This window comes from Lacerta agilis, chromosome 15 (assembly GCF_009819535.1).
Source record: "Lacerta agilis isolate rLacAgi1 chromosome 15, rLacAgi1.pri, whole genome shotgun sequence".
Classification (NCBI taxonomy): Eukaryota; Metazoa; Chordata; class Lepidosauria; order Squamata; family Lacertidae; genus Lacerta; species Lacerta agilis.
In genome coordinates, this window is record NC_046326.1 from 15,483,665 (window position 1) to 15,765,919 (window position 282,255).

The 282,255-nt window shown below is 47.6% G+C and overlaps 11 protein-coding genes across 14 annotated transcripts; 7 read left to right on the forward strand and 4 right to left on the reverse strand.

Moving 5' to 3' along the window:
* The first annotated feature begins 2,034 nt into the window (after window positions 1-2,034).
* Window positions 2,035-5,984, forward strand: LOC117059987 (mycophenolic acid acyl-glucuronide esterase, mitochondrial-like). The gene is made up of 5 exons (XM_033171982.1): window positions 2,035-2,138; window positions 4,055-4,234; window positions 4,532-4,643; window positions 4,997-5,134; window positions 5,590-5,984. Exons 2-5 carry the CDS (start codon window positions 4,065-4,067, stop codon window positions 5,926-5,928), a joined length of 759 nt encoding a protein of 252 aa, XP_033027873.1. The 5' UTR covers window positions 2,035-2,138; window positions 4,055-4,064; the 3' UTR covers window positions 5,929-5,984.
* Window positions 5,985-7,070: 1,086 nt separating this feature from the next.
* Window positions 7,071-28,154, reverse strand: SIDT2 (SID1 transmembrane family member 2; the record flags this gene model as incomplete). The annotated part of the gene is given in 29 exon segments (XM_033172527.1): window positions 7,071-8,587; window positions 8,904-9,017; window positions 9,436-9,546; window positions 10,083-10,188; window positions 10,688-10,734; window positions 11,043-11,119; window positions 12,500-12,608; window positions 13,143-13,205; window positions 13,207-13,268; window positions 13,609-13,726; window positions 14,995-15,118; window positions 15,213-15,287; window positions 15,566-15,631; window positions 15,880-15,953; window positions 16,443-16,561; window positions 17,839-17,886; window positions 18,205-18,279; window positions 18,532-18,603; window positions 20,341-20,388; window positions 20,391-20,404; window positions 20,951-21,044; window positions 21,698-21,763; window positions 22,485-22,584; window positions 23,079-23,162; window positions 23,273-23,374; window positions 23,962-24,007; window positions 24,789-24,953; window positions 25,314-25,435; window positions 27,915-28,154. Coding segments are annotated over 29 exon segments (2,604 nt in total), but the record flags the coding sequence as incomplete, so codon positions are not given.
* Window positions 28,155-32,947: 4,793 nt separating this feature from the next.
* PAFAH1B2 (platelet activating factor acetylhydrolase 1b catalytic subunit 2) lies at window positions 32,948-38,836 on the reverse strand. The gene is given in 9 exon segments (XM_033171510.1): window positions 32,948-32,979; window positions 32,982-33,225; window positions 34,710-34,798; window positions 34,801-34,831; window positions 35,629-35,745; window positions 36,364-36,412; window positions 36,414-36,451; window positions 37,514-37,601; window positions 38,821-38,836. Coding segments are annotated over 8 exon segments (681 nt in total). The 5' UTR covers window positions 37,595-37,601; window positions 38,821-38,836.
* Window positions 38,837-53,360: 14,524 nt separating this feature from the next.
* On the forward strand, window positions 53,361-149,766 carry SIK3 (SIK family kinase 3). 3 transcript variants are annotated; one of them, XM_033171610.1, is made up of 25 exons: window positions 53,361-53,507; window positions 112,981-113,097; window positions 116,621-116,684; window positions 125,441-125,602; window positions 125,914-126,038; window positions 126,340-126,463; window positions 129,576-129,694; window positions 129,944-130,054; window positions 130,147-130,290; window positions 130,848-130,925; window positions 131,024-131,133; window positions 132,228-132,381; window positions 132,693-132,848; window positions 133,561-133,631; window positions 136,603-136,740; window positions 140,125-140,275; window positions 140,932-141,057; window positions 142,144-142,229; window positions 142,916-143,025; window positions 143,295-143,613; window positions 144,079-144,926; window positions 147,595-147,758; window positions 147,940-148,075; window positions 148,485-148,659; window positions 149,290-149,766. In XM_033171610.1, the coding sequence occupies exons 2-24, from the start codon at window positions 113,056-113,058 to the stop codon at window positions 148,640-148,642; spliced, it is 3,696 nt and encodes a 1,231-aa protein (XP_033027501.1). In that variant the 5' UTR covers window positions 53,361-53,507; window positions 112,981-113,055; the 3' UTR covers window positions 148,643-148,659; window positions 149,290-149,766. The 3 variants fall into 3 exon arrangements, with proteins under 3 accessions (XP_033027501.1, XP_033027500.1, XP_033027502.1); XM_033171609.1 differs by having other exon boundaries at window positions 149,294-149,766; XM_033171611.1 differs by lacking the exon at window positions 136,603-136,740 and having other exon boundaries at window positions 53,362-53,507; window positions 149,294-149,766.
* A 4,550-nt stretch (window positions 149,767-154,316) lies between these two features.
* Window positions 154,317-157,626, forward strand: APOA1 (apolipoprotein A1). The gene is made up of 4 exons (XM_033171612.1): window positions 154,317-154,448; window positions 155,351-155,418; window positions 155,688-155,844; window positions 156,635-157,626. Exons 2-4 carry the CDS (start codon window positions 155,376-155,378, stop codon window positions 157,266-157,268), a joined length of 834 nt encoding a protein of 277 aa, XP_033027503.1. The 5' UTR covers window positions 154,317-154,448; window positions 155,351-155,375; the 3' UTR covers window positions 157,269-157,626.
* Window positions 157,627-159,064: 1,438 nt separating this feature from the next.
* Window positions 159,065-164,237, reverse strand: LOC117060314 (apolipoprotein C-III-like). Its single transcript, XM_033172528.1, has 4 exons — window positions 164,218-164,237; window positions 161,128-161,203; window positions 160,375-160,498; window positions 159,065-159,384 (listed from the first exon to the last, which is right to left on the reverse strand). The coding sequence occupies exons 2-4, from the start codon at window positions 161,183-161,185 to the stop codon at window positions 159,285-159,287; spliced, it is 282 nt and encodes a 93-aa protein (XP_033028419.1). The 5' UTR covers window positions 161,186-161,203; window positions 164,218-164,237; the 3' UTR covers window positions 159,065-159,284.
* A 6,557-nt stretch (window positions 164,238-170,794) lies between these two features.
* Window positions 170,795-175,769, forward strand: APOA4 (apolipoprotein A4). The gene is made up of 4 exons (XM_033172348.1): window positions 170,795-170,935; window positions 171,591-171,685; window positions 172,665-172,791; window positions 174,519-175,769. The coding sequence occupies exons 2-4, from the start codon at window positions 171,637-171,639 to the stop codon at window positions 175,462-175,464; spliced, it is 1,122 nt and encodes a 373-aa protein (XP_033028239.1). The 5' UTR covers window positions 170,795-170,935; window positions 171,591-171,636; the 3' UTR covers window positions 175,465-175,769.
* Window positions 175,770-179,523: 3,754 nt separating this feature from the next.
* APOA5 (apolipoprotein A5) lies at window positions 179,524-183,544 on the forward strand. Of its 2 annotated transcripts, none has more exons than XM_033172316.1 (4): window positions 179,524-179,700; window positions 180,009-180,072; window positions 180,516-180,627; window positions 182,603-183,544. In XM_033172316.1, the coding sequence occupies exons 1-4, from the start codon at window positions 179,539-179,541 to the stop codon at window positions 183,540-183,542; spliced, it is 1,278 nt and encodes a 425-aa protein (XP_033028207.1). In that variant the 5' UTR covers window positions 179,524-179,538; the 3' UTR covers window positions 183,543-183,544. The 2 variants fall into 2 exon arrangements, with proteins under 2 accessions (XP_033028207.1, XP_033028208.1); XM_033172317.1 differs by having other exon boundaries at window positions 179,681-179,769.
* Window positions 183,545-187,773: 4,229 nt separating this feature from the next.
* Window positions 187,774-197,620, forward strand: ZPR1 (ZPR1 zinc finger). Its single transcript, XM_033172073.1, has 14 exons — window positions 187,774-187,951; window positions 188,649-188,810; window positions 189,666-189,756; window positions 191,038-191,108; window positions 191,870-191,956; window positions 192,073-192,195; window positions 192,604-192,657; window positions 192,919-192,985; window positions 193,268-193,338; window positions 193,420-193,509; window positions 193,597-193,707; window positions 194,090-194,176; window positions 196,214-196,279; window positions 197,336-197,620. The coding sequence occupies exons 1-14, from the start codon at window positions 187,814-187,816 to the stop codon at window positions 197,468-197,470; spliced, it is 1,353 nt and encodes a 450-aa protein (XP_033027964.1). The 5' UTR covers window positions 187,774-187,813; the 3' UTR covers window positions 197,471-197,620.
* Window positions 197,621-199,908: 2,288 nt separating this feature from the next.
* BUD13 (BUD13 homolog) lies at window positions 199,909-209,669 on the forward strand. Its single transcript, XM_033171796.1, has 11 exons — window positions 199,909-200,092; window positions 202,229-202,325; window positions 202,589-202,673; window positions 203,884-203,941; window positions 204,745-205,091; window positions 205,225-205,577; window positions 206,032-206,140; window positions 206,905-207,043; window positions 207,399-207,583; window positions 208,208-208,289; window positions 208,661-209,669. Exons 1-11 carry the CDS (start codon window positions 199,944-199,946, stop codon window positions 208,752-208,754), a joined length of 1,698 nt encoding a protein of 565 aa, XP_033027687.1. The 5' UTR covers window positions 199,909-199,943; the 3' UTR covers window positions 208,755-209,669.
* An 84-nt stretch (window positions 209,670-209,753) lies between these two features.
* Window positions 209,754-215,873, reverse strand: LOC117060315. Its single transcript, XM_033172529.1, has 9 exons — window positions 215,647-215,873; window positions 214,832-214,941; window positions 214,554-214,713; window positions 213,996-214,249; window positions 213,433-213,646; window positions 212,252-212,390; window positions 211,336-211,521; window positions 210,138-210,280; window positions 209,754-210,015 (listed from the first exon to the last, which is right to left on the reverse strand). The coding sequence occupies exons 1-9, from the start codon at window positions 215,694-215,696 to the stop codon at window positions 209,937-209,939; spliced, it is 1,335 nt and encodes a 444-aa protein (XP_033028420.1). The 5' UTR covers window positions 215,697-215,873; the 3' UTR covers window positions 209,754-209,936.
* Window positions 215,874-282,255: the final 66,382 nt, after the last annotated feature.

The window sequence follows — 282,255 nt, forward strand, 5'->3', positions numbered from 1 at the left end:
AAACATCTTCCCCCCACATTTGCCCAATAAAGATGCCCCGAAATTCTTCCACATGAGATTAACAGGGTATGTAACAGTTCGCCGGCTTTGAAACTCCAAGATGATGGGAGGTTTTGCTGCACAACCAAAGCCCTCCCTGGCTTCTCATCCCCCTGTGCTTTTGACTCGAGTTCTTGGCCTCGCCAGAACTGACCGCAGCTAGCTGCATATCACAAAGTGCCTTACAAGCTTTATAGTAAATAATTCTGTAAGGCAGGACAGCAACTTATTTCTAATTGACAGTTGGGGAACGGAGGCTGATGTGAGGGAGTGAGCTGTCCCACTAAGTCCATAGCTGAGTTAAGATTCGAATCCAGGGACTCAGCTACATTAGCCAAGAACAAAAAACACTTTATACGTGTTGTTTATGTATTCTAACACTGTGACACCAGATGGCACTGTGGAGTTCCGTTTTTGCTAACCTGATTTCTCATACAAAGTTTGCAACACATTTAACTGAAATGCTTCTTTGATGTGTCTAGATCCAGCCCAGATCCGAGTCTGGTGTGGGTTTAAATTTTTTATTTTACATAATTAATCGTGACTGGTAAGTGGTAAGTGCTACACAAATGACTGAGAAAGGTGCCATTTGCAGCTTCGTATCTTCATCTAAAGCTCTGGTTGACTCATCTTGCATCTGGAAAAGGTGCGGGGGACACAGGTTACAAGAACCACCAGAATAATGTAAGTAAAGCCTTTCTGGAGAGAAAAAAAAATGAGGAAAGAAGGAAGTGGGCTCAGGATAGCAGCCAAGTTTAAGGCAGACGTCGCTGGTTCAAATCCCTATCTGGAAACAAATGTGCTAGCTTGCCTTAAGCAAGTCAGTCTTCTTCTCTGAGCCTCAGTCCCCACATTAGCAACAGGGGAGCAATACTGTCCTACTTTGCATGGTCCAGAAGGATGTTATGGTTGATGGTATCAAAAGTATGGTATTAAAAAGAAACAGCATCCTAATTAAGAAAGAGCTAGCATACTGGCTCTGTTTGCACACAACAGGGCCTGACACTATGTCCATTCCTACCTGACCCCCCTACCCCACCCCTAGCAGAATCTTTCACTGAATGGCTTAGGCTTCTTCACCCCAAACATGCAATGGGACTAGGTCTAAAATCCATATTCAGCAGGGGCAGGGAAAGGACCTATGGAGTAATTTGAAAAGCATTAATTTGTGCTGACTTCTGGAAAGCCCACAATCACTGGGTGGAATAATGTTTTAAGCATATTGCTTTTAGATGTTTTTAACTGTAATTTGCTTTTCATGGTTTTATACTTTGTTTTTGCTTTCAAGCTGTGCATCTGTTTGCTCCCTTGCGCTCCTTGGGGAGGAAGGAAAGGATAGAAATCTGAAAGTAATACGGTAATAAAATTAAAAAACAACAATAAAGAGCCAGTCACACACAACACACCCTCCTTTCAAGGCAACAATACTTCCATCCCTGGCTCCCCCTGTCCCACCTGCTGATGGAGCAACAGCAACACCTAATGGCTGTCCTGATCTTTTACAAGGCAGAAAATTTGGTGCTGTGGCCAGTTCTCTGTTCAGATATAAACATCAGCTCTCACAAATAAAAATATGCTAATTTATGAGCTGCCTTTGGACCTTGTTTTAATTCAGAATGGTATCGTAAAAAAGGAGCCGCTGCTCGTTTGTAAGGGCCAATGCACCAAAGAGTAAAAGGTTGGTTTTAACCATGCTGGCATCATAAGCCAAATCACAGTGGAAAATTACATTGTACAAATCCCTGCCTACTGGCTGTTTGAGGTTCCAGGTAGAAAGCACTCCTGTGTGATTTGGAACATGTGAAACAAAGAGGGGCCTCTGAGCATGCACAGATTTCTCAGAAAGCACTAGCTCTGAATACCTCTCATAAGAAATCAACCCCTGCTTAACCACTAGATGCTTCTGCCTCTATCCTGCCACTCCTCCAATGGCTCCCAGGCTTGGGATTTCCCCTCCTTCCTCGGTGAGTCTTCAGCTTGCTGAGTTAGCAAATAGCCAGTGTTTGATTCCTCTGTTCTAGGCTGCTTGTTTGTCGCAGACTCTGCACAGAGGGCAACAGCTCAGCTGCTTTCCCAGGCCCTGCACCACAGCTGAAAAGGTGGGTGTCAGGACTTCACAGCCCCTAAAGGACTCAAGCAGGGGCTGTGGAAATTGGAGGGGGGGGGTAGCCAATCTGCAGCCTTCAGCATGGAGGAAGAGGGACTGGATCTCTCCCTGTGACCCAGTGGCTGTGCCATCTTAGCACAGGTGGGATGACTTTGGGGAGAAGGGCCAGAGTAAAATGGGAAAGAGTCCAAGGGAAGGAAGGCCGTCACTGAGCCCTAGGGCTGGGAAGAAGGAGGGCCTGGCTGGCTGCTACAGGCATGGAGTGATCTAGCAAATAGAGTCGAAGTCTACCTGCAAGTGTTGGGTGAAAGTCCATGTGTATCTTTGTGGGTGAATGAAGCGGCGGCCGAGGCAAATGTAAGCATCATTTTAGTGCACCCATTGCTCAGAAGGCCAACCGAGACTGAAAGGAAGACTGAGCGAGAGCCTAATGCCACACAATGGGTCTCTCTCTGGCCCTGGTGGCATTTGAACCCAGGACTTACACCTCCACTCACTAACTACACTGCTTGTAGCGGCAGCAGAAGGAAAGGGTGTCTCTTGGTGCTGCAGAAACCTACTGAACGAGCAGATGGGCAGGGAAACAATCCCTGGCAGCACCTGCCTCAAAGTCTTCCTGGCCTTGCTGGAGTGCAGGAGTGGATCTACACACAGGGGGGAAAACACACTATAAATAAGTCAGAAATTAAATTGTTATAACAAAAGAAAACGCTATGTAAAATTGCATAGAAAAGTTTTCTGCTATACAGTGCCATCTGGTGTTGCATGTTTATAATGCATTCAAAATGCTGTTTTTTTCCTGACTAGTGTAGCTGAGTCCCAGGTGCAACCAGGATGCTGCAACCTTCTGTTTAGCCAGACCCTTTCTGAGCCTCTGCCCTTCAGAAGATGAGCAGCTTGCAGAAACCTGCAGGACTTGGCTCTGAGGTGCCACAGGAGGATTAGCAGGAGATAAGTGCCACAATCAGTGATTGCCCCTTGGTGGAATTGCCCAGTGTGGAATTCTCATGCCAAGAGCAGCTGGGGCTAAAGCAGGACCTGAAATCAGGACACATGGATGGAGGTGGACTGTGGTCACTTAGCCTGGAGGGAAAGGCCCTCTGTCCTTGCTCAGACACACTCTTGTATTAATATCTCATAGGATCTAGGTTCAATGCCTGGAATTGGCTTTGCTAAATCTTTTTAAAATGCAAATGTGCACATTAAGCCACTGGTTGTGTATCTATCATTTGCAGCAAAACTTATTATAACTAGGTATTGGAAATAATGGAAGGAGTATAGGTATATATTGATATACAGTGGTACCTCGGGTTACAGACACTTCAGGTTACAGACTCTGCTAACTCTTAAGTAGTACCTCGGGTTAAGAACTTTACCTCAGTATAAGAACAGAAATCTCGCGGTGGCAGCGGGAGGCCCCATTAGCTAAAGTGGTACCTCAGGTTAAGAACAATTTCAGGTTAAGAACGGACCTCTGGGACAAATTAAGTTCTTAACCAGAGGTACCACTGTATAAATATAGAAGGCCATATTATACCAATTTGCCATTGGTCTGGAAACTGGCACTTGAGAAACTTACCAATAAACTTCGAGTGGCACAAAGTCTAAGACAAAAGGACTTATTCACAGTAGAAAGGCACAGCTTCAACATGCATAGAGTGAAAAATGACTTTAATGGACTTCATGTAAACATCTTTGGCTGACGTCATCCTTTGAGGACCTTTGCAAGAGATGATGTCTGCATCCATATCTGAAGTGGATTCTCTTGCGGAGGGTGGAGGGACAGCTGGATTTTGCATTTATGTTGCTTTTTTTTGTATTGTTTTGTAATATACCAACCCAACAAAAGTGATCCTAACAAAAATCTAGCAACTCACCCCCCACCCCCACCCCCGTTTTTGCTTACAGCTCTGCCAACATGGCACCGTCGTTTCTGTTGCGCCGAGGTCTGCCTCGCCTGGCCTACCACCGCCTGCCAGGCTGCAGCCCCGGTGTCGTCTTCCTGCTGGGCTTCCACACCACCAGAGCCAACCCCAAGTGTCAGAGGATGGAGCAGTTCTGCCGGGAGACAGGACGGGCATTCGTCAGGTGGGAAGCAAGAATCTGTTTGGACTCTCCAGAGGTTGCTGGGGTGGGCTTAGGGCCCTTTTGCAGCCTGAGGCAAAGATGGCCTCCCATGCGTCGAAGATGACGGCTGAATTTCACTTCCACACTGGTGACAGGGCGGTGTCCTCTCCTGGGCCAAAGGATGGCAGGCACACAAAGAGGTGTCCTCCACAAAGCCACTTGCTGCTTCAACTCTGCCTAATGGGAGGGGCAGCCCTGGGTGTGGGTGTGGGTGCCCCTTTGGGGGAAGGGTCTTCAAAATGTCTCCTCTCACCCCAGCTTTGACTACCGGGGATGTGGGGAGTCAGATGGCTGCTTTGAAGAGAGCCGCCTGGGGGACTGGAAGGAAGACGCCTTGACTGTGTTCGACGAGCTCACCAGCGGCCCCCAGGTAAGCATCCCTCTGATTCACTAAGCCATCCCTGGCTGGCACAGGTCCCCACCTCACTGCCCTTAGTGCCAGCAATATGGATGACCAAACCCCGCGCCCATTGCCCCATACTGCTTCTCCAGCTCGCCTGGCCTTTCTGCTCTGCAGGGGCCTGCAGAGCCATGGATCAGGGTGTCTGCCTTTAGGGCAGGAAGCCAGACCAGATGGGCTCCTGGAACTTCCTGGCTGATGCCCAGACAGCTCACAGATGGGCACAAACACCAGCTGATTTTGAAGTACAGCGCAGAGTTGCCCAGAGTGGGTTGCCATCCCAGATAGCGGCAGAGGGCAAACACCTCTTCCTCCTCTTCCAGATCCTGGTGGGGGCCAGCATGGGGGGCTGGCTGATGCTGCTGGTGGCCCTGGAGCGCCCAGACAGGGTTGCTGGGCTAGTTGCCACAGGGATTGGCGTCGATCACTTCATTGCTCAAGCCAGGGGGCTCCCCGCAGAGGTGAGCAGCAGCTCTTAGCCAAAGAGGTGGGCACCCTCTTTGGTGCCACCCTGGGATCATTTGGGAGAGGGAAAGATGTTTGGCAGATACCGTATTGATGCGAATCTAATGCGCCATCGAATCTAATGCACACCTCAATTTCAAAAACCTCGGAACCAAAAAAGCATTGGATGGCGCCATTTAATGTGCACTGTTAATTTTCGCAGAGTGGTTTGGCAAAAAAAGGTGCGCATTACATTCAAGTAATATGGTAAATAAACAGCAAGGGGGGTGGGAATTGGGTTGCCTGGTATCCGCCCCCCAAAAGGGCATGCTTCTCATGGAAGGACCATGTGGCAAATTTGGGGCTCTGCTGCCATCCAGATTGGGGCTAGGTTCAGCCCTGGGGTGGGTGAGGCCACCGTGGCCCCTGCTCCACCCTGTTTTGACTGTGCCCTTTCTGCCCTCTTGCCCAGGTGAGGAGTCAAGCCCAGCAGAATGGCTTCTATGCCTTCCCTAGGACCGGCAAGGAACCCTTGCTCATGCAATGGGGCTTCTTTGAGGAGGCAGAGCAGCATGGCCTGCTGGAGCGCCCATCCATTGGCGTGTCCTGCCCAGTCCGCCTGCTGCACGGCTTGAGGGACGAGACCGTGCCCTGGCAGCGAGCGCTGGAGGTGGCAGAGCGGCTGCAGAGTGCCAATGTCCACATCATGCTGCTGAAAGGAGGGGAGCACGGGCTGGCCAAAGAGGAGGAGCTCAGTGAACTGGTGGGGGCTGTCAGGGGCCTCCTGGCATTGGTGCCACAGGAAGGCTGAAGTGCATGGGGGGCAGAGGCTCAAGGCAGCCCCCAAGGATCCAGCTGGTGCAGCCTAGACTGTGCAGAGGCCCTGAAGGGGTTCCTGGCTACTCCACACAGCACCTTGCCCACGTCATTGCAGTGGGGGTGGGGGAACACTTTAAAGGGGCAGAAGGCCTAGGGGGAAAGGGGGAAGCAAAGGAGGAATGCTGCAGGCAGAGAAGCTGCCTGTAATTTTTTTGCATGCCATGTATGAAAAATTCTCAAGACAAAAGAGAGATTTTGATGTCCACCTAATAAAGCAAACCTGCATCTTTCTGGAGTTTCCTTTCACTTTCCCCACCCTGACCCCCAAGATTGAATGAGGTGGTGGCAAGCAGGCAATCCTGGTTAGACGTTTCCAGTTGTGAACAAATGTCCCACTTGGCTGTGCCCCCTCTTTGGGGGTGGGTGGATCAGGGGTCTGCACCTGGAGCAGGAAAGGGGAACGCTCAGTCGAGGCCAACACGAGGAAGGCCATTAAACAGGCCTTTGCATTTAATGTGCACATTTTAAAAAAATGCAAATTGCAAATGGTGTGCGTGGCACCAATGAAGGCATTCATCCTCACACTAAGATTGGCTCTTATTTTGCTTCCTATTAAAAGCTGCCCAGAGGCACTCTCTTGATGCAAATTCCAGTGCACCTTAGTCCAATTGAAAGCCCTGCGAAAGGAAAGAATGGCACCCAATTCACATTGTTTTAGTGAGGCTACGTGGCACCAGCGTTTTTTTGTGCCCAATTGCCCAAACACCTTCATTTTCCGCTCTGTTTTCCGCCCAAGAGGCTCACATCTCCTGCTTTCCCAACCCACAGAGCAATTGTCACAAGCACCTATGAGCTGGGCTGAAAGAGTGTACGGTGCCCTAAATCCCCGAAGGAAAGGATTCCCTGCTCAGTGAAGAGGAGAACCTTTCTCCCTAGTGAAGAGGGATATTAGAGGGGGACGGGGTGGGGTGGGGGTGGGAAGCCTGGGAACTGCGCTGCCTCACTCAATGCCACTAAGAGATTAGCCAAAAGGGATTTTTGATGGGGAGGGTGAAGAGGAGAGGCAGTACCCACACCCCTCCAAAGCAAGGCAGCATTGCCCGCCCCCCAGAGGAGGAAGAACCACACAAAAGGGCAAAGCAAGGCTTTTGTTTATTTCTTTGCATTTGGCAGCAGAATCCGTAAGAAATGCAAACGGTAGTTTTGTTCTGCAACGTCTTACTCGAATAATGGTTAAAAAACAAACAAACTCACAATCAATAACCAGGAATGGACGAATGTAGGAGGCCCTTCTCATTGTTAATCATTTTTTTTGGGGGGGGAAGGCTCTTCCCCCAGTAGTGCAGTGGGTGGGGGCCTCCCCCCAGCCACTGAAGGAGCCCTTTGGCTTGCAGCCCGGAGCGGCCACCCATAACTGTTATTAGAACGGCTACTTTGGGCAGCTTGTACGGAACAATGAGAGGAGAGAGGCCTCCTGGATCGGATTCTAGGTCTGAGCAGAAAACAAAGAGTAAAAAGGAGCGAACATCTTCAGGCAGTGCAGTGTAAACCGTCAGGGGGCGATGCAGCTGCCAAGGCCCGCCCGGTGGCAGGCGGAAGGGGAGACAAGGAGACAGAGCCCAACCTGCCACCCTAATTTAGTTAGGCACTGAAGGGAGCCCCTCCCCAATGCCGCGTGTGCTTTAAGAACAGAGAGAAAACGGCGCCCCCTTCCTCCTGGGCATGGCAGTTGCCCAGAGCAAGGGCAGTGGCATCTAGTTGGCAAGAGGGGCCCCACTGAGCGCAACACCCTCCCCCCCGAAAGGCCACGCTTGGAAGGAAGATCACACCGGTTGTGGCAGCGTCATGGAGGTCCGAAGTCTTTGTCCGGAGAGAGGAGGCAACGTGGCCTCGGCTGCAGGGGGGAAGATGTGCTTAACTCAGGGTTGACAGAAATGTGCGTGAGGCGGTGGGCGGATGCAGAACTCCCAGGCCGAGGGCCCCCAAGGCAGGCAGGCTCCTGACAGCCTCCTTACCTAGGAGCTGCTGCCAGGCCCACTCCTGAGCCCCGTGCTGGAAGTGCAAGACCCCAGTTTGGCCCCTAACAACAAGCCCCCACCCCTTTAACAAGGAGGAGGAGGCAGCGGCAGGGGGGAAACTATCATTTCCCTATTGACCCAGGCCATGCCCAGGGGAGTAGGTGGGCACATAGGCCAACCCTCAGAGGCTGGCAGCCAGCGAGGTGTCGGTACCCTTGAAAACCTGGCGCAGCAGCGGGACCAAGCGACCCAGCCAGAGCCTGCCTGGCATCCAGAGCTCTTGGAAATGCAAGACAGGCAACATTCAAAATTGCCCAAAGTTGCCCGGGGCATCCAGCACTGCGAAGACTCAAATACTGAAAGAGGGTGTGCCCCCCCCCCCACCGTCAGCCTAGGTTGCTCCCGCAGGCTCTGCCGAAGGTGACATCTTCACGATGCATTTGAACGGGTAGGAAAGCCTGTTGCAAATCCTGGCTCCAGCCAGATGCCTTTGCAAGGCCTGTCCCAAGCCAGCAGGCAGGAGAGGCCTTGTTCCCCACTCGCTGGGGAATCCTGGCAGGGACCCAGCCTCTAGAAGACATAGATCTTGTCACGCTGGACACAATCAAGGTCATCATCCAGAGTCAGTAATACCTACAACAAGAGGAAGGAAGGGAGGGAGGGAGGGAGGGTCAGGCTAGGGAGGTGGGTGGTGGTTTAAAGCCCACCCTCTCCTTCCCCAGAAATGCAGGTAGCTTTGTGCTGTCGTGCAAGGGGGAGAACGTGGGTGCAGGGTGCTGCTTTCGCCCCGGCCCGCGGGGACCCCACCGCCTCAGCGAACCTCCCTCCAGCTTCTTCCCTGTTCGCCAGTATTTGCTGGCCCTTTCGGCGCAGCCGGCATCGGGGACCACCGTTTGGGTGCTGCTATTTCCCCACCCCTTGCCAGGCCGGCCGGGCCCACGCTACCTACCAGGAAGGAGCCGAACATGGCAATGGACGAGAGGAAGTGCCAGACGTCGTGGTCGTCAAAGAAGTCGAGCAGGATGCAGTCCCGGTTATGCTCGCGGGACTCGGCCGGCGTTTTCTGCAGAGGATCAGCAACAAGGCAGCCTGTGACGCTTGGCAGGAGGCAGGCGGTCTGTGCAGCCTGCGCTGGATTCAGCTGCCCCCACCCAACAAGCTCTAACCCAGTCTGCCCGTAACTGGCGCCCTCCAGAGGTCTGGGGATGCAACTGCCAGGCCGCTGCCTGGGACTGATGGAAGTTGTGGTCCCAAAAGGTACGGAGGGAGCCACGGTGAAAGCTAAGGCTGTCCTAACCCAACAGCGATGCAGGGCAGGGCTGGATCTTCTGCATGAGAGCTATTCTAAAGCCTTTTATAAGTGCAGCTTCTTCAGCTTGCTACTCAAACTGGGCTGGGGGGGTGGGGGGGTGTCCTGCTTTGCCGTGGGTAGTTCTGGACAAGCCTGTGCGTGACCTGGGTGGGGTGGGGTAACAGCTCACCTGCCAGGTGCTCAGCCCCTGGAAGAAGAAGAAGAGGGCAAAGCCCCAGACGACGGAAGTGCAAACGATGCAGAGCAGGGGGATCAGCTTGAGGCGTTCCCCACTCCGGAGCTGCAGGCCAAGGAAAGCTGATCAGAAGCAAAAGTTGATGGAGGGAGGAGGAAATCCCAACTTTCTTGGTCGCTATTGTGGATGTACTGAATTCACAGACAAAGGGAGCACAGAGGGGCCCCAATCCAGCAGGAATCTACCCCACCATAATGAATGGGAGCAGGGGTGCCAACTCATGCAGGTCAAAACCTTTTGGCCCACATACAATATTTTTGGGCGGACCCCCCAATGTCCCCCCAAAAAATCAGGGGGCAAAGAAAGCCAAGCATGGAGCTGACCTTGGCACACTTCAGTGGCCGGCGGCTGTCATGGACGGGAAGGAAGGCTGAAGTAGCCCCACGCTGGGGACTGATACTGGATACGTCCAGAATCCTTTCATCACGCACACAACTCCACCCACAATTGCCCTCGCGAGCTGGTGCCTCTGAATGGGAACCCCCACCCCCTCATTATTATTATTTATGCAATTTATATTCTGCCCAGAGAGAAGCTGGCCCCGGCCACCCCCAAGAGCCAAGTCGGGTCACGTGCAGCACCTTCATGATAATGTAGAAGGCGAAGTAGAGGAGGAGATTGCAGATGCCAATGGCCAGAAGGTAGGAGGCGAAGTCGTTGGGCCGCATGATGAGGCCGTAAGCAGCCCTGTGGGGGAAAGGGGGTCGTCAAGCGGGAGGGTGACTCCCCATGGACCACTCCTGCCATTGTTGTTATGCTAATGTGTCACTCTTGTTGCTGTTCTGCCTTTCTGTCCCACCATGTGTAAGTGCAAATTCAATTAAAAAAAACACACACACACACCATGAAAACGGCACACCTAAAACCTGAATAAAGCAGGAGCTGTTCACACGAAACATTCAGAGACTAGGAGCAGCCCGAAGAAAGGAAAACACAAATCCCATAATGGCAGCAGGCCACGCGTTAAAAGCGAGCTGAATCTTTTTCTAAAAAAAATACATATTTGCTAACCTCCCTTTAGAAAGGGCAGAGGGAGCCCGTCTCCCACAGCATCACCAAAGAGAAGGCCCTGTGTCTCTTGCCTAATCTGATGTAAATAGACACACACACCCCTCCTGCCCCTTGACTGGCTGGCAATCCTCTCTGCCCAGGTTTGCTCCTGCCCTGCCCACCAGCCCTGACTTACAGAGACCAGTTGATGACGTTGCCCATCACCAGCAGCACCATTCGATCCTGTGGAGGAAAAGAGAGGGAGGCAATGGGGCCTAGTGTCCGCAACAGAGGCCAGCCAAGCACCCACAGGGGCCCTGGCCCAGTGAGAGGGAGGGGGAGTTTCCATACAGCCCCCGCAATCCTTCCAGGAGAGACCCAGACACATTTAGGACTCAGCTACACGCCTCAATTATATTTTTACAACTGCATTACAAACATCTGACATCAGGTGGCACTGTAGAGCAGTGATCCGCCGCCAATGGGATTTTGCACTGAGAGATTTTATAGCGTTGGTTTTTTTTTATCAGTATAGATCCAGCCTTACTCACCACATACATGGGCCCGCTGCACTGGCGGACGCAGTCCGTGTAAAGCACGTGCAAGATCCTGCGCGGGATCCCAGAGTCTGTGGAGAGAGAGAGACATGCTAAAGCTATGTGGACCCAGGAATGTACCCTGCCCTGTGGGCTGACTCGGAGGGGACAGGAGGACGGTCCTGGGAAGCAAGCAGAGGACATGTTTACATAATCAGCCACGAGTTTTCTCTCATGCGCCCTCCTTGGTCAGTCTGGCCTCCAGATTGCCTCCATCCCTGCACTACCAAATCCTTAGCCTCTTCTTCCTGCAATTCAAGGTCACCCTGATCCCCAAGTCATGCCTCTGTTGGCTCCCTGTGCAAAGGGTCTGTGCACAAGAGACTCCCCAAGAGGCCTGCGCCCTCTGCATTGTGCCAGTCCTCAGAGAAGATGCATCTGGGGAGGGAAGATGCACAGAACAGAGGGTGCTGGCTGGGGAAATCTGCCTGCCTGGCAATTCTCAGCAGAGGCCAGAGGCTGTTCCCTGGGGATGCCAAATGGATGACCTGAGACGGCAACCACTTCAGCGCTGGGTTCCTCGATGCATGTGCTCCTCAGGCACTTCCAGAGCGTGCTGAGAGGCAAGAAGGGCTTTCCCCCAAAAAACCAGAGTCCTTTTTTCTGGGGATAACCCAGAACGAAATTCCGAGCTGTCAGAAAATGTTATTTATGTATGCCTGTTTTGTTTTGTTTTTAAGTTTTTATTTATACTTTTCAAGTTTATACATTTCATTACTTTTACAATCATTTTAACATTTCAAAATGTGACTTCCTTCCCCCTCCTTCTGCGGCTCCTTAAATTTATTTTTTAATACCTTCTGCATATCCAAATTCATTTAATTTACTCATTAAATTATCTACTTTAAATATATAACTGCAGGTTATTACAATAATCCTGCCAATGTTTTTATCTGTTTGCAATTTGTCTGCAAATATTCAATAAACCGTTTCCATTCTTTTATAAAAAGTTTGCTATCTTGATTTCTTATTCTTTCTTACGCCCGTGTTTTGTTAGCCCCCAAAATGGAAAGTGAGCGAGGTCCCAACTAAAGAGGCTTGGGAACTTAAGTTGGCAGAATACACACAACTTGCAGATTTAACATATTGAATAAGACAAGAACATGCTTTTAAATAAGATTGGAAAACATTTATTGAGTATATGGAAAGTAACTGCATACAGCTGAAAACGCTGGCAGCATTAAGATAAGTTCAACAGAGTAAAGAATTATCGATGGATGTAAAAGTAGAAAATTGATTTGAATGGTTATACTAAAATATGCAGGGATATAGGATGTGTAAATGAACCATGGAAAAAGAAGAAGGGAAGTCACTGGATATTTTAAAGTTTGTAAAATATTTATTTGAAATTGTGAAACAGAAAATTTAATAAAAAATATTATTATTTTTTAAAAGGGGCTGGCAAAACTCACCCAGTTTCCAGCGGCCCATGTAGTAGAGCTGGGTGCTCAGCAGCAGAGTGGAGAGGATGTGGATGATGGAGAAGACGATCCAGAAAGCCGTGTTGCCCTTCCCGAAGACCTGGGAGAGCAGGGAGAAAGGGGCGCATCACGCCATTTGCAGGGGCCATGATACTGAGTTTAAGGCTGGGGGAGTGAGTGGGTTGAGAAGGCAAGGCAGGAAGTCTCCTTTCTGCCTCCTACCTCCTTTCAATGGATGCTGGGGTTGCCCCACTATTCTAAGAGGAAATTGGGGTGGAAGAAGAGCAGAAAGTGGCTTCTGCAACGTCCTTTCCTGAAGGGTGGATTGGTACAAATCCCCCGATTTGTACTACTCAAGCGTAATAATCACCAGAAAGGCTTTCCTCCCGCGGTTCGCTGTTTTTAAAACAAATCTGAAACGTTTGGCCAAGGCCACCGAGGAATTTGAGCGACACCGGAGAGGGACAACGCCGTTTGCAAAAACCCATGAAAAGGAAGAATGAAAAGACCCACGCGGGCCAACAGGACACCAGCCCCCGGGGGTTGGGAAGGCCACTGTCCCATCTCAGGGCTGCCTCCCTCTTTCCCGCGTGGAGCTCCGGAGGCTTCCTATCGCCACTCACCACCCAACGACCGAGAAGAAGATGACAATGGCCAGGCAGGCATAGGCGCTGTAAGCGCTGGCATTGATATCCGGGGTGCCGCTTCTGGTACAGCTTCAGCATGCAGAGGCCGGCGATCATGTACATGAAAGAGGTGTCTGCAAGCAAGAGACCAGCAGCAGGTGGCTATTCAGGGCAAGCAAAGTGCACTTGGCACATGGGCAGAGGGGCTGCCCCTAATATCATTATTTGCACACATTTCCCCCAGTCGTACAAGGCAGGGCACCTGCTGCACGTTCTTCTGCAGGGCTCCTCTGGACTGTGAAGCCCAGGCTTTCCCAACCTGGTGCCCTCCAGCTGCCGTGGCCATGCTGGCTGGGCCTGTTATGAGCTGCAGCTGGAAGCAGGATGGAGGGCACCACGTTGGGGGTGCCTGATCTGCCGGGTGCAGGCAGCCCCTCCCCTCCGGTCCTGCCCCACTTCGCAGGCGACACTCACCAAACTGGAAGTTTGTGTAGTTGGGGCAGACGTGGTAGCAGGCGCTGAGCAGCCCCTCCATCATGAGGGCAGTGCCCATGGCGTAGAAGAGGCCAAAGTGCTTAGGGATGCCACATTCCTAGGAAAAGAGAAGGGAGCAGAGGGTGCCCCTGTTTCAGAGAGAAGCTGGGCGGTGGCTTCTGCTTTGCATCGCCCACCTGCAAGCTGGCACTCAGCTGCAGCCCTTTCTGCTCCCATGGGTCTCCCTGGGTCACAGTCGACTGTTGCCCCCGTCTACCGGGGAGAAAAAAGGGGCTGGGAAGTGGTGGCGAGTAGAGCAGAACTCTCTGCACAACTACAGCAAGCCAAGGGGAAAGGAAGGGAACGTACTTCCCCCAAGTTTTTGCGTGTTTGTGTGCCTGGAGAGATGGAGAGAGTCTACCAGCCTTCACTAACCTGTTTCCCTTCTAGATGATGTTGGGACTACAACTCCCATCAGCCCCCGTATCATATGACCATGCTGTCTGGGGCTGATGGGAGCTGTACTCCCACAACATGTTTGGTGTAGGCTAAAGTTCATAAAGCACACCTTTTTAGTACGGCTAGCTATGATTCGTTGATCTGATTTATTTTTACTGCTGCTGTGACCCTCAATTTTTATTTTATTTTTTGATAATAATTTTTATTAGTTTTCAATTACAATCCAGTAATAGCCTCATTATAATAAAATTACTAATGCCAATCATGCAGATACCAAATTATATAATTTAGGTAGCTGCCCGTGTGTTCGAATTGATGGTTTGGTTATTTACTTTATTTCTGTGTACCAAAATCTTAATAATTTCACTTATACTCAGGTCAAAGTAACAATCCCTTATACAACAACTGCAACATTAACAACTCCCATTCGTATTGACACATAAAATGATTTATGAAACTACAGGTGAGGCTATGAAAAGATAGAAATAATATTTTGCTGTGACCCGCACTACGCTGTTATATTTCTATAGGATTTAATTGGTGGGGAAATGCTGCATTTTGAACAGGAGCTGATACATTTATTATCTCCCTTATATTATATTTGCACTTGTCTGTCATTCACGCTGGTGACTGCATATGCATGCAAGCCAAAGAGGGTTGGCAACAGAGTTGGGGGTTCTGGGGGTTTTTCCTGTTGTTATTCTGTCTCTCACAGCTACAATAAACCTACCATTAAAATTAGGGACTGGTCATTTCTTTGTCAGAGGGCAAACAGGCAAGCAGGGGATCAAATACTTTCCCCCCTCACTGTACCTCTAAGACTAGGGATCTGGGATAGGAAGAACAGAGGCAAATGAGGGTGCAGCGCCTGGTGTCGAGGCTCCGGGGGACTGATACCACCCTCTGGATCCTCCCATCGTGACTCACCACAGCTTGCAGGTCGTTGCGCATCAGTGCCCGGTTGTAGTTGATCTCGCGCTGCAGGATGATGAGCAGGAAGAGCAGCCCCAGCAGGATGTAGCCCATGTTGCTGAGGATGTTGTTGAAGGCGCTGGGGAGAGGAAAGCAAGGCAGGAAGGTTCTGCATCAGGCATGGTGAAGTCCCTGACCCAGGGAAGAGGATGCTGCACGACCTTTGGTCCTACCTGAGATTGCCCAGCGGGTGGGCGCACAGGAAGTTATAGTAGCAAATGTCTTGGTTCCCGGGTGACGTTCACCACCTGCCAACGAGAAAGGGAGGTAAGCACTGCAGAGGAGCCAACTGCGAGGGCTGGCTTGACAGTCCACCGCCCCTTTTAGCAGAGCTCAGATCCGGGGAAACTGGCTCACACCGACACAGAGAAGGCACTAGGTGCTCAGAGCTGGGCTGGGGCAAAAGCCAACCTCTCCAGCCCAGAGGAGGGCAAATGGGTAGACCAGGCTTTTGGGGACAACAGCACCAAGGTGGCCAGGCGGGAATCAGGCACATGGAAAGAAGCCCAGGAAAGTCCCCACTTACGGTTGATAGGTGATGACCAGCTGGATGACGGGCAGAGCGTAGAAGACAGCGATGGTGGCTATATTCCTGTAGGAGACACCAGAGGTAAGGGGGCATATGTGCGTCCTACACCTCAGATTCATTTCCACCATGAAGCATTAGGTGGGCTCTCTGTTGACCCACTGGGGGCATTCCGGAGTGGCCATGCAGGTCCACTCAGCCACCATGCCAGGCTGCCCCATTTACCCAGAACTGATGGCTAGAAGGGAGAGCTAGCCCCCAGTACAGGTGGGGCACGGGCACAGCCACCCCCCCATATCCTTCTCCTCTCTCACCAGAAGTAGATCTGGTATTTCTTCCGCAGCACCCGCTTGTCCTTGCGGGCCAGATCCGCCACATACAGGTATTGCTGCAATGAGAAGATGCAAGGAGCGGGGTGAACTGTGGGTCTCCTTGGGAGCGGCCACTTCCTCCCCCCATAGAAAGATAACCTGTGAAGCTACAAGGAAGGTCGGCATTTCCAGACCGAGAGACTGCTTTTACCCCTGCTCATCTCGTCTGATCCTTTTCCCCCAGCCCAACGCATCCTGCAGGTAAAGCCCAAGAGAGCCTTAGAAATCAAGAGCCACCTGCAGATCGTTCTGGGTGTCGCAAGCAAGCCAGGCCACGTACAGCTCACTCTGCCCCACTTCCTCCTGTGTCTCCTCCTTCCCTCGCCACAGCCTGTGGCCTTCTGGCTTATTCTAAACGGCAAGCAAGGGAAGCATCACTTCCAGCCCTCAACACACAGGGCAGGTCCACCGCTGGCAAACAGCACTGGCAGGCACGCAGGACTGGCTGGCGATGGCAGAGGAAGACTCTGGGCTCCCATGCCTCCCTGCTCCCCAGCGCAAGGCACCTTGGTGCGGATGACGTTCTTGTCCGAGTCAATGTCGGCCAGCGTGTCGTAGTCGTCTTCCTCCACGGAGCTGAGCGAGTCGAGCCGTGGGCGCCCCACCATGTTCTCGAGGGAGCGATCTGTGGGCAGAGAGGAGGCAGCATGACTGACAAGGCACAGACACGCATGGCCAGCTGGTCTGCCAGGCACACACACACACCCCAACCCCAGGTGTGTGTGTAGGGGGGGGGGATTCAGCCCAACACAATTTAGTTTCGGGGAGGCATCTGGCAGCCTTCACGGCCAAAAGGCAACAGGTCAGATCAGCCGTGGGCCATTGAAAGTGATGTAACGGACCTCCTGGCTGCCTCATTTTCTGCAGAGCAGACAGCTCAGTGTAGGGGGTCTTCAGACACCTGGGCAGCTACAGGGCCAAGAAGCCGCCTTGCCCAATGTAGGCCAAGGAATGTCAGGAAAGACCCTCAACATGCTGTGCCCTGCCACCCGCTTCTCCCTCCCCCATGACGAGCTTGGCCCCTTCTCCCTCCCCAGGAGCAGCAATCACCTGTCCTGGATGCACCTGATCCATGCAATTTCCTGGTGTGGGAGTTGGAATCATGCAGATTAACCCACCCCTCCGCTGTGAGCTTTCTGAGGGTGAGTGGCCTCAACCTTAGCAGGACAAGTGCAGGCGTAGGTTGCAAAGGAACCAAATTAGCCCACAAAGCTTAAGAGGAAACCACAGGAATCCCAATCCCGTGTTGCTGGATGGCGGAGAGCGCATGACCCCTCTCCCCCGCTATTGCAGCCCCTCAGAAAGCCACAGGCAGCTCAAGACAGAGCACTGGGGAGGGGGCTGGGGTTTGTGCCTTTGCATCACATTCCTGGTTCCAGGGAGCATCTTTGCCAGCTGACTGCATGTTCCGTGCTTCATTTTTTGTAAGTATATATTTTTTTATCTCCAAGCTGGTGCAGGAGAAGCTGCAAAGCAACCTGAATCCTGCATGTGAGTCTGCCTGCACCTCTGCTCCCCAGGGAGGCCAGAGGAGAGCAAAGCTTGACCTTCTGGCTGCCCAGCAAGACTCAGCCTGGATTGTGCTCCTTGCACCACCAAGCAGCCACTGCTAGGATTTGTATTGTCAGGGGTGGGGCTTAGGCAGGGTGTAGCCCCATTACTTATTATCCATGTTTTAAATGGAGCTCCATGTTTGAGATTTCACCAGCCACATTTCTCTTGCCAGTTGTCAGGGACAAGAAATTGATTTTGAAATAACACTGAAAGAACGTAGCAGAGGTGCCTGGCCAAAATGCCCTCTCCCCCTTCCTGCTCAAGGAAGTGGGGCGAGGAAGTCTGGTGCCAGGAATGCCATGCCTGATTGTGAAATGATTGGCAATTTCTCTCTCTGCCAGCATCTACCCATTGCAATGGCCCAGTGTCTCTGGCGGTGCTGACAGGTATCCTGCCCTTGAAAGGAAAGGAAAGAGTTACACAGAGGAGTTAGCTCTCAGGACCCCCACAGAAATACCAACAACAACCGACAAGCCAGGAACTTTCGCCCAAAGCGGTTCGCAAGGCCCGAAGATCCACGAGGCCCAGCAGCCCGCTCACCCTATGTGCCCACCCCAAGAAGGTGGGCACACAATAATTTGTACCTATGTGCCCACCTTCTTGGGGTACCCGGCTGCCTCCCACCATGCAAGCATGCAAAACCCAGGCACTTGAGAGAAGGAATCTAGTCTCTGCATCCCCCCAGACTCCCACCCGTCCAGGTAAGCAGCTCACCTGTGTAACTGTAGGATGCTTCTGTGGACAGCAGGCTGTCGGTGACATTTTCTGTGCTGGCCGTAGAACCGTTGTCTGCAACAGCAATTGGGAAGGCAGGGCAGGGTCAAAATGGAGTGAAGGCGCAGCAAGGCTCAGACCTGTCAGGTGATCACAAGAGAGGTGGTGGCGGCAATTCCCTCCCCACCCCCACATCCCCTTGAAGTGTCTTGCTCATTTGCACCACCGGGTTTCCTGGACAAACAGGCCAGGCCTGGTATCTATACCTGCGGCACAGGTGGAGTGAGGGGCTTCAGGGGGGAGGCACCATCTGCACCCGGGACTCACCAAAGGAACCATAACTGTAGCCGTTGTAAGGCTGGCGCCCCAGGAAGGAGTCTGGGGTGATGTGGGGATGCCCTGCAACAAACCATCAGCAGACAGTGACCGCGGGGAATGGGGGTGGGCAGGAGCAGAGCAGGTGCAGTGGGCAGGTGAAGGTGCCAACTCCTCCTTGGCTCAGTCTTGAATCAGGGAAAGGTTTGGGGAAGAGGAGGCAGTGTGAACAGGTCACCCATTTTTTATTTCACTGCCCAATCACGGAGGTCTCTTCAAAGAGGTATAAACCAGAAGCAGCCCCGGTCCATGGCTCCGGAGGTTCCTGTCTAGGGAAGAACCTCAGAGCCCATCTGGACCTGACATCCCCCTTAAGGCAAAGGAAACAAAAAAGCTGAGGGAGAATCCTTTGCTTGGAAGTTAAGAGAAAGAGGAGGTTTTTGGTGCTTACCAAGGAGAGAAGCTGAGCATGAGATGCCCCAGAAAAAGGAGGAAGGGAAGCAAGAGAAAAAAGGGGGAAAGAGACAGAGTTATTTAATTGCCAAGGGGTGTTACACCACAACTGCCCCCCCAAGCCACAGCAGGTGCCCCCCGAAAAGCCTGAGCTGACTCTGGCCAATGCAGATTCCCCATGCTGTGAAAGAGCTGGAAGTGTCAGGAAAGAAGGGCTCCCATCCAAATGTTGAAGTAGTCCACGGCGTTTAGGCTGGCCTTCTTCAACCCTGGGTTGTCAGACGTTGCTGGACTACAACTCCCATCATCCATAGCAATCGGATGAGCCGATTTAGGAGTTGTAGAGCAACAATATCTGGGGACCCAAGGCTGAAGATTTAGACAACTGAAATTGCACAAATGTGGAATGCTGAGTGGAACTTGAGTCTTGTGACCAAGCTTGGACTTCCATAGCAACTCAGTTCTCCCCTGCTTTTTTGAGGGGAAAATGGGTACTAGATCTCATTGATTTTGCAGGCAGTTTTGGAACCAGTGGTTTTGCCCATGGCTCCAGTGTCCTCCCCTTGTTGCTTCTGACATCCCCCTTCCCTAAACATCCCACTCACCATCACCATTGCCTATCCCCTTGCTCAAAGATCTTTGATCCATCAAAAGCTCTACAGGGGACCCAGAAAGACCAGAAGCCCCTTACTCACTAGCTCAGAGCAGGGCATTTGTGTGGCTGCCCCTGTTCAGTCGAATCCCTGTTGAGATATGACAGTCACCAGCTAACAGCACTTTCAATAAACCTTATTGTTCTGACAGGCTTTCCCAGCTAGATAAAGATATCTCTGGCATGAGTGTCTACTTTACTTTGTTTTTAAAGTTATCTGCTGCCTTTTTGGGGGGGGTGCTTTTGTTGTTTTTATTGTATGTTGTATTGCCGTGAGGCATGAGCATGTGTAAGGCTATTAATTAACAGAGATGGTATTACAGTCATACCTCGTGTTACGAACGCTGCGTGTTGTGTTCGTCACGGGTTACAAACGTGCCGAACCTGGAAGTACCGGAACGGGTTACTTCCGGGTTCGGCAGTTCGCACATGCGCAGACACATCAAATGACGTTACGTGCATGCGCAGAAGCGCCAAATCATGTCGCACACATGCGCAGACGCACGCTTCATGATACGGACTGCTCATGATGCAAACAGGGCTCCGGAATGGATCCCGTTCACATCCAGAGGTACCACTGTACATGTTGATGCTGAGTGAAAGTACATCCGCAGGCAACTGCACAGGCGGACACAAATGGTGTCACACGCAGAAATTGTAGCATTACGGCATGGAGCAAGAACCACCTGGCTCCTAGTCCACAAGACCTCACCTACCAGTTTCATTACTGGGTGTTTCTATGGCAGCCAACAGTCCCAGTTGCTTTTCTTCTTCTGTTGCCTATAAAGTAATGAAGAGTGCCTCAGATAGCTGCCTCATCCACAGAGAAAAAGACTCTCCACCCCCCCCCAAAAAGCCCATGGAAGGGAGTAGGGGGGAGGCTCTGGTAGGTGTGGGCTGGATGGTTCCTTTGTCCCTCTGGAGGAGGGGCTCCACAGGACTATTGTGGAGAGTTCTGCCCCAAAGGAGGTGATTTCAGGAGGTACAAAGGACTATCAGCCTGGAGTCACAGGAAACCTGTACCGTTGGGGAGGGAGGGCTATTTCAGCTCACACCACCGCTGCAAAGCAGGAGTGCCCCGCCACATGTCAATCCAGACAAATAGAAAGCAGGGAAATTTATTCTTCCAGTGGCTTGCAAGCCAGCCAAGCCGCACACTGAATTCTGGGACACCTTAGGAAGGCAGATGGTAACAAGGACCCGTATCCCAGGCTGATGGACAGTCATGATGGTGACCACCTGCATGGCAGGAACACCGGCCTCCTGCAATGGTAAGCAAAGGAAGGAGAGAGCCACACCACCTATGGGTGCAAAGGTAGGACTCACCTCCAGTTCTCCCAGCAGGCAATGAGGACCGTCAGGACGTAGAAGGAGAGGAAAACCCCAAGGCAGAACACCATCCCGCTCACATAGGCCTGTGCTGCAGGAAGGGGGAAAGAGGAAGACCTTGTAGATGTGCAGCAGTTGCTGCTGGAGCTGACAACTTAAGTCCTGTTTCCAAGCACAGGTGGGATGCCTGCTTAAGTCACCTAGGCTCTCTTCCTTTCTCTGCTGCTTACCTCCATCTTATGGAAAATAGCCCAGTGAAAATGTCTGGTGCAGGAATTAAGTCACTCCCATGCAAAATTCCTGCCCCTTCAGTAAATGAGGGGCCTACACAGAATCGCAGAGCTGGAGCAGACCTCAAAGGGCATCCAGCTCAACCCTCTGTTGCTGATGCAGAGAACCCACTGCCGACAGCATCCATGAGAGGAGGAGGAGGAGGAGGAAGGGAAGTGGCCACCCAGCCTATGCTCAAGAGTCCACTACCTTTTGAGGCATCAGGAAATTCTCCCTAACGTTTAGACTAAATCCTTTTGTGGGTGATCTGAAGCCACCAGTTGGGAGGGGGGTCCTAACCAGCGGATCAACAGAAAACAGATATGCTCCATGCTCTTTGCAGCAGCCCTTCAAAGTTGAGTGGCAGCGGTTCAAAACCCCAGCCAGGGTAAGAGGTGGAACCTAGTGTCTCCAATCAGGGCTGTTCCCTGCGTCCCTCGCCCATTCAAATGCAGCTGACACCCAGCTACTTACAAGTGACTGCTGGCGATACCACCACGTCCAGGGTCTTCTGGCGGTTGCCTTGGTCAACAGGTTCGTCTGAATGGACAAAATACCAGGGTTAGCCAAGCAAGAAAGCAGCACAGTCCACAGTCATTTTCTGCAGGCAGGATGGATGGATCTCTTCAGCAGGCACGATGCAATACTTTCTCTTGGTCGTTTCTACAACCAGACTACCCACTATTTTACCCTTTCGAGTCAGCATGGGACTCCCTTTCCTCTGACCATACTGCACTGTGATTCATTGTCTACATAGGGGCTGGCGATGTAACAGGTTTATTAAAAGAGGGTTATATACGGATCCCTGAAAGGGCTCTTCGCACAGCCCTGCAGCTTGATGCCTCCTAGTCCAAGGGAAGGGGGAAGAGGCTTGAGTTTGTGGGCGGGGGTCAATGCACAGATAATTTGCTGCATATGTACAACGTAAGATCTCTATTCCTCCCTCTCAAAAATAAAAATAATTCTCTAGTAGTTTTCAAAGGATCTATTGTTAGCTCACCTTAGCACTTTCTTCCAAATCACTTCATGGTATTGTTTAATTGTATTTGCATGCAAAGTGTTTATTTGGCAACAGAAGTCTCCCAGAGCAAATTACAATAAAAAGTGATATAGAAACATGCCTGACTCACAGAACACCCCACCCAGTCGCTGTCTCTTTGGGATTCTGCCATGGTGGCCCCCTAGTGGCAGGCAAAACCCCAAAACATAGGCATGCCTCTGTTGAAGCCCCCACTCCATCCCTGAACTCCCACCTCTGTACCTTTGGAAAAGGGGTAGTAATGCAGCGGCCCGCCACAAGCTTGGTCTTCTGTCTTCACCACAACCACCACGTAGAAACTGTGGCTGGGGAAATCCTTCTTCTGGAAGTTAACAAGAGGGTGAAAGAACAGCATCAGCGACCGTCTTCCTTGGGCTGCAGAAATTCCATGCAACGTGCCAGCTAGCAGGCACTTAAAGGACTCCCATGTGGGGTACCTGGCTCTTCTGAGAGAATATATATATACGTATACCTATATACACACATACACCACCCTAAGATGTTCCTAGTGAGTGGCAGACAACTGATGGCAGGATTTGAGCCCAGACCAGGGCTGCAAACCCCCGTTATTTGCCAGCCACCGAGCCAGAGGTATCATGCCTGCTGCACAAAGCACCCAAAGAATCAGTTCTCTCTTTAACAAGCATTGCTTCCTCGGAGCACCAAGGGCACGGATAATATTCCCCGGCACAAGCAACACCACTGCAACCATCTGCTAATTGATGCTACCAGACACCAAGCAATAGGGAAGCCAGCCCGGCCTCTTCTGTGGGGCTCAGATTGCACTTGGCACAGCTCCTAGCCTGAGTCCAGTACCTGCACAGTGATGGCTGCCTTCTTGGTCATGGTCTGGTACATGCCGATGAAGGCCACGTTGTTGTCCAGGTCGTAGACAGGGCACTGGGGGAAGGAAGGAAGGAGTAGGGTCAGCCACTCTGCTGCCCAAAAAAGGCAGGATCCTTTGTGACAGACACACCCTCCCCCCAGGTCTAACCACCCATCTCACTTACCAAGATGTCCTGGATGGAAATGACAGAACAGGGGAAGGCCATGGCGGAGGTCACCTTCACTATCACAAAGTCTACACCCTCCGGAAACTCATACTTGAAATACTGCCCAGGAGAAGAGAGAGGCGTTAAGGAGCCACACGCAGCCCCTGGAAGGTGCAAAACCCACCACCTAACACCCTTTCCCCTTCCTTTAGCATGCCCCCTCCCCCAAAATAGCACAATCAGCTGCAGCTCAGAAATTTGAATCATAGGGTTGTAGAGTTGGAAGGGACTCCCAAGAGTTATCTAGTCCAATCCACTGCAATGAAGCAATCTTTTGCCCACGTGAGGCTTGAACCCATGCCCCTGACATTAAGAGTCTCTTGCTCTACCAGCTGTGCTATCTCTACTCCTGGGATATTAATGTCCACGTTCTTAAAAAAAACTTTCTCTCTGGCCCCAGAGAGACAATCCTGAGCTTGCTGGGCAAGAGATTCCTGCATTCGCACAACAACAACACCAGAGCCACTGTTTCTGAGGTATTACAAACCAGCGTAAGCTCTTCCCACATCTCAACCAGATGCAGAGCCACCCACAAGTCCGTGATTCATAAACGAAACCTCGGTCCAACAGGCCTTCCTTCTTGCAATTACCATCTGGTGCCCTCTCCATTCTCATCTAACAGAGAGAGACACCTGTGGAGAACTCACCTGTGGCTGGGCTGCCGTGGCATTGAAGGTGAAGTGCTCATTGGTCCTGTGTTAGGGAATGAGAAAAGGAAATACTTAAATTGTTTCATAAAAGACGCGGGTGGCATTGTGGTCAAAGCCACAGAGCCTAGGGCTTGCCGATCAGCAGGGTGAGCTCCCATTGTTCGGTCCCAGCTCCTGCCCACCTAGCAGTTCGAAAGCACGTCAAATGCAAGTAGATAAATAGGTACCGCTCGGCGGGAAGGAAAACCGTGTTTCCATGCGCTGCTCTGTTCACCAGAAGCATCTTAGTCATGCTGGCCACATGACCCGGAAGCTGTCTGCGGACAAACGCTGGCTCCCTCGGCCTAAAGAGTGAGATGAGCGCAATCCCAGAGTTGTTCGCGACTGGACCTAACGGTCAGGGGTACCTTTACCTTTAAAAGGTACTCTTAAAACCACAAAAGCAGTGCAGTGTGTGTTTGTTGGTGGGAGGAACACACTTATAGTGGCTGGAGGAGCCAAGTTTGTGTTGGCCTGAAAGCTGCACCCTCTAAGTGAGTCCCCTAACTTTACCTAAGGGTTTGGGAGGGGGCAGAATGTTGCACACACTCAGAGGAACTTTGTGATCCTCTTCACATCTTCAGTGTCTGGGCCTGTTCCCTTCTTTCCCCCCACCCTGCATTCTTCTGTTTCTTATTTCCCATTCCACACCCAGCAAAGGGCACCATTGCTGCTCCCACCATGACCTCACCTACTCCTGGGCCTGGTCTTCAGCTGAAGAGGACCTGCCAGGACAAGCAGCCAGCTCCGGCTGCTTCAAGCCCCAGAGGTCAGAGGCTGCTCACCTGAGCACAAAGTTATCCACACGAGTGACCTGCAGCTGGTAGGAGGCGTTGCTCACGGAGAGCGTAGAAACATCCACGTAGAAGAACTGCATCTCCACCTCACTCTTGGTCTGAGGCTGGCACAGTGTGCGGCTGACATCTTGGTAGAGGTACTTCCGCTGGTACCTGGAGGCCCGAGGCAGAAGGAAGGGGGTTGGCGAACACCAACCAGGGGCACCCAAGCACAGTCCGATTCAAATACCCAACAGCCCCATCTGAGCGAGACTTTTGTGGCTCGGAAAGAGCAGAACTCCCACCTGGCATCACCTTCTACCCAGCTGGTCTCAGGCCCACAGTCACCTTGCCCTTGTCTAAGGGTAGCCACCAGGTAAGAAGAGCCAAACCATGGGGCACCCACGGGAATGGTTGGCTGGGAGGGAGGATGCTTCGCTGCTGCATCCCTCCAGCCGGGAAGAGGCCAACCCCATGGGCCTGCCAAGAAAACTCGGTCAAAGAAGAGCCTGTCCATCACACAGAGATACTCACAGGCCCCTGAGGATTAACGGCACCTGGAACGACACCACAGCCTCCTTCTGCCTGACCACAAAGAGCACCGGCGTCTCCTTCAGCTCTGAGATCACGTTCACAGACACCCGGACTCCCTCTGTCTGCAGGGGCGAGAACAAGAGGAGATCTTGGGTTTGGCTCAGGATGCAGAAGTCCAGCAAACAGGGGGAAGGAGGCAGAGCCAAGCATGTCTCATCCTCAGACCTTTTGCCTGCTCTCTCTTTCTCCTTCCACCCACCAAAGGCACCCATGAGGCCACTAGTTGCAAAGGACAGCAGACAGCTATTGATGCTAATGAGTCTGGCTGGCAGGTGCCCAAGAAAGCACTCTGCAGCCAGCAGCCTGGGTCAACTCCCCTAAAGGTCTGTGCAAGAGCTCAGACCTGGCCTGTGCTCCCATCAGTCAAAAAGAAAAGAAGGCTTGGGTTGCTCAATAAATACATCTTCTACTCCGGCCCCCTGCAAAGGTCCTAGGATGTGCAGAGGCCACCAGTCATTGTTACTCTGCAGTGAGGTACGGATTCTACACCTTTCTGGCACAGATAGTGAAAAGTTCGTTACTGGTACATTTTGCCCCTGGTCTACTGAGCAGAACGAGGGGGTGTGTGTTTCAGGAGCAGAAAGTGTTGGGCTCTGTCGCACCCCAGGAAAGGCTGCCCTGGTATCTCAGACACACTGACTGGGGAGAGGTGATCCTAAGCCAAGGAGGAGTCAGTCAGTGGGGAGCTGCTCCTGGACTGGCCTCTGAGTCCCAGACAAGCCCTCTCTCAACAATCCAGACACAGGAAGAGAAAAGAGGCCTTGCATTCTTGCTGGCATGGAGTCTAGAGACCCCTTACTAGGCACTCGCAGCAGCTAGGAACAAAGAAAGCTGTCTCCTGCGGAGTCAAGACCACTGGGTCCTTCTAGCTCAGTGTTTTCTACTCTGAAAGACAGGAATATCTCCCAGCCCTACCTGGAAGTGCCCTTGGGGACTGAACCTGGGACCTTCTGCATGCAAAGCAGATGATCTGCCACTGAGCTATGACCTTGTTGCAGAAGGAGGCTGGCTTTTGTCTATGGGATCCTCATAATTGGTGGGGAGCAGGGGAGGGGAGGCAATATATAACAGCTGACTGAAAGCCAAGAAAACTGCGCTGGAAGGAGTGAGATGCCTGTGTGCGCGAAACAATAACCTTGGGCACCTGTGTGCTGGTACCGAATGATTTGTAATTTGTACTGGTGCTAAGGGAGCAGAACAACAGTTTCAGTTTGGCACAGGACTGCCAGCCATATTTTTTTACTTTATATTTGTTTCGTTAAATTTATTTCCCACTCTCTTCCTCCCAAAGGAACCCAATGGCATGCCTAGGAATTTAAAAAAGTATTATTTCCTGGGCTGCCATGTTTAAGTGTAGAAAAACTTCTCTCTCTAAGTTTAGCATCAGGAGCAGGAACTCAACTTAGCACTGATGACGCAGATCTTAAGCCACACCCTTCACAGTGGCTGCTTTAAGGAGGGACATGATCCTTCTGTACACTTGCACTAGGTGACGAGACAGGAATGACGTTGCAGGTGGATTTTCACCTGGAAAACAGCAGCTGGCAGATAGGCTTGTAGGCTCTATGCGTCCTCTAGACTTGGGAGCTGCTGCTGGTGAATAAGGATATCCACCTTTGCCCTCTACCTTCTTGGCTGCTAACTTGGGAGGCCTTCGTGGATACAAAGGCCAACTGCCCAGAACAAACAGGCCGAAGTGTCACAACCCAGAAAAGTGTCACACACAAAGCACAGAGTTAGAATTCCCCGGTGCCACCTGGAGGCCAAAGGTCTGCCAAGAAGATCTTACAGCTCATCTCACCTTTGGGGACAAAGGGAGTTTAAGCTGTAGAGGCTGCTCCAGAGAGGGACAGCTCTGCTGGGCAGAGATGCTTTTCCTTGAGATCTAGGAACTTGAGGCCAGTCAAGTTACAAGAAAGGAGATTCCAACTAAACATCAGCAAAACCACTTTCTGACCGAAAAGCCGTTGGAGGTAGTGGTCTCTCCTTCCTTGGAGTTTTGAAGCAGAGGTTGGATGGCCACCTGTCATGGATGCTTTAGCTGAGATTCCTGCATTGCAGGGGGTTGGGCTAGAAGACCCTCGGGGTCCCTCCCAGCTCTACAATTCTATGAGTTCCACAAGTGCGGAAGAAGGGCAGTACAGTAATCGCTTCTGGCTGGACACCCACACAGCCTTATGACTGACTGTAAACAAATTAGGATAAGGTGGGGCGGAAGAGGACGTGGCTTCCCGCAGACCTCTCTGCTTGGACAAGCAAGGGCTTCTCTGGGCCCCTTCCAAAAACGCTTGCACTTTGCAAGTGGGCGGGGGGGGGGTTGCGAAAGGGGACTGTCCTGCCCAAGAGAGCCAAAGCATCCTTTATACTTGCCTTCCCCGGTACCCTCACAATGCCCAGTAACCCCCTTTCTCCCGCACAGGGACAACGGCGGGCAGGGGGGTTCGTCCCTTTCCAAGCGGTGTACGAAACGGGGAGGCCCAGCAGCGTCCCCTCCGGGCGGGGCCCCACACTGCCCTCTGCACACGCCCAGAGGCTGCTCACCGCGTTCCTCGTGACGGTGTGATTGAAGGCGTAGATGTTGAGCAGCTCGCCGTTGACGGCGTCCGTGTAGGGCTTGTCGAAGTCGGCCTCCTTCTGCACTACGGTCTTGTTGCCGGCCGCCGCCTCCGACCCGGGCAGGAGCAGCAGCAGCAGGAGCAGCAGCGGCGGAGGCGGCGGCGGCAGGAGAAGACGGGGCGCCCCTGCGGGCCTAGCATGGCCCAGCCCGGCAGGGGGCGGGCGGCGGCGGCGGCGGCTGACAGGGGCGGAGGAGGAAGAGCAGCAGGTGGCGGCGTCGGCAGCGGCTGGAGCCAGCATGCCCGTCGGTAAGAGTCGGGGCTCCCGACCGTAGCAGGCCCGAGGAGGGGCCTCCCCACGGGGCGAGAGGCAAGCGCGGCCCCTTTAAGTCTCCTCTCGCTACTTCGCCGCGCTCGCGACTGGCTCGAGGCCGCGCGGTAAACACTCGGGCAGCTCGGGCCGTGACGTCACCTCCGAGGACCCTCCCCCTTAAAGGGGCAGGAGCAGGACGGCCGCATCTGCCCTGCCTATGGCACAGCCCGGGTAGGATGCCGGCTGCAGAGGAGCAGCCTCGAGCTGGAGGCCTCTTTCGTAAATAGGACTTTGGGAGGGGGGGGGGAAACACACATACACACACCCCTCTCGCGGCAGAGGAAATGGTGCACGGGGCGCGGAGAAATGTGCCTTTTTTGTGATAAACAGACCCTGCATCTACCGTGCGCGGACGATCCAGGCATAGGTTCTTGGGAGATGCTGAAAAGTTTTCAGCGGAAAGGCAATGCACAGCAAGAGAGATGCACTAGAGGACGCGCCAGCTCTCCGGACGGCGCATGGCGGAGGCGGCAGGTGCGCCTACCTGCCTGTATAAGGGAAGGTGTGTCTGCCTCCAGCATTGCTGAGCACTTTCAGGAGAAATGTACACACATTTCTGCTTACGCAGGCACTTGGTGGCTGAAGGATACCGGTCAGGGTAACCTACGGGTAGCTCTTAGCAGGTGTGAGAGTATGCTATTGCTTAAAAAAGTTCTTAATGCGTGGTTTTTTGTTTACTTGTTTCTAGTTGATTTTGAAGCGTTTTAACGTCTTTTATAATTGTATTGACTTTTGGATGTTTGCTGCCTGGGGCTCTTTTGAGAGGAAGGATAGAAATTTAAGAATAAAAATCTACAAAGAGCTCATCCCTGGAGTCAGGAATTTAGGAGAGGATGATGAACTGGAACCTGCTTACTATTCATGCAGAACTGCAACCTACAAATCTTTACTAAAGGAGACTTGGCAGTCCAGCAGCATGCTTAGTTCTCACTGCCACCACCTTGTGTTGTTGGCAGCTTAACATTCACCCTGAACGTTTAGTAACTGGAATACTTGTTTTGTCTCTTCTGACATCTATTTGTTGGCCCTCTTTAGCCATGGTTCTCAGAAATGCTTACCAAAAAAAAAAAAAAAAGTGCAGCTAAATCCAACAGTTGGAGCTGGGCTGCATAAAGGTCTTCTTAAAGAGTTCAGATCCCATCCTTCTCCCTGCTTAACATAGCTACCTGCAATGTTTTTGTCTTTTAAAAAGGGTTTCCACACCCTGCTGAAACGGGATCACCTAGTTTTGATGCAACACTCCACTTTCAGCCCTAGGTGTACCAGTAAAGTACTTCCTTACCAGGAAACAAGGTTGCCACCTATTGTTTGTCCAGCACCAAGGCAGCTGTTTCTATAATGGGTGGGTTACTTATTATCTGCCTATTATGCAGGCCCAAATGGTGGATGGAAGGGCATTTCCGACAAAATCCTAGTCTAGAGCTTACCCACTGCACTCATCTGAAAAAAGGGAGTTTATTAATTTGTTGCCCGGATACAGAGCTTTGCCATTCCCCACCTCCATACAGATGGCTGGTAGGCAGCAACTTGCCATGCTGTAACCAGGAGGACATTGGCCATGCTCCTGGAAAACACCAACAATCCCTTGTTAGGAGGCACATTTTTAGAGCCTCTTGGCTGCCCACAAAGAAGGGGAATTTCAGGAACATCCTTGCTTGTAGAAGAACTTACAAACAAGAAATGAAGACCAAATCTGAACAAACACAAAATTGAACAAGATTTTAGAATGTGTTTTTTTTGAATTTGAAAATTACTCCCCCCCCCAAACACTCATATTTGTGGTGTTAATGAAAAAATATACATCCCTCCATAATCTGACAGTTTTCATCACAGCTCCCTGTGTTCCAGTATAACCTTGTTGATATACATGTCCCCTTCCCTCATAGGCTTTTTTTTTTAACACAGAGAACTAGTACTAGTACATTTCTGATGCACACATGGTTCTTAATGCAGTTTGGGGCTAGACTTCAAGAGTCTGGGAGGCTCCAAGCAGCACACCCACCCACCCTACCTGAAATGAGAGACACAAGACTAATTGGTGAAACATATACATTTATATTGAAATATGCACTAAACAGTGAGCTCTACCAGTCATCAATGCCATTTTGCCAAAGCAATTATCATCACTTTTTTTGGTGGTGGGGGTGGAAAATTCAGTTGGCTACCAGTAAAAAAAAGGGGGGGCACTCTCACAAACTCCCAGCAGCAAAAGGTCAGGCTCAAGGAGTTTCCACTCTTGAGCCAGCATGCTGCCAGAACCACAATTCTCTCCTGTGGGCACAGGATCCCTTTGTTACAGCCACACACACACACACACACGGCGAGAGAAAGACAACATTCCTTAACCTTCTTTCACACTTTTTCTTTGCTGCAATAAATATAAAACTAGCAATGTTCATATACCACTGCACAGACGAGATTCTGGGCTGCAGCATACAACTGTAAACAGCAATGAGATTAGAGGGAAAAGCCAAGTAAAAGCTCAAGGCAGGGCAGTATATGACGCACAAGACGTATTCCTGGGTTACCAGGAGCACTTGGCAGCCGAGCACATCCCAATATTAGGATCTTGTTTGGGGATACAGAGGAGCAGGAAACATGTCAGCACTTGCAGATGCAACAGGGTTCAAATAGGGCAAGAGTTCAAATAAGGGTGGGTCAGGACCTACAACATTCTCCAGTCTTGTTAACGAGAAGCTTCTCTTTGTGACAGGACAGACAGGAAGATACTGACCTGCCTTAGTCAGATCCAGGGCAGCAGGCAGGGGAAATGGCAAAAAGCAACTGAGACAGACCCCAGAGAAGCAGCTAGTTCAGGGCCAGGTCTGTGAAGGGAAGGAACATCTTCCAAAAGGAGCATTTTGACCACAAGCAGCTGTTTCACTAGCATGGAAGGAACACCAGAGAGGTATTTCAGGAAGAGTTAGGCCAGTGCTACCTTTTCCACAAAAGGGTAAGCAGCAAAGCCCCAGCATGTATGGCCAGCTCAACCACGGCCACCCCCAAATCTGGATTCCAGCAGACACTGTTCCCCCACCATTCTTTTGTGGAGTAGGAGCTCTGTGCTTTTTGCATTTTCCCACCTGTGCTGGAGGAAGTCTACAGGAGCAATGTGATAGGGTGGGGGGGGGTAGGATAAATGCTAGGATAAAGGCATACTTGGAAGACATCAAGTGAGCGTGTTCAGAAGTGAACTTGCTCCCAAGAACCTTCTGATATGAAAAGCATTTCCACGAGAAAAAGAGCCACTAAAGTCTCATGCAGAAGACTTTGGAGGGTGGGGCAGAAGCACATGTTAGACCTATGCACGACTGGCTAAGTTTAAATAGCTGATGTTGCTGAACTAGCTCAGGTAAAAGCAGACCATAGATGGAAGCATATTTTTTTTTATTTTTAAAAAAAACTTGCTTTTTTCAGATTCCTAAAACCAGAAATCTGAAAGAGGTTTTCCCTTCATGGGAAAATCTCTCCCATCCATGTAGACATGAATTAAGGCTTTATATCCCTGGTAATCTCTATACAGGAATCTCCAGAAACATGCTTTACACACTGGACCCTTTCCTACTCAAGAGATAACGGCTATAGCTCAATTATGTCACTCGCTGTCAGAGGCCTCATCTGCTTGAATAAAATGCTTGTATAACAGACCCAACCAAGAAACAAAACCTTGGGCCTTGTAAAGCTTCAGCCAGCTCCAGGCCTTGAGAGAAGGGAAATGAGCAAGGATTATGATGTTAAGAGGGTAGGGAAGTAACAGCCACTCACTTTTTGCTCTTTCTTTTAAAAATGAACACAAGCAGCTCTGCAAAGCATTCTGAAGCACAGTAAGGAACAGCGGGAAGAAATGTCAGTTTATATTGGTGGGTACGTCCGGCCACTGACCAGGCTCCAAGGCCACTGGGCCTTTTAAGAGCTGGGAATGTTGAATCAAAGCACAGAAAAGGGGGAAGGGGAGAGAGAAGAGAGAACAAATGGTTCTACCAGGATGCAGAAATTGGGCAGTCCCCTCTTCCCCAGCAACAGAATGGCATCCATCAAGCAAGAATAAAAACAGGCAGTTAAATGAGTTCACTCACTTAACACATTAATTTTTCACATGTCTGAAGTAGCTTTATCCTGTTTTCTGTTGTTGCCAAAGCCAGAAAAGCAGCTAAGATCACTTAAAACAAAAAACCCAACCCCAGTTAAGTATAAAAACCCTCCAAACAATTCCAACTTTTAAAGAAGCAGGCTACTTTCAGTTCAGGAAGTGGAATGTGAGTGCAGCTAATGAGCTCAGACATTTAGGGGCTATTGGAATAATAAGCCTGGCAGGACACTAAGGCGAGGAAACTGGCAGAGTGATAGCAGAACATGAGCAACGAACAGGTGACAGGAACGTTCACACTGTAAACAAAAAATGACTTTAAAGTATGATCCTTCTTCGGTCAATTTAAACCACCCTCTGCAGGTGGCTCCGACTGACTGAGCTGACCCATGTGCTGCCATCCCAGCTGCCCCCCCCCAGTCCCCTTTCCTTTCCAATGCTAAACACAACACCCAGTAACATTCAACAATGGAAAGCACTTTGAGTAAGGAGGATTCTGTAGTGCCAGGATAAAAAGAGCTGCGCTGATGGAGCTGGGGTGCCACGGACACAGCTGGGATCAGGCCAAAGTCGCCTGCTTCTCTTCGGGGTCTCCTCCAGCAGCTGCATGATCAGTTCATGGAGGGGTTTGCAGATCTTGGCATAGCCGGCACCCGATAGGTGCAGAAAATCAAACATGTCGTGGCAGGAGATGGTGCCATCTGAGTGCACAAAGCCAGCATCCACGTCCAGCAGCTGGACACTGGAGAGTTTGGGCAGTGAGATCTTCAGGAGCTGGTTCACCTTGCTGTTCTTCTGCCGCAGCTGGTTTGGCTTCTCACCACGAGGCAGCAGGCCCTTGAGCATGGAACAGGACAGAAGCATGTGAGAAGGTGCACAGTATTGTAAGAAGCATGTTCCCGAAATCTCACCCAGGCATCTCCCTGTGCACTGACTCTACCCATGGTTTAGGCATCCACATCATCTCTCTGGGCCTTGGCAAATGATGCTGCATAAACCATCTCTCTCCTTCTCACCACTAGGAACCTTGTCCCTACCTCATCATTAAGAAGCACGTGACTTTTATTCTCCACCTGCATGCAACTGTGTTTTACTCCATCGAGTAGACCCACCGAAATGAATGGCCATTTATTTCAATAGGTCTAAGTAAAACATAGGTGAATAGCATCCTAGGGTTTGTACCTTCCTCTCCCATTTTTTTAAAATGATTTATTCATGGACTATTCTAACGCCTTTTTATTTATCAATTTTGTATACTGCCCTTCACCCAAAGATCACAGGGCAGTTCACAACATAAAAATACAAAATGAGAGCACAAAATGATAATAAAAACAAAAGCAAAAACAAATCAATACCCCCCACCACTGTGCAATTGATACAAAGTTTTCAGTGCCCTTATCATAATTTAAAGTGAATAGGAAGGAACATGATTAACTAATACTCCATTTTCTAAAATAATGAATTAACAGTTCAATTGCAGCTTATGTGTGTTTTAGCATGTGTGATTTCAACTTCATGTGGCTGAAGGCCGGTCGGTTGAAATCACAAATTAAATGAATGGAATGTGGAGAGCTTAAAGGTTGTTTTTGCACAGGGTTTTCCTGGCAAGGAAAGAGCTTTTGACCATTCTCCCTTGCTTGAGGGGTCCAGGCCCACTCAGCGCACAGCTCCAGAAAGGGTAAGGATGTTTGCCTGGGGGTGGTTTAAGTATAAGTGTGTATGTCTATGTGCCAACCCTGAACACAACCCCTGTGTGATTGTACTGTATTCAAATGGCTATTCAATTTGTAAACTAAAACAGATAAAAACACAATAAGCTTTACAATAAAAATAATGAAACTGATGTTAAAAGGATCATAGAAACTGACACAGTAAAACTCACCACTCCGTTTGGGAGAACACTGACAATCTTAAACCTCACATCAAAATTGGGAGTCTCCCCACTCTAGGGAAAGCGTTCCACAAAAGACCTACAGTACTTACTTTTAAATTCTGCACATCCAGGGAATTATCCTCAGCTATTATATGGGATTTAGCTGATCTGCTATGACAGCAACTTCCACTCTGAAGCACAACAAGAAACCTTTCCCTAAATAAATAATGGCTCAAGGCATTACACCCAGTGCTCCTTCCTTCCTCTGCCTTGGCCAAGAGAAGGCTTCAGAGACCTACTATTCCCAGAAGCATCCCTGCAAGAAGGAGTGGCACTTCCCTTCTCTTCTCATACTGCTACTACCATTCCTCCTGGTCAAAGAGGAGCTTGCAGAAAGTGCACACATTCCCAGAGTTGCTACTTGTTCCTTGACCACAGCAATGCATACCAGCACGATTATCTTGGCCTGAGGCTGCCGCGTATTGATGAGCCTTACAATGGCCTCTATTCCACCAGCTACTTCCTCTGCTGTGTTTCATGGTTATTTGTTCCAACCCCAACAACAATGACCTGTGGATGAAGAGAAGGGAGAAGAGAAAGAACCCACACAACCTCAAATGAAGAATATTGTATTAAAACACAATTACAACAGACAAACAGTTACAGGATATCCCCCTAGGAAATTCTCAGGTGTGCCAACTGCACCTGAATCTTCTGACTGGAAAACAGTTGCCAAAGCAGCCTATGACTGCTCGCGATGCCTCCTCAGACTTTGGTATTTTTTACACTATCACTCATAGCCAAAGCCTCTGCTTCCTTGCTAGTTAATAATTAAAGGTAAAGGTAAAGGGACCCCTGACCATCAGGTCCAGTCATGATCGACTCTGGGTTGCGGCGATCATCTCGTTCTATAGGCCAAGGGAGCCGGCGTTTGTCCGCAGACAGCTTCGGGTCATGTGGCAGCATGACAAGACGCTTCTGGCGAACCAGAGCAGCGCACGGAACGCCGTTTTATCTTCCCGCTGGAGCGGTCCCTATTTATCTACTGCATTTTGACTGCTTTCAAAACTGCTAGGTGGGCAGGAGCTGGGACCGAGCAATGGGAGCTCCACCCCGTGGCAGCGATTCGAAACCGCCAACCTTCTGATCAGCAAGCCCTAGGACTCTGTGGTTTAACACACAGCGCCACCTGGGTCCCTAGTTATAAATATAAGGTACAAATGTAATATATACAACAGACAAACCACTGGCATGAACTCATTATGTGCTTATCAGCACAGAACTATTTCGGTGGGACCAACAGCCAGCAAAACGGTTCATTTGAAAGGGGAGCCTTCACATACACACCGTCATTACCCCCAGCTTACCTTGGGTTTACTATTCTCCAGTTCACCATTCTTCAGTCTCCACAAAACTTGCCCCGTTGTGTCCCCTCCAATCCCAAACATTCAGTGCGTGTAAAGGTGAAAGAGTTCTCGCCATATCTATAACCAGAAACCAATTCACTCTTTTAGATCACCTTGAACAAAAGTAGAATATTTGACAATACAGTCTAACCCACCGGTAAGGTATCTGTTGTTGGTTGTTGTTTTTTAAAAAGGATAATTCTACACAGAACCTGGATTGAAGAACCTTCAAAGCTCTTTTCTGATGTCGCTGTCTATGTGTAGCATTAAGCACATGGCTGGAGTGCGAGGACTGTGCCTCTTGGCCCTGCACTAATGTTGTGTGCAGTTGCAGGCCCACCCATACATTATGTGGACATCTTCAGAAGAGAAGCCTTTGCATACAGCTGTACACACGAAAGTCTCCCTGGGATCATAAGGATGGAAGGAACCTCAAAGGTCATCTAGGTCAATGCCCTCCAATAGAAAAATCCACCATGCTACCCCTTCACAGATATCATGCTCAACAGATGGATGCCTAGGAAGTTAGGCCAAAGGGATATGTGATGTCAAGTGCAGGGTCAAAGGCTCCCTTTCCCTTCCACGGGCTGAGCCCTATGCATGGTTTTCAAAAGAAGGCTCTGTCCATTGTTGGTGGACTGTCAACATTATGTAATTGTGTTCATATAACAAGCCCTGCAGCCTCACACTCAGTACCTCGTATTGCTGCAGCAGCTGAACCATGGAATCCCCCACAAACAGCAATCAGGTTCCTGTCCTTGCAGTCCAACACAAAACGGTTATGCTGTATAAAAGTGAAGCAGAGCATTAAGACAATCAAGCAGCTTTCTTGCACCCAGAGCCAATTATCTTTGGACTTACAATCCTGACTGCCTCTCAACTCTGCCATTTTGCTGCTGCTATTTCCTTACTGCATATGCCCACTACTACCGTGTTTTCCCGAAATAAGACATACCCATAAAATAAGCGTAGCAGGATTCTATGCATTTGCCGCCAATATAAGCAATCAGACATAGTGGACACGGCGCCTCCCTTACAACAGCCTGATAGGCATGGCTATGCAGCGTACCGACACGGAGCGGTTAAAATAAGACGGCCCCCGAAAATAAGCCATAGTGTGTTTTCCTTTGAGGGGAAAAAATATATAAGACAATGTCTTATTTTCAGGGAAACACGGTATGTGAGGACAGTAGTGAGCAAACATACACATGGCCTCTGCCACTAGCAAAAGGAATGAGAACTAACAGGTAGTTGCAACCAACCTTTCTCCAAGCAAGTGTCCTAACAAGGGAAGATCAGTCTGGCCAAAACTGGATACTAATGCCCATTTACAACTTCTCACTTCATTCTTGCCTTGCCAAACTGATCCTCCTCTCTATTCTTTGTCTTGTCTTTTTTGTTGTAGGCTGAGAGCAGGAGCCATCTCCTTTTAACTGATGTAAGCCACTTTGTGATACAATCTATGTATGAAAGCAGAATAATTGTATAATATGATGAGTTATAGGAAGTCTACCCAATCTTGAGCATACTGAGCTTCCTTAAGGCATATTGCAAAAGAGAACGTCATGCAAAGCAGTACACTGTCTTCAACTCTCAGCAATTTGACATGTAAACTGAAGTAAAGTTTCCAGCACTTTCCAATTTGGGATTACCTGTTACAAAATGGGTCTGCTAGTATACCCTATAGGCAAGTCAGCTACACAATCTTCACAGAGACTGCCACAGAGGCCGTGCCTTTCACAAAGAGATATAGTGGCAGCAGTGATCACTATCACCTCAGGTGTCCTACAAGCTAGATAAACCCACTCAATCCTTGCTACAGCATAACATGGTGGTTTTTTTTTACCTGTGACATCCACCTGTCATCTCCCTGAACATCTTCAGCTGCATTTGGAATTGCTGCTGGGTTTGAGTCACCCTGGCTCATCCTATCCACTGAGAAGACAACAGTTTCAGTATGCCATATTCTGTAACAGTGAGATTGGTTGTATGAACCGAGTTATACAAAAACACATATAGTAGCACAATATTCCACTCGGGGACATTTCAGATGTCACAAGGCACCAAACATGTTTGAAAACTGTGTTGCGAAAGAACATGCATTTACCAACATGTTGAAAACTGCAAAGGCCTTGCCTGTACTGTACATGTAAACAAATAAACGTGTGAAGCCGTACTTTTATATCTCGGTACCATACCGCGAAGAAAGAACACATGGGTCAACAACATAACGGAGCAGAAGAATTTGCACGGCAGTCAGTCAGAGGAAGGAACAGGTGCTTAGATGGAACAAACAGATGAGGAAGGACACAGATACTCGCACCCGCCTCCCCACGCCTATTATTTTAAGATTTCGACCACGACCCCGAGTCCCCACCCTGCCCCGGCAAGCCAAAACAAATGAGAAAGGTAGAAAACCAGGTGAAGGGTTCCCGGCTCAGCTCCGAGGGAGCCACCCTGGCCATCAACCTCAGACGACCCTCGGTGCCTTTCGGCCAGGCGCCAGCAGGGGCGCAGAACGAATGCCTGCCCGCCAAGCCTCGTTGCCATGGGAACCCTGGTGCAGCGGAGAGGGGGGGCTGGGAGGGGGTCTGGGCCCCACCCTCCTGCCGCCCTTGCTTGCCCCCCTCCAGCCCCAGAGCGCATCCTCGAATGAGGGCTTCCACCGAGCGCGCCTCCCTCCTCTCCTCCCCGCACCGGGCCTTCCGTGCGGCCGGCGGGCGTGCTGGGGGAGGGGCGACTAACGGAGGCCCGCCCTGCGGCCCAGGGGAAGAGCGGCCCGACCGCTCCTACTCACGCCCGGCGGGCGACTGCGGCTCGCCCCGCTTCCTCCATAGCGCTCGAGTCTCTTCGCCTCTCGACCATCCTCCTCCTCCCCGATGCTCTGGCGGGCGCGGCCCCTCCCCCTAGCTCCGTCTCCGAACCCGCCCCTGGAGTGCGCCTGCGCAAAGATCTGCTTCCGCCCTGCGCCCTTTTCGCTAGCGAATCAGTTCGCCCTCGGGGAGGAAATCCCGCCCATTTAGAACTCCCGTTCCGCTATTTACCAACTTGTTCCTCTAGAGGGCGCACCTTGGCCTAATACGGCGCGCCGGAGGGTTCATGCGACCTACGCTGCTCAGCGCCTTTGTCTTTTCTTTTTTTGCGGAGTCTCACCCGGCGCCATATTGAGAGGAGGAGGAACTCTAGGCTTGCGGGAGGAACCAGTGGGCGCGTTGCGGTGACGTCCACCGCTCAGGCCCATGACGTCACGATGAAACGAGTTGCGTTCGGGATGATGTCATAGGTTTGTTGTCCTGTAGTGTGAGTTTGAGATTTTTTTCGCAGTAGGTAAAACCAATGGGTTGTGTCCAATTATGTTCTTATTCAGAGAAGACCAATTAAAAATAATGGGCATGACTAACTTAGCCTATGAATAAAGCAAAATAAAATAAAAAATTCTTTCCAGTAGCACCTTAGAGACCAACTAAGTTTGTTCTTGGTATGAGCTTCGTGTGCATGCACACTTTAGCCTATGAATGTCACTTGGTCTTCTACTCTTAGTTGGATATAGCTCAAATATATTACTGGTTTCACTAAGGGACTAAGTTCTTTAAAATGTAATTAAAAATAATATGGTGGAAAATCAGAAATTAAAATGTTTTATAGATGGCATATCACCCCCTACAAACTTTCCAAAATGTACGGGAATGCAAGTAAAAACTGCTGGCGGTGTGAAGAAGTGGGGAACTGGTATCATCTATGGTGGGAATGTAAAAAGATAGAGCCATTCTGGAGTGAGATTCATTTAGAAATTGAAACAATATGTAACATCAAATTTAAAAAAACACCGGAAGCCTACCTTATAGGCATAACAACGCCTGAAATTCCAAAGAGGATACGAAATTTCTTTTTATATGCCTCCACAGCGGCTAAAATTTTAATTGGTACAAAATGGAAAAGTGCGTAGTGCCAAACAAAAAAGATTGGATTATAAAACGCTAGAATATATAGAACTGGCGTACTTAACAGAGAAATTAAAGACAATCCGAAAGAAAAATTTACAAAAGAGTGGAACGATTTCATACTATATCTAAGAAAAGGTGCAACACCAATACAGTGGTAATTATAGAATAGCCCCTGCCGTACCATAAAGCGGGGGGAAAAGGAAAAGAAAACGGAAGCAAAAGACTACATTAAAAGAATAGTTTTCGGGCTTAGTCTTAAAAATACACATATTGAAAGTTATGCTATATTAAATTTAATGAAGAGATAAAATGGGAAGCCAGGAAGAAACTATGAATAAATTTCAGCCTTACTGAAGCATTCAGGAGGCTAGAAAAAGATATTATTTTTAAAAAGAATGTACTTAATAAAAATTGTTCGGATTAAAATTATATGCAATTATACTCTTTAGTGTAGGTAAGTGTATTGTGTATCGTGTATTTGTATTAAGTGTTGTAGTATTTGTATTATGTATTTATATGTATTTGTATATGTGTATGTGTATGTATATGTAAGTTGTAATTTGTTTATTAAAAAAAAAAAAAAAAAAAAAAAGAAAATCAGAAATTGCAACTTGTCTGTAAACTGCTTCCCTTCTGGATCTGAACAAAATTCCAATTGAGACATTTCCATTGACATGAAGCTATACGATTGTTCTGATATGTCCAACTCTTAGTGTGATTGTTGTTCCAGTATGGGCCACAGTATGGTCCTGAAAATGGTAATGAGTGTCATTGTCTTTCCACCCTCCACCTTTTCCCTAAAACTGTCTGTGGCTCATGGTCCTCCGCCATAGCAAAAAATAGTTTCCAGTTCTAGGAAAGGGAGGGTGAGGAAGAGACATATAGGAAACCACATCCTGCAAGGACAAAAAGCATGTAGAGAACCCCAGCCACAAAGATTGGATGCTGCCTGGCGTGTTATATTTGGGGTGGATAGTCTACACCACCTGTCCCAACTCCATTTTTCCACAGGTCATTTTCTCATGACCACATTGCTAACCGTCACCCCATGGATGTATAATTCTCAAGATAGCACTTTATGCATCTGATGAAGGAGACTACTCAAAAACACTTGTTCCATAATAAATTTGCAAGTAAGGATGGGTGACTCTTGTCAATTTCAGTTTCTCTCAGTTTCTCTTTTCTTCCAATCTTGTTCAGTTATCCAGGAACAAAGACGGATTCTTCATAGCCATACCTGGAGATGTCAAGGACTGAACCTGGAGGCTTCTGCACGCAATTGTCCTTCCCTTTCCTCTAGCATGAGGAGATAGAACTTATCAAATGCATGCATAAACATCTAAAATAATGTAGCAATAGAACCTAATGAGAACGGGTATAACTCAAAGCAAAATAGCATTATGACGTGTCTTAATAATTAGTTCAGCTACATCATCTGGTAAATCACTACAGAAAGCTTCTGGGAGCAGTGGGAAAGTAGACAATGGAATGATTCCCATTAAGTTTTCAGGAATGTTTTCCTCTACTCCATGGGAATTGATATTCATCTCTCTAATTACTTCTTGCACTCATAGTTATTTTCACATTGTGTACTCACGAGCACTGTATTTACACGTTTCTGCAATTGTTTCAATTCCTCCTTCCCTATAAAATTGAGAAAGTTTTAAAATTCCTTTTAGCAACTGGAGAGCCGAAGGAAGATAATCATCACATGCATTAGACTTCCACACCCCTTAAAGGAAAGTGACTCAAAGTCAGAGACAGGTTGGGAACAGGAGAGAGAAGATCAAAACAATGTTTTAATTATTGAGCTGCTTAAATTTGGGTGATGTGATACAAGCAAAGGCAGTGCTCATGCGCTGGCCCTTTAACAGTAGAATAGGAACCATTGCGCAGAAGGTCTCAGTCTCATTATGAAACCCACACCACTCAGCACAATTTCTCTGTAATGCCTCAATCAGAAGAGGCCGTGGATGATGCAAATGAGTGCCTGGGAACAGTTAAGGGCTTACAGTCAGGGGCAGCCTCCAGCACCTGCCACCTGAGGCAATTATTGTCTCACTTGGCCAAATAGGGCTGGCCCTGGAGAGAATGGTAGCCAAGCGTGTTGTTTGTTTTCATAATAAAAAGCACCATAAGAGGTGCAGTAACTGAAGGATAGAGAGAGCTTAGGGGTACTTTTAGGTAAAAATAGGACACTTGCAGCAACAGCCTTTGTCGGAAGATTGTCACTTTCCACCCTTGACCTAAGATGCTGTACACACAAGCTTATAACATGTTGCATGATTTTGGACATGAACTGCATCATGGCCCACCCCTTACCTACCATTTGAAGTTTTTTAAAAAAAATTCCAAACACAATTGATAAAATAGTTCATATGGATATGTTAAGCAGTGCATGATATAATATGGAGCTGTAACCAGAATAATGATAGTGTTTAATTTCAACCTGTTCCATTTGGCACAGATTTCATCTACTGAAATCTCAGGGGTCCCATTTTGGTTTGGCAAGTTATCCGTGGCTGCTTCTTTTTTAAATGTTTTTAATTGGTTTTTTTCCAAATAAACATGAGAACATAACTCCCCTTATTAAACAGTTCCCCTTACCTACCCCCTCCCCCAAGCCACAAATTCCTATGGGGAAATGTTATTCCAAAATTTCAAATGCAAGTCTGGTGAATGCCACTGTAATTGATGTTTTGTCGAGTATATGATGAAAGGGAACCATGTCTCCATAAAATTGTTCTCATTTCTCTTTCCAGCTAAGGCTTTAACTTCTTTGGTCAATTTTTCTGAGAGTACTATAGTCCATACTTTTTGCTTCCATTGTGAGATTTGTAAACATTGCAAAGATTTCCAGTTTGGGGCAACAAGTTGTAGGGCTCCTACTAAAAGAAAATTAATCTACTATTTATATTATATTTACCGGTATACATTTTTCCAAAGTGGCTGTAATCTGTCATACACCTACCAGTGTTCCCATGTCTTTACACCCTCTTTAGCTAAGAGGAGAAATAACTTTATTAATATGACTACTGTAGACTACACCTCAAAGGTGTAAAATGCTGTCTGTGTAGCAGCTAATTTTCTTTTATAAGCATGGACACTGACTTTAAGGGCCTCTTGGCTCACGGGCTCTACCAATCTACCTCTTCAATTACTGCCTCTAGATCTGATTCCCAAGTGTGTTTTATCAAATTTGTTTGGCTTAATTGTATGTCACTATTTTATATATTATTGTTATATCCATAGCTTCTTGATGGCATAGAAGCAGCTGCTCATTAAAGCATAAACTCCACCTCCTGAAAGAGAGGCTTGGTCTCCCTGGTTGACCATCATTTACCCTTATCACCAGTAGCGAAGGGAGGATGATTACTCCCATCTCATCCTCAAAACATTCCATGCGAAACAGCTGCGATGTTATATTCAGCCCCCGCCATAACCGGAAGCCCAGCAAAGTCCATTTCTAATAAAATTAGTTTTGCTTCATTGTTTTAAACAAATACTCCCCTGGACAGCACATAGAAATTAAGATACACACAGAGAACTTATTTTGATTTCAGGACTTGTTCTGGGTCTCCATAGGCTGATTAATGCATTTATTTGAAGTGTTTCTATACTGATTTTCAGGCAAACCTGACATGGCAATTTACCAAAGATTGAAAGCATTGATTTTTAAAAGTGCATTGGAATAAATGAAAAGACAACTGTTTAGAAGGAGCTGCAATTGCTGCTTCTCTGCTACTTTCAGAATACACTAGTCCTTCAGAAGCAGCTGAGGGGGGCAGTTGGGTGAGGAAGGGGCTACCACTAGGAGCTGGAGGGTGGCAGCTCCCCAAGCTGCTTTTCTTTCTTTTTCCTGCTGCTTGAGAAAGGCTGGTGGGCTGGGAAGATCATCTCAATCTCTCCCCACCATAAACATGGCTTCTTCCTTTTCCTGAGACACTCCCACAGCTACCATCCTGGCCTCATTATAAGGCAACCGTGGGCAAACCACTTCTTTTGCCTATCCATGAATTCTCCCACTTACAGATTGTGGAAACTAGTTCAAACAACAGCTGGTCAGCAAAATACAGGTGCTTGGCTGTCCACCACCACAATTTTCCCACTTCTGAGCACCCAATCCTCCTCACCCCTCCCATCTCACGGAGAAAATCCTCATCTGTATTAATTCACTTCCTTCAACGTGGCAGCGACTTTTAAGAGATTTATGTCATTAAGCCTGGGGCTCATATGGTTATCTCTTAACAAGGGACTGAGATCCTCTATATCCTCCTTGAAGCTTTTAAGGATTGCATCTTACTTTAATGTTGTCTGGCCTTTTCTCCTTTAGCCATAACAAGCTCCCCGCCCTCCCCCCCCCCCCGCATCCCTGAAGTCAACTTGCTGTTGTCATCACCCAGAGCTCCCTGCAGAGCACACAGTACAGGAGAAAAGTGAGGGAAGAAGATTGTTCTGTGGGAAAGTGGGAGCATGAAGGAAAGAGAGAAGACTGGCTGTGATGGTCTCCAAAAGCTTTTTAAAGCTGTAATTACATGTGCATCAGTGCAGAGACCTCAGCTGAACCACGAAAAGTTAAGTCAGGCAAATGACCTGTCCCTTGCAATACACACACGTTATCTCGTTTCCTCTACATACGAGAGCAGCTGGCTGAAGAGGAATATTAAACAAAGGCTGTGTCAATTTAATTCCCTTTTCAGGAGGCAACTGAAACTCACCTGTCCCTTATTTTCAGGGGAGCTGAAGCTCCAGTGTTGCCACGGGCAACAGTTGGGCCACTTGAAGCTAACTCAGTCATTCCCCTTGGCAACCATGACAACAAAGTTCTCTGAAACAGCCTTAATGAATGAAAGATGCAGGTAGATGGCATCTAATTGGAACAAAACCCATTAATGAACGGCAAGGTCAGGCAGCTTGGCTCATGTTGGCTGACCCATGAGGGCACAGCAAGTTGTAGGGTTGTGGGGTGGGTTTTTTTTGTTTTGCTTTTGTCTTGGGTTTTGCTGTGCAGATTCCACTTTTGCCGTTGTCTGCAGTGTTCACAGCTGTTGCCCTAGTTTCCTCTCTCCAGCTCCCACCCACTCTCCTGTGCAACGGCTGCCTACCACCTGCAATGCATATGAAATTTATTCCTTCCAAATCTATGAGCTTCCCCTCTCCTTGAAATAACAGTGCTAATAAATCACCAGTGATCAACATTTGTGAGTGAACAAAACAGCTATTGGAATATTTACCCCTTCCCAACAAAATCCAGCCAGCAGTAAGTTGCCACCCAGGCCAATAATTTATTGCTAACTGCATCACCATCACCATTTATTAAACTTATTAGTTGCATTTTTACTTGCCACTGCAACTCAGAGCGACTCACCAACCCCTACCATACATTAAAACCAAGGGGGGGGGGAATGCTTTTTAAACATCCCACCCACCCTAAAAGGCCATAGTTAAAAGTAAAAGGCCTGGTTAAAAAGGAATGTTTTTGCCTGACATTTGAAGGTACATAATAAACTGTTGGCATGAATAGGGGCACAAGGGAGATGGCTCAATGGCAGAACGTGTTTTGCATGCAGAAAGTCCCTGATTCAATCTCTGGTGTCTCCAGTATTAGCAGACAGTATGGTGGTGCTCACCTGACTCCTGGTTGGTCATGTTGCTGCTGCCTACGGGGTGGGGGTAAAGGGTGAGCGGTGGCAAAGTCAGTGCAGTGTGAAAGCACCAGCAGGAGTGCCGCTCTGGCATTGTCAGCATGTTTGTGCCCCCTTTCCCAGAAATCAGTAGCAATGGTCAGCTGAGTGCCACAGCTCCACCACACCAACTGCTACGCATGCTCAGACAAGGCTGGGAGAAGACTTATACCTGTCAGGATGCTGTCAGCGGCTCCCAGCTGGTTGCCCAGGAAAGTATAAAGACAAGGAAAAGTTTCTGACGGTTCTTTATTTCAATCTATATTTCAATCTATAGAACCCAGCCTCCTAGATAATGGCATTGTCCACCCCCCCTGCCTCTCCCACTTCCTCATTCGTCATTCTCATTGTCTCCTCTACATGTGTTGCTACGTGCCCTCTGTCTTTGAGCTCTTTGCTCTCCTACTTTTAAGGCTTGCTGGGTTCTGGAGGATGGAGGGCCTGGAATGCTTTCTAATGACGTGTCAGCTGGGTGTTGCTCTGGCTCTCCCACGATTTCCCAGCTTTCCCCCTCATCTGCCTCAGAGCTGCAACCTCCCTCAAACTCCTGTTGTAGATCTATACTGTCTTCCTCCTCCCCCTCCTCCTCCCTGGAAGGGTCAGGATGGGGAGGTGGCCTCCACCATTCCTCCTCTGCCCAGTCCCTGACAATACCTGGCATTCTGACAATACCACTGCCACAGTCGTCATCATCAACAACCAAGTCGGTAGCTATTGTCTCATCTTACAGTAGTAAGTTGTGGACTATTCCTTCAGCCTCCTCTCCTCTCCCCGAGAGTCGTCTGGGCAACTACTGCTGCAACAAACAGCTGTGCAAGCCTTTGGGAGGCAGAGACGCAAGAGGGCATCAGAGAAGGGAGGGAAGGAAAGAGGGACAGAGGCCAGTGTTGCCCGCGGCACCCCTGACCATCATTCAAGGCACCCAAGGGTGCCATGGCACACTGGTTGAAAACCACTGGGTTCAGGTGTTATGGAAGAAGGGTAACAAAAAACTGTATTTCTCCACTCCGTGAATAATTTAATACAGTTTGTAAAATCCCAACACGCTAAAATGAGACTGCCAGATGGGAGGGAGAAAAAATGGGACATAGCTGCGATCCAGCAGTTAGGTTGGGAAAGAGAACCAGGTTCCTGTACCATTAAATTTTATAGAAGAGGGAATATCAGCAGACGTTGTTTGCCTAACCTACGCTCCTATTTAAAACACATACACAAATAAGATGGGTTTAGCCTAATCTCTGGGTATGAGGATGAATTAGGCTGTTTAGTAAGCAGGCTACAAAGATGAGCAAAATGGTGTGGGGGTCTGAGGATTTGCCTTAACAGGCTTTAAAGGGCTTGCTTTTGTTTGAAGACTTTGGTATTTTTCATGTATTCCCCAGTTCTTGAGAAGATTGGATGTTGCAGTACTGGGCTGGGTTCCTTTGGATATGAAAGGGAAAACTAGAGGCTTACAGTGGCTTAGCAACATTTATTTTATTTAAATACAAACATATAAGCAAAGTACAGTGGAAACAAATCAGCTTCTACAACAGGGAACAAAACTGCTAGTCTTGCAACAAATTGAAAAGAGCTGCTTTTTCAACAATACAGAGCTGTGCCCCAGACTTGACTAATAAGGGAGAATGAGGATAAGTATTTTATGTGTTCATCTGAGGAAGGGGAGCCTCGTTATTCCCCACTGAGAGTTGCACATCTCCCTGCAGTGTCCTTCTTTCATTGTAACTTTTTTTGGGGGGGGTTGTTGTTGTATGAATTACAAGAGAGTTCTGGTGTGACATCGCTTGTTTGTTTTGTCCTAGAAAAAGGTATTATGCTGATGTTCCTGTTTTGCATTTTTATTCTGGAGGATAAATGTCTGCATTTTTTTTTTTGCCGGCAGAGCGAGACTATTCAGACGTCTCATCTTAAAATGATTGTGAGGCTGGAGACTACGAGCCTGGCGAGTTAGCTTTGTGGGTCTTTGCAAAGGGTGTGTGACCAGGGGCGTAGCAAGGGGGGCGTAGGGGGCAGACCGCCCCATGTTCCATAATGGAGGGGGTGACAAATTATCAATGAACAATTACTGCCCTACTAGGGCGGTTCATAAAAACTTTTTTTTTGTTTTGAAAATGCCTGCTCCAAAGGTCTTATCTTACTATACTAGGGATTATATAGCTATATATGAAATTTCATGCATATCGGTTAATATCTTGACCCTCCTCCACCAAAAGAGCTGTTCACTTGGCTGTTTTCCTATGTCGTGAAGGCTGAAATTTCAGTTCAGTGGAGCACTTACTGTTTCCAACCCTAACCCTGTGGAAAGCCATCTAGTTAGACTTTAATTTGATTTTGATATGTTTTTAGGAGGTAATTCAATTATTGTTTGATTTTATACCCATGTTATGTATCTGATGTTAGCCACCCTGAGCCCGACTTTGGCCAGGGAGGGTGGGATATAAATAAATGTTTATTATTATTATTTCTTGTTATTATTCCTTTGTAAGAAAATATGAAATAACGTAAAACCATTTTTGCAGGGAGGGGGGAAATCAATGGGGGGGTTGACAAGAAATTTTCCGCACTGGGTACTACCTGACCTTCCTACGCCTCTGTGCGTGACCCATGCAGTTCTGCTGGCCCATGCCACTTCCTTGGTGCTGCTTAAAACCTGTGATATTGCTTGTCTCTACTAGGCTGTTTCTTCATGATGTGCTTCCGGCCACTGAGGATTCCAAAGCCAATGTCTCTCTTTATGTAGAACGTACTTAAATGTAGTACTTTTGCTCAGTTGCGAAGTACATGCCGTATATAAGGGAAGGTTCCAGGTCCAATCAATATTATTCCCCGTTAAAAACAAAATATCTGAGCAATGAGGAATGGAGAATCTTGACATCCTGAAGATCTGCTGTCAGTCAATAGTAGACAATACAGGGCTGGATGGAAAACTAGTACAACACGGCACCTCACGTTCCCAACGATCTTAGATCATATTCAGTAAGTTGGAGAGGCATAACTAATTCTGGTGAACACATTCTTTTTACTAGATTCTATACCATCTTTTGTTATTCCTTCGAGATTGCACTTTGCTGCTTGTTAATAGTTGTAAATGTTAATGTACCAATGTTCTGATTTGGTGTTAAAGCAGCTTCCCATGGTCCTAATTTGTCTCATGGAGGTTGCACTGATTAAAAAGTGGAGTGTTCTCTGGTTTATTCACTGGTTTCTGAAGTGTATTACCAGCAGTTATGGAACAGCCAGAGCCATCAATGAGCAATTTTGCCCACAGGCTTCTGGTGTGGTTCCCTTAGCGACTGCGCAGTACTCCTCAGCTAAAATAAACAATGGCTATCGTACTAATGTAGATGGGGGCTGCTTTTGACCGGTTTGTGTGCTGTTAAAACAGTAATTTGCTTTGCACATGGCAATGGTGGGGTACAGAAGGCAAGTACCACAGCTCAGCCTCTTGTGCACATTGAACCAGATTTTCAGGACAGCTCATCTATAATTCTTCTAGGGCAAGTCTAGTGTCTCTCCTTAAGTTGTGGAGTCAAACATTTCAAGGCCAATTTCCATATGGCAGGGGTAGGCAACCTAAGGCCCGGGGGCCGGATGCAGCCCAATCGCCTTTTCAATCCGGCCCACGGGAATCAGTGTGTTTTTACATGAGTAGAATGTGTGCTTTTATTTAAAAGGCATCTCTGGGTTATTTGTGGGGCATAGGAATTTGTTCACCCCCCCCAAAAAAAAATATAGTCCAGCCCACCACATGGTCTGAGGGACGGTGGACTGCCCATGGCTGAAAAAGGTTGCTGACCCCTGCCATATGGTATGCCCAATATGTGCTGGTAGCAGTTATTCTGTTTCAGTGTATCTGAAGAAGTGTGCATGCACACGAAAGCACATACCAAGAACAAACACAGTTGGTCTCTAAGGTGCTACTGAAAAGAATTTTCTATTTTGGTAAGACAATGTTACATATCATCTGTGTGTCACCAGCAGGGGGATCCTTTGAGTATGAATGGTCAATTCTTTGGCAAGAGGAAAGAATCTTGTTTAAAATGTACGGTGCTGTATCCAATTGATGGTTTTTCCGAGTAGACGCACTGAATTAATGGAACATTTTGGCCATATCTGTTTATTTAATAAAATTTATATACCGCTTGATTGTAGAAAAAACCCCTCAAAGCGGTTTGCAAAAAAGATTAAAACAAGAAAATTATCACTTAAAGAATTGCAACCATCATGTTAAAACCACAATAAAACACAGTAAAACAAATTAAAACTCATAGAACTTTCTAAACATCTGTGTAGAGTTGTCTAAATAAGAATGCCTTCAGCAGGCACCAAAAAGAATACAGTGAATAATTTCAGAATACAGAGTAATTTCAATGGGACTACACAGAGTCTGGTGCTGGATACAACCCTGAAGGGTAAAAATGAACTGCAAACATGCAACTGCTGGTTTAGGGTGCAGAGGTAAGCAAATTGTATAGCTTGACCGAATTGTTTTGATGGCTCAGGCTATGTATGAACACTGAATTAGGTGCAATATATTTTAGGAAGTTAAGGCTTGTTTGCTTTCATATATGTGACCTTTTTATGGCAAGAACTACAATGTGGTTTGCTTATCCACCCCAGCACGGCTGTGAGATGTGTGCACAACCCACGGCAACAGCAGGTGCAATACCTTTCGTGAAGCAGTGATGCCTAGCAGCAAAAGCTGCTCAGGCAGAGTCAGTTAAAAATAGCACCATTATGCACCCAGGTACCAGCGGCATTGCACGACCGTCTGTGGTACAAAGTGTGCCACACCTGGTGGATGGTTAACGGAGAGAGAGCTGTGCAGGTGCAGTGGTGATCTGGTGCTTAATGCTCAAACTGGATTGCATCAACAGTTTCAAGCCAATAGCTAATATCAGCAAAAAGTTTCAGGTCAATACTCTCTGGCAGAATATATAGCTGAGCAGAAGCAGAATCATCCTCAGGCAAAGCTGTCTCTGCTTCTAAAGCAACAACAGGAATGTCCACAGACACTGGATCAGGCTCCTGTGGCACTTGCTGCTAGTGAGCCTGGTGTGCTTTTAGCAGTGATCACAAAAAACCTGTGAAGGCTTCCAGCTAGCTGAGCTTGTATCTTCCTCCTCTTCCTGCCTTGTGCACCTCATTTTTTGTTTGGTATCCTGGCTGACATGGCATGTCTAGATGTGTAGTATTCTGCGAAAAACCGAATGATGATAATAATAATAATAATAATAATAATAATAATAATAATTTATTCATCCCCCCCACCCATCTGGCTGTGTTTCCCCAACCACTCTGGGGGGCTTCCAACAAATTAAAACATGACATCAAACATTAAAACTTCCTTAAACAGGGCTTCCTTCAGATGTTTTCTAAAAGTCATATATTTTTATTCACTTTTAGGCCTTGCTCCGTTTTTATTTTTTAACCACTCAGCTCCTTCATTGTAAAACAATTTCTTTACTTTCATAATTGTTTAAACCATTAAAAAATTGAATATCTATATCTACATCTCTCTCTCTTACATTACATACTTGAAACAAAAGAATAAGAAATTACTGCATCAGCAATAAACTAACCTAAATGGTTATAGCAAAATATACTGGAATGAGAGTTAAGTAAAATGAACCTTGGAAGGAGAAGGAGGGAAGTCATTGGATATATAATATTATGTAAAATGTTTACTGTGAGATGTAAAATTGAAAATGTAATATTATTATTTTTAAAAATGTAACCTGTTGAATGCCAGAACACAATTCACCAAACGACTGAACTCCTATCAGCACACACGCACACTGGCAATAGCATCATGTTTTAACTGTGTTGGAACACTAAATTGGCATTACTTGGTGGCAATATTTTGATATTTCGACAGATCTTAATTTAGCGATCAGATTGTTGCCACACGCACAACTAATGGAGGTCACAGCATGTTTCATAAATACAATGTGTAACACGAGTTTCTGCAAATATTTGTAAGGTGAAAGCATGTCATTCCGATAGAAAATCTTCTGTACACATATGCATTTTAAGGATTACCTTACGCATGAGGTGGATTTTTTAAATTGTGCAATACAACTATCAGTGTCACACACATCACAGAGAAAAGACTGGTAAGGGAGGAGAAGCAAGGCTATTTAGGTGCCTGCTGCAACTCGGTGATGAGTTTTATAATTATGATTTTTTAATATAAGTTATGGAACATTACAATACCGGTATCTTCAAACAGGAAATCATATTACCAGGAATTATGTTATTCACTGGTAAGAATCACATGCGGGCAATATGGTTGTAATTAGCCAGGAAAATACTGTAAAATGTAACGTCTCAAAGTTTATTGGCCCCTTCTTGTTGAAAAACTGTGTAGAATGCTCAAAAATGGGGAAATTCTCTGTGTGAGGGGGAGAGCACACTATTATTATTTTATTATGACTACTTTTTATCTTTTGAAATTTTGCATGTGGGCAACCACCTGTGGCCCTGCCCATGCTATGCAAGGGGCTGCAGCTGTCTGGCAGGGCTGGCCAGTGCTTGAAGGGAAATGGTCCAATGCCTTCTCCAACCCCTGTCAGTCGCTTTTCGCTCCCACATCATGGGGGTGAAGGCATAAACGGAGCATTGCTCACACCATGTTCCCCACTTAGTTTGCAGCAACAGCTCCTCTCTGTTTCACACAGCCCACTCCAACCACCCTGCAGAAAACCCACCCAAGTTTTTATATGTAACTTTTTATTGATCTTTCAATTTTTTTAAAAAAACTTAAGTACATAATAAATTGTCTTTTCCCGTCTTCCAGATCCATTTTCCATGGTGTTTTAATTTCTCCCCCTCTGCTGCACAATACCTTCTGTTTCTTATACCAACACATCAATACTGTATTCTCTAGTTCCTTCTGTAGCTCATATTTAAAATCCTCCTTGCTAGTTCAGCAAACTAAGATTTCCTTTAGTAGTCTGAAAAGGGCTTCCCTTCTTCCACAAAACGATCATCGTTAGATTCTCTTATTTCGGCTATTAACTTCGCCAGTTCTGCATAGTCCATCACATGGGTGTAGCCAAGGTTGGGGGGGGGGGCAGGTGCCCCCCTAGATCCACAAGCGCTGCTGAATAGCCTAGAAAGTACTGTACTCAATTTTCCGAGGTTCTGCCCCAACAGAAGCCTGCTCCCCGGAATGTCTTCTCGTCCTCTATTTTTACCCGTGATTTCTCAAGAAAGGCTCAACAACTTTGACTTCCTTTAAAAAGCAGGGGGGGGGGGGAAAGCTGAACAACTTTGGCGGCCCCTAAAAAATATCCTGGCTACACCCATGGTCCACCTGACCTTACTTCTCCATTCTTCTTTGGTGGGGAATTCTTCCACCCATTTTTGTGCATACATATACCGATACGGTATATATATTTTAATCTGTCCCTATAATCCCCAAGAAAAAGGCTAACCCACCCAAGTTTCTGCTGCCAAGAGACCCCGGCTGGCTTGGAGGGGTGGGGAGTCCCACTGCGCCCAGCGACAGCCTCCTAGACTCCCTCGGCAGCCAGCGCTCCTCTTCCACATGTGGTGGTGCAGCCGCCCGGCTCTGCAGACGAACCGCGGGTCGCACGTGCGAAGGGCCGCGCGTCGTGTCCGACAGCCCTCGTGCAAGCGGGGACGAGACCACTTCATTGGTGGTCTCCCGCACGGCCTGACCTGCAGCACCAGCAGTAGCTGCCGCCGGAACTGCAGCGAACGGGCAGCTTGTCCCTTCGCGCTCCCCGTAGCCGTCGCGCGCGCCGGCTGACTGCCGTGCGCGCTGACGTCCCTTTCACGTCAGAGCCGCCGCGGCTGGGACGGCGCGCTGCTCCTCCTCCTCCTCCTCCTTCTCCACCACCTCCTCCTCCTCCGCCGGTTGCCATGGCGGCGGCTGGGGCCCCGCCCCCGTGCGGATGAGCTCACGCGGTGCCGCAGCCCCGGGAGGAGGGGGGAGGGGCGGCTGCTCCCTCACAACAAGATGGCGGCGGCGGCTGCAGCGTCCGGTGGCGGCGGTGGCGGTGGCAGCGCAGGGGGCCCCCCGCTCCCGGCGCCCGGGACCCGCCTGCCTCCCCCGGCCCCGCCGCCCTCCGCAGCCCGGCCGCCGGGCCCCGCGCGCATCGGCTACTACGAAATCGAGCGCACCATCGGCAAGGGCAACTTCGCCGTCGTCAAGCTGGCCACGCACCTCGTCACGCGCGTCAAGGTGAGGCGGGCGCGACTCCGAGGGGCCTCGGACCTGCTCCTCCACCGCCAGGCGCGCGGTCGCCTGACAGCTCCGCTCCCCGAGGCAGGAGCGCGCCGCCCCCGCGGCCTTGCGGGGTGGTGGTGGGGGGTCGCGTCTGCTTCGTGCCCGGCAGCGAAAAAGTGAGAGGGGAGACCAGACCGCCACCCCGGCACCGGCCACCCAGGCTCCTCTCTCCTCCTCTCTTCTCTTTTTCTGGGATTGCCGGCGGGAGCCTTCCGAGCCCCGCCATGCCGAGAATGTGCGCGGCGCGGCTCTGGGCATCCCCGGAGGCGTTGCAACGGGCTCCTTGGGCTTGCAGGAGACTGGCTTGGCAAGGTGGTCTTGCCCCTTTCCTCCTTGCTGTGAGGGATGCTGTTGCCGCTTCCCCGCCCAGTACAGTACTTGGTCCCCACAACCAGGCTGCCCTGCTTGTGCTCCCGCTTTCCGCGCTCCCGGAGAGGGGAGGTTTCTCCCGAGAGTGCCACTTTTCCCTGCCAGAGCAGATCTGCTCCTTCCCTTTGCCCGCTGGCTCCTTGAAGTGCCTGTGGTCCAGGCAGGCGCTGCTGCTGGGTTGCTGTGGACCAGTCACATGTGGCTAGAGATGCAGGCACCCTGGGTGCCTCCATGCAAAGTAGCTACGGTGGTAACTTTGAGAGCACCTCGCTTTCTGGCACTGATAAAGGTTCATCAGAAAGCCGGGCACGGTCTTGCTGTCAGTTTGCACAGGGCCTCTGTTGATCTCCTACTAATAAAGAAAATCTCTCTCTCTGTGTGTGTGTGTGTGTGCGCGCGCTCGTGTGCAAGCGCTTGTCTGTGGATAGGAGAGCAAGCATCACTCAGATGACAGGCCTGGCACCTGTTAGCAGAGCTTGGTGCCTTTTGCTTTTGTCAATTTCTTTCATATGCTTTTGGTGCATTAGCTGGCAATGCGTACCTGTGCTAACTGCTTACGTTTGCCAGGTTGGATGATGGATCCCTTTCCATCAATTGGGATCTGATTTGGCATTTTTTCTGTCCAAGGTGTGATATTCTGAAACTGACCAGATTATTTCATTCATAAAGTGACAAGAATCTAAACCGAAGCTGGTCACTTTCCAAGGATACTTCTGTTTGGGGCAGGACAGAATTTCCTGTCTGATCTGGTGGCAGCAGCCTTGGAATCTTACACCTTCTCTTAAAGCATGAAGCCTGACTACTGGCAGGAGTAATCTCAAGATTTTTGCCCAGTAAGCATCTTCTGACATGGCAGTTATCATTCTGTATGTGGAAAGGAGTGGTCTGGCTTGTGATGGTTGATCCTGGGTGACTGGTGGGAGGAGGGTGTCACCTGCTGGTTTGATGAAACTTTAGAATTCTGGGTCTGAAAGGAGAAAGCAACTTGATGAGATCAATAGTGGGAGAAAAGGGTTTTTGGGTTGTTGGGGTTTTGTTTTTGTTTTTTGTCTCCTGCCATGTAATCTATTCCTTAATCACCAGTTACTGCTGCTATGAGTGGTCATTGTGATTATTATTTTTTGCACATATGTAACTTCTAATTGAATTGTTAAATGGCATTGAAACTCAAGGACTACAATCTTTGACTCTAGCTTTTACTTTCCCCTTTATATGCATATATATATCTGCCAACTGAGGACTACACTTTATGCATTTGATAAAGTAGACTCTTGTCCATGAAACTTGCCGTAACAAATTACCGGTAGTTGGTCTTCAACATGCTACATTGAACCAAACACAGGTACTACTTGTATCCTCTGATCATGAAGCTGAATTTTTGGTTGTCGTCTTAGCTGCTGGGCCTTTTAGACTGATGATGTGCCAATCAGCTGTTTGTTCATCAAATGTTGCTGAATGCAGCTTGACAGCAAGTCTGACTAACCAACATATACGTTATAAGAAATTCTCCTATTTTGGAATAACTCAGGTGAGAATGAATAAGTCAGTGCTCCTGCTTTTTGCCTGCTCCCATCTACTGTTAATCTGGTGCCAGGGCAGCAATGCAGTGCTCTACAGAAATCTGGAATAAAGTCTTCATCTCTGTCTGCAGGCTAGTCCAGCAGAGCTTCCAGGTCAGCTCTGTTACTTGTGCTGATATTTTGTTTCTGCATAGTGTAGAAAGCAGACAGAAAGCAGTGGTCCTATGATGGTGAGTTTCTGATCTATGTAAGAAGCCCCTGGGTCCATCTATGGCTGTGGTGTGCAACATCTGAGGTGGCACACCGCTGCTGGTGCTACAGTTCAGTTTGTTGCAGAGCTTAATTGCTGCTTTCTCCCTACCCATGGCTCTTCAGTTGTTGTTGTTGGACTACAACTCAAATCACCCCTGACCATGGCTCATGCTGGCTGGGATGATGGGAGAGGAGTCCAACAACAGCATATGGGTGCATGTACTCCAGGTAGTTTCACAGGTAGAGCTATCCTCCATTGTTACATTCATATTTAAATAGCCTAACTCAACCAGGATTACTGACAGTGGTTGATGTTAAAGTCTATGAAAATATCAGGGTGAAAGCTGTGTTAATGAGTGACAGAGGCTTAGTATGGGAACTGAAGTTTGAAGAACCTGCTTCTATGAGAGTTTTCCCTGCATATCTTATGATCTGGAGCCCATTCCTGAATACAAAAACTTACTGACTGAGGAGCTCCTGGATTGGATCAAAACATGCCACTTTGCTAATGCCAGGGCACCTTCCACTTTCAGAAGATACCAGCACCCAGAAGAGGCTTCTTGCTAGAAAGTGGGCAAGACAGGAAGAAGTAACTTCTATTCCCCCAAGCCCCCAGAATCACTTCCCATGCTGTTCTGGAATCCCCTGGAGCAGCTTTTTAGGGGAATATAAGTGAAAGGAGGAATTGATAAAAATTGCCACTCCAACCCCTTCTTATAATGTTAGCACCGAGTAGAGCTCTCTGTTCATTACGAGAATGGATTCAGCTCATTGCATCTGACACCAGAAATCTCAATTTAAAATAAACCTGTCTTTCCTCCACCTTGTTTTGTTCAGAGTGGGTCTTAATTGCACAAAGACTTGTTCGCAGCTTCTTGGATCAAGAGACTGACTAGCATGTACTGTATCTGAAATGCTTCTTGAACCTGTTGATTCACTTCTGCCAGTGGGTGGAGAAGAACTGCTGTTCCTTGGAAGTTGAGTCTCTGATCAGTTTGAGCAACTTGCATTCTGAGAATATTTAGCCTGACCCGAGTTTGTAATTCAATCAAGAGTTCAAAGTGAATTCTTGAAGGCCAAATATCTGACCTGTACTCTCAAAACATGTGTGGGTGGGTGGGGGCAGGTGAGAGAAGAAATGCAGACTTTGAAGAAGGGGCAGAGGATCCTTGTGCCTCTCAAAACCTTTTCATCTAAAGGTTCTTCGAGTTCATTTTGTTGTCTCCAGCAAGCAGAGTACATGACCAGCAGATGTCTGCTTATTCGGGGTTTCTCCAGTCCTTGTGTTTTTCTGTGGTCTCAATTGGAGGCAGTCACCGTAGTGATTCAGAGATGGCTGGCTGCAAACAGGCTTAGAAACAAATAGGTGATTGTTTACAAAGTCCACCAGAAAGCCTGAAGTGTTGAGCAAGGCACTAATACTGAAATGGGAAAGTGTTGTGGGGAAATCCCCCCCCCATGCCCACCCCACCCGTCTCCATTGAAAATCAGGCCAGTGTTTTTTAGTTAACAGGAATTCTGTCTGGGGCTTGACTTAAGTAGACTTTGGTAGGGACAGACAGATCCATGGAAAACTGGAACCCTGGGGCAATATCCAAAGGTTTCACAGAGTTTTGTGATAGTAATTGAGACATTGGGGGGGGGGGATCTGACTGCAGTAGAGGTTACCCATCTACAGTATTTTTTCCCTGTCTGCTTATGGTGAAGCTACAGAATCCAAGAGTCCTGTTTGTTACAACTCTGAGCATCATTTTGGAAGGGCAAATAGGTGAGAGGAGCTGTTGTATTAGACCAATAACATTTCATGGTTTACAGAACGTGTCATTGTTTTTTAGATTCTGGAAGATTCAGTGTGGCTTGCTTCATACAAGTCTTAAGTTCTTGCTTGTTACAACAGGGGTAACTTTATTGCCTACTTGCCTTTCTTTATGGAAGACCCCTTGCTTCTCAGTAGAGACTTCTAGCTTTCCCAGTAGCCCTTCTTCCGTCTCCTTGTCTGTCAGAAATTCTTTTGAGCTTAGCGCTGGCAAGCTTCCTTCTAAGGACAAGGCCACAAACACTGTTGAAATGGACCCTTTCACTTAAAAGCGCAGATGGTCCATTTATTTACTGCGTTCTTGCTAACCTTGAAAATGTGTTTGCTGAAATTCAGAGTGATGGAACATTGTGGTAAGAGAGCATTGTTCACTTGAAAAATGCAGGCTATTTGGTTTCAGAGACAATGTTTAGATGCTACTATTTGTGAAATAAACTTTGATGCATGCATGCGAAGCTAGGTTTAGAGGAGCTGATTTTAAATCCTGTTAACTTTTAGTGTATGGCAAGGATGCTGCTGTCAGCTAGACAGGAACCGACTTGCTTCTCTGGGGGTATTAACAGGACACCTGCAGGATATCTTACTGTGTTCCTCCCTCTCTGTTTCCTGTGTCCTTTCACCTCATTTCTCTTATATTCTGATGTTGCACAAGGAGGGGGGGAAATGCTCTATGACCTCTCTACCAGGCTGTTGTGTACAAATCCTTCTAGTGGCCTTGTTGAATTACAGAGTAGAATTTGCTGCACTGGCAACCCAGTTGTGTCACTGCAGGCAGAGGGAGTTTGAAATTGCCCCAGTACTGGGCAGTGCCATGTGTGGAGTCTTATTACGCAACTGTGGCGAGGCTTGGGCCCTTATCCATTAATTTATTCTGGCTGTAGTTTTGTTGGTGATTTTCTGATTCTCTCTCACAACATTATGCTGTGTATCTATATTTACATGCAAGATAGTATTTTGTACAGAAACCTGATGTGCATCAGTAGCGCATTGCATTTGGCAAATATGCAAGTGCTCTCTCAGAAATGCTGCTATCCCTCCATCTTGTGTCCTCAGGAGGCCAGGTAGGCTTTGTCTGAGATGCATACTCACAGTCTCCATAGTTCTTGGTTTCCTGCCTTTGCCTTCTGCAAGCTCAACTTGCAAGGGCTAATTACGACCTTGTCATATGCTGGGGACAATCCTGACAAGTCTAAGGTGAAGGTGTTACTGATAGTGTAGCCTTTTCCGCACACATCACTCATGCCTGAGAACATGGGTAGGCAAACTAAGGCCCGGGGCTGGATCCGGCCCAATTGCCTTCTAAATCCGGCCCGCAGACGGTCCAGGAATCATCGTGTTTTTACATGAGCAGAATGTGTCCTTTTATTTAAAATGCATCTCTGGGTTATTTGTGGGGCATAGGAATTCGTTCATTCCCCCCCCCCAAAAATAGTCTGGCCCCCCACGAGGTCTGAGGGACAGTGGACCGGCCCCCTGCTGAAAAAGTTTGCTGACCCCTGCCTGAGAAGTTGATTGTTTGTTGTCTAACTCTTCCCCACCCCACTCCCCAGTAAATTTTAATTTAAGCTGCACTGTAAGCTGAAAGCAATTTAACTTGCCAAGTTGCCAGAGTTACCATCCAGAGGCCTCTTCCCCTGGCCTCAATATTGGTATATGCACTTGATTTCCCAGGCTGCTCTAGTTTACCTCACAGTTTACCAATATTTTAACTAGGAAAGTGAAACTGCTTTTTTTTTTGCTGACATTTCACATTTGGTGACTTCTGGCAAATGTGGCTTCCTGGCTGACCTAACTTCTGAGTCTGAGGTGTAGGATGTTGAACAGCAACCACAATTCTGTTTGTTGAAATCCTCTGTAGTCAGATCGGCAGAATGCATCATTATTATCATCATCAAACGAAGCCCTACTACTTGATGAGTTGGGGAAAAGCTTCTGTTCTTTGGGGAATCTGCAGGACTTCTTATATGGCATGTTTGGAATGGCTAGTTGTTGGGAGCATTTGTGATTTGTTACTTGCCTGAATGCTGAAAATGAAAAGGGTCATGTTCAGGGCTGTTCTCCTTCCCTGTTCAACTCTTCTGCTGTTCCTCATGCACATACTTCCCTCTGGCACACAAGGCAATGTATACTTAGGAGACTGCTGCCTCCTGATCATGGCGTAGTGCTAACTTGGTCTGGGTTTATTTTCTGGTTCAGATCTTTACTCACAGTGCACAGGGACTATGACTCCCCCTCCCCTCTATCAATTGAATCTTGTGAAATATGTCTGACATCTATTGGAAAGACACCTTTTCTAGCAGTACTCCTGGGGCTTGTGGTTTCTCAAAGAATCCTGATATGTTTGCTGTTGAATGGAGAAGGATGTGGAAAAGAGGTAGAGAACTGTTGCCAGCGTATTCACTCTGTGATTCCCTCGACACTCCTTAGAGGCAGAAGAATGCATTAATCGCCAAAATGTTTTTAACTGTGCTATCTGACTCTAAACAACTCTTAACTTCTAAAAGTATATTAGTGTAGTCAGCAAAAGGACCACTATAAAATGTCCAGCACATACAGCTCAGTTCTGTTGAAAGGTGACATTTGTGTGTCTCAAAACACCTCCTTTTGTGAGGGCTGTAAAAACTGAAAAGTGTGCAGTTGTGTTGGGGGAGGGGGAATTAAGGTCTAGCTCTTGCATAACCCTCCCCAAAGAAAAGAGCTCCACATGATCAAATCTGAGGAAACAAGACCAGAACTTTGGTGTTCTCTCAAGCTCTTATCAGGTGGTGCTGGAGGGCTCTCTGCAATATTGAGATTTAAGGTAGATCAAAGTCTTGTTCAGCATTTCTTTCCATGGTTAGATAATGCAAAAAATGTGTTATGAAGAATTCACTTGTTTGCTTCATAAACAAACAGCACTTGCTCACCCTTGATGGTTGTACTGCAGCTTGTTTTCCAGTGACTGTCTGCTGGGGTGGGAGAAAGGCCGGAAAGAGTATCAAAGTTGGCTGACCGACTTTGTGACTAGTGTGTCCTGTGTTGCACCCCTTTGGGAAGGGAAAATGGTAGTTGGCATACTGCATGCACATGACTCCCTGTGTCTGGGGGCAGGCACAGATGATTCCAGAGACCTAAATGCAGTGGCGGTACACCATCCACAAGAGACAACATTTCTGAGATGCCCTGGTTTTTGAGTCATTGTTGGAAAAGATTGGAAATGGCTCTAAGAAACAAACTGAATTAGTGGCTTGTGGTCACGTTCATGTTGGGTGGGGACGAAAAGTGCATGTGTGCCCTTAAATGCCCATTGCTTTCAAGATCTGTGTTAACTGTGGTGAAGCTTTGCTGGAATCCATATTCTGTGGGTCACTGGGTTTTTTAAAGATCATACCTGAAGATCACAATGAATCTATAGGTAATATAATTCCACATTTGCAAATTGGACTTCCAAGCTTCTGGAGCCCTGTTTGCTATTTATTCATATTGAAATACTAAATAAAATCAATATTACACATAATAATAATAAAACAGAACCATAAAATTCAAAACAAATTCAGAACTCTAATTACATAAAATTCCAGCCTACATCCAGTGAATGGGACAAAAAAAAAGTCAAGGAAGGTCACTCAAAACAAACAAGTATTTTAAGGCCTTCTGAAAAGCCTGAAGTGTAGCCACCTGCCACAGCTCTATAGAGAAAGGCTTGGAGAAGCCCCAAGCATCAGTGGTACCCTCTTTTCAGTATGTATTGGGGACTTCTGCGTGGAGATGAGTCACTTGTTCTAAAAATGACTAATGACTGCGAATCATTCTGAAACAACTCTCTTTTGGTGTGTGTGTTAGGTAACAGGGAGGCTGTTGGGCTACAGAAAATCTCTCTACGCAACCAATAATATTTCTTTTACTGACAACTCTTGGGCCACTCTTAACAGGCTGTAGCTCATCCTTTTATTAGTGCGCCAGATGTGATATGAATTACCTGCTTCTGGAGATCACAGAGCATGAAAGTGTTCTCTGCTCCCACCACCGCTGTTTGGCATTTCAATCTGTCTGATCTTGTTTAGCCTAGGGGCACTGCATGGTATTATTATTATTATTATTATTATTATTATTATTATTATTTAAATTTGTATACCGCCCTATACCCACAGGTCTCAGGGCAGTTCTCAACATAAAAACACAATATAAAATCACAAAACATAATAAAAACAAGAACAACCCAGTAATCCCTCCCCTCCCCAACACATTTTAAAAGGGCATTGGATTTCAATCAGCCAAAGGCCTGGTTAAAGAATGACACTTTTATCTTCTAAATCTCTCAAAGTTTCTTCGGTATGTCTCTTTCAGTATTTATTAAAATATTTGTATGGCATCTTATTCCTATGAACAGCATTCCGGGTGGCCTCTGACAAGTTACTGTAGCAAAGCTGAAATAACTGCAAAAGTGAAAGCAGAGCTAAAGCTTTAGATGAAACAAGTTGCGCTGTATATATATAAGTATATATATAATGTTTTCCAAGCCCTCCTTTGCTTTGTGTCCTCCCTCTCTCCTATGATGTCTGTCAATTGGCCCTGTCTGAAGAGATGGGCATGTTCTCTGAATCAATTCTATTATCAGTTTTGTCACATTATTTTATTGTCTCTTGAAAATGTCTGAAAGCTATACATGTTATGTGTCGGTCTTGTTGGGCATGCAAAAGAAGGAGAGTGCTAACTATGGAAACCCCCCCAAAGAAAACTGGAATGGTATTGTGTGATTTTTTACTTGGTCTCAGTAAAAAAAAAATTAAGACATTTTAATCTACCTTTTGAGTACCACATAACTCTTCATTTTGCTTAAAGTTAAAACAGAAGAGTGGTGGGGGGGGAGGGTTTAAAATATCGTAGTTTGTTAAAAGAGGGCAAGAGCATGGTGGATGCTCTTATCTGCAGCAGAGGGTATTTTCACATCCTCCTTGCAAAATGTCTAGGTTAGCTTGTGCCAATGCTACACTGAAGCAAAGAACACATAGTAGCAGTTTCCAACTACTCAAGTCTGTCCACTTACATCCAAGAAAGTGTGGCTTTTAACTCTGTCTTTTGAGTGGCTTTGCCAGGTTGGCCAAGCAAGTTCCTAGGGTGCCTGCTAATTCCTATGTGAGAATTAAAATATTGCAGTGTTTCTAACAGGGTCTTCCTGTTCACAGTTCACCTCCAGCCAAGCCCTCTTTCAGGATACTCCATTCCATTCCATTCCATGCCACCTCCCAGCCTTGGAGCTGGGAAGGCATGGGGATGGATTTGCTGCTGCAACAATGCCTAAAAATTAGGGAGAAGGCTAATAGCATACCATGCTTTCCAGAAAGCAATGGCAGTTTCCATGACAGAATGGGAAACACTTTGTAGGATTGTTATAGGGATAACACAGATATTCGGTGTTCAATCTGCTTTGAACAGTCTCTTTTCTTTCTTTCTTTCTTTTCTTTTTTTTTAAAAAGTATAGTGAATGTTGATAGGAAAGACAGGAACTTGATGAACAGTACCTCGTTGCCTGTTTGCCATACATCAAAATTTCCCTTTAGAATCTGGGGTTGAGCAGTGCTTGTGTTTTATGTGATTGAGCCAGCAGTAGCATACTGGACGAGAATCTGACATAGTGACCTTTTTCTGCTTTGGAAGTGCTTGGTTGTCAGTTTTGGTTAACTGTGAAATTCCAACCTGACATTGCAGAAGGCATACCTCCTGAGCTGGTATGTAGTTAATTGTCGGCCAACGCAGGGCTGTACATTCACACACCTCATATGTCAAGTGTTTTGCTTATCTGAGTGTTGCTATGAATGAATTTTGTGGAGGAGAGACTAATAAGCTTGGGAGGGGGAAATCTCTGTTGAGGTTATAAACTGATTAAAACTGGGCTCCAAGATTATGAAGGGTGGTTAAAGAAGTGTGGATTGCGTCTTTCCCAGCTGTGAGGCAACATAGATATGCTGGAGTGATGGTGAGATCTACTTAAATTGCAAAATTGTCTTGGCCAGTGAGATGGAATAGTCCTCATAATGACAACTGTGTGCACAGAGTACCACTTCACTTTTTATTAAAAAATATCTTACCCATAAAATCTCTGTGTTTCAAGCATCTAGAGAAGACAAACCAGTAGAGCCAGCACAATAATGCAGAGTTTGCAAATACCCTGCCAAAATTGGTACATCCAGCACTTATGCACTAAAGCAGGCAAGTTGCTTGTTCTTTGCTGCTTCTAGTGTTGTATTTGCCTCAGGAGAGGCTGCCTAGGCTTGGCCCTGCAGCAGTCTAAGCTTTGCAAAAGAATGGAAGATTAAGAGACTTCCAGAAATGTAACTAATTTGTGTGTCCTTTTTTTGAGAGAGAGAATGAAGCTACCAAAGTTAAGACAAATGCAGGATTCCCAGCATCATGCTCATGCAGGTGGTAGTGTTTAACTCAATGCCTACCCAATCTCCCCAGCAAACTCTGCTGTTATCCCATCGCTTCCACAGCTAGGCCTCAATATTCAGATAGTTAAGCCCTCATTTCCTGATTTGACTCTGACTTCCAAATGTGGTCTTTCCTGTCCCCCATGAATTTGGTAACATGCTCTGAGAGGATAGCGTGTAATCGCGAGTCGATAACCCGCCACCTGCGTGGAGTAAATAAAACACAAGGACACATGATTTTAGGTTATTGGCCAAAATAAGGCCACAGCTTTATTGGTTATAGCATGTGAACGGTATTGGCTTTAGGCATTGGAGAAGAGCACAACGCTTGACTCCACCCCACTTGGCAGGGAGTCACCTTAGGGTTAACGACCAGTGGGAGGAGCTTGTTGATGCAAATACAACTGGAAGCTTCCCCTAACGTCACTGGGGGTCGTGCCATGGCCCTAGCCACCAGCAGGGCATTGGACAGGATCCACGACCGCCAAATCCCCTTAACGGGATACCCCTAGGAGTTAGGTGATGGCCACAACCTGCCCTCCAACACACAACACATATACATCACATATTAAATATTCCAATGCCTAACCGCCAATATACCATAAAGTTGTGACGAATTGCTACGAGGTAGGCAAAAAAACCAAGAGGCCGGTGCCAATTTGGCAAATGGATAAAAAACTCCTACCAGGCCCCTTGGGCAACCAAGGCGACCAACCGAAGTCCATAGCAAGGTCAAAAGCCTAGCCAAACCTAGAGGAAGGGAGGGCGGGTGATCCGATGCGAGCAGGAAGCAGAATAGGGCAATGGTGCTGCTGCGCCCATTTAAAGTCAGCCAGACTCCGCCCCTGGCTAGCCCTATTGGCCAGCTGAGGGGCTTGGTGCAGCAGCAGATAGGGGCTGATGCAGGGGGCCGAACACGCCCCCCTGCAAGCGCGGGAAACTGCTCCCGCTCGCAACTCCTCCCCTCTGGAATGAGGAGAGGTCTTCTCCTCCCAGAATCGCTACTAAAACCAAAGAATATATTTTAGCATGACAGGAGGAACACAGGGAACTGCCTTATACAGAGTCAAACTATTGATCCATCTACCTCAGCATTGTCTACATTGACTGGCAGCTACTCTCCAGGGTTACCGACTACGATCTTTCTCAGTCCTACCTAGTGGACATAGAACCTAGGACCTTTTGCATGCAAGCAGATGCTCTGTCCCTGAGCTATGGCCCTTCCCAGTAGCTGTCTTCTGGGTACCATTGTGCTGGATTTGTGTGTCTAGCCTTTGGCCATTCACAACTGTTACTGAGGCTTCTCTCTTGATGAGGGCATCTTGCATTGAAGTCAAGCTATCGCAGCTCATTTTGACATGGTAAAAGGCAACTTCATGCTTTCCTTTGTAAGAGAAGGAAAGCATCTGTATGTAACTTCTGGGCAGTATATTTTTGTACTTGGCAGACAGACACCACCACTCTCTGATTTCTTCTGTTTTAATAATTTTTGTTAGTACTCCCAATTAACATCTACTCTGAAGTCCTATTGAATTCAATGGGGCCTGCTCCCAGGGAAGTGGGAATAAGATTGTAGCATTGGTATCTCAAGATGTTCCAGTTAATTGCAGTCATTTAGTATTTAAATCCCAGATTAAAACTGGACTTGGTTCACTGATGATGTGAACATCATGCCAAAACTTGGTACTCTTGAAGGATCTGCCAGCAAGCAAACCACTGAGGTCCTGGTATTTTGCTCCCTGCACCAGCATTGATGGATGATATTTCAGCAGTGGGTTTTCTTTCCATTCTGCATCATTTTGCCTTTCAGGGTAACTGCCATGGATTTCTTTTCATAATAAAAGCACTGGCAGCTTAAGGTGATGGTAGCTGCCTGTCAGTGGCCGCATTGACGTAGGTTTACCCAAGGAATGTATGGTGTGCATACGTTGAGATTTTGGATATGATTTCTAAGGAGACTCTTGTTTTTCAGAGTGGGAAATTGATTGTGCGGTTACCGTATATACCCGAGTATAAGCCGACCTGAATATAAACCGAGGCACCTAATTTCCCTACAAAAACCTGGGAAAGCTTATTGACTCAAGTATAAGCCGGTTCACCTTTGCCGCTGTGGAGGAGGAGGAGGAACGAGCAGCCCAAAAGCAGCCCTTTGGGCTGCTCCTTCCTCTTCCTCCTTTGCCAAGTTTGCATTTATGCGAGCAGTTCAGGAATGGAACAAGCTGCCTGGGGAGAGTAAAGAACCGCCATTCTTGTACGCTTCTTAAGGAATGGTTGACTGGGGAGAGCGGGTGGCGGCACGAGCGGAGAGAAAGGGCTTCTTTCTCGCCGCCCCCACCGCCCGCCTCACTCGAGTATAAGCCGAGGGCAGCTTTTTCAGCACAACAAATGTGCTGAAAAACTAGGCTTATACTCAAGTATATACAGTATCTAGATCTTATTTGCTTAGTGCCAGTCTACAGAGTCATTTGCTCCACTGTCAGTATACCTTTTTAAACTTGCAACTCCTACACCAGGCATAGGAATCCCGTGACACTTCAGATGTTGTTGGACTCTAGTTTCCATCATCCCTGACCGTTAGCTATGTCAGATAGGGAAAATGAGAGTTGGAGTCCAGCAACACCTGGAGAGCCACAGCTTCCTTATTCCTGTCCTGCACTATTCACATCTCTCAGTCTTGTTTTTGAAATCATCTAGGGTTGCGTCCAGTCTTAATTATACTTAGAGTTAGTTCTTTGAAATTAATAAACATGACTAAAAAAAAGATAGCATTCTAACAGTGAGTGGTTACTTGTGTAAGATCTCTTTTTGAACTGAAACAAGTTAAATGTGATGGCACCAGGGAATGCTAATTCCTTTACCTGCACATTCTCCCCAACTGTGTTACTCCTAACAAAATAGGAAACAAAATAGGAAATTCTTTCCAGTAGCACCTTAGAGACCAACTGAGTTTGTTCTTGGTATGAGCTTTCGTGTGCATGCACACCTCTTCAGATACTCCTAGTGTGGCTTGGTACAGCTTTGCAGACTGCAGCCATGGTAAAAAATAGCTGACAAGACATGGCTTTGGGTTGGGAAGAGTGCAAGCTAAAGTTTTGAGTACTCCTTTCTGCCCTCCCCTATGCATTCTAAAATATTCACTTGGGGTACCTCCAGATTGTAAACATTTTCCAGGAGGAATTCAAGGAATACTGTGAAATGTAGGTTTATTAAAGTGGATTAAAGCGCTCTGCCCTAGCTCAATAAATCCACTTTAAAAAGAAACAGGCCTTTTGTGGTTAGGAAAGTGATGGGGAAATGAATTGAAAAATGTGGAGTGAACTGATGGGAAGGTGTATAAGCACCTTGCAAACAAACTGGGGTCAGAGAAGAATGAACTTCCTGAAGACAAATCAGAAGGAAGTCACAATGAAGACCAGATTGACTCTAACCCTTGTAAGCTTTGTGGCAGCAAACTGGGATGGATGCTCAATTAATAGGTCATTTGGAGAAGCTCTTAGTGGCATCCTGCATCATGTTGCCCCAGTCTGCTGCCACTGCGTTTGGCTTGGGTCAAAGTGCTTTTGCAGCAGAGAGGTTGTCTCCTTCCATTCCTCAATACCTGTTCACCAAAGCTTTTTCCAATTTGTAACCTTTGAATCTTTTCTGAATCTGCTAAACAGACTAAAACAGAGATGAAGGTATAGAAAGATGGCAGGACACAGAGCAGGGGACTGTCTTGGCCATCCAGAACAAATGCCAACGAGGCAGGAAATCTGTGGGGAAAGCAAAGTAAATGTGTTGCAGCTTTTGCCATGGCAACAAACATACCCTGTTCCTGTTAGGGAGAGAAGAGAAAAACAAAGCAGGTCAGCCACACGGAGGTCGAGGCAGGAGAATGACTCTGCCATAGCTTTGAAACTGTACTGGCAACCAGGGACCTTCACCCCCTTCTCCAAGAACAGAGTTGCTTCTGCTGGCTTAAGAACAGTGAAAAGGCAATAGGGGTGAGGGGGTGGTGGTGGTCTAACTAAGAGTCCAGAGAGAGATCAGAGCTGCAGGGTGTGAAGGCTTAGGAGACTGTCCTGTCCTAATAAATGTAGCGCAAGTGCTGCTGCCAAATTGCCAGTCGGTGCTCATGAACTTTCCATAACCTCCGAGTGGCACTTGTCTGGGCTCTGCAAACTGAAGTTGCAGCTGTATTTCACGTTGTCATTTGTGCAATACAGATCACAGAACTGAAGAGGCATTGCTTAAGTGTTAAGAATCTGAAAACTTCCCTTGGCTTCTGGAGTGCTTCAGATACCACCGTTGTGTGCTCATATATTTATATATTTGTGTGGAACTACAACTGCTGCAAACGTTAGTGGGAAGTTCAGCTGTCTTGGTGCTGCATCTGTGCTGACCCGTAGATGGTTGTCTGCATTTGCATACCGTGCAGTTGGTGGCAAAAGTACAAAGACGTTGGTCCCAAGGCAGCTTGTAGCGCTCGAAACATGCTCAAAAAGCCTTTACCTACTCACATTTCAGAATTTTGCTTGTCTACATTTCCTAAAGCGCATTTCTCACCTACCCAGGTCTGATGCAGATGCCTCACAGTGGTGCTTGATGTTGTATAGAGGCATCATTTTTGACATACAAGCTCGCTTGAGGGCCAAGCAAGCTACACCAATGGGTTGCAGTTTAGAAAGGGAACAACTCTGTCAGTGTTTAGGACAAAGGTGGGATCTGATATGGCAGTGGGTGCACTGCTTGTCATGGGCTGCGACTGCTTCCCAGGCTTGTGGAACAAAAGTGGAGCATGCTGGAACAGATCCACAGGGAGGCTTCCCGGAAGCTTAGATAGGCTTATGGTCTGAAATGGATACTGTTGTAGTTCAGGAATAACAACCAGTGCCTGGGATTAAGAGGCCCAGGAGAGCTGCTCAGAGCTGAGGAACAAAGCAAAGTGAGTGTTCATCTATTCCCACCCCCCTTATTAAAAACTCTGTTCTGCTTCAAGTAAAGAGAGATGCGCTTTACAGTGCATTGTAGTTGTTTGTCTGTATGCTCTGCCCCAAGACTGACCTTGAAAACAAAGGTAAAGAGTTTACTAGTCCACTTGCCTTCATGTAGGGGTGTGTGTGTGTTTACTCTTCTGTGATGAGAACTGCTTCCAAGCAAGTGGCTAAAAGGCTTGGCTTGCAGCGCTACTAGCATCCTGGATAGGTGGATTCACAGCTGTTTGGACAACCATACTCTAAATGCTCACCAGTGGTTCCTCATCCTATCAGAGAGAAGTTTTGAGTGGAATGCTGCAGACATCTGCTGTGGTCTCGATTATCTTCCAACATTTTTATCGGTGACTTTGATGAAGGTGTGGAGGAAATCTTCCGAGTCTTTCTGTTTTGTGGATAGCACAAAATGAGGAGGGACTGCTATAGCTAAGGCCTCTGAAGAGGGGAATAACATTTAGAATTACCTTGAGAGAACAGAAAACAGAGCTAAAGCAACGTTAAACTCAACAGAGAAAAATGCCACATTCTGCATTTAGGCAGAAAGAAAAATATAACACACAGGTATAGCATGGGGGTTACTTAGCACCTGAAAAGGAGTTTGGGATTGTAGTTGAACATGAGCCATCACTGTGATATGGCTGCAGAAAAGGCTACCATGATTTATAGGCTGCATTAATACTGTAAAACCATAATTTTCAAGTCACAGGAAGTAACAGTTCTACTTTATTATGCTCTAATTCAACCTCTTCTAGAGAACTGTGTTTTATGTCTGGGCCACTCTTTTAGAAAGTTATAGGCAAATTGTGATGCACTCAGAGGAGGAGGATGAAGATGCCATGCCCAGAGTATTATGCACTCAAATGATTTTGTACATTGGCTGGTCAAATGGATGGCACAAGTCTGTATTTTTTGTTATTTTATTACCCCCTTATTCATTGACATTTTATGGAATTTTATTGATTATGAACTGAATCATCAGATAGGAATACTGGAAGCTGCCATATTGAGATAGACAATTGTTCTCTGCTCTCCCCCTGCCCTCCCGGGTAGGTGTAGATGTAAGGGACTGAAGTTGTTGGAGAGCATGTTACAGTTGAACATTTAGGGAAGCCTCTTGCTGATGAAAGCAGTTGGAACAGTGGAAATAATGACCACAGGGTAGGCTCTGCCTCATTGGAGGTTTTCAAGCAGAGGTTTGGCTGCCATCAGTTGGAGATACTCTAGCGTTGGGTATTCTGCATTGGGGGCAAAGATTCCTGCTCAGTCTATAACCCTTTTCCTTGCAAACCTCAAATGGAATGTTTGACAGCTTCCCTTAAAAGCACTAGTCTTGTGCCAGGCTCCCACTTTGGCTAAAGAGCATGGAAAATCAGCTCTGTTTCTAATGGGGCCTGTTGTGGCTTGCTCGCGGCTGGGGTCTGCTCCACTATCCAAAAAACCTTGCTCGTGTGCAATGGCAAAATGCTGTCCTGCAGGGCTTCTGGCTGCCTCCATCCCTCTTGGTAGTGGTTGGCTGCTCTCCTATTGTGGGGTATGGTTCGAGCTCTCCCCTCCCTGTGTGATCAAATCCTCCTTTCTTAGCAACAGTAACCACTGCTCCATTCAGGGGAATTGGAAACCCAGTCAATAAAAAACATCACCATGTCTTCTGCTGCCCAAGCTGCCCTTTTCCTTCTCCTACAGCGGATGCTCACATAGTGCTAAGTGTGTTTCTTCACTTCAGTTCTCCCTGCATGGTTCTTCTCCCCCCCCCCCTAATTAGGGTGATTTATTGCCTCTCCAGGAAGTCCTCTTCTCCTTTTATTTCATTGAACGTTGTTGAGACAGACTTCTCCAGTCCACTGACCACCTCTAAAATGATGACCTACTTGTTCCCGAGTGACATTTTGGTTATCTACACAGAGAAAGGAAAATATGGTGGAGGAAGCCTGCAGCAATGGAGCCCTTGTTGTCTGTATTAGCAGCTGAGGGTAAATCAGGGTGGGGGCAGGGGAGACGCCTGGCTTGCCTTGTTTGGGCTGTTCTCCTGCTTTATGTTTGCTTTACAGGTCATGGAGCAAGTTCAGCAGAACGGCTCTTGGGCAGCATACAGGAAGACAAACTCACCCCACTTCTGTACCTGCTTGTCTCATTTTAACAGCTAAACTGGATGCAAATGTGTATCCACAGCAACACGCCCAGAAGAGTTTCCTCAGACTTTGTGGGTGTGGTTCTCTTCCCACGCTGCCCCTAGGGATGTGTGGGCAAGGGCTTTGGAATGCCACTCTTTCCTATGGCCCTCTTCAACCACTAAAATGTGAATTTCTGTCACAGTGAGGCCGTGCAATTCCTTATACTCCCCAGCACGTCAATGCTGTAGATTTGTGCAGTTGCTCAAACAATAAACACAAACGTGTGCACCCCCCAACCCAGAGAGAAATACTGTTCATTTCAAATAGTTATCCATTTTAAGTTTCCCATCTAAACAATAATGAACAATAATGAAATAAAAAAGACAGCACTGACCATCTCCCATTCAGAGTATTCTAAATTGAAGGGCTAAGCTCACATTTGTGTTCTCACTAATGAAAAATACCCCATTCTGTCATCATTGCTTTAACGTAGGGGCTGGTGGAAAACATAATCACAATTGTGTTTGCCTAGGCAAGTCTTTTGCATTGGGGGGGGGGGGAGAGCAGACAGAGCACAAAGCAACAGTGTGGGTATGGGGGAAGAAGATGGATCTGTTCACCTGCGTTATCATGATGGCTGAGCTGGAAATCTTTTTTGAGTTTTGTTGTTAGCCTCTTTTTGTGGTCTGAGACCCACTTATAACCCTCATCCTTCTGCAATAAGTGTTTCACTTTGACTGTATTTATTGCTTCTCAGCGCCCCCCCCATTTTTCACTTTCACTTAAAGAAGAGGGACAATAACAATGGGGGATGTGGATATCCCTGACCCACTGGTGTGTCTTGCCCCAGTACCGGTAGCTGAAGACCAACACTTTTGATCTTTGTACATTTTTTGAATTGAGGAGAATACATAAAATGATGGGTAAATTAGCTCCAATAAAGAGAAGAACAACACCATGAATAACACAGATGCAGTGGTACTTCAGGTTACATACGCTTCAGGTTACATACTCCGCTAACCCAGAAATAACACTTCAGGTTAAGAACTTTGCTTCAGGATAAGAACAGAAATTGTGCTTTGATGGCGCAGTGGCAGCGGGAGGTCCCATTAGCTAAAGTGGTGCTTCAGGTTAAGAACAGTTTCAGGTTAAGAATGGACCTCCAGAACGAATTAAGTTCTTAACCCGAGGTACCACTGTACAGGGTCTAGTGGCACCCACACAACTTCCTTGGAGGGCTGTAAATCTCAATAGAGTTGATCCCACCAATTAAAGTGTTAATGCCTGATTTAAGCAGTGTGCTAGTTAATCGGAGAAAGTCACCGGCCCTGAAGAAATGGCTTTTCTTGTATTCCACAAAGATACTCTGTCTTGAGCAAAGAGCTCAAAGCAAATACTCCCCCCACATCTGCTCCCGCTCCCGGTTGGGGGGAAACTCCATAGATATAATGTGACTTTGCATGCTGAAGGGTCCAAGTTCACCCCTAGCATCTTCATTTGAAAGCACTCCCAATTAACAGGGTTGCAAAGATTGCCTGAGACCTTGGAGAGTTCTTGCCGGTCAGACAAAACTGGGCCGAATGAACCAATCATCTGACTTGGTAGAAGGTAGCATTATGTGTTTGTCTGCTTGTTCAAGGCCTTGTGAAAGAGTGCTGATGGCAGTACTGATACTGTGAGCTATGTTGACAAACATGGCTGAAGAACACAAGCTGCCAGATAGAATGAAATGTCTAAAGCATAACATCCCAGAGCAGCCTGGCAATGAAGCTCTCCCATTTCTGACAAGTGCTACTGATTGAGAGTGCTGCTACTGCAGAAACTGCTCAGGTCACCCAGAAGGATGACCTGCACTGGGAGAAGAACAGGGGAGTGCAGTGGGGGAATATGTGTAAATGCCTTCTATAACAAGTGGTATAGAAATGTTACATAAAAATGCTTCTAATTCTCCTGGGTCTCACAGGTCACTTACAGTACCACTAACCATGGTATACTTCTAGGGACTCATTGTTAAAACCGTGTTTATGGAAGACAATCTTACTCGGCTACGAGTGATCGCCAAAGAAGAAAAACTTCTAGGGAGGCTCACTGAGTTGGAGAGTCAGGGGTTTAGTGCTTCTACTTATAAAAGAGCCCAATTCCAGAAGGTGGTGGTTGTGGGGACTTCTGCTCAATCCCATGACATCTATGACATTGGTCCCACAGAGCTCCATCTTTTCCCCTGGGCTTCTCACCATCTACATGAAACGGGGGGATGAATTTTGGGTTTTGGCGCCATCAGTCTGCAGATGTCACTCAAAACAGCTGAATAAGGGCCATCTTAGAAGATGGGATGGAGTGCTTTGTTTATCTGTCCAGAGACATGTTCAGCATCTTGTGGGAGGGTTGGCTGTCCTGCCAAAGTACTCGGTAATTGGTTTGAATTCTGGGTGCTTCCCATCCACCTCTAGCACTAGAAGCCCAAGAATCTCATTGGCACAGAGTGTCTTTCACCAACTTAAGGATTGTATGCTGGCTGTAACCCCTCCCAGAGAGAAAGAGAGAGAATGGCTACAGTTATCTGTGCTCTGGTAACTTCCATGTTAGACTGCTGCAATGTGTTGTATGTGGGGCTGCCCTTTGAAGACTAGTTAGTTCAGAATCTAGTTAATAGGCTATGGATCAGGGATGCATCTTGCCAGTGGTTCAAGAGTTCCACGGGCTTCTGATCTATTTCTGAGCACAATTCAAAGTGCTCGTGTTCGCTTTGAAGCCCTGTGTGGCTTGGGTACTTGCGGGAACCTCTCCTCTCTCATCAGCCAGGGCTGCCTCCCTCAGCTGATGTGAGGTACATGGCTCCAAGAAAGGGCATTTCCACTTTTCAGCTGTGGTGTTACCAGTACTTTTTTTTCTCTCCTCACTCCCCTAGCACCTTCACTGCTCTCTCCTAGACAACAGGCAAATGCCTTTTTGATTTTATTGGCATTGAACACTCTGTGCTTCCCCTGCCCCCCAATTTTGCTGTGACTGGTCCTAGCACTGCTTTACTCTGTTCTTGGGGTGTGTGTGTGTGTGTGTGTGTTTTGTAGAAAACTGCCCTGAGAAAGGTGAAACGTGTTAAATAAATAAAGCCTGTTTTCTTGGTATTCTGGAGGGGAACTATATCTTTCTGACTCTGAAGTCTGCACTTGAAGTACTCTAGGACACAAAACCTCAGGCTTGCGGGAGTGAGTCACACTTCATAGAGGCTCTGGAGCCAGATGGTCTAGTTGAAACAAGTGATATGGGGTGGGGGGAAGAGACACATCCAAAATATTATTTGCTTTCATTAACACAGCTAAGGGGTGTGCACATGCACACCTATTCAATAAGTACTGTTTTACCTTGGGAGCTGTGTGTGATGGTTTGGGTTTGAAATTAAATCAAGAGTACTCTGTGCTGCTTGCAGAAACTTTCCACAACAGTTCCTTGCATTCAGTAGTTCAATTTAGCAATCTAGTACTTTTGGGGACTTAAAAGCTGTGCAAGGATTGCCATCATGTTAGGCAAGTAAGGTTACGCCTGGAGTTTGTGGTATAATAATAATAATAATAATAATAATAATAATAATAATATTTATACCCCACCCATCTGGCTGGGCTTCCCCAGCCACTCTGGGCGGCTCCCAACAAAATATTAAAAACACAATAAAACATCACACATTAAAAGCTTTCCTAGCCTTTTGTACTACCTTTATTCTAGTTTAACCTACAAATGTATTTAGAGCCCTGCTATTAATCACAAAGCTACTTGACAGACTGTATCTAGTTGAGCAGGTTAAGACTTTGCAACATGAAATGCTAGCTAATTAAGTTAACTAGAATAAGCTGTGTGGTGGCAAAGCGGTGGTGACTGGGACCTGGGAGACCATGGTTCAAATCCCCACTCTGCCTGAAGCTCACTGGGTGACCTTGGGCCAGTCACTGCCCAACAACCCTGTTGTTGTGAGGATTAAATGAGTGTGGGGAAACCATGTATACCACCTTGAGCTCATTAGATGAAAAGGTGGGACACAAATGCAGTAAATTAATACTAATAAATACATTTTATTCATGCATTTTGGGGAACATGCTCCAATGGATTTAGTGGGATTGACTTCTGGGTAAATCACATAGCATTGGGATGCATATTGTTGTGCTGGCCTCTTTGCTCATATATTCTTTCAGTCTCCAGTTTATAATTCCTACTGGTCTCTCCCTACTAAGTTTTCAACAAAATTCAGCATTGGATTTGGTGGCCCAACAGCAACATTTTTGCTGTTGTGTACAGGGTTAAGCTGAATCTCTGGCTATAGAGTCTAGGAGAAATTATATGTTAAATAGGAATCCATGGATATTCCTTTTCATGAGGAAAAAAATATTACCTTTAACAAAAAAACAGGGCATTTTATAACACTCCATAACACTCATGTTATGAAGTGTTGTATGATAGGTGAGAATAAGTGTGTACACTTGAAAGATGTTTAAAGTACGAATGTAATGTAATGTAAATATGTAATGTATGTTATGTATGTGTGTTTATGGCTGAAGAATTTTTAGTTGTTATGATTTTAAACAATAAAGAGATTACAAAAAAAAAAACAGGGCATTTTAAATAGCCATCAGACATGTTGATTCTGCTTTGAGTTCCAAATGTTTGGACTTGGGATGTAGGTAAAGAACACCTAACCTGAACTCTATGGCATGTCTGGAGCTAGCATTTTAAAGCCAGTAAGCATTTCTAGGAAGCACTTGGAAGCTGACTGTTGAGGTGGATAAATGTTAAATTTCATGCTGTTGTATAAAATTTTGTTGGCATCCGTCTGTCTTGACTTTTGAGAGACAATGGAAAGTGCTTCTGGGAGTGGAGTCAAACTGCTGGAGAATCACAGCACCTGTTGTGGCTGCAGAGACTGGTAACATGTAACTGCTACCTCCTGCATTGTTTTTTGCTGCGATAGCAACACCAAAATGACCCCTTGGGGCGCAAGCCTGGGCAGTGTGTATGGAGGTCCTGGGCTGCCCAGATGACAAGACTCCACTTTTGGGCTCGCTGATATGGTCCAAAGGAAATATATTTGGTAGCAGCTTGGCTGCAGGAGTCACTGGAAGGAGGCATACAAGATGCCATCCAACCGTCTTAGGGACTCTGCTCCTTAGCCTTTTCTTCTCCCAAAGATGTCCCACAAGGCAGCAAGTATGGCTTTTTCTTCGGGGTTTACTCCCAAAGCCCTTCTCAGAAATTAGCAAGGCAGCAGAGGTTTAGGACCATATTTTTCCATCTCCTAGATGAGCTACCTTCCCAGCTTGGCAAGCCCCACCTGCCCCTCATTTCCCTCTACATCACATGCAGTAACTGCTTCCTTGACTGCTGGACCCACTACTGGTCTCGTTCACTCAATCCGCCAGTCTGTCTCTGCATGCGGGAGAAGTCCCTAATGCATGGAGGATCTGAGACTCACTGGTTACCCTCACTCGGTTTAGCTGGCCCATTGAAGCTGTTTCCCTAGAAGTGGCCGCTGTTGCATGCTGACAGCTTCTAGAAGAACTGAGTGGAGGATAGGGTCCAAAGGTGGACAGACTACCCCAGGAGCATGGCATGTCCCCCACCAGAGGTACTGCCACTCCTTTAACACTCCACCCACCCCTGTATAAAATAGAAACTCAGTAAGTATTTGTGTTATTTTTTTGTATATATTTTGACATAGTATTGTCAACTGGTAAACAAAGAAAGCATTTGCATCTATTTGCTATATCCTCCATGCCCACTTCAGTAGAAACGTATGTAAATAATGTTGTATGAGTGCTTACATTTTGCTACATCTCTTTGTATATTGTGCATGTCAAGTGATTTGCTGTGTGCTTTTAATCCTTTCTCAACACTAACCCAAGTTTTAAAGGACCTGTGACTGCATTTGGCCTTCTCTCCCTCATCTTATTTTCTCTTTGTCTCAGTTGTTTCTCCCACCTACTGTTGCCTAAGGCGCAACTACAGGCGACACTGACTGGATCACCCAGTATTCTTAAAAGTTTAATAACTGCAGTGGTTTGGATTGGGACTGGGGAAGGGAGGTTAATGCACAGTAAGGAAACAGTGTCACTGATTGGGCTGTATTCCCAGCACATTTCAAAAAATAATCTTTTTCCAAGGGTGAGGGGATATTTTATTCCTAAAACACAAGAACTACTTTTTAAAAACCCTTTCTTCATAGCTACCCCATGGCAAATTTTGAGCAGTTTTTACTGTGTTTTCGAAATAAATATTTTTTCCTTAAGGGAAAAAAAGCACTCACATAGGTTTGGAATAAAGAACAGTCTGTCTATCTACTTGTGTTAACTGTCTCCGTCTCTGCATTCCCAACTCATACTCCTCCCCATCACCACCTCTGTTATTTAAGCAGAATGATATGAGTAGGAACTCCTCTGTTACGTTATTTTGGATAAGCTTCCTGTGGGCAGAAGCCTGCCTGTTTTGCAGTTGTAGTTTGGTAAGGTGCCATATATCCTGTTGACTTTTTTTGTTTTGTTTTTTGAGGGGGATGTACTTGTACCCTGATAGAGCGAAACACTTTCTAGATTGGCAGAAACAGCCTAAATTCATAGCATCAATGGCTGCTAGTGCTGATGGCTGTATTACTTCCAGAAGCAGAAGCCGTATGCTTCTGATAATGCCAGTTGCTGGGGATCACAGATAAGGAGAGTGCTGTTACATTCCTGTCCCTGCTTGTGGTCTTCTCATAGGCACCCCAAGGTGAACAGAATACTGTTACAGATAGGCCTTTGGTGTGATCCAGCAGTGCTTTTCCTATGTTACATTTTCAGTAAGACTCAAGCTGTCAATTTTTCAAGAGTTGCCTCTGAATTGGCCAGACCCCTGTGACCTAACTTACCCCTGCTCTGTCAGCAGATGATAGTTCTACCCTTTGGAGAATTATGCCTTGACTCTCAGTGGTAGCTCTGTGATGTATCCGACCTGTTCTCCAAATCAATATAGGCTGGAGCTCCTCTCCATTCACCCATAAGAATGCACTGAAACATTGGGAGATCTTCCCTCTTACAGCTCTTTACTACTTCGATTGGAAGTATGATAGAGTCATTATTCCTTGTACAGTAATCTTGACTGTTTGTGCTGGTGATTGCCCACTGCTGACTTTACCATCCAAACTCAATGGACAGCAAGTCTGATTATTTTACACTGCTAAATAGATTGAGATGAAAGGCATATTACCAGAAATGCAGCACACAGAAGGATGCATAGATAGAAAGGAGCTGGCAAGTTGAGGGCTGCTGCAGCTGCTCTTCTACTTCCTTGGAACTTCCTTGTAATGTTTGAAGATTCTTACTGTGGGGCATAGGCATGTCCATCCATTCTTCTCCTGATAGGTGAACTCTTGAGTGGGTCAACCTTGGACTCTTTGCCTCCTTTCTTCAGGTGTGTGTGTGCACACCTGTAGCTGCCACTTGCTTCATTGCCAGATGTTCTGACTGCAACTAGCTCTTGCCTGTTCAGGGCACGCTCTTGTGAATGAAAGTGAGCAAGCTGTGCGTGCGCGGGGTGGGGGGGGTGGGGGGATGGGACGACGACTCCTTTTGTACTGCCAGGCAGGGAAAACAAGCCCTTGACTTCATGAGTCAGTTGAATCATTGCCCAAAGTTGCAGGGTGGGTAACAAAGTTAGCACCTGGTGTTTAATTCTACTGCAGAGGAGGCCATGAGAAGGAAAATTTCACATTCACAAATACACATTCTTAATGCTGTGGAGTGTTAAGCTTTGAGAGCTTCCTTTTTCTTCATCATGAGGTTGCCAAATCACTGCTGCTGCCTTGACAGCGGTCAAACTGAGATTTTTTTACATAGGATATGTTTGTTCCTAAGCTCTCACTGTGTGAATATAGGTACACTCTTTGAATCTGAGCAGCTCTCATCTTCGAGTGAGCTTGTTGACAAAAGCTGCAGAGATGGCAAAACCAATGGAAGCAACACATTTCCATCTGGAAGGGACCTGAATGGCAGAGTTTTGGGCATCTGTAACTCACATGTTTGCAACAGGCCAGGATGATGTGGTGAAGTAGCTCAGCTCTGATCTGTTGCATCTTCCCTCAGCCTGTTGTTTGGTAACTATAATCAATGAGAGCTGCTAATACTACTCAGCTTAATTTTCCCACCTCTTCAGTGGAGTGTAGCTGGAGCAATGATGAGTAATAGAGTTTTTTTGTGTGTGTTCTTAAGAAATGCTGCTCTAACCTTTTTAAGCTTGGATGGGTAGATTGAGCATTTTAATCTCTAGATTTTTCCATTGCATTGGCGTGATGGAGCATTCTTCTCAAGTGAATCACTTTTAACACATAGAGCTTTTTTTGTAAACTGAAGTCTCTGTAGGAAAGTGACTTTTTACTGTGAATCTTGGTAGCTGTTTATGTCTCTTGGGCTGCCTTTTTGGCATTGCCAGTTGACAGAGGACAAACCTGAGTGTTGTACTGGTCTCTCTCTCTCTCTCTCCCCTCATGCTATCTCAGTGCCCTTTATCGTCCTGAACATTCCAGTGCTGAGATGTGATTCTCCCACACCCACCTCCCCCAATTCCTTTCCTGCAGGCCTGAATAATTTTGCTTACCGGTACTTTTGGTCACATAGAGACAGACAGACAGGCCTCCCTTAGACAGACAAAGCTAAGGGTTCTCAAGTGAGAGGAGGAGAGAAATGGGCATGAAATTGTGGCTGATGCAGGGTTACTATAGAAACCACCCATTCTAAATTGTGCCCTGCTGCTATTTTGTGGCTTGCTCCAGTGGCCTTGGTGTCTTCTGCAAGACCAATGAGGCAAGAAAGTGCCCGCCCCCTTACAACCAAAAAGAATGGTGCAGTCTCTTTTTCTTTAACCTTGGGACTTGGTTCAGTTCTTCAGGTGCCTCAGCATTTGGCAGCTTGGCACTGAGTGGCACTGCCAACTGGTATCTGGTATTCTCTGCCAAGCGCAGCACAGGAAGCACTGCTAAGCCTGTGTACAGTCCTGAAAATAAGCGTTCAGTAAACATATGGTTGAAAGGGAGACTCATGGAGCAGAAGAGCTGAAAATGCAGGGGTATCTAGTGCTCTCTTTGCCAGGCCTGGAAGTGTTTTGAGAGCCAAGGATCCTAGTGCCTGGGAAGGCATACTCCTCCACTTCTGGCTTTGGGTGCCTGTTTGCCAGTAATGCAACTTGATACAGAAAACTGCTTTCTCCTTGATGATGTTTGTCCAGATATTTACCCTTCTTTCCACAGTCTGATGTTGGATGTACTAAGCCTTCTGTTTTCAGGAGGTGCAAAGCAGAAGGAAAATAATAATACTCCCCCCCTTCTGCTTATTCATAACTGGTATGAAACAGCTATCTGTGGGCTGGCAACAGTTGGCCCTGCCTTCCGTGACATCAGAGGATTTGATTCCTCCTCAGGCTTCTTCTGTTGGCTTTGGCACTCTTACGTCACAAAGGGGTGGGGTAGCCAAGGACAATGAAGGGTGTTAGGGATCCCTTCAAACCGAAATCCTAATTTCAAGGAGTAACTTTTACTCTCATTATAGAAGATAACACACCTTGGTGCAAATCAGCTGTTAGTTTTTGGAGGCCTTTGGTGGCAAAGCTTGTTAGCCATGGGTAGGTGCTGCTGCCTAAGGTTGTGATTATGTTCATTTTGCTGCTTTCTGTAAAAAGCAGTTTAGAAAAGGTAACTTCGATTAAAGCCAGTGTGTGCTTCCCTCATTCCTATCCCTGTTTCCTCCTTGCTTTCTCATAGGAGGGGCTCTAGCTCAGTGGTAGAGACATGCTGCTTTGCATGCAGAAGGTTTCAAGTGCAGAATCTCTCCAGTCTTGGTTAACTTGGCTGGAAAGACTGTTTCTTTGCCTAAGGCAATGGAGAGTGTTTCTTTGTCGGATAAGAGATTGGTTCCCCTCCAGATGTTCCCATGCTACAACTCCCACCATCTCTGTCCCTTGACTATGCTGGCGGGCTACTGGGGCTACTGGGAGAGCCGCCCCTGGGCTGGTTACCAAGCTTATGCTGGCAATTAAGCAAATACTTGTAATAAGGGATCTCTGATTTTAAATGTTTTCATGGATTTTGTTGTGTAAATGTATATTTGTTGTAAACTGCTATTATGTTGTTTTATGAACAGCTTTGTACAAATACTTTTTTTTATAAACAAACAAATATATGTACAGGTAAGGTCCACTTCCCACCAAGAAACATTCTCTTCCAGCACTCCTGATGCTGGGTGCTGGCAACTGCTAACACACATGCTATGTCTGCTGCTTTTCAAATCCACGGACCAGCTATCATGAAAATGCATAAGCGTCTTCTCACTAAAGCTACTTTCCGCTTTAGGAAATAGATTGGTGCCTCCATGCTGGGGGTTTACTGTGCAACTGAAATTCAGCCACAACAAGTCATCTACTCTTGTTTCCCCCCTCCCCTGGCATTTGGGGCGGCTTCTCAAATTGCTGCTGCTTCTATAAATTCTTACTGCTAGTCAGGGAAGTGTTGGGCACTGTCTACTTCTGCTAGTTGCAAAGACTCAGGTGAGTATCTTCAGCACAGGTTAGGCTGACCAGTTTTCAAGAAGTTTGTTTGCTGAACGTGTCTGAGCCCTGTGATCTTTGATTGGCTGCGAATTTGGCTCTTATTTCCTGGTGTTTGACTCTTATTTTCATGCCTGTGCATTGGGAACATATTCTTTGGAATAAGGAATGGTTGTCCAAACTTGCTTTAAAACCTCTGATGTCCAACTGTCTTCTTTGGTTCATACTAGTGTCTGAAGGAACCAGTGGACTCAGAGGAGAGCTGGAAGGAGGGAGGGGCCAAGTTCACACTTTTCTTCAGCAATCTTAAAATAATAAATATTAAAATATCAAATATCAAAATGGGTCCCACACATGCACCCATTACTTCACAGACTGAGGCTGGAACCAGACATCTCACCAAGTATTCTCCAAGGGCCCCTGAAATTCTCCCAACAGTTTGCTGGGAGCCCATAGAAATATTTTGTTGAAAATTCTTCAGCCCATCCCTAAACCCCATACTTTCCAAAGTAAGCCACCTCCTTAGAATGACGGAGGCCTTTAATTTTTAGGGATCTCTTTTGAAGTCTACTCTTTGAAAAAACAACCTACCTGCCCCCATAGCTTAACCTCTATGCAAATGCTCTCTACTCCATCTCCCCACCTCAACCTCCTGTCATGTATTACCATCCCTGAAGCTCCCAGGCTTGTGATATGGATGAGTACAAATTATGGCACCCAAAGCCCACAAAGGGGGCTGAGTGTTCAGTGGCGTTTTTTTCTATTCACAAAAATAGATACAGCTGAACTGCTTGTGCTTAATCCTACTGTTGTCATCAGCTGGTTGTGGCTTGGAGCTTGTGAAAATAGGGTCAAGCACTGAACATCCTGTGCGTGTGAATCAGAGAGTGCTCTGGACCAGGACTGTGGGAAGGTGACTTTCTACAGTGACGACAGCACGGGAGTTTCTGCTGACGGATGGCAAGGCAGCATTTAGCTTCCACTGACAGATCTGGCTTGTGTATTGTGAAATGGGATCTCCTGCAAAGTTAGCAGCCAAGAAGCTTCTCTACCTGACTCAACGTTTATTGTGGTTGGGAGGGGCAGATGAGCTCAGCTGGGTATCCTGGGGATATTACCCACCCACCTGCTAGGGGAGGTGGCGGCAGCATGAAGGAACTCACTGTTGCAACTGAACTCTATGTCAAAGAAGGAAGCACTAACAATGCCAAAGCCAAGAGGCAATGGCCTCAGCTACACTTCCCATATTTAAAATTATTAAATGACATCCCAAGTGATAAAGCTGTGTTTGGCCTTATTCAGGTGGGGTTGGTTAAACGGAGTCTTGAGGTGGCTAAAAATTTAGGGTTGACTGCTAGTGACCATCGTGTCGTAGCGAGTGATTGGTAATGTTATTACAATCTCTCAGACCAGGAGGGGCAAAGTTCAGGTCCTCTTTGCAAGACAGCTCTGGCGGTGGGGCTTCTTAATGTGCAGCTTCCACTGCTATAAACACTGCCTGTCACTGCTGTCGACATCCTGGTAATGGTTCCCTCTGGAGAACAAGGTCACAGCAAAGGATTCCAGTGAATGAGCAGGGAAGAACAGAAATGTGGTCTGAAATTCCTTCTAGCTGGCTCATCCTGCACTCTTGATGTGCAGGGGAGGGACATTTGCGTCACTGTGCCTTGCATAAGGACATGGGGCTGCAGCTCTGGCAGTTGTGACAGTCTTGGAAGGCTGCTGCTAATTGGCTGTTTGTGTGCCCAGTGGAGAGAGGCACAGCAGTGTTTTAAGCTAGTTTGGCAGAGCTATAGAAAGCTCTTGTTTTTCTGAGCCTGTTATCTTCCTCTGAGAGCTGGAGCTTTAGGAGCATCTGCCCCTTCTATCAGCTTCAGTGTTTGATGCAAAATGCATATGCATCTCCTTCAGTAATGCAAAACATTTGCTGCCCTGACAATATGAAAGTAAAATGTTTCTGTCGGTGTGGGACAAATGTATTTTGCCTTAGTTGTTGAATTCTCCCATCGGTGGCAAGTCTTCTCCTCTGTCCAGGGGCAAATGCTGGTTTTCTGTTCATTCCCTTACATTACAACAGAATGTGGTCCCTTTGGAACCATTTTGGGTTCAGAGAGCATCAACCTTTAACCTACTTTGTATTTATTAAATGAAACCAAAACCAGAATACACCCAGCAGTGGCTCCTCATCCCCAGTGTGTGGTTATTAGCCTTCCTTAGCCTAGTGCATCCAGATGTTTTGGACTACATTTCCCATCATCCCCAGCCAGCGTAGGCTAGGGCTGATGGGAGATGTAGTCCAAAACATCTGGAGGGCACCAGGCTGGGGAAGGTTGTTCTAAGGACAACTGCCTGCTAAACAGTAGTGTTCCCTCAGCACCCTTCTCCATCTTAAGAGTACAGGTGTCGCTTTGCCTTAACACACTCCCCAAGCCCCAGTAAAGGTTTTAACAATTTAAGACAGTAGCAACTGGTCTCATGGCAAGGCCATCTGTTTTTGGAATAATTGCAGCTGAATCCAGAATTTTTATAGTTGGGAAATTTGGTTTTTTTACTGAATCAAGGAAGAAAAACCTAAAGGGTTAGTTAGGTGGTAAAATGCAATCTTAAAAATAAATTCTGAATTGATACTTCACAATCCCCCTGCTGTTGATAGGACAGGATAGCTTGATGAGACACAATACCTTTTTGATCACGGTACTCTCATTACCAACACTCAGAGACGTCTTGACTCTGAGCCCAAATACCAATATGGTAACGAGAACAAGAAGTAGGACAAGAGAAACAATTTGGGCATGGATTGGTCAAAGATCTAAGGGGGAACACATACCGCTTGGGTCACAGTATCAACCCCGGCACTGTAGGTTGCTTTTAGGTGTCTCTTTACACACATGTAATTGGAGGGCAGGAATCTATCTGTGGTTAGAAACAGATTTTACAAAACTCCTGAGAATGGGTGAGGATATGTAACAGGCAACACAGTGGTTCATTGTTAAGTGTAAGGTGGGAACTGTTTACTTCCAGGCGGGATTGAATCAGCTAAAGCAGAAATATGGTAATTAAAAATTCATTTTTTTGCAGCTATTTCAGTGCTGCTTATTTTTTTAAATGTATTTATTAAATTTATATACAACCTTTTTTCTTCCAAGGGTGGTGGGGTACACAGTTCTCCTTATTTCATCCTCACAACAACCCTGTGAGATAGTTTAGGCTGAGAGGCAGTAATTGGTCCAAGGTCACCCAGCGAGCTTCATAGCTGAGTGGGGATTCGAACCCTGGAAGATAGGTGAAGAAAACAGAGGCATGATTGAACAAAAGAATGATCTGAGATGGTTTTTCTATAGATAATAGGAGCACATTGTGAACACAATCATATGCCTCATTGTACTCTCATTGAATGTAACTTGGTCAGCTTCCATGTTAAAGAACAAATTCACTCATTCATTTATGAATTCTATTATCACAGAATTGTAGAGTTGGAAGGGACCCTGAGGGTCATCTACTCCAACCCTTTGCAATTCAGGAATTTCAGCTAGATCATACATGACAGATGGCCATCTAAGCTCTGCTTAAAAACCTCCAAGGAAGGTGGAGATTTGAAAGAAGAAAGACTACTGCAGAAGCTATTGTTTGTTTGTAAAAGGGGCACCTGCACCTGAAGAGGAGATCTATAGCCTTGGAGGTTTCAGCTGCAGTGTGATAGTCCAGAAATGCCCCTGACTCATTACAGTGTGTGGAATTCTTCATATTGCAAAAAGCTGTAAGATGCAGAGCTCCATTGCTGCCATTCTCCTCCCAGTCAAACCTCTTTAGTGAGTGTGGAAGCCTTTCCTGTCAGGCTTCCACACTCACTAATTCTCCTGCCTTCTATAGACTGACCATTACTCCCACCCTAGAGGAAACAAATTTGGGTCTCTAACATGGATGCAAATTAAGAATAGTTTTAAGTTCTCTCTCTTTTGACTTCCTTAAGTTACCCACATGCTGCATTTGAACATCGTATGCTTCTTGCTTCAAGATTTTGGCCATGCTGGTGAAATGCTATAGATAGCCATTGTGGGGCCGTGGATCAACTGTTGCACTTGAACTGGGCCATCTTGGATTCAAATCTCTGCTCAGCTATGAAGCTTTTTTGAGCAAACCCTGATCCTACAGGGTCCTGGGTCATTAGAGAAAAAGCAAGACAGAAGCACATAAAATAATACCTGACTGAGAGAATGGCTTTATCCTTTGAAACTCATAGGATTGCTTGTGTATTGATGGCATCTTGGATGGCGTTCAGTAAGTCTTGCTAGCTGGTATCTGCTTGGACATTTATTGTACCCAGCTTCCAAGCCTTATCTGCAAATTTGATCAGCATTATATTGTGTAGTATATGCCAAAGGAGGTGTGTTTTAAGATTTATTTCCAGTATTTATAGACTGCTTTTGCCATAGATGGTCACAAAGCAGTTCATACAACAATTATCTTGGTGACAGGGCAGGGATATAAGGAATCAAGCAACCCTTATGACTGCATTGATGGCTTAACTGTAGCTGTAATGCCTCATATTAGAGTATGGGTTGTAAGGAAGTGTAAAGAGAGAGATGAGAATTTTGGTGCACAGCCATTCATACAGGTAGACCACTCCTGTGACCTGCTAAGATGTGCTCATAAGGGGATGACCGTAACAATTGGCCTTCTTGTGTTTCTCTAAGGCAGGGGTGCCCAAACCTTTTTCAAAGAGGGCCAGATTTGATAAAGTGAACATGTGTGAGGGCCGACTAAAGTTTTTAGGATTGAAGTTGTTGAGCTTTTTTTTTTCCAATTTTACCCCAGGACATATACTGCCATGGGGGCCAGATTAAACCGATGACTGGTGGGCCGGATCAGACCCCCGAACGAACTTTGGACATGCCTGCTCTAAGGAGATTGTTCCAGGCATCCTGTGATTATGTGTGTGATGTAGACACCTCAGTGAATGATAAAACAAATGAGCCTCTTTGCTGATTTTAGACTTCTTAGAAATTGTATGATTGATCTGAGGGGCTTGTAAAACGGTTGTCTGATATGTGATAATGATCTGAGTTAGTGCAGGTTGTATGAAGCCCCTGAAATGGCTTCCTTGTTGGGAATGCTGTCTTCGGTCTCTCAGCAGCTTGAGCAAAGCTTCCATTCTAAACACATTAGTTGCTGCAAGTGAAATGTGGAATATGGGAACTCTCCATGTTTCTTAGCCTCTCCTTTCTCAGGCCCCAAATATACTTCTTTGCCACCAGTTCACCTCACTGCTGTTTACTAAACAGCCTCCTCCTACGTGCATCTGTAAATGGGAGAGCGCAAGTCATCCTGCCCCTTTGCAAATCCCAGCCAGCTCCTGTGGAAACTGTGACCTAAGAGCTGCAAGTGTCTCTAGCAGACCAGGTGTCGGCTTTCTGAGTAAGATCGTGGCTATAATGCAAGGCTAGCAGCCCTTGTGATTAAGTAGCAAATGTCATGCTAGTGCAGATAGGATAACATTCCACGGCTGCTCAGCACTAACCCAGGAATTAGCTGGTGATAGCATTTCAAGAATTTTCTGGTCGTTCTTGGAGAAACAAAAGGCTGTCTCTTGGATAGCGTCCTAGTCCACAAATGGCAAGACCAGGAGTGTTTTAATATTTTCCTTCTTTGATTGCATTTATCTGTTAAATTATTTAATTTTTGCCCATTTGAAGAAAATGTGTTTATATGTAACTCTGACCCAAATTTGTATAGAATGGGGATGTCAGCTAGAAGTCGTTGACTGCCAACATGACCTTTCCGCTTGCCTTGGAAACTGCCTCAGTATCCCATTGCTAGGCATTGCGAGGCCAAAGCAGCTGGTGGTTCAGTTCCATGGGCTGAAATGGGAATTTATCACAGCCCCCCAAATGAGAAAAGTTAACTTGGCCTCTGAGTCTACACATTGTTTCAGCTTTGGCTGCCTTGGAGACTTTTGAAATGTTTGATCAGGAGAGGTTGTGAGTGTCTCTTTGGATAAGTGTTTTGGAAGAGATTGGGGGCAGGGGGTAGCCCTGTTTTTGTGATAAAGTGCCTGGAGGCTCATTTTTGTTCCACTGGAATGCCATCTTGTTTGAACATAGGTTTAGATCTCAGAAATATCCCCTAAAGAGAGAAATGAGAAGCCATTGGAAAGTGGTGAAAATGTTACTCTCCCCCCCCCATTAGATATCTTGCTGAGTTTATGTGAGGGTTCTTCTATGCTCTACTTCTGGTATAAAGAGTGGCTATTGGAAGTCTGTCTGGTGCTCTCGGCCACTGATTTGCAGTTGTAGAACTGAAATGCTGGAAACTACCACAGTTTGCAAGAGCCCAAATGGTTCTTTTACTTTACTTTGGTTCCCATAGAAACTGCTGGGTGATGGCAGCAAATAGCATAGAAGATGCCTGTCAAGAAAATCTTGTAGCTTCCTCTCAATTTCTCACATCAACTAATCCGGAGATTAGCCCTGCAGATGTTGTTGGACTTCATCTCTCATCAGATGCAGCCATGTTTAGCTACTCTTACTGTCATTCTTTCCCCGAAGGGTCACATTTAAGTGGTAGAACTTTACATGGAAAAGGTCCCAAACTCAGTCCCTGGTGTCTCCAGGTGGGACTGGGAAAGAAACACTGCCTAAAACCTTGGAGCTGCTGCTAGTGAGTGTACCCTTCTCTCTTATTAGTTCACTCTCACAGGTATTTTATAGGTGACTACACTGTTCTACTGTGTCCACTTCTTCCTATCTGGTAATGTTAGCATGGCCTGTTCCTCTTGTGAATTCTGTAGGGGGGGGGGGGAAGCAGATAAAAACTGGGCAAATAAATTAATATAAATCCCAGATCTTTAGATGGCTGAGCTCTTTCATTTTAGATATGTGGAGGAGCAGTTTTTCAGCACCACCTTGTGGAATTGGCCCTCAAGGAATGACTGGAGATGCCAAAGTGCGGTGCCCCAACTACAGTTCAGTTACCGGTATGTGTTATAAAAGGATCCTATGGTAAAGCTGCTCAGAGGTCTGAGAATTAATAGAGATGTACTCCTTTTGCCTATCTCCTGGTACAGGTCATCCACCAGGGCAGGGGTAGCCAACCTAGTGTCCTCTAGATGCTGTAGCCCAACTCCTATCATCCCTGAGCATTAGCCAACAACATCTAGAGGGCACTACATTGGCTTTTCCTATCCTAAGGTGACCAAGACAGTTTCAGTCCTGAAACCAGCTCAGAAGCTAGATTGGAAATGATAGCAGATAATCAGCCTCATCCAAGGAAGTTCAGAATTGGGCCATCACCACCACATGCTCAGGCACCTTGCTTGAGTATAGCACATTCAAAACTGGACCAGTGAAGGCTTCCACAGATGGGATTGCACAGTACTGGGGCCACACTTCCCCTCAGACATTATTAATTGCCTTGGCATCTATATAAAGCGTGTTAACGACATTTTTAATGCATAAATAATCCTGAGCTAGATGGTCCAGCTTGGTATAAGCCTGCTTTTTGTGTTCTTCTAAATACATTAGAAAACCAATTTGGAGTTGCTAACTTCCAAGGGGCAGCCTTTCTAAGAGAATTTCCACCCAAGCCAACCCTTGTCAACTCCTCTTGGTTGTGATGGTTGTTTTGTGTTTTGTGCATGTGGCTGCTGAGCAAGGAATTATTGGGCCACGCTCCTAAGTCTTGTTACAATTTCATTTTGAGAGTTCACTTCCTTGCTGCAGAGGCGTTTGCCATCCTGGTTGTCATGAGTGAAAGGTGATGTTTGTGCACACTAGTTTTTGTAAAGACATTTACAAGTGTTTACACCAAAAGTATATACAGCAGCCTTGTATATATTTCTATACCCGTGTGTGTACACACCAGTCTTGTAAAGAAACATGTCTAGGCCTATGTGTGTCTTATTCCATTGCTGTATCAAAACTACCTACCCACAACCTAAAGTGAAGTGGCAATTTGACAGAGATGCCTCTGCCTGTCACTTTGGATCATCTTTTGTCTGCTGTTGCATAAGGCAACCGAGAGAGTGAGGTCTTTTTGCCCTGAGCTTAGCTGTTGTGGACTGTTGCAGCATGTTAAATCCTGCATGTGCTGGGGCCCACTGGCCTCCACTTTGAATATGGGGAGGATGAGACTTCACTGTAACAGCTCAGCCAGAAGCTGCTGCTAACAATTTACTCAGCTTCTCTGGCTGGAGTTGTGTAAAAGGAGCTGTTGGACGTAATGACAGATTCCTCTGGAAGCTGCTGCCAGTTGGGTGCATGAGCCAAGCCATCCCACGCATCATCTCCTCCTGGAGGCCATGTGGTATAACTGGTGCTGTGCTTTGGGAGGTGCTGAGCAACCTTCGGGCCTGTGGCTCTAAGAGCAGCACGCCCTGAGCTGCGTGCCAGCTTGCTTGACTTGATGGCAAGAGCCTTAGTTAAAATACTTGGCTTTGGGCACTCTAGGGGTGAGCAGGAAGAGGAAATGAGGAGTTGTCCAAGAGTGAAAGCTGCTGTTGCTCTTGCTATGTGATTGTCCAAGTTATTGTCGGCTGCCTTCCTCAGAAGCTGGCACTTGGAGAGCCTCCCTGGTGACACAATGCTCTTTCGAGTGTGATGCTAGTTTCTGTGCATTGTCTGACCCATATGGTGGAAGCACAGGGAACCCATTTGCAGAAAAGTATTTATTATAAGGTGGGGAGTGATAAACACTTTTGGCTAATAGCATTGATGGTGATGCATCTCTCCTGTGCATGCAGCCACACAGGCCTTTCTTTTAACTCTTCCTCACCAAGTCACCTCCTGTGAACTCTCTTGAGACAGTTCCAGAGCTAGGCACGAATGCTGCTCCACCTTTCCCAGCACCTCTGTCCAGCTGCCTTGGGTGATTTTTGCAACCCCCACCCCTCATTCTGCCTGCCTTGTCTGTGTTTCAGCAGAATGATTTCTCAGAGCCTGTCAGTCAGCAGGCTTATTGGCAGTTCCTGCCATGCAGTGTTCTCAAGGCAAAAACTGCTGTGACAACATGTGATTCTCCCAAGCTGCTAAACAACTCTGCCTGACGTTCCAGCTTCTCTCTTATGTCGTGCCAGTGCATAGCAGCTGTACTGGGCTCCAGTGCCTCTGGCAGCAGTGCAAAGCCTGGTAATCTAAGAAACGCGTTCATTAAGGGACAGGTTATCTCGTGAGCAGGTCCCATAGCTGGCAGAGGGAATGTCTTGGCCAGGGTAGCCGCAGTGTTTGGCACAGACATTGCTACCGCTGCTGGCTGCTGGTTCTGGGTGAAGTAGCAGGGGCTACTCTGTGATTTCATGGGCTGCACGCCTCCATTTTATGAGAGCACAACACTTTTAATATGGTATTTTATCGCTAAATGTTTGGCAGCCTGACACAGTTGGACAGAGACTGCCTTTGGTTTTATTCTTTACTCCTTGGCAGTTGTGCAATGAAATCACTTGGTGTTCGTGAAGCACTTTCACTGCAAGTGGTTGAAAATGTTTATGTGGACATGCAGCAGCTCTCTTTCTCTCTTAACAATCCTGTAACAGGCGCTACTTCCAATACCAAGAAGACAACAACTACTGCAACCAGTGTACCCGCAGCTCCACAGCCATTTTTTTTTTTATGTTCCAAAGGGGTCCTTTAGAGGTTCCTCTGCAACTTGCTCAATAGGCTCCCCATGCTGCCATCTCCCTCTTGTCTTTTAAATTGGTCCATTTCACTTGTTCTTCCTGTGCTTCCAAGTAATTTAGCTGCAACAAGTTCACTGATGTGGCTACGTACGCCTATCTGAGATTTGAGTCAACAAAAATCTAGCCAAACAAAAAAACTTTTGTATTAAAAGGAGATGTGGGGGGGTTGTTCCAGCTTTATCATGTAGCTGGTTTCTGAAAACTGATACCAGTTTCTAGGAACTGGACATAAAGTTCCACCCTTCAATTTGGGCATCTCTTAGTTCCACACACACAATATGCCACAGGAAGGAAATCTTACCAATCCTTCAGCTCTGCCTTTCTCTGCCAGAGAATGCACATCCAACCCCATGCTGTACCACTTGCACGGCTGGTTGTATGGACTTAAATGTTACCAATACACCCAGCTGAGCTCCCTTAATTAGCACCCATGTTAGCTCTTTGATCCAAACTCTTGCTTGTGAAAAGCGTTTTTTGCTCCTGAAGAAGTGGCTTTTCCCTTTCCTCTTTGGTTTCCAGGCAACCTGGCCTTTTGCAAGATCACAGCACCCTGATGACGTCTGTGCTGCCCTCCCCCCTCATTCTTTCTCTCTCTCCCCCTCGGAGGTTCAGAGCTGAACACATGTGAGCTGTTTTTCCTCTTCCCTCCCACGTGCTATGGTACATGTGTGGGAAAAGGCAGCTTGGAGGACGGAACAGCTCCGCTTGGATCATCTGCTTTGTGCCAGGCCTTTCTGTATTTGTGTTTCCTTGATTAAAATGGTTGCCTCATGAACTCACTTCACATTGAGCTTTATGCTGCTCTTCCTGGAGGACCGAGGATGTGCTGCTGGCAATCTTTTCCCAGAGCATCCTGTACAGTCATGGTGGCTAGCAGGGGTGGTTTTGGCATAGATGGAAGCAGACTCTCTGAAGAGGTGACATGAAGGAAGTTCCTTCCAGGAATAAGTGGGTGTGGGATCTGAGCTAGCCCCCAAGCCAGTGAGGCTCTGATCTGGCCAGGAACCTGGTTGGAAACTCTGTACAAAGGCAAGGTCACAGGGAGGCAAGGTTAAAAGTAGCAAGGACAGGGATGATCCAGAAATAAGCAGGGCAGAGATCTGGAGTTGAAGAAGCAGGAATTTCCTGGTAATGTAAGCCTCTTGTTGAGTCCCCAGAATATGTGTGAGGTTTTGCAAGTAATGCAGACTGTGTGGAAATGCAGAGTTGTGGGCATGTGCAACTTGTGGTTGACCCCCATACTGAAAACTTGTACCATTCTGCCAGGCCAAGTCAGATCCTCCCAGGCAGAATAGCAGGGAGCTCACGTCGATATATTTATCCTTTTCCCCCTCTCCCTGCTTTTCAATGTGCCCCTGCTCCCAACAAGCCCCTGACATAGGGTTTTTGTCTTTGGCACACAACTGATTTCCTGGCATTCAAGGCCAAGGCAAACATCTTGGGAACAGGTTATCTGCAACTTTCCTCAAACAATTAGGATAAAAGTGCAGCGTTCTGGTCAAGAGCCAGGTTTGGGGTTCCTAAATGTATATCACCTTTGTCTTCCAGTTTAGAGCTTCCTTTCTTGGAGACAAAAGAGAAAACCTTGCACCAGGAGACCAGCTAGAGATTCCATTCCAGTCTCTCCAAAATTGTATTTATTTCATTCATTTGGTTAAAGTACTGTTACTCTACACTTCCCTGCAAAAAGGTTCTCAGAGTCATTACAAAAATCAGAGGCAATACAGCCCCTGCCCACAGTCTACAGTAGAGCTTTCCAAACTGTGTGTCGCGACACGTTAGTGTGTCGGCTGCAGTGTGTAGGTGTGTTGCGCGAACACTCCCTGTGCTCCTCAAGGGGCTGGAAAGGGGTTAGTTTAACCTCCAGTTTGCTAGTAAAACTGAATTACTGTGTCACAAAATGATGTATGTCTAAAAAGTGTGTCACCAACATGAAAAGCTTGGAAAGCTCTGGTCTACAGTCTGAAAGACATGGCATATAAGGGGAAAGAGATGGGGAGGGAAAAGGCAAGCTTGGGCACCAGTTCTGCAGTGGAATAGTTGAGGCAGTCTGATCGAAATACGGCTGCTGATTGACAGGTGGTAGAAAGCCAGAGGCAGCTTGTCTCCCAGCACAGGCGATGGCCTGCTTCCAGATGGCGTATGGTACGACCTATTTCTTATAAGGTTCACACAAATGATTGAACCAATCTAAAGTGCAGTAATAAGAATGTGTAATTTATCCTTTGGGAGGTGGTGGCGGCAAGTCACATCAGGGGATTTCTGCGGGGAATGCTGCGACTAAGCTGCTGTGAGTCGCTGCTGTCCCGCTGGTGCTCCTGGTACCCCTCTGCTGCCATTTCCTAGCATGCCATTGGTTCCCCAGGCAAACTGGCCACCTCTGCAAAGCTACAGATTGGAACAAAGACTCTTAGGGTTGGCATGCCAGACATCTGGCAGATCCTGTCAAGTGACTGCCTAATATTTGATGGCAGCCAAATATTGCCAACTATTCTCTGAATCCAAGAATGCAACACTTTTGCTAGTAGCTTGCTTGTTAATTTCCTGGTGATGTCATTTGTTAGCCAGGGCAGGAGTGAGAGCTGTTTGGCTCTTGAGTTGGGAGAAGTCAGTGCCAAGCGTCACAGCACAGGAAAGCTTCTCCTGCTGGCTGTCTGCTAAAGATAAACACAAGGAGTCAGCAGTAGTGAAAGGGTAAACTGCAGTTTTCTTTAAAATTGTAACTGTAGAGCAGCCATCCCCAACCTGATGTTTTGGACTACAACTCACATCATTCCTGACCACTGGCACTGGTTAAGGAGCCATTTGGTGCCTAGCTTTTATATCTAAATTTCTAACACTGTGTGGCTGGTAGCTGTTCATATCCCTATCCTCCATGGTAGCTGAGTTTAACAACATCTGGAGGGCACTTTGTTGGGAAAGGCTGCTGTTGGGTGATCAAAGCCAAAGAGAAGAATAATGTTTCAGTGAGTCATTCACTTTTATAGAAAACTTTTCTAACATTGGTGAAAGTTGGAATATAAATTGATATTTTTAAAAATAAAAAACAAGGCTAACTTTTGTAGTGAAACAATGAAATTACTGTAATTAATCTCTTGTAAGTAGTATAGTCATCAAATATTTTATTATTAAATTATTATTGCTGTACTAATCCCATATGCAACTCCCCTCTATTTTATCTGTTCTTGAATCAAAGGTTTGTGTTGAATTTGATTGTGGTTTTATTGCATATTTAGTGTTTGTCGATGTTATGGATGATGTCACGGCCACTGACCAGAACAGTAAAAGTATGATTAGATTTCATTTTGTTGTGCTAATGAAGTGATTTAAAAATATTTAGCCTGTTTAATTTGTATCCCTCACTTTCAGCATAAATTGCTAACAGAGCAGTAAGAAGCAGAACGAGTGTAATTTATTGATAAAATAAGGCATAAAACTAATTCAGTAAATTAAAACAATGAAGTAAAACTTCAGCTGCCTATTCAGATAGACTGGAAAACTGATCTACTCTAACCTAAGATCCCAACAGTAGCAATTCTTAAAAGCTGGGGAAAATGGAAATAGTTTCCCCTGTTACCTAAATGTTTGCAATGATGCTGTCAGGTGGACCTCCGGGGAGGACATTCCAAATGTGAGGAGACACCACAGAAAAGGTTCTCTCGCAACCATTAAAGAAAAAGTTCTCCTGCTCCAGTCACCACTCCATGAAAGTCCTCAGATTACTCTGTCAGTGGATGGGCTGATTGATATGGGGAATGGTGATCAAACAAATATCTGGGTCCTAAGTGATATAAAATTTTAAACTTTAAAGGCAAGCACTTTTAATTGAGCTCAGAAACTGACTGACAGTCAGTGGAGTTGTTTCAATACATGATCCCTTTGCCCAATCCCTGTTAGCTACTCTGTCCACAGTGTTCTAGACTAGCTGCAGTTTCTGAACTGCCTTCAAATGTAAAGCCATGTAAAGTACATTGCAGTTTTCCAGCGTTGAAGCTAGTAGGGCATGGATAACTGGCTAGGCTACCTCTACAGAAGGGGCTGCAGTCCGACCCCCATTGATAAAAGACCCCTTGTAACATGGAGGTTGCTTGAGCCAGAAGAGTGAGAGATTAATAGGACTCCCAGATCCTTTAAACCATTCAAATGCCCAACCCTATGAGTGCTTAAGGGCCTATATTCCAAATATGAATGTGCCTTTGGAGCCTGGGTGTTAGGAACTGCTAAATAGCAGATACTTGACATTTTGGATTCAAGTCCGAGGGAGCAGGTGGTGCTGTGGTCTAATAAACCACTGAGCCTCTTGGGCTTACTGATCAGAAGGTCAGCAGTTTGAATCTGTGTGATGGGTTGAGCTCCCATTGCTCTGTCCCGGCACCTGCCAACCTAGCAGTTTGAAAGCATACCAGTGTAAGTAGATAAATAGGTACTGCTGTGGCGGGAAGGTAAACGGCGTTTCCGTGTGCTCTAGCTTGCAGCAGGAAGGTAAGTGGTATTTCCATGCACTGTGGCACTTGTAACTGTGTCCCGTTGCGCCAGAAACGGTTTAGTCATGCTGGCCAGTGTTAGAAACTGAGTTATGAAAGCTAGGAGCTAAATGGCACCTTAAACCTAGGTTATGGATGCAACAACGGAATGTCTAGGCACACTTTTTTATAACAATAACACAAAGCTGAAAATGAATGAACTGCAGCTAAAATATTTTGTTAATTTTTCACATGGTCTAGTCCTTCCCCTGCCCTCCCCCCTAATATTCTTATGAGGGTCTCTTATCTCGTTTTCAGAGAGTAGGTGGAAGTGGGGAGGCAGAAAAGGGTCCTCCTTTTCTTCCACTCCGCAATTTTAATCTGAAATCTTAGGCGCAGTATTGTGCCCAGAGCTCAGAAACTGCTCACGTTAATGAAATTCCCTGTCACAAAATGCGCCTAGAACAGGCTTCCTCAAACTCGGCCCTCCAGGTATTTTGAAACTACAGTTCCCATAATCCCTGACCACTGGTCCTGCTAGCTAGGGATCATGGGAGTTGTAGGCCAAAAACATCTGGAGGGCTGAGTTTGAGGAAGCCTGGCCTAGAACAATGGGAGTTTTGAACACTGATGCTGGCCACATGACCAGAAAAGCTGTCTGTAGACAAATGCCAGCTCCCTCGGCCTGAAGCGAGATGAACGCCGCACCCCATAGTCAAGTTTGACTGGACTTAACTGTCCAGGAGTCCTTTACCTTTACCTTTACCTACCTTTATCCTCATGAGCACTGATGTTTAGCTGTGTCAGAATGCATTCCCTTCTCTTTCCCTCCAGTTCCATAGTTCAGGTGGATTGTTACCCCTTAGCCTTATTACTAGGTAGTTCTCATAGGAATTGCCATGTACCGAAGTGAGGGATGCGCAGAGAACTTTTCTTGGGTGGTTGCCTCTAGACCAGTGTTTTTCAACCTTTTTTGGGCAAAGGCACACTTGTTTCATGAAAAAAATCACGAGGCACACCACCATTAGAAAATGTTAAAAAATTTAACTCTGTGCCTATATTGACTATATATAAAGTAATTTTTCAATTTTTCCCAAGGCACGCTAGGCAACATCTCGCGGCACACTAGTGTGCCGCGGAACAGTGGTTGAAAAACACTGCTCTAGACCTTGACTGGGTGACTAGAATGAGGAAATGCAGGGGTTCATCTCAAAGAAGCAATCATTGGAAGATGTGCACATTTGGTTTTCCCGTTTCCTGCTATGTGATGCAGATACCCGGTAACTAGATTGCATTCTGAGGATCCTCTTCAATGACCGTGAGTTCTTAGGAAAGGACTGGGTGGGGAGAGCCTCTCCCGAGACTCCTTCTGGTTAGAGTTGTGAGTGCTTGAAGCTCCTCTGTGCTGGATGGGAATGCTTACCTCTGAACCTTTTCAGTTCTGTGCTCTTCCCAGTGAGGTCTTCCTGGTGCCATCATTAATGCCCTCCTTGCTGAATGTCAGACACATGACTGAGATTTTCTTGTTCTAGCAGACATTTTAAAGTAGTGTTTGGTTTTATGATAATTTTTTTTTGTTTTATTGTCCCATTTTCTGTGAATAGTTTTTATGTACACTGTTTAGAAATGTGAATAATTAAGCAGTATATGTCTTAAGTAAAATAAAAATAAACATCTTTTTGGTACCAGGGAAAAACTTCTTTCTTCTCCCAAGCATTTGATGGATCATGATGATTTTGTTGCTGTTTTACTGACTCTTTTCTATGGAAATTAGTATGGGTTTTGTTATAATGTATTGCTGTTTTTCTGATGTTTATGTTCTGCTTTATGTTTTTAAAGTTTTTAAAGTCACTTTGATATGCTTTACATAGCAAGCAACTAATAAATTGAATAAATCAAAATAATAACTGGCAGAATGCAGCCAACTTAGTGTGTGTGCGATGCAACAGGTCACTGAAGTGAACTTGTCTTGTCAATTACCAGCAAATCTGGGTTCTGCTATTCAGCAACAGGTGACAGTTTTTCTCCAGAATTAAATTACTTCAGGTAAGGTTGCCACACGTCCAGGAAAACCCAGACATGTCCCCTTTTGGGGGGCAATATCCAGGTGGATTTAAAGGAAATGTCTGGGGGGGGGGCTGCTCTGAACACTGCAGCCACTGCCAGCCCGAGCCAGGGAAAGAGGCGCATGGGCGTGGTGACACCTCCTCGCGCCTGTGCACCTCTTTCCCCAGCTTGGGCTGGCAGCGTCTTGGGCTGTCCTCTTTTTTGCTCTTCAAGATATGGCAAGCCTACTTCAGAACTAGTATAATCAGAAGTTTGAGGGAAGGGAGGAATGCTTGTGTTGCCTGGAAGGTCAACTTGGTATCTCTTCTCCCAGAGCAAGGAGAGAAAATAAAACTGAACTACAATGTCTGATAAACCTCATACTACTTTGACCATTGTCCACTGTGTGGTGACTCCTACAGCTAGCTTTGGGGCTTCACCTGTACCACCAGCCACACACAGTGGCCTGTTCACAGATGGTGGTGTATGTGCAGGAAAGGAAGGTGGTCTAGGTAGCGCTTTTCTCTGCTCAGGTTTGTTTTTTTTTTTTTTATAAGATTTTATTATTTTCCAATAGAAAAAAGAGAACAGAATATAACAACAACACATAGCATAAACATCAATAAAAAAACACAATAAACATTGAACAAAATCAACAATAAACAATAAACATAATCAACATTGAAAACAATAACAACAATAGAAACATAAAGATTACATATACAAACCTTAACCAATATCTTTCTTTGAATATTTCTTATTTCTAACTTCTCTGTTTGGGGACTTCCCCCGTTCCCTCCACTGTCTTCAGAAAACATATACTTCTTCAAGGTAGCTTTATATATTATTCAATTCACTTTTGCCCAAATTTTAATATACTTAACTTTCACTTAGTCAAATATCTCAATCACTATGTATCTTATCTTAACAGCCTATCTTAACATATTTTGACATATACATCTTTCACATAGCAACAATTCCCCTTACCATTCATATCTAACACATATCTACCAAAGCCGATGTTCTGTTTAATTCTGCTCAAATATTCAGTTTAACTGATTTAACCAAATAGTCTTTGAATTTTTTCCACTCCTGCGACGCCTTCCCCTCCCTCTGGTCTCGGATTCTGACGGTCAGTTCAGCGAGTTCCATATATTCCATCATCTTCATCTGCCATTCCTCCACCGTTGGTATCTCTTCACCTTTCCATGTTCTTGCCAATAAAATTCTAGCTGCTGTTGTGGCATACATAAAAAACACTCTATCCTGACTGGGTATCTCTTCATTGGTTATGCTCAGGAGAAATGCCTCTGGTTTCTTACAAAAGGTAACTTTCATTACCTTCTTAAGCTCATTATAAATCTTGTCCCAGAAGGCACTTACCACTGGGCACAACCACCACATATGAAAAAAGGTACCTTTCGCATGTTTACATTTCCAACATACATCTGACATTTTGGTGTTCATCTTAGCAATCTTAACTGGTGTCAAGTACCATCTATAAACCATTTTCATTATATTTTCTCTTAGACCATGACAAGCAGTAAATTTGATACCTTTTTGCCACAATCTCTCCCAGTCATCCATCATAATATTATGTCCGACATCTTTTGCCCAATCTATCATTGAAGATTTAACCAGTTCGTCTTTTGTGTGCCACTCTAGCAAAAGATTATACATTTTGGAAAGGTTTTTAAAGTTCGATTCTATCAGTTCTGTTTCCAGTTTTGATTTTTCTACTTGAAAACCAGTTTTTTTGTCCATTTTAAATGTTTCATAAACCTGATAGTAGTGCAGCCAGTCGGGGACCTGACTTTTTACTTGATCATAGCTTTTTAGCTTAAAAGAGTCCCCTTCCTGCTGCAATATGTCCATATATCTTAACCAGTTTGCAGACATATTCGGTCTCTTATATGCCTTGGCCTCCACTGGAGAGATCCATCTAGGAGTCTTTCTCTCAAACAAGTCTTTATATCTAGTCCAAACCTGATATAGGGATTTTCTCACAATATGAGACTTAAAAGTTCTGTGGATTTTAGCCTTGTCATACCAAAGGTATGCATGCCAACCAAACATATTATCGTGTCCCTCCAAGTCCAACACATCAACGTTCTCTAGTTTAAACCAATCCTTTAACCAGCAAAAGGCCGCAGCTTCAAAATAAAGCCTTAAGTCCGGCAGGGCAAAGCCTCCTCTGTCTTTAGAGTCTGTTAAAATCTTAAATTTTATTCTTGGCTTTTTGCCCTGCCATATAAATTTCGATAGGTCCTTTTGCCATTTTTTGAAACAGTCTAATTTGTCCAAAATTGGTATGGCTTGGAATAAAAACAGCATCCTTGGTAGGACATTCATTTTAACCACTGCTATTCTTCCCATTAACGACAATTTGAGTCTTGTCCAAATCTCCATGTCTTTTTTTATCTCCATCCACAGTTTTTCATAATTGTCCTTATACAGGTTCAAGTTCTTACTTGTGAGATTGATACCTAGATATTTTACGGATTTGACAAAATTGAGGCCTGTGGCTTCTTGAATTCTTTGGATCTGTTCTGCACTCATATTTTTACCTAAAACTTTGGTTTTCTGCTTATTTAGTTTAAAGCCAGCTACAAGTCCAAATTGTTCAATTAATTCCAAGGCTCTGGGGACACTGCCTTCTGGTTCTTGCAGGGATAGCATCAGATCATCCGCGAAGGCACGTAATTTGTATTCCTTCTCTCCCACTTTAATTCCTTTTGTCTGTTTATCTTTCCGAATCATATTCAGAAGGACTTCCAGGACCGTAATAAAAAGTAAAGGGGAGATAGGGCACCCTTGTCTTGTTCCTTTCTCTACTTCGATCTCCTCCGATATCACACTGTTTACAATAACTTTTGCTCTTTGTTCTGTATAAATGGCCTTTATGCCATTTAAAAATTTTTCTCCAACTCCCATCTTTTCCAAGTTCTTTTTCATAAATATCCAAGATACTTTATCAAAAGCTTTCTCTGCATCAACAAACAATAGTGCTGCGTCTGTGTTTATGTCTCTCTCCAGTTTTTCTAAAATGTCCACAATGATCCTCGTATTATTACTTATTTGCCTTCCTGGCAAGAAACCTGCTTGGTCTCTATGTATATAGTCTTTCAACACTCTTTTCAACCTTGTAGCCAAAACATTTGCAAAGATTTTATAATCCACATTCAAAAGGGATATTGGACGGTAGTTTTTCATTAGAGTCTTGTCAGTATCTGGTTTTAAAATCAGTGTGATAAAGGCTTCTTTCCACGTCTCTGGTGCCCTATCTCCTTCTAGTATTCTATTGCAAATTTCTCTTAATGGCTGTGATAGCCAATCTTTCAATGTCTTGTAATATTTTGCTGTTAATCCATCCGGTCCTGGAGCCTTCCCCAGTTGCATGTTGTTTATTGCATCTTCTATTTCTTGTGTCGTTATTGGGTGGTTGAGAGTTATTAGTTTTTCCTCTGGGACCTTTTGCAGTCCATTCTTCTCCAGAAATCGGTCTATCTCTGCGTCATCTATCTTCTCCTCCTTGTACAGTTGTTTATAGAATCTCTGGAAACACCATCTGATTTCCTCCGGTTTCTCTACATTTTTTCCATTTACTACCAATTTACTGATGACATTTGCCTTTTGTCTTTTCTTTAATTGCCAAGCTAGTAGTTTTCCACATTTATTTGCAGATTCAAATGTTCTTTGTTTCATCAATTTCACTTTCCATTCGATATCTTGATTCATGATATTAGCATATTGGGATTGCAAGTATTTGATTTCTTTTTGAATTTTAACACATCTGGGATGTCCTCTTAGTTCTTTTTCCTTTTCTTTGATTAATTTCAACAGTCTCTCCATCTCTGCACTTTGTTGTTTCTTCTTTTTTGCCTTTTCACTAATGAGGAATCCTCTCATTACCGCCTTACTTGCATCCCAGACAGTCCTTTTCTCCACATCTGAGTTCCAATTGATTTGAAAATATTCTTTCATCTTTTTCGCCGCTCTTTCTACTAGCTTGGTATCTCTCATCAATGCATCATCCATTCTCCACCTAAAAGAATCCTTGGAAATCATTTTTAGGTTTACCTGTACCGGATTGTGGTCTGAAAGCGTTTTAGGACCGATTTCTGCTTTTTGTAATTTTGGAGCCAATTCATTCGAGATCCAGATGTAATCTATCCTCGACCATGACTGCTGAGATTCGCTGAAGTACGTTGCCTCTGTTTCTGTGGGATTTTTTAATCTCCAAGAATCTACCAAGTTCAAATTATCCACCATTTCAAAAAAAGTCTTTGGGAGTTTCCCGTCGTTTGTTAATTTTGTTCTTTGAGATCTGTCCATTAATGTGGAAACTGCCCCATTAAAGTCTCCAAGGCAAACTACCTTATAGTCCAAATAATCCAACAGCAAGTCATGGATTTTTTTGTAAAAAATCGACTTTCCATCATTTGGTGCATAGAGTCCCAGGATTAAAAATTTTTCGCCTTGTACATTAATTTCAATTGCGATGTATCTCCCTTCTTCATCTTTAAATAGCTGTCTTGGGCTATATTTCTCCTTTGCATAAATCACTACTCCTCTCTTCTTGACCTTATCCGATGATATGAATTCTTGGCCTAATTTTTGGTTCTGTAACAATCTTCTGTGACGCCGAACTATGTGGGTTTCCTGTAGACATATTATATCCAAATTCTTCTTTTCTATGCTGTAAAACACTCTGCGTCTCTTTGGTCTCTGGTTTAATCCCCGAACATTCCAAGTCATTAACTTGAGCGCCATTTCTTTGTTTATTCCTCTCCTCCAGTTGCCTGTCCTTTCTTATCTTGTTCTGGATCTTGGCTTGGTCCTGGTGGTCCCGGCGGTGGTGGGAATACTTCTGGAAACTTGTAGAGCTGTGCTGGATCCAATGGAGTTCCTTTGAAATGTTCCAGATGCTTGTCCAGAAACTTTTGCTTATCCGCCAAGGACCTTATTCTTATCTTTTTCCCTTCAAACGTGAATGCCAGGCCTTCTGGAAATTCCCAACTGAAGGAGATTTTTCTTCTTCTTAGCTCCGTCACCAGGTCGTTATAGGGAGCTCTTTTATCTAAAAAGAATCTGGGGATATCCTTGTAAAAAATTACTTTATTCTGCTGTACCACCAGGTTGTTTCTATAGTGTAAATCCAGAAAATAGTCTCTGTCGTGCCTATCGTGTAGCACAATCAAACAGTCACTGACTGTTTTAGTGCTTTTCTTTCCTCTGGAACCTCTTGGTCCGAATCTGAAGGCCTTCACTATGCGTGCTGAGACGTTTACCTCTTCCAACTCCCAAAAAGTCGAGAATAGTTTCACAATATAGGCTTTCAGGTCTTCCCCCTCCAATTCTGGAAGACCCCTTATTCTTAGGTTTCCTTCTCTCTGATGTAGTTGCAAAAAAGCAAGAGACTCTTCCACAGTCCTCTGTCGTGTTCCAATATTTTCAATCTGCTCCAAATCTAAATTGTCCAATTTTTCCTCCACCTTTTTTATTTTTTCTCTGACCACTTTAATTTCCTCCGAGTCTTTTTTTAACGTGGTCACCTCCTGCCCAATTTTATTAATTTCGTCTCTGTTCTTTCTTACGTTTTCCTCAATTTGGCCAATCGATTTTTCTAACGTTTGGGTGGAGGCTTTAATATCAGCCTTAATGTCCACTTGAAGCTTTTCTATTGCAGAGTTGACTGTTGTATTCACTGATGCACCAATAGCATTAACCGATTCTTGTGTTTGCTTCAACCCTTCGGTGACACTTTTTAGGCCTTCTGCAATTTCTGCAACACTTGCAGCCAATTTCTCCATTTGTTCCTGTAGAGTTAAGGAAACAGAGCCTTTCCTTTTTTCAGAGCCAGTTCCTTTAGATCTAAGTTCCATTCCTTGTGGGCTCTGTAACTGTAATCTCAAGGTCACTCCAGTTGCTATAGTAACAATCTCAGACATTCACAGCAGAAGACCAACAGTCCCAAAAGTAAACACCAGGTGGCCTGCAGCTAGCCTTCTGAGAACAAAGAGGCTGCTGAGCCAGGAGTCCACAATAGTCCATAGATCCAACTTTTAGGCAAAGAGTTCAGATTTTTCAAAATTGTAAATTCCTTAAAGCCAAGAAGAGTCTATTTTAAATAGCCCAAGCCAGTAGCTGTTTTCTCACTTGCAGTGTAACCGCCAAGTCTTTAAAGTAACTTGTATCTGGCTGTAAAAGAGTCAAAGTATCTCCACTGGTAAACAGTCACTGTAACGCTGGAACACCAACAAAGAAAAAATGGCAACAATATAACCCAGCCCGCTACTGACCCAGAATCCTAATCCAGAGGGTGAGGGGCTTCTTCTTTTGCCATATCAACTGTTTTTGGAACTTTAAACAAACTTTAAACAACTTTTAAATCACTTTTAAAAAGTTTGGCAGAGTTCGCAAAACTTTCCCGTTAGCCGCGGCTTTGATCCTTTAGCGCTACCAAGCTCGCGCAAACAGTTCAAAGGGAACAGGCTTCCTTTTAGAGTTTCCTCTGCAAGCAGTGCTCTTTAAACTTGTGAAATAATCCAAAATTTTGACTTACAGAGTTTCTTTGGAAGTTTCTATGTAGGAAGTGCCGGGTGCTCAGGTCTGGCGGGATCGCTGCTTTGATCCTCCGCAGGCAGCCGCTTCTTCAGTCCCGTGCTGGAGCTCCGCTCACCCGATTCTCCCCCTTACGAGGGTAAATCGGGAGCGAAGACAGCACGTCTGGGACCCACGAAGCTGTCGGTCCACGGGACGCTCTTCCCGTGGCTTTAAGGGACCCGTGGCGCAGGCACGGAGCTCCCTATCGCCTAACGGAGGACGGAGCCATCGGACTCCCGTCCGCCATTGACTCGGCACCTAACCGGAAGTCCTTGGGGTGATTTGCATACTTATCCTCTTGTACCAGTCACCCCCAAGCTGCCAATTTTCTTGTCTGCCTTTAGCAAAAGCTACCTAGTTCTCTGCTCAGGTTTGAACTAGGTAGCTTTTGCTAAAGGCAGACAAGAAAATTGGCAGCTTGGGGGTGACTGGTACAAGAGGATAAGTATGCAAATCACCCCATTGTCCTGTGTTTGGAATGCATTGCCGCTTAACAGAATTATTTGGTAATAAACTCCATGGCAGAGAGATTTGGGTGTGTAAGGGTCAAATGCAAGCAAGCCCCAGGGCTTTACTGAGACTGCCTTGACACCTGGACGACTTTTCCCTGTACTGTATCTGGAAATTGCAGGCTTACAGGAAGTCTGACAGTGTGAGCTGGGGCAGGCACAGGAAATAGCAGCTTTGCAGTTGGTACCTTTTATCCAGAAAGACTCCAAGACTGTGCCTCTCACCCTCTTTGTCACTAAATGCACCCAACCCCCACAGAGGAGAGCACCAAGGTTTCAGATGGGCTGCCTTCTTAGGGGGGTTTACATTTGCCACTATTAAAATGCAACCTCCCCCTCTAGTCAGTGTTGGGCCCTTTCTCCACCACCACCCCTGACAATGAGGAATAGAACAGAGTTCTAAACTCTTAATTGCCCTCAAAATAATCCTATTTGTGGAACTGGTACAGAGTCGGGATACGTCATTCCTTTTGAGAATTGAAAAGAACTCCAGTGCTTTTACAGGATAGCTTCCACTAGAGCTTGCAAACAGAAGCAGATGGCAAGGCCATGGCAGGGAGGCATGGTGACCGAGAGAGCAAGGCCATAGTGGTGATGCCACCTTGCTTGACTTGAATGTGCACATGGTCTCAGGCAGGGCGTAGTGACAGCATGCTTGGAAGCCGTGTGCTGCGGTGTGATCCTGAGAGTTGCCCAATGCTGATGGAGGGTTTGTTATATAAGGTCACCAACAAAAGCGTCTAAGTTCAGAGCCTTGTCTCCAGCTGAGATTTATGTGCGTCTGCCAATAAAAATGGGCTCCAGATGTGAGTAAACGGCCCAGAGCTCTTTGAATGGCTGCATTTTCCTCACTTGATCTGGATTTAATTTGAGGCTGCAGAGCAGCAAAAGTGAAACTTCCAGTAGTCGCTTAATACTACGGCAGAAAGGCAAAAGGCAGCAGCAAGAGGCTTGGTGGTGGTGGTGGTAAAACAAAACAAGCCACAAGACTCTCCCCTTCACAGCAAAGTTGTTGAAATTATTTGCCCTAAAACTCTCTTTAGCTTCCCCACTCCCAAAAGCTGCTGGGCCCTGCCACTCCACACCCCAAATGTGTGGCAATTTTGTGTCCTGATATTCTTGGCCTGGAGAGTGCTTGATTTGGATTTAAAGTGTTGGTTGTTCATCAGAGGTGGCAGTCTTGACTTTTTATGCTCCAGCTTCCTCTGTGACTGTGACATGCAAGCTGTGGCCCCAGGGGGAATTTTGTAAGGAATTTTGGGCTTGGAGAAGAGTGCTCTGGGGCCAGAGAACTGGCTTCCCATGGCAGTCTGGTTTTCTGAGACAATGGGTGATTATTGTGGTGTTGATGTCCACTACTGCCACCTATTGGCTGCTTGCACACATAATGGGATGGAAATGCTGCTTCTAGAACCCTGAAAGATCCAAGCCTTTACTGGCTTGGACAGGACAGCTTAAGAGGGAGCAAATTTCATGGAAGGCCTGATAACTTGCAGCACTCAAAATAATAGATTCTTTTACTTTTTAAGACATTGTAATTCTCTCCCTTCTATTCAAAATCCCCACAGTGGTTTACAGTAATGAACAAAAGCAGGATAAAGTAATGAAAGGCAGTGTTCAACAAGTCTCACCAAAGGGCGTAGGGAATACAGAGGTTAAACATGCGAAAAACAAAAACGTCTTTGCCTGCTGCCTAATGACTGCCTCCTAAAAGGCAGATGGTATTCACACCCCAATAATTAGGTATTTGTAACCCCTGGGCCCAGACTTTCACCCCATTCTGGTAGGTTAAAAAAAAAGGCAAGGATCAAGCAAGCATGTTATAAGCAGTACTCCTACAAGCATTTTGTCCATGTCTACAGGCCAAAGAAACTGAAATACATGCCTTAATACTAGATGGTACTCTGGACCCATCCACAAACTGTGGTGCTGAACTTGTGGAGTCCAGGTTGAATGGCTGCTGTTGGGCATCTTTTTCAGAATTGCAGTTGCTGTTTTAATAGGCTTCTATGGGCCTTTTGTGACTCTTGGGTGGCACTTGATTGAGCAGACACAGGGCATAGTAGTTCATCTGCATTGGCATTTCGGTCCCTCTGCTCTTCATTTACCTGATCAGTTCCCAGCTGATAGGGAGAGAAAAACCTGTGTCTGGTCAAGTTGTTATACAGTCGTCTGTGGTGGGAGAACTGTGAGCTTTCTGGGGAGAGAAGGGGGAGCTTCTGTGGAAAAGATGGAGCAAAGAATCAGTGGGGCAGGTAAGTTCATGATGTGCCAAAGGGCTCTCTCATTCCAACCTGGAGTCCTTTGTGCAGCTGACCTACTTCTGTTTGTATGGCTGCTGCTGTCATAGTCTCTGCACGTGTTAGACAGTGGGATGTTTTGTCCAGTCCTGCTTGGGTTTCATGTTGCTTGAGCAGGAAATACCACTTTCTACAAGAAGTAAAGCTGCACGAGAGCATTGTGGTTTCTTTTGCTGTTCCTTGCTGCCCATCTGGGATGGGCTTGATGACTTCAAGGCCAAGCAACATGGAGGCCTTTTGCTTTCTCATTTGGAAACATCATTGAAGTGGAAGTGCGGGGGTGGGGGTGGGACCTAAATTCTGCCACCCCTTTGTATTGGCATGGATTTGGTTTACATTCTAGCAGGTAGATACGAGTTTCAAGGAATCCTGTCTGGATGTTACTCCCACTTGAAATTGATAAACAGGATGTTTTCATTGATTCCTCATTGTGCCAAATGGGTGTTGCCTTCCGTGTAAAGAGATTGATGTTGCCTCTAGTGTGCCGTATTTTAATTTTTTTTGTATGCTTAGCTCACCTCTGTTTTCCAGTGGTGCAGCAATAAAACTGCTTGCACATTTGCAAAGCTAAGCAGGGTCCAGTATGGTTTCAAATCAGATGGGGGACTGTGTGTTGAGATTCCTGCATTGCAGAGAATTGGACTAGATGGCCCTTGGGGTCCTCTCCAACTCTCCAATTCTATTACTGTACAGTATTCTGACACTTTAGCTTGCTAAATAGTGGCAATTCAGAAGCAGAGTCAGTCAGGTTTTTCCTTGAGCAGTGCAGGCTGTTAATCTAACAAATATTTCTGGATATACCAGTAGTTTCTTCCTTGTGTCTGTCAGGAAGTGTGGTTCCATTGCCTGTGTTGCCGTACAACATTGGAACACAGCCTACAAGGTTGTAAGTGCATTGTAGAGTAGGTAAGAGCAGTCCCCTCCTTTCTTTCTTAGAGGGACAGTGGCAGTGTTAAAAACTGGGATAGAAAAGCACCGGGGTTAAGGGCACCAAAACAGAATGTCTAGTCGCCACGGGGGGTGGGTCAGCAGCACTTTTTATTTATTTATTTTGATAAGCATGAATTAATATGCAATTCACATAAATGACACATCATTAATATCACATTTTTAACAGAATTATTAATACATGTTTAATTGGGTGTTTGCAATAAAAATATTGGCACCATTCTTCAGTTTTCAAAAACTCTACTCTTTATTGTTAAACCCCTTAACATGTTGTCTGTCCTTAACATATACTTCGAGACATCAAAGCATATACATTTCAGTAATCCTTGAGTACCAGCCAGATGCAAAAAATGGCACCCAGACTTTTTGAGGTGCTCGCAAATGGGGAATCTTTAGGTGCAAAATGCACCTGGCACCCTGTTAATTTTCAGCCCTGGACAGTAATATTCAGTCACAGAAACTTGGGGAATTTGTGAGCAAGCAGCACTATTCCACAAGTTAGTGAGGAGTGATCCTGTGCCTCTTGCAACATTTGGCTGGGCTGTTCTCTCTTCAGTGAGCCCAAAAATGGCACGTTTGTAGCTTTCTTCTGCTTTTCCGATTGTATATGTTATAAACATGGGGAGTATCAGAGCTATAGGGATGAGTGTTCTCACTCTGCTGCTGTCACTGTTCTAGCAACCCTTCATGAGTTGGAGGGCACTTTCTGAAGTGAGGAGTCTGTTGTACTCATGTTGCTGTCCCCCATTTTAGAACCCTGATTTTTCCAGGGTTCTAGAATGTGCAGGGCACCTCCGTAAGCGGAGGAAGGCTCCCTGTTTTGCAAGGTCACCCTCCATGAGTTGAGAGGCAAGTGGAATAGTAATGGTAAGCTCACATTCTCATCCCCACAACTCTCCCTGTATGTTTACTGCATACACAGTCTCAGTGCCTGTTTTATTTGTAACGTGGGACTACTCTTGTGTATCACACTCCTGCAGGCATTATTCTTTCTCATTGCAATGTAGGAAGGTTTCATGTGCGCGCTTAGCACCGTGGAAGCTGCAAGCCCTCACAGGAGGAGCTGCTTCCAGGAAATTGGCACTTGCACGTCTCTTTTGGAAGTGAATGTGCTTTCAAGGGGAGAGGATTATTTTCATTAAAATTGTGTGGTGTCAACTTTGGAGCCAGGGTCTGTTCTACCCAGCGCTCTTTGTCCAAGTTGTGCTGGAATCGGAATGGCTGGCTGGCTTTCTAATTAGGAGACCTTTCCTGCCTAGCAAAGTTTCCAGTGACTATTAACATGAGGTCTGCAGAGTGCTGGCTGCTGGTCTGAGCCAGAGGCATTTGCACCCCGTGGAATAAGCAGACAATACTGGAGTTACTCTACAGCCAGCAATTTTCTATGCTGGAGCAGCCTAAAGAATCCCTGGCTTGCTTTGCAAGTGCTTCAGAGTCTCTGTTCCAGCCTTCTGGGTGAAATGGCACGGTGGTGGAAAAGATGTAGCATCCCACTCCAGGGTGTCTGCACTGTGGCGTTTTTGAAGGCGGACAAGCCCAATAGTTACACGCCATCCTGACCTACTTTGGGAAATTGTAGGTCAAAAGCCAAGGCATTCTAGCTTCACTGACCTTTTATTCCATAATGGTAGACTAGAGGATCTTGGAACTTGGGTGCAATGCAAGATCAGCCAGAGCCAGCAGTCATGCAATCCACAATATCGGGTACATTGGAACACTTGTTTGTGGCTCAGATGAAATTGTTTGCTCTTGGAAGACAGCAGTGCTCTTAAACACCCCAAATCACTTTCTCCTACAAGTGTCAGAATAATTCAAAACCAGAGTGGTGCAGATGGAGGAGATGAAACAGGTGGTGTACCTAGGCAAGTGTGTGAGAAGTTCCACCAGGGCTGCTCCTCACAGCTCTTTGGCTGTTACTCATACCATCTTTTCAACATAAGCAGTAGACCTCCCTTTGCCTCTTGCTTCAGCAAGCTTCAGCAGGGGCCTGAGAGGTGGCACACTGGCAGTTGGAGGGTGGGGACAAGCCTCTTCTGGCCTGGATTTTAGCCCCCTTCTCCCTCTAATCCATGGGTAGGCAAACTAAGGCCTGGGGGCCCAATCGCCTTCTAAATCCAGCCCGCGGACGGTCCGGGAATCAGTGTGTTTTTACATGAGTAAAACGTGTCCTTTTATTTAAAATGCATCTCTGGGTTATTTGTGGGGCATAGGAATTCGTTCATTTTTCCCTTCAAAATATAGTCCGGCCCCCCACAAGGTCTGAGGGACAGTGGACCGGCCCCCTACTGAAAAAGTTTGCTGACCCCTGCTCTAATCCCTGCAGAGGGGAGAGCACCACCAGCTGGGCTCCTATAAATTCATTGCTGAGCAATGCAGAGGAATGTTCAACTGTAAAACAGCACCACCTGTGAATTAGCATTACTTGCACTTGCTCCCAATGGAGCTTTGAAGTCTGTTTCAGAATTATGCCCCTAACTTCTCCCCAGCAGAGTGTTGGGTAGTTCTCCCAACCTTGCTTCTCAAGCAATTGGTTTCTCAAATTGTGAGTTTGAAGTTTGGACAGAAGGAAAGGGGAAGGCAGCTTGGATTTTGAAGCACTTCTAATTGGTGGCAGCATGAGTGCTGGGAGCTGGCATAGTTCCTGCAGATGCTACACGCTTTGTTAGCGTCCCATAATGGGATTGTTAATTTCCCTGGGCTTTTGTTTTGGAGTTTCGCTACTGAAGGGATTCTGTTTGTAGATTAGTTTGACACTTAATTGTGGCCACAGTCCAGTGGATTGAGCAGAATCTGGGTCAACCTGTGCATGAACCTGAGGCACCTGTGGAGTATATGGGGCTGACTACCCTGAGCTTACTCAGCTGCAGTTGGTGGAGACTGTACACCCCATTGGTCACCATCCCCAGCCAAAACCTTGAATTGAGAAGATGACTACCTCCAGGGATGACTTGCTAACACCTATGGCTTCCTCTGAAAGTAAATGGGTAATACCGATTGAAGTATCAGGAGCCTCAGAGGCAGGTTTGCCAATGGGTATACACTTCATAATTATCCAGGAAAACTCACTTGGTAAATGTTCAGATGAGCTGGGGGTTACATTAAGGGATATTTTAATCCTTTTCTTCCCTAGTAACAAGACTCAGGGGAAGCACACCAAATTCTCTGACAATCTTGCTGTTGAGACTGCAGCATCCTGCTGATCTGTCCCACTGAATTTATAATGGGAGGAGTCATTTGGGTTGGAAGTTGTCTGAATTCTGGAGGTGTCACCTAGGTCTCTTTGCCAATGCTTACTGTACACACATGGCTGGTGCTGGTGGAGAAATTAGCTCTTTTTGATCAGCCTACATCCACATCTAAATGTGCTTTGTACAAAGTAGGCCAGCTAGCTGGAAGGGAAGGGGTCTTTGCTCACCTGAAAAGGGCACTGAAAAGGGAAGGAGGAGGAGAGAGATGCATCAGTGACCTATGATTCTGCGTTTCAGGGAAGGGTGGGGTAGTGGTGAAGATTTGACTGGAAAAACATTTCGCTGGCTGAGCAGCAAGACGAGAGCTGCTGTGCTCAATCTACTTCCCTACCCGTGAAAAGGCTTTGCTACGACATTTGTGCCAGAAAGGCAACAGTGACTTGGGTTTCACGTGGAATTGGACATCTCCATGGGGACGGGTAAACAGGCAGCTTCAAACACTGTAGAGCATGCCTCAGTGAGGACATTTGTCAGTGTGGAATGAGACACTTGCTGTTCCAGGCAGAGCAGTAGAGGAAGCAGTAATGAATGGGCTGGGTAGAGGACAGCAGCAGATTCCTCTAGGCAGGTGTCACTGACTAGCACTTACCACTAGTAAGCAGGCAATAGTCCTGTGTGTTCTGTTTGCATGCATGCTGGCATAATTCGGGTGTACAGAAGACATACCATGCTATGAGAAATAAGTGCACGTAACATGAATAGAGTGGCCTAGATCTAGGAAATCTTGAATTTATCAGGGCCTAGACAGGATTCTCTTTGATTACATATGCCCTACTAATAAAATGGAAATATACATGTTGGGCTACTAGCAACCTGGACTCTGTTTTCTAACTATTTCACACTGTGATCGTGATGCTTTAATCTTCAAAGGACACTTAATTGGAGTTCTTTCTCTCTTTTTAAAAACTGCTTTGGAGATCTGATGCTTTAGGCTTGCTTGTGTGGGGTATCTCACCAAAGGGCTACAACCAGGAGACTAGTCCTGGTTAGAATTATCCATGTATCCTGGAATTTAAGAGGTTAAGAAATGGGTGCTAGGTGACCTGCGTTTTTACAACTGGAAAGTGGCCCCATGAGATGCAACTAATTTCTGGTCCACATCTCTAGAAAATGGAATGTTTTGGATGTTTATGGTTTAAAATGATCTATTCCTCTGGGGAGAGAGAAGCTTTACTGGGATTGCTTATGTTTCTCTACATTTGTGGTAAACTTCAAAGTACTTGGAACTGTCTGTAAAACCTGTTTCCTTTTCACCTCTGTACATAAGGGGCAAGGCTGCTTGATGTGAGATGTTGCAGACATTCTGTGGAACAACTTTCTTGACCCAATAAAGGTGTGTGTAGAGCATGTGGGAAGGCTACAGGTTCAACCTTTGGCACTTGAATCTTAGGTGTCGAGACTGGGAAAGACCTGGGCAGAGGAAATGGAGGGTAATGGGCTAGATGGATCAATAGCCTGACTTGGTATTAGGCAGTTTTGTGCAAATCCCCAATAATGACTGTGCCGTGATTGGTGAAAAGTTGTGAAAAGTTTGAAAACTGACACTTTTGCTGTAAGAGGCAATGATGTTTCTGAATTCTACTTGACCAGTCTGAGGTTGTGTTTTCTAATGACCTGTCTTGCTGGCCCCTTTCAGGTTGCCATAAAGATAATTGATAAGACTCAGCTGGACGAAGAAAACCTCAAGAAGATCTTCAGAGAAGTTCAGATCATGAAGATGCTTTGCCACCCACACATCATCAGATTGTACCAGGTATGAATGCTGTGTGTTGGTGTCCACTCTGAGGATTCACTTGTTAGTGTCCTTGAAGTTTGGGAGTAAAGACCATGGGTGGGACATGGGAAACCTCCAAATTCAGCTGTTCAGCAGACATTAACAGAGGTAGGCAGCTTTTGCAGTTACTGCTGCTGGAATGAGGCCTCTTAGCTTCTTGAGAGAAGCAGCTTTCTGTCAACTGAATGCACATTATAATGCCAACTTGAACCATTCCAGAATCTACATAACCATCTTCCTGTACCGCCAAGGCCTGTCAGTAGGCTATTCGTATCCGCTGCTTCTCAAGGAGCAGAATTTTTGCATGTACCGTATTTTTCGCTCCATAAGAAACACTTTTTCCCTCCTAAAAAGTAAGGGAAAATGTCTGTGCGTCTTATGGAGCGAAGGCACTGGACAGCAGCGGGATCTCTCTCCCAGCCGCAGGCTCCTGTCCCTGCTTTTGCTGGCGTTGGGGGGGGGGCAGCGGCGGGGGGGGGTGGACAAGCGGCTGAAAGGAGCCCTATCAGCTGCTCGTCTGTTTGCCCCCACTTCTGCCGCTGCCCCCCTCTGGTGCTCACTGGGGTGGGGATCAGGGCCGTGGTTGGGAGAGGCACAGCGCAGCGCGTCTCCCAACTGCGGCCCCGATCCCTGCTCTTGCGGGCGTCGGAGGGGGCGGCGGCAGAAGCGGGGGCACATGGACGAGCAGCCGAAAGGGCTCCTTTCAGCCACCCAGCGCCGCCCCCGCCTTCTGCCGCCCACAAGAGATCGGAGCCTACGGTTGGAATAGGCACAGCACAGCACAGTGCCTCTCTCAGTCACGGCTCCGACCCCTGCTCCCGCAAGTGCCAGGGGGGGCAGTGGCAGAAGCGGGGGCAGACGGATGAGCAGCCAAAAGGGCTCCTCTTGGCCACCCGCCCGCCCCCGCCCGCAAGAGGTCGGAGCCTGTGGCTGGAAGAGGCAGAGCGCAGCGCAGCACCTCTCTCAACCGCAGCCCTGATCCCCGCCCCCGCGAGCGCCAGAGGGGGGCAGTGGCAGAAGCAGGGGCAGATAGACGAGCAGCCGAAAGGGCTCCTCTCGGCCACTTGTCTGGCCGCCGCAGCCCCGCCACCGGCAAGAGCAGGGACAGGAGCCTGCTGTACAGAGAACAGGGAGGAGGGGTGGACGGGGCTGCCGTGCGTCCCTCCTCACTGCTCGCTGTACAGGAAGAAAAGTGGCGGCCACTTACACGCTGTGGGCAGCTCTCGTGCACAGTGTGTAAGCGGCTGCTGCTCCACTTGGTTGACGCTGTGCGTGGCTCCTCCTCTTGCACCGGAGTTCCAGCATTACAGCGTCACCCACAGACCCACAGATGTGAGTTCTCCTCTCTTCCTTCCCTCCTTTCCTCCCTCCCTCTTCCAACTTTAATAGAATATTGGGGGGGGGGGAGGTTGTTTATTAAATACCAGTTTAGTACAACGTTTCATTCAGAATATTTTTTTCTTGTTTTCCTCCTCTAAAAACTAATGGTCGGGTGTGTCTTATGGAGCGAAAAATACAGTAATTATTTCATGTGGTTGTTAACTGAAAAGTGACTGAAACTAAAGACAGCATAGGCTGCCTGATGAGCTCCAATTTTGACATGGGATGGCCAATTTCTGGACTGTTAAGAGCAGGGTCCAGGTGTGTCCCTCTTGGCTCCCACCCACCAAATTGTTTTGAGACACATTGGAAAACCACTCTGTCCATAAGAAATACCCCCCCCCTATGGAAGTGGGGTGATCTGGAGGCAATTTCTTGAGCCTCAGCAGTTCCTCCAAACCCCTCAAAAGCAAAAAGGACTGCTTGTAGTCACAGTTCAGTGCCCAAATTTTATTTTATTTTCTACTAGTAATGTCCCTTCCTTCCTTCCTTCCAGCAATTTACAAGCAAAAGGCTGAAAGATACCAGGCTAAAGCCCTTCTCCACTCTGCTCATCGAAGGTGGGGGGAATCTCTAGGCTGATGTTCAGGCTCCATAATTCACTACAAGGGTCCATTTGGGCAGGGACCCCTTTGAATATGAAGGGGTGCTATCAGAAAGATTGGCCTGGTGCTCCTGTCATGGGGTGAAAATTCCATGGGACACATTCATTTGAACTCATCCATGCACACACTGCCCCCTGTTACAAGCTTTTTAAACTTTTACACTTCTGTTTTCCACTTAGTCTACAGAAGAATGTCTACCACTGTGCTAGTGTGACATTTAAAGGGCACTTCAGTGAAACCATCCCTTTTGCTCCCCTACCCCCTGTCCTATTCCCTGTGTCCCTGTGTCCTGTTGAGTAATGAGAACCTTAGCAGTTTGCTCTGGGAAAACCTGCTTACTGTGCTCTGTGTTGCTATTGTCACTTGCAGCAAGAATCTGTTTAGCACCAGTTCTGCACCTCCCTTCTTCTTCTTCTTCTTTACCAGTGCAGATATAGTATTTGGGAAACTGCAATGGGAAAACAAGGCAGAGAACCATTGCCGTTCTCTTGCCTTGATTTTTTGGCTTCCAGCCTTCCAGCCCACTTCTCCTCACAATTCACTGTGACCTGCATGGTGAGGATATGGAGTCCCTGAACCTTGGCCTTCAGGGTTCTTCAGGCCTTCAGGAACTTGTGGCTGACCAGCCTCTTCTCCAGGAGTTTCCCTGCTACATCTCCAGTGAATGACTTGGTAGACAGTGGCTTTGTTAGCCTATCTACATTATTTACCCAAGGAACCAAGGTTATTTGGCACATCAAGAAGGCTTTAATTGGGTGCATTTTTTGCCTGGGACCTGTCAGATGTCTGGTCTGGATAAAACAGAATGGAAGGGCCTCCACAGTGAACAGCCAAGCTAGTTACCTCTGCTGTTGAGATGCTTGAATTGCTTGTGGGGTGTTCTTTGCCTTTGCAAAGAGATACTGCTCCTTTTGCTGGCAAGCCTGTAGCTACTTGAGTGTTTTAAGTTATGAGATCAACGATGGAGCTTAGCTCCACCTCTGAAAATGCTTTAGAGCATCTCACCTGGATGCTTTTGAGAAAGCAGGGTATATGGGCTGGTCTTTTTTGCTGGCTGAAACATCCGTCAGGTCATTCAGATTAAATGCCTTTATATAATTTGAATTAAAATGACAGACCCATCCTTATAGGCTTCAGTTACCATATTTGCAAGTTGTTGTTGTTCTTAAGAGGCATTAATGACCTAAAAGCATTCTTAGCATGGCTTGCGGAAGCACCTTTACAGTAACATTGGCCCCTCAGAATGGGAAATGTAGGCTCTTTCAGCTTGGAAAAGGCATCTTGAAAACTCACTTCCAGCATTTTAGCCTGGAGTTCAGCCTGTCTTGCTTGCTTGATGTTTGGGTCCTTAACTGACCTTGTGCACTTGAGTACATCTGCTGGGTGGGTGCTTCTAATTTGTTGAGTGTGGCTCAGTATATTAAAGATGCAAGTCACAAAAAGGAAGGTCCAATTAGCGCCAGCTTCCTTTTGTCCTAGGCAATCTCCTTATCTGTCAGTTTTCTGTCCTTGTGCAGGTTATGGAGACAGAGAGAATGATTTATCTGGTGACAGAATATGCGAGTGGAGGGGAAATATTTGGTAAGTACATTTATTGCATTCTTTAATCAGATAATGTACTTAGTCAACTACAGTAAACTTAAAATAGCTGCCCCTCCTCTCTGCTTTCAGTTGAGTGATGCCCTTCAGGTCTTGGAACTTTCCATTGATCAATGTATTTGGTGGGGAGGACTTGCAAGCTGTAGTGCACTGGCCTTGTTGCCTTCCTAGGGAGGAATAACATTTAAAAATTGAGGGTGCCTTTAATAACTAAAGGCCTGAAATGTGCAACCTTGGGAAAAGCTTTGCCAGCTTAAAATTCAATTTCAAAACTGGTGGGTGCCTTTGAGCAGAGCAAAGCTGTTCTGAGTTGGCTTCTCCTGTGGGAAAGATGGAGCTAATGATCCACTGCAGCTTCTGTGAAAATTAAAAGGGGGGTTAGTATGATAAACAGTCACTAGTAAATGGTCCCAATGCATTTCTGGCTGGAAAATTGCATTTTCCAGTGCATAAAACTCAATAACCTCTTGGGCAGGCTTGCTAAATCTCCAAAGCTCTCTTGTTAATCTCAAGTGCACCTTCTATGGCTTTCTATTGTAGATTCTGGCTAGCAGCATGCATACATAAACACACATGCACAATACATCCACATTCTCAGGGCTTTTGTGTCACCTGAAAACACTTTGCCCTCCTTATGGTTTGGGGGTGAGGTGTTTTACAAAAATGGTTTGGGTGAATTGTCATTCTACAAATCTCAGCTCTCTCCCTGGACTCAGTAACAAGGATAGGGAAGCTGTGGTGCTCCAGATGTTGAGTTTCAACTCCTGCCAACCTCAGCCATCATGACCAGTGGCTTAGGGAAGGCCACAGTGAGGTTCTCTATCCCTGCTCTGCAGAATTAATCTCTATGGGGCAGAGGAGGCAGCATCTGATTTCCAGTGGGGCAGAAACAGCCATTTCACATTTTCCAGCTGGTTAAGGGTTTTTTTTGTTATTTTTAAAGCTGTTGATAGTACAATGTATATGATATGTCAGTGAAAAATGCACAGCTGAGGACTGTTGCTCCGGATTTTTCAAGAGTAGCTACCTGGGACTGTTCAAAATGCACTGGACAAGCCACTGCAGAACAGGACCATTCTTTTGTATTCAGACCATACACACACACCTCTGACAGAGTTAAGCCCCTGCAAAGCAGACCGCAGAGAGCAAGAGCACCTTCAAAGGTGGCTCAAGCAAGCGAGCCAAGCCACAAGCATAGAGTGGAAGTCATCATTTTAAAGGAAGCCATAGGCACTTCTGGTGAAGGTTTTAGTTTTAATTTCTGTTACTTGGTGATTTTTTTCCTTTTATGTAAACTGCTTTGGGGGCCCTTGCTGGGAATGGAAAATGATATGAAATGTTGTATAATGACATAACTGAAGAAACATTGCTGCATATGGAGCAACTGCTTTCAGCATTTTTAAAGACAGAGTAATGTCAAGTGTCTGCCCATGGAAAGCTGCCTTTATAGCTGGCCAGACCACTTGTCTACCTATCACAGCATTGTCTGTGGGGACTGACATCAGCTGTCTTGACAAGAAGGAGGGGGTCAGGGAGAACTGTTTCAATCAATTCATCTTGCCTTTTGGACTTTCCAAGGAAGACTGCATGGCCTGTGGTTGCCTTGTTCTCCCTTTTGGTTGGGAGATGAGCTGTCCAATGGACGGAACACAGAAACATGAGCTCTCTGCTGGATACACCTGGGGAGGTTTGACTGGTCAGAAGCAAATTGTCTTCAGTATCTCTCCTTTTCAGGGAGGCCCAGCTTCTGTCCCTTGCATATCTATCCTGAGCCAAGCAGCCTTCCCTCCAGCAAGCCGCCCTGTGTGAGTTGGATCAGGCTTCTTTTGATGGTTACTAAAATAACCTTGTTACGTGCAGAGCGGATGGAAATCTCCCCATTGCTTTTGGAAGCCCTTCATGCTGCAGTAAATTCAGCTCGTTTGGAGCAGCTGACCTGCTACACGCCATCCAACCCCCATGGCCTTGCTTGCTAGCTGAGAGCTGGCAAGCCTAGTTGTGGAACCCGCTTCTGTCATCTGGCCTGTGCATCTTGTTTACCTCCATCATTCCCCAGCTGTCTTCAGCCGCCACTCAAAGATCTACTTTAGCCCTAAACCTCTCATCTGCTGGGAGAGTGAAACCAGAACTTCCTCTGTGTTTCCTAGTGAAAAGCTTCTCAGGAGCTCCAGAGAGGAGGAGGAGGAGAGAGATTTGTTGAAGGAAGCAGAGGTCCAGTGTTTCCCTCCCTCCCTTGATAACTTCCACCCCAAGAGGAGTCTCTCTTCTAGCTGGTGGTTTGTTTCTGTGCTGAAACAAGAAAGTTTCAGGCAGCTCCCTTAGCTGGTCACATGGCTTCCATTCAGGGTCTCTTTCTCTGTATGGGTGACTTGTTCCATTGGAGTCACTGGCTGCACTGTGAGCAGCTCCCAGAGCGGCTTCCCTGACTGCAGCTGTGTTAATAACGCCCTGTCGCATGTTTACACTGCAGCTACTGTAAAAAGGAACCTGACATTTAGGGGGAGGGGGAGGAGACGGCTTAATTTATCCAATGTTTAAAGTGACTTTTTAATTTCCGTTGGTAATCTGGCCAAAGCTTGCGGGTAAGGAGCTGGAGCACTTGCAGCCCTGACGTGATCCAGAGCGCTGAGCTACCCTTTCCGCCGCCAGCCCAAGCAGATCATTGTCACTGCTGGCTTCAGAGCGGCCTGCGCGTTGCCTGGAAAAACAGCAGCAGGAGCTCTGCTGAGCAGAGCTGCTTCCAGGCAGTTGAATGCTGCTGGGCCTTTGTGGTGTAATAGCAAGGGGTTTTCGATTTCTCCTTCCCTTCTTGGCTGGGCCACCTATAAAGCATCATAGTGGGACTTGCAATCTGCCCCTTAGGTAAATCCTACATAAAGAGTGTGGGTAGGATGCAGTAATTTTCATTACATGGGAACAATAACTGCAGGAGATTGGGGAGCGTGTTTAGGATTCTCTAGACTGGAGCTGCTTATTGGGCAGACATGATCCATACCACGCGTCTATCGATCCTAGCAGTATAAGCAAATTTCTCATATGGTCCATCAAAGTTCCCGTAATTGAATTATGCCAGAGGTAGGAAGCCACAGGATCAGGGGCCAAGTGCAGCCCTCCAGGCATCTGTATCTGCGCACCCCACCCCCACCCTTGTGCCTGGCTGGAATGTGTCTCTGAAGTGTAATGATGTCCCTTGCTTGCCTGAATGTGTGGGGTGCAGATGTGTGGGCTGAGGACAAAGACCTGTGGCTTGTGCACAACTGGGATGTAGCCTACTGCACATGTGTAGTCACATCCATTGCTTGGCCCACTTTATGCCTCTGGACCCACCCACTACTGCTTTGTGGCCCTGGGAGAGTTGAGCAAATCATGTAGTCAGAACGTGCTGCTGGGATGACTTTCTAAGGGTGTTAGTGGAGCAGCTGGCTGCCACTTTAGCTCTAGGTAAGCAGAGTTGATACTGAGTGACCCCAACCAAGAGGAGAACCGATAGCTGCTCTGGGTATGCCATTCATACCTGATATTGGGAGTTTTCACTCAGCTTCCTACCCAGAGAGATATTGTCTCCAAATGACCTGGTACCAATGACCTGGTGTCTGGCAAAGAACTTTTAGAGAGAACTCATTTATTTGTCATTAACCTAGGGAAGTGTTTACTTTAGAAAAACAAAACAGAACACCAGTTCAGGTACAAGAAAATAGACACAAATATCTGTGCCTTTGCAACAAGGTTGATCCCTGGCCATTCTTAGAAAGCTTCGATCCATTTGCAGGAAGGCTTTGTTGTTAAACATGTGCTTTTTTCCTGGAGCAGGCAAGTGGCTCTTCATAACATCATTAATTGTAATAAAAAGTACTTCTGTTGCTCCTGTCAGTGGAACAAAGCCATGTAGACTTTATCTCAGCTGATAACTACAAGCAGAGCCAATGGTGGATGGGACTGCTGGAGAGACCAAGTCTGCAGCCTGATCTCCTAATGGGATCCAGGCCTCTTTGGTGGACAAGGGAGTTGGGATGGAAAGGGAGCCATTGCCTGGTCTTGCTAGAGAGGTGGAGCAAAGTTGGAAGGTGCTGAATGGTTTAGAATGGGATCTGAGCTGCTTCTGACTACATCAACCAAATCCTTCTGGTTTTACCCAACTGTTGAGTAACAGAGAAAGAGAGGGAGATTTGCTCTCATGAAGGACCCGTTCTACTGTTTACATGGAGCACATGCACCTGAGATGATAGCTCTCAGCTGGGAACAGGAAGATATGCCCACCCACATTACTATTTGGGTGAATGCCAAGGGCTGAGATTCATCCAAAAACATTGACCTAGTTCAGCCTTGTGCTTTAGGAACTGTTAAATTGCAGCGGGAAAGCCAGTGTGTGGTATTGGGAACGACACCACAGATGCATCCAAGAAACCATTTCTTCAGAAGGAGCCTGCTGCTTTGGCCTCAAAGGGGAAGGTTGGGCAGTTTCAACCTGCTTCCCTTCATAAACTGTATTAATTATAGAGCGAAAGATGAAAGTCTGCTTTAGAGAATCAAAATTAAGCTAAAGTTTTCCCATTAGGTGGTTGTTTTGGCCAAAAGTGCCCACTAATTAAAATACCCAGGCACAATCAGTTCACAGTAAATACTAATTACACAAACACATCAAAAGCCTTCTGCCTCTCCAGATAAAGAGCAATTTCTTTCTTTTGATGTTGCATTTCTAATATATTTTGATGGGGCTTTCAGCCGGCAAGCTTCTTTTCCTTTCCTGATTAAATTTCATTTAGAATAAAGGATAGCAGGTGCAGGCAGTGAAGTGGGTGTGTGGTAAAGTTGCAGAGGGTGCTGATACACACTTACTAGGAAGTAAGCCCAACTCAGTGGGACTTGCTTCTAAGTCAGCATGCATAGGATTGTGCTGCTGTTCTTCTTAAGGAGCAGCTGAGGAGGTAGAGTCTTGGGTTTAGATGCAGGAGTGAATATTGCAGCTTCTCCTGAAGCCTCCCTAGTGTCAAGGTGGGAGTCAGGAACAGCTCAGCAATAACTCACAAGGTGTCAATGAAGTTAACTCTTTATTCAAAGAAACAAAACACAAAACACATTCTAAAACACAAACCCTCCTGGCCTCTCTTGAGTGCACACATGCATATGCCCCTTTCTTTCTTTTAGCACATACTGGGCAAATATTTCTTTAAACTGAGGTGTGAAATTTTACTGCCCAGGTAGAAATGCAGAAGAGAGAGGGAGCCCACCTTCCTTTATGGGTTGAAAGATGGCTTGTGGGCCTAACAGCTGCAGAGATGGCTTGTGGGCCTAACAGCTGCAGAAATGCTGCCAAATTTGTGCAAAATTTAGAGCAAAGAGCAGCCTGTTGGATAATTCTGTATTTCACAATCTGTAGATGCAAGCTACCTGTGACATTAATCACTAGAACACAGAAAGGCCCATGATACAAAGCTGGTTACAAGAGAAGATGGCAAAAAGGCACCAGCTTTTGTCTCAGAGTCAAAGGAGGTGAAATGTTTGTAACCTTCATCCAGGAGATTGCAAACATGGTTTGGCTCTTGGCTCTGGAGCCCGGTAACTATTTACAGAGTAAATTATTCTTTTATGAATACTCAAGAAGCAGTCCAAATGAACTGTGAAGGGAGAAAAGGAGGAAGCAAGCATGAAGGAGTTGCTTTTGATCCCACCTGGGAATGTAAGAAGGGCTTGTGGCCTTGACTCTTAAGCTCTCTGGGCCAGGAGTGGGAAGCATCTGAGTCCTTGAGATATAGCTTGAGTCCATCAGGCGCAAGCATGGCCAACACTCGGAGATGATGGAGCTGCAGTCCAGCAGTATTTGGAGGGCCACTGTTTATCCCCCCCCCCCGGAAATCATATTGCTACTTTTACTTCTTCATAGCAGGAACACTCTTAGCAGAGTGAGGCCTAGGGAATGAGGTATCAATCCCCTGTCTGTAAAACGACTTCACTATTCTGTGGGATAACTAGCCTTATATAACCCACATGCTTAAGTCTAATTAGTGTGTGAAAGGGTTAATGCCATAGAATAAGCTGTCCTGCTAGGCTTAGCTAGGCCACTCCCTCGCAGCTTGGGAGGGAGGTAGTCAAGAGTATTATTGTACCTCTGTTAACCATAGAAGCTCAAAGTGTGAGGAGGTCTGAGCTGATTGCTGCGGTTCAGACTGCATGGCTAGTCTAACCAGCCTCTCTTGAGTTCCTTTACCAATAATTTAGGAACTTTTTCACCCCTGTAACTAAGCCACATTTGCTGCCTGTGCTACTTTTCTGATTGCTGTCTGGAAGAGCACATGAACCTATCATTTGGAAAGTTTGTAAGGAAACCATTTTTAACTTACCAAACGTGTGGCCTTTTCCTGTGCTAGGAGAAGTGATGAACTTTGGAAGGAACTTGGAAGGACATATTTTAAAGGTCTAACCGTCTCTATTTCCATGCTTTGCTTTGCTGCATATTTGTTATTTTGAATCTCTGCTGGGGTTCTCTCACTAAAGCGTACCTGTCCCAAACCTAGAACTTGACATCCAGGGAATTTTCCTTTTATGCTTACATTTTTCTCCTGCACCAACATATTCTACCTGTATTACAGATAGGAAATTGTGCTTCAGAAGCTATGGAAACTCTAGGTTCAAATCTCTGTCAGACAGACAGACAGACAGACAGACAGACAGACTGAACTACTTCAAAAGGTGTTTATGCAGCCAAATCTTGGGAGGAAGAGTGGCATATACATATAGCAAATTAAAGACAATACTTCCCATAGCAAAATACAATAATGGTTCCAAAGTGCTTTATAATTGAAAACTGTTGTTCCTCTCTACCAGAAGCAATAATAGAGCACAGCCACACTTTCACCTGACCCGTAGTTTGATTGTATTTTGTTCTGATTAATTTGTCTGGACCCCGGAGCTTTTCTCATTTTTCTGTCACTGTACCTTTCAAAAAACTGGTCTTACCACTTAAACTGATGCTCAGTTAAGCAAATCTCTCTTATAAATGATATTCTGCACATCTGCGGGTAAGATTGGACTTTCGGAAGACACAGCTGCAGCACAACAAGGAAAGCTTTCAGACCTGTGGGGATTAATTGACACACCATATGATCAAAATATGGGTTAAGCAAAATTGTAAATGAGCCCATACTCTCCCTGGTGTTCCTTATGTACATCCTCTCCCCTCGCCTCAAATGAAGCTGGCCTGAGATGGGGCCTTCTGCCTAGACACATGATTGGCTCACCTAGCTCAGTACTGCCTGCACTGACTGGCAGTGACACCAGGAGTTCAGGCAGGAGTCTTCCCCAGCCTTACCCGGAGATGCTGGGATTTGAATCTGACCTTCTGCATGCAAAGCAGATGCACTACTCACTGTGCAATGGCCCTCTCCTTGAATTCCCAAATGGTTAGCAAACAGGCTCTCTATCTTGACCCAACCACCCCCCTCTCTCCACATTAATGTGTAGGAATTTATAATCTCCCCCTGCTTTTTTTCCCCTTTTTGCCAGCTACTTTTTGTTGTTTAAGCTGGGCAGGCATCATGTGATCTACCAGTCCCACCAAAGAGCTGCGGCCTATTTATCCATGGCCGCCTTCTGCAGGAGTTTCTTTTGTGACATTTTCTAAATAACCCATTGACAACTGGAGGTTGCACAGTGTTCACAGTTTTCAGAAGCAGCAAACAGCTAAAAACAACCTTTGGGCCAGTTTCCTGCTTGCCTCTTTATTAAAAGAGCTATTGTCAGGGTGAGAAGGCTGGAGCCAACAGCTACTGTCACAGGAAACTGCCCTGCCCTGGCTGCTGCCATCATCCCAGAGGCTTCTCCCTTGCTGGCACTGGGGTTTTGTCTGAACTCAAAGGGGCTCCATATACCACCACCACCCTGCTCTGGGGGCTAAATCAAAATCAAATCTCATCTTCACAAAGGAAGCTTGGCAGAACTTTGCCTTCCCTTCAGAGCCTCAACCTTTCCCTTTTTTTCAGGATCCATTATATTGTACCATGTACTCCCTCGCACACTATTTTTTCTGCACCCTTTCAAAGGTAGAGGTCAGCTGTTCCAGGGACTTTTCTTTCACTTGCATCTCCTCTTGTTTTTTGCATATGGAATGTGACTCTCGTAGGCCTCTTTCCCCCTCTGAGGCAAATTTGCCCCAATCCCTGTAATTCTTTGTGGGAAGGTAACCCCTGAGTATCCCCTGTTACTCACTCACGGTGCTCAGCATAATTGCAACAGCCTTCATCTACAGCTGACATCTTTTATCAATCATGGTTGCTAAAATACAATTCTGTGTCATTGGAACATTATGCTTGCCCAGAGAGGCATTTTTGCTCTGGCATGGAGACTCACCAGAGGCTGAGTCTTAGCATCTTGCAGAAGTATTCTAAGGCCTTTAATTGGGGCTTGTGATTGGAGTACCTACCACCATCCTTGGCCATAGGGCAGACTTTGAATCCAACTGAAATAGGCAGAGAAGATGTGCCCAAATATGAAAGGAGCTCTCCTGCTGCAGATCTAGAGAGGTTAGCTTCTGTGAGCTGGGGCAGGCACGTCTTGACACTTTGCCTGGCAGTTGTGCCACCACCTCCTTGTGCTGTTTTCCCAGCAACAGATGAGCTAGATAGATCCATTCTGGGCAGTGCAGGCCTTACAAGTCCTCCAGTGAATCAAAGTAAGTCTATACTGCTCCAGTAACAACAGTTATGCTTTCTCTCTCTCCTCCCTCCCCACCTCATCTCCTTCAGATCACCTCGTGGCCCATGGACGAATGGCTGAAAAAGAAGCCCGGAAGAAGTTTAAGCAGATAGTGGCAGCTGTCCATTTCTGCCACTGTCGTAACATCGTCCACAGAGATCTGAAAGCAGAGAATTTGCTTCTGGATGCAAATCTGAACATCAAAATAGCAGGTCGGCCATTTTAAAAGATGGAAGCATAGACTACCCAAGCAAAGCAGCCCAGGTCAAATCCTGGCAACTTGAGGTTTCTGACAAGTGACAAATCTTGCTGCTTCTGCTCCTGGCCACCAAGGATGGTGTTCTACTGCCCTGCCAGACTTCTAGGGCTTAGTTATTCATGATTCTGCACCTCCACCTGGGTCCAGCCTTCCATGCTGCTGTTGCACTGCTGAGCTGATGCAAAAGAAATGATTAGAAACCCTTATAGAAAACCTGTGATACTGGGTGTTCTCTGAATTGCTTCCCTCCTGTTTCTCTTCCAGATTTTGGATTCAGTAATATCTTCACACCCGGTCAGCTGCTGAAGACCTGGTGCGGAAGTCCCCCCTATGCTGCCCCTGAACTCTTTGAAGGGAAGGAGTATGATGGGCCAAAGGTGGACATTTGGGTAAACCATCAAGAACCACATTTCTCTTTGCAAGAGGAGGGGGAGGGGAACGCTGCTTCTGGAGCACACTGAAGCAGCTTTGGGGGAAAGCCTTTTTGTCACTATATGCATTTGATTAGTGAACCAACTTTTGTCATTGTCCATGTGCAATAATTTTAAACTTTTTGAAAGATATAAGTGGGACCTTTTTAGAAAGGGGCTCCCCTTTTCTTAAATAGATTTTCCTTACTAGAGCACATGTTTACTTCATGCTGCTGTTGCCCCAAATGGCACCTAACGTTTGTGTCCTCTTCTCTTGCAGAGCCTTGGGGTGGTGCTCTACGTGCTGGTCTGCGGGGCTCTGCCTTTTGATGGGAGTACGCTGCAGAACCTGCGGGCGAGGGTCCTGAGCGGGAAGTTTCGCATTCCATTTTTCATGTCCACAGGTAAAGTCTCTGTGGGGAGATGCCCCCTTCCTCCTCCTCCTCCTCCTCCTCCTCCTCAGCAAAGTCAGCAGCCACAGGTGCTGGCTGATATCAGGGGTTCAGTTTCACACTGGCAACTTCTTGAATTTGAGGTGGCCTCGCTTGGGACAGCCATGCCTGGCACTCTGATCTCTTTGAAATAAAGAGCTGCAACAAAATCCCTTGTAGACTGAGTAACTGCATTTCACTGCCCAGCTGTTGAGGACGCCAGGTGATTGCAAAACTAGGAACTGCAAAGAATGTCAGAGAATTTGGATGCTAGGTGGTCTGGGCCAACACGCTAGACAAGAGTTGTAGGTTGGGTTCTTTTGCCCTCTATTTTCCTTCTATGTGCTTTGAGCACTACTTATACAGTATGTGAACTGAACCTGCCTCCTCATAGAAAGCTAAATTCATGGCTATGTTAAAACTGGATTTTCAGTTTCTGGTGTACTTCTTTTCCTGCGGGTCAGAGAGAAACTGCTTCAGCTGGAAAGCTGAATTGCTCAGGTTCCCTCTCCCCAGCCACCTGCTGCAGTGCCCTTTCCAATGTGCTGCAGGCAGACCTTAGTAATTTGAGAGAGGTCTCCAAACTCACCCACCCGCGTGCCCAAAATTCTGCTCCTGGAGCTGTTGGCGAAGAGGAAGATGGAACCCTACTTTTATGCTGGCTGTATCAGGCAGGGAAAGCCTGAGCCATTTGGGGACTTTGGGAAGAGATGGACGAGGGCTGTCTAGAGAAGAATGCCAGACAGCTTGCATGCATTGGTTGATTGTGCTTTGAATCAGTCATGAGAGACCTTCAGTTGGACCTTTCTGCTCACAATGCAGCAAGCCCACCCAGTGAACCTGTGTCCTTCATCTTCCTGTGAGCAAAGGGCTGTTTTCTGACTGTCCACATTTAGCTGGAGGAAAATTAATTTTCAGCCTACTGGAGCACTGTCTAGAAATGACTTCTGGCTTCCTGTTGGCATTGTTAATTGGAACTCATTGTGGCTTAATGACTAGTGATGCAGTGTGAAGCTTTTATCAGTTGGGCAGCAAGAAACCCATTTGATAGCTGAGGCCTCAAGCAGAAAAGTATACAAGGGGTGGGAGATGTCCATCGTAAGTGTACCCGTCGTATGTGTGGTTTGGTTGAGACAGTCCATCTGTTGTTCAAAGGGCTTGAATTGAGAGATCTCTCTTTACCAGCTAATTTTGCAAAGTCTTGATTCACACATAAATGGTTACTAGAGCATCTCTCTCTCTCTCTCTCTCTCTCTCTCTCTCTCTCCCACACACACACACACACACACGGAGAGCAAAGTGCTTGTGTGTCCTGTCTTTGTGGCTGGTGAATCCAACTTACCTTGGGTGTCCTGAGACACCCTCCCCATGTAGCTTTCCCTGGTAGCACTACCTAAGCACTCCAGGACATGGCATGACTTTCTCTGGCCTATGGAAGAGAATGATTGGCTGCAGCTGAGGTGTGGAGCATGGGGGCAAGGTGGGGAAGAGGGATCAGTGGGCTTTGGGCCTGCTGCTCTTTGGGCATGCATCCAGTTTGGACAGTCTCTGTCTCCCTGTTATGAGCTCCTCCTTAGGAGAGCTGGAATAAGGTTACTGCCTGCACAGCTCCCGTTGAAATGTTTCAATAATCCAACCCTGTTTTGTTCCATAAGCCTTTTCTCATATCGTGTTGGCCTTCCCCAACCTTAGTGAAGGAGCTGGTATGAAGCTTGGGGGTACTTGTGGGTCCATTGTTGTAGCCTGAGGCTCAGGTGGTGCAGAGTGACTTCTATCAGCTTTGGTTGGTAGCCCAACTGCACCCCTATCTGGACAGGGATAGTCTAACTTCTGTCATCCATGCTACGATAACCTCTGTTAGATTACTGCAATGCGTTATATATGGGGCTGCCTCTGAAGACGTTTTGGAAACTTGAGCTGGTGCAGAATTCAGAAGCTAGGTTGCTTACTAGAGCATATAACCCCCATCCTGGCCTGGCTGCACTGGCTGCCAATTAGTTTCCGGGCCCTATTCAAAATGCTGGTTTTGACCTATAAAGCCTTAAATGGCTCAGGACCGCAATGCATCAAGGATCCCCTCGCCCCATATGAACCAACCTACGGTCATCATCTGAGGCCCTTCTTTGTGTGCCTCCTCAATGAGAGGCTCGGAGGGTGGCAACGGGCCTTTTCTGTAGTGACTCCCCACTTGTGGAATGCTCTCCCCAGGGAGGATTGCCTGGCACCTTCACTACGGATCTTTCAGTGCCAGGCAAAAACATTCCTCTTCTTTTAGGCCTTTGACTAATTAAACAATCTATGGCCTTTTAAACTATGGGTGGGGCAAGTATTGTTATTGTTTGTTATTATGGTATGTATTTTTGTGGTTTTATATTGTAAACCAGCCTGTGATCTTCAGATGAAGGGCAATATAGACATGATGATGATGATTATGATGGATGATGATGATGATGATGTATTTTATCTGTACATCAGTTTATCAAAGCCCAACATTCTTCTTTGGTTTCTTGTGGGAAGCCCAGTCACCACTAAGCAAAAAGTAAATGTGTGACTTAATGCTAGGTTTCTGCTAATGGGATACTCTAACCTAGGGATCGGGAATATCTGTGGAGGCCCTTCAGATGTTGTTGTGGAGTTCCCATCACCTCTGGCCATTGGCCATACTGACTGGGACTGGTGGAATCGGGGGGGGGGAGTCCTGCAACATCTGTAGGGCCCCCACAGGCTTCACACCTGCGTGTTTAAAAAGTAACTTTGCTTCTTGGAGTCTTGTGGCGGTCAGCAGAAGCCACACTTGGTTTCTCCAGTGGTCAGATCCTAATGAGCCTGGTGGTTTGTGTTCTGCAGCTGTTACAATAAGGGAGTAAGATTTGTTATGTAGAGACCTTGTGGGAGGTGCGGTTGCATTGTGTGCATCCAAGCCCTGCGGGGTTGTAGGAGCTTAACGAGGTTTTCCTGATATTTACATGCATCCTGGTGATGTTCAGAAGTGGAATGGCTCCCCTCCATGTGCTGAGGAGGGTGTGGCTGGTCATGGCTCCCTCTCTCCCCAGTTCCTCAGCAGCCTCTTGCTGTTGTCTTGCAGAGTGTGAGCACTTAATCCGCCACATGCTGGTGCTGGATCCGAGTAGGCGGCTCTCCATGGAGCAGATCTGCAAACACAAGTGGATGAAGCTTGGGGAGGTGGATACGGAGTTCGACACGGTGAGCCAGCACAACTCTCCTTCCTTGGTAGCTCTCCATCCAGGCACTTTCCTTGCCTCCTTTGTCTTTGTTTCCCTGAGGAGTTCAGCATCTCTCAGCTCTCCCTTGCCCTAGGAGGTTGCTCAGGAGATGGAATCGAGATGCGTTTCCCCAGCCAGTCTGTGACCAGCAAGCCCCAAACCTTTAACAGTTCTTGTGCTTTTCCTTGTTGTGGAAGCTACAGCTGTTGAAATGCTCTGTTCTTTCCAGTTAATAGCCGAATGTCAGCACTTGAAGGTTGAGAGGCAGATGGAACCGCTGAATGAAGATGTGCTGCTTGCCATGGCCGAGATGGGACTGGACAAGGAGCGCACCCTTCAGGTACTGGCTGCCTCCAGGCATTCTGGGGTAGAAGTAGAGTGGTTTGCCTTTGGCGTGAGGCTGATTATTTTGTTGTTTCCTTGCTTTCCCAGTCATTAAGGACAGATGCTTACGATCACTACAGTGCAATCTACAGTCTGCTCTGTGACCGTCTAAAGAGGCATAAGAACTTGCGCATTGCCACCCTGCCCAGCCTCCCACGGACCATGGCCTTCCCAGCACAAGCCAGCATCCAGGTTAGTCTTCTGTGAGGTGCAGCTCTGTTGCTTTCAGATTAATTCACACAATGCAAGAAGGGGCAGTTCCAGAGAGTGCCTGGCTAGCAGCTTGCACTGTGCAAAACTAGCCTTCATGCAAGGACAATTGCTATTTCTCTTGGAGCTGGAAATGACAAACTCTTGTCTGTATAGGCAGACGGCCTCTTAAAAATATTTCGGGGTTCATTACTTTGAGAAGGTGCCTTACAGGGCTGCCTTCAGCATCCCCACAGGTGCCCACTCAGCTTTTCTCTGCCACCTTGGGCAGCTACTTCCGTAGATTATTTCAATTTCTTACCCATAATGTGTCAAGGCCTGCAATATAAATACAGCAATTTAAAATACAATATTAAAAACAGCTTAAAATAAATCATAGTAATAAGAATGGGGTGTGTCCTGGAAATACATATATCAGGTGTTGAAGGCCAGGGTAAATATCTGCCTCTGATGGTGGCTGAGCAAGAGGAATGGGACTGGGCTTTCCATGGGCTTTTTGCATTTGGTGTTCACAGTTTGGTTTTGTGTCTGCTTTGCAGGCAGAGCAGGCGGGCAACCCAGTGAGCATCAGTGTCCCACAAGTGCAGCTCATCAACCCTGAGAACCAAATAGTGGAGGTAAGTCGTTTTTGTCTTCCAGGATCTCCCCTTGCTAGTCACAGATGCTTCTGCATTTCTCCCCACAAACTGCCTTACGGTATGTGTTTCTGCCCTAGACTGATGGTGCAATGACTCTGGATAGTGATGAAGGGGAAGAGCCGTCCCCTGAAGCTCTGGTCCGCTACCTCTCCATGAGGAGGCATACTGTGGGAGTGGCTGATCCTCGGTGAGTTTTGCTGCCTGCTTTTTCTTCTTTCTTTTTTTTAAAGTATTTTTTATTAAAGATTTTCTTGATTTACAAAGGTAGTGCAATGTCTCTCTCATATTTTTTCCATGTAACATTTTTACAAGTCAATTTCGTTTGTTGAGACATTAGGAAGAAAAGGAGGAAAGAGGTGGGTGGGATGGGGGAATGGGTGGGGGTGGGGTGACTATGTTTCTATTTTACTTAATATATGTAGGGTTTGGTGTCAGCATTGTTTGTGCAGGTTCTCTGTTGTTCACTTATGCTCCTTTGGTGGTGAGAGAGGTCAGGGTTGGCGTAGGGTGTGATTGATCATTTGTAGTTGGCTGTGGTGGTCTTTGGTTTCCTGTGTGAGTGGGGTGGGTGAGTGTTTTTGGTCAGGTTAGCCATATTGATTTGTATGATGTCAGTAGACTTTTGTCATTATCTTGTTGGGCTGTGTGTGTGATGAAGGGGACCCATACCGGGGTGAAGGCATCTTGTTCTATTTGTCCCCATGTCAGTTTCAGCTTACTGGTTAGTTTTTCTAGTAGGGCTGTTTCCCATACTACTTGGTACCATTGGTCCATGCTTACTCCTGATAGGTTTCTCCAGTGTCTGGTTATGATGTTTCTGGCTGCTGAGAGTAGGTGGGTTATGAGTTCTTTGTGGTGTAGGTGGGCATTGTTGTCTTGGAAGATGTTTAGTATGACTAATTCTGGGGTGATTTCTAGCATTTGCTTGGTTATCATACATATTTCTCATATGGTTGTTGTCCAGAATAATTGGATTTTGGGGCACTCCCACCACACTGCCTGCTGCTTCTTACAAACAATCCCAGAGCCATCAAAGGGCATTGCAAATTCCCCTCCAGTATTGCAGCCCTCTGTCCTAAGAAGGACCTGGCTCCTGGTTCACCTTAGTGCCAGGTGTCATCTCTGTAGTGACACATTATCTAACAAGTTTGGCCTGGAAAATGCTGGCCTCCCTTCTGCTGCTCCTAAGTGGTGGGAAACAAACAAGCAGCCCAGAATGTGAGCAGAGAAGCAGGATTGTGTGTACCGTCTCCTGAGTTGTTATTATGCATGTGTTTGCAGCACGGAGGTGATGGAGGATCTCCAGAAGCTGCTACCGGGTTTCCCACGCATCGCACCACAGGCCCCCTTCCTGCAGGTTGCTCCCAACATGAACATGGCAGCCAACATGCTTCCGATGCAGCACCTGCAACCAACTGGTCAGTTAGAGTACAAGGTATGGCAAAGGAAACACTTTGGGAACTCTGAGCATCAGTCCCTATTTCTGTGAGATTACCAGCTACCATGGCTTCATGAGCCTGTTGAATTGGACCTGAAACCAAATTAAGAAGACACCCACCCACCCATGCAGCTGTATGACATGGAGACCCAAGTCGTCACTCTCCTGGCTGCCAATCTAAGGGGATGAAGTCTCCATTGCTATTTCAGTGTGATCATGGTTCTTCTATGCCCATCAGACCCTGCTGTTTCTCCTGACTCTTGAGGTATGCAGCCAGGGTTTGGTATAGATGCAGAATTTTCTTGCAGGAACAGTCCTTGCTGCAGCCCCCAACTTTGCAGTTGCTGAATGGAATGGGACCCCTTGGACGGAGGGCATCAGATGGAGGAGCCAATATCCAGTTGCACGCACAACAGCTCTTGAAGCGCCCCCGCGGCCCTTCTCCACTTGTTACAATGACACCAGTAAGTAACTGAAAGGTGGGGTGTTCTGGCACAGCACGGTGCCCACTTTTCACAGTATTTCACAGCTCCATGGATATGGGCCAAGTGATTGCATTCTGCTTCTTCTGTGCTTACTCATGGCAGATAAAAGTAGTGGCCCTGCCACATGCAGAGTGCCTCTCTCAGCTGGCCCTTCATCCTTGCTGGTGTAGGATGCATCTTCTGGAACTCAGTTTTTCTCCCTAGTTTTCCTACTGACCCTTTCCCCACCTGAGACTGCCTGGCTTGCTCTATGTCCATGGGTTTTGGGTTCAGGATCAAGTGCATGTGACAAGATGGTATTTCTCAGTTCCATGGCCTAACTCCCTTTTACATCTGAAGGATTCCTCTTTTTAAAAACAAAGAACTAACCCTATAAAACCTGTTTAGGAAATGAGGCCAAGGCAGACTTTTTATTGAGACATTCATTGGCACAAACTAAGCAGCCCTGCCAAGCATGTCCCTCTTGAGTCCTTTGGACTTAAGGGGCATTAGGATGTTTCTCCCTTGGGGAAGAGCTCGGTCTCCTTTTCTGTAGTTCAGAATCTTTCTTGGGGTATCTTTATCTTCTGTGGAAGCAATGAACTTCAGGTGGGCCTGGCTCTGGGGTGGGAGTGTGTGGGAGCGGTGCCAAGTGTGGAGTGTAAAAACCTTTCTGCAGAGCCAAGCCCCCTTCCCTTTCTTGTCCTTCCAGGCAGTGCCCGCCGTGACCCCTGTGGATGAGGAGAGCTCAGATGGAGAGCCAGATCAGGAAGCTGTGCAGAGGTAACACTCCTCCTGCTGCTGCTGCTGCTGCTCCTGCTGCTGCTGCTGGTGGTGGTGGTGCTGCTGCTGTCATCGGAGGCACCCTCTGGTGCCTGGCAGCTGCTTTAGCCATAGCTAGGCAGCAGGTTGGCTTGTGGTTTCTGCTTTGCCTCTGCTTCTCTGGGAACTGGTGTTTTATGTGGACTCTGCTGCAGCTGTGACCTGCCCCTGCTCCCTCCCCTGGTCTTCCCACTAACCTCCCTGGGTAGGTGGATCTTCTAGTATTGGGGGCCTCAGCTGTTAGTATAGCTCTTGGAAGAAGATGCCTACAGTTGACACCCTGGCTACATCTGTTCTCGCTGATGGGGGTCCAAAATGGTCAACTACAATGCTGCTGCTGAAGCTGTTCACTTTAGCATGCTTCTTTTGATGCTCCTTGTAGCCTGTGTCCCAAGGAAAGTCTTGCAGGCTGCCTTGGTAGCAGCTGTGAACAGCATCTACCAAGTAGCTTGCTATTTAAACAGTAGCCTTCCTGATTTCCAGGCAACTAGCTTTGCTTGTAAAGAGCTCAGAGTTTGCTTGGAAAAGATGCCTCCTTGAAGATTGGGGTATCCTTTCCCCTTTAGAGACAGAAGAAGGCATACAGAAACTGGGTATAAAGGTTGGTTAGTGAGGCAGTTGAGGCTTTTTAAAAGGAGTGAAATATCCATGGAGGATTCTATCAGGGCTAGCTGTGGTCTGGGGGAGGCTTTCTAGTGGTTCCTCTTTCCTCTCTTCAAAGCCCTTGGGAATGTAGAGTCTTCTCCGTTCCCACTCTCCATTCTCCAGCACCCTCAATACTTTGGTGAACAGCAGTCGTTGTATGATGGGGCAGAGCTGCAGTATGTAAATCAGATGAGACTGCCTTTGTGGCATGAAATCTGACCCTGTGTGATATCCTTTATAATGGCTCATGGAACATATTTATGCTGAGTTGATCCAGTACTTCATCTAGCCTGGAGTAGTCTAGTAGGCAATGCATCTAGAGCCCAGCTTCTTGGTTCATGGAGGTCTTTGCCTCTGTTCCCTTAACTGGAGACTGTGGTCACTGGACTAGGATTCTTTTTATACATACACCTGTCTGCCTGAATCTGTTTTTAAACCGAGACCACTGCAACCCAGTATTTGCCAACTTTGACCAGTCATCGCTTTCCAGGATCTTGGGCAGAAAAGCCTCCTTCCCATCACCTCTTTCTCAAAAAATGAAATAGGAGATGCTGTACATGGAACTTGGAGCTCCTTCATGGCAGACAGGTGCTTTGCCTGTGAACTATGTCCCCTCCCCATTGCCTTTGGGCTAGGACAGATATCAGTCTTGCTGGGCAGGTTAATGGAACCAACATACTTGAGTCAAATCCCCTCACATACTGGGATGAGACTACGTGGCTAGAGAATATGGTGTTGCCTGCCTTCCCACTTACCGTTGGCTGTCACACCATGCCACGGGTTGCCACGTCTCAAGAGTCAACATCCTTCCTGCAGGGCTGGGTGCAAATATTGACCTTCATAGAAGGGTGTTAGCTGCTCTGCTTGCAGAACCTTGGAGGGGACCCATGGGCTGGCCTCTCACCTCCTGCCCTGGGTTTGTTTGAGGTACCTGACCTTGAATTGCAGCTCGTTGTTCTCTCTCCCTCCGAAACTGCTTGATATAGTTAAGGGAAAGATTGGTCTCTGGGATTTCAAAATGAAACACTGTTAGCAAGTGGCAGATTTAGAGCTCTTTAGGAAATGATCTCCACCTGAGATGCTGGCTTGTTCCCACAGCACTAACTCTTCTCCATCCTCTTAACTCTGCTTTCCTCCTGTGTGGTGGTGGTGGTGGCGGTGGTGGCAAATAGCTTTAATTGCTGCTCCTCTTTGGTCACATCGTAATTGGCATTAAAATCTCTGAAGTCTGTACAAGTATACTATAGCCAAAGCTCACCGGCTTCCCTGAACAAAGTTCCTCACTTGCCTTTTAAGCTGGCTTTGATAAATGGACTCGACACTCTCAGCAATGAAATTAGGAGAGAACTCAGGAAGCCATGTTGTAGGTTACTCATCTGAGAGCCCTGTAAAAGCTGGTCCCAACACAGATCCAGGAATTGTGAGGGTGGCACCCCTCCAAACTTTCCCTTCCCTGGAGGCAAGTGAGTCTTTCAGAGGCCCAGGCTGCCCTTCCATCTAACTTTTGCTGAAACATGGCAGCTTTTGCATACATGACGTGAACAATTCCCTTTGTGTTGGACAACCCCTTATTCTCTCTTCTTGCCCAGGTGCACCTGGAAGTGCCCAAGAACAGAGTCTAGGTGGCGCTCTTGGTGCTTCCTTCTAGCATCGCTTAGACCAAGTGCTGCAATGGTTGGATGGGCAGAGGGCTCCTGCTCCTTTAAGAGTGGCACAAACGAAACCCTTGTCGCAGCCATTCTTTTCCCCACCTCACCGTGTTTAGAAAGGCTGCACCATTGGAAATTCTCCCCTCTGGGTAACTCTTAAAGGCTGAGGGGACTTGCCCCGTGTGCAGTTTTCCTGGTGCGTGAGGCCTTGACTTCTGCTTGGGAGTCCTGTGTCAGAATGAGCTGCCTGTTTCTCCAGGAAGCTAATTAGCTTCATTGGCCAAGTGCCAGCATCAAGATAGCACCTTCCCCCACAGTCCCCTTTTCCGGCAAGAAAGGAGCCCTCCTCCTTACACCTGCTGCAACCTTCTGATCCTGCTCTTAACCTCCACCAATGCTTTGCTTGGGTTTTCTGTAGGCTGGCGTTTCTGCTTTCTCCAGAGTTTCCCTGGGCCCCCAAAAGGGCGGTCTTTCTCCCACCCCCATTCCCATTAAAGAAACCCTTTTGAGAAAGCTGGGTGGTGGGTGCCTCCACTGCCTCGCTGTCCCCTCTCTCCACCCCCCTCGCTCCCTCTTTGGAGCTTCCAGGCACAGCCCCCACCCCTCCCTCTCACCAAATGTGCTCCTGCTTGTTGCAGATACTTGGCCAATAGGTCAAAAAGGCACACACTGGCAATGACCAACCCCACCGCGGAAATCCCGCCCGACTTGCAGAGGCAGCTAGGACAGCAGCCCTTCCGCTCCCGGGCATCACACCTGGCACCCGACCAGCACCGGTGAGTAGGTGGCACCGGCCGCTTGGGCAGTTCTGCACCAGGGAACCTGTCCTGGGCAGAATGGCACCCCCTAGCAGAAAAAAAAGAAAAAGGCTTTTTTGGATCAGGCTCTTGAAGGGGCTGCCCTGCCTCCAGGCCCTCTACATGCAGGAGAAGATTAGGCAGGAGGCAGCTGTCGCTCAGGCCTAGGCATGGCATAGCAAGGGTGGGGCACTTTGTTACTCTGTTGGGGAGCAGGAAACCTCTGTAAGAAAGGATGTTTCACAGCTGTTTCTGTCTGACCAATTGGCTTCCCTGGAATAACAACCCAAAACTCCACTTGACCCCATTTGTTGAAGGGGTGAATCAGCAGTGGAAGTTAGTTGAGAGAGTATCAGCGGCTCCTCCTCCTCCCACCCCACCCCCAACAATGATCAGGGGCTCTCGACTTGACTCTCTTTCACATCATATGAATAGTGACCACGTACATAGTTGCAGGATTGTTACCCCTGGTGGACGGGGTTCACACAGCATCGTTTGAGTGACCTGAGGCTGATGGAATAGTCTGATAGAGGTATGGGCTGCTACCTCACCATAACAGCCCTTAGAGGAGAATCTTTGAACCTTGTTTGTGTCAACAGCTCTGTCATGGGATTGGCACCACTGGAACTGTATGTGTTTGCCTGCAATGTTTCCTCGCTAAAATTCCAGGGGAGGGGGGTGACGCTGTGGCAGAGGAACAAGTGCAACCTTTGACCGTTGCGAAATGGGCTCTCCATGATATGGCGCGCACGCACACACACACAACCCTGGATTCTTGCTGCAAGTCTGTCCACATATGATCTGTAGCCTTTCGCCCCCTCCCACCCTGCTGTCCTCCTGTCCCTTTAGTCCTAGGTGTGAGCTGCTGCTGCCGAGCCCTTTTCCTGACCCACCTTGCTGCGGCTTGCAAGCCTGTTTTGTAATTGTCGTCAGGATAGCTTCTGAGCTGAGCAGTGACATCGCCAGCTGGAACAGTTGAACTCTGAGCTGGCTGAGGCCATGCTGGCGCCACGCTGGAACCTGAGGAAAGCAAAGATAAGCTGTGCTGGCCCTGGGTAACTCCTGGTTAAGCTCTGCTGCAGGACAGGAGCACAGTCCTGTGTGACTCTTACAGGGACATCGTGGGGCTGAGTAAACAGAATTCTTTGGCGGAGGCAGCTCTGAGCCCAGCCTCTCCTTCCTCCCAGCCTCTCAGTGCATTTCCCAGGTGCCCAGTTCCTCCTGCTGGCTCAAGGAAGACCACCGCAGGCCTCTCTCCTGGCACACCTGCCCTTCTCCAGGGATTACACCAGGGAAGGTGGGAAAGAGATAAGAGCTGTTTCTGCAGCTCTCTTGGCTCCAGGTGACTTCAAGGCCTGAGTAGCTAATCACTATAGACTTTGGTGTTGGCACATAAACAGGCTCTTCTTGAATCCACCAATGATTCAGTGTCAAATCCCCTTTCCAGCCACCCACAACTGGCACAACATTGCAAGGAAATGGTTGCTGTTTCCCTTGAAGTTCATTTAACTGGTTGGCGGTGGCATCAGAAGTGGATTTCCTAGGCAGGGCATATGCCGAGAGTCAATTCACCCTGCAACATGGCCAGTGGAAAATCCTTTGTGTTTCAAGAGGGGTTTCAGCCAGACTGCATCTTGTCTGATGCCTACCAGAGCCAGGGTTTATTTAAGCTGGGCTGAGCAGCTTGAGCCCTGCTGCTCTTTGGGAACCACCTGCTCTGCTGGAACACAGTTGGAAACTGCACTGCAGAGCCCATCTCTGTTGTCCACCTTCCTGGGCTGCCACCCCAAGACAATTTGCTTGGATCCAATGTTGTGGTTGGGAGTGGAGAGGTGGGACTTTTTTGGCGCTGCTTAATTCCTAACAAGACCATGTGCGCTGCATTGAGCTATAAGTCAGAGAGGGGATCGTATACTCTGCACATGCTCAGGGTCTCCCTACATTCTGCAGTGAGCGATTCCTGTCAATCTCTTGCTTACATATAAAGAAGGGCAAGTCTAGCAGGGCTTTGCAGCAGGGAAGGCAGAGGCTGTGGACCTGCAAACCCATTTCCTTCTAAATTTTTTTAGCGCGGGGCATCTGTGGGCATTGCAGCTAGAAGAAAGGGTTCTACTGAAGCCAGGTGCCCTCTGAGGTGGAGTCCTTTGCTGTCCTTTAACCTTTGGCTGGCACTGCCCTCCCAGCCATCATATTTTCATGTAATATACTGTCAGCAAAAGGCTGCTGCAAGGGCAAGAGTGATAAGAGGGGGAGAGAGACAAGTGGCAGCATGCCGTTTGAGAGGACCTGCTAGTCTGAAGTGCCTAGGGGATTCTGGGTCTTCCCTTCCCAGTGCTTAGTTATCACAGACCACCTTTCCCAAGTCTGTTGATACTGTGAACCAGCTGGGTAACCAGAATGATCAAGGGAGAGGAGCAACACCCCTAGAAGGAAAGGTTACAGCATCTGGGGCATTGTAGTTGAGAGAAAAGAGGAGCACACGATAGAGGTGTAGAAGATGATGCACGGTGTGGAGAAAGTGAACAGAGAGAGGTTTTTCTCTCTCTCGAAATACTAGAACACTGTGATATTCATTAAAGCTGAATGTTGGAAGAGAAGACTCAGGAGAGATGAAAGAAAGAACTTCACACAGCACGTAGTTAAGTTATAGAATTGACTCCTGCAGGAAGCAGTGATGGCTACCAACTTGGATGGCTTTAAAATAAGATTAGATAAATTCATAGAGGAGGAAGAGACTGTATAATGGCTACCAGCCACAATGGTTATCTTCTGCATCGAGCTGGAAACCACAGCAGGGGAGAGGCTCCTGTGCTTGGGTCCTGCTTGTGGGTTCCCCACAGGCACCTGATGGCCACTGTGAGAACACGATGCTGGACTAGATGGGCCACTGGGCTATTCTTCCAGCAGGCTTTTCTTATGTTCTTAATTGGCTGGGACACCTTTAGTAGTTAGCCGAGGCCTCCCCGGCTGGGACACGATCCCCTGCTCTTGGCACTCTCTGGTGCTATGATTCAGCAGCTTGCCAGTGACCCCCTTTTATTTGTGCAGGATAATGCAGGTCCTCCAGCGGTTAATGCCAGGGAGCAAAAGTCTGAGGCCCTGGGAGCTAGAAGGTCTGCTGGGTGTCCCACATGGCTTGAGAACTGATGGGTGCTGGAGCAGAGCCACTCGTTCCTGTTTCTAGGGTTGCAGGCACCCCAGGACACCACACTTCCAATCTCTTTGGCACACAGAGCAAGTTGGCAAGTTCCTTTGCCCAAACTGGGGTGGGGGTGGGGGCAGAACATGGCCAGGCTGCTGGGAACATGGCTTTGGTTCAGCTGGTGCCTCTAATCCCACCTTTCTGTCTCCGTGCATGCACAGCTATGTCTATAAAGACTCCAACACTCTGCACCTCCCCACGGAGCGCTTCTCTCCGGTCCGCCGTTTCTCAGATGGGGCTGCCAGCATCCAGGCATTCAAGGCCCAGCTGGAGAAGATGGGCAACCACAGCAGCATCAAGCAGCTGCAGCAGGTACTGAGAGAGGAGAGCAAGGGCGGAAATCAAGCCAGGCAAGAAAGGGAGCAGCATAGGCCAGCAATCCAGGCTCCTGGCAGAACTGAGCTCTGCACCTCCCAGGAAAAGCTTCCTTCCTTGTTCAACATCCAGCCACTTTTCAACTAGCACCCCACCATTGTTCATTGCATCCTCCCTGTATCTTGCTCTTAGGCCAGGTTGAATAATAGCTTTGTCTCCTGCTCTGCCACAAATGTAAAGCAGCCTTGGAGTCCTCGCAGCACTAGAGCAGCTCCCAGTGTCCTGTAGAAAAAGATGTGATGGTGAACCCCGTTTAAATAAGATGCTCCCCATGACCTGCCCTTGAGATAGTTGTGGTGGGGAGGGAACACTCCAAGTCCCAAGAGGACTTTCTCTTGTCTTGCATCCAGCTGGCCCCATCTGGGGCTTTTGCCCCTCCTGGCTACCTTGCTGCTGTTGCTGGCAGTGCCTGAAGGAGCAAGTGCTATGTGGGTCTCTCCTCCTAGTGCCACTGAAGCAATGACCGGGGCTCATCTGAAACCCAGAGAGAGCCACAGTGGCAAGGCTGCCTGTGAGCCTCCCCTTTCTGCCATAGCCCCTCTTGCTTTCTTTAGCCAAGAAGTAGCAAAAGGTCACTTGGTGGGTTGTTTCAGGAGTGTGAGCAGCTCCAGAAGATGTATGGGGGCCACATGGATGAGAGGACCCTGGAGAAGACGCAGCAGCAGCACATCTTGTACCAGCAGGAACAGCATCAGCAGATCCTTCATCAGCAGATCCAGGTACTGGCACTTCCAAGGAGCATCAGGAGGAGGGCATAAGCGACTAGGATGTCTCTGCTCTGGACTGTGCCATGCTAGCGCAGCCCCCTTTAGGACATGGCTCCAGCCCAGTGTTTCCCAAGCTTGGGTCCTCAGCTGTTGTTGCACTACAACTCCCATCATCCCTAGCTAGCAGGACCCAATAGTCAGGGATGATGGGAATTGTAGTCCAAAAACAGTTGGAGACCCAAGTTTGGGAAACTGCTCTAACCCAATGCCACTGTATGCTTTCCATACAGAAGGTTCAGTTCTCAGCAGCATCTCCAGGCTGGGCTGGTAGCGACTCCTGTTGGAAACAGGCACTGCCAGTCAGTGTATAAAAGAGACTGAGCTAGGTGGACCAAAGGTCTGACTCAGTAGGAGTCAGCTTCCTGTGCCTCCCCCCACCCGATGCCCATGAGCATGTTTGTGTCAAGCGCTTCCACTGTGGTTCATTGGGGTGGGTGGGTGGGTGGGGGGAGAGAGAGAGAGAGAGAGAGAGAATTGTCTAGTGCTGAAATGCTCCTCCCTGTTGGTCAGTATCATAGGAACACAGGAAGCTGCCTTACAGCAGTTCAGAATATTAGTCCATCTAGCCGAGTATTATCTACACTGGCTGGTAGAGGCTTGCCGGGGTTTCAGGCAAGGATCTTTACCAGCTTTAGCTGGAGATGCTGTGCTGCCAGCAATTGAACCAACTCTTCCCCCATTTGGCCCTCTTTCTTTAGATAGGTCAACCTGGAGAGTTGCAATTCCTTCCCAGGTTGTCCTTTTGCCCTTTCAGCTCTCCACCCCCCCTCCAGTCAGCAGCAGCATGCTCCAGAGCCACAGTAACTGCCAGCAGCATCTCTCTCCGTTCCTGAGCTTCAGCTGCCAGCCCTTTGGGCCAACGTCTGACAAGTTGCTTTCTCTGAGGCAGCCAGGAAGAGAGTTGCTTGAACGCCTTGGCATTGCTTGGCTCCATGCGGCTGCTTTGCCCCCATTTTGCAGAGTGCTCTCAGAGTGTGCTGTGGATGCCGCTGCTCACCAGCACTCTTCTTTGTTTCCTCTTTCCTGTGTGGTGCGCAGGATTGTGTCCGCCCTCCTCAGCCTTCTCCGCCACTGCAAGCTCCAGGAGAAAGCCAGCCTGCTTTGCTCACTCACCAGCTTCAGAGGTAAGGAACAGCTCCTGCACTTGTTAGGCCTCAAGCCTTCTCCATGCCTTGCAGGAAAGTGTTGGCACCTTCTTGCTCAAAGGGACCCAGTCTCAGCTTGATCAGCCTAGGCGCTTTGGCCTGCTGTAGCTCCCTTGGTGGCTGCATTTGTGAAGCTGAGAGGCAAAAAAGGAGAGGTGCTTAAGTTTAGATGGAATACGCAGAAAAGGTTGTTTTTTTTTAGACAGACAGGAATCTTCTGAGCTGGGAGGTTGTCTTATTGCGTTCTTTTCAGGAAAAGGCTGCACAGGCCCATGTAGTCCCTGCAAGGACTGCCTCATAGAGAAGGCTGGGGAATGGCAGGGCTGCTGGGGCATTGGCCAAGTGAGGAAGCCTCCTTCCCAGCTGCTTCCACTATCAGTCCCCTACCCCACCCTTCTTCCACTTCATGCTATAGGTAAGCTTTGGCCAAGGCAGTGGTGGTGTGTTTTGCCCAGGCCTGCTCTTGCCTTCTCACTTCGTGGCAACATAATACAATGTATTGTGCAATGCAGCCTGGGTGCTGATATGCCATAAAATCTCACAGATTGCCTGGCTCACCCTTATGATGATGCCATTAGGCCTGTGCTGGCGATTTTCTCTGGTGACATAAACATAACTCACATGCTTGTGTGTGTGTGTGTGTGTGTGTGTGTGTGTGTGAACAGGTTACGGATCCAGCCCTCCAGCCCACCTCCAAACCATCCCAGCAACCATCTCTTCAGGCAAACGGACAGCAGCCCCCCTCCAGTCAGCAGTAGCATGCTCCAGAGCCACAGTAAGTGCCAACAGCATCTCTCTCCTGCCGAGCTGCATTTGGGTTTTGTCCCTATTCCCGCCGGGGGTTGCTTGCTCCAGCTAGCTGGGAGAATCCCAGGTTAGGCAGTCTGCCACCTTCACCATTGGAACTTAGTTCAGGGATAAGTGAACAATCGCAGTTGTTTCCTGAAATGGTGGGCAAAGAACCCCCCCTCCCCCCGCTTACACAGAGAGCAGCCATAGTGAATCCCAGCCAAGGCAGTTAATGGAAAGACTTCCATTTCGCAGGTGCAGCCTCGCCGTCGCAGTTCCAAGGGATGCCGTCTCACAGCGCCATCTTCCAGCAGTCGGGCAGTTGCTCACCTCCCCCCAATGTGGCCCTCTCCTGCATGGGCATGCCGCAGCAGGGGCAACCGGTAGCCATCCAAGTGCAGGAGCCAGGAGATGGGATGGGCGGCAGCCTCTTGCAGGCTGGGCGGGGCATGCCCACCCCCGCCAGTGCCAATCAGCTGCAGATGCATCATCGTGCCAGTCTGATGGCCTCCCTGACTTACGGGCACAGGCCCCTCTCCAAGCAGCTCAGCGCGGACAACGCAGAATCTCACAGGTATGGCAATAGCAACAATGGGGTAGTTTCGGGGTGTTATGTGTGCCAATTCACAGTTGGCCTGGCTAGCAGCTTTGCAGAGTGCGAGATTCCCAAGTGGTGTCCTCCCTGGACCACAGTGCTTCTCTCCCAGGCTAGGCCTGGTCCATTTGTGGGGTCTGCAGGTAATGATGACATCTTGCTTAAGTAGGTTTCGAGAAAGGGTTGGGTAGATGGGCAGAGGGGCAGCTGAGCATTGATTATTAGCCCGGCTCTCTCTGAATGGAACCTTTTCTCTGTCCTGAGGCTGGATGGTGTGGGTTGTGGAAGTGATGAGGTCAGCTCTTCTTTCTGGGCCAACTGGCTGGCTGCTGCTGAAGACCAGCCCAAATCCTCCTTCCACAAAGCACTTGAGGCACGGTTCCCTGGAGTGTCTCCTGTGCTCCTAAAGAGCCTCCTTCCTTCCTTCTCTCTCAATCCACACAGGTATCCGTCAACTGGCTACGACCAGGTGCACTTGCACCCCCACCTGTTTCCGGAGCAGGCCCGTGTCTCTCCAAGCAGCTACAGCCCAGCTACAGCAGTGGGCTTCCCTCCGCAGGTGGAGCAGTTCCCCAGCTTCTCCCAGAGCGCTCAGCAGCAGCAGCACTACGCCACGTCAGCCCTGCAGCAGGCGCTGCTGTCCCCCACCCCACCAGACTACAGCCGGCATCAGCAAGTCCCACACATCCTGCAGGGCCTGCTCTCGCCCCGGCACTCACTCACAGGCCACACGGACCTGCGGTTGCCCCAGGCCGAGGTGGCGCAGCTCATCAAGCGGCGGCAGCAGCAGCAGCAGCAGGAATTCCAGGAGCTGATCCGGCACATGAGCCAAGGGGAGAGCGGACATGTGGCTACCAGCGTGGCCCAGAAACTGTCAGAGCGCCAGGCTCTGTCTTTGCCTTATCAGAACACTGACACATACCACCACCCTCACCATCACCACCACCACCACCACCACACCAGTCCCCAGCACCTCTTGAAAGTGAGGGCGCACGAATGTATCCAGCAGGCGCCAGCCTCGGTGCCGGCCCACGGGTACACTCACCAGCCCACCTTGGTCCACTCGGAGAGCATGGAGGAGGAAGTGGACTGCGTGTGTGAAGGGGAACGGGACAGCTTCCCAGGCAATAAGACCAAAGCTTGCCACGAGGCTCCGCTGCTCTTAAGTGCCGGTGGTCCTGGGGACCCAGACGCTTTGTTTGGGACTGCCAAGCAGGAGCAGGAATTGGGGGCGCACCATTACAGGCACCAGCCAGCCGCCACCTTCAGTCGGAATAAGGTGCCTGGTAGAGGTAAGGCCAGGCCCTACCCAGGGCCACAGAGCAGGGCACTGTTGGGTGGCTGGTTGGGTGGGGCTGGCCTGGATGAGCAGGGCAGACGGGGGGCGGAAAGAGGCGAGAAACTCTGAGGAATAGGACCTGGGTTGCTGAGCAGGCCGCCTTCGCATGCTGCTCTGCAAGTGGCACCTGTCTTGATGGAGAATGGGCAGGTGGGAGGAGAGCAGGGCAGGCTCCAATGGCTTACGGGCGTGGCCAGGGAGGTGGTTGGAGGGAGGGAAGGGGCTTATTTGCACCGGACATCAGGAATTTATGGAATTGGCTGCCACAGGATGTCATGATGGCCCGTGGCTTTCAAAGGGGGTTAGACAAATCCATGGAGGCTGGAGGAGAGGAAATGCCAACAAAGGGAAACCTCAAGCTTGGAGCCTGCCTGCCTCCTGATACCATCTTCTGAGGAGTAACAACAGCAGGTGGCTGTTGCCTTCATACATTCCTTGTGAGATCATTAAGAGGTATTGGGAGCAGAAGAGTCATTGCCCTTGTCCAGCTGATCTCTTCTGATCATCTAGGGCCCTCCAGCTTGTTGCTTGAGTTAATGGCAGTTCAGTGGATTGGCTCTGAGAGAGGCAGGCTAAAGGCCCAGCTGAGCTGGGAACTCACATGTATTCTGGGGTGAGCCACCATCCTCTCTTGGTCTTAATCATTCCCATCTGTGAAATGGGAGGACAAGCAAGGTAAATACCGCAGAGCCATTTTCCAAGTTGTTATAGAAGGATTGACCTTGTGTGAATGGTGGTGCCTTGCGCACCCGCCCCCTGTTCAGGGGATTAAGAGTGCAGGCAGGTCAGCATTCAGACACCAAGCAAATGCTTCTGGAAGTGTTTGTGGCACGGGGATGGGATGGGGGGTGAATTTGCTCAGGAGGGAAAGGAGCTTCTTGGTGCTCTCAGCTCATGGGAAAGTGGTCCAAGGGAAGGAAAGCAAGGAAGTCAGGCTTCACATTTGCCTCCTCAGCCAAGCTAAGAGCTCCTGTGTGATGCCTTCCACCCTGCCTGGTCCTGGGGCTTGATGAAAGCACCCTGATCAGGACCCTATTTCTCTTCCTTGCCTTGTCTTGCTCTGGCTAAATATGGCCTGCTGCTCATTTTGGTGGTGGCAATGGGATGCTGCTGCAAGATCTAGCAGATGTCAGGGGCAGGGGGAGGCAGCTGGTCATTGGAAGTCCTCTCCATTTGGAGGAGGAGCAGGAAGGAGGGTGGAGGCCTCTCTGGTGGCAGAGTCGGCCATATTTCCCCTCTCCTGCCTGAAGCATCCTCTGTTTGTTTTCCCAGGAAAGTTAAACTGACTCTAGCTTTACTGCTACATATAGAAAGAGTGGTGTGATAGACGGGAATCCTGGGTACTCTTTGGGATTGTGAAATCCTGGCTAATTATTTATTTGAAGTCCTTTTTTATCCTCTCTCAAGCTGAAAAGGCTCCCAGAGCAGCTTACAGATTTTTATTTACTTATTTATTTTTAAAAACCCACAGCCACTGCCCCTTGCATTCTAAAAGGCACAACACAAAAAAGAAAAAGGGATAGGGAAGGAGGGAGGAGGGAGGGGGAAAGTATGCTTAAGCACCATTTCTGAAAGTTTAAGAGTTCTTTAAAACAACAAGCTGGGCTGAAAACAGTCGGGGGGACGGGACCCAAAAGAGCTCTTTTCCTCCTGTCCCTGTTTTTCATACGGAATCTTAGTTCTGACAAAAAGGCCACCTCCATGCCTCCTACTCATTGGCCAGAGCCAGGGCTTGTTGCACCTTAGGCCCGATGAAAGAGCTTTGGGGGAGACACAGGTGAGGACGTTGTGCTGTGCAGATGCCTCCCATCTGTCCACAGCGCTGCCTGCTAACAGCCCTTTCTGTGCCTTTATGGGTGGTGGCTCCTGAGGTGATAAAGGACAGCCTTTACACCCTGCAAGTACAACAGTTTTGTCAGCAGTTGATCTTTGGCCTGGCCCCTTTGGAACGAGGAGCACCGCCCTTTAGAATTGTTCCACTGCATGTCTCCACTGTGTGGAATAGGGGAAGGTGGGCCCATGCCAGGAAGCAGGCTGTGCCTTGTGGGGCTGGGCTAGGCACTTTATGTCTGTTGTGGAAGGATCTCCTGCAGGGAACAGGAGCTGCTCGTGGGTCTTTGCACAACTGTGTGTCCAACAGCAGGTTTCCCACACATGAGAGAGGGAAGGCTGCCTTTTTTGTTTTGTTTTGGGGTGCTGGGTAGAGCCCACCAAGGAGCTGCAGTTGGCTCTCAGCTCCTCCCATATCCAGGGGCATCTCCACAGGCTGTGCCACAGAGAGTACGCAAAGCATGGTTTCATACCAGGAAGTGGCTCTGCTGCTGCTGCTGAGAATCAAAGAGGAGGGGGGTGTTGTGATTGGCAGGTTGGCCCTGAGCCGGTTGTGCTCTGTCACAGGGCCATTGTGAGGATAAAAGGGGGTAATTCCCATTAACGTCTTGATGGAAAGAATGTGCAGTGAATGAGAAAAAGGAATGAAAAAGGGTTTCTCTCTCCTTGTACTTATGGCCTGAGCCAGAAGAATTTTAGGGTACTTGTGGTTGGGGAATGGGTGCCTTTGAAGGGACATAATGGTCTTTCCCTTCCCTCCTTTTTTGTCTGTCTCTCCCTTGCCCACAAAGACTCCATGGTCACAGGTTGCATGGAAAGAAACTCTCCTGGTCACGTGGAGATGCCAGATGCAGATGGGCCAGAGGGTTATCCCACAAGGCCGATTCCTGGTGTGCATCACAGATCCCGGCCTTTGCAGAGACACCACACCATTCAAAACAGTGACGATGCCTATGTATGTTGGGGAGAGGGGTGTTGGTGGGGATGGGGGCCCCCTGTGTCAAGGTGACACACCTGTTCTATGGTGTGGTGGAGGTGAAGGCCCTGGTCCCACCTCCTCTGGCCAGCCTCTCCCTTCTCATTCTTTAGCAGTGCCCCTTGCAGGTTTCTGAGCCTTTCCTTTCTCCTGCCTGCAGGTACAACTGGACACTCTGCCAGGCATGAGCCTAATGGCAGGGAAGGCACTCAGCTCTGCCCGCATGTCCGACGCTGTGCTCAGCCAGTCTTCCCTCATGGGCAGCCAGCCGCTCCATGATGGGGAGAGTGAAGAAGGTGAGTGCTTGGAGCCTCCAGCACTGCCAGGTGGTGCCTCTTTGCATGTCCAGCCAAAGGCATCTGACTTAAGGCTGGGTAGAGTGACCCGGTTGCTTGGCCAGGCCCAGGAAAGCGACACGAGGACAGTTCTGGATTTGAGAGGTGGGGAGCGTCTGTGAGTGCTCTATGTGGGCCTGGAGTGGGAACGGGCACATTAACAACTCCACCCGTCTTGCACTGTGAGCCAGGTTGAACATCTAGATGGGACAGCGGGATCCTTTGTTAAGCTTTCCGGGTTGAGCTGCAGCCCTCTCTCCCTGGGGCCTGGGAGATGCTGCGCTTGGCATGCCCTGTGGCTCCTAAATCTTGGAGCCAAACACACACTTCCAGGCTGTCACTTCAGCTTCCCTTGTCTTTGCTTTTGCAGACTGTGGAGAGAACTTGGAAGGTCAAGAGCACCTGAACCTAGCAGACGGCAACCAGCATCTAAACACCTCTTGTTACTCTTCCACGTGTATTACTGACGTCCTGCTGAGTTACAAGCACCCAGAGGTGCCCTTTGGGATGGAGCAGGCTGGGGTCTAGAGAGCAGGCAGGCTACAGTAAGTAGCATTTGAGTCCAGACCTGTGCCAGGCACTGGGGAGATGCATGGACCCCTTCCATGAAGGAAAGGGGATGGGGGGGGGAAGTACCCTCTTTTTTAATGTTGGTCTACCCACTACCTGGACCTGCGCTACACTGTGCTCACTGGGGAAGCAAGCGCCACATCCAAAGTTTCTACAGGGGTGGGCCTATCTGTTTGCTGTTGCTGCTGGAGCTGAGCAAAGCTCTCTGGATCAGCCGCAAGTCTCGGGACCTTGCAGGCAGAAGAGCCAGGCATGAGGAAATATTGTGTCTATGTCCCTGGGGCATCCAAGGTTGGATGTCGCATTCCTGGGTCAGAGGTCAAGAGGCTTAGTAGGCTCAGAGTGCGAAAGGTGCACTGCTCACTGCTGCCCTTGGGAAGGGGCAGGGCTCTGGGCTCTCTCTGGCTCTCCAGTGAGCTATTCCTGCTCCTGAAGCCATTGCCAAGAGGGCCTTGCTAGGCCAGCCAGTTTTGTGCCTGGCGGTGGGAGTGTGGAGCAGCGTGGGGCACAAGAAAGGCTTGGTGAGGTTCCTCTGTGTAGCAGTGTAGGCAGGTGTCTAGTACTCCTGTCACCCACTCCCCTCTCTTTGTCTCTCTCATTTTCCGGCAGGGGTATGTACAGCTTTGAAACAAAAAGGTCCATTTCAAACCAACAGTATCTTGCAGCGTTGCGCCAAATGGCCGTCCCGTTTCTCCTTGACGGAAATCTTGTGGCGGCTCCTCCTCTTCCTCCTCCTCCTCCACCTCAATCTCCTCGTTGGTTCAACAGTGTGCTTGTTCCTTTCGGATGTTCATTATTGCCATATTTGCCTGTGACGCCAGCCATTCTGGAAGGACCAGAGCAACCCCCTCACACAGAAGCTGTAGGGGGCAGTTCGAGGGCAGCTGCCGGCTTGGAGGGCCCCCCTCCCTGGTCAGTGGCAGGTGCTGGGGGAGGGGTCAGCCAGCCTCGCCTGGAAAACCTGATGGCAGAAGGGGAGAGGAGCTCTGCCCACCCGCAAGCAATAAGCAGCTGTTTTGGATGGTGCCTCTTCATGATCTGCCTTTACAGTGGCCCTTCCAGGCTAGGGAGCAGGGTGGGGGTGGTGGGGGCTATGCTTGCGGAGGGGCCGAGAGCCAAGCCTCCACATCTGCCTTCCGTGCATCACTTGTTGCCTCCCACCCCTTGGCCATTTGCTTCCCCCCCCCCACCGCAGTGGTGCAATATTGCTTTCGTGTGTCTCTCCTCTGTCAGCCTTTCTGTTTTAAATTTTGTCACTCTGTCCTTTCTTCCGTTTCTCTTTTTTGTACATCTCTCCCCTCCCCCATTTAATTCCATGTCCTCCTACTTCTCCCCCCCCCCCTTTAGTTTCGAGAAAACCTGGTTCTTGTTTTTAACTTGCTTTCCCTTCAGATCATGTAGGAATTTGTTTTGGTAAATGTTTATTATTATTGTTGTTGTTGTTATTAATAATAAATTAATTGTTAATAAAAGGCAGGATGCATTTTGCCCCTTCCCTTCTACCCCTCCCCACGTTGCTGCTTGCCCCTCCCCCCATCTTCCTCCCAGTATTGGCTTTTCTCCAGTGTGGCAGCGGTGGTGCCCCTGGCGTTGCTGTGGAGACTGTCTCTCCCTCTCTCACAGCCCTTGGGGGACTTGTTTTCTGTGACTGGTCCAGGGTCTGGGGCACCTCCAGCGGCTGGGCCTCCGGGGAGTCTCTCATGTCATCTTTTCTGCCTTTGGAACTTTTGACAAAGCTGCAACAGAGAATCCCTATTACTGACTCTTTTTGGAAGAATTTTTTAAAGGATTAAATATATATATATATATATCAATGCAGCCCTCCTGAATTTGCACAGAAGAAGTGTGAGACCAGCATGGCTGAGGTTCTTTTGCTATCATCATCATCATCACCATCCTCCTGTTCCTCGTACTCACCTTTCCAGCAGCATCTGGATACCAAGATGTGCAAGCGATGGTGGGGTGATGCCTCTTCCTCCTGCTGCTCCTCCTCCTCCAGGCTGGATTGTGGCCGCGGTTCCACCGAGGCAGGGGACTCGCTTACCAAGGAAGAAGAGTGGGCCATGGAGGGGCAGGGGGAATTTGAGGGCTGCTCACTGCTCCCTCCTGCCACTGGGAGGGAGGGGCCAAAAGGCACCAAAAGCCCCCTCCAGCCTGGCTTTGGACTCTTGCTTTGGTTTTCCCTTCTGTTTACATGATCCTGAGAGATGACAGCAGCATCAGCCACCCTCCAAGCAAACCGCCATGCAGGGACTGGCCTGGCTATGCTGTTTTGCAGTATCACACTTTTTGTTTTTGTTTTTGTTTTTTTGCGGGGGGGGGGGTGTTCTTTTGTTTTTAATCATTGCTTTGTATTGTAGTAATCAATACTCGCAGTATATGTTGAATGTATCATATACTTTGCTATTATTTCTGTTTTGGGGGGAAATGTCCAAAGTATTTTTCTCATTTATGTTGGACTAAAAACAAGAACCCACACAAACAAACTCCCCAGATTTTCAGCAAAATCTTAGTTCAGTTCCCCCCCCCCGTTTGTTTGTTCGTTTTCGGTGGGTCATTTTGCAACTAGTAACTTAGTTGGACGTGGGATCATGACAAATAAACCCATGATTATGATTGGCTCTCAGTAGTTCTGGTCTGCCTTTTCTCTTGCTGTTGTGTCCAGGTTGGGGAGTAGTGGCGCCTTAAGCTGGGATTGTCCCTGAACAAGTGGCAGTGATGGCTCTGGAGACCCTCCTTAGGCAGAGGACCCTTGCGTTCTGACCATGTGCTGCATTGGTAGCAGCGCAAGCCCATGTTTGGGTCCTTGTATACTTCAGGATCAGTAGAGCTTCGGGCGGGAGGGAAGGGGCCATAACTCAGTGACAGAGTATCTGTTTCGCAAGCAAAAGCTCCCAGGTTGAATTGTCTAGCACAGGGTTTCCCAAACCTGTTTCATCGCAGGGCCCCACCTGCCTCCTCCATTGCATCCCATCACCAGGGTTAGTATCAAAAGGCCCTCCTGCTGCACGCTGCTCATGACCTAGAGGAAGTGGGCATTATTGGGGCTAGAATGCTCCTTGGTGTGTATCTGCTTAGCATCTCCCTTTGTGGGGGTACCATAACGTGAGCATTTTTGTCTGAAAATGGCATGCCAAGGAGTGATTAGCTAAGGTCGGGTCCTGTTGAGAGTTTTAGACTGGTGGCATCCAGTGGCAATTTGTACTCCCTGAGATCTTTGCTTCCACCAGAAACGTTGGTTGTCCTTTAAAGCCAAGCTGGCTGATACAAGAGCAGCATTTTTGTCATTTTGATAGCCTTGGGCTAGGATTCCAAGCAGAGCCTCCACAACCTCAGTCACATTTCTTTGGGTGATGGGATTGCAAGAGAATGGGTTGGTGTCACCACTGCTTCCTTCTTCTACTCCAGCGAGTCCTGCTGATTCATTTCCAGGGTGGGAGGCTAAGAATGGAGCACGGTGCCCAAATGGGTTTACTTGGATTTCTCTTCCAGAAAGTCCAGATTGGGGATTCCTTGTATGCTTCTTGTTTCTTGTCTGAGACATTGTAGAGCTACTGCCAGCCAGTGCTGACTATATGGAGCTGGCTGGACCTTAAGGGGCTGACTTAGTAGAAGGCAGCTTCCTATGCTCTGCAGATGATGGAACTACAGGTGCAGTCCTCAATAAGGCTGCTCTGATGTGTATGAGTTTCAGCTAAAAGGCTGGCAGAGTTTCTCTTGCTGTTCTCTCCTGTGTCCCCAGCCTCAAAGGCGCCATAGATAGCAAAACTCTTGATTGAATGGCAGTAAAGGGACACATGCAAAATGGTGCTAGCTGATAGGGATTATTAGTCTTTATGGTGCCTTTAGACTTGGCTTTTGCTTCAACAGACTAATACGTATCTGGAAACAGAGTCAGGATGTGTTTCTCGTCTTCTGGAGAGTAACTCCCCATCCCTCTGGAGACAGGTTTCCTGGCACTGTGAATTCTAAGATGAGTGGCAGCCCCACTTTTGTGGAGGTTTCATGTAATCAGGCTCTCTCTCTCTCTCTCTCTCCCCCCCCCCATGGCAGAGAAAGCCATGCCCAGAATTTCATGCATTCGGTTGCACCACACAGTCACCAACCTTCCTATCTGATGTAAAATCCAGCACTCTCAGGGAGAGGTTGAGGTTCATTGGATGTATGTATTGCTTCACACTGAATAAAGTCCTGAAGTGATTTGCCACTAAGTAAAACACAACAGTGATAAAATCACGTCAGCATATTTAAAACAGTACAATACGGTATCATTGGTGCTGCCTAAATGCCCTAGAAAACAAAAGGATGGCAAGGTTGGCACCAGGTGGGCCTCCCTTGGGGGAGAGCATTCCATTGAGAAGGCACTTTGCGGGCCTTTCCAACTTTGAACAATGAGATGGAATCTCAGAAGTCGTGGGATGGGTCCATAACTCTGGCAGGTCACTTGCTCTGCCCACAGTAGGTCAATCCCTGGTATCATCAAGTTTGAAAAATGTTCAGAAAGACCCTTGCCTGCCCAAGATCCTAGAAAGCCCTTATCAGAGGACACCAGCGTCCTCATTGTTTTGGACAGCGACTCCCATCATCACCCTTGACCTTCCTGGCTGGGGCTGATGGGAGTTGTAGTTTAACAACTTCTGGAACACGTCAGGTTGGGAAAGGCTGGAGTAGACCGTATCATGCCAAGACAAAGTCTCATCTGGTATAAGGCAGTTTCCTGTGTTAAGGAAACTTTGCAGGTCAGAGGGTGGGGCAGAGGTGATCCACATTATCTCCCTGGGGCTAGCAATCCAAGAATGAAGTAGGCAGAATAAGCAAATGCATCCAAATGCTTGAGTTCGCACAATGTGTTCAGTTTGCAGTTAATCTCTTAGTGGAGTCAGGAGGTTCTTCTTGGTGTAGATAGAGCCCCAGACATCTTTGGAACAGCTGTGGTAGTTCTTCCCATAGAGCTGTTTTCCCTAGCCTGGCTCTGTCCAGATGTTTTGCACTCCAAAGAAAAATAATCGGGCAGCTGCTTGATGCAAGATCCCTTCTCCCTGATAACTGCCCATTTACTGTGTGCAAAGACCTTTTTCTTCCTCTTGTGTATGGGGAAGCGTTCCAGCATGTGAACCCTCACCATCGCTTGCAGCCAGGCCCAAGTCAGCCACTTTCTCTGATGTTTGCCTTTGTCAAGAGAGGTGAGGTTTCGCCTGGGGAAGTGGGGGGCTAGGATAGAAAGCAGCTTATGGTAGGTACAACTTTCCTCGCACGCTGGCCCCCCAGCAAAGGAGAACAACCTCAATTATTGGCCTGTTGTTAAAGGCTTGCCTGGTCCATGCTGGGAAGCTTCAGGTCACAGAGTTGTTCTCCTGAAGTTATTACTAAATGCACCAAGGACAGAGTCCTCAAACCACTTGGGAACAACAACAGGAGCCTTGCAAATCTCCTTCCTTGGCGGCTGCCCAGCTGAGCAGAGGGGTCCGTGGGGTTCCTGTTCTGGCCACAAGTGCAAATCTGGGTCAGAGAGCTGGCCCTGGGCCCAGCTTCTGTGTTTGTTCCGGAGTCCCTTGCCAGGCCCCTGTTGCTCCTTGATCGTGCGCGTTCCCCCTGGGGATGTGTGTTTGATCCTTGAACTCTAAGCGCCACATAGTCACGACTTGGGAGTGAATTCCCCATTTACAGCTTTGACTTATCTTCGGCAATAAACAACCACCTCTGGTATAAATAGCCACCGCCGAGGAGGATCGGCCACACGAAGCAGCAGACGCTGAAAGGACTGGTAAGAATCTGGTCCTCTCCTGGTACTATGCCGGGGCTTGCTTCTCTCTCTCTCTCTCTCTCTCTCTCTCTCTCTCTCTCTCTCTCTCTCTCTCCCCCTCTCCCTCTCTCTTTCTCTCCCTCTCCCCCTCTCCCTCTCCCTCTCCCTCTCCCTCTCCCTCTCCCCCCCTCTCTCCTTCTCTCAAAGCTCTGTGAAAAGACTTTGCTTCCCCTGTGGAGAAGTTGCATCTCCATTTCTTTCTTGATCAGCCTTTGCCAACTCCCCGGTGCCCACCCAGTGCTTTGGACCACAGATCCCATCAGCACCAGCTAGCACAGCAGCCAGAGCACACCAGGAGGGCACCGCCAGGTTGGCAAAGGCAGACTTGGTTGTTCTGCCTGGGGCTTCCTCTTGGATATATCAATGGATACCTTGGGGTGTATGCCTTTGGAAGGGAAGCTCATTGGACTCTTCCAATGAGCAGGTGCCCCAGCTTGGGAAGCATCTCTGGGCATCTTGCTGCTGCTGGTTTAGGTGGACATAGCAGCTCTTGTGCGCAGCAATTCTTGCTTAAGGGCAGAAAGAGCTGCCCTGTGGGGTCATGCCAAGGGGAGCCCACCTTACCTCAAATCTGGCTGCTTCTCAAAATGACCAGTCAGGTGCCTCCTGGGAAGCCCACAAGCAAGACTTTACGGTAACTAGTCCTCCTGTGTTGCTTCCTAGATCCAATGCCTCTGGATGTGGGGCTTCCCATTGGCTCTTCTGGCTAATAGCTCATCTTTAGCAGGCCTCTTTTTCTCCTCACTTCCAATTTCTCTCTTTCTTGGTCTTGGGAGAGAAAAGCTCAAGAAATCCTTTTGTTGTTGTTGTTGTTGTTTACATCTTTGAGGATTATTCTGGCCTGACGTGATCCCCTTTTGCAGTCTCCAGGTTGGAACGCATTGCAAGATGAGAGCCATCACGGTGACCCTGGCCCTGGTGTTCCTCACAGGTGAGTCACCCCAACCCTGTGCTCACGGCACGGAATGGCAGCTCTCCCTGAGGCAGCCCAACTCCTGCCCAAGAACCTTGGGGGGACGAGCTCTGAAGGACATGCTCCGATCTCCGCTAATCTCTGCTTGCGGGTGGAGGGAGGAGCAGCCCTAGAGGAGTGGGCTCTGCCTTTGCAGGGCCGAACTGGGGAGACCTGGCTCGCTTCTAACTGCCCCTTTCTAAGCGCTCTGCCCTTAGGCTCTAACCATTATTGCATTGCTTCTGCAGGAACCCAGGCCCGCCACTTCTGGCAGCAAGATGAGCCCCAACAAACCCCCTTGGAGCGCGTGCACGATGCTCTCACTGTTTACATAGAAACCATCAAGACTGGTCTCCGCGAAGCCGTCACTCAGCTGGATAACTCTGCTTTGGGCAAGGAAATGGAGTGAGTAGCAATTATGGGGCAAGCAGGGAATGGACTGGTAGGCTGTAGGCTTTTGGGGTGGCCAAAGCTCCTTCCCCTTTACCTCCTCAGGAGATGATGCTTCTGCCTCAGGAGGGCTTTCCATCTGCGCAGTGAGGGGGGGGGCAGGGAGGAGTGGCTGGCTGGCTGGCTTTGTGGATATCTGTGGAGGCCTTTCCAAACCCAGTGCCCCAGATCTCCGTTCACCCTCATGGAACTGTGGTGTAGCACCATCCACCTCCCCCCCCCCCGGCTAAAAAACAGATATTGGGGGGCTTACAGCTGTTCTGATCTCAAGGGCCTTCCCTGGGAGGGACAGCTTCGCAAAATCTAGAGGGGCTGGATTGCCTGACCCGCCTCACCCCACCCCACCCTGGCTGTGCTAATGAACAGCATCACAAATTCATAGCTGAAAGAGGAGCATCAAATATACTTTTTAAGGCAACTGCTGAATAGACATGCCTTTTATGAACCCTATAAACAGATTTTTTAAAAAAAATGAAATTAGACAACTGAGGTGTATATGTGACGGGGGGGGGGGAATCCTTTTATAAAGGCTGAGCAAAGGGTGGCTTCCTCGCTTCTGCTCCACATTGTAAAAGGGGGTAACAGAGACACTGACCTTCCTTAGTAGAACAGGAGGTCAAAACTGGCTGGTGCTTCTCGAGGAGAGAGGTGCTCCCTCCTTCTTCTGGGCTGGAGCAAGAGGGCTAAGCATCAACTCTGTCCTCTCCTCACCCACTAATTTGGTCTCCCCAACCTCTCTCTGTAGGCTAAGCCTGGTTCCGAAATTGGACAAGGCACACCAGCTTTTAGCTGAGTTGCACAAAGAAGTAGCCCCCGAGATGGAAGAACTAAAGCAAGAGCTGAAAGAGGCCTGGGAAAAGGGAGTCGAGGAGCTGAAGAAGCACTTGGAAAGCGTGAATGCCAATATCCAACCCTACTTTGATGAATTCACCAAGAAGCTCCAGCAGGAAGTAGAGGCTATCCGGGCCAAGGCAGAGCCCATCGGGCAGGAGGTGCGGGAGATTGCCCGCCAGAACCTGGAGACAATTCAGGAGAAGGTGAGGCCAGTGGCCGAGGAAGCGCGGGACAAGCTGCGGGACCACGTGGACGAGCTACGTGCGAAGGTGGCCCCCCATGCCGAAGAGATGCGCCAGAGGCTGAGCCAGAAGCTGCAGGAGATCCGGGAGCAGGGTGCCCCCAAGTTGAGAGAGTTTCAGACCGAGGCCCAGAAGCACTTCACTGCCCTCCGAGAGAAAATCGGACCCATGGTGGAGAAAGTGCGTGAGCAGCTGCCCGCTAGCGTGGAAAGCTTCAAGACCTACGTGGAGGGCCTCATCTCCACTGTGCAAAAGGCCATAGAGGACGAGGTGAAGAAGGGGCAGGAACAGCAGGCCGCCTAGAGAGAAGCATGGTGGGCCCCCCTCCTTCCAGGATCCTGCCTGGACCTTTGGGCCTCCCTCTTTCCTCTGATCAGGGTTCCCCTGAATAAGCACTGCCTCCCCAGTTTGGTATTTATCGCTGACCTTTCCCACCCCACATTTTGGCACCACCACCCTGGGTGGGTTATGGCAGGTGGGCAGGGAAAGGAGGGGTTGCAACTCCTCCCCACGCCCTTAAGACCCCAGCTGGAAGACCTCAGGCTGGAGTGGAAGAAAACCTAGCTTCTCTTCCCCTCTTCTCCCCACCACCATTCCCACCTGCTCAGTCCAGTGCCTCTCTCCTTCTCTTTTGCCAAATAAAAAGCAACTTTAAGAGATATGGCTATTGTGTGATGGATGTCTGCTGCCATGAAGGGGGCTGTGGGGCACGACTGGGGGGGGTCAGAAGGGGGAGGGCAGTGAGAGGTGGGTAGGAATTGAAGCGTTGGCATTTGGGGTGAGGGTGGGGATTCCTTTTGCAGGTTTTGCCAGTCCAAAGATCCCGTTTCCTCCTGGCTAGTTCTGTGGGTGCCTCCCCACCCTTCCCAACGCCTTAGTGGGGGAGGGAGGCCTGGACTATGGGAGGGTGGGTCCTGAAGGGGGAGACTTGGAGGGAGAGGAGACTGCTTCAGGTGCCAGAAGTTTTGGGATTAAATAGGAGAGGGAGTTGTCTGCAGGCAAGGACAGCTGCCTCAAAGAGGTTCAGGCCATACAGACCCCTGGATGAACTTGCTAGGGGGGCAGTAATGCCCCCATGCAAGAGCACAGCTGCCCAGTGCCCAGTGCCCCTGCACCCTGCGCTCAGGAAGTGGAAGAAGGGCTGCCGCCACTGTGTGAGACAGATTTGTGGGTCTTCAGAGTTGCTGCTGTTTATTCCCAGTTCTTGGAATCAAAAATATATTGGGACTGGGAAGAACCAGAGGGAGGTTTGGGAGGGGGGCAGAGCCAGGGAAGAAATCCCTGCCGTTTGAGGGCAAAGAGGTTGGCCTTACTTCTCTCTCTCTCTCTCTCTCTCTCTCTCTCTCTCTCTCTCTCTCTCTCTGTGTGTGTGTGTGTGTGTGTAGCCCACCACAAAAATGTACACTCAACTCAGCAGTTTGTTTAAAAAACAAAACAGGGCAGCTAAACCTGAAAATGAACAAGTCCCTAGCCAATTATTGTCTTGGCCATTTGGCCTCCTGGTGGCAGTGGCTGCTATGCCAACTGATCTTTGTCCTTGGGTAGCACAGGGCAGAACTTTTCTCAACTCTCCTGTGGGTTGTGCTGGCAGATGGAGCCAGGAGGAGCTGCAGGAGACCCCCTGGCTAGGTGAAGATGCCTCTCCCTGCTTGCTTGCTTGCTTGCTTGCTTGCTTGCCTGCTTGCCTGCCTGCTTGTCACCACCAAACCCACCAAATCTAGGTCACCATGAACAAATCAAGATTCTCTCTCTCCCCGCCCCCTTCCCCAGATTCAGGCCAAATTCATCCCAACTGGCAGCAGGAGGGAAGGGATTAAGCAGGTGCCTGGATAGGGCAAAGTCTTGATTCTGGAGAGTGAATTTTAACTGGAAAGGGCCTTTTCCCAGGATGCCTCCCCCTGCCCATTTAACGGTACATAGTTGCTCAAGGAAGGGGATCCCACCCACATCTGGAAATGTGATTGTTTTGCTCTTGGGTGGTTCTGGTGGGAAACCACTGAAAGCCTCCCAAAAAGTCTTTTTGAAAGTGTCTCTCTTGCTCCACCACGACCTCTGCCCAGTTTGCCTTGTTGGTTCACAGCAAGAAACTCAGCCATGCAAAGGGTTTGCAAGATTTAATGGGGGGAAGCGCCATGCTTAATGAACATTGAGATGTCTGAGGGAAGGAGGGAATGAAGGAGTGACTAGGCAGGGCAGGGAAAAGGAGAAACAGTGGCAAATGTTGAAATCCTTGCCCATCACTGAGGACAACTTTAGCACCCTGCTGCTGTACTGGAAAGGGCGAGAGATCTCCTGGAATTGTGTGGAATCAAAATTCCATCATGCTGCAGGCGCCGGCGTCTTCAAAAAGGTGGTAATCTTCTCCTTTACACGGCCCAAGTATTGAACTGCATTTGCCCAGCCATTAGTGATCCATTCCCTAAAAGGCAGTGGGGGTGGGTGAGAGATTGAAGGAAAAGGTGCATTTAATTGCTGTGGATCCCTCTGTAAAGGGTCACTTAGTGCAGTGTGGCAAGTGAGAGCTTTTCTTGGTTTCAGAAATTCTCCCACCCCAACCCCTTTGGGAAAGTAGGGTTTTCCAAGCCCCATGAAAGCCTGGCTATTGCCAGAGTTCTGCTACGCCGACTGTGTGTTGCAAGAACCTTCCACGTCTGTGGGCCCAGAAGTAGCCACCTCTGCCCCACGTGTTGCGACAGGTGCCAACAGCACCTTTTGGGTCTCAGCAAGGGGCTACTGCCCCAGGGGAGACAGTGGGTGGAAGTGAATAAGGGGCACTCAAATCTTTCCTTGTGCCAAGGAGGGGGTGGAGGTGGTTCTAGGAAGGGGGCAGGTTCAGGAGATAATCCTGTTTGCTGATATGTGCAGCCCCACACGGCATGCATCAAGGGTGCCATCTCACCCTCAGGATTGTGGGTGCCCACCGCCATAACACGGATGTGCAGTGTCACACGCACATGGCTGCATGTCGTTTGTGTGATGTCACATGTTGGATTTTGGGGGGCGGGGCTCCTCCAAAACCACAATGCAACATTGTGCATCGTGCGTGTGACATCACACTATGTGCAGGTGTGTGCATGTGACATCGCATGTCCACATTATAGCGGCCAGCAGATCTGCCTCCGAGTCCGAGCCCCAACCTCGGAAATGGGTGACTCGCTGGCTGCAAAGGGCGGAGCTGAACTGCTTCTCTCTTGGAGGCAGAGGCTGGCTGGTTGGCTCTCTCTGACTTTGCTCATTGACTTTGTGGCTCTGCTCATTATATTATTGTGGGTGCTTAAGCACCCATGGACCCCTGGAGTTGACTCCTATGGCATGCGCGCGCGCACACACACACACACACACCATTCCCTCCCTCCCTGCTGCTCTGTCCCAACTTTCCCCTTCCTTGAGCTTGCAAGGCCTCCCCCACCTGGCCTGCTGGGCTGCCTCCGACTCTCGGAGGGTGGTAAAGCGCTCCTGGGTCTTTTGGATGGCTTGCTGGGTAAAGACTTGCACTTTGGCCACCAGGTTCTCCTTTGGGGCATCTTGAGCTCCTGCAAGACAAAAAAGAAATATGGAGCAAACAAGCACTCTCCCACTCCCCTTCCTACACATACACTTCCCCCTCTATTTTTGGGGAGAGGAGGACAGAATCTCAGCTGCCTTGTTGGGTGATTCCCCATGCCGAAGAAATAGGGGTAGGGGAACCACATGGGTGTGTGAATGATCTGTTCTTCCAGGTGCTTCCTATCCCCACCAGGTGTGCCTTTGCCTCTTGCTTCAGCCAAGGAGTGATGCTCATGTAAGCTAGGGAGCCCGTGGCACCCAGACCCCCCAAGTGTCCCTATTTTCCAGGGACAAGTCCTGGATTTAACAGAAGCTGCCCTGGTTTCTGATTTGATCCTGGAATGTCCTGCTTTTCCCTAGGACGTCCGTATCTTCATCGGAGAAATGTTGGATGGGATGGTAGGATATCTCTATTTTCATTGGAGGATTGTTGCAGGGTACGGGCACTCAGTTGGTGGCCCCAAGGGGAGGGATCCCCCTTCCCCCTTCCTCTTCCCACCAGGAGCCAAGTAGCTGGCTGGATTTCAGTTGTGCCCCTTGCACCCTCTTCCACACAGGCAGGCATGTGTGAGAGCAATACAGTTCTGGCATTGGGGGGGGGGGGGGCGTTTCTTACGTGCAAACACAGCAAGCAGCGCCAGAAGGACAAAGAGCAGCGGAAGGGGGCTTCTCATTCTGTCGCTTGGCTGGACCTGTGATGGGGAAGGAAAGGCAGGTCAGATCACCATTGGCCACTGAAAGCCCAGAAGGCACCATCCCCAGTAGTCTGGGGATGAGGCGAGGCTGTGCTAGACTAGTGCTGGAGTAGTCATTAGGCTGTGCAGAACAGGGTGTTGAGAAGGAAGGGCTGCTGTAGCCCAGGGGTAGAACATCGGTTCTGATGCAGTTTTGTATCAGCTTTGCATGCTGAAGGTCGCAGGTTCGGTCCCCGCTTTCCAGCAACTCTATGTAGCTTTGGGAGAGACCCCGCCTGACAAGACACTAGAGAACTTCTTACTGACAAGCCGTGCGGATCATAGAATCGTAAAGTTGGAGGGGACCCCGAGGGTCATCTAGTCCAACCCCCTGCAATGCAGTAATCTCAACTAAAGCAGCCATGACAGATGGCCACCCAACTTAAAAAACCTCCAAGGAAGGAGAATCCACAAAGAAACTGAGGCAGGTGGACAGACTTTGTATAAGACAGCTAGCTTCCTGTGTTCCTAGGTTTTGGCAAGCCCCCGTAGAGTTCAATCCCACACCCAACTCTGCTACTAGGAGGGTGGGCATCCGCGCTCAGTGGCAGAGCTCCCACCTGCTGTGCATGCAGGGGGTCCCAAGTTCCACCCCCACTCAGCAGCATCCAGAAGGTCTCTGGTGGCTGGGCTTGGAAAGGGACTTGGCTTTACCTGACCCGGGACAGTGCCTGCCAGTCAGATTTGGCAAGGCTGGGGCCAAATATGCCATATATCTGCTTCAGGATAAAGTGCCCTGTTGTGCCCATTAGGTGATCCAAGCCGGTACCTTGGACCTGGCTCAATTCCAGACCAGATTGGGCAGGGTGTGGCCAACTCAGCTGACTTGGCTTCCATGGGATCTGCTGATCCATAGATTGGAGCAGTTGCTCCTTGAAATTTCCACCAGCTATCTTTAAAAATAACAAAAGGATCCTAGACTATCTCCCTTGCCCCTTCTCTCTGCCCCTCTTCCTAGATGTGATGAGGCTGTTTGTGGGGAGCAGTGGCAGACCTACATTTTGGGGGCCCTGAAACTTGAATTGTCATGGGAGGGGGGGGGGGGTTCCTTCGCAACCAGCAACAAAGTCTAGGTAACCACTGTTGCCTTTTTCAGTGGGGTTGTTCCACCACACCTTTACAGCATTTGTGCTACTGACTTTCAAACTTTGGGATCATTGAAATATATACAACAAAAAAAGAATCAATTTGACTTAGTTCAATGCAACTGAAACTGAGTCTACTAGACCCATTTTTTAAAAAAGCAATGTACCGTATACTAAAGGGATGCGGGTGGCGCTGTGGTTTAAACCACTGAGCCTAGGACTTGCTGATCAGAAGGTCGGCGGTTCGAATCCCTGCGATGGGGTGAGCTCCCATTGTTCGGTCCCAGCTCCTGCCCATCTAGCAGTTCGAAAGCACATCAAAATGCAAGTAGATAAATAGGTACCACTCCGGCAGGAAGGTAAACAGCGTTTCTGTGTGCTGCTCTGGTTCGCCAGAAGCGGCTTAGTCATGCTGGCCACATGACCCGGAAGCTGTCTGTGGACAAATGCCTGCTCCCTCGGCCTATAGAGCGAAATGAGTGCTGCAACTCCAGAGTCGTCCACGACTGGATCTAACGGTCAGGTGTACCTTTATACTAAAGTTGGGATGCGGGTGGCGCGGTGGTGTAAACCACTGAACCTTGGGCCTGCCAATCAGAAGGTTGGCGGTTCGAATCCCCACAATGGGGTGAGCTCCCATTGTTCGGTCCCAGCTCCTGCCAACCTAGCAGTTTGAAAGCACGTCAGAGTGCAGGTAGATAAATAGGTACCACCCAGCAGGAAGGTAAATGGCGTTTCTATGCACTCCTCTGGTTCGCTAGAAATGGCTTAGTCATGCTGGCCACATGACCCAGAAAAACTGTCTGCGGACAAACGCCGGCTCACTCGGCCAGTAAAGCAAGATGACCCCAGAGTCATTCGCGACCGGACTTAACTGTCAGGGGTCCTTTACCTTTTTACCTTTATACTAAAGTTGCTTCTGGGGCCCCTTTGGGATCAAGGAATCTAAGACTTAAGCTTCATTAGTTTCATAGTAGATCCACCCCTACTGGGGAGGGGAAAGCCCTCTGCACATCCCTAGAGGCACACTTCCTATTTCATCCTGGGAATAATTCTAGGCTCAGACTGGTTTAGACTGATGTAAAAATTGGGGTTTGGCTTTTGCTGCCCAACTCCCCATGGGACTCTGAGTCCCCTAAGTCCATGATTGGTCAGAGAAGAATGGATGGAGGCAGGATCCAGTGGAAAGCAAGGCAGATATTTATTTTTTTCTTTTGCAACAGAGTTCTCTCCCTTCCTTCCAAGCAGGGAGAGAGACCCTGAACAAAAGTGTGCAGGAACCTTTAAAGACTTTTGACATCGCCCAACTCCTTAGCCAAAGACTACCCTAAAAGCATCATACAATACACCATAGGAGGCGGTCTACAACAGAAATTCTGTCTGCCAGGATACCTGATAATGGTCACTGATTGCATTACCTGGGCAGCCTGGCCATTCTTCTGTAATGGTTAATACTATAGTTCTTGAATCCAGGTCACGGGGCTCACCCTATTCATACACAAATATGCCATTAAGACAGGATTTGTAAGTGAAAAGAAAATGGAAAGGCTTACTGCAGATGAATATTTGAGGTCATTGGGAGAGTCAAAATGGCTTCAGGGTTGCTCTCCTGTACTATTTCAGACACATGGTTTATATATTTAGATATGTGTGCATGTATTTGTAGATTTCATGCAGATTTGAGACCTTAGAATTCTTATAACAAGATTAAGCCCTGGCTCCCCTGTTGGCAAAAGGTAGGGGTGGGCAGTTCTTCCTTCGGGGAATATGCCTTTTTAAATGCACAAATAGGCCTGGAAGAAGTCAGGTGCTCCAAAGCAGTTTGTGACCGAACAGGCTCCCCTCCCGCCCACTTTGTTCCACTCAGCAAGTCTCCCCCACTCTTACCTGCTCCTTCTTCTTCCCAGGAGGTGCTGTCTGGCGCCTGCCTGGGCAGCTTCTCATTTATAAACCCCCAGGCTGTAGGGGCTATTGGACCAAAGGTCAACCAGCAGACCTGAGGGGAGGGAGACCATCTCTTGCTGACCCCCCCCCTCCTGTCTCCATGTTTGCTCAGCTGAAGCCTGTGCTGGAGGTGGAGAAATCCCCTCTCTCTGCTACCAAGGTTCCTGCATTGCTTTGTGGGCAGCCCCTGCCTGGCCCTATCTGGCCTTAGCACTGGTCTTCCTTATGTGCTAGCACAGTGTTTTTCAACCTTTTTTGGGCAAAGGCACACTTGTTTCATGAAAAAAATCACGAGGCACACCACCATTAGAAAATGTTAAAAAATGTTTAAAAATTTAACTCTGTGCCTATATTGACTATATATAAAGTAATTTTTCCATTTTTCCCACGGCACATCAGGCAACATCTCGCGGCACACTAGTGTGCCGCGGAACAGTGGTTGAAAAACACTGTGCTAGCAGATGGCTCTTCTTCCCAGGGATAACACTCTAGCATTAACCCATTGCCCATGGATGGCAGGTACTCTTCCCCTTTGCTGGAGAAAGATGCTCCCCTCATCTTGGTTGTGTAAGGGCGCGCCAGTCCAGAGTCAGGAAGAAACTGTGTGCCCAGGTTGGCGCTCTGTGCTGCTGAGTCTGGCACTGGTGAGTTTCTTTTCTTGCTTTTTTGTCAGTATTCTTCTTGAGGAAGAGTTCAGTGCAACTCAAAAGCTTTCACGTTGCATTGACTTATCGTTGACCCTGAATAAAATGTCTCTCCTGTGCACCACAACCACCACCCTGCGTATTGTTTTGGGGAGCAGGAATTGATGCCTCTCTCGCTCTAAGCAATGTTTGTACATATCCTTGCCTATTTGGGGCACGTGCAAAGCTCATTTCAAGCTGCCTCTCAACACCGGCAGTGTTTGCATTTCAGAATACTGCATTGTCGACAAGATTGCAGGAGGCAAAAACACCCTGGCTTCAGCTTGCTCTGCAGGTGTACTACAAATCTTTTGTCTTAACATATGTTTAGACTAGAGCATAAGAAGAACCTGTTGCTGGATCAGGCCAACGGCTCGTCTAGTAGGGCCAACCAGATGCCTGTGGGAAACTCACAAAGCAGGATTCAACCAGAAAAGCACTTTCCTTTTCTGCAGTTTCCAGCAACTGGTATTCAGAAGTACTGCTGTCTCCGTCTGCGGAGGTAAAACATAACCATTGTGGCTTGTAGCAATTGATAACCTTCTCCTCTATGAATTTGTCTAAACCTCTTTTAATGCCACCCAAGTTGGTGGACATCATTGCATCCTGTGGCAGAGTGTTCCACAGTTCTGCATGAAGCAATCCCTTTTCTCTGTCCTGAATCTTCCAACATTCAGCTATGGCGGATGTCCATGAGTTCTAGTGTTGTTGTGAGAGGCGGAGAAGAACTTTTCTTCTTCCACTTTCTCTACTTTCTCCTATGTCGCATCTTACTCCCCTTTTTTTCTAAACTAAAGAATCTGAAATGCTGCAACCATTCCTCATTGGGCAGTCGCTCCACCCCCTGGATCATTTTGCTCTCCCCTTTTCCAAACCCTTTCCTACTCTAAAATATTATTTTTGAGGTGAGGCAACCAGAACTGCACACAACATCCCAAATGTGGGCACCCATAGATTTGTATAGCTGCATTATATCAGCAATTTTATGTTCAATTTTTCCTAATGATCCCTAGCATTGAATTTGTGTTTTTTTTATTTTATTTACAGCTACCACACACAGGGTCAACATTTCATCAAGCCATCTACTATAACCCGCCAAGATCTTGTTCCTAGCCATTCACCACTAGTGCATATATGTGCATTTGCCCCACAAACATATATGTGAAATTAAGATATATATTTTTTGCTGCAACATGCATCACTTTACACTTGTTTACAATGAATTGCATTTGTCATTTCAATCAGTTTGGAGAGATCCTTTAGGAGCTCTTCACAGTCTCTTTTTTCTTCAACAACCCTGAACAATTTAGCATCATCAGCAAACTTGGCCACCTCATTACTCACCCCTAACTGTAGATCATTTGTCAACCAGCTTTGTCATCTGGACTGTGTCAGCCAAATCACCTCTACTTACTGTATATACTTCTTGGCACTTTCTAAGAACTCTAACAGATTCATGAGACACGACTTGTCCTTGCGGAAGCCATGCTGGCTCTGCATCAGTAAGGCTTCTCCTTCTATATGCTTGTTTTTTTAAAAAAATTGTTAACAATACTTTCTATCAGTCGTCGTGAACTGCCATGAGCTTTGGAGCAGAAGGCTAGAAACATTTGAAGAAATAAAGTGAAATTGGGTCTTTGGATCCAATTCCTGCCTGGGGGAACTTGCACTGCACAATGGAGCTCATGAGTGACAGCTTTGCCAGCTTCCCGCTTGAGTCTGGACTGTCTGTTGGCCTGGATCTGAGATACTTGCCCACTGTGTGCCTATTGTAGACAGTGGTGAGCTAAATGGCAGCTTCCTATGTTCCTAAGTGACCTATCCAGGCAATGAGGTGGTTCTTTCATCTCTCTATCTCTGACCCCCTGTTCCTGCCCCATCACCTTCCAGCTCCTGGAAGGTAACTGTCTGAACAAGGGAGCCTTCAGAATGGGAAAGAGCTCAAACCCATCCAATAGTTTATTGTCCCTCCTCCATAATGCCCGAAGAGGGTTTCAGTCTCCCAATTTTCCATGCCTTTGGACTTTTGGGGCCATTCCTCCACCTCCAAATTTATCTGCTGATTTTTTTGTACTACTGCTTACCCCGGACTTAACCTGAGTCTACCAGTCCTTCTGTCTCTTGTGACTGCATGGTGCAATTTTGGCTAAGAATAGAAGCGCAGGAAGACTTGAATCAGTATAGATGGTTTTCTTGCAGGTTAAATGGACTCTTGTTGCTGCTTTGGGTGCATTGTCTTTTCCTGGAGCCTGTGGCTTGGCTCACTTGCCAGAGCCGCCTCTTTGTCCTGCAGGCAGTTCGTGCCTCCTTATGATTTGCTGTGTTCTGGATTATGGAGGGTGGTGGGTGGTTGCCTGAGCTCACCAGCAGGGGGATGAGCTGAGCTGGCCAGCTTTTTGCTCCTTCCTAAAATTCTGTTAGAGGCCTCCATAGTACTCTGCGTATGAGGGATGCACTGGAATGAGTGATGACCATTGGTAAGAATGGGCATCCGGGAAACCTTGAACCATCTTGCATTACACAACGGAACAGCCTTAAGGAATGAATGAGCTCATCTTTGCACCTCCTACCTGTTGCCATCCCTGGTTGAGCTCTGCCCCTCCATCCTGCACATCAAATCTGCATCACCTTGGACTGTGACCCCAAGATAACACATTGCAGACAGGCCAGAGAACAGTGCCATAAAGTGGTTTCTTCTAAACCAAGAGAGATGCCTGGAAGCCCGAAACCCTTATCCTGCCAGCTGCGGGTTGGCTGTTTTCGCGTGGTGGGGAGGAAGAGGCACTCTGCACATGCTCAGAAGCACAGCCCAGTCTCATATTGCTGAGCTCTGCATCCTGTCTCCAACAGAGATGGTGCCCTAATGACTCCCTTGGCGAGGGGGAGTGAAGAGAGAGCTTGGCATCTGTCAGCAAGGAGCTGAACTGACTGATGTGTGATGTGCAAGGGAGAGACTTTGCTAAGCCGGGAAATGGCCACGGGTTACACGGCACAAATGCAGTGCAAGGGAGTTTGGCCTCTGCCTTGCCTTGCAAGCAGACACTCAAGAAGGAGTCCAAACCCAAGGGGGTTGCTGAGATGGAAAGGGACAGGTTCCAGGACCTCTCAAGCTCTGGGGGTGTCAAATGTGGGATGACAATGGCCACATCCAGACCATGCATTTAAAGCGCCATGATACCAGTTTAAAAAGCCATGGCTTCCTCCAAAGAATTATGGGAGCTGTAGTTTGTTGAGGGTACTGAGAGTTGTAAGGAGACCTCTTTCCTTCCCAGAACTACAATTCCTAGAGTTCCCTAGGAAGAGAGATTAGCTGGGAATGGTAGTCGTGGGAGGGAAAAAGAGGTCCTCTCACAGCTCTCAGCACCCTTAACAAACTACAGCTCCCATAATGCTTTGGGAGAAGCCACAACTGTTTAAAGTGATATCATGGTGTTTTTAATATATGGTGACCAGCTGTCTTGAGAGTGTGATTTCTTAGTAAATGTGAGCCCAGCCTTCTGTTTTTTTGTGCTGCTGTGGCTGATGTGCGAGCAGCATTTTTGCTTCCTGCTGCAGCTTATGTATCAACAAAAAAAGGTAGACCGAAAGACCAGAGATCTGGAGAGAAATCAAAGTAACTACTGCAATACACGTGTATTTTTAAATGTGGGGGGGGGGCGGGGCGGGGACGGGGAAGAAATTTGGTTCAGTCCATGTTTAAAGATGAATTACCTAATTTGTGCCGTCCCAAACTATCAGCAAACCACAGCATAACCTTCCTTTGAAATTCACGTTCCTTTGAATTTAAGTAATGGGTACAAAAATGCATACTGGAAGGAAGTGTGCATAAAAATGCATAGGTTTATGCAGATAGCAGACAAAGGTGCATTGCATCAGGGGAAAATTCTTACAAAAACATGTCTAATTTAGGGGGAATTCATGCTAACATGAGAGAGAGAGAGAGAGAGAGAGAGAGAGAGAGAGAGAGAGAGAGAGAGAGAGAGAGAGAAACTGGCAAGTTGTTGTTGCTTCTTTGTCCCAGAAGTCCTTGGTGCTATCAGTTTGTACCCGGAAAACATAGCTCACTGACCTTCCCTGTCACCTGTTACATTCCATCTTAAGACTCTTACAAACTCCACATCTTTGGGCTTTTCATCCTCCCAGTTTTTTCATCTCCATGCCACTCCCCTCCTTCATTTTGTTTACTCTCCAGAAAACCAACCACCAAAGTGGGAAAGCAGAACTCAAGTGAGGGCTGAGGGTGAGTGGGAGAGAGGGGAAACTCCAGGAGCTTCCAATAACAATCAAGACCAAATAAAAGTGTTTGGATTAGCAGTTCTTATCAAGCACATAAGACATTATGTCCCCAAGAAACTTTGATGAGATCCCCCAAAATAATATAAATGTATTTCTATACGCCACAGCGGCAGCCAGATAATAGCCCAAACCCCAAAGTTGAAATTGTTGATTTGGGGTTCTCATCAGCTGTACGTGATAATCATCACAATTATAACAAATAAAGGCTTGACATATCTCGCTTTGCATGTCATGAGTCTATCTCGTATATTAGTTTAACCTTTTAAGTTGAATTACTGGAAGAAATGAACCTTTCCACGATATTCTAATTTTTCGAGTTTCACCTGTGTTAGAGGTCGTACAAACCAAGAAGTAATAAAAGATTGGCAAGGAGTGAAGGATTATATGATGATAACAGTGCTCCGGAATTGATATTCTGATACATATGGAGTGAAACGGGTGGGGGTAAATAAAAAAGGATATACAAAAGAAGACAATAATATTGTAATGTGTAACACAGCAAAAAGGTGAGAAAGTTAGATATCGAATTAATGTGATCATGCATGGATGAGGGGGAATAGGTTTGGTAAATGTATATTGCGATTTAGTGATTATATGGCTTTTATCTTCTTTTTTCTTTGTATTAATTTAAATAAATAAATAAATAAATAAAGTTGTTTTTTTTTTTAAAGAAAGAAACTTTGTTTAACATTCATGGGGGTCCAGAGTGGGGGGGGGGAACTGGCCATTTTCTTACTCTGGGGATAAACAATTTTGTTGTTAAACAGAGAATGGCAGCATGCAACAGGGCCTCTTCGGTAGTGGCTTCCAAACGTGGGAACTCTTTGCTGCTCCTTCCCCCAACATTAGGATTTTTCAGAAAACAAAGTTATACCTTTCCCCTCGGGGTTTTTTTGGGGGGTGGGGTGGGTTGGGGGTGGGGTACAAAAAGTGAATTTCCTTGGAAGCTAAACAGAGCTTTTTCTCTGCCTCTGGAGCCATGCTTGGTAAGGGCTGTAGTTAGACTAGACACTTTGCTCCCTCTCTTCCTTTAAAAAAGAAACTCTGTGGGTTGGAGGTGGGAGAGCAGGTCGATGGGGCTGTTTTCTAACCAGGCGCAGACCAGACTGAGATGATGCTTTGAGGGAAGCCAGACACTGGACGGGGAAGCCGCCCACTCAGCCACCCATCATTTTACCCCAATAAACACCCCACTCTCCTGGGCCTTCAAACCACATTTTGATGGAGTATGCCCACGCCTGGTTTTCAGTCATGCCACACCCCAAAATCCAAAATCCACCGAGCTTCCTACCATTTATCTGCCCTATGTAGTTGCACTCCATTCCTCCTGACCTCTTCGGTGTGCACAATTGCAGTTACTAGTCCTCATGAATTCTTTTGTGAGAGCATGCACTCCCGCGCTGCCCACCCCCCATAAGCGTTGTTTTGCCTTTCTGTCAGAGGTTGGCGTGGCTGTTTCTACTAAGAGCTCTGCTTGCCCAGCAGATAAGACGTGGGCGGGGGGGGGGGCCTCCCTTGCTGCCATGCAGCTCTCGTCCACGTTTGCGCTCCTGCTAAAGTCCAAAAGCTCGAGGATGTGTCAGCAGCCTGCGTGGAAGCAGGAAGAAGCTGCTCGGAGGGGTATAAATTTGGATGGGCAAAGCAGGCTGAGCCACCTTGAGGAGACAGCGCAAGGAGAAGAGGTGAACTGAGCTGAGCTGCCTGCAGGGTCTAGGCTTGAGCATTGCTCCTCTATTGACCTGGATGGTGCTGATGCTGGGCTAGGAGCCCTGTTTGGTTCAGGACAATGCAGCAGGGGGAGGTTTTGTGCTGCTTTGCTTACTGGGAACTTGAAGAGGGGGGGCACTGCCTTTGTGACCCCCTTATTCCTATTCTAACCTATAGTTAGAAGGGGAAACTTCTGGCCAATTTTAATCTGGCCTGACCTTTCAGGTTTTTTCAGGGGGGGCACCTCTGTGGTTCTCCCCTCTCCTCTCCCCCCCCCCAGCTCAGATTCAGGGCTAAGCAGCGAAGCTTCAGCTGCCTAATTCTGCCTTTGCCTACCAAATTATTGGACCACATCTCCCATCAGTCAATGCAGCCCTGGCAAGGTCTAATGGGAGCTGTAGTCCAGCAACATCTGGAGGGCCCCAGGTTGGTGCTAAGGCTGGTCTAAGTGATGTAGAAAATATGTCTTAAGAGCCATGAGAGATGGGGATGGGGATGGGGAAGGGGGACAGGGCTGAGGCAGGAATTTGGAGGGGATGCTGCAGAAAGGCTGAGAGTGAGATCAGGAGGCTGTGTTTATGGGAATGCCACTGACTTAGTTTTGACCCTTCTTCTTCTTCTTCGTGGCAGATCTGTTCCTTAAACTACGGTGTCTGCAACCCCCCAGCCTCAAAAGATGACTCTGAAGGCAGCAGCCTTGATCCTCAGCCTCTTGGCTATCACAGGTAACCCAGAAGAGATCTGCTGACCCTGTTACCTGCACTCATTCTGGTCCTATTTACAACTGTTGAATTCTAAATATTGTTTGGTCTTTGTAAATTCTCACTGACCCATTTCTTGTTGCGCTGGCCGGCCAAGGCATAGGTGGAGAAATGCTGCATAGCTCAGATCTCACAATGTACTGAGCGATGCTTGTCTTGCAGTTCAGGTTTAGCAAATCAGTGTGATTAAGCTAAAATCTTGTGAGTCGTGCACAGCAGATTGATCCTTTACTAAAGCCCTTTGCCTGGTTTTTACTACTACTACTACTACTATTATTATTATTATTATTATTATTATTATTATTATTATTATTCCCCACCCATCTGGGTGGCTTCCAACACATAAAAACATAACAAAACGTCAAACATTAAAAACTTCCCGATACAGAGTTGCCTACAGATGTCTTCTAAAAAATTGTGTAGTTAAAGATCTCCTTGGCATTTGATGGGAAGGCGTTCCAAAGGGAGGGCACCACTGCTGAGAAGGTCTTCTGCCTGGCAATAACATTGTTTGAGAAACCTCAATGAACTGGCCAGGAGAAAAGCAAACTGAGAGACTGGATTTCAGAGTACGAGGCAGATCAGGCTGAAACAGGGCCCCTGCTTGAAATGGAAAGGAGAACTGGCAAATCTGGGCACCATAGAAAGAAGCATGTGGCTAGCCTTTCTGTGCTGGGCTGGCTGCATACATTAAACTTGGCAGCCTTACTGAGAGCTCTCATCTGTTTGAAGAAGTCCTGGTCCTGCCCAGACTTGATGGTTATGTGCATGCATTCTTAAACGGAAGGGTCTGTGTGGTTCTCCCAGTATTCCCAGAAATTATGTGAGTTCAGCTGTGGCTCTGCAGACACGTGGGACATTGGCAAGTGGCAGAGGAGTTGGGGTGGGAGGCTCTGAGCTGCGTCACACACAGCACCAACCTGCTCCCTCCTCATCCTTGCAGGGGCCCAGGCTGAGATCAGCGCCGACCAGGTGGCTGACGTGATCTGGAAGTACTTCACTGATATGGGCAACAATGCCAAGGAGACGGTGGATCAAGCCCAGCAGTCAGAGATCAGCAAGCGGCTCAAGTGAGTAGCTGTTTCCTCTGGGGCTGGTGGAGGTGGGGAGTGCTCATGATGGCGACTGGGGTTAGGGACACACACATACCCCTTGTCCGCTCACTCCCTTGTCCCTTTCCAAGCTTCTCCATGTGCCTTGGAAGGAGGGAAGGGTCTTTTTGATGGGGTGCCCTACTTGTGAGATAACCCCTCCCCATTCTCCTGTCACTTTTAATTTTTTTTATTATTTTATTGATTTTCCAAATTATTTCAAATTAAACCAAATTATTTTAATTTAATACATTTTTTTTTAAAATCGCACACCCCCAGGTTTCCCACTCCCGTTGCAAACACATGTCCATCTCTTCCTGTTGTTGCCACTTCATTTTTTCTTAAAATTAAAATCTTTGCTAGATCATCTGTCACTTTTAAGCTTCAGGTGTCATGGGAAGGCTTTCAAAATTCACTCAGAGGCATTTTAGATAGACTATAAGGTATTTGCTGCGAAATGGATAAAATGCTGTTTTATCAAGTGAGGATTTTTTTTTGCTTCTGCACACACACACACACACACACACACACACAGCTGCTTTTTAAAGATCTTCTTGTTTTAATGTCCCTTACTACTGTTTGGAAAGTTGTTTTTAATTTAAAAAGTGATTTTTAAAAATTAAAAACTGGGTGACTTTTGAGGTCACTTCAGAGCCTGTGCAATACCTATACCAGCAAACACACCAAGAATGAACAGATTATAAGGCAGGGGTGGGGGTCGCATTTCTGTGGTTATTTGGCCGGGGGAGGGCATTCCCCGGGAGACGATAATCTGCTGGATTGGGTGAAGTGCTGCATGCAGACCTTGTACTACACGTGGCTTGCCCTTGTTGTAGGGCAGGGGTGGGGAGTCTCTGTCAGCCCAAGGCCCACTTTCCCTTCTTGGCAACCTTAGGAGGGGGGAGTCTCACAGCAGCGTTACAATATGCCCACCACTCTCTAACCTCTGTTCAGGAAACAAGAGGTATTGTCAGGGTTCAGACCTTCCAGCCAGTCAAAATCACTAGCACAGGACCAGTGAGGGATGCAGCCTGGGGAGAGACCTGTGCAGTGTTAGAAACTGAAATATAAAACATGTCTGCTGCATGAATCATTGTCTCATGCAGCACCAAAAGACATGCCTCTTTGGGTGCTGTGCTGCCCCACAGATCAGCTGACTGGTGCTGTGCTGCCCCACAGATCAGCTGACTGGTGCTGTGCTGCCCCACAGATCAGCTGACTGGTGCAGCATCGCAGCCACGCCAGCCAGCCAGATGGAGATGTTAGGTGCCAAACCTGGAAACTAAACATCTCCACTTCCTCTCAAAAATTACCTGGTGCCCAGCTAATTTTGAACACTGGCTCTTGAGGGCGAGGTGTACAGGCCGGGGGGGGGGGCATGTATTGAGCTTCCGGGCCTGAGGCTCCTCACCTTTGGTGTAGGGTGCAAGCCCTGAACTGCTGTCCTCCCAGAACTGGCTTAGAAGGGACAGGATCAGCCTGGGAGCAAACCTCAGGGCTGGGACACAAGCGCAGGGGGTTATCCTGGTGGGAAAGTGCCACGGCTGCTGTGCTGTGTGGTGCAGCAGTGGAGTTGGATGGGCAACTGTGGCCACCGGGCGCCAGAGGGAAATCCACGGCAGCAGGAATGCTGAAACTCCCAAGCGTTTGGGGAGCCAAGCAGTGCTTGTCTGTCTGCTCACCTCTCTCCTCCTGCTCCTCCGCAGCACCCTCTTCCAAGACAACTTCCAGGCCCTCAACACCTATGCCGGGGAGCTGCAGAACAAGCTGGTTCCCTTTGCCACAGACCTGGTAGAAGATTCCAAGAAGCTGAAGCAGCAAATCCAGCAGGAGCTGCAGCAGCTCCGAGCCCGGTTGGCCCCTCATGCTGATGACGTCCAAGCAGCAATCAGCAGGAACATTCAGGAGCTGCAGGCCAAGCTGGCCCCTTATGCAGAGGAGCTGAAGACCCAGGTGAACCAGAATGCTGGAGAGATGCGCAGGAAGCTGGAGCCCCTGGCCCAGGAGGTGCAGGCCAAGCTGCAGGAGAACATGGGCAACCTCCAGACCTCCCTGTCTCCCTACGCCGACGAGCTGCAGCAGCAGGTCAACCAGAAGGTGGAGGACATCAAAGGGAGCCTGACTCCCTATGCTGATGAGCTGAAGGCCAAGGTGGACCAAACCATGGCAGAGCTGCGGAACAGCCTGTCTCCCTACACCCAGGATGCCCAAGAGCAGCTGAATCGCCAGCTGGAGGGACTGTCTTTCCAGATGAAGAAGAGCATTGAGGATCTGCGGGCCCAGCTCTTGGAGAGGACCGAGGATCTGCGGCTCAAGCTGAGCCCTCTCGCCCAGGAGCTGAAGGAGAAGCTGCAGGGGGACACGGCTGACCTGCGTGAATCTCTGGCGCCCTACATGGAAGGCTTGAACAAAAAGATTGACCTGCAAATCGAGGAGTTCCGCCAGGTGGTGGGGCCCTATGGAGAGAATTTCAACAGGCTCCTGGTGCAGAAGGTGGAGGAGATGAAGAAGAAGCTGGAGCCTTACGCTGGTGAGACGGAGGATCACTTGAGCTTCCTGGAGAAAGACGTGAGGGACAGGTTCAATTCCTTCTTTGACAGCCTCAAGCAGATGGCCAATGAAAAGGCCCTCCTCCCCTCTTTGGAGGAATAGTAGAAAGCACCCTATATTTCTGACACCACAGCCCCAGCGTGTCTTCTGCTTGAAGCCACCACCGAAACACCACCAAAAACAAGATTCCTTGCAAGATTCAGGATGCTGCAGCCCAGAATAAATGGGTGAGGAACTAGCTGTGACCCACTGGAGCCCCCAATGCCCCTGAATGTTTGGGGCAGTGCTGGCGGCCACATTTCTATTACCCTCTCTGTCCATTGCTGCTAACAATCTCCATGCACTGTTGTGTGATCAGACACACACTCTCTCTGCTGAAATAAACGAACACCTCAGCAATACCTGCAGGTTGCTCTTTTGTCCCTTAATGCCTGGTCCACCTGGGAAGGGAAGGGGTGGGTGGGATGGAGGAATCTAACCCCAAATGAAAGTGTTTTGGAAGAAGAAAATGGAAATGCCCTTGGCTGAATGGTGGGGACAGAGCTGAGCATCCCCCTCACCCAGGGAGACTTTTATTGCAAAAAAGGCAAAAAGGATAATTTCACAGGTGTGTGGTTTTTTTTTTGGGGGGGGGGAATCTGTTGCACAAATAGGCTGCAACCTGATAGTCACCTGCCCCTCTGGGAATGCCTCCCCACTGCAGCACCATTGATTGAGTGTGATGCCAAGGAATGTTCACAAGCATTCAGTTGTTAGAGGGAAAGGTATCAGCCACTATAGCAATGTCTGACACAGTGCAGGTTCTTTCAGCTGAAATGAAATTCAAAAGCTTACATGGGACTTAGAGAGGGAGAGTCTATGTGCTTTCAGCAGAAACTGGGGTGGGGATGGTGCTCCCACCAGCAATGCTGGGAGGGTGGGGGAACTGGGGACCAGGAACTGGGTCCAGATGGCATCTGTCCAAGAGTTTTTAAAGAAATGGGTGGATGGATGGGCAAAAGTATTAAAATGTCCCATGCTACAAGCAACATCTTTCAAGTAGCTCCTCTTGCTGTGATGTGCATTTGAGCAGCAGGTTTAAGACTCCTCTCTGTTTTCAAATAAGAATTTTGGCTTGCTAGTAGAAAAGGCAAAATTATCACTGGGTTTGTGTGTCCACAGTTAGACATGAGGCCTTAACGACTCCATTTTAGCAAAGATTATCTGAGCTGACTTGACAGGAGATGAGAGCAAAGCTTTGATCTAGCAGCATGGAAAGCTTTGAGGAACCTGGCAAGGCAAATAGCTTTGATCTAGCAAGATTGCAATTTGCTAATTACAGACCATGGGAAGGACAAAGTGGGGAGATGAAGTTTCAAAGCACGAGGAGCTTTGGGGTGCTTCAGTCTTTAGTGTGACCTCTTGCAAGTTGATGACATCCAGATGTTTTGGACTGCAGTTCCTATCAACACTCCCTCACCCCCAAGCCAACACGGAGTCTAAAAATTAGGGAGGGCACCAAATTGTGGAAGGTTGCTTTAGTGAAAGGAGCTGGACCATGCAGAGCACTATAGATTCATATAATTGTACAGTTGCTAGTGAGACCAAGGGTCATCTAGTCCAACCCCCTGCAATGCAGGAATCTCAACTAAAACATCCCTGAGACAGATGGTCATCCAACTTCTGCTTAAAAACCTCCAATGAATGAGAGTCTACCACCTTCTCAGGTAGTTTGTTCCATGGTCAAACGGCTCTTACCACCAGAAAGTTCTTCCTAATGTTTAGTTTGCAATCTTTTTTTCTTGTAAGTTGAATCTATTGGTTGAAACCACTTTTGGAAAGGTCAGAGGTCATCTTCAGGGAAGAAAATATATCTCCCCTCCAGAACCAGGGAGTGCATTTCTGCCCAGGAAGACATGGGCTAGAGATTGCTGGTGGGGGGTGATTTGCATATGGAGAGGCCTCTCCTTTGGGGAGAATCGGGGGCTGGCTGAGGTGCCCTTTGATACCAGCTTGGGAGCAATGACTGCTTGGAACTTCCCCTGGCCACAAGCTGGTCTTGGCTGGCTCTGCGCACTCTGACCTCTTCTGAATAGTCGCACAGAGGTTTTTTGCTGGGAATAGCTCTGTGGTCATTGAGCGACATGGCCAGGGATGTGTTCTGAATGGCTGAAGATTGGGGGTGCGCACCCCCCAAACTCACTACAGACATGGAAGAGGTGGGGGAGGGTTGCTGTCATCGGATTGTTTTCTCTCAAAGCAGTTCTTTCTCCCCACATGCCTGTCAATTTACAAATTTGGTGCCAGGGCAACTCATGTGAACATTGAATTGGGGCTCATCCGCATCATCCATTTGTCTCATGCCCAGAAAGTTCAGGTCAGAGTGGTTTCTCCATTGTCCTACTCATCTTTCCAGGGAAAACCTGTTCTTTAGTTTTCAGTGGGAACAAACAGCAATTCTGTGCTTTTTGACTGAGTGCTAAAGAGCACTTTACCTTTGTCCCCAAGGACACTGGCGCCATCTCGGCAGGGCCATGGGTGCTCAGGTACCCACAAAATTTTCAGTGAGGGGGCTGGGCCCCCTCAATATTCTATAGCCAGGTGGTCTCCGTTGGCACCTTCCATTGCAGCCACAGCAGGCCCCACTGGGCCTTTTGGAGGGCACGCCAGGGCTTGTCCCAGCGTGTGATGTCATATACAGCATGCGTGACATCACACATGCATGCTGGGCGCCCACGATGTTGGGCGGAACCTGGCGCGCCTGCAGGAGAAAGCGTAGATAAGCCCTTTCTTCCTCCGCCTGCTTGAGCCTTTTTTTGGTGCTGCTACTTTAGCCCAGCCATTGGTGCAAGATGGAGATCTGGCTCTGAGGCTTCTTTCCATGCCTGCATGAACACATTACAGGTTTAAACTGGCTTAAGCAATGTTCCCTCTTCCTAGAGAACCCTGGGGGGGGGGGAACTGCAGGAGGAGATCTACGGCAATGTTCTCAGGGAAGAAGCCATGGCAGTCCAAAAATGGCATAAAACTGTAGTGTAGAAAAGTCATTTACTCAAAGTAAAGTTGGGAGAGAATGGCCTGAAAGATGCATTTTTGTGGTGGTCAGTGGGGAGAGAGTGTCAAGCTTTGGTTCTCAGCATCACCTTAAAGGTAAAGGTAAAAGTACCCGTGACTGTTAGGTCCACTCGTGGACGAATCTGGGGTTGCGGTGCTCATCTCGCTCTATAGGCTTGGGGAGCCGGCGTTGGACCGCAGACAGCTTCCAGGTCATGTGGCCACCATGACTAAGCAGCTTCTGGTGAACCAGAGCAGTGCACAGAAATGTTGTTTACCTTCCTGCTGGAGTGGTACCTATTTATCTACTTGCACTTTGACGTGCTTCCGAACTGCTAAGTGGGCAGGAGCTGGGACTGAACAATGGGAGCTCACCCCGTCACGGGGATTCGAACTGCCGACCTTCTGATCAGCAAGCCCTAGGCTCTGTGGTTTAGACAGCAGCGCCACCTGCATCCCTTTTCAGCATCACCTTAACCTGCAGTAACTCTGCCCATCCTGCTCAGGGTATTTATTATTTGATTTATGCCCTGCTTCATGTTTTGTAAGAAATCTCTTGTTGGTTTGCATGCATCTCTTGCTAGAGGCCATGCTGCTCACCCCTTTGCAATGCTGAGACCCTCCTTTGGAAAGAGTTCAGCTTGCTCCTTCAAAGCCATTTCCTGCCTAGTTGGACTGCAGATCACCGAGCCTCATTGGTGGGATAGTTTTACATGAAATGAAGAAACAAAAGATTTGAATGAGGCAGAGCAACACAAACAAAAAAAGCCGCTCCAGCTTCTTTACCTTCCTGCGTCTCCACGCTCTCTTGGCCAGGGTGGCATTGCCTGGAATGCAGTTAGCCTCCCCCACAGGGTTCACTCTCTCTGTTTTCCTTTCCTTGAACTCTTACCTAGTTTGGACTAATTGTCCCTTGATGCTTTCCCCTGTGCTTGGGCCAGGAGTTGCAGAAGACTGAATAACTGGGATGGGGAGGCAAAGGCCACAGGAGATTCCTGCTTGCGCCCCAAGTATAGAGAGCTGGGTCGATCAAAAGAGGACCCCCCCTTATCTCAGAAACCACCACACACACACACACATACACGGTCAAAGTAAGCCCTCTGCCCCCTGCTCACGACAGATGCAGACGTCATCTCTTTGTCAATGTCTTTCAACCTTTGCGTTGTGTTTACACGGAACGAGGGCCAGGCTGGCTGGCTCTGCAGCCGTGTGCAAGGCGGTGAATCCTGCCTGGCATATATAAAAGGTGCGGCAGCAGGGCATCTACAGGAGCCAACCACGAGGAGACCAGTGCTCAGCATACAGGTAGGAGGACAGAGGGGGAAACAATCCCACCATCTGGTAGCAGCTGAGCAAAATACCTGAAGGAAGAAGGTAAGGCAAAAGTGGTTACAATCTGGCACGTGAACTTTGGGTTCTAGGCAGACAAAGTACACCTTTCTGTTCAACCAATTTATCAGTTTTGAAACTGACATGAGGGGTAATCATGCAGATGGACTTAATCTTACAGCCTGGAAGGAGCATCATCCATACTCAGCCGAGTCTGATGGCAGCAGCGATCCTTGCTTGCTGCGGTTGCACAACTAACTTGCCCCTTTAATACCTTGTTGCAGAACCCTCGCTTCATCATGTGCATCAAAGCTGCCCTCCTAGCAGTGCTGCTGGCCACCCTTTCAGGTTAGGCTCTTTCTAATAATAATAATAATAATAATAATACAGATGCATTTGGAGAGTGGGGAGGTTCTGGGTTGTGTTAGGGACAGCTCGGAGACCTCTGAGCATGTGTTTGTGGGCTACAGCCTTAACACGGTGCTTACAATGCTCTGCTTGTAGTCACAAGTCCCAATCAGAGCTGCCAACAGGGTGCCAAACAGATTCAGCTTCTGGACACCTGGGCACAGAGGTGTTCCCCCCCCCCCCGGAGACCCCTCTAGCAGCTACATTAAAGAGCAGGAATGACCCTGAGCTGCAGAGGTGACCTCCCTGGTTGCCTGCACTGTTGTGCAACATTCTCAGTATGAGAATCCAGCAATGTGAGAGAATTCTGTTGGTTGGAAGTGGGTTGGTTTTTCCATAGACTGTCTTCATTTTGTCCTTTCCTCTTTGCCTTATCTGCACAGCTTCTCCAGCCAGTCTTCAGCAGAGCCATGTCTGGGACTACTTCAGCCAACTGACTCATGACAAGGGCAGCACAGAGCAAGCCCAGCAGCTGAAAGGAGGGCAGGGGGTGAAGTGAGTCTGATTTGCTCTAAGCTTATCAGTACGATTGTGTACTTTTTCATTTCTGACATTTATTGTCCTCCTTTTCCTCTAAGGAGGTTCTCCCTTTTCCTATTTTTTTTTATCCTCACAACAACCCTGTGAGGTAGGTTAGGCTGAGACAATGACTGGCCCAGGGACACCCAGTGAGTTTCATGGCTGAATGGGGATTTGAACCCTGGCTTCCTAAGTCCTAGAGCCTGACACTCTAACCATTACACCACACTGGCTCTCACCGAACAAAGGACACAATTTGTAGGTTTTCCTATCCACCCCTCAATTCCCTTATTTGTAGGGGAAGGGGTGGGAACCATTGTGGGGAGAGATCATCTGACATATTGGCAGAAGAAAGCAAGTTCAGCCAACAGGATTAGCCCCTGGTCAGGCCTAAGGAAACTGTGCTGGGAAAATTGATTGAAATGGGGTCCTGCTTGTGGGTTTTCCAATGGGGCCTCTGGCCTGTCACTGTGAGAGAAGGATTCTAGGCTAAATAGCCTTCCATTGGCCTGACCCAGCAGCCCAGGATCTTCTAAAGTTTTTATTCTGAAAGATTGTATCCCGCCTTTCCACTGTAACATCCTCTCAAGTGGCAGAAGGAACTGCACATCTGCAACCCACAGCTAGAAATGGTTCTCGGGGTAAGAGGGATGTGAAGGGGTTCACCAGCCGTTAAGATTAACTAGCGAGGGGAATGAGGCTTCCCTATTGACCACTGGTAGAGGCTTCCACTGTTGTTTGGGCTCCCAGTGCACCAACATGCAGGGGATGACGGTGATGATTGATTGATTAATCACCTTCTAAACCACCATGTCAAGATAATTAAAAACAGCTTAAAACACAAAAGCAACAAATAGGTTTAAAACAAGACGAAAACATAGCAATGTATTTATTTAATCATTAATTTAACTGCTTGCCTGGATTCTGAGCAGCAGAAGTAAAGGAGTAAAAGAAGTAAAGGAGAGTCCACCATCCCTTCATTCCATCCTTGCTAAGTGAAGTTGAAGATGCCTATCATATAATGGCTAGGAAGGATGCAGGAATAGATAATGGGCACTAGGAGGCCTGGATGGGAAGGTATCTTGCAGCCTCAATACGTGGAGATGCTGGAGGCACCATCATTGCTGATGTGGTTGGCCTAGGAGCCAATTCCTAGGGGCTGTGGGGTCTTCGGACCCCATAATAAAATATTTAAGGGGTCCAGGTCCCCACAAAGTTGATGGGCATTCCCATTCAATTATGCAGGGTGGGGCATACCTGGGCCCCCAAAATATTTTATTCAAGTTGGCACCCCTGGTGGGTGGCCTGGTGGAAATGCAAAGGAGGACATATTTGGAACAGAAGCGGCTAGACAGTGACTTGGCAAGAGGGGATTTCAATGCAGTGTTTTATTGTTTTGTTTTTATTATATATTTTGTCTTTTAATCCTGAATTTTTATGAACTGTCCTGGGATCTGTGGGTGAAGGGCAATATACAAATTTAATAAATGAAATGGAATATCAGTGTTGTGTGGAACATTTACAGTGGTACCTCAGTTCTCGAACATCTCCGTTGACAAACGTTTCGGAACTCAAACGCTGAAAACCCAGAAGTAAATGCTTCCATTTTTAAATATGCCTCAGAAGTCGAATGGCTTCCACTGTGTGTTTCTCAATTCGAATGGTCTTCCGGAACAGATTACGTTTGAGAACCGAGGTACCACTGTACTTGCATTCCTGTTTGTCTGTTTAATGAGCACCAGTCTTGGGGGATTTGCGATGACAACTGAGAAGAGGCTGAGAGTGGTGAAGAGATGCCAGCTGAGTGTGGATCAGTCGTCAAACCGAAGCCATAAGGGACAGTTACAGGGGGCGGTATTGGTACAATCCTAATAATGGACTCTCAGACTCAAGACTGTGTTTTCAGGTCTGTGTCCCCTCTGCAAATGTGTGCATTCTCTCTTTTGTTCAGAAATGTGAAGGAAAATCTCCAAGATGGAGCCAACTACGTGGGAAATGTCCTTGAGAAGTTGACCCCAGGCCACAGGGGATTCCAACCCCAGTTCTACCAAGATGCCGATGGACTTCGGCAGATCATCCAGAGGGAGGTCGAAAGCCTCCGGAGGAAACTTTCTCCTTATATGGACGAGGCACACCAAAAAATCAGCCAGAACCTAGAAGTTCTCCGTCTCCGCTTGACTCCCCTCACAGAGCAGCTGATGGAACAGGTCTCGCTATGCACAAGAGAATTGCACCAGCATTTCATACCCAACCTCAACGCAGAGGCTCCATTGGTGGAAACTCCCGGTGCGGTCCAGATGTTTACAGCCTCTTATGCTGAAAAGGCAGCTACCTTTATTGACCAGGTGAAGGAGATTTTCCACCCATATGCTGACAGGTTGGTAACTGAGATCCACCGTACCATGGAAGAACTCCACAAAAACACAACACCTCACACTGCTGTTAAGGGCCAGAGACTCAGTCAATATCTACAAGAATTCACTGGCAAGCTGACCCGCAATGCGAGGGTTCTCCATCTCCAAATTGAAAGGAACCTGGAGCAACTCAAGGTGCAGCTGAGCCTTCACCCCAGCACCTGGGTTGCACATCCTTCCCACAGAAGCCAAGAAAATCACCAGCTGTCTGTGGACTCCTACCTGGAAAATATGGCTCAGGAGGTTCAGGAGAGAATTGAGGAGTTCAGGAGAGGTACAATCCTTCAGATAGACAACTTCACAAGGACCACTGACAGGGAGATGGAAGAAATGAAGTCCAAGCTCTCTCCCACACCCTCATACCTGGAAGAGTTCCAGGAAAACTCCATGCCACTGGAAGACTTGCATGCCAGACTAGACTCCCTGTGGAAGGACATTTTCCAGAGTCTCAATGAGCCAAGCACCAGCTTATACTGAAGTTTTGTGCCCAGGCAAATTAGGCAGTGGAGGCCTCTTTAAAATAACCTACTTTTGGGGTGGGGGAGATCAAACCCTTCCGAGCAGTAGTGGTTTCCCTAGACTGCCACATCAGACTTTAATGGTTGGGACCTATTTTGGGCACGTTGCTCCTCCTGTGGCTCTTTTATTCTCCTTTTCAAAATGACAGAAGAAGAAGAAGAAGAGTTTGGATTTGATATCCCGCTTTTCACTACCCGAAGGAGTCTCAAAGCGGCTAACATTCTCCTTTCCCTTCCTCCCCCACAACAAACACTCTGTGAGGTGAGTGGGGCTGAGAGACTTCAGAGAAGTGTGACTAGCCCAAGGTCACCCAGCAGCTGCATGTGGAGGAGTGCAGACACGAACCCGGTTCCCCAGATTACGAGTCTGCCGCTCCTAACCACTACACCAAACTGGACAGGTCCTTAGAATTATTGGATACAGCTAAGCTCAATACATCATCTCTTGTGGCAAACAACATTTTCTCCCTTCTCCTTTTCTTTATTATTTGGTAGGCGATAAACATTTAAATAGAAGGCTACAGCCATGAGAGCAGCGGTGTGGAACCTTCTTGCAGGGATAATCACACACATCCCAATTAGGTCCATGGCGTTTTTGGGTCCAAACCATGTCCACCTGTCCATCACCTGACAACATATGATGCCAGCAGCAGTTCTGCCTTTCCAGACGCTGGTTGCAATTCAGCACTTTTTTTGAACTTGGTACCTTGCGGTGACAGAAAAAGGCACAATGTACTGAATTGCAACTTGAAAGGAAGAACCGGGAGAGAAAGTACTCGATTCTTCCTTCGAAGTTGAATCACTGGATGCCAGGGGGCTGAGGCTTACCCATCTATCAAAGGTGACACATAGCAGGTGAGCGAGCTTTGAATCCGGCCAGTGGGTCAGCTCTAGTTCCTCACCCATGCAGTTGAGATTGCTGAACATTATTGTAGGACATAACTGTGGCAGGCAGTGGAAGACAGGAGTGCCTGGCGTGCTCTGGTCCATGGGGTCACGAAGAGTCGGATACGACTAAACAACAACATGCTAGGACAGGGTGTTCCAATGTGTGGACCTTGGCAACATTTGACACCCGTGACTCAGCCTTCCCAAAGCCAGGTAAGCAAGGTGCTGGGCTCTGGGAAGGAGATGTGAGGGCTCTGACAGTCTTCCTGTCTCCTTCCCAAAGCCTAGTTAATGCTTCCCCAGCTTTGGGAAGGCGAGAGGGCTCTAGGATTCTGCCAGAGCTCTTGTGTCTCCTTCTCAAAGTGCATCTCTTAGCCAGCTTTGGGAAGGCAGCATGGGAAGGGGGGGCACGAGAGGGGGGATATCAAATGTTGGCCTTCCTCTCTCCTGTGTGGCAAGACAGTGTGCATCCCATGGCTTCTGTGTCAAAGTACACGTGTGTTCCACTTGGTATGAAAAATTGGACCTCCCTCTGTTAGAATGATTAAGACCTGGCTCCCATCTTAATTTTACTCATGTTTTAAGAGTGTTAAGAGGCTGCTTCTGATATGGAGTATCTCCTTGGATCTCCTCTTAGCGACACATTATATTCCTCCCGTCCCGGCAATGTTGATTAAAAATCCTGCCACTGTTTTCTATTTGATGTATTGTAGGGCTTGCTGATCAGAAGGTTGGCGGTTCGAATCCCCGTGACGGGGTGAGCTCCTGTTGCTCGGTCCCAGCTCCTGCAGTTCGAAAGCACGTCAAAGTGCAAATAGATAAATAGGTACTGCTCTGGCGGGAAAGTAAACGGTGTTTCCGTGCGCTGCTCTGGTTCGCCAGAAGCAGCTTTATCATGCTGGCCACATGACCCGGAAGCTGTACGCCAGCTCCCCCAGCCAGTAATGCGAGATGAGTGCCGCAACCCCAGAGTCGGACACGACTGGACTTAATGGTCAGGGGTCCCTTTACCTTTATTGTAGGTATATACAATATACCTTTCCCTTTTTTGCAATGGGAAACGGTGCTGGAATAAGGGAATTTCTCACAAAAAAGGGAAAGTTGACAGCTATGATATATACTGCAGTAATTCTGTAAATATATTTTGTAATAATATGCATTCATGTTGTTCACCTTTTTGGGGGCCTCTGGCTAAAAAAAGGTGGTATATAAATAAACTGCACCCTATTCATGAGAGGCCAGACTCGTGTTCACTGTGCCTCCTCAGTGTAAATTTTACTCACTTCTGCATTCACTCTAAATGCACCTCTGGGTAGAGAAATTGCCACATCAAGAGAAGCACTGAAAACTGAAACCTCCAAAGGCTTATGTTCATCATGTGAGCACATGGTGGTGACTTTGCTCAAACCTTTTTTTGCCATGCTTAAAACAAGGTTCAACCAGCTCCCATGACACCCACCTTTAAGCTGCTATGTTCAGTAGGAGCCAGATAGATGGATAGATAACAATGAATGAAACTACTACCATTTGCCACTTCTGATGCCCTGTTTCTTGTCTTAGATGTTAGCTGAACCACTATACCTATGGAATAGGTAATGCATAAATGGCTGTGGAATCATCAGCTCCAGTTTGTATATCCAGTTTATGACTGTGGTCTAATGCAAAATTTCAGTGGCCAGGTTGCTTACCTGAGCATATAATGCCAATCTTGGCCCAAGTGCACTGGCTCCAATCCATTTCTGAGCCAATCTGAAGTGCTGGTTTTGACATATAAAACCTTAAATGGCTCAGGACCGCAATACATCCAGGACCACCTCTCCCCATATGCACACTGCATCCATCATCTGAAGCCCTTCTTCATGCGTCCCCTCCATGAGAGGTCGAGAGAGCAGCAACACGAGAATGGGCCTTTTCTTTGGTGGCTCCCTATTTGTGGAATGTTCTCTCCATGGAGGCTCGCCTGGTGCCTTCATACATATATTTAGGTGCCAGGCAAAAACATTCCTCTTCTCCAAGGCCTTTGGCTAACTGAACAAGTGTTATTGTTCCTTGTTACTTATGATATGTATTTTTGTGATCCTTGGATGAAAGGTGGTATAGAAATGTAATTATTCTTTTAAATGAAAAAATGGAGAAAATTGCAGAACAGCTGAACTTCCAGGTTTCAATTGCCTTCCAATAGTTGCAAAACTAAGCACAAAATATTTACTAAGCTCTGCTTTCGTTGCCACAAAGTGGTTTTGCACCACATATTTACCAATCCCTCTCCCCCCCCTCTCTCTCTGTGTGTCTGATCAGTATGAATCTGTGAACAAAGCATTGCTGCTACACTTTCTGCATCAACATTGGCTTCCTTGTTCTGCACTGTAAATGGCTTTTTGACTGTCTGTAATAAAGTAACATTTCCACTGGTCCTGCCTCTTGTTTTGTCTGAATCTGCAGTGGTCTACCACAGTGCAAAGGGGGGGGGGGGCTGAACTCTCTGGTCCAGGTATTAAATTTTAAGCAGAGACCCACCCCATTCATGTGCACACATACACACACACCTCCAACTGGAAGAGCTTGGTTCCTGGATAAGGCCAAGGTGGACCTGTCTAGCCAAGCACTCAGGTTCCCACCCACAATGGACATGCACAACCCTTTAGGGTGCCTGCAAGCAGCTCCTCCCCAGCAACTGGTATTCAGAGGTAGACTTCTCCAGGCTCTGGAGGTTCTATTGAGGCCTCTCGTTTCCCAGCGGCTTGCAGCCTGGCCAGGCTCACCTTGGCAAGGGCTCGACTTGTCTACCCACCCGGCCAAGTGGTTCCTGGTGGTGCCTTTGCCACCGGACTGGGAGGGGAATGCCTCCCTTTCTGAGGTCTAACCGCCAGCGGGCTAGGGATTATGCAGAGGATCTAGCAACCTGGCTTTCCAGTATGGCCACGTGGACAGAAATTCCACCCCAGGGTTTCTCCCCTCACCCCCTGTTGAACTTCTGCCCGCCCGCTGGTCCTCTTATTTCTCCCCCTGTTGAACTTCTGCCCGCCCGCTGGTCCTCTTATTTCTCCCCCTGTTGAATTTCAGTCTGCCCGCTGGTCCTCTTATTTCTTCCTCTGTTGAACTTCAGTCTGCCCGCTGGCCCTCTTATTGAGTCCGCCGAGGCCTGGGAAAAGCCCGCGAGGCCCGCGTGGGAGTACCGCGCACTGATTCGGTCACACGACGCCTGTGACGTCACCCGAAGCCGGTGCCCTTTTCCCCCGCGGCCTAACGGTATGCGTGAGAATGCGCATGCGTTGAGTGGAAGTTCCGGGTTGCCGGAAGCGTGCCTGGGTCGCTGCTGCTGCTGCTGCTGCTGCGGGAAGCATGTCGGCCATCGGGGCTCTGGACCCTGTCCGGGGCGGCGTAGAAGCGGCCCCGGCGCTGTTCCGCCCGCTTAGCGCCGAGGACGAGGAGCAGCTGCCGGCCGAGATCGAGTCCCTCTGCATGGCCTGTCACTCCAACGTGAGCCTCCCCAAGATGCTAGTCCTCACTCTGCTGGTCCCTTCTCTCTCTCTCCGCCCCTGGCTGTGGGGCCTCACCGTCCTGCGGGGGTGGCGCGGGACACTTCCTCCCCCCCCCCCCGGCAGCTTCTTAAGAGGGGGACGAGAGGGTTCTCTTGTGGGGTTGCTAAGACGCAGGTTTTTCTTATAATGGTAGCAGCCTCTGCCAAGATGGGAACCCCGCCCCGCAGCCTCCATTGCTTCCTTCCCTATTCCTCCTCTTCTAGGACCTGCCCCTGGAGAGAAATCCCTTCTTTGTGCTGGGCGACCCCATCTCAGGCCTTGCTTTCTTGCCATATAGTTTCTAAACATCATTATTGAATTTAGGTTGGGGAGGGGAGGATAGGTGACTGTTCTTCGTTTGGTTTGGAGTAAGCCCATTGGAAATAGCGCCCCTAATTTAGTAATGCCCATTGACTTCAGTGGGTCTACTCCAAGTTGGACTATCGTATACAACCCTCTTTCAGCGTTGGGGTTATAGGAGCAGGTAGTGTTTGTTAGGGATAAGGCATGTCTGTTACAGAGTTTTGGTGCACAGGGGGAAGTTGTAGTGTCTTTGTATAACGGGGAAAGGTGCAAAGTGTGACTGTGCAGCAGCTCAGGTGTTTGGGATGCTGAGCCCTTGCAGTTTGGCTTTATTCTTCTTTTTCCTTACCTAGGGGGTGACTCGGTTGTTGCTGACTAGGATTCCCTTCTTCAAAGAGATCATTGTCAGTTCCTTTGCCTGCAACACATGTGGCTCGACCAACTCAGAGATCCAGTCGGCTGGCCGGATCCAGGATCAAGGTGTATGCTATGTGCTGACTGTGAAGAGCAAGCAGGTGAGCGGGTTTGTCTGCTTCCCATTCCCCTGTGGTAGCTTAAGGACCTTGATTTTGCTTTAGAAGCAAATTTGGCAACTTTGAAGATTGGTTTTGGCACAGTCCCTGCCCATTTGGATCCACTGCGTCACAGAACTGATTCGCTGTAAAGCTGATCTGGCTTGAGAAACCACAATTGGCAGAGAAGTAAGCTTTCAATCAATTAAGCTTACTTTCTTACAACACAAAGGCAGCACAGTGCGTGGTTGCAGGTGGGCTGGGCTGCTGATGTCATGTTGCAGAAATCAGACTAAAGAAATCAAGATTTGAGGTCCTTATGTTATATAAAGATTTAATAGCCACCTTTCCAAGATTCAAGGCAGTGTAGAAGCCATAACCCAGATTACATATAGAAAACCACTCAATCAGTGCCAGAAACTTACTCTGCCATTTCAAAAGAGATGCCTTTTACACCCCTCCTCCAGTGCAGAGTTCAAAAACACCTGTGACATAGGCATCCATAGGCATTTGGGTTTTCGTACCATTTCCTGTGGGGTATCTAACTGCCACCTATCCCCGTTGCAAATTTAAGGGTTGGCTTTGGTCACCCTTTTATCTCTGGTTACTAGGGATAAATGGTAACATGGGCACAAGCTTCCAGGAAGAGGCAGAAGGAATGGGGTGGGCTGGAGCTGACTCAAAAGGCCTCTTTCCCTACCCCTGCTCTGGTTTGGGTTAGTTGGGGAGGTGTTATCACTCAGCTTGTGTTTCCCTTTAGTTCATGTGTGCTTTAGGCATGTCCTTGTCCTCACCCAATCAGGTGGGCTGCTGGGTTTCTAGACTGGTATAACCTCTCCTGTAAATCATTCTCCCCAGGATATGAATAGGGAAGTGGTGAAGACTGACTGTGCCACAGCTAGAGTCCCCGAGCTAGACTTTGAAATCCCTGCTTTTTCACAGAAGGGAGGTGGGTATATGGTCGTTTCACTATGTCTTGGGGCAGCTGGTCTTTGGGATGCAAGGAGCTACTAGCACATTCCTGACGACCTGTTCCGGTGGAGGAGCTGCTGTTTGAGGGCGTGAAAAGGAACATTTTCCACTGTGGGGCTTTTAAAGGGTGTGTGGAAGAGGCATTTGTTGTACTGGCTTGAACAAGAGGTCCAGATCTCCACTAAATAGCTTCCTGCTTTCTGAGAGTCTGCTCTCGTGTTTCTCCTGATCAGATTAACATGAGAATTAACTGTTGGGTTGCTGCATCAGGCCAGAGACCCATCTCATTCAGCATCCTGTTCTCAGAGCAGCCAAACAGATGCGTATGGGAAGCGCATAAGCAGGACTCGAGTGCAACAGCAACAGCAACTGGCATGCAGAGGCTTACTGCCACCGACAGTGGAGAGAGAACATAGCCACTGTGGCAGGTAGCCACTGAGAGTCCACCTTTAATTTGTCTACCCCTCTTCTAAAGCCATCCAAGTTGGTGGCTGCTGACTGCTTCCCAAAGTAGTGGTGCTCCTAGGTTAAATCATGGGGACGCCAGCTCACCCTGTGTTCTGTGCACCTGCAGTGGCTATCAGTGTGCTAGTTCCATCTGCTCTATTTTCTAAGGGCAGCTGTGGGGAGAGCAGTGGAATTGATGGGGGTACGAGGCAGAGAAGGAATTGTGTTGCCAGGCTGCCTTTTGAAAAGCAGAAGTTGGGGCCTCCCTTCCCTGTTCTACCCAGTCTTTGGCTCACTGCAGAGGATCTGGTTGCTGGCAGGATGGACTGATAACAGTCTATGAGAGCCAGCAAAGGAGCCAACCTCGTTATTTCCAGTAATACAGGTGAAACTTGAAAAATTAGAACATCGTGGAAAAGTCCATTAGCTACTGGTGTATAATATATGTGATACTCATGACATGCAAAGCGAGATATGTCAAGCCTTTGCTTGTTATAATTGTGATGATTATGGCGTACAGCTGATGAAAACCCCAAAGTTGAAATTGTTAAGTTGGGGTTCTCATCAGCTGTACGCCATAATCATCACAATTAAAACAAAGGCTTGACATATCTCATTTTGCATGTCATGAGTCTATCTCATATATTAGTTTCACCTTACTGAAAGAAATGAACCTTTCCACGATATTCTAATTTTTCGAGTTTCACCTGTAAGTCACTTTTGTGTGCCAGTGTGGAAGAATATAACTGGTGGGGTCTGGACTGCTGGGTAGTGATGTGTCTGCCCTTTCTCTCTCCCTCCCTCTCATTAGCTCTTACCACCATTGAAGGGTTAATTGAGAGAGCCATAGAAGGATTGAAACAGGACCAGTCATTCCGCAGGGTAAGCTGCTTGTAAGGGCTCCACAGGGGGGAGGACTTTCTTGTCTGTATGGGTCTGACCTGTCATTTCATGGGGCATTTCGGTCAGCTGGCAGGGGGAAAGATGCATGTGTTGGGGACATCAGCTGCTGAATGATTTCTTCCTTATTGAACAAGATACCTGGCACTGGCAGTTGCTGTGGCAGTGCTCATCGCATGGCCAGTATATTAAACGAATTTTGGGCTTCTTTAGGTTTAGAAGTCACCCTTCGGGAAGCAGAACTTGAGAACTGCCTAGAAGCACTGAACACCCTTTATTTGGTTTGGACAGCTCTATCGCAGTCCTGTGGGCTAGTAAAGCTGGTCCTAAATATTTCTAGCAGTATTGTTAAAGGCCCCAGAAGTCCCGAATATGGGTGGCTAACACCTTACCTGCCCCCCCTTTTGGTAAACAAAGACTCACTTGTTAGCTATGTCTGGCAATAACATGCAGCAAGTGATGCTGGACAAATAACAGAGAGCTTGGTCCTAAAGCAGAGGATATAAGGCAGCTTTCTCTGTGCTTGTTTGATACTCTTTGCTATAAAGCAGGGAAGGGGAATGTTTGGTTCTCCGGTTGTTGTTGTTGGACTTCAGCTCTCATCCTCCCTGATCATTGGCCTTGCTGAGTTGTGGCCTGTGGTGTTGGATTTTAAGTTTGTGTTGTTGGACTCCCAAGTTCCTCTTCCGAGCTGGTCTGGATAATAGAGGCTAAAAGCAACTGCTTCTGCTTTCTGGACGCAGGAAACCCACCCAGACATTGCAGAGAAGATTGAGGAATTCATCTGTAAGCTGAAGCGCTTGAAAGATGTGGATTCAGCTTTCACTTTCGTAAGTACCACCAGGTGGGGTGAGGACCTCTGGCCTATCCTGGCATGCACCCAATTGTTCCCTGCAGAAGCAAACAGAGGCTATTAATGGCTCTTCCCTTCCTTTCTCTCTGCCAGATCCTAGACGACCCCTCTGGCAACAGTTTTGTGGAAAACCCTCATGCCCCACAGAGGGACGAAGCCCTGGTGGTGACCCACTACAGGAGAACCGCCCAGCAGGCTGCTCTGCTTGGAATTGAGGTAGCGTGAGTTAGAGGGTGTCTGGGCTTGGTGGATTCATGAAGGCTCCATAACTTAGTACAGTAGCACCTCGGCTTATATTACACTTGGGTAACGTAAACTTCGGGCTGCGAAAGCGACAAACCTGGAGATGTTTCGCCGTGTGCGCATGCGCAGAAGTGCTCTACTGCACTGCGCACCTGCGCAGAAGCAGTCTGCCACCGCACGCACATGCACAGAAGCAGTCCCTCCGGTTGCGGAAACCTCGGGATCCAACCGGAGCTCCGGAACGGATCCCGTCCGCAACCGGAGGTACCACTGTATTTAGGCAATGGCGTTCTAGTTCATGTGCCACTGTTGTCGATCTCTTGACCTTTGAGCCGTGCTGCAGGTCCTAAGACAATTTCCAACATCTCTGTTCTTTCTTAGGTTGAGGAATCCAAGGAGGATGTGACTGACTCTGTGGACGACCTACGGAATGAAGTGAGTAAACTGACCTTGAGGTTTAGGCAGAGTCTTCTGGAGTACTCAGTGGCCTGCTTAGGTCTGGCTTGCGCCCTCTGGAGGGTTCCTGTTCCCAGCAGGGGTCATCCTACAGAAAGGGACTTAGAATCATAGGATTGTAGAGTTGGAAAGGACCACAAGGGTCATCTCATCCAACCCCTTGCAATGCAGGAATCTGAGATCCAGAGTCTTATGCTCCACTGACTGAGCTATCCACTGTGCCCCTCTCCTGTATTCCAGGTGCTGCAGTTTGGCACCAACTGTCCCGAATGTAATGCTCCGGCCAGTACAAACATGAAGATGGTGCGTATCCTTTTGAATCTGTGAAATGTCACATTCCAATCTGGTCATGTGGGGCCAATAAAGTGTGTGCGTGGAGATGCATCGCTCTTGGCCAAAGAGTGCAGTTCAACCAAACATTCCTTTTTTAGTGGTGGAGCAACTGTGTCAAGGGTGGTTTGTAGTGATTTTCTGAGGCTGGAGGTGGTGGCTTGGGATTCTGACAAAGCAAAGAAGTGGGTCTTGTATCTATCAGCAAAACAGTTTGGCTGTTTGAGTCTGTTGGCTTCCTTGACTTCTCCTTCTCCAGAGATTCCTCATTTCAAAGAAGTCATCATCATGGCTACGAACTGTGATTCTTGTGGGCACAGAACAAATGAGGTGAGAGGCTTTTGGTCTGGCAGTGTTGATGTTTCCTTGAATGAACTCTGTCCGTTTTACAGTTTTCCTACTTGTCCACAGGTTAAATCTGGAGGAGCCATAGAGCCTTTGGGGACCAAAATAACCCTTCATGTGACTGACTCATCAGACATGACGAGGGACATCCTCAAGGTGTGGTGCTGTTTCCTCCGTCATTGTCCGTTTCTTGCAAATTCCTGCCTCCAGAAACTTAAGTGAAATGTCCTCCTTCTTCCATAGTCCGAAACCTGCAGAGTGGAGATTCCAGAACTTGAATTTGAGCTAGGAATGGGAGCCCTGGGTGGGAAATTCACCACTCTGGAAGGATTGCTAAAGGATATCCAGACTCTGGTGAGTTTTGTAATAAAACAAATGTATATCCCACCTTTGGAGGTAAAGCCCTCACAAAGTGAATTGCACTTAATGAAAAAACATATTGGAAGGAAGCTGTTAAATTAGGAGGGGGGGGGAACTCCTTAAACCAGTAGGAACTCAAAACAAATTTGAGTTGGCTTGTTGGCTGCACTTCAGCTGGAGAAAAGTCCTTCCTCTAGACAGGTGTGCATCTTGCCAGCAGGTGCCAACAGGTGTTGGTCTCTGGAGGGACGGGAGACAGGAATAATGTTACAGAATGGGAAGACTGAAACTGCTGGATGTGAGCAGAGTCACTGGCTGGCTTAGGGAGGGTGACCTCCTTTTGAACAGGGACTAAATTCTGAGTTGTCCCTTGCAGGTGGCGAAGAACCCATTCACTCTGGGGGACAGCTCAACATCAGACAGAGCAGAAAAACTCTGTGCATTTGGCAGGAAGCTGCAGCAGGTTTGGTGCCTCTTTATGCCTTTAACTCAGCATCTTATGCTATTCTGTTTTATTGTACTTTTTTTTTACTGTAGTTCATAAATTTTAATTTTGCTGGATTTTATGATGTTATTGATATAGGCTTACTGATTTTCAGTAAAAGGGATGCGGGTGGCGCTGTAGTCTAAACCACTGAGCCTCTTGGGCTTGCTGATCAGAAGGTCGGTGGTTCGAATCCCCGCGATGGGGTGAGCTCCCATTGCTCTGTCCCAGCTCCTGCCAACCTAGCAGTTCGAAAGCACGCCAGTGCAAGTAGATACATAGGTACTGCTCTGGTTTCCGTCACAGTGTCCTGTGCGCCAGAAGTGGTTTAGTCATGCTCGCCACATGACCCGAAAAGCTGTCTGTGGACAAACGCCGACTCCCTCGGCTTGAAAGCAAATGAGCGCCGCAACCCCATAGTTGCCTTTGACTGAACTTAACCATCCAGGGATCCTTTACCTTTTTTACCTACTAGTTTTTAGTTATGTTTCATATTTGTGAGCTGTTTACTGTGTGAGTTATATTCTTTAGTTTCATTGGATGTCCAGAAGTTCTGTCGTTATGGGAGAAGGAATTTTTATACTCTGTCCACTTTCTTCATGCCATGAGTAATTTTATACATTTCTATAATGTCTCCTCTTATTCACCTTAAATTCTGTAACCTTTCCCCATAGGGGAGTTTCTCCACCTCTTTTTGATGATTTTGGTTGCCCCCCCTTTTTTACCCTTTTCCAACTCTACAATACAGTTCTATCTTGCTTCTCAAATGCCTTGGTACTTGTACGTTTTGGCTCCTGAACGCTGAAAACCCAGAAGTAAGTGTTCCGGTTTGCGAATGTTTTTCGGAAGCCGAACGTCCGAAGCTCCTGCAGCCAATCGGAAGCCATGCCTTGGTTTTTGAACGGTTTCAGGAGTCGAACAGACTTCCAGAACCGATTACGTTCAAGAACCAAGGTACAACTGTATGTTTTTTTTGAGGTGGAGAACTGCACAGTATTCCAAATGTGGTCACACCATAAATTTGTATAATGGCGGTTTTATTTTCAGTTCCTTTCCTAATGATTCCTAGCATGGAATTTGCCCCTTTCACAGCTACTGCATACTGGGTTGACACCTTCATTGTCAACCCAGTATTCACCCACTATAATCTCCGAGGTCTCTCTCTGAGACTGCTAATATTGAGTGGTATATAAGCTATATTTTTGATGTCGCTAAGTACAGCACTTGCTCCCCCCCCTTTTTAAAATTTCCCTTTGTGCAGAGATTTCCAAAAGGGATATATTACAAATCTTAAGAAGCGCGAATCCTGTTGATTGTTTATGTTAGCTAGATTTAACATGTTTCCCTCCTTGATAGTAAGAGGAAGGTACTTAGCTCTCCCAAAATCTGAACGTTTCTGTAAATGCAGTAAGAATGAACTTGATACATTGGATCATATCTTCTTCTCTTGTGATTTTGGCACTAATGCTAGAAGTTGGTTATTAAATGCTTTACAAATGGACATGCCTACCTCTACGTTTCCAACTATTCAAATACTATTATCGGATAGTAATGATAAAATCACTTCAATAGTGGCCGAATTTTTAAGCTCAGTCCATGCAGAAAGATTAAGCCACCACAAAGAGGATTAGGGGATCTTAATTAAATAGTAATGCGGAATTGATATATTGTTATACCATTTATACCAACTGATGTTTTAACTAAGGTTTGTTATGAGAAGTTTGAAATTATTTTTTTATGGATTAGTAGTGAATTTTAGTGCTAAAGATTTAATTAATACAAGCCTTAATTTGTTGATTTTATATCTTATATATGTTATACACAATGTTTGTTCTGAAATCATCTTGTCTGTTATGCCTAATAAAGGTTATTGAATTGAATAAGCTAAATAAATGATGAGAAGGGCATTTGGGCTCTTTGGCTTGATGCTCCTCCTGTACATGGGCTAATTTTCTGGCTGGGATAAGAGGCTATGAAGCCATCTCTGATGGGCATGCCTTTTCTGTTTCTCTCCAGGTAGTGGATGGGCAGTTGAGGATACATTTTATCCTGGATGACCCTGCAGGGAACAGTTACCTCCAGGTACAGTGAACTTGGGACAGAAGAAACAAGGGGTTGTTTAGCAGATATTTCTGTAGCAAGTGCTGGCCATGTTGGTTCCTGAGAACAGGAAATGTAATGTTCTGAGAATGGCCCATTTAAAAAAGACAAGCTGTGGTGTATGCATGTGCCTGGCTGTTGAGTTTCAGAGTGTTTGGGGAGAAGGAGCACAAAATTACGGTGATGACGAGAGGCCTAAGATATTGACATTGCTGAGAACAGGCTAAGATGGCACCAACCCAGGTGTTATGTTACCCAGCTCAACACCCAGGACAGCAAGGGAAGAAAGGGCAGTCATTTGACAGAGCTGGAGACCTCTTGACAGCGGAGGATGGTAATGCTGAAGGAGTGGAGGTTACAACAGGGATGTTTATAGGGCCACAGTGGAGTCTGTACCTTCCTTATCCATGTCAGGAACAGGACACAGGATGAGGAACAGAGCAAGTGCCTAACTTTGGGGTTTGAGGGGCCTGCGTAGTGCATTGGGGGCTTGATGCCGGGGAGTCCTTGGCTAACACACCCACCGTTGAAAATGGCTTGAGCCAAGTTGCAATCTTCTTGGCTTAGCGTCTTGGATTTTGAGGATAAGTGGGGAGTTTTGAGATTGGGAAAAACATCAGATATCCAGGTGCCTCCAAACATATTGCCGAAGAATCCAAGCATGCTTGCACTCAGGCCCAGCTTTGCATGCCTTGAAAAGTATTCGAGAGAGAGAGGTGTATACAAGTCAGGGATGGGGTACCTGGTGTTCTCCAGATGAACGTTGGACTCAATTCCCAACATCCCAGACCACCTGCTGCGCTGGCTGATAGCTCTCATCCATATGCTTGTTCCATGTAACTTAATATACACCTGCTCTAGATTTGGCCCTTGCGTAAGCCATGTGATCCCTTTCCTAAAATGAGCTAAACAGGGAGCGGGCCATGGTGTCCTTCTACCCCCCAGACTCCCCAAAGCTGGTGATTCATTCCTTGTGGGCTGTGCAGGGTGGGTTTCTGTGTCGTATCCCCGCATAACACAACCCCCTCTTGCCCGCAGAATGTTTACGCTCCTGAGGAAGACCCAGAGATGCGAGTGGAGCACTACGAGCGGCGGTTTGAGCAGAACGAAGAGCTGGGCCTCAACGACATGAAAACAGAGGGCTACGAAGCAGACTGCTCTTCCCAGCGGTAGCAGCGCCACACAGAGGCCAGGACAGTGTTGTGCAGAAAAAGATGAACAGTTCCGCCTGCCTGGCGAAGGAAGGGTCTGCTTGTGACTCTGGATTGAATTTGACCCACGGAAAGCTGCTAGCAGGGCTTCTCATAAAAAGCGAAAGCATTGCTTCTGGCTTGAGGCTCATTCTGTTATGGCCTGGGATTCCGTTGGCGCAAATGGCACAGGCCATCCTCCGTTTGTTTTACTCCCCCAAGTAGCCCATCGAAGTTAGATGCCCAGGTATATCATTGCCCAGGATCTTCAGCACTTGGTTCTGTATTGAGGGCTGCCCCCTGCATGAGTAGTCTTGCATTTTCAGTAAGGGAGGCAACATTGTCAGTCTTCTCTTCTCCCCTGTTCCCTTGCGGGTGTTTGGTTTTTTTTTGCATTTGTTTTTATCCAGAGCAATAAAAGTGAGGTGTGTGAAAAGACAACTCCTGCTTGCCCTCTGCTAGGGTCACTCTGCTCTTAGGAGAAAAATGAGGGATATTCAAGTGCTGAAGAACAGTAGGGATGTAATCAACCTTAGCTCCCTCTTAAACTAAAAGCTGGGACCCGACCTTGAAAGAATCATTTTCTTCACACAAGCAGTGCTGATTATCTCTGCTTCGCAAGCGTAGGGGCTTTGAAGTGTAGCCTGCTTTCCTCTTCATGTCAAAACAAAATAAAATAAAAATTCTTTCCAGTAGCACCTTAGAGACCAACTAAGTTTGTTCTTGGTATGAGCTTTCGTGTGCATGCACACCTCTTCATGTGTTAGCTAAGGCTGGGCAATTTTGTCTAAAAACTTGTCACGGCTGAGATCTGTCAGTTGCACACTCGTAAATAGGGTTTGTATAAGGTAATCCTCTCCACCTAGGTGTCTTGGCTTAAATTGGCCTTTGTCAGGCTGAAGCTCTCCATCTGTTTTGGATGATCATCCTGGTGGGTGGAAAGGGCAGCTGATGGGAGTGACTGCTCAAAACATCTTGAGGGTGCCAGGTGGACAAAGGCTCCTGTAAATTACGGGGCTTCTAAAGATCTGTGTCTGTGGTCGTATTTTCTACCTGACTAAAGGTGTGCATGGAATTGTACTTGGCTCTCTGGCCTGTGCTGCAGTGGGTAGAGAATACCAACCAGGAATGTGTTACTGGATCAGACCATACATATCCTGCTGTCCTGTTTCCCACACTAATGGTGCTTCCTCCCCCCCAGTGCCTCTGGGAAATCCACAGTCGGGAGGAGGTGAGGGCAGCAGCAGGTGATCGCTCATATTGCTCTGTTCTTGGGATGTGGAAGCCTCTCAGCCTGGCAATAGTATAGAGCTGGCCTGAGAGGCAAGGGCCTCCCTCGAGGGGTGCAAACTTGAATAAAATATTGGGGGGGCCAGGTAAGCTCTGCCCCGCATAATTAGGCCCGCATAATTAGGTCATAAGACGTGGCACACACACATCATTTGAGCAGCAATGCCCATCAACTTTGGGGCCCCCTGGCCCCCTCAAATATAGGAGTTGGCTCTTATGCCTCCCTATGAGAAATAGGTGGTAGGTCTGCTCTCTCCACTCCTCTCTCTTTACTGTGTTACTACTTCAGTCTCTTGGGACTATCCCAAAGCAGTGGATTAAAATAGAAGGGAGATTCCAACTAAACATTAGGAAGAACTTTCAGGCACTAAGAGCTGTTTGATAGTGCAACAGACTCACTTGGAAGGTGGCACACTTTTTTATTGGAGGTTTCTAAGCAGAAGCTGGGTGGCCATCTGTCGGAGATGCTTAAACTGATTCCTGCTTGCAGGGGTTGGATTAAATGACCCTTGGAATCCTTTCTAACTTTACAATTCTATCATTCTCTCTCCCCCTCCCACTCACTTGGCCGTGAAGCACACCTTGGGCCAGTTCCTAGCCTACCTTGCAGTATTGTGGTGGGGAGGAAGAGAACCAGGCCATTCAACTTTAAAAAGAAAGTAACATTATTTATTTGGTTTTTCAAATTACAGTTTTACCATCACATATCCAACACACAACAGAAATACAAGATTCCATAGAATCGCCTGGACTTCCCTCATCCCCTTCATGGGTCCTATAGTTAGTCATTTCCTCCTGCATCTTTTATAATAATCCATTTTTTTAACATCTTCATTATATCCAAAATTCACCATTAAACTACAATTGTTATCAAGCCATTCACTTGAGCACCCTGAAGGAAAAGGTGCGGAGAGGCTTGCAATAATAAACAAGGGTCGCTGCTCTGCTCCCCCCCCTCCCCGACCCTTGCCCGGCCGCCTGGTGGGCGCGGGATTATTGCCTCCCATCCCTCGCGCAGAGATGCTGCCGCTAGAGGGCGCTCCAGGTCCCCCTCGCTCTTCACAGCCCCAGCAGCTCCAACCATAGAGAAGGGGGGAAAGAGCCTCGTTTTCTATGGTTCTGACTCCGACGCCGACCTGGCTTCCGCTTCCTCCCGCCTGAGGAAGATGGCGGCGGCCTCGGCTTCAGCCTCGGGCCTGTCCAAGGCCGAATACCTGCGGCGGCGCTACCTGGAGGCCGACGGGCCGGAGGCGGATTCGGAGGTCAAGAAGCGGCGCAAGAAGAAGAAAGCGGCGAAGGAGCTGCCGCCGGGAAGGTGGGATAGAGAAGGAGGAAGGGAATAAGGATGGAGGGCCGGGGGTGGATGTTAGCTCTGTCGCCGCCGCCTGCTCCTCCCTGCTGATGACGAGGAGACTCTCCTCCCCTTCCCCGCTCTGCTTTCCCCCTCCTTTTGAGGGGTGTGAACGCATAGAAATCTCTCTGCGCTTCAAATCCCCTCGCACGGCCTCTCAGCCTCGCCTACCTCGCAGGGTTGTTGTGTGCGGGGGTGTTAAGTGAGAATGGAAGGGAGAACCATGTGTGCCACCGTCTTGCTTCTTGGGGCAAAAAGAAAGGGATATAAATGAATAAATGACGGTCGAATGCCGAAGTTCACTGCAGGGCAGCCTTGGTTGGTCAGACTGCCCGCCTTGCTTCTCAAGCCATAACGCCCATTTATGTTTTTTAATAGCCTTGCAAATATGCCCAAATATACTGGTCTGCAGCATTTTTTACTTGCTTGTTGAAATGCGGCAGAGGAGGGCTGGAGCATTGCATGGCTGGGGTGTGTGTGTGTGTGTGTGGAGGAGACTCTTCCTTCTCTAGCAGCCTGCTTGCATTTCATGCTGGGATTATTCCTCCTGTGAAATTCCTCCTTCTATACGACAAAGGTGAACAAGTCCAATTACTGTATCTCTTTCCCACCGGACCACCCAACAGAGCGTTCCAGGCAGCCCACTTGCTCACATCACCTGTGTGGCATTTCATGACCTTGTCTGTGCAATTTCTGGTTTCCTATTCCTACCAGATTAGTGGTGGAATGCAAGTCTTTTTTATGTCTCCACCAATCTTCCATTTTCCCTCTTTCTCTCAAGCTGTGTAACCAAGCCTCATTATCATTCTGTAGCATTGGCTGTCATTCATCCTATTCCCTCCCCGTCTTTTCTAGGAGTTTACTATAGCTTTCAGATTGTAATGTACTAGAAGGCAGGAGTTTGTGGTCCTTGTGTGAGAATCCTGCAAAATGCAAGTACGTTGATGGTGCTGCCCATAGAAGCCTTTAGCATGCCACTCAGCTCTTAAAGCAGTGGATACCACATAATAAGAAAAATGAGGGTGCAGGCCACTTGTGCATTCTGAGCTTCTAACAGAGTAGTCAGAATGTTGGGCTTGGATGTGGGAAACCTAATAACTAGGTAAAGGTAAAGGTATCCATGACGGTTAGGTCCAGTCGCGGACGACTCTGGGGTTGCGGCGCTCATCTCGCTTTACTGGCTGAGGGAGCCGGCGAACAGCTTCTGGGTCATGTGGCCAGCATGACTAAACCGCTTCTGGCGAACCAGAGCAGTGCACGGAAACGCCATTTACTGTACCTTCCCGCTGGAGCAGTACCTGTTTATCTACTTGCACTTTGACGTGCTTTCAAACTGCTAGGTTGGCAGCAGCAGGGACCGAGCAACAGGAGCTCACCCCATTGCGGGGATTCGAACCTCCGACTTTCTGATTGACAAGCCCTAGGCTCTGTGGTTTAGACCACAGCGCCACCCATGCCCCTCAATATCTAGGTAGATTTATGCAATTGTTCTCCCCTTATGGTACCTTGGAGCCTTTTCCTGTTCAGAGCCACATTTAGGGGAGGGGTTAATCTGTCTGGGGCATGGCATCTTTCCCTCTCCACCACCTACATGAAATTAGGCAGAGTGCAGCAGTTTCCCACCCTTGCTCTAAGGCAGAACTTTCCAAACTGTGTCACAATGTTAGTGTGTAGGTGTGTCGCACAAACACTTCCCGTGCGCCTCCTGGGGTTGGAAAGGGGTTTAACCTCCAATTTGCTGGTAAAACAATTACTGTGTCGCAAAATGATGCTTGTCTAAAAAGTGTGTCACCAACATGAAAAAATTGGAAAGCTCTGCTCTAGGGGCTAAGGTTGCTCCATTGAATACATGCATGAAATTGGGCTGTAACAGACTCGTCATGGCAGCAAGATGATAAGCAAAACTACATTCTAACAGCCTAGCAGTTATCTAGAAGATTTATTCATGAGTATGATGGCTTAATAAATTGAAGTGTTCGTAAGATGCTACACTGTGATACTGATGCGATTTCTTATTCTAGAGAGCTGCTCTTTTTCAGACAATACATTTAGACAATATGCTGATCTTTGATCATGTTGTGTTATTTGTTTGATATCCAGAATTCGCATAGTGGATGATGATGACACGAGCTGGAAAAATATCCCTATTGAGCAGGAAAAAGAGGATGAGGAGGGGGATGATGGAGACTTGCCTGTGGTGAGTATTTAGAGGCAGTTGGAAACAGAGTGCTTAGCTGTACCATCACTTATTTAGAACTGTTTAACTCTTGTCTTTTCTTCTCAGTTGTGTGTAGTGGAGGTCAGTATAATTTCCATTTTACTCATTGGAACTGGAGGGTTCAGACAAGCACAGATGCATTGAGTACACACTGTGAAAAGTGTTGCTCAGCTGGGGAGATTTTGGCTTTGCAGTGCGACATGCCTCTTGGGATTGCCCAGATCTTCTGTTTTTCCTTCCAGGTGGCTGAGTTTATTGATGAGCGGCCAGATGAAGTTAAATGGATGGAAGAATTCCGAACCAGTAACAAGTGGAAGCTGTTGGGAGGTTAGTGTTCTGTAGTTCTTCTAATGGGATGGTGATTTTGTGCTCTGTGAGATACTTTCATCAGGTTAGCTCTGCATGTAGGCACACAGCCAAGACGGGCACAATTTTTTTGGGGGGAGTGCGGGGGTTCTTTTGTGTAGTTATGTCTCTCTGTAGGTGTGGCAGAAGAGTGAGGTTAGGTGAAGAGAGAAATAGCTTAGTAAATGTTATGGAAGCGTAACCAAGAGATCATGTTCACTGCACAAAAAAGAATGAAGAAGGAAAATAAATGCACTTTACTTATTAGTGTTTAGGCAATGTAGAGGTTCATTGGTGTCTTAACAAAATAAGACATTATGAGTCATAAGAATGCAAACTGTGTCAGTAATGAAATCTCATGTAGAATTCAGCTAGTGTGAACATTTTTGCTATGACATGTCAAGTGTAATCCGTTTTTCATGACTGCTACAGAAGTGGGTCAACAGTGACCCTTCAATGACATCCCAACTCACATCATCCCCCAGCCAGCATAGCTAATGCTCGGGGATGGCGGGAGTTGTAGTCCAGCAGTATTTGCAGGGTGAAACAGTCTGTGGGAAGTGGAGTTTGAAAAAGAAGTTTGTGGGTTGCCAAAAAAGCCTGTCGGGGGTTTACTTTTGCTCAGGGAGCGGGGTGAGCATAGGAATACAGGGAGTTGCCTTATGCCAAGTCGGACTTTGATCCATCCAACTCAGTGTTATAGATACTGACTAGCAGGAGTCTCTCCCACCTTGAGACACCAGGTATTATCCTTGGGATCTTTTGCATGGAAATATATGTGCTCTCCTCCTGGACAGTGATGTGAATTTTCCAGAAAAAAATTGAATTGGGTAATTTGCATTGGAAAACTTCTGATGCTCTAGCAGGTGATCTAATCTAGTGTGTTTATTTTACTTATATTTAGTAAACAACACTTAGAAAGGTTGAATCTGTCTGACTTGCCTAACACTGTATTTTCAATTGATGTTCATTGTTACTAATTACCATATGAGATGGAATGCATTCTGCAGAAAGATAAAGCACTGGAACGTGTTCCACTCCACATCACCGCTCCTGGGTTAGTTTTCTAGACATTGCTGTCCTTTGCATGACAATTGCAAAGGCCACAAAACCTGCACCTCATAATGTAGATTTTTATGTAGACAATTCAGAGATCTACATAAACATGGCTGGAATTGCGTTCTTTTTTCAGATCAGAAGAAAGAGTCACAAGAATCTGATCATTCTGTGACTGCAAAGTCAACAAAGAGGTAAGGAGGGTATTTAGTTGAACATTTAACAACACTCACCATGATCAACTCCCGCCTGGAAAACTATGTTCCCACTGTGGAAGGACGTCTGGATCCAGAATTGGCCTCAACAGTCACTTACTGACTCAATGTTAAGACAATGTTCATGGAAGACAATCAAACTAGTCTACAAGGGATCACCAAAGGAGGAGGAGGAGGAGGAGGAGGAAGAAGAAGAAAAGCTCCTTCAAGATGATTTTAACAGCTGCTGTGACAGTGGCTTTAACCTTATGGATTGGAGCAGCTGTTTAATATAGTTTGTGAGTGGAAGGAATGACTAGCACTTCATGTTTGTAGCACACCAGCTCTATGAAATCTTAGAAGCTAAGGCACAAAGCTTGTTGCAGGCTCATTGAAAACAGACTGTGTAGGCTCTGCAAAGTTGAAAAGGGCGCAGTAAGCCTTCCAGCATCTTTATGAACATAGTTAGAACTGGGCTGGCTGTAGTGCGGTATAAGAGGAGTGTCAAGATAAATAATTGATTGTCGCATGATTCCAAATAAAGAGCACACATGGTGGACTGTTGGCATTCTGGCTGTGGTGGTATTGGCAAAGAAACTGGCAGTGGCAGAGTTTCAAGTGCCAACACCAGGAGGCTGAGTCAGCCCACGGGGTGTTCTCTGGTCAGGATTGCTACTCCCCGATTGCTGCCAGCCTGCTGTGTCAAAACCATATACGGCAGCAAAATTTTACTGAGAGTGACTTTCCTGTTTGAAGCTTTGACTAATGTGCATTTTGGTTTTCCTTGTTCTTTTCCCTTCCAGTTCAGAAGCCACAAAACAAAAAAGAGCAAGGCATTCGCCAGACCAGTCACCGCCGAGGAGACGTCATGACTCGCTAGACCAATCACCGCCCAGGAGGGTCCTCTGTGACTCACCAGATCAGTCCCCACCCAGGAGGGGCCGCCGTGGCTCACCAGATGAATCACCTAAAAGGCATCATTCTGACACAGGCAAAAATAATACCAGAAGCTCGCATGGAGGCCGACAGGAACGCTACGCTGACCTGTCACCACCCCAGAAGAAGACGCGTGATTCTGATGCCGGCCCGTTGCTGTCTCAGAAACGGCAGTTGCCCGCTGGGGGTCTAGGAAAGCAAAGCAACGCCAGAGGTTAGTAGATTTTTGGAAGCCTTTCTCCAGAGAGGAGTATGTTTGGGGAGTGTGAGTTATTCTTATTGGAAGTCCTGGTAAACATCCAGTCACATTTAGTAATTTGTTTTGATGCTTGTATGCCACTTTACAGACTCAGAAGCCAATAAACGGTCCCATTCATCAGCACCTTCACCAAGGAAGCGCCAGAGACATGATTCTGAATCTGACTCCAATTCTCCTCCACCCAGGAGGAGTGCCAAATCCTCCTCAGATTCGGACCTTTCCCCACCACGGGCCTCTCGCAGTACACACTCACAGCGCCCGAGCTCTCCTTCCGACCTCTCTCCTCCCAGAAGAACACGGTGCAATTCTTCAGACTCTGATTTGTCCCCTCCCCGAAGAAGTCAAGAAGGCAGGAGGAAGGACCACAGATCCAAGAGCCCCCTTGACCTCTCACCACCTCGACGGGCCAAGGACACCAAAGGGAAGGATGGCATCCAAAAGGTGAGGACTTTGTTATTCAGCAGTAAATGTGCTGGTTCTGTTTTGTAAGTATGAGAACCACGATAAGAAATGCGGTTTCAGAATTGGTGCCAGACTTTGCTTTTGCTTCTTCTATCCCTGCCCCTTTTCTCTTTGTGTGTTTTGTGTGTGTGTGTGTGTGTGTTTTAAGATGGTAAATCTGCAGGCAGGGAGGTCTTGTTTTAATTGATTATATCTAAACTACTCTGGGAGCCTTTTGGGCTGAAGAGCAGAGTACAAATGCTTTAAATAAATAAGTAAGGAGCTGTGGAACCCTGTAATGGTTACCTGTATGCTTTCCCCAAGTGCTATGGGGAATGACTTCCATTAGAGGCAGCTACACTGGAATTGTATGGGGTTTAGTACTTTTGTGGAACTGGCACAAGGGTAGCATTTTTATTTTTGACACTGCTGTTGTTCTGCTTTTGGCTTGCAGGGCCCTCAGATGCTTTCGGGGGGCAAAGCTGGCTTAGTGTCAGCTGAGCTGCTGAGGAAGGAGCAGCATGAGCTCAGGAAACAGCAAAGCAGCAGCAAACATTTGGAAGGTGAGCTGTGGGGTGGGAGGCAGAGGTGGAGAAGGTGACTTTCTCAGGGTCGCACAGTGACTTCATGGCACAAGTAGGACATGAATCCAGCCCTCACCCCCTGGGTTGTATGGGCACCTCTGTTTAAAACCCATCGGGACATGCCATCCCCGCCAAGACTGGGTTACTATAGCAGGAATGAAAGCGGCTTTCAGAAGGAAATGTTCAGCTGTGACCCTCCATAGTGGAGCAGGGCCCACCAGTGTTTTGGGCGGGTCCTCCTGCAAATGCAGTGGTGATAAGCTGGGACTGCTAGTTGCAGGAATGGGTAGTTGCAGCTGCTGCATTCTCTAAAGCGAACCACCATCCTTTCATATGGATGTGATGGGCTATGATTGAAAAATGTGCAAGCCTACAGATATTTGGGGTCTAATTGTTCACACCCAGCAGATTGAAAGGAAATACAGATAGACCTTTCACAGTAGACCTGTGAAACTCAAGAGCTGCTAGCAGTAGTGGTGGTGAGTCATACGATTTGCCTCATCCTTGGCTCATTGCAAGTCTAAAAGCAAAGTTCTGCAGCCCAGAGACCCGCGCTTCCTGCAAGCGGAAAAATACCAGTTCAGTTTATCATTTACAGCTTTGCTTCTCTACAGAAATAACCAAAAGTTTACTGGGTGTGCTGAGTCCACCAAACAGATAGATTCGAGGGTGTGACATTTTTCAGTCCCCTGTTGTGGTTAGCTTGAATGCCTGACTCCTTCTCGCCTCCTTCCCTCCCCCAGCTGAATCGCGACATGCTGAAACGGTTTTCCGGGACAAGTCGGGCCGCAAGAGAGACCTGAAGCAGGAGTTGCTGGAACAGCGCAAGAAAGCAGAGGAGAAATCTGAGCGAGATGAGCAATATGCCAAATGGGGAAAGGGGTAAGCTGGATGGTTCCTGTGTTCAGGGCAGAAGCCCCACTTCCTTATCAGGCCACTGAAAAATGGGGATGGGAAACTCACTTAACAACGAGAAAGGAAGGTGTCCTAACACCAGCTCAGAAGATTGAACCTGACACCTGCCTGCAAAGCAGGGGCTGTAGCATTGAGCCACAACCGTCCCCCTAAGAGAAGAGCCGCTGCGTCAAGCCTTCCTTGGTGTGTTGCTGACTTGGGCAACAGCAGGTGACCCTTCTCTCTTTCCAAACCTCCTGTAGCATCTTGTGCAAAAACGGCAAGAAAAAAAAGTTGAGTCCATCTGCTTATGCCCTGCTTTGGTTTGTGCCTCTCCCTGCAGCCTCACACAGAGCCGGCAGCAGCAGCAGAATGTGGAAGATGCGGTGAAAGAAATGCAGAAGCCACTGGCCCGGTACATTGACGACCAGGACTTGGACAAGATGCTGCGGGAGCAGGAGCGTGAAGGGGACCCCATGGCTGATTTCCTTAAGAAGAAGAAGGCCAAGGAGAAGAAAGATACAAAAGGTTAGCACTTGCAGTCTCCAGGTGTTACTGGTGGAAAGGTTTGTGGCGGTGGGGAGGGTGGCTGTGGTTGACAGGAAGAGGCACTGTGCTAATTCTTGTACTTCCCAAAGGTCAATTCTGATCTGTTACAGCTAAGAATGTTCAGCTTGGAAATAACTTTGATCCTAAGAGATGCACCTAAATGGATTTTTCAACAATGCCTTTTGAAAAGGACGGGGTATCAGGAGTCAGAGGAGTGACTAAAGTTTTGTGGTGAAGAGAACTGGCCAGGAAACACCCCCGTCTTCCTTTTCTGTTACACCCAGTCCTCACATTCTACTTCTAAGCTCCCCTCAACAAAAATTGCTTTTTGGGATGGAGGGGGGGGGGAGATGTTCAGGGCTGCTTCCTCTAGGAAGGCATTTTGTGATGGATGGCAGATCAGGCATTCTGCATTCTTGCCTTGCCTCTCTTTTCCTGTGAACGCTGTGCTTTGCACACTGTCTTCCCCGTAAATCAAACCATCTTTGAGGACCACTGTTGACTTCCTCTATGTGTTTTGGGTCAGTGCTAGCATAACTCCCTGGCTTTACTGGAAAAAAAAATTGTTGAAGCTGTTTGCTTATTTCCCTTCTCCTCCTTCAGAAAAGCCAAGATACAATGGACCAGCACCCCCACTTAATAGGTTCAACATCTGGCCTGGGTATCGCTGGGATGGAGTGGACAGGTAAGTCTGTATTTCTGCTAGTAATGGTAATTGATGGTCTCCAGTTAGAAAGAACTATGTGATGTACGCATGTGGCAGTTCCTACATGCAATATTGACTTATTGCTGAAACACATTCTGGTTTTGCATCCATCCTCTATCCCTGATCATGACTCTGAAGCAGCATCCCTAGTGGGGTTTCTTTGTGAAGTTTGCAGGTGGGTGGGATATCTCCATTCAGCTGTTGTTGGCAACTTTCTCATGACCTAGATTTGGGGCTGGGAAATTGGAAAGACTTGGTTGCACCCTGAAGGCCACCCAGCTCCCCCAAGAAATCTGCCTACCACAGTTTTTTGTTAGGTCACCTTATTGACATTGTTTCTGTTCCTGTAGGTCCAATGGCTTTGAGCAGAAGCGCTTTGCCAGGATCTCAAGTAAGAAGGCAGTTCAGGAGCTGGCATACAAGTGGAGTGTTGAGGACATGTGATTTTCCATCCCGAGATGCGATGGAACCTCCTCACAGTGCTGGAGATGGAAGGATCTCCTCTGCAACAGGGTTAAAGGGGTCCACCTATCAAGACTGTTCCAGGTGGTTTTGGAAGGGCTTGGAGGCAGCTTGCTCTTTCCAGGCAGAAGGCGAGACTGATGGAATTCCTGCAGTATATATAGACTGGACAAGGAGGAGTGAGAGAGAGCCACCTATGGTGCAGAAGCCCAAAGTCCTTTTCGAATGGAAACCTCTGGAAATCCACTGCTGGAAGAAACTGGTCTCTTCCATATTAACCTCATGGAGCAGTTGAGGTTGCTGCAGTTGATCGTAAGCTGAATTTGAAATCTCAGGTGCTTTTTCTGGGTAAGGGGCAGCAAGAGACAAGGTTAAGGAGGACTCCCTTCATTGAATAACATTCCTTCTGCTCCTTGGAAGGGTTTGACTGTGTTTTCTTGCAGCTGCTGGCCATGGTTGAAACCACTGGCTGGTTTGTGACTCTGAACATCCTGGTGTACATAAGCACAGCATCTTCCTGCGTTTTCTGTCTTGCACTGTTGGGTGCATACACTTCTGGACTGTGCAGTTTTTGCCTGGGCAGAGAGAATGCTTTCCCATAACCTTTCCCTAAAAGGACCAGCTGGAAATCTGCACTGTTGTATTTGAGAATCAACTCACCTCCAACAGCAGCTCAAGGAGCTAGTTGGGAAGTCAACGTGCAGATTTTGAAACCCTTTTGCATTTCCCCTGAAACATCTGCTGATGTCACCGAAGGAGTCCCTTCTGTTCCTGCAGAACACAGGGAAGCTAAATGCAAAGACTTTTTCATAGGAAATGGGATTCTTTGCAGCTAAAATTTCTACAGCCCTTTGTATTTTTGATGTACAGTTTGTAAATAACAACTTCCTTTTCTGATTTAGTTGTGTGCATTTTGTAAAGTTTCTGTTACCACCATGTTTGTACCAGGGAACAAGAAAGATTTGGGCTTGAGCTGTTTCAAGTTTATATTACTCCTCTTTATTGAACACAAGTATGTTTTTGCTATGGCAATATCCAAACATGAACAGAACTTGAGAATACAATTTTAGAATTTGTGAAGGAGCATAGATTCCAGCTCCCTTTAAAATCCACGATATTCACCCATTAGTCCCTGAGGTCTGACCCTTATGGCACAGTAACACTTTAGTTGTCTGCTTCTTTTCTAGACTTCTGTTGCTGGGCTAGGTACATTTGCAGTCGACAGACAGGGAGTGGAATATGCCTGCAAAAGAGAATGCAGAGCTTGCTTAAGCTGCTGTTCTTCCAATCTCTACCCTGCAATAGCCCAGCCAAACTTTTGGATGCCTCCCTGGGGCTTTTCTTGGCCACTATTTGGCTGGATACCTGTAAGCCTCTCGGTGGATGGTGGCAAAATCTTGCCCTCCCTCAGTCTGGATGGGTTTCAGTTCTGACTTGTAGCTCTTGGCCTTCTCCGCTCTCTTCAGCAGGTAAGTGCTGCATGTTGTGGTTTGGCTGCCAAAATGGCCCTTTTGAAACAAAACAGAAACAAGCAGCAGATGCTTTCAGTGTTGGTTGGCAGAGATGGGATACAGTATTAAAATGTCCTTTGTCTGAGCATGACCAGACACTTTAAGTCACAGCCATGAGAGGAGCCGACAAAGGGCTGTCCTGTGAGAGAGCAGCCCAATCCACCACGTCCACATCTGCTTCATATATACAGTGGACGCTCGGGTTGTGAATGCGATTCGTGTGGGAGGCGCATTCGCAACCCACAGCATCCGGAACCCGCAGTGCCGCGTCTGTGCATGCGATTCGCCGGTTCTGCGCATGCGCGATGCGCCGAACCTGGATATAACCCGTTCCGGTACTTCTGGGTTCAGCGCGTTCGTATCCCATAGCGAACACAACCCGCAGCGAACGCAACCCGAGGTATGACTGTACTTGCAGAAGAGGTAGTTTAACTAGAAATGGGAAGGATTGAGAGTGGAGTAGATCGTTGAGGAAATTTGAAAATGATGCTAGGCAGTGTGCGTGCATCTTGTTCACTCTTCCTAATGAAGAGCTGATCCAATTTCAACTCCTACTTCCTTGGGCTTGAACAATAGGTACATTTCCCTTGGGAAATCTGCAGTGCCCTGAGAGATTGGGAACAGGCATTTTTGGCTCTTGGGGGGGGGGCGAAGCTGCTTTTTTCACCTTGGTTCAGATTGGGGTTTGCTATTGATGCCTCCAGGCTCCTGCCTGCGACGTGTCCCTTTTTGGTGATTCTGCTTAACAGAAGCGATACATTTGGGGCAAGTTCTTCTTCCCTGACCCATGAAAAAGACAGCCTTCCCACCTCTCTAATGTCCTTGCAGCAAATCAAACCACTTCTCCATTGAGCCTAGTATTGTCTGCTGTGACTGACAGGGCTGAGGCAGGATGCATTTCTCATTACCTTTAGACCGGAAATGCCAGAGACTGGACCTGGAGCCTTAAAAGTATTCAAGGATGTGACTAGGCAGGATTCCAGGGTGCAGTGATGGCTTTGCCCCCGAGCTACGGCTTTGCCCCAAAGCACACTGCTCAATGGGTCCCTTACCAAGGAGTGGGTGCAGTTTCCTTCCCGGGGGTCTCCATATCGAATACGAGGCTGAGCTCCCCAGTCCTTGAAGAAGAACCTGTGTGCTGTGGAGTTGTCAAACTGGGCAGCCAGAGATTTCAGGGCTGTGCCTGGATGTTTAATGGGCTCCGCGTGGTTGAGGACGACAGGAAGGTGATAAGGAAGCTGCAAGAGGAGAGGAATGCAAAAAGGATACAGGTAAAGGTAAAGGACCTCTGGATGGTTAACTCCAGTCAAAGGTGACTATGGGGTGCAGTGCTCATCTCACTTCAGGCTGAGGGAGTCTGTGTTTGTCCACAGACAGCTTTCTGGATCATGTGGCAAGCAGGACTAAACCGCTTCTGGTGCAATGGAACACTGCAACGGAAGCCAGAGCACACGGAAATGCCGTTTACCTTTCTGCTGCAGCAGTACCTATATATCTACTTGCACTGGTGTGCTTTCAAACTGCTACGTGGGCAGAAGCCGGGACAGAGCAACAGGAGCTCACCACCATCAAGTGGATTCGATCGGAAAGCCCAAGAGGCCCAGTGGTTTAGACCACTGCGTCCCTTCAAAAAGGATATAAGTAGCTACAGAAGTGAAGGAGGCAGGGGAGGGAATTGTCTGCTTGCCCAGCTAGCTGACCCACGTTGGAGGTGGAACACTGGGTTGGGATGTGCCTAGGCTTCATTCCAGTGGAGCCAAGGGAGCAATGAGGACTTGAAGCTACCCTATCAGTGAAGCCTGAAGGTCTTGGGCATGATGCCAATAGGAAGTGGGACCCTCATATTTTGAAATTCAATGGGCTCCACTGTTTCCCTCCCTAAGCCTTAGGGGTGAGGGGAGAGAAATTCCAATCAGGAAAGTACTACCCTCATTCTCTTACCAACTTCCTTTGCTGCTGGGATGAACCCTTGGTGACGTTGTCTCCTTCAAATTTCCCAGCTTCCTCTGCCCCCCGGTTCTTTTTCAGCGTGATGAGCTTGGCACGAGAGTATGCAGAGGCGTTCCAGCTACGGTAGCTCTCTCTGTGGACAGTCTGGAAGTTGGTTCTGTGCAGAAGTGATGGCATGTGAGAATCTGCAGTGAATGGCCCCCCCGTTAAGTCTCGGGTTACTGAAAGGCCTTTGAGCCAGTTGCACCATGCAGCAGTATTTGTTCTCTCATTGTGAAGGAATAGTGATTCATTCGATCCTCTTGGGAATTGATTTTAGAGTCTCAAAGGAGACTGGTCTTACCTCACTGACCTTTTCATGGTTGGCCAATGAAAATTCCCCTGGGTACACCTGTGCTAATGTAACAATACCCAAGAAGAAGAAGCTACACTTTCTCACGAGAAGAGAGGTCCTGAGAAGGGGATGAAAGGGAACCTTTCTTGGGACTTTAAACCACTTGCCAAAGAAAAATCAGCCCTGCGGCACCTTAAAGGCTAACAGATTTATTGATTTATGGCATAACTTTCCATGGACCAAAACACGTGTCTTCAGATGCATGAAGTGATATCTCAGTTGACGGGTGTAGATGCAGGAGGAGATAAATGCAAGGTGGGAGTTGAACAGTCCTGAGATGCAAAAAGTACCATCAGTGATAATTCAGTTAGAGCTTAGGGGGTATGTTAAATAGGCACAGGAACCCTTGACACAGCAAATTGGTCACCATTTACTCAGCACTGCAAAGATAATTATGTTAACACCTATACTTGGACAGGAAGCCATGGTCTCTATTCAGACTCAAATGAATGTTACTGAACTTACTGATGAGTCGCAATTCAGCAGATTCACACTGAAGTTCCTTTCTCTGTGGATGGCCCGCTGCCTCCCCAAGATCAACAGCAGAGTGGTCTGGTAGGTCGAAATGTTCTCCTTTCTGAAATCCTATTTCTGTGCATTTATTTTTTCCCATTGGTGCTGGCGCATTTGCCCAATGTAGAACATCTTACGCCATAATCAATGGCTTTGTCTTTAAGGTGCGGTTGGCCTCTTCGTGTTTTTGTTTTGTTTTGACGGTATCAGACTAACATGTGAAGTCCCTGCTCCTGTCTCTCCTCAGCCCCAAACCTCCCCAGAATCGTTCCCCAGCACCTGTGATGCTCACCTGAAAGCTGGGTTAATTGCCAGGTTGTCCAGAGGCGGCAGGGCAGGAGCAGCCTGGCCAAGAAAGGACCTTTGTTCTGGGAAATCGCTTTGGTACTTGGTCACATATTCAGCTGCTGCCGGTTCTGAGGATTTTTTGATGGCCCTCTTCTCTCCAAGGAATGCCCCCTTCTCCAAGGGCAAGGGGTGGCTGGGGGTGGTGATGACATTTACTCCTGCAGAGCAGAAAATGGTGAATGATACCCTTCTATTTTGGTGTGAAGAGTTCAGATCCTCAGCCTTGCAACTCCCCCTCATGGCATGGAAGGCTGCTTTTAATCCTAGGAAAAACTCACCTGGACTGTGTTCAGGTTGGGACAGATACAGGAAGAGAGGAAACATTTTAGTTGCTTGTTTTAGCTCAAACACCTGAGGCAGCCTCCAACTTAGAAATGTAGCCAGGCTCCCATTCCTGCCCCAGCGTGGCTCTGATCTGGTAGAACCAATACTATATTTGAGGTTAGTTGAATGTCCCCTTATCAAGCTTAGTTTTGGTGCTGCTGCTTTCTTCATGTTTAGCTTTACCTGGCTGGTCTGGAAGCTCCCTCTTGAATCCCTGGGAGCTCCCCTTGCTTCTGGAGCTGTTCTTGAGTGCAGGGCTGCAGGGCTGGAGCTTGCTTGGATGTTGCGAGATGGCAGATGCTCGTGGTGGGAAGGGGAGGCGGCAGAGAGCCTGGCTCTGGAAGGGTCCCTGTGGGGGCTGGCCTCTCCTCTCCTGCAAAGCAGATGGCCCCACACCTCGCTCAGTAAATCTCACCTGCACGCCTCTAACTTTCCACCTGTGTGTTCATAAAACTGTGAAGTGCTGTGATGACGTTACGTTTAGGAGCAGGGTGCTTTATCAAATGTACAAGCAACCCTGAACCAAGGTTTGGTCTGCGCAGGGTATTGCATAGAGATGCGGGGGAGAAAACTTTGTTTCCTTCAGCTTTCCTTAACAGAAATAATTCCAACCAAAAGCCCCCCCTTTCTTCCCTTCAAGGTATTTGAAGCTGTTTCTCCCTGAGATGTGCTAAAAGCAAGAGGGCAAATTAAGTAGGTATTTGTGTGCAGAACTGGGAGCTCGCCCTCACCCCAGGTTACAGGAGACCTCCCCTTGTCTTTACCTTCACAGGATGCTCGGTTCTCTTGCCTGGATCCCAGATGACAAACTCTGCCCTCTGCGTGGTCTGGAGGTCCATGGGAGGAGGATTTGGGTGTGGAGGGGTGCAGGGGGGCCTCTTGCTGCTGCGCGGGTGCACAGCTGTTTGGAGCAGAGGGGAAAGAACAGCAGTTAAGTGCTGGGATATGGTTGAGATCAGGGAAACGAAGGGACTGACCCAGCCTTTTCCCAGGCCAGCTGGGCCCCCCCTTCCCCTTACCTGGTGGGCAAGTGTAAGTTGCCTTGTAGTGAGAGAGCCAGCCCTTCCCAGTCTTTGGCTGCGCCAGCAGCACCCGTTGCTTTCGGCAGTTCCTGTGGCGCTTGTGGCGGCTGCATGGGAAGCAAGCAAGCATTTGAAAACTAGGTGGCATCAAGGGGGCTTGTCTCTCTGGCACCAGCTCTGTGTGCCAAGGAGAAAAGGGATACTTTTTTGTTATTTGTACATATACTGCTTTATAGGCTGCTCTGTAACAGACGTTCTCTACCTGCCTTGATAGATAAAGGCCTGGTTTGGAAAACGGAAAGAGCAGTGGGCAGGATGCACCAGGCTTTGTACCACTGTGAAGGCTCTGGGATCGGAGCATCCCTTAAAAATCCAGGCCCCCAGACCATCCTCTCTGCAATGTGCTGCAATGCAGCTGGGCTTGCTTGCTGCCTGTTTTTTCCCCTTCCTCCTTCTGTATGTAGATGGGCTCGCTTGCTTAAGCCAAACCAGATCTATTTCCAGCTACGGAAGCTCTGAGTCAGGGGTGGAGAAGCTGTACCCCTCCCAAGTGCTGGCGGACCACAACCTGCACGATTCCTGACAATTGGCCACTCAGGCTGTCAGAACAGATGGGAGGCAGAGTCCAACAACATTTTTCACCGGCTCCAGGTTCGACGCCACACCTGGTCCAAGTGGTGTGGGTTGAGTGGACCCGCCCCTGGAAGTGAGGAAGGCGGAATGCGGGGCCTGGGTAAAGGTCTACGCATGGCCAGCTGCTCCTTGTCACCGGCTACCATTTAACCTGCAAAACCTAGAGGAACTGCACTTACCCACAGTCGCAGAGTTCGCAGAGGCACTCTTTAAAGGGAGGGCTCTCCATGTTGTGTGTGAGAGATCTTCACCGTTGCAGAGCTCTGTAGAGAGGACTGAAACTGCTCGGATTCCTGTGCGGAGAGGCTTGTCCTTTGCTTTTGGCCAGAACTCAGCTCAAGGGGTTTGTGCTGGTTGCTAAGGCCCACAAATCCCTCCTTTTGTTCTCCCCCCTCCTCTTTGCCAAGGGTGATTTGAATATGAAAGCTGCTCCCCCCCCCAAGAGGCCTTCTGTATTTGCCAGATGAGGTGTGGAATTTCTCAGCGCCCCAGTGCCTGGCACAGCTGGAGCACAAAGCAGGCAGGGCCTGTGTGGTTGTTGGGAGCTGGTATGCAACTGGCTCTCTTGCTGCTGCATGCTCTGCCATGTTTGGATTTCCTCTGATATGTCGTACTGAGATCCACCTCCAAGGGCCTTCTGGCAGTTCCCTCACTGCGAGAAGTGAAGTTACAGGGAACCAGGCAGAAGGCCTTCTCGGTGGTGGCACCCTCCCTGTGGAATGCCCTCCTTTCAGCTGTTAAGGGGATAAAGAACTACACAACTTTTAGAAGACGCCTGAAGGTAGCTCTGTATTGGGAAGTTTGTAATGTTTGATGTTTTATTATGTTTTTACATCTTGCTGGAAGCCACCCAGAATGGCTGGGGAAACCCAGCCAGATGAGCAAGATATAAATAATAAAATAATGATAATGATAATTATAACAACAACAACAACAACAACAACAAATTGCAAAGTCCTGATTGCTACACCCCAGTCCCTGTGCCAAGGATCGCTTCCTGACAGCCCCCTTCCCTTAATCAAACCACACATTCTGGTAGGCACCTGCTACTCCTGCAGAGGGCCGGCCCTGCTATGCAGCATGGGGTGAAGTGGCCTCCTTCAGGCGTTGTGAACTGGGGGAGCGGTGCCGTTTGAGCTCTACATTGGACAGCAGAATGTCTTCGGCTGACACTTGGCATTGCCCTCCTAGATTCCATATGTTTGTGAGTCCAACTGTCCTATGAATCTGTTACCAACAGTGTTAAAATTTGCCTGCTGTGTGTAAAAGAGCCGGTGGTGAACTGCATCATACCTCCGTGTTCAAAGGAGTGCATGCATATGCTCTGGAAACCAAAGATGCATTTTTGCCTGGAAGAAACTGCTAGAGACCCTAGGGAACAACAGTTGTAGCATGCTTACAGGTGTCAAATGTTAAACGTGTGTGAATTTACCAGGGTTAAATCCCCCCCAAACAGGAACATCTGGGAGCATATGTTTTCAGGGAGTATTCCAAGACCTTTTCCTCCCAACGTCAGGCCCCTAAATACTTGGCAGATGAACAAATATGTGTTTCTTTTCCTTTCTATCAGCTCACCTTGGAATTCCTCTCTCCGCCGTTCTGTTTCTCTGCTGAGTTTGCTTTGTATACTCTGTATGTGGGAGGGAGGTGGCAGATGGCAGCCTCGGCTGAACTAAGTGCAATCAATCATCATTATTACTATTGCTTAATTTATTTGGTTTTTTTTTTTTAAATTTTAACAACTTACAGCTTCGCTTTCACCAAATAAGTGATGGAAGGTAGAGGGAAAAGGGGATGAGCACAGGTTTGCATGGTGTCTTGAAGTATGATGATGCCACAGACTTCACCCCTAACTTTAGGGCTGCACTTCTGCCAACCCCCCCCCCCCCACAGTTTCAGTTTCATGGGCGGACCGCTTGACTCTCCTGGCCAGAACTGCTGCTGAAGAGAGAGGTTTAACCACAAAGGACAAGACGGCTGAACGCACGGCACAGTCTCCCCTTCCTCTTTTAGGGCTCAATCATTGGGGATTAGGAAGTAAAGCTGCAGGAGGGGTTTGCCACCACTGCCCCAAGATCTACCGCCTGAGGCCATTGCCCCACTCCCCAATGGCAGGGCTGGATCTTCATCTGGAATGCATTTTTGGCTGGATCCTTTCTTGCCTCCAGGGACCTTAACATACTTACTACTGATGGACACTTACCTGGTGCTAAATGCTGTATGGATCCAAAGAGGCCCTTTTGTTTAAAACAACTTTTGCTAAGAAAAACCCAGAAGCTTTCTTATTAGGAATTACAGGTACCGACATTCTAAAGGACCAGAAAGGACTTTCTATGTACGGAACAACAGCCGCCCGGATGCTACTAGCCCAGAGATGGAAAGAAGACAAGGTCCCTCCTACCAGAGAGGAATGGCAAACCAAGCTGATGCACTATGCCGAAATGGCAAAGCTGAATGGAAAACTCAGGAACCAAGAGAACAAAAACTTTACAAAAGAATGGGGAAAAATTTATAAGTTATCACTGTAAGCCGATGGAAACATTGGTGGGATTTTGATTTCACTTGTAGCGTAACAATGACCATGGACAATATGGATTGAAATAAAAGTTAGAGTTTGGAAGAAGATGCAGTTTTGATTGTTTAAAATGGGACTCCATGGAGGGGTGGGGTGGGGGGTCCTGAGATTCGGAGAGATCTCTGTATATAGATATATATTTGAATTTTTACAACTTTGTGTTGGTAAAAACAAATAAAAATGATTTGAAAGGAAGGAAGGAAGAGGCCCTTACGAGGCCCTTGGTTCTGTAGCGTGACTTTTGACAGCTTGCTCTGTGCCTCGTGGTGCCCCATCCTCCCTGGGGAAAATTTTTTCCTGTGCAGAGTGGCTGGCCCAGCAGTGGAGGAAGCTGCTCGGGTGCCTGGGGTGGCGTACCCAGCGGCGGGTACCGCGGGGCCTCCGGACTCTGCCTGCCTCCTCCCACTAAGCCGCCCTGCAGCTTGGGGGGAGGCATTGGGTGGACCGTTTGGGCAGCGCAAAGCTTGCGTGCGCCCAAGCCACCACGTCTCTCCCAGGAGAGATGCATGGCTTGAGTGCGCTGCAGGCCCTGCGGTGAGTGCCACCCAGCATTTTGTCACCCCCTCAGTGGTGACACCTGGGGCGATCCGCACCCCTTTCCTCCGCCCCTGGGCTGGCCACAGAGATGTTGCCAGTCCTTGGCTCTGGGGTGGCATAGCGCTTTCCGTGCGCCAGCCGCTAGCCCAGTTGCCACCCATGTCCCTTTGAGTGTTATTTTTGGAAAGGCAGCTGCTGCCTTCAAAACCGGCGTCGCCGGTCGACTTTGATTAGCCTTAGCCATAGGAAGGAGAGTGGGGGAAAGGATATTAAAATCTTAATTTAATTTAAAATGCTGTCATTCACAGTCATAGCAAACACTGAGCAGGCTAATCATTATGCAAATGAGGCAGATAGAAAAATGATTAATAATTGTACAAATTAAAAATTATTGTAAACATCCTGCGAGTGGTGATAAGTCTGCACGGCACTGGCACACGGGTGGGGGCGCGGTGCAGCCGGCACTGGCATCCTGATTGTCTCATTAGCACGCTTTAATTAGGGAGTGATGAGCAGGAGCCAAGCAGCGTGAGAGGGATGGTGGGCACAGCGGCGGGGTTGGCGAGGGTGGCGGGTCAAGGAGGGGTGTCTGTGACTGAGCTGATGGGAGGGAAAGGGTGTGGCAAGCTTGGGTTTTATTTAGCAAGAGGGATTCGAAGGTTGAAGGTGGCAGAGCCTTCACGTGACGGTTCTTAATTTTGCGCTCGATGCTGTACTCAACATGGAGACAATGCAGCCTCTGTCCACTGAGCCTACAATCTATGTATGTATAATAATGTCCACATTTGCAAATTGTAAGATTTGCGGTCCTGGATGGAAGAGGTTATCACCACCAGAGAAGAATGGCGGATTATGTTAATGGACTATGCTGAAATGGCTAAAACGACCGGAAAAGTTAGAAATCAGGAAGACCAAAAGTTTAATAAGGAATTAGGAAAATTTATAACTTCCCTTAAAGACCATTGTAAACAGTTAAAATCATTTGTAGGACTGGAATATCACTTGTAGTTTAAGGTTGAATTCTGGACATAATGGAAGAGATAAAGGATTCGGTTGATCATAAAAGATGCGGGAGGAAAGGATGGATAATAGGACCCACAAAGGGGAGGATGGAAGTCCAGGAGATTCCTTGGAATCTTGTTTTTATTATTTATGTTTGATATATCTCTGTAAAATTTTAATTTGGAAAAACCAAATAAATTTTATTAAAACAAAGGGAAGAGCTTATCTCAGGAAGTGCTGAAGGAGAGGAAGCCAAGGGTTGACTTTCCACCCAACTTGCTCCCCAACCTCAAAACAACCACCCTCTCTCCTAGAAGAGGCACCCCACCAAAGATGGTCTTGTTTCTCCATTGTGACATCACTTCCCCAAACTCCTCCCTCTTCCCAAGCCTCCTTGCGCTGTGCCGTTATCAAGACCTGTCTGGAAACTCGATGGGACTGAAAATCAGCCAACAGCTTCTTAAGGTGCATGCTCCATCTCACATGTTGTGGATTAGGTGCTACTCAATACACCTTGCCTACACTTCTGTACACTTGAGAACCAGGTAATCCGATCAGGAAGAGAGTTATGCATGTACCCTGCCTTAGTACAGAACTTAGGAGATGGTATGTCATCCTGTATTTATCACTCTGCTGCTCTAGAGGGGTATGTGAGCTGAAGTGCACCTCCTTGGCCCCTCTGTATTTTTTGGTGTGTGTGTGTGTGGTAAATAACAGAGGCTCCAGGGTGTCCCTGTTGGTTGCTCATTTTGTCCGATGCACCTGAGGGGATGCGAGGGTAAAATCCAGACGCTATTGAGAATTGAGATCTCTTGTATGACGGCTTGGCTGCTAATTGTGCACCATTATTCCCCGCCCCCGCCCCCTAATGTTTAACTGTTTTACTTTTATACTTTTGACAGGAAGCCGGATGATAATAATAATAGGCTTACACTGGGTAATAGGCTTATGTGGTACATTATGCATGTCAAGGACAAGCAATTAAGCTTGGCCTCACACATAATAATTAGATTTTTGTTGATGAGCTCATCAGTAATGTGTTTAGTTAAGATTAAGGGCTTAGTCCTCAGTGCACAACATCGCCCAGAGTTCCCCCCCAACCACCACCACCTTCCTTCTCCGAACCACCTCCATAGAAACATGCCTGAGGGGTGTGGGAGGGCACAGTGGGAAGGGCCACTTGCCAGCTAGCTCAGGGCTAGGGGACAGAGGAGGTCCTCCAAGATACTGTTGAACTAAAACTCCCATCATGTCTGGATCTTGAGTCAGGTCGGCTGCTGGGTGTTGTAGAGCCCAGAACCACCTGGAAGACCACAGATGTTCCCTGTGCCTCAGCTAGGAGAAGACACTTTGGGGGGGTGAGAGCCCCAGCCCAGATGTGCAGCTTAGCTGTGACAGCTGGGCCTACATCTTTCCTAGGTCTCAACTAGGGCTGGGCAATATCTGGTTTTCATCATCACGATAGATCACCAGCTAAACACCACGGTATACCGATATACCACAGTGTCTGAAATAAGGATGGAGCTATGTAGAGGCATTGGTTGGCATAATGGTTTTTCCCACGTTGTGATTTTTGCATCACACCCACACACCCACACCCACACACACCCCACCCACACACCATGATTACTGCTGGATCAAAAATTATGAATCCAATATCACAATATGGACTTAAAACTGGTTTTGGGTGATATAGTGCCCAGCCCCAACAAACATCACGATTCGCGATATATTGCCAGGTCAAAAACTATGAAACCGATATCACAACATGGACTTCAGTTTTGAATGATACATATCTCCTATCCCTAGTCCCAACCAGGCCTTCCAACTGGAATTGTCTGGGGTGACTCCGAATTTCAATGTTTCAATTGCAATTGAACCTCCAAACTGTATTGGGAACTCTCTATGGCAACATGGGAGAACGGTCTTTGATTTGGAATTGCCTTGGGAGACGGAGTAGCTGCTGTTTCTGCTATATTGTCTATGACGTTGTCACCCAGACTTCTGGTCTCGCCCTGGTGGTCCCCTTGGGAAGGGGATCATGTGTTGGCGGAGTTCGGCAGAGATGGATTTGCTTTGGCAGATGAAGTTGATTGAATATATGGAACTCGCAGAACTGACCGCGAAACTCTGAGACCAGAGGGAAGAAACGGTGCAGGAGGATTGGAAGAAATTCAAAGACTATTTGAAACGACGTGAAAAGATAGACATTTGAAATTAAAACCAGAGGATATATAAGGCTACAGTAATGCCAGAAGTTAGATTAAGATAGGATATAAGAAGTAGTTAGACATATGTTATGTTTATCTTTATTAGGACTATTAGAGTTAAATGATGATTATTGTTTATAAAGATTCAGATTAGATGAGAAGGAAGATTTTACAATGTTATAAAGTTACTAAAGAAGATTAGAAATGAACGCAGAAGAGAGGATGTGAGGAGGTCCCAAAACAATGTTAGGAATAAGACACGGATAGTTAAATAAGTGTTTGTTTGTTAAGATTTTTGTATTTTTTGTAGGTTTGTATTTTTTTTGCTGTATTTTGTATTTTGTGTGTGTTTTATTGTTAGAATTTAATAAATTTTTCTTTTAAAAAAATGGATTTGCTTTGGTGTGGTGGTTGGTTCTGGCTGCCTTGCCCCTCCTGCCTTTAGCCGATTAATATTTTTTAAGGTATTTCCATCGGCTTAATAGCCAGGCATATAGAATAAGCACAGGGAAGCCTTGGCCAAGGTTCATTGGCCTGCCACCCATCCTTTTTCAGTGGCAGAGGTTTATACATTAATTCACCTATCCATATTGGAGAGCTCCGGGGCCTCGGCACACTTCCTTTCATGCTGGAGTTGGAAAACAGCAACTCTGGATCGGCTACCCCTTTGCCTTTGGCTCTCAGTTGCTGTTGCCGCTGCCGCCCTCTCTAATAGCTCTTGCTGATGTCAGAGTCGGTGGCTCATCAGTCACTGTTGGAAACAGATGCTCTGCAATTACAGCCATGTTAGGGGGCGGAATGCTCCAGGTTGTCATCAACATATCAAATGAGCCTGTGAAGAAATAAGGGATGCTCTAGGAGGAAGATGGATGTTGTGTGTGGGAGGGCCTCCCAGATCTTTTAGGGGGTGCAGGACCTCTTTGGAAAGCTGTTGCAGGTCTGGAAGAGCGGTGAGGAACTGGAAGAGGCAGTTGGTACCAAATGTGGCTGCTCAGACCTCTCAACTGGCCCCTCAGGGGTCTACACGGGCCACACCTCCTCAGCCACATCCCCTCACATTAGCCTGACAGGAGTGAGCCAGCAGTAAACCACACCAGGCAAGTTATTAGCAAAAACAGGATCTGCACAGAAGTGTCAGTCCTAATGAGCACAGCAGCTCCGGTTGGTCTTGCCTCCTTGCAGTCCCTACCTCTCCAGGGTTTTCCCCAAGCAATCTGAGACTGCACCTGTGTGAAGCCACCTTCTCCTCTGCCCTTTTCATGCGTCTCCTGGTTCTGGGAGACCAGGGGAAGGGACGCTTGTCACAGCAGGAGTTGGAGTGACATGTGGCTTTCCCCCAGCTTGACCCATCTGTGCCTCTTGGCTGTCCTCCTCACCTCTGCTTCTGGACTTCTCTCTGCTGCAGATGGGAGTCCCTCCCAGCCCTACCCGGAGATGACATGGATTGAATTTGGGCCTTTCTGCATATGAACTAGGTGCTCTATTTCTGAGCCATGGCCCTTCCTAAGGGAAGTTTTAACTCTTTTTCTTCCTGTCACAGTCATCATAAAAGCAGCCCCCCTGAAGCTGCTGTTTGCAAATGGGAGCTGCCCTTGAAATGAAAACAGCAGATATTATTATTATTATTATTATTATTATTATTATTATTATTATTATTATTTTATTTCAATTTATATACCTTCCTTTATCAAAAGATCCCAGGGTGGTGTATAGCATTAAGAACACATTTTATGGAGCATCATTAATAAAAACATAATAAAAAGCATTATAACAGGCAGTATAATAAAAAAAAATAAGCACAATATCAGTCACTCCCCCCCCCCACCCGCTCCAACTTTAACAGACCATAAATTATTTAATGGCTGAAGGCCTGGGTAAAGAGGAATGTTTTTGCCTGGTGCCTAAAGACATGTAATGATGGTGATTGGTCCTTTTATGACTGATGATTAAAGAAAAAGAATAAATGGACAGTTCTCTCAATGGAGGAAGGGAAGAAATCGGGTCTCCTAAGGAAGCGGGTGGTGCTGTGGTCTAAACCACAGAGCTGATCAGAAGGTTGGCAGTTCAAATCCCCACGACAGGGTGAGCTCCCGTTGCTCGGTCCCAGCTCCTGCCAACCTAGCAGTTCTAAAGCATGTCAAAGTGCAAGTAGATGAATAGGTACCACTCTGGCAGGAAGGTAAGCGGCGTTTCCAGAAGCAGCTTAGTCATGCTGGCCACATGACCCAGAAGCTGTCTGCGGACAAACACTGGCTCCCTTGGCCTGTAAAGTGAGATGAGCGCCGCAAACCCAGAGTTGTCCACGACTGGACTTAATGGTCAGGGGTTCCTTTACCTTTACCTAAGGATCAGGGCCTGTGCTTTATAACTTGTTAAAAATAAATAAATAAATAAATATCTACACTTAGGGGTGAAGTAGCCAAGTTTGATAATGATACCAAATCGTTCAGTGTGCTTAAAATGGAAAAGGATTGTGAAGAGCTCTAAAAGAATGGTACGGGTGGAAAAAGGGCAAATGCCATTCAGTGTTGGCAAGCGTAAGGTGATGCGCATGGAGGCAAATCCATCATAATTTCACATATAAACCCATGGGGTCTGAACTGGCAGTGACTGAGCAGGAAGGAGAACTTAGAGGAGTTGTGGCGGATGAAGATGTTTGCCGCGCGTGAAAAGGCAAATTCCGCCTCCGAGATTAAAACCGTTATATAAATCTGTGGTAAGGAGCACACTTGGGCTACGGCATACAGTTTTTGGATAACCCACCTCAGAAAGGATACTGCAAAGGTGGAAAAGGCAGCTAAGTTTCTCCTAGGGGTGGACCAAGGAATAGTTACAATGTTTTGTGCTCTTTAGTTTAGGAAAAGGGCGAGAAACCCAACATGGTCATCCAATGAAGCCGAATGGTGGACGATTCAGGAGAAACAATTGGAAGGACCTCTTCACCCAGCACGTAAGCTACCTCAAGAAGTAACGGACATCAAAATAGATGGCTTTAAAAGGGGCTTGGACAAATCCATGGAGGATAAAGTTATCAGTGGCTATGACTACCCTACTGAAAGATACTCGGAGTCCAGTGTGATTTTCATGCTCTTTATTCAGCTCATAGTAGTGAGGAATGTAGTTCCCCCAAAACGTTTGCTTTATATACACTATTTACACAATGGGCCCCACGTGATTGGCTAATTCTGGGATACTCCTGTATGCCAATCAGAGTGTGGATTCACTTCCACCTGGAGCTGGATTGGTTGGCTCCTGCAGACCAATCAAACTGCTGCAATCTCAATCCTATTGTTCTGGGACCAATCAGACTGCTGCAATCTCAATCCTATTGTTCTGGGACCAGTCAGACTGCTGCAATCTCAATCCTATTGTTCTAGGACCAATCAGACTGCTGCAGTTTGGATCCTATTCAACTCAGTACATAACACCTACCTTCCCTGGAGGAGGAGGCAGGGTGCCTCTGAATACCTGTGGGAGGGAATTGCAAGTGGGGAAAGTTGCTATGGTGTGCAGGTGCTGTTTTCCCTCCAGGGGGCTTCGTATCAGTGGTGTAGGATGCTGGCAGGGGTATTGGGGGCCATTGCCCCAGGCACACATTCAGAAGGGCACAGTTGGTCTGCAGCAGTCCCAAAGGTGTCATGTTGGCTAGGAGACCACTGGTGGCTCCCTTTTCTAGCCTTGGGACAGCTTGTCACATGCTTCTTGCACCCTGGCTGGCTCTGCTGCCATGCACGCTGGTTCGCTGCTGCACTGGGCAGCCCCCTCGGCTCCCTTCTGCCCCAGAACCCCTAGCCAAGGTCCCCTGTGGGATCAGGCAGCCCTAGGCATGGCAGGATTTCGCCAGTACCCAGCGTCATAGCTGTCAAGTTTCGGATTTGAAAATAAGGGATCAGCAGTCTCACCTATCCTGGGGACAGTCACATGTCAGTGGTGGGCGGAGCCAGAAGCAAAAGTGGGGGGAGCAGCAATGTAAACTCCAAGCGGCCTCGGGCTCGGAGCGGAGCAAAGAGGAGGGCAGCCAGCAAAGAGGAGGGCAGCCATGTGCTCCGCGCGATGGAGCCCCATCGTCTTCTTGTCTGATCCCAACAAAACAGGACAGGAAGCAGCAGCTGCTCAAAGGCAGCCGGGCTCTGCCCGCCAGCTAACCCTATTGGCCCGCTGAGGGGCTCAGCGGCAACGGATAGGGGCTGATGCAGGGGGAGGAATACACCCCCCTGTAAGCACGGGAAACGGCTCCCACTTGCTTTGAGGGCTGAGGCTTTTCTCTCCAAGTAGGCGAGGTCTTCCCACCCAGTCCCTGGCCAGCAGGGGAGGAGCTGCTTCCATTAAAAACGGGAAATTTAAGGGAAATAAAAAATAAGGGAGAGCAGCGGGAAACTGCTTCAAATAAGGGAGAATCCCGGGGGAAACGGGATACTTGACAGCACTGCCCAGCGTAGATGTAGAGGTGGCTATGCGAGCCTTGGCTGGCAGTGTGCCGGTTCCTGGGCCAGACTGGTGGAGCTTCCTGGGGCTACAGGAGAACCGTGGCGCCCCACCCATTTTGCAGTTTGCCCTGGACACTGGCGGTTTGGTTGCAGAGGTGGATTTAGGGCAGTTCTGCTGCACTGGGCGGGAGGTTGCTCCGGCTTTGCTTGGGGCTGCTATTTGCATAACGAAAAGCTGCAGGGAACTGCGTGGGTGCAACCTGACCCTTTGGAACGGACCGCTGCCCAGGTAGTTCTGCGGTCGCCCTCTTGCAAGCCACTGCAACCTGCCGCGCAGCCAGCAGATGGCAGCAAACGCCAATCCAGGTGCGGGAGCCCACCTGCCTGGGCGGCCTTCGCCTGGCTCGTGCGTGGCCGGGGCTGCAGTGCGCCAGATGCGCGTTTGATTCAAAGCGAAGGAGGTTGGATGGATGGATGCTGCAGCTGCGGGGATTTTTTTTTTTTTGCGGGTGGTGGTGGGGGGGCGGGCAGGGGTGCCTGAAGAGATAGAGGGGAGTGGCGGGGCAGGGAGGCTGCGTTTTAGCTGGATGCAGCTTCAAAGGAAGAGAGTTTCGGTATCCCTCCCCCCCCCGGGTTTCCCCCAGCAGAGGCGAAGGGGCAAAAGTCTCTGTATTCCTGCAGCTGGGAAGCCAAACGGCAGCGTCCCGCCCCGTCCCTCCCTGTCCCAGGAAGGCCACCCCCCAATGGACGTAGCCAGGATTTATGTTGGGGAGGGGGCAGGACACCCACTTGTTTGTTTGGCTCTGTCTAGCAACTTCAGATTGAAATGTCTCAACAACAGTTGTTTTAAATTACTTCCTTTTGACCCCAAATGCTCATAACAATCGGTCAAAATCGACAGCTTCTACTTTTTGGTTAAGTATTTTTATTTATTTACTTGAACTAGGCCCCCTCCTTCCTGTCCCCCACCGACTACGTCCTTGCCTCCCCCTTCCAGGGGCCCTCGCTCTTGAAAAGTTTCCATACCTGGGGGGTACGTTTCCGCCAGGCAAATCTCGGCCCCTGAAACCTCCCTCCCTCCACCTACCTTCATATGAAAGTCTGCGGCAGCATCTTAATTTCGCCCTCTCCATCTGCCCCCCCTGGAGCAAGCGGCTGGACGTGCCTGTTTCTGCTTGGGGTGGATTATATGCGTGGAGATGTTCACAGGGAAAATTTACAAAAATATTTACTCTGAATCCCCCTCCCCCGGCTAATTAACACCCCTCCCGCTTTCTGTGAGCTATGGTGGTACTTAGCAGATCCTCCTTAATGAATATTTGTAAACGCGAGAGCCTCCCACGCACTGGAATATCCAGAGGGGAAGGGCAACCGTCTCTTTGTAATTCCTTTTTCTTTTCGTTTTTTTTTTTTTGCAAGATGTTTTAATATTTATAGTTTCATATCCCCGTGAATAATATTTTTTTTAAAAAAAAGAAGAAAAAGAGAAACCTACAGATTTAGCCCCAAGGAGTTTAGAGAGTCTGGGGATATTGATGGAGTGCCGCCTGTTCCCTTTTCAATTACAGACACCTCACATAATTAAGTGCTAATAACCTTGTTAATCCGAAATGGATGTTCTTTCTCCTGGCCATCTCTTAATAGATTTAAAAAAAACAAAAACCCCACACCCAGATAATAAGCAACGATGGGCAAGATTGGTGCAGCCATGAAAGAGATCAGAAAGGAGGTGAAAGGGGTGCTGCTGGGTTGCCTGCCCCCCCAACTTTTGTGTTGGACCTGGTGCTTTTGAAAAAAATTGTATACCATCTCAACAGAATGCATGGTGCCGAATAATACCTGTTTCACCGTTGTTAAGAATCAATATTTTAGTGTGGCAGCATCTTCTCTGGAACTCCCTGCCTATTGAAACCAGGCAGGTGACTTTGCTGTACTCTTTTTGGCACCTGCTAAAAACATTTTGCCTATCTTGATGCGTACTTTAATCTGTTTTAAGCTTATTGCTGGTTTTCTTTTCTTTTCTGAACATTTCAAATAGTTGTTTTTACTGATAATTGTATTGTTTTCATCTCTTTGTAAGCTGCTTTGACGTATTTTTTTAATTTTTTATTTTACAAGCACGCAGTGTATAAATTCTATGAAATAAATAAATAGATGAAACCAGGTTATAAAAGAAACCAGAGAGGCGGATCATTGCCCCAAGAAAATTGCCATGTCAGGCTGACAGCAGGGAGTGAACCGAGATATTAAGAAACTGGTATATAAACATTGGCACCTGTTATCGAACATACCGGGATGTCAGAATCCACCTATGTTTGGGTTAAATAAAACCAAATCACTTAGAAATTATCTGGTTAAATCGGACTTGCTTACATACCCGGAGGAAACCACGAAGGGCCATTACAAATGTGGCAGCTGTGGCGTATGCAAATATGCACTACAAGTGAAAGAGTTTGTTGATGTACAGTCTGGCTTTAAATTTCAAATAGAACACTTCAGCAATTGCAACACAAAAAACAGCGTGTATGCATGGATGTGCCCCTGCAAAAAGATATACATAGGCAAGAGCACTAGACCGATAAAATTACGCATAAATGAACATCGATCACGGATCCGAAACAAGGTACTAGAAGCCCCTTTAGTGGAACATTATATACGACAAAAACACACGGAGGATGATTTTGTCTTCTTTATTATCTGGAAACCCAAAATAGACTTATATAACCGAAGAAATATTGAAAAACTTCTATTACAACAGGAAGCCAGATACATTCATCTGTTTGAAACCATGTCTCCCAAGGGTCTGAATGAACATCAGGAATACATTTCCTTTCTTTAAAATATCACCACAGTGCCTTTTGTTTTTGAGGAGTTTAGATTGTATTACACCTTTAAGAAGAACAGGGGGTTATCTCCTCCCCTTTCAGATATAAGGCCACAAACTCACCTATGAGTAGGAAACGCCAGAAAAAAACAGAGAAAAATACAGCAAAACTTCTAAGGTGAGACCACACATAATCTTGTACTTCACATGTACACAATTTAATGGAAGAATTGTAACAGTCGTTTTTTCTATGGTTTACAGACGCTATATCCTCTTAGGAATCAAAGAAACACACCATTTTTATTTTTCACATACTTCTACCATAAAAAATAAGGTAAGGAACCAAATACTTTGAAAAGCCACTTGGGCACATATATAAGCACGAGACTTTAAAACTTCCTGTAATAATAATTTATTTGATGTAGTTGAATTATCACCTTTAGTGAATGATACTTTATAATTCTGTTTAAAACCTTACATAACTCGTTTGATGTTGTTTAAAATGTTCAATTTTGAAACTTGATGTACTCTGTGCTATTTAATACTATTTGATATTGCCAGCTGAAGAAGGCATCCATGCCGAAACGGGGCCCTGTCCTGGTCTCCCTGGTTTACACCTGACACGCATTGGAGAAGCCCTGACAGCCATCTCTAAAAGACTTTAAAGAAAATTTTCATATGAAACTATTTGTTGTTTAAGACTGTAATTCTTTACAGAATTGATAATACGTTTGAAATTACTTATGAGTAAACGCATTTTTTTTGTTAAAACTTTGGCCAGAGTTCTTATTTGGATTCATTACAGTGTATTTGGCAATAAGTACTCTTTTTGGCACCTGCTAAAAACATTTTGCCTATCTTGATGCGTACTTTAATCTGTTTTAAGCTTATTGCTGGTTTTCTTTTCTTTTCTGAACATTTCAAATAGTTGTTTTTACTGATAATTGTATTGTTTTCATCTCTTTGTAAGCTGCTTTGACGTATTTTTTTAATTTTTTATTTTACAAGCAAGCAGTGTATAAATTCTATGAAATAAATAAATAGATGAAACCAGGTTATAAAAGAAACCAGAGAGGTGGATCATTGCCCCAAGAAAATTGCCATGTCAGGCTGACAGCAGGGAGTGAACCGAGAGAGGAGAAAGCTAGGAGAGGAGGCGACCAAAGGCAGCTTAATGGACTTGAGCTTTCATTGTAGCTCGGGCTGAAGAGTGCAGAGATTAAACAGATAGAGACCTTTACAAAGGTATCCATGGGGTGATCCTTACAGGGCCTCTGTGTGCAAGGAGCCAGCTCAGTCCAACGAACACAGAGGGGTTTACAACTTAAAACACAAAAATTCATACCATAATAACAAACGAAAACAAGAACCCCACCACAGTTTTAAAGGACATAGACTATTAGCCTGGGGGGAAGAAGAGTGTTTTTGCGTGGTGCCTGAAGATATGGAATGAAGGTACCAGGTGAACCTCTCTAGGGAGAGCAGAAACGGTTTAGCCATGCTGGCCACATGACCTGGGAACCTGTCTGTGGAACCTGTCTCCCTTGGCCTGAAAGTGAGACGAGCACTGCAGCCCCATAGTCACCTTTGACTAGACTTAACCATTCACGGCTCCTTTACATTACCTTTGCTGCTGGGCCACTATCTGAAGCTGATGGAAGACACTCCCAATCTACTTGCCTGCTGCTTCAAAGGGAGTGTGACCCAATCAAGTGTAGGCACCCACCCATCATCCATCAGGTCTAGGGAACCACCCGCTAGCAGTGTCCTATCCAGGCCCGTCTTAGAGGGATCTGCCGCCCTGGTGCGGGGGATGAGAGGCGTGGCGTTGGAGCGGGCGCCCGCGCTCCGGCGGGCGGAGGATGAGGGGCGGGCGGACGGGCGCTCGCGCACCGGCGGGAGGGCAGGCTGCAAGCCGGCGGGGGGCGGACTGCAAGCCGGTCGCCCTCGCCTCCCAGAGCCCCAGGTGGAGTGCTGGAAGGTCGCGCAAAGCCCCGCGCCGCTTCAGCACTCCAGCTGGGGCTCCGGGAGGCGAGGGCGGGCGGCTTACAGCCCGCCCGCCCGCCGGCGCGCGAGTGCCTGCCTGCCCATGGGGGCGGGGACGGGTTGGGGAGGGGGAGCCCGGTATGCCGGCGGGCTCACGGGGGCGCCCCTGGGGTGCCCTGCGCCCTGGAGCGCCGCGCCACCGGCCTCTATGGATGAGACGGCTCTGGTCCTATCTGGATTGGGCTTCAGATTGTTGGCTCTTGTTACCAAGGCAAGATAGCGGTCCAGCACATCCACCGCAACACCTGCAGATGTAAAGGAGAAGCAGAGCCGTGTGTCTTTAGCATATTGCTAACGCAACGTACTCCAAACCTCCGGATAACACCACTCACTGGTTTCACATGCAGGTGAAACTCGGAAAATTTAGAATATCGTGGAAAAGTCCATTTATGTAAGCAATTGTTTTCATTAGCTACTGGAGTTTAATATATGAGGTAGACTCATGACATGCAAAGCGAGATATGTCAAGCCTTTGTTTGTTATAATTGTGATGATTATGGCGTACAGCTGATGAAAACCCCAAAGTTGAAATTGTTAATTTGGGGTTCTCATAAGCTGTACGCCATAACCATCACAATTATAACAAAGAAAGGCTTGACATATCTCGCTTTGCATGTCATGAGTCTATCTCATATATTAGTTTCACCTTTTAAGTTGAATTACTGAAAAAAATGAACCTTTCCACAATATTCTAATTTTTCGAGTTTCACCTGTAGATGTAAAACAGTGTGGGAGCTAAAATCAAACCTTGAGGAACCCCACAGGAGCAAATAGCAAATAGCACTCCCCAAGCATCACCCTCTGCAAACGAACTTCCAAACAGAACCAGAACCGGAACTACCACAAAGTGGTGCCAGCCACTCCAGAAGGATATCTGTGCTTGGTGCTATCGAAAGTCACTGAGAGGTCGAGGAGAATTAACAGGTACACCTTTCCCTTGTCTCTCTTCTGACAGAGGTTATCATCACACAGGGTGACAAAAACACTTTCTATGCCGAAACCAGGCTGAAACCCTGATTGAAATGCCTCTAGATTATCAGTTTCCTCCAAGAGTGCCTGGATCTGGTTTCAGTCTCTTTGATTTAAAGGATTTTTAGAAAAGGTGGGATATAAATAATTGCGCCCGGGGGTAGGGCCAGACTCCCATAGGGTGGGGTGAGCCAGGGCAGGACACTCTGTGGGACCTCTGAGGAGTCTGCCTGCCTCTTCCCACTCAGCTGGGATATAAATAATTGTGATATATCAAGAAAATTGGGTCATTAAAAAAAATCAAATACTTCAGTACACCTGGGTTGTGATGCATCACAGTGCTGGCTCCAGGATATTGGAAGCCCCTAACTGATGCCCCCCTGCAAAAAAATAAAAAATCTAGAAGAGGCAGGGCATGCAGACTACAATTTCTTTTAAGTTGTTGCACCTCATTTCCCTGGCTGCCCAGTGGATGCAGGAGAGCTCTTAGGGCAGGGCCCCCTCTGTTGGTCTTGGGACCCTGGCAACTGCCTGATCTTGTCATCTTCTGGAACCAGACTTGGAGCATCAGTCTTGTTGCCGAGGCTGAGGCTGAAAGTTCCCAAATGAGCCTTTGCAATTTGCTGGCGAAGGCACGGGTTCAAGTCATGTCTGAATGTGGGTAAGTATTTTGATGCAGTGCGTGGACTTGAGATGCGGCCTGTAGCCATGAGAGTATTAATTCTCCTGGCCCAGACTGAAGAAGAACCAGCGAGCTTGAAATCACATTTGATCTTTGTACTTTTGTGGGTGGTTTCTATTAAAATAAATGTCCCTGAAGTACCACCATACAGCCACCTTCTGTCAGCCTTCAGGGAATCCGATCCCTCCCACGGTGGGCAGCCAAGAAGCAGATAAACAAGAAGAGTTCTTACCAAGTCATTTATCCAATATTCAAAGAGAGAGGTTTTGAAAAGTGCCTCCCTTGCAGTAATGGCATTGCTCCGAGTAAAATCCCACCCCCTCTGTCTCTCCTATTATATGTCACCCCCACACTGACTGATCTGTTCTTTCTGCCTCTGAGCTTTCTGTTCTCCTAACCTCAATGCCTGCTGGAACCTGGAGAGGGGGGTGGTCTGGCATGCTTTCCAAAGAAACTGAGTATGTCAGCTGTTTCTCCCCTGGTGCTTCTTCTTCCTGCTGCTCCTCTCCCAATATTTCCCAGCATCTCCCCACTGCAGCCTCTGAACTGTGACCTTCTGCAAACCACTGTTCTAAATCTATACTGTACTCTCTCTCTCTCTCTCTCTCTCTCTCTCTCTCTCCTCTGGTAAGTGCAGGAGGATGTGGGAGGGGGGCAGTTTCCACCATTCCTCCTCAGTCCAGTCCTTGACACCTTCGATCTTGCTGACGAATAAGTCTTAACTGGATATATTCAGGACACGGGACACTGTTATGAGAGAGCCAGTGCAGTAAAGTGGTTAGAGTGTCCAACTAGGATGTGGGAGACCAGGGTTCAAATGCCCACTCAGCCATGTAGCTCAGTGGCTGACTTTGGGCCAGTTACTGCCTCACAGTCTAACATTCCTCACAGGGTCCTTGTGGGAATTAAATGTGGAAGGGTGAAACTTTGCATACCACCTCAAGCTCCTTGGAGGAAAAGGTGAGATGTCAATAAATAGATGATAAAAAATCATTTATTGAAGGACATCCAGATACCTCTCTGTATATATGCATATATGTTGTGTCTGTCTGTCTGTCTGTCTGTCTGTCTATCTATCTATCTATCTATCTATCTATCTATCTATCTATCTGGCAGCAGAGGATCCAACCCCCATGGCAGGTTGCCAGGAACAGATAAGACAAGGAAAAGTTCCTACCAACTGCTTTTTATTCAATATTCACAGAGAGACGCTTGGAAATGCAGCCTCTTGGACTAATGGCATTGCCTGAAGTGAGTCTCCACTGCCTCCCTCTTTCCCTTCATGCGTCATCACTATGGGTGCTGAAAAGTGCCCTTTGCCTCTGAGCTCTTTGCTCTCCTACTTTCAATGCTTGCCGGGTTCTAGGAGCGGTGGCGGGGGAGCCTGGAATGCTTTCTAAAGACACTGTGTCCGTCAGGTCCCCCCCCCCGCTGCTGCTTCTTCTTCTCTTCCATTATTTCCCAGCTTTACCCCTCTTCTGTCTCTGAGCTGTGATCTCCCTCAAACCCCTGTTGTAATTCTGAACTGTCTCCTTCTCCTTCTCTGGAAGGTTCAGGCTGGGGAGGCGGTTTTCACCATTTCTCCTCTGCCCATTCCAACTCTCCCTCCCTCCCGCTCCCTCCCTCCCTCCCTCCCTCCCTCCCTCTCCCTCTCTCTCTCTCTCCCTCCCCCCCTCTCATATCTATCTATCACTACAGAATCAAAGTAGAGTTGGAAGGACTTCTGAGGGTCATCTAGTCCAACCCCCTGTCATGCAGGAATCTCAGTTAGTTCATACATGACAGTTGGCCAGCCAAGGTCTGCTTAGAAAACCTCCAAGGAAGGAAGGAGAGCCCACCACTTCCCGAGGGACACTGTTGAACAGCTCTTATTGTCAGAAAGTTCTTCATGATGTTTTGTTGGAATCTATATATATCTCTATATATTTGTTGTGGTTAAAATAAATAAATACAAATGTGCTTGATAAAGGTGCCATGGATGCCAGTACGAAAATGGGGGCCATGGGTAGCAAAAAAAGAAAGAAAGAAGAGGTGATGAGTGTACTGAGTGAATTTGAGCTGCAACCTGGAGCGAATGGGGCAGGAGGTACCTTGAGCATCTCCCAAGAGGCCTCCTCTTCCCGGCAGGTAGCTCGCCTGCAGGGCAGCTTGGTTGGAGCTCACCTCCATAAAGCAGCTGGGTTGTGTATGGCCTGCTTCTCCATCTCCCGCCCCTGAAACTCCCCCTCCTCTCCCTGCCTGCCCCAGAGCTGTCATACAACCACAGGCTGAACGGCAAAGACATACTTTTCCTTGTTCTCTTTACACAGCTCAAATTTTTAAGACAAACAGCCGTGTAACACCATCTCCTAATGAAACTGTTCTATGGTAATTAATTATGTATCAGGCTTGTTTGCATGCATGCCGCAACTTGCTTTGCCTCGGCTGAGGCTTTGATCTGTCAAAGGCTAAACGGGAGATAAATAATGAAATTACAAAGCAGCCTGGGTGGAAACAAACACGTTTGGGAGGGAAGGATCCTCCGGCAGTGGTGGCAGAGCAGGGAAGGGAGGAACACGGATTCTGGGGGTCACCTTTAGCAAGTCACGTTGCTCCCTGGGCTTCCGAGGGATGAGAAGTTTCTAAAGATTGCTCCTCTGTTGAGCCCATTTCCTTTTGTGGCTATTGACTTTCCACTCTGAAACTGCTCAGAAGAAGCAGGCTAGTGGCAGCTGCTGCAGGGAGCTTCTCCCTGTTTCTGTTAGGGAGCATCCTTCAACTCCCTCCACAAAGGCAGAACCACAGATTCAGATGCAATCATAGAATCACAGAATCATAGAGTTGGGAGGGACCCCCAAGGGTCATCTAGTCCAACCCCCTGCAATGCAGGAATCTCAGCTGAAGCATCCATGACATATAGCGACCCAACCTCTGCTTTAAAACCTCCAAGGGAGACCACCAGCTCCAGAGGGAGGCCATTCCACTGACGAACAGCTCTTACTGTCAGAAAGTTTTTTCTGATGTTTAGTTGGAATCTCCCTTCTTGTAACTTGAAGCCATTGGTTCGAGTCCTACCCTCCAGAGCAGGAGAAAACAAGCTTGTTCCCTCTTCCATGTCACAGCCCTTGAGATATTTGAAGATGGCTATCAAATCTCCTCTCAGTCTCCTCTTTTCTAGGCTAAAGATACCCCGCTCTTTCATATTTCTCATATTGCTTGGTTTCCAGACCCTTGATCATCTTGGTCACCCTCTATTGCACACATTCCAGTGTATCAATATTCTTCCTAAATTGCGGCACCCAGAACTGGACAGAGTATTCCCCATCTGAAACCCAGCAGGCTGCTGCTAGTCAGTGTAGACCAGGGTTTCCCAAACTTGTGGGATATAAACACAGAGCAGTCAAAACATACCATTGCTAGAGTGGACATGAAGGTGTCTCAGTCCTCCAGCTGTAACTTCCTGTTTACCTGGACTGAGGCAACTTCCTCTATGTAACTGGAGATGGGCGTGGTTTCACCTGGGCAGGTTTACACAAAAGCACAGGGGGCAGTCTCCATCTTTCTTTTTTGGACTCGTCTCTTCAAGGAGCATGATGCTCTCTTGGCTTGCAGCCGAGAGGAGCACAGGTGAATCCTGTTCCCCTATGGAACCAGCTTCACTACATGTAAATACTTTTATCTAAACTAGACTGCCTTCTGAGACTGTACTGTAACTCAGGATGGCTGTAAGTAAACTCTTTCTATATCTTTTATAAAGCACTGTGTTGTGTCTTTACTTTTAAGAGGGAAGAAGGGGAATATACCAGGAATATATATTTCTTATAGAGGCTTTAGCAAGCCCATGCAACCGTCTCTGCTGTGTTTTAGAAAGGGAATGGAACTCTGCTAAGTTTGGAGCTTGTTAACACAAGCTGGAATGAGATATATAAAATAATATATCATCATCCACACTCCCAAGCATTCCCACAAAACTTGGGTCTCTAGCTGTTTTTGGACTACAATTCCCACCATCTCTGACCACTGGCCCTGCTTCTTGAAATATTCCATCAATGGTGTCTCCGAAATTTTTTACACATCACTTGGGAAGACAGGTGAACTAATACCAGTGTACTGGAAGAAGCAAAGATCACCAGTGCTGAAGCAATGATTCTTCAACATCAACTTCGTTGGACTGGTCATGTTGTTCAGATGCCTGATTATTGTTTTCCAAAGCAACTGCTCTATTCCGAACTTAAAAATGGAAAGTGTAATGCTGGTGGTCAACAAAAGAGGTTTAAAAACTCTCTCAAGGCAAATCTTAAAAAAGCAGCATAAACCCTGACAATTGGGAAACACTGGCCTGCAAGCACTCCAATTGGAGAACAGCCTTTACCAACGGTGTCATAGACTTTGAAGATGCTCGAATTCGGGACGAAAGGGAGAAACGTGCTAAGAGGAAGTCAAGCTTGGGAAACCCTCACCGTGATCAACTCCCACCCAGAAACCTATGTCCCCACTGTGGAAGGATGTTTGGATCCAGAATTAGCCTCCACAGTCACTTACGGACTCACTGTTAAGACTGTGTTCATGGAAGATAATCTTACTTGGCTACAAGTGATTGCCAAAGAAGAAGATGGAAGTTGTTGTCCAAAAACAGCTGGAGACCTAAGTTTGGGAAACCTGGTGTAGACAATACTGGGTTAGATGAGATGAACCAAGGCAACCTCTTCTGCTCCTCTTATTTCCCAGCATGCATAGATGTAGTTTTAGGGTCCACAATTCAGTTTGTAGAAAGTGACTCCATAATTAGATTCCAGAATCAGAAAAGGACACCAGCATTCTGGGTCTCCTGTTAATTGGGCTATACATGGATAATGTGATGTCTGCAACCACCACACAACAGATGATTTCAATAATTTCAGTTCTGCCCTGAGGCTGAGTTTTCTTGCCATGTTAACACAGGAAGCTTCTCTGTCTGCCTGTCTGCATGTCTCCCTGCCTGTCTTTTCTCTCCCCTATCGGTGAGTTTTATTGGTGTATAAAACACTTTGCAGAGACATCTCCACCTAACTGACCCGGCCAATCTAAATTTTCAAGGGGACAAGAAATGAACAATGTGCAAATGGAATTACTCATACTTAAGCTTCATTTTGATAGTGAGGATAAGAGGTGGGTTTGCAGAAGAGAAAGAATTTGCAGAATTTTGTCAAACCAATTATGTGGATAGTTTGTGGATAATTCTTCACGGGAGGGAGGCAATAAATACTCTGGCCTAATCACCTGACTGGTGTGCAGCAGCAGAGCAAGCCAATTAGGTGCCTGGGGCGGCATGTGTGCCCTGAGCCCAGGGGCAGGGCCAGTCTCCCATAGGACGGGGTGAGCCAGGGCAGGACACTCCGTGGGACCTCCGAGGAGTCTGCCTGCCTCCTCTCACTCAGCTGCCCTACAGCTGAGGGGGAAGCGGCGGGTGGACTGTTTGAGGCAGTATGGACCATGCGGGCGCCCAAGCCATGCCGTCACTCCCAGGAGAGACACGTGGCTCAGGCGCGCTGCAGGACCCGTGGTGAGTACTGCCTGGCATTTTGCCACCCCCCTCAGTGGTGACACCTGGGGTGGCCCGCCCCCACTGCACCCCCCTCCTCTGCCCCTGCTGGTGTGTATTCCAAACCAGCCATCATCAGTTTGGTGCCTTCTAGATGCCTTGGACTACAACTCCCACCTCATGAGAAGTGAAGATTCCCTAGAAAAGACCCTGATGTTGGGAAAGATGGAGGGCACAAGGAGAAGGGGACGACAGAGGATGAGATGGTTGGGCAGTGTTCTCGAAGCGACTGGCATGAGTTTGGCCAAACTGTGGGAGGCAGTGAAAGATAGGTGTGCCTGGCGTGCTCTGGTCCATGGGGTCACGAAGAGTTGGACACAACTGAACGACTGAACAACAACAACAACTCCCATGTGCACTAGAGAAAACAACTGTATGGTCATGCTAACTGGGGCTAATGGGACTTGTAGTTCCAAACTCCTGGAGAGCACCAGGCTGACAAAACTTTCCTTAAAGGCCACCCAGAACACCAGAAACAAGTTGTTTCTCATCATTGGAGTATAGTTTCTGACGAGGGAGACAATAATAGTCACAGTGGGGAGAAGGGCAGTCTTCTTAAGACAGCTCTGGTCTCACCATCTTCCCTGCTCTGCTGCAGTGAAGGGACTCGCCCAGCTCCCCTTGCACCCCCTGTGCAGTCCTGTGCACTGAGGTGGATGCCAAGAGGCCCCCCCCGACCTTTGCTCCGGTTGGCCGGCTGTCGCTCCCTCTTGCTAGAGGCCCATTCATATGCACAGGGAATGGAATTCAATAAAACTCATTAACCTAACACCAGGCTGATAAGATGAGCGCCTGAGATGCTGCTGTCTCTCGCGCACAAAGCTCCTCCAAGGCTCTGCCACAGCCAGATAATTGCTTCAAAGCCAGCACACAATGCATTTACAATGGAGGAGCTGATAGCGGCTGGACGTGGCAGACGGCGCTGGAGAGGGTGGGGGACCGGAGGATGCCCCCTGTCTCCCTCTGAAGAACTCATCAAGGTGAACAAAACTGGGCTGGAAGAGGAGGAGGAGGAGGAGAGAAAAGGGAGGGACGGACCAGGTGGAGCTGGCCAGTGGAGCGCTGCCTTAGTGATGAACCCTTGGATCCACATGGGTGAGGCCAGATTTTGTTAAATTAATACGTTTCCCGTCAGAGACAACTCCTGCTATGACTCCAGAGCTCCTACCACGGAGCCTGTTTTTCAGTGCAAAGTGGTAAAGAACAGAATGCTCCTGAGCGCGTACAAAATATATTTCCCCTCACCTAAGTGGGGCGTGTGGTGCTCCAGTTCTGCAAGGCTGATGTGCCAGTCTGGAAGGTGTTGTAAGAATTTTAAGGTATTTTATTTATATATAATAATTGTTATTAATGTACCAAAACAAATAAGGCCACATGTCTGAAAAACAGCACAGGAAGACAGGCCTCACTCCATTTTTGACTTCCAACTGACCAAGTATTTCTTTGTCTCAGGAACAAAAGGGAGGGGGGGGGTTGCCCCTCCAGCTACTCAGCAGCCCCCTGCCCGACTGATAATCTCTGGCATCCTGATACCTGAGTGCCAGACAAAAGGGTGTGAAAACTTGGCTGGGAAATAGGGAAATGTAAATATATTTTGTTTCACTTGATGGGTTTTGGGTGGAGGGCAAGAGGAGACATGGGGGCAGGGTCCAGGATGCTCAGATCACTGCTAACAGACCCTCCCAATTTGTGATGTATGTATGATGTATGGGTGGGTGGTCTTGAGCTGGAGGGGGGCAATTTCAAAAGTCTATATAGGAGCTTGCGCGCCTTGGTTTGAGGTCTTTTGCTTGCAAAACACCCTGCTGCAGCAGTTTCTAATAAACAAGGCCTTGCTTTGGGAGACTCAGTATTGTCTTTGTCTTTGTGCTGCATTTTCGAGAAGGGGCTCTTAAATTACAGCACTCTTCCCGGGGTTATGGACTCCCTTCTGGAGACGGACCCATTTACAGAATTTTTATAACAAAGGGAGAGGAGTTCCTGTTGTTCCCCTTTGCCTCGCTTGCAGATCTGCTAACGTGGCCATTTTTGGAGAAGGGGTGTACTTTCCCCCCGCCTAGTGTCTTCTGTGCTTGAGCATCCTCAGCCGCAAAAAGCAGCGAGTTCCTTTCCTCAGAGATCCCCAGTGGAATCCGCCTGCCTGGTGGCACCAGGCAAATCAAAGAATGGGGGCAAAAAATGTTGAATAAACCTAGCACTATGTTATTTTTGGTTAAAGGTGCAAATCTTTTTTGAATGCAATTGCATTGTGCAAATCTTTGTAAGTGGTGTTGAGAGCCTCTTTGGGCTATTAAGTGGGACGAACGGAGTAGCAGCAGTAATAATAATAATAATAATACAAATTCTGTAGCTGCTTGGATGTCCTTGGCTGAGTTTTGTGACTCAGTTCTCCCTCCCGCAATCTCTTTATTGCTGCCTTTCCTGGCTGCCAATAGGAAACAGGTGCCTTGGTGTTTGAGTGCTAGAGGAAGCAAAAAATAAAATAAAATAAAAATGAAGACGGGGTGGGTTGAGGAGGAAAGAGATGAATGCAAGAGAGAATCCTTTAACCCGCCACCTTTTGTGGATGAAATCTATAGGACAGAGGAGGGGGGCATGATCAGGAAAGTGCAGAGGTCTTAATTGTCAAGGAAAATGCAGAAGAGAAAATGGAAAGGCTAGACACTGGACAGGAAAGGAATTGGCAGCCTATGAGGTATGTAGTTTCCTTTGCTTCTTCCTCTGGTGTGGAGTCCCGTCCCGTCACCCCAATGTAGATTGCTTCATGTGCTTTGAGATACGTGGCTTTGAAGACAACAGGATCAACCTCTCTACTGGAAGCTAGGATGATTCCTTGGCAATAAATGTTTTGAGGTGACTAAATCTGAGGACTGGAGCATTCCAAGATGTTTCCCTCCACATTAACTAGAACCCTCTCAAGTAGCCACACAGCAGCCTCTTCCAGAGCAGAAGTTTCATCTGCAGCAACAAGGTATGGTCCTGGGCCAGGTCAAGAGGAAGCAGAAAGGCAAAATGTGATGGATCTTTAAAAGCAGAAATGAAATGGCACAGAGTAAGTCAGTGCAGACACCAAGAGAGCTGTGGTATCTGTTTGCACCCAGACCAGTTCAGCACCAGCGTGCCAGTGCTGTGAAGTTGGTGTTGTGCAGGCAAGTGGCTTGGCTGTGTTTCAGCAACAAAGAGAACACAGGAAGCTGTCTTATACTGAGTCAGAGCATTGGTCCACCTAGCTAAGTATTGTCCACACAGACTGGCAGCATCCTTGAAAGGCTAGAGGCAGTGTTTTCCCTAGCACTACCTGGAGACACCAGGGATTGAACCTGGGATCTCCTGCATGCAGCAAGGCAGATGCTCTACCACGGAGCTACGGTCCTAGGGCCAAGTTAGCCTTCAACTTATTTGCCATGTTGAAGCAGATGAAAGGAAGCAGTATGAGACCCTTAGAGGTTCTTCAGGATAAGGCTGCCACGTCATTCACTCCCAAAGAGGAGTCATTCCAAGGGTGATTTCTAAAAAAAGCCATGTTGAATTCGCTAAGAATTCTTCTTGGCTCTGATTAGTTAAAAAGTGTAAGAAGAGAACCATAGCACTCTCAGCAGTGAGCAGAGGTACCCTGGGAGGCAGAAGATCTGGCCCAGCCTGGCTTAGCCCCATCACATGACAAGCAGCTCACTAGCGGAGGAACATCCTTCTCTTTAAAGGCCTGACAGTACCAATGTCTGGCATCCTTTATACTCATAGTGCTCCACAACTCAGGAACCGAGAGGTGTGAAAATGCATTGGTTAATCTGAAGCACCAGGTATAAACATGGCCAGGATTATGCTGAGTGGAACAGAAGGCTGTAGATTTTTTGTCATCCTACTACTGGGCAAGCCGGCCAGCCAGAGCAGGGACTCAACTACATTAGTAAAAAAACAAACCACATTTTAAATGCATTATAAACATGCAACACCAGATGGCACTGTAGAGTACAAAACTTTTCTATGCGATTTTACATAGGGCTTTTTCCTTTTGTTATAATGATTTAATTTCTGAGTTATTTATAACTTTCACCCCCACCCCTGTGTGTCGATCCACCCCAGGTTGGGAGGGATTTAACTCTCACATAAGTTCCCATTGCTTCTTCACCATGTTTTTGATACCGACATACAACTACTCTGGCTTGGGGATGGCAAGAGGATAAGTCACCTGCGTAGGAAGGATAAAATATTCAATATCAGGAGTGAGTTTTTAAACTCCCCAGGGATGCACTGTTTGGTGGCAAGTCCCAACTTTTGTGTGTGTGTGTGTGTGTGTGTGTGTGTGTGTGAGAGAGAGAGAGAGAGAGAGAGAGAGAGAGAGAGAGAGAGAGAATGGTGGTAGCCATTGCCATACGGGACAATTTCAGGGCAATTTAACACAATCTCCAATAATTTGTTAAGTGGAGGCAGATGTGCATCCATATTCATTTTCGGTAACCTAAGGCGTCACAATGATCAGCCAAGCTGGGTTTGCCGAGACACTCAAGATCCAAGACTGCCATCCCAAAAACTGTAGGTAGGAAGTGATGCGAAAGCAATAACAGCAATGAAAAAGAGATCCCTTTCTCCCACTGGAGGGAAAAGTCACCTCTTGTCAGAACATCTGCAAGGAACAGAAGGTGAAACAGCTTCTCTGAGCTGTGGAAGCTTGAGACGTGGCAGGAGCAGAACCAATGGCAAAAGGCACCCTCAGGGACAGAAGGGAGGACCAGCCAGCAGGTAGCTGGGAGCCAGCCTGAGACTTCCAGTGTCCAGGGCTTATAACAGCCCATGGGCATAGGCAAGGGCGGGCAGGGAGGGGCAGCTGCCCCCTAAATCAACAAAAAACAATAAAAATATATAGCTAACTGAGCTTCTGCCCCCCCCCCCCCCCGTAACAAAAGGCCTGCCCCAGCTAACAAAAATCCTGGCTATGCCCATGTAACAACCTCTTGCACAGTCCATATGTTTGCCCCAACCTCTCTGGGTCTCTATTCCATCAGCTTTTGCCTGGTGGCCCAGCTGCGTCCCTATCTGGACAGGGATAGCCAAACGTCTGCCATCTATGCTCTAGTAACCTCTAGGTTAGATTACTACAACGCATTATACCCGGGGCTGCTTCTGAGGACAGTTTGGAAACTTCAGCTAGTGCAGAATTCAATGGCCAGGCTGCAAGGCAGTTTGCGCATACTGCATCAATCCTGGCCCAACTGCACGGGCTACCAATTAGTTTCTGAGCCCAATTCGAAGTGCTGCTTTTGATTGATGAAGCCTTAAATGGCTCAGGACTGCGATACCTCAAGGACAACCTCTCCCCATTTTAACCAACCCAGACACTGTAATCATCATGTGAGGTCCTTCCTTGTGTGCCCCCTCCGTGAGAGGTTTGGAGGGTGGCAACATGAGAATGGGTCTTTTCTTCAGTGGCTTCCCATTTGTGGAGTGCTCTCCCCAGTGAGACATGCCTGGCACCTTCATTATACATCTTTAGGCACCAAGCAAAAATGTTCCTCTTCAGCTAGGCCTTTGGCTGATTAATGTTCTATGTCCTTTTAAGAAGAAGAAGAAGAAGAGTTTGGATTTGATATCCCGCTTTTCACTACCCGAAGGGAGTCTCAAAGCGGCTAACATTCTCCTTTCCCTTCCTCCCCCACAACAGATACTCTGTGAGGTGAGTGGGGCTGAGAGACTTCAAAGAAGTGTGACTAGCCCAAGGTCACCCAGCAGCTGCATGTGGAGGAGCGGAGACACGAACCCGGTTCCCCAGATTACGAGTCTACCACTCTTAACCACTGCACCACACTGGCTCTCTTTTAAATGTGTGGGAGTCGTTATTGGTTTGTTTTGTTCCTGTTTTATTATGCATTTTGTGTTTTTATGCTATGAACTGCCCTGAGATCTTCAGATCAAAGGGTGATATACAAATTTAATTAATTAGTTAATTAATAATGCAGGATAATGGACTTATCTCCTGAGGAAGGAGGGGCATGGATTCCCAGACACCACATTAACAGGATCAGCTCTGGTAATAAAAGTAATAATAGTGATCATAATGATCATAATAATTTAATGTATTTATATTCTGGCTTTCTCTGAAATTGGGGCTCAAGGTGGCCTACAACATTTTAAAAACATCATTATAAAATAAAAAGTAATAAAAACACACTGGTTAAAATACATTAAAATAATTTAAAAACAGCATCAAAGAACAGTTTGGCCTCACATCAGCCCAGTGTTCAGCATCATCTGCACCTTATTTTTCAAAAGCCTGTCAGAAGAAGAAGCGCTCAGCCTGCCAGCAGGAGGGTAACAAAGTAGGAGCCAATCTAACCTCTCTTGGGAGGGAATTCCACAATATGGGAGCAGCCATTTGTGTGCTTGTTGGGAGTGAAACTGGCTCACTGGCCTCTGAAGGTCTCCAGTCTCACCCTAGGAGGCTCAGCAGGTGAGCATTTGGAGGGTTCACTAAGTGGTGTCAAGTATTGTTAATGTACACATCAAAGTCCCTTTTGCAGGTACTGTAGTAGTTTGGCAAAGTTGTGGCAGCAGCTGGGTCTGGCTCTTGGTACAGGGCACCCCACAGAAGGGAAAGGAATATATTTTGGGGAGCCGAAGAGTCTTTTGGGTGCATTTGTAGAGCATAAAGTTTCCACAAAGGAAACTTACATTCTGCATAAAGAGGAGCCACATTTTGTGGCCGAGCCATTATATAGGCTGGTTTTGATGATGCCTCTTAGAGGATTCATCCAACCACCACCTAAGACACAGTTGACGGTGGTCAGTGTGCTCTGTAGGCTCATGCGTCCCAAATATGTCCATTATGAAACAAGGGGCCTGGCATTTTACCAGATGAAGTCGTTTGTTGAAATGGTTTCATGGACTACCCAAAATTAAGTGTATGTGTAAGTTGCAGAATAGGCTGATATACATTCTGCAGGATAACATTCCTATTTTCTGCACAGGAAGAAAGGAAGTTATACACCCACATTCACCTCTACAGCCCCTGCTGTGCCAAGAGGAAGTATCCTATCTGGTGCAGGATCTCCTGGGGCAGGGGTCTGCAACCTTTAAGACAAAAAGAGCCACTTGGACCCATTTCCAAAGGGAAAAAAAAACCTGGGAGCCGCAAAACCATTGCGACATTTAAAACAAATATAACACTGCATATATTGTTTCTTATCTTAATGCTATATATACAGGATCGTGCAGTCAGCTGCTATAGCTGCTATATCAATGAAAAATATGAGCATGTCTGATCTGTGACTTTTGATGGCTAGTCCCAGTTATTATTCTCTAATGAGGGGAGAGAGATGCACCCCATATGGTCCCAAATGCATGTATGCTTTGCTGCTTTTGATGCCCCAAATACAAAACCCTCTCGTATTCTGAGCAAGCTTGGGCTTGCTCTCCTGGGTGTTGAATGAAGTCAAGGTGTGCATGTAGGGGTGTGTGTGTGTGTGTGTGTTTGTTTTGAATCAAATAAAGGGGGTGTTGAATAAACTCAGGGGGTGTGTATGTGTGTTGAGTCAAGTCAAGGTGTGTGCGTGTGTGTACGGGGGTGTATGGGTGTTCTCCCAGGCTCCCTTTAAAAAAACGGGGATAAGCCGCTCTGAAGGGGCACCATGCACCCCTTCACAACGGCTCATCCCCGCTTGCTTTGAATGGAGCTGGGGAGGAGGGGTGAGCTTTCACCCCTGTCCCCAGCTCCCTTCAAAGCAAGCGGGATGAGCACAGGGCGTGGGGTGGTGGAGAAAGCAGCATCCCGGCTGCTTTCTCCACCACCCCGCGCCCAGCCGCCGATCCCAAAAGCCTGCTTTTGAGATCGGCGGGAGGGCGCAGAGTGGAGAAAGCAGCCGGGATGCAGCTCTCTCCACCCTGCGCCCAGCCGCGGATCCCATTTTGGGATCGGCACACAGGGCGAGGGGTGGAGAAAGGTGCGTCCCCACTGCTTTCTCCACCCCGCGCCCTGCTGCCGATCCCAAAAGCCTGCTTTTGAGATCGGCGGGAGGGTGCAGAGTGGAGAAAGCAGCCGGGATGCAGCTCTCTCCACCCTGCGCCCAGCCGCGGATCCCATTTTGGGATCGGCACACAGGGCGAGGGGTGGAGAGAGCTGCATCCCCACTGCTTTCTCCACCCTGCGCTCTGCTGCCGATCCCAAAAGCCTGCTTTTGAGATCGGCGGGAGGGCGCGGGGTGGAGAAAGCAGCCGGGATGCAACTCTCTCCACCCTGCGCCCAGCCGCGGATCCCATTTTGGGATCGGCACACAGGGCGAGGGGTGGAGAGAGCTGCATCCCGGCTGCTTTCTCCACCCCGCGCCCTGCTGCCGATCCCAAAAGCCTGCTTTTGAGATCGGCGGGAGGGCGCAGAGTGGAGAAAGCAGCCGGGATGCAGCTCTCTCCACCCTGCGCCCAGCCGCGGATCCCATTTTGGGATCGGCACACAGGGCGAGGGGTGGAGAGAGCTGCATCCCGGCTGCTTTCTCCACCCCGCGCCCTGCTGCCGATCCCAAAAGCCTGCTTTTGAGATCGGCGGGAGGGCGCAGAGTGGAGAAAGCAGCCGGGATGCTGCTTTCTCCACCACTCCGCGCCCTGCTGCCGATCCCAAAAGCCAGGCAGGGGGGCGCAGGCGGGCCACAGGCGCAGCGCCCCCACCATTTCCCCGCCCCGGAGCCGCGGCAAAGCTCTAAAAGAGCCACATGCGGCTCCGGAGCCGCGCCTTCCCGACCCCCGTCCTGGGGGAAGGCAGCCTGCATTTCAGGACCACAGACAGCTCCAAAAGCACAATTTGCTGTGACTCTCTTCTCTGCCAACCTTATGTTGTATTCAACAATTATTGTCTCACATCGAATATAACTGATCTCTAGAAAACTATTTATGATCTGAAAATAAAGATGATGTATGTTAAAAACAGCAACAACAAAAAGCTTCAAAATAGATTGAAGATTTGTAACTCCAGTCCAGATTAGTGTTCCTACCGGTAGGTGCCACCTCCAGCCCCACCTGAGGAGTGTGGCTTCTTAATTGGGTAATCCCAAGCAAGCATCTCCCTCTGTCTTTCTGTCTCTGTCTCTGTCTCTCTCCTCCACCCTTTCCCCCCTTCTCTGGTTTCTGTCTCTGAGCCTTGACTATATCTCCTGAAGCTGGGGCTAGGGCACATCCATGCACATTGATGCTTCAGAAGATGTTCAGGAAACCAACAGAGCAACTCAGGCCCTTGCAGAGCCAGGCAGAGGCCGGGCCAGGTAGATAATGTGGCCCTTTTTAAAATTTTATTTCAAGGCTTGAACCATATCCGCATATAAAGACAAAATGGAAAATATAGATACATAATAGTGCTTTTTAAAAATACATAGGGGAAAGGGTTATTTTAAGTATTTACATTTAAATAATGGTGAGCGATTGTGAACATGCTGACCGAGGCCCCCTTTGGAATCGGAGGCCCAGGCCAAGAGGCCCATATGACCCCCCCCCCTGTTTGGGCCTGGAGCAACTTACCCAGAATCTCTGGGAATCTGTGACTGAGCAGAGAGGGTCCGAATACATAAGAAATTGAAAGAGGGGTCCAGTTGTTGGTGACCTGGGAAAATGCAAGAAGTGTGAGCAAGTTGAGCTTTAAGTATGGGCACTGCCAGCAACATCTGATACTTATCTTCATGCAGATCTTTACATTAGGGCTGGCCAATAACTGGTTTTCAATATCGCAATATATCACCATCTAAACACGACAATATACCAGGATATCTGAAATAAGGAAGGAACTAAACAGAGGCGAACAGGACAATGTCTTGGCAACTGCTACTACTTAAGGGTCTAAAACTGATAAATGATGATATTATCAATCACCTCGTGGTCACTTTCAGCAGCAGGCAAGCCAAAATGCATCCAAATGAGCCTTTGGTTTTGGGCTTGGCTACCAAATGGTGGTATTCAGGTCATGAGGCCTTGTAGGCTACTGTCATTACTGCTACCACTTTCAGTCACCACCACGAGGCCTTACAGGCCACTGCTACAGCTGCCACCTCCCGTCACTGCTGTGAGTCCTCTTCCTATCACTGCCACAAGGCTTCACAGGCTGCCACTGTTTGTGCCACTGCTACTGCCACTGCTACTGCCACCATCTCCTGTCATGAGGCCTTGCAGGCTACCACTACTGCCGTGACCTACCATCACCGCCACGAGGCCTTGCAGGCCACCGTCATTACCGCCACCACTTTCCATTGTTGCCATGAGGCTTCGCAGGCTGCTGCTGCTGCTGCCGCCACCATCTCTCAGCGCTGCCATGAGTCCTCACAGGCCGCTGCTGCTACTGCTATCCCTCTCTATCACCGTTGCAAGGCCCTGCAGGTTGTGCCACCACTGGAAAGCCTTGCAGGTTGTCGCCGCTACTGCCGACACATACCATGGTCATGGCAAGCTGTTTTTGCCACTGCTGCTTCTGCCTCCTAGCAGGCCTGCTGGCAGTTTGACAGTCCAGTCCCAGATTATTTGTTTTCAATATGACTCATCACTGTACTTCGGATTGTCCTGAATACCACCATTTGGTAGCCAAGCCCAAAACCAAAAGCCCTGTTGGGATGCATTTTGGCCTGAGTGTGTGATGATTGATAATATTGTCATTTATCCGTTTTAGTCCCCTGAGTACTAGCCAGGACATTGTCCTGTTCGGCACTGTATAGTTCCATCCTTATTTCAGACATTGTGGTAGATTGTCAATGTTTAGCTGGTGATATTGTGAGGTTTAGCTGCTGATAACATTGCAGTGTTTAGATGGTGAGTTAGTTATCGCAATGTAGAAAACCTAATATCGCCTAGCCCTTACACACATTGTGATTTGTGATATATTGCCAGCTCAAATATTATGAAACAATTATCACGATGTGAACTACAAACCGGTTTTGGAAGATACAGTGGAACCCCGGGTTACGCACGCTATCCGTTCCAGGTCGCCGTGCGTATCCCGAACATATGAAAAAAGCCCCCGAAAAACCAGAAGTAGTGTGATTCGAGTGCTTCTGTGCATGCGCGAAGTGCGCAGAAGTGTTCTGTGCATCCGGGGTTCACGCGGGTTGCGCACACTCTGGAAACGCTTCCGGGTTGTGGCCGTTCTTAACTCGAATGTCCGCAACCCGGGGTGTGCGTAACCCTGGGTTCCACTGTATATCAATATATCGCCCAGCCCTATTTTAGATGTGCCCCCTTTTCTCACTCTGTGACACCAAGCATCCAAATTACTACAGACAAAAAAAAAGAGAGGGACCTTTCCTTTAATCTGCTGGTGCACAGAGGCCAATTGCCATGTGAAGAGCATGCAGTAGCTCAGAAGTGTTGCAGCCCTTCTCCCCCTTAACTGATCTGCCACAAAGCCAAGCCATTTCTGCCCTACAATCACCCTGAAAGCTCTTTCAAATTCAGGCACCTGAAACATTGACAGCAGGAAGCTGTTTAAGAGATGCTGCTTTGGTGTTTTTGTTGTTAGGATTTCTTAGCCACATTTCATCATGAGGCCCAGGGCAGCTTATGACAGTTTTTTTAAATGCAGTATTGAAAACAGTTAAAACAAGTTACAGTCAAGAGAAGAGGGTGAGCCCCAATATATCTCTATCTATCTATCTATCTATCTATCTATCTATCTATCTATCTATCTATCTATCTATCTATCTATCTCATGTGTCAAAGGACAAGGTAATGGGGTGTATCTTCACTATATGGTGAAAATTACAGAATGAAGGTGCCAGAAGCATTTATGTAGGGAATTCCACAATTTAGGAGCTGTCCCTCTGTTGGGTCACCACTCCCTGAACTTCTGAGGGTGATGAAACTATCAAGAGTGTCCCCTCACCCCGATCTTAACACCTGGGAGGCTCTGTATGACTGGAGGTGGCCATTCAGATATTTCGGGGCCTAAGTTATTGGGGGATGTATTTCACAGAATTGCTTTGAGAGTCTGAATTTCTGAGACCAAACTGAATGATGAGGTGTCCTTGCATGACCTGTCCCTTCACCCTTGGCTTCCTGGTCTCTCCAAATGGCTCCTATTCCTCTTCTGATCTACCTCTGTTCAGCACCCTCACAGTCAAGAGCTAATCAGGGCAGCACATTTTGACATAGCATCGAAAATCTTTAAGCTGCCCGACAGACCCATTCTTTCCCCCCTTGTCAGCCTCTATACAAGGGCTGAATAATTTACTGCTGAATATTAGACTCAGATGGTTTCCTCTTCCCTCAGTCCAGAAGCCTGAACTCTGGGCACCTTTTCTGCTCTGGGGGATGCGCCATCCCATGGGAGTTGATAAGCCTCCATGGCAGCCGTATCCAGGTGCATTATGGGAAGATGGCTGCCGGTCAGGAAAGCCTAGCATAAATCAAGAGGCAATCGATGTCAGTCAGCCACAGGTGACACCCGCTGCTAATCACATGACAGGTGAATAAACACAAAGGCTCTTGATTTGTGTTATCAGGGTTTATCTTTTCTATTAATGGCTTTCTAAATTGGTGGCACTGGAGCAAGAAAACCCAATTTGAACTCCGAGCATGCCTGATTATGACTGTAATAACCTCAGCTAATAAGAATATGATGTGGGGTTAGGCCAGGAAAGAAAACACATTTCTCATTAGCTTTTTGATTAATTACTCCCCGCACTTTCCTAAGGGGACCTGGTCGAGACTGACTGCCTCGCCTTGTCATGTGGAGAAGAGGCTTACCTTAACTTAATCATTTTCCTCAGTGACATTTTGACAGTAGGTTTCAATTAATCCCTTGTCAGCTGCAGGCATCGCTCCTCTCCCCTTAGCAATCTTGGCTCTGGTTGTAGGAGGGAGGGGACCCCCCCCCCGCCAAGTCAGGCAGGACTTGCCTCACAGCCCCCCTCCCCCCACAAGGGGCTTCCTTGGTTGGTGTGCCGACCATCACTAGACCCATTTCTGTTGCATACAGGAGTCAGGAAAGGAAAGCTACATCTTCTCACAACCTTTGACCAGGGGCGTAGCTAGCTGCTCCGGCACCCAGAATGGTGGGGGCGGAGCAAGCCACGCCGTGCTGATCTGCCGGGGGTGTGTGTGCCATGGCGAGCTGCCCACAGAGTCCACCTGGCGGATGCAAGCCCCACGCTGCCGTTTCGGGCAGCGGGGGCCCCCGAGCCATTGCATCATTCCCAGGAGAGACGTGGGGCCCGGGCACACTGCAGGCCAGGCCCTGCGGTAAGTGACGTCCCCCGCGGTAAGTGACATCCCCCATGAGGTGCGATTTTGTCACCCTCTCAGGGGTGACACCCAGGGTGGACCACACCCCCACCGCCCCTTCCTACGCTCCTGCCTTTGACTTCCCTGTTCTTGTTTATAACTGATTCTGGTGGATGTGGTCACCCGGGGGGGGGTGGGGGGAGATCAAATAAGGCTGGAGCCAACACCTCAAGAACATAGATCCAGAACCTCAGAACTATTTTGGATAGTTTCCCGAATTTTGTGAGAACCTGGCCATGCATCTATCTAGAGTGTCACCTCATGTGTCACCATCAGTTGCTCTCGTGAAGCTCACAGGCAGTATGTGAAGGTGACAAAGGGTCTCTCCAGCTGCCTCTTTGCCAGCCAGTGGCACTCAGCCCCCCCCCCCCGAGGCTCCACTTTGCTGTTGTCACCCACGGTCAAGTGGTACAAGGGACAGGAAAACTTCCCCTTAGCTATTCATGTATGGCAAACATGCCTTCCACATCCAGGTGTGTAAATCACACAGTATCTATCAAGCTCCCTCATTGCACCCTAAGAGCAGTGTTACTGCAGCATCTTAAGTTGCAGGAGGGGAATAAAACCTGACCCCAACAGGTCCCTCATGCCGGTCATGGCTAAGGCAGGGCATTCCTGTCCTGGTGATGTCTCCCACTCTTCCTGTGAAGCAAGACTGACACCCAATGGCCAGTGAAGGGAGCCTGACTGGTGTGCTGGTGCCTGAAACAAGACATCTGTTTCTGCACAGCACAGTGATTTGAGATGGAAAGGTGGAAGAAAGGGATCTCGGGAGTGCGGAGGGCAAATGCTTCCAAGACTGTGGTATCCTTGGAGAGTCCAATTACACGTTGCTGCAAGTTTAAGGGCTGCCATAATGCCTGCACCCACTCTGGCAAAAAAAATAAAATAAATCCTCATTTTCTTTGCCAGACAAGAGCAAAGATGAGTGGACTGAGCAGGGTTCTTCATGCAGCCTGCTAATTAATTGGCAGCGCTGATTAAAAGATTAATGACACAGGAAGGATGAACGGAGCTGGGATGTTACGGGAAGTTTGTCTTGCAGCCTCGTGGAGGAGGTGTGCTGTGGGAACGTTTCTCTGCGCATCGGCAGGTGCAGCCAAAATGTGCTAGCAAGGAAAGATGTTTTGTATGGGTTTGCATTTGATGGGTTTCCCAGAGCTGCATGGGACATATTGCACTGGATAAAGACAAGTGCACACAAACAGGGGATAACCCACAATCAGCTGAGCAAAATCAAGAGCTGGCAAATTTTAGTAATGCAATCCATCAACTCAGAGTGCATTGATAATTAGGTTGATTTCTGATTGGTGTTCCTGCCCCCTCCCACCACCCCCGCCACATTTTCAGGTTGTCCCAGCAGTTCATTTCTTCCTCTATTTAAAACCTGTGATCTCTTTCCTCTGTGAATGTGTCAATCTTTCCCTCTCAGCCACCTGCTCGTGTTCTGCGTTCCTTGGCTGAATAAAAGTATCCTTTGTTTTGAGCCCTTTCTGTATCCTATGACTGTTCACCTTGAAGGCTTGGGGCAGGAGGTGATAAAGTAATTGCAGGACGTGGGGCTTGGGTGTCATGGGGGGCAGTGCCTTCACTTGGGCTGGGTGCTTTCTCAGAGTTTCCCTGAACACCAGTCAGGATTCCATGAGCTTGATACTTGAAAAGAGCCCGAGCAGAGCCCATCTCATGGTCCAGACCTGCTGTGCTGGGTGCTGCCTGAGATTATCATGGCCAGGAACAAGCTCTCCTTCGCAATGGGAGCAGCCCCTTCCAAGTGGCTGTTTTCATCCCGTGGCTTTTGCATGGTAACTAGGCATAACCTCAGCAGCACGCACTGTCGCTGAGTAAAATGTCGAATTAATTTTCCTCTGGATCACCCTGCTACCTTTTGACATTTCTGCGGCTGTTGTTCAAACACTAATTGCATTACGAGTCTTGCTGCTCTCCTTTCCACAAATCTTAGCTGTCTTCGGTGCCACTGGGCATCTTTATCCTGCTGTTTACAACATCCCATAGAAAAGCTGGGCTTGGGAATTATGGCCTCTGAGTGCAAGGAGAGGGCAACTGGGGTCATCTGTGCAGCATCCTCCCAGCTGGTGAGCCTCGTTTCTTGTTGCCTTCGCACTCAGCCAATATTGAAATAATCCTCCATAGATGACACTATGATTGTACCACTCTCCTTCTTAAGCCTTCCCCAGGGGTGTTCTGCTTCTTTCTGCATCCACTTCAGTTTTGCAGTCTGTACATTCAAGGCTCCCCACCTCCTTCCCTCTGACAACAGCCCATTTTCCACATGACGATGTTTCTAAAGTCACCACAAAGTGATTTTACAGCATGGCCAATATTTTGTTTGACAGCACTTGGTGCTCCCACACTGGGGGGAACTCTAGTTTTTAATACCCCCGCCCCCCGAGGTCAAATATCACTTCTCACTATGTGATGATGCAAAACGAGAATGAACATTTAATCCTTGCCCCCCTGATTTTAAGGGGGTATGCAGAACATAGAAATAAAACATTAACACGAATATAGCAATGACTAATCTTTCCCCCGCCCAACTCCCTCTTTTTTTCTGACAGCTGCAGTTTTACAGAAGATGTTTATACAGCATTTGCTAGAGTCCAAGATCAAATCATGTCCAAGATTTAGATTTCAGATGACAAGGAATGGGAGCTGTGGTCTGAGAATACAGTCAAGTCAGGGCTGGACAGAGGCTATATCGTTTGTCTATCATGATATCCAGATTTGCAATGCAGCATGTGAGAGCTTGTCTGTGAGCCTGTGATCACTGATGTATGAAATAAACCTCTACCGTTTCGCAAAGAAAGTGTCTGGTTTCCCCTTTCCTCCGGAGATTGTGATGTTGTGGGTGATCTTCTCAGCTATTGCCAGTTTCCAAACATTATTATAACTCAAATTTGGTGTACAACATTTTTAAAGTCTTTCCGTGTTTGGGCTATTGCCAGGTGTGTGATGGCCAGAAGGGACATTAGTTATTCTTTATTTTTGAACAACTGATTGGTTCAAAATTGGGAAAGGAGTACGACAAGGCTGTATATTGTCTCCCTGCTTGTTTAACTTATATGCAGAATTCATCATGCGAAAGGCTGGACTGGATGAATCCCAAACCGGAATTAAGATTGCCGGAAAAAATATCAACAACCTCAGATATGCTGATGATACTACCTTGATGGCAGAAAGTGAGGAGGAATTAAAGAACCTTTTAATGAGGGTGAAAGAGGAGAGCGCAAAATATGGTCTGAAGCTCAACATCAAAAAAACTAAGATCATGGCCACTGGTCCCATCATCTCCTGGCAAATAGAAGGGGAAGAAATGGAGGCAGTGAGAGATTTCACTTTCTTGGGCTCCATGATCACTGCAGATGGTGACAGCAGTCACGAAATTAGAAGACGCCTGCTTCTTGGGAGAAAAGCAATGACAAACCTAGACAGCATCTTAAAAAGCAAAGACATCACCTTGCCGACAAAGGTCCATATAGTTAAAGCTATGGTTTTCCCAGTAGTAATGTACGGAAGTGAGAGCTGGACCATCAAGAAGGCTGATCGCTGAAGAATTGATGCTTTTGAATTATGGTGCTGGAGGAGACTCTTGAGAGTCCCATGGACTGCAAGAAGATCAAACCTATCCATTCTCAAAGAAATCAGCCCTGAGTGCTCACTAGAAGGACAGATCCTGAAGTTGAGGCTCCAGTACTTTGGCCACCTCATGAGAAGAGAAGACTCCCTAGAAAAGACCCTGATGTTGGGAAAGATGGAGGGAACAAGGAGAAGGGGACGACAGAGGATGAGATGGTTGGACAGTATTCTCGAAGCTACTAACATGAGTTTGGCCAAACTACGAGAAGCAGTGAAGGATAGGTGTGCCTGGCGTGCTCTGGTCCATGGGGTCACGAAGAGTCGGACACGACTGAACGACTGAACAACAACAATTTTTGAGTTGTTTGTTGTCCCCCTTGGAGATGGGAAAAAGGAATCAATAGTGGGGTAAAAAATACTGCCCATTTGTTTGTTTATTATAGCACCCTTCACCTGCAGATCTCAGGGTGATTCACAGCATAAAAATACAAGATAAAAACCACAAAGTACAGAATAAAAACAAGAATGAGAACAAACCAAACCAATAAACCCCCCCCCCCACATTTGAAAGGATATAGGATGTTAGTCTGGGCTGGATGCTAGACTGGATGGCAAGATAGAGGCATCTGGGGTTGGTGTCCAGCTGAAGGAGGAGTGTGGAGGGAAGTTCACAATCAACAAAGATGAACAATCCATGAAGTGCTTCATTTTATAGTTTGTTCTAAAACAAGATCTGAAATGTGGAACTGGTCCCTATGGACACATGGTTAGATTTTCTCTTTGGAGGCTAATCATCTTCCTTGGCCAATTCAGTGTCAAGTCTTGTTGCAATAGCAATGCCCCTATGTTTGAAATCCTCCAGGTTTGGCAAAGGCAGAGTGTTGTTAATCTGAGCAACCACAGCCAGACTCTCTAGACATCAGGAGAACAAGGGAAAGGAAGGGAAAGGGCATATCGGGATCCATCTGAGTGAAAGGGAGTTTCATGTGATGAGCGTGTAACTGTGCTTGACGGCTCAATGTGAGAAGGATTTGCTCTGACAGCCAGCCTGAACGGCAGTAAGTCCACTCCTAGGTGCCTGGCAGTTGATGAACGATGACACAATCAACCAAGCATGCACCGAGAAGAGACAGGATTACAACCCAAATCCCTCTCTTGTTTGTGTAGCTCCAGCCTCCAGGAGCCAGCCTCTGGCTTGTGTTCCTGTGCATCTTCCAGTTGGGAGACCTCCACTTTTAGTCTGGGGATTTTGCAAGTGGGGACACACTTCCGCTGTGGGAAATGCCAGCAGAATCCTTACCTTGGTGGGAACAGCACTAGACATGGAAGACCACTCTACCAGTAGTAACTGACAACTGAACACAGCTTCCCTTTTCACTTCTCCCAGTCCTGGATGTTTAGGGCAAGCAAGAGGAACTGACGAGCAGAGTTGTGCTTTGCTCAAATGGACACTGTTGGTGACTGAATGGAATAAGACAACATGGCTAGATTCAGCATCTTTCTTATATTCTAAGGCAGCAATTTTCAAACATTCTACTTTCAAGGGGTACTTTCCAGGTCAACATGTCTGGGGAGGAAATCCTGAGAAATAGCCATGGAATCCCAATGCTTTGCAATGGATTCTGGTACCTGCTCAGTATCTGCCCTGTGGCAACACCCATGACTCTTGGGTCCCATGGTTACTTTGCATGAAAGGGGGCTCCATAATGGTGCTAAGGCTCTTTCCATTGCCCATAGTTCTGGGCAAGCTGCCTTTTTAGGGAAGCTCATTGTGTGTTATTTCTGATCTCTCTGAAGAACCTCTGACCAGGGATTCTCATCATAGCACACTTTGAACACCGCTGTCCTAAGACATGGGACTGAACATCGTTGAGTTAGGAGAAATTTGTAGACCTTCTACCCTTTGCTAAATCAGGGACTGTCACCTGCAAAATGGCCAGGAGCTGCTATTATTTGGATGAAGGACTATAAGGACAAAGCTGATGGCACCACCACAACACTAATGAAGGTTCTTGCAAAACTAACTGGAATATGCTTAACAAAATATGAATTCTATGCAGCTTATGAACACGAGCTTTAAGGAGGAGACATTTCACAGTCACACATCTGCCTGACCTGGCCAATGTCTCTTTCTTGCCTCACATATAGACTGTTAGCCTGATCTTAATCAGGGGAGGGCAGACTTGTGGGGGTCTACCATGATTGGGTGAGCTCCTGTTGCTTGGTCCTAGCTCCTGCCCACTAGCAGTTCGAAAGCACGTCAAAGTGCAAGTAGATAAATAGGTACCACTCTGGCAGGAAGGTAAATGATGTTTCCGTGTGCTGCTCTGGTTCACCAGAAGCAGCTTTGTCATGCTCGCCACAAGACCCGGAAGCTGTACGCCGGCTCCCTCAGCCATTAACGCGAGATGAGCGCCGCAACCCCAGAGTCGGACACAACTAGACCTAATGGTCAGGGGTCCCTTTACCTTTTTACCTTATGTTTTATTTCTTTGTTTAATGCATCTATTTAGGAATCATATAAATGGCTTGATCCAAAGTTCTCTAAGCAGTGTAAAAACACTATTCTACATAAAACAGCTAAAATCCATGCACCAATTAGAACAAACCTCTGCCAAATAAAAAGAGAGATAAAACCAGCAACAGTTCTAAAAATAAAATAGGCAACTAGATCATGTGCCTAGATAGGCTTGCCCAAACAGAAAAGTTTCTGTTCCTAAAGTGAAATAGTAAGGGTACCTGCCTAATGTCAATAGGCAGGGAGTTTTGGAGCAGAGGTGCTACCACACTAAAGGAATGACTCCTTGCAAATGTAGAAAGTGGCCAGTTCCACATATCAAGATTCACCAAGTGAATCCTAAGGTGCAAAATGCATATGCATAGAATGGGAGAATTCTGAAACCAGGAATTTGGTTTGCATTCCAGAAATGAACTTGAGCTCATAGCCCATCCACACAAAAATCCACTTCTGGCTACACCCCCTCCCTGAGTCCAAGCATTTTTCATTTCAGCAGCATTAATTTAGAAGGGGGAGATATTGTTGCAGCTCTTGCTAAATAACTGGGATTCAGAAATCTTTGCTGATCTATTTCAAATCACCAGAGACCTACCAGTGGACCCCAACTTATCTCTTGCCCACTTCTACCTTAAAACACATTTTCTTTAAGCCTTAAACCCCACACATACACTAAGTAGAAGAAGAGAAGCATGGCCACCCAACCCCAGCCCACTCACCATTCCCCTCCCCCTCTCCCTCCCCCCCTCTTTTCTTCCTAGCCTAGCATTGTATGCAACACTAATGTCTCACAACAAATGAAACTGATCTGTAGAAAACACAACTTGAAAAAAGAGACAATGCACATATTGGTATATTATAAAATAAGAAATCTTTAATAAAAATATATTTAAACTCTCTCTATATATATCTAATTCAGAGAATGGGAAAAGACTTGCACTCAGGTAAAAGAAAGCAGCCCCAGCAAAGAGTCAATTTCCCCCCCAGATGCGAGGAGTGACCCACCCAAACCCAATGAACCCTTCCTCATGCTTTCAAGAAAAGTTTGAATAGCCAGACGGTCCATTTGCATGCAGGGCTCTCACTCCCTGCTGGAAATGTCTCTGATGGGCACCGACATCTCTGTCCGTGGTGCTGAAAGAATAAGTGATGGATATATTTATGCTTCCATCCAGCAGCCTGTATCAAAGCAGACACTTTAATCTATTCAACAACAACTCAAGGATTAAAAAGTTGCTGGCAAATCAGAGCCCCAAATTGGTACGAGAGAGTTGCTTGTCAGTTGACAAATCGTGTTATAAAGCTGGCTTTGCGTGGCCTCCATCAGGGCACAAGTCTTCATCCAGCAGCCCACCCCACCCCCTGCTTCCGTTCTTTATTCCACACAAGCCATTGGTATCATTCCCCCCCCCCCATTTCAATCATTCATAAGCTATTTCATATTGAGCCACAAAGATCACACAGCACGGCGCCACAGTTAGGAGGTCCTGGCGTGTTTGCTCTCTTTTGGCACCCTTCATTTCTCTCCGCCTCTATCACTTTGTTCTTTCCTGAGCTGAGTCCTCCATAATAAGCCTTCCAATCAGGGGCCACTTACCTGTTTGCTTTTTGGCAGGCCGTGGCTGTTTGCAAGCACACTCCATCTATACTTCTGTTTGCAGGAAGCGAGGATGCTGTGACAGCCGCTGGTGTCAATGGGTTTTCAAAAAAGGATTAGAAGTACACACAGAGAAGAGGCCTATCTATGGCCATCAGTCATAGCGTGGCCTGGGGAAGTAAGTGGGTGGTACTGCCATACCCCCCCCCCATTTTTCCCAAGGCAGGGGTTTTGTCACCCCATTGGCTTCACCTGGTGTTTTGAGTTATTTCCCAAACTTATAAGGGTTTTCTCTCTGCAGGTATTGGTTTGGTTTGGTTGGCTCACAAACAATAAAAGTTGTCCTAGTTCAACTCAACCAAATGCTCCAGGCTCTTTATTCAGCAACCCAATCGCAAGAGAAGTTTTGCTTCCCTTCCCATAACACTAGAACTGGAGGTCACTCAATGCAGCTGAATGTTGGAAGATTAAGGGCTGACAAAAGACAGTACCTTCTTCACACAGCAAATAGTAAAGCTATGGGATTTGCTCCCATAAGATGTACTGATGGCCACCAACTTAGAATCATAGACTTGTAGAGTTGGAAGGGACCCTGAGGACCATCCAGCCCAACCCACTGTAATCCAGGAAATATGCAGCTGTCCCATACAGGGATCAAACCTGCAACCTTGGGGTTCTCAGCACCAAGCTCTAACCAACTGAGCTATCCAGGCTGTCATGGCTCTTAAAGAGGATTAGGCAAATTCATGGAGGCTACCAATGGCTACAAGCCATGATGACTGTGTTCTCCCTCCACTGCCAGAGGCAATATGCCTCTGAGTGCCAGTTAAATCACAAGTGACGAGAATGCTATTGCACTCATGACCTGCTTGTGGGCTCCCCAATGGGGCACCTGGTTGGCCACTGTGAGAAGAGGACGCTGGACTAGATGGGACTTTGCCCTGATTCAGGAGAGCTCCTCTTTTTCGTTTTTATTCCAGAGAGCTGCTTCCAGGTAGGTTAAATGCAGAAGGCTGAATGGATCTTTTGTCTCAACTCCGTAGAAGGCAGCTCCTAACCGCAAGTCTTGTCTCGCATGTGCTGATGGTGTAGTCTTCTTGGACTATGCCAAGCCCCAGAGACACACACTCCTCGATCCAATTAATTTACAGTTGGAAGTGATTTGAGAATGATTTGCTCAAGGTCACCTCAAGCTACTAGTTAAGCCTCAGGATAGGTTTATCTTGCTACATCAGGTTGACGGATGTAGCCACTCGACCCCACTGCCCTCAAGAGGCAATTGACTCTGCTCCTAAAGTGAAGTGTTGCTTCTTAGCTGGACCTTGACAGAAGCCAGGGACACCAACCACACAGGCTGATGGCATTGCCTGCTCCTTGCCACAACTTTTATTTACCAGAATGTTTATTTTTCAAACAAAAGTAATTGCTAATTAATTGGCGAGGAGCTTGATTTCCAGTCCCTGAGCTCCTCCGAGGCAAATCTGGCCGTTTTTTCCGTGGCTCTGTGTTTGTGTGCATGTGTGCATGCGAGGTAAGCGCTTTATGACTGCACCATCTGGCTCTTTGAAAATAATTAGCAGGTGTCCAGTGTTGGGAGCAGGTAATTGGTGGTGGGCAGTTTGCTATTTTGCTGCATATGTTCCTGGAACTCACAGATACTCCCAGGCAAAGGGAGGGAGGGAGGGAGGGGTGGAGAGATGGAGACATGTGGTCTACCATTAGGAAAAAAGATTCCTGCAGTGAGACGCATCCCCTGCTGGGAAGTCAGAGCTGGGTGGATGGGGAGTGTTGGAAAAGGCAGTGAGGAGGGGAGAGATACTAATCTCCAGCAGGAGGAGGGGAGGCACCAGAGTGTGCATATCTGTCTGGATTTATTGCAAGTCACATCATATGTGCTCTGCTACTGCTAGTTGCCTGCCCCAGCTTGTGACTCTTTTCCTACCCCTGGTTTCTGCTATATAAGGTACCAGGCTTCTTGTCTGCTTAAGGTAGGTTGCAAAGCCTCTGTGTGCAGGGAACATGCCATTTTCAGTATCAGGACAGCTCCTTGCACATAGTTGGCATAACAGCAGCAGCAGCAGCAGCTGCTCTGGTTCTTCAGATGCTGCTGGACTCTAGGGCTGGGCGATAACTTGTTTCCAGTATTGCAATATATCACTGGCTAAACATCACGATATCTGAAATAACAAAGGAACTAAGCAGAGGCGAACAGGACAATGCCCTGGCAAGAGCTACTACTTAAGGGTCTAAAACTGATAAATGATATTATCAATCACTTCATGGTCACTTTCAGCAGCAGGCAAGGCAAAATGCATCCAAATGAGACTTTTGGTTTTGGGCTTGGCTACCAAATGGTGGTATTCAGAACAAACCAAAGTATGGTGATGAGCCATAGTGAATACAAATAATCTGGGACTGCCAGCAGACCTACTAGGTAGCAGAAACGGCAGCAGCCTGTTGGTGGCAGAATCAACAATGGCGCGCACGGGGGGGGGGGGGGAGCAGCTGCAGCAGCGGCGGCACAAAAATCAGCAGCCTGCAAAGCCTTGCCATGGCAGTGGGCAGTGGCGGCAGCAGCGGCAGCAGCCTGTGAGGCCTTGTCGTGGTGGTGGCAGTAGTGGTGGCCTATGAGGACTCACAATAGTGGCGGCAGGAGAGGGTGTGGGTCCCAGGTCCCAAAGTACTTGAGCATTCTTGAGTTCAGACTGTGAAGTACAAATATATTTTAACATGCTAACTGGCCCTGGCAAAATGAATGCCTGAAGGTGCCCATCAGTTGTGGGATACTGCTTCCCCCTGCATGCAGAAGGTCCTTGGTTCAATCCCTGGCATTTCCAGGTGGGATTGGGCATGGAAACCTAGAGAGCTGCTGCCAGTCAGTGTAGACTGAGCTAGATGGAGCTAGGCCAGAATAACTCAGAATAAGGCAGCTCCCTATGTTCCCGTAAACAGAAAGGCAGGAAGCAAGGCCGGGCCTTCTTGCTGGTGAGACACTATGGAGCTTTCCGAGGAGAAGATTGAGAGGCAAGAAGTAGAGAAACACACCCCACTGGCAAAATCTTACTCTTGTCTGTTTCACAGGTCAGTGGTTTGATGCCTTTTTAAGCTGAGCGAGTCCCTTGGGGAGAGGCCTTTCTGCCTGTGCTGTGTTCAGAGTGAAACTCCACTGCCAAGGACCTTATTTACATGAACTGCTTCTGCTATTAAGGCTGTGTCCTGCAGCCTCCGGTTGCCAAGGAAACTGAAGCTGGGATGGCAGTTCAACAACCTGGCTCTTTTGTAAGTGCAGCAGTGCTGGGCTGCACCAGAAGGATGCAGGAGGGTGCAGGCAGGCAGGTCTCACTTTGGACCTGCTCACCTGTGCCAGTGCCAGATTTATGTATAGGCTAAGTAGGCTGAAGCCTAGGGCCTCTAAATCTAGGGGGCCTCGCCAGCCCTCCCGCTCCCCAAGACTTCATGTGAGGGCAGGACAACTCAGTCCTCTAAATCTAGGGGGCCTCGCCAGCCTGCCCGCTCTCCAGTGCCGCAGTCTCCCCTCTCCCAAAATTGTAAACCCAAGACTTAATGCAAGGGCAGGGCAACTCAGGCCCAGCAACTATGAGACTCAGGGCTAGCCAGTGGGGCCCAATTTGAAGCAGTGGGACACAACTTGATTTTTTTTTTTTTTTTTGTATTTCACAGCCAAAATCTTCAAAATCTTATAGATATAAATAAAATCCATCTAGATTGCCCTGGTGCGGGGCCCCCCTTAGGAGCGGCATGCGGGGCCCAATTTGGCCAAATTGCTCCAATTGCCTTAAGGTCAGCCCTGGAGACTGTGCGGGGGTTGGACTGACAAGCCTTGCACCTTCTAGGTCCCCGGTGTCACTATTCAGAGTACAGACTCAAGGACTTGTTATGGAAATAAGGGGGGCACTTATTGGAAATCAGTTTTGTCACCTCTCCCCCCCAGACTCTGAGACAATGAGCCCAGCCACCTTTTATTCACAGTCACATAAGCACTACACTACAGCATGGTCATAAACCTGTACGTTCAACTGCTGAAATATACACCCAATATGTAGCAATGGAGATTTATATTACTGCTTTATGAATGAAACTATGTTTTATGAATGGACTCTGTATTTTGTGAATTACCTAAGAGCCACCAATAGGGAACTCTAGAATCTGACAGCTAACCAATTGGGTACTACCAAACAGCGACCTCTATGGCTGAAAGCAGGTAACCAGCAGGGAATGCTTCAGCTCAGCCTTTGCACTGTTGACTGAACACCCCCTGCTGTGCAGATAATAGAGAAAGCTCGTAAATTGTATCCCTTCTGGCATCCTGGCCAACTCTATTACGCTAGTGTAAACCTGGGTGCCCAGACTAGCAGCAAATAAAATCCGCTCATACATTAGTGACTGATAAGACTTGTCAACCAGTTCTTCCAAAGTCTTCCTAAATTATAAAGCTCCAAAATACAGACCAAAAGAGAGGTCTGGGAAGAGTGAGGCATACAATGGGCACCACCAGTGAAAAGGCCCTGCTCTGTGTAGCTTCTGCTCTGTCATTTGATAGGTGCCCACTTGCCCTCCTTCTTGACATGGAATGCTCTCTATTGGAGTCTCCAGGTCCAGTACAAAGACCATAAGAAGGGAGAGCAGGGACCTTGAAGTTCCCAACAGCTGTTAATCAGGCAAGCAAGCAAGCAAGCAAGCACACACACACACAGGTCACCTTTGTCACAATCAGGATGCCTATGTCCTGGTCAGGCCTGCACCCAATCTTGTTTGTTCTCAGTAACCAAAATTATATTATCAGCATATACAAGCAGAAAAGTTGTTTTCTTTCATTTGCAAGGAATCGTACAAAACAAAGTGGCACTAATAAAGAAAAGTTCCAGGGTGGCAATAGAAAGCAAACTAAAAATGATTTTGCAGTTCATCAAATCTATCCAGCAATATCAAGTTATAGGAAAATTGGTGCTATTAACAATAATCCTTCTAGTTGGTTAATTGGTTCGGCAACTTCCAGGCACATGACTTGTGATGCTAATTATTTACCCAAAGAGTTAAATGATAACTAATCAGAGGCAGCTACAGTTTCAAATGGTAACAAAATATCTGTGAAAGGAAGAGGTTTGCTCAAGTGTGTTGCAGATAGAAATACTGCTTGTAATGAAGTGAGAGCAGTAGTTTACTTGCTCGAATTAACAAATAAGAAAGTTTTGAGAATTTAAATTCTAGATTAAAGTGGATTACTTAATTGAGAAGGGGATTGTAACAAAAACACTGGTGGCTAATTTGAATAGTAGAGTGCTTGGTATCTGTTGGGCAATCTCATCCTTTATTTCCACACTGTGGCTGCAGACCAAATCACTTGTCAGGAGAGTTATGAGATTCAGGTAAGGGTCAGATGCCTTGTCAATCCCAGCAGGTATATAAAAGGCCTTCTCCCTGGCCAGGCCTGTTTTTGGACCACAGTTCCCATCATCCCTGATCACTGATTCTGCTAGCAAGGGATGATGGGAGTTGTAGTCCAAAAACAGCCAGAGACCCAAATTTGGGAAACCCTGGTCTAGAGAAAGTAGCTGCTAGGGAGAGTTTTCTTCCTCGCTCTTACATATGGGCTGATCCAGTGAAATGGATGAGATGAACACACAGCACAGGCAAAATAAATTTTCAGTGCAACTTAAAACAAAACAAAACAAAAAAACCCCCCATCCCAGCTCAGAGAGTAGCAGAAAAGGTGGAGGCGGAGGCATCTTCACTTTGCACGGAAGAGTCGCCCTCGAAAAGACTCGGGAAAGCACTGGCGGGGATCAGCGCCCTTCCTGGAACTGGGGGCATTGCATTTACCAGTAGCTGGAACTTTTTATTTCATGACAGCAGAAAAGTCCCCAGTCCGGAGAAGAAGAGCATCTCTGCCTGGCCTGGCTGCTACCGGCCCCACTCCTGGTGCAGGCCGCTTCTAGCATCCTGGCCCGACCCGGGCGGGGCTCTTCCAAAACTTCACATGCCAAGGCAAAGGAGTCAGTGGCAATGGCACAGCACAGCACCAACTAATGGCACTCGGTATTATTCTGGGCAAGAAGGACGCTGAGCTCATGAACTGCGGTCATTGCTGGCCTCGCAGTCATCATGGGGTCTTTTGGATGGGGCAGGGGGAGGCGTGGGCCCGGCCTGGCCTGCATTCCCACATAGCCTTTATTTTATTTCATTTCATTGCAATTGAAGGCAGTTGGCAGAGGCAGATACCCTTTGCAGGTTTGTCTCAAATGATTCATCCGCACCTCTGGGGGCTGCCCTTATTCTGGGTCTCCCGAGCACTGCATGCAGCTTGATGCTTTGCTCTGGTGTCGCTCACAGCACAGGATGTATCTCTGACCACCTTTGTAGGACATGTATTCCCTCATTTACTTTTTGGGATGGGTCTGTAATCAAGGAAATGTTTGAACCTCCTCTGCCCCAATATCATTCTGGCTATCAATCCAGAGGAGTTGGGCTTGGGTGTTTTTTTTTTTGGCCTCCCTGTGAGAAATATGCAGCTTGACTCACTTGCCCGAGTGACCTTATGTAAGCTGCTCTCCATGTCTGATTTGCCTTTGCCTTTGCCCCAGCTCCAGAATTCTGCTTAACCCCCCTGCATTCAGCCTCCCTCCCTTTGCAGGCTGTTGGATGGCCAGCAGTGTCAATCTGCACTTCCTCCTAATGAGCAATCAAGCTAGATAAGAACCCTTTAATAAAGACATGCCAGAGCAAAGAGACATGATGCAGGTGGGGGCGGTGGGAGGCACAAATTGCAAAGAGAAATTTTCTCTAGCATTTGTTGCTTTTATTGTATCCATCCTCTCTCCTCTGAACATCCCCCCCACTCCCCAAATACAATACTGCAAAGCAGGTTGATGAATTATTCCAATATATAGCCTGTCTCAAAAGAAAACACGCATCATATATATCTTTGACAAGTTATTATTCTCCCTTATCGGAACGGGGCACATCCAGCAATGGTGGATCCTCCTTGCCATGGTTTCCCCCTCCCCCAACAAGACAAGGAGCAGCATGGCAGCTTCTGCCTCCTCAAGCCATGGTGCGTGAAGTTGATTCCAGGAGTTCTGAGGTGCTGTTCACAAGCACTAAAACATCTTGAAATAATGAAAGGCAGGAGTATGGGAGGGGGCGTATAGGAGGTGGGGTGCGGGTGGCGCTGTGGTCTAAACCAATGAGCTTCTTGGGCTTGCCGATCAGAAGGTCGGCAGTTCGAATCTCTGCGATGGGGTGAGCTCCCATTGCTCTGCCCCAGCTCCTGCCAACCTAGCAGTTTGAAAGCATGCCACTGCAAGTAGATAAATAGGTGCTCCTGCAGCAGGAAGGTAAACGGCGTCTCCGTGCGCTCTGGCTTAAGTTACGGTGCTCCCCCCCCCCAATAATCATGGTAATTGTAGTTTGTCATGGACACTGATAATGGTAGCTCTGCGAGGGATAAAAACCACAGCTCCCAGGATTCTTGGGGGAAGCCACGTGCTCTGAAGGTCGGGCGTGGATATGTGGGGAGGCTGCTTGAAAAAGGGAAACGCTTGCTGAGCTCGTTTTGCCCATTTTGTTCGTGTGTGGCTCTTGCACCTGCACTTCCCCAGACTGGATCCTGCAAACAAAGACTTGCTAAATCTGGAAGCATGGCACCTGGACTTAAGAGTCACCAATGTGGGATAGAGGTTCTATTCCACCCAAAAGCATGGATGGAAAAAAGTGGCATTTGGTCAGGGGAAAACCCCCTCACCTGTCACTCTGAATGTGAAGAGGGAAGTGGTAGCTGACAATGCCCCCCCCCACCCCCTTGGGGATTCTACCTGCATGTTTTACCAACTTGTCTATTATTATTGCAGGGGAGAGATTGCTAATCTGGGCCATTTAGTTAGGGAATGTCCTTGATCCCAGTTGACTCAGGGGATCTCAGCAAAAGACTTTAAAGGAATCTTGGGGCACCTTAAAGACGAACACGTTTATTACGGCATGTTACCACCTGCAGCGCTCTCTTGTGGTCCACATAGGGACAGCAGCAAAAGCTGAGCCGAGGAAGAGGGGTCTGTTGAGCCCCTCACTGTGCTGTCTCATGCCTGCGGCTGCCTGGGTCTCCTAGAAAGACTGCCTTAATTAGGGTTTCCTCCCTTCTGTGTCAAACATGCAGAGGCAGGCTTTCTCTCTGCCCGGAGATGAGGTTCTGTGTGGTGTCTAATCGTCCCCATGGGCAGGTCTCCCAAGGCAAAGAGATGGGGAGGTTTTGATGAAAATTGTTGCACAGATCAGTGAGCAAACAGTTCTGTTTCTCCCTCCTCCCCCCGCCATGTAATGACATCCCCAGATTCTGAAATGAAGCTCAGCGGGAGACCAGTCTTGCATGGACTTCAGACAAGCCTGCGTGATTCGCACCAGGAACGCCTCATTCTGCAGTCTTCAGACTCCAGGGGAGATCACGGCAAAACTGAACAAGTTGGGCTCTTGTGCTATTCCTCTGATGAAGCCCCTGTATCCTGTCAGGTGACCCTCGAAGCCCCTCCTGTTCAGCTTTCAGTCCTGGCCCACAATTTACCAGTATGCCCAGCCATCTAATCTCTCTCCCCCCCCCCCACTTGCGCTCCCCCAAGTTCCCGGACAGCTTGCCTACATTTTTGAATTCATCCTATATAGAATTCCATCAGTGCCCCTGACGTGCATTTAAACTGGAAGTTCAGCAACTGGGCAGGGGAGCAATTGCTGTGTTTGTGTGTGTTCTGCTTCTGCAAGAATTGCTCTCTCTTTCTGCCTCAAAGGATGGTCTCAGGAAGAGCTTATGGCAGCCTTTGCCAACCTGGTGCCCCCACAACTGTTTTGGACTGCCACTCCCATAAGCCCCAGCTAACAGAGCTGTTGTCTGGCTTGTTTGGTTTTATGCAGTATGTCAAAACAGAAATGGGTGGAAGTCAAATGTGCTGGAATGCCACATCTCCTGGTCTGCATTATGCACTCATCTGGTTGCACAGAAGGGAGAATTCTTCCAGGTGCTGCTTCTCATTGCTGCAGATGCGGAGAAAAGCCTCACTTGGTGAAATTTTAGCTTTGGTACAACTGAAAGTAAAAAAAAACAAACTCTCTCAGGGTTTGTGCTTGACTGGTATAATTTCAGGCTATGTACAGATTCCAGCCATACATATTTCAAAATGTTTCTAGTTTTTAAAAGGGTAAAAAGACCAGGTGGCATAAGTGTCACCCAGAAATCATAGAATTGTTGATTTGGAAGGGACCCTGAGGATCATCTAGCCCAACCCACTGCGATGCAGGAACAAGCACCTGTCCCAAGCGGGGATTGAACCTGCAACCTTGGCATTATCAGCACCATGCCCTGACCAGTTCAACTATCTAGGCTTTATACTCTCCCTACAGATTGGAACCTAACAGGTTAAAATGCCATTGTTTCCCCCATGGTAGTATATGGTAGGGATTGCAGCTATGGGAATGTGCTGAGAATTCTTCATTTGGAACCGCTTTCCCCTTCCTGCAACTATGTCTATGAATGCCTGATAAACAGTCTTCTGAACGTGGTTTATTGGCAGCATTTGGATGGGCAGAAGGGTGTGCGTGTTGGAAAGTGCAATGAATGTGCTTCTGAGCCTGTCAGCCTCTGTGCATGGAGGTGCTGGTGGGTCTACCTTGCACAACAGCACCTGAGCCTGAATTGTTGGCAGCAGGAAGGCAAGTGGGCTTTGGTGTTGCAAATGCGGGGGGGGGGGGAGGCTGAGAGGTGCAAAAAAAGGGGGGTGGGGAGATGGAGAAGGACCAAATTTAATGGGCTGATCTGAGCCAATCAGCCAAATATTGGGGCTGCAGATCCCTGGTAGTTCTGTATGATTCTTGTTTGAGGAACGAGAGGAGAATCATTAAAGTGGCATTCAGGTTAGATTTGTAGAAAAGATCTGATGTGGGGATGTGTGAAACGGAGCTTGAGAATTTTATTACAACCTGGCTGTTAGGCAGAGGTTAAAGAGAGTTCGCTCATACCTAGAATTACAAGGGGCTTCTGGAGTTTTGACAAATGTCTGTTTGGCCAGCTGCGGCTGTAAGCAAACGCTATACTTAAATGTTTGCATATTTATCCTTTTAAAAGCGAGAGAGAGAGAGAGAGAGAGTAGCAGCAAGAGAAAGACACACAGAGAGAGTGAGAGAGAAATGAGAAGCAATCCCAGGGCAACTTCACATCTCGTAAAAGATTTCGCCAGCACGTCTGGCACAACTGAAGCTGGCCACAAGTTGCTCCGCTAATTTCCCAGCCTGATGTCTTGTGGGAGGTCAAGGTGGTTGAGTGTGTGTTGAATTTGCTGAGCATTAGTGCAACAAACAGAGCTGACAGACAACAGCCTTCCCCCTGGATGGAGCTGGGTTAGAGGTCGATAAATCCTCTTGCTCTCAACTAATTTAATTTGTTGTGTGGATGTTGTGCTGGTGAAAGGTGATGTACTCACAGCCTCCAGCCTGCCTTCTGCTGGTGGGCAGAACAGGTGGAGCTGCACCCTCAGGACTTACTCACCTATAGAATGCCTGTTCACTTCGGCTTCTGCACCTGGTCTGGCCAGAGAGGCTGGCAGATGTCAGATCAGTCCCTGTGTTTCTACTGTGTTGACAACACCCTGGAGGAGTCAGACAAGCCAAGGACAATCTCCTGCTGGGGACTGGACACAGGCTCTTGCTAGCCGGCCAGCTTGTAGGCAGGGCTGGATTAAAGGAAGCCACAGCCCCCCTCTCTCTTGAGTTGCGGCTTGGTGGCAGGCTCACTTGCTGGAATCGAAGAACATGGGAAGCTGCCTTATACCGAGTCAGGGGTTGCATTCAGCTCAGTATTGTCAGGCAGCAGTGCCAGGCAGGCAACATTCCTAGCCCTACCTGAAGATGCCAGGGATGGAAGCTGGTGCCTTCTACATGCAAGGCATCTGCACTGCTGCTAAGCTACAACCTTTTCTCAAGGCAGGGCTGGGAAAAACTTCTGTCCCCAGCCTGGTGCCCTTCAGTTATTTTGGACTGCAAATCTATGGCCAGGGCATATGGAAACGGTGGTCCGAAACATCTGGAGGACACCAGGCTGGAGAATGCTGCTGTAGATGCTACTGAGCTGGATGGACCAATAAGGCCACTTCCTATGTTCTTTCATGCAGGTGCATTTCAGTGGTATCTTTACTGGCATTTTGGGCAGGCTGACATTACTCATCAGGTAACCAACGCAAAAGCACTTGTTTGCTCACAGATGTTCCCATGGCAGAGCCTTCCTGGGGATGGCCTTTGGGGTGTTCCTCCTCCACTGGCAAACAGTGGCTGAGTTGGTAATTTTCAGTGGGAAGCATTAGCAGCATGGAGATGATCCAGCAGCTTCCAACGGAGCTGCTTGCTTTCCTGCTTTGCTCCTTCAGCTGCAAGCACTGATTCAAAGAGCCATTTGTCCACACGTGTGGGCTTGGTCAGATTCTCAGCAGCCAACTGGTCTGCTCCACATTTGTTCAAATGCCGTCTTCAGTTGCCACGCACAGCATCTCAGAGGCCACAGGGCCAGGAGTGGACTTAGTGGTAGATTCTGCAGCCGCTCGCTCCATCTGTTTGATCTTGAGCACGATTCAACCTAGGAGGAGATCCTTTGGCCTGGGGTGCCAGTACATCTTTGAGCAGTGTATGCTCTGTGTGTGTGATTCATTATAAGGTGTAAAGGGGCTGCTGCTGCACTGCTCCTTTCCTCTGTGCCTTTGGTACTTTTTGCCCTGATCTTTCATTTACATGATATCATTTACAGGTGGGTAGCCGTGTTGGTCTGCCATAGTCGAAACAAAATAGAAAATTCTTTCCAGTAGCACCTTAGAGACCAACTGAGTTTGTTCTTGGTATGAGCTTTCGCACACGAAAGCTCATACCAAGAACAAACTCAGTTGGTCTCTAAGGTGCTACTGGAAAGAATTTTCTATGATATCATTTGTTGTTGTTGTTGTTGTTGTTGTTGTTGTGGTTGTGGTTGTGGTTGCTGCTGCTGTTACAGTAAGCCTGCAACTTATGCACATTTAACTTGTGTGCATTCAGCTTTACGTGCTTGGCATGAATGAATGAATGAATGTAATGGACTGGTTGGGCTCAGAGGAATGGTGGGAGGAACCATCTGGGGAACCCCCAAGGGAAGAAGGCTCAGAACCTGGGGATTGGTGGTGGGATGATGATGAGTGATCAGAAGGGGAAGAGGGAGAAGACTGGGAGGAGGTGCTGGAAGCTGAAGAAGTAACAGGACTTAGGGAGCAGGGAGAGTCTGTGGCAGAGTGAAGTACAGAATCAGAGGCAGAAGCTGAGGAAGGAGGCCAAGAAGCAGAGATGAGCCAAGCTGGTGGAGAGTCATTTGTGTCTCCCCTTCCTGCTGCAACAAGCTCCCCTCTCCCCTTGTCTCTCAGGACCAGAAGAGACATGAAAATGGTGGAGGAGAATTTAGCGATGCACTGATTGTTTGGAAAAAAACTTGGAGAGGAGGAGACTTAGGCAGTTGTGGGGAGGTTGGTACCTTTACTCTCAGAAACTGCTTCATGGGGGCAAGACCTACTGGAGGTGAGTTGCTGTTCTCCTTAGGCCTGACACTCCTGCAAAGATCATGTTTTTGCTAATAAAAAGTTAACTTCAACTTGCACAGTGCGATTCACTGCTGGCTCACTCCTGACAATAAAAAAGGGGACGGAAAGCAGGTGGGCATCCAGGAAAACAGACCTTGGTAATCCCACCCACCATTGAACTCAGTGTGTTTTGAATATAAGCGATTTTGGCTTCAGGCATGATCTCCAGAACACAACCCTAGTGTAAGTTGTGGGCTTCCTGTACTATTATTATTTCCTCCAACCCAAAGGTTCCCAAGGTGTTACATTAAAATATATATTCAATTATATTATATATCATTAAAAGAATCATAAAACAAACAATATAAAACAGATGTCTCCCCCCCCCCCCGAAATCAGAAGTTCTGCCAATCTAGTGGCAGATCCCTCTCACACCATCAGCCAAATCTCTAAGCCTGGGCCATTAACACATAAAAAGAGAAACCTAAAAACAGATGATGTAGGGAATAGCTGGATCTCCATGTGGAAGGGAGTTTCACATCTGGGGTGCCACAATGGAGAAGGCCCTGTTTCACATTGTTGCGCTCTGAATGGATATTTTTCTTTTGGTAACATATTTCTTGAAAGTTCAAAAAGTACATAACTATTTGTGTACCAAACATGGTGAGACATAAACAAAAAAGAGAAAGAGAGAAAGAGAAACAGAACCCGTCCAGAAGGGAAAACAGGGGGGGGGGGGGAGAGAGCCAAAACTGTATATTTTACAAGGTTGTTATTGTACTTCATCAGATCTTAACCTATTACAGTATTTGTAAGAATGTAATTATGAGCAGAGCCTCTCCTGTCTTAAGGGCACAAAATGGCTGACCATAGGGGAGGTCATCCTTCAGCTACTTAGCCCTTTGGCTACATAAAACTTTATAGGATAAAGGCAGTAGATCTTGTTTGTTTTGTCTGCTGGCTATTCAGGAGATGCTCAGAAGGCTCAGAATTTCTAACCAGAGCAGAATTATTGCTTTCTTTTTTTTACATTTCTACTCACCCCCCCTTTTGGTTTTTCAAATTCTGGCAGGTATGTAGGTAGCAGAGTTAGCAGGTAGTCTCTGGATGTTTTGGAGGAATGCTGCAAGACTGGAAACCCAGCTAGGTTTGGCAGAGGGGCCTGTCTTGAAGACAAGAAAAAAACAAAAAACAAAATGCAATTATTCCTGCTTTCAAAGGCAGTGGCGTTTCTGTCTTTGCATGGGAGGTGTGGGGGCAGGGAGAGAAGATTGCCCCCACCTCCAGCTCTCTCTTGAGGGAAACCTGGAATGAGCTCAGTGGCAAGGAGATGTGACTGCCCCCCCCCCCGCACCGCTCCCATTGGGTTGCCTTCCGATTTTTATCCTTGCTGTTGATATTTCTGGATAATCAAATGTGGCTGTGGAGAGATACTGATAAGGTGTGTGTGTGGTTTTATTTTTTATTTTTAAAGAGGGCAGGCCTGGGAGCTGGAGAGAAGCAAGCGGTTCTCTCCCCCCCTCCTCTCCAATGCAGACTTTCCAGAAGAAACGCCTGTGGGCATGGGGGGCCTTGCATTCTGCTTGTGGTGGAGGGGGGGGGAAGGGGTGATCAGTATGCACAGCCTGTTGCCAAGATAAAAGGGTCTTTACTGTCTTTGTATCCTCAAGGTTAATGCAGAATGAGGCTTCTTGTTTGCAGAGAAATGCCACCTTGCCAAAGTCTTCAGGACTGAGCAAAGAGGAGGCTGGGAAGCTGGCCATCCGCCCCCCTCCCCGCTGGAAATTCTTCGCTGAGGGGCTGGGGAAGCCAGGTTGAGCCAGGCCAGCCAGAATTCCAAGGCTGAAAGCAGCACAGCCGCCTCCTCAGTCTAGCTGTGCAGGCAGGATGGAGAGAGCGTGTTCATTGGTGGAAACTGTACTGATCGACCTGTGGAAGGGGATGCTGTTGTCTGTGGCCACCAGAAAATAGCAAGCTGAGGCTGAATAGCCACTGGCTTCCACTGGTGGGCCCTCAGCAAGGAAGTGGGGGGTAGGTGTGCAGAAGATGCAGATGTGCACAGATCTCTCTTTTGCTTTTGGTATGTTCATTTCCACACACATGAGCACTGAGCATAAAAGCCATTGTTTGTTGTCTGTTCAGAAGAGTTTAGTATTGTTGATAGTGTACATAGTTGACTTTCTGGAATAGTCAGCTGTCTCTTAATGGGTTTTTTAAGGCAAAGCTTGTATTTTCCTTTTTAGAATATTAATTGTTCATTATCATTTGGAAAACATAATTCCCGTTGCAGCTCAGAATGCATTGGGGCGATTTGCATGTTTCTGTACACACAGTATCGGTGTGTTGGCGGACCATAGGAAGGACAAGGTAGGATGTAGTGGAGGTGGTGTTGCTTCTATATGTCGAAGAGGGTATTGATTCCAGCAAGCTAGAAATCCCCAAAGGGACAGACTCCTCCACGGAGTCGCTAGGAGTGGTGATACCAGGCCCCGAGAGCAATGCATTGCTAGGGAGGTGCTGTTGTCCCCCAGATCTTGAGATGAAGAATAAAATCCAGGGAACATCTAAAAGAGGAAATGTAGTAATGGGTGTCACGGCTTTGGGAAAACTATTCTTCCCCCGGTTGCAGCAAGAGCAGAAAAAAACAAGGTAGAGTCCTTTTTAATGAGTTTATTCAGTCATAATAACGAGAGACAAAAGGATGCAGTAAGCCGGACAATGGCGTTGCTCCAACTAGGCTCCTCCTCCTTCCTTCCTAGCAACAGCATCTCTCCTTACGGTGGCCATTTGTGGCCAAATGTCTCTGATTCCTTCGTTCCTGTACTCTTAATGAACAATGAGTTCTGGGAGAAGGGGGGTCAGAAATACTCTGCAGTGACAACGTGTCAGCTGGCTGCCCCGCCTCTGTCTTGCCCCGCCTTCTTTTAACACTTCCCAACTCTTCTGTTCATCTATCTCTGAGCTGTGACTTTCCTCAAACCCCTGCTGGTAAATCAATCCTGCATTCCTCTTCTCCTGCAGCGTCAGGAGAAGGGGGTGTGTGCTTTCCCACCATTCCTTCTCTGTCTCGCCCTCTTGAGTCCATTCCCTGACATTGGGTGACTTCAACAACCCTCACATAGATTGGCTACATATGTGTTCCTGTCAAAATTTCCAAAACAAAATCGAAAATTCTTTCTAGTAGCACCTTAGAGACCAACTGAGTTTGTTCCTGGTATGAGCTTTCGTGTGCATGCTCAGTTGGTCTCTAAGGTGCTACTAGAAAGAATTTTCGATTTTGTTTTGACTATGGCAGACCAACACGGCTACCCACCTGTAACTCAAAATTTCCAGACACCCTAAATGACTGTGCCCTAGAACCATCCGCCATGGCAGTGACCAGAAGGATGGTATGTCTGAACTTAAATTTATTCATATATACAGTACTGTATATATGTTATTCCAATATCATTCCAATAACAGCCTCATTATAATATTACTCTGAATTAATCTTAAGTGGTGCCCAGGACCTGGTGGGAGATGTAAGTGTTGTTGAACCAATTGGGAGCAATGACCAAAGTGCTATTAAATTTAATATACATGGCCAATTGCCACAAAAAATCAAACACGGTAACATTTGGCTTCAAAAGAGAAAACACCCCCCAAATGGAGGGACTAATATAAGAGAATTTAAAAGGAAAAGTCAAGAGGGACAGATCACTGCAAAATGCTTAGGAGTTTTTGAAATGCACAGTATTAGAAGCTCAACTAGAGTGTGTACTGCAGATCAGGAAAGTTACCACCAGGGCCAAGAAAACGCCAGCATGGCTAATGAACAGAGTCAAAAAAGCTATTAAGAGTGGCAAAGGCTTCCTTCAAAAAGCAGATACCTTGTCCAGATGAGAACAAAAAAGGAATGCACACTTTGGCAAAAGAAATGCAGGCAGACAATAAAGGATGCTTAAAAGGAATTGGAGGAGTACATTTCTGGAAACATAAAGAGCAACGGCAAGAAGTTTGTTAAATACATTAGTAGAAAGAGACTGCCCCATGGAGGTGGCTGGACACTTGAATGACAAGGGAACCAAAGGTGTGTTAAATGAGGATAAAAGATGAATGAATTATTTGCATCTGTCGTCACAGCAGAAGATACAGGGCAGATCCTTGTGCCTGAACTAACGTTCGCAGGAAGGGAGTCTGGTGAACAGAGGCAAATAGTGGTGGTGATAGACGAAGTAAAAACTGACAAATTGCCTGCTCTGGATAGCATCCACCCAAGAGCTCTCAAAGAACTCAAATGCAATATAGCTGATTTCCTAACAGAAATGTGTGACTTGTCCCTCAGATCAGCATCCATACCTGAGGACTGGAAAGTAGCCAATGGTGAGAAAAAGGCAAGCAGATGAAGGCAAAGGAAGGTACCGGTAACTTAAATTGTGTGGTCATCAAGACCTGCATGCCTTTATGTCTCTGGGCTTCCAGTGTACAGATGTCTACATCAATAATGTTCTGCTTACAATCCAAATTTTGGATGCCAGTTTGGCTGTGATGTTATTGCAGCAGATGTGTTGCAGGGTAATAGCACTCAACGTTGGAAGCAACGGCAGCAGAGTCAGTTCCCCCTTTCCCAGGAAAACAACAACACCACTCAGTTACAGCTGTAAGCACAATTCTTGTTATCACAACAGCATCACAATATTCTCATGAAGCAGCTCCTTAAAGATAGGGATGAAGACACAAATATTTAGGAAACGGGGGGGGGGGGGGGAGACCATATCACCGAGCGTTTTGGTCGGAATCAACCGGCTTTTCAAAGGCTCAGATTAATTTGAAGAAATTTACTGGCGGACTTTTGTGGCAGATAAAACAGTTTGCTTATTTCACACTTGTGTAGCCACCTGCTACGAACTGTTTGTTCGGTTTCAAATTCTTTAATTAAAATCAACATAAAACAGATTGAAAACATCCCAAGAAGGGAATCGCTTGATTTGCTGGAGGATATTGCTGAAGATGTGCCAAAGTGGGTAAAAAAAAAAGGAGAAACGTGTTATCATCTGAAAAAGCTACTGATGTGACGGCGCAAGTGAGTGTTGTGTGGGGGACTTGTGCTGACTGTAGGCACACTTTGTTGCGTATGGGAATCTGCATTGTGGTGTTGATTGGGCTAATGCAGACATGTAAAGGCAGTGATGCTGCACCCGTATAAGGGTGGCAATTTAGCAAGCCACTTGGGTTTATTCTCTGAGCTATGGGGTGTGCCCTTCAGCTGGAACTTTTTTTTGTTATTACACAAGTATCTGTGTCCATCCACCCCCAAAGTCTATGCCCTCTGTGGACAAACACCAGATTTATACCCAATACAGAGGTACTTTGGTTCTCAAACTTAATCTGTTCTGGAAGTATGTTCCAAAACCAAAGTGTTCCAAAACCAAGGTGCTCTTTCCCATAGAAAGTAATGCAAAATGGATCAATCCGTTCCAGACTTTTAAAAACAACCCTTAAAACAGCAAATCAACATGAATTTTACTATCTAACGAGACCATTGATCCATATAAGGAAAGCAATAAACAATGTACTGCAGTCACACAACCAATCAATCAGTAGCTGAACTGGGTTCCACACAGTCACACAAACAAAAATAAAAGAGCCACAAAAAAAACCAGACAGAGCTCAGCGTAACACTCAAAACGGAAGTGTGACACTCAAAACGGAAGCATAACAAAGTGGAGCATTCCCAGCTTCCGAAATAAGTTCACAAACTGAAACACTTACTTCTGCAGTGTTTGCAGTGTTGGGTTCCAAGTTGTTTGAGTACCAGGGCATTTGAGAACCAAGGTACCCCTGTACCACTCAGAGGAGTCCTGGCCTCCCACCTTTTCTAACTGCTGCTTTAGGTGGGTGGCAACCGGGGGGGGGGGATGCTTTGGGGAGAATGAGCCCATGCGGTTGGAGCTTGCAGATTTCATTAAGGGCTCCCCACTCTTGAACCCAATCGTTCAAGTTGCCTTTCCCTGTAAGACCCTGTAAAAATTGCAGTCAGTTAACAGTCCTCAACAGGTTTTCCACACCTATCAGCTGATCACCCATTCCCACCACCCTTCTGAGTAATACCCCTCCCCACTCCCTCACTATATTTAAGGGTCTGGTGACTTCCGTTTCAGTGTATCTGAAGAAGTGTGCATGCACACGAAAGCTCATACCAAGAACAAACTTAGTTGGTCTCTAAGGTGCTACTGGAAAGAATTTTTATTTATTTTATTTTGTTTTTTCCATTCATTCAAGCCCACCAGCTCCCCCTTTTACAAAGTTTGAGGCTTTAGGTGGATATGTTAGAAATACTTTCAGTACTGGGAAATCTTGCTGCTCCTGCAGTATTGCAACTTTTATTTCTTTTAACGACTGCTGCATATTTTAAATGATTCTTTTATTGCTCTGGGCTGTTTATTTATTTAATTCCCCAAGAAGAGGCTTCATTTATTTAGATGCTAAAATATGTACTTGTCTGCAGGATTTCTGGGCCACCTTTTCAGCAGCAGTGCTGTCAAAGTAGCTCACGTGAAAAAGTTTAAAACAACAGGGGATTATAATACCTTAAAACTGGAACTAAAACCAAATGCTGATGCTCACAAAACAGTTAATGTATCAAGGTGTGGTTTTTTGTTTTGTTTTGCTTTTTGTTTGCCCTGGCTTGAACCACTGAAGATTAAAAAATAAATAAATGCACTGATCATACAGCATATATATTGGGAAGGAGAGTCTCCCCTACTCCCCTGAGAAATTCTCCTCTGGGTTTCAAATGGGGTGTGCCATGATGTGCCATGCTGTGGGACTAATAGAGGAGAAACAGAATTTTACAGCTCCCTTGGGCACACAGAATGTATTGGAAGTTTGGGTGCAACTCAGGTTGCGCAAAGGGATTTGCATGGGGTTGAGACAGATAGAGTCTCCAGATTGTCATACTAGCCCTGTACCCCTCTATGCTAACCTTGAAGTTTAGACTGATACACCTTAGGTTAGATGCTGCTTACAACTTCCTCCTCTTCACATTTTCTCTGGACCTTGAGGCATGAAGTCATCTTGGATGTATCTTTTGAGAACAAAGGGGCAAGTGAGGCCAGCTAGGACTATAAAACTCTTTCCTATCAGGAGTGTACTTCCCTTAATAAACATAAGCATACTTATGGTATGCTAAGTCTCAGACGGAATACCTTTCAACTAATGTTGTGCTCCAAGCAAGGATTCCTTTAAATAAAGTTAACTTCTTCTGTTGCTTACAAACTCTATATGCTAACAAAGAACGACTGGTACTGTTCGTTGTCTCCTGACCACTGTCTCTGATGCCCTCCCATGCCCATGGGGTACCCCTTCCTGGTGGAGAATACAACACCCCACCCACAGGACGGGGCACTGCTTCCCATCTTCTCTTGCTCACCCCCTTCATCTTCCTCGCCCCTCTTGCTCTGGAGGTGAGGCCCTGGTTGGCTTCCAGCTGGCCCCCTGCCACCAGCCTCCTGGGGCAGCATCCCCTCCTGCCTCCGGGTGCTGCACACACAATGCTGCAGAGTCTCAGCGCCTTTTGTCAAGCTGATTAGAGGCCCCCTCCAACAAACATCAAAGCTTCAATTAACACGGCCCGCTTGCAACCCTCTTGCAGAACTCTGATAAGAATAGAATTTTCGCTTGGAAAATGGATTTTTATTTAGTTGTGTGTACGTTTCAGTAAATGACCTACTCGGTACGGCAGCAGAGAGACTCCGGGGACAATTAGGGTCCTCGTTGGGAGCTGGTTATCTGAAGGAAACAGGCACATTGCTATTTAGCTGTCTAATATCCTGGTAGGAGGGGAAACCAAATTAAAAAATGGCCTCTCTTTTCTTAACCATTTGAATCTGAAGGAGAGGGCTTCTCTCTCTCTCTCTCTCTCTCTCTCTCTCTCTCTCTCTCACACACACACACACACACACACACACACTTCTTTTTCTTTCTTTCTTTAGGACTTTCCTCCAGGAGGTTTTCCCTCTCTGAAACCCACGGCTTTTATGTGTGTGGTCCAAAGTTCTGAGGAACAGAAAGAAAAGGGGGAAAGAGGATCAGCTGGCTCTGCAGCATAGAGGGGGGCCCAGAGGGTGCCAGGGGGTGGGGTGCGGTTCGACATTGTGCCCTCTGCTGGGCACCCCAGGGCACTGTCGGGCCTGGCATGGAATGAAAAGCAAAGTACTGGACTCACCAAACAAGGAGGTTGAGCTGGGCAAAGGGCGGCTCCTCCCTTGCACTGGGAATACACACAATATGCACACACACTAATCTCACAGATCCCCACTCTCCACGCAGATAAGCCAGATGCATTGTTGCAGTGTGAGGACACATTCCAGCCAGGGGAAAGCATAGAACCACAGAAGTGTAGAGTTGGAAGGGACCCCGAGGGTCAGCCCTGAAGGAGCATCTCCAGGCACTGAGATCCAGCACTGAGGGCCTTCTGGCAGTTCCCTCACCACAAGAAGTGAAGTTACAGGGAACCAGGCAGAGGGCCTTCTCAGTAGCCGAGCCTGCCCTGTGGAGCACCCTTCTGTCAGATGTCATGGAAATAAACAACTATCTGACTTTAAGAATACATCTGAAGGCAGCCTTGCATATGGAAGTTTTTAATGTTTGATGTTTTACTGTGTTTCATGTTTTAATTTGTTGGAAGCTGCCCAGAGTGGCTGGGACAACCAGTCAGATGAGCGATATATCAATTAAACAGTCAGTCAGTCAGTCAGTCAGTCAGTCAATCAATCAAATAATAATTTAGTCCAACCACTGCAATACAAGAATCTTTTGCCCAACATGGGACTTGAACCCACAACCCTGAGGTTAAGAGTATCATGCTCTACTGACTGAGCCATCCCAGCATTTGAAGAGGGGGCAGAGCAGCATGAGTGAAAAGATATGGCCTGGGGAGAATCCTGGGGGCCAGATAGAGATGTGTCAAGGGCCACATTTGTCTCCAGGAGCTGAGGTTCTGCATCCTTAACTCTAAATGCAAATGAGCCCCATTGGCTTCTGAATGGGTGACCACCATCAAGGAGAGGAGGAGGCTACAGTCGAGTGGTGGAGCACCTATTTGGCATATTGAAAGTTGCAGGTTCAATCCTCTGACTGCAAAATGGCCAGGTGGCCAGTCTTTGGAAAGGCCTCTTGCTTCCTAAGACCCAGTAGGGTTCGCTGACCATCAGAAGAGATCATATTGGGCTTCTCAATGGACAGCAAACAGCCTGACCTGGTTCAGGCAGCTTCTTCCTTTGTTCCTTAATGCTAAGAGATCTGGGGAAGCCGCCTGAATCTCCTGTCTGCCTGCCAGTCTCTCAGTCACAGCTGCTCCCCTCACCACAGCTTAGCTGCAAATGTAGCCATCAGCAACAAGTGTTCTTCGTTTTCTGACGCCAAACAAATCTGTGTAGCTGAGCGTCCCGCTGGCAGCCAGCAAGAGGCAAAATTAGCAGGGCCTTTTTTCCATTTTCTAAAAAATAAAATGGAGCACTCCAACACTGCAGGACCTTTGCATGTGAACTTGAGAAGGCTGATTGCCCTGTCAGAGGAGGCATAGGACTTTGTGTTTGGGGGAAACCCCTCTGAGATGCATCACGGAGACTGCGCATGGGGGCAGCGAGACTTCGTGATTATGCAAGAGCTGTACTATTAATCATATTCTGCCTTTTCCTCAAAGAAGCTGAAGGCAGTATGCATGGTTTGTGTCCCCCCACCCCTTCTCCCTCACAACACTACTGTGAAGTAGGGCTGGGCAATAGATGATTTTCGACATTGTGATATTTCACCAGCTAAACATCACGGTACACCAGTATATCACAATGTCTGAAATAAGGATGGCGCTATGAATAGGCATTGGTTGGCTTTGTGGTTATTCACATATTGTGATTTTTGCATAGCACACAAGCACACATGATACACGATATATTGCTTGGTCAGAAAATTATGAAACCAATATCACAATATGGACTTCAAATTGGTTTGGGACAATATACTGATATATCGCCCAGCCCTGCTCTGCGGTAGCTTGGGTCAGAGGTTTTCAACCTTTTTGAGTCCATTTCTCCCATGAGCAACTACATTCTTTCTGCGGCTCCCCTGTGAGGAAACGTGCTCCAAACCTCAGAAGCTCAGTTATGTCTACCCTTGCCTGCAGAGCCCGCAGCCCCTCGGCCTTTTTAGAACACCCTCCCTTGTGGAGTTTTCCCTCAGCCTCCTCTCCTCTCTCCTTGGAGGTTCTCCGGGCAGCTGCTGCTGCAGCAGCCCCTGGCTCCTGTAGCACCCCTGCCCATCATTCAAGGCACCTCAGTGTGCCATGGCACATTGGTTGAAAACCACTGGCTTAGATGAAGAGAGAGAGAGAGAGAGAGAGAGAAAGAGAGAGAGAGAGAGACACACACACACACACAGAGAGACAGAGA

Coding starts and splice junctions, on each gene's coding strand:
- LOC117059987 (XM_033171982.1), top strand. CDS start 4,065: ATGGCACCGTCGTTTCTGTTGCGCCGAGGTCTGCCTCGCCTGGCCTAC. Junction 4,235..4,531: donor ACAGGACGGGCATTCGTCAG/GTGGGAAGCAAG, acceptor CTCTCACCCCAG/CTTTGACTACCGGGGATGTG. Junction 4,644..4,996: donor AGCTCACCAGCGGCCCCCAG/GTAAGCATCCCT, acceptor CTCCTCTTCCAG/ATCCTGGTGGGGGCCAGCAT.
- SIK3 (XM_033171610.1), top strand. CDS start 113,056: ATGAAGATGCTTTGCCACCCACACATCATCAGATTGTACCAG. Junction 129,695..129,943: donor TGGATACGGAGTTCGACACG/GTGAGCCAGCAC, acceptor TGTTCTTTCCAG/TTAATAGCCGAATGTCAGCA. Junction 143,614..144,078: donor GACAACGCAGAATCTCACAG/GTATGGCAATAG, acceptor CAATCCACACAG/GTATCCGTCAACTGGCTACG.
- APOA1 (XM_033171612.1), top strand. CDS start 155,376: ATGAGAGCCATCACGGTGACCCTGGCCCTGGTGTTCCTCACAG. Junction 155,419..155,687: donor GGCCCTGGTGTTCCTCACAG/GTGAGTCACCCC, acceptor TTGCTTCTGCAG/GAACCCAGGCCCGCCACTTC. Junction 155,845..156,634: donor GCTTTGGGCAAGGAAATGGA/GTGAGTAGCAAT, acceptor CTCTCTCTGTAG/GCTAAGCCTGGTTCCGAAAT.
- LOC117060314 (XM_033172528.1), bottom strand. CDS start 161,185: ATGAGAAGCCCCCTTCCGCTGCTCTTTGTCCTTCTGGCGCTGCTTGCT. Junction 160,499..161,127: donor GCTGCTTGCTGTGTTTGCAC/GTAAGAAACGCC, acceptor TTTGTCTTGCAG/GAGCTCAAGATGCCCCAAAG. Junction 159,385..160,374: donor GAGGCAGCCCAGCAGGCCAG/GTGGGGGAGGCC, acceptor ACTGCCTTTTAG/GGAATGGATCACTAATGGCT.
- APOA4 (XM_033172348.1), top strand. CDS start 171,637: ATGACTCTGAAGGCAGCAGCCTTGATCCTCAGCCTCTTGGCTATCACA. Junction 171,686..172,664: donor CAGCCTCTTGGCTATCACAG/GTAACCCAGAAG, acceptor TCATCCTTGCAG/GGGCCCAGGCTGAGATCAGC. Junction 172,792..174,518: donor GAGATCAGCAAGCGGCTCAA/GTGAGTAGCTGT, acceptor GCTCCTCCGCAG/CACCCTCTTCCAAGACAACT.
- APOA5 (XM_033172316.1), top strand. CDS start 179,539: ATGTCTTTCAACCTTTGCGTTGTGTTTACACGGAACGAGGGCCAGGCT. Junction 180,073..180,515: donor GCTGCTGGCCACCCTTTCAG/GTTAGGCTCTTT, acceptor TTATCTGCACAG/CTTCTCCAGCCAGTCTTCAG. Junction 180,628..182,602: donor AAAGGAGGGCAGGGGGTGAA/GTGAGTCTGATT, acceptor TCTTTTGTTCAG/AAATGTGAAGGAAAATCTCC.
- ZPR1 (XM_033172073.1), top strand. CDS start 187,814: ATGTCGGCCATCGGGGCTCTGGACCCTGTCCGGGGCGGCGTAGAAGCG. Junction 191,109..191,869: donor AGGACCAGTCATTCCGCAGG/GTAAGCTGCTTG, acceptor TTCTGGACGCAG/GAAACCCACCCAGACATTGC. Junction 192,196..192,603: donor CTGCTCTGCTTGGAATTGAG/GTAGCGTGAGTT, acceptor GTTCTTTCTTAG/GTTGAGGAATCCAAGGAGGA.
- BUD13 (XM_033171796.1), top strand. CDS start 199,944: ATGGCGGCGGCCTCGGCTTCAGCCTCGGGCCTGTCCAAGGCCGAATAC. Junction 206,141..206,904: donor CAGCAGCAAACATTTGGAAG/GTGAGCTGTGGG, acceptor TCCCTCCCCCAG/CTGAATCGCGACATGCTGAA. Junction 207,044..207,398: donor TATGCCAAATGGGGAAAGGG/GTAAGCTGGATG, acceptor CTCTCCCTGCAG/CCTCACACAGAGCCGGCAGC.
- LOC117060315 (XM_033172529.1), bottom strand. CDS start 215,696: ATGGAGAGCCCTCCCTTTAAAGAGTGCCTCTGCGAACTCTGCGACTGT. Junction 211,522..212,251: donor AAGGAGACAACGTCACCAAG/GGTTCATCCCAG, acceptor CTCCTCTTGCAG/CTTCCTTATCACCTTCCTGT. Junction 210,281..211,335: donor GAAACTGCACCCACTCCTTG/GTAAGGGACCCA, acceptor TTGTTTCAAAAG/GGCCATTTTGGCAGCCAAAC.